The sequence below is a fragment of the Vicugna pacos genome, chromosome 2, assembly GCF_048564905.1.
Source record: "Vicugna pacos chromosome 2, VicPac4, whole genome shotgun sequence".
Lineage (NCBI taxonomy): Eukaryota > Metazoa > Chordata > Mammalia > Artiodactyla > Camelidae > Vicugna > Vicugna pacos.
This window is the reverse complement of record NC_132988.1, coordinates 94,246,736-94,535,093: the sequence shown is the minus strand read 5'-3', so window position 1 is coordinate 94,535,093 and position 288,358 is coordinate 94,246,736. Positions and strand designations below refer to the sequence as shown.

At 44.1% G+C, this 288,358-nt stretch overlaps 2 protein-coding genes and 1 non-coding gene across 5 annotated transcripts; all 3 read left to right on the top strand.

Moving 5' to 3' along the window:
- Positions 1–8,485: 8,485 nt before the first annotated feature.
- On the top strand, positions 8,486–38,471 carry PGM2 (phosphoglucomutase 2). Its single transcript, XM_031686955.2, has 14 exons — positions 8,486–8,643; positions 12,792–12,959; positions 18,229–18,335; positions 21,405–21,489; positions 23,169–23,252; positions 23,387–23,580; positions 25,588–25,777; positions 26,619–26,716; positions 27,849–28,029; positions 28,119–28,212; positions 29,732–29,861; positions 30,583–30,772; positions 32,920–33,053; positions 38,051–38,471. The coding sequence occupies exons 1-14, from the start codon at positions 8,593–8,595 to the stop codon at positions 38,151–38,153; spliced, it is 1,809 nt and encodes a 602-aa protein (XP_031542815.2). The 5' UTR covers positions 8,486–8,592; the 3' UTR covers positions 38,154–38,471.
- A 32,176-nt stretch (positions 38,472–70,647) lies between these two features.
- Positions 70,648–251,834, top strand: TBC1D1 (TBC1 domain family member 1). Of its 3 annotated transcripts, none has more exons than XM_015243989.3 (21): positions 70,648–71,094; positions 149,554–150,066; positions 152,086–152,175; positions 153,927–154,031; positions 154,554–154,686; positions 159,314–159,405; positions 165,798–165,908; positions 170,822–170,950; positions 172,229–172,315; positions 175,561–175,841; positions 177,613–177,774; positions 178,571–178,690; positions 179,661–179,800; positions 212,795–212,980; positions 215,333–215,494; positions 220,930–221,088; positions 232,844–233,088; positions 234,470–234,629; positions 241,386–241,555; positions 247,746–247,919; positions 251,337–251,834. In XM_015243989.3, exons 1-21 carry the CDS (start codon positions 70,678–70,680, stop codon positions 251,535–251,537), a joined length of 3,837 nt encoding a protein of 1,278 aa, XP_015099475.1. In that variant the 5' UTR covers positions 70,648–70,677; the 3' UTR covers positions 251,538–251,834. The 3 variants fall into 3 exon arrangements, with proteins under 3 accessions (XP_015099475.1, XP_015099476.1, XP_072801369.1); XM_072945268.1 differs by lacking the exon at positions 70,648–71,094 and adding an exon at positions 123,620–123,861; XM_015243990.3 differs by lacking the exons at positions 177,613–177,774; positions 178,571–178,690 and having other exon boundaries at positions 70,663–71,094.
- TRNAA-GGC (transfer RNA alanine (anticodon GGC)) lies at positions 77,747–77,819 on the top strand. The gene has a single exon. It is a non-coding gene; the product is annotated as a tRNA-Ala (tRNA).
- Positions 251,835–288,358: the final 36,524 nt, after the last annotated feature.

Here is a 288,358-nt window from a genome sequence, read left to right as displayed (position 1 = left end):
GGTCTTGGCTATTGTAAACAGTGCTGCTATGAACATTGGGATGCATGCATCTTTTTGAATTAGAGTTTCTTCCAGATATATGACCAAGAGTTGGATTGCTTGGTCATATAGTATCTCTATTTTTAATTTTTTAGTACCCTCCATACTGTCTTCCACATTGGCTGCTGAAGACCAAATTACATTTCCACCAACAGTGTAGGAGGATTCCCTTTTCTCTACACCCTCTTCAGCACTTACCATTTGTAGACTTTTTGATAATAGCCATTCTGAACAGTGTGAGGTGATACCTCACTGTAGTTTTAATTTGCATTTCTCTAATAATTAGTGATGTTGAGCATCTTTTCATGTGCCTATTGGCCATCTGTATGTCTTCTTTGGAGAAATGTCTATTTAGGTCTTCTCCCTATTTTTTGATTGGGTTGTTTGTGGTTTTTGTTGTTGTTGTTATTGAGTTGCATGAGCTGTTTGTATATTTCGGAAATTAGCCCCTGTCATTCACATCATTTGTAAATATTTTCTCCCATTCTGTAGGTTGTCTTTTCATTTTATGGACATTTTCCTTTGCTGTGCAAAAGCTTTTAAGTTTGATTAGATCTCATTTGCTTATTTTTGCTTTCATTTCTTTTGCATTGGGAGACTGATCTAGGAAAATATTGCTACTATTTATGTCAGAGAATGTTTTGCCTATATTCTCTTCTAGGAGTTTTATGCTATCATGTCTTATATTTATGTCTTTAAACCTTTTTGAGTTTATTTTCATATATGATGTGAGGGAGTATTCCAATTTCATTGATTTATGTGAGACTGTCCAATAAATAATTTTTTACTATTCCTCCTGCCTTCACTTGGGTATCTTGATCTTAACCCATATCTGGGTTCCTCAGTCAAGAGACTCTTACTTTAGAACCAGAAAATAAACCTTCAGCCCTCTCTGCTGGTGTGTATGTGGCAAAGGGGCAATGGTCATTGGCGTGGAGGACAAGGAAAGTGTAGAGATCTAACTGCTTCTTAAACAGACTTCCAGCCAGGCTTTCTGTTTTTAGCTCCACTCTCACTTTACTTGTAGAATTGTCTGGGGCTACCAGTTCCTGAGTCTTTACGGGTCTGGGCTTTCTCTGCTGGGTTAGGATTCAGCTCCCTCCAGGCTGCAAAATCAGCCACATTCTTCTATCTGCTTTCCAGCCTCCAACATGTGCAGCTGTTTCCCACCTCTCCCAATTCTCTTTGTCCTGGTAGATGTATGTCTTCCTAAAATGTCCCTTTATTTCCACATTAGTGTGGCTTTGGAATGGGTGGGAGTAAAGTATGTGTCTAACCTGCTATTCTTGGTGCAAAGCCTCAATCCGGGTCTTACCATTAATAACACTAGTATTTTAATGTTTAACTGTCAGGTTGATTCTGTGATTTGAGGTTGTTTATTTACGTTTCTGAGCCTTTCTTATTCTGTTTTCATTTTTCATTATTACATTTCCTGCATCTTGCCTTCAGTGTATTAGATGTATTTTATCTGTGTTACAGAAGTTAAACTATTCAATGTTTTAGCACATTCCTGTGAAAAACAATGTTTTAAAAGGTAACTTCATGGAATTTTTTTCTCCGTTACTAAAATGAAAAGCTAATGCATACAAACATGCATATGTAAAAATGTAAATGAACATTAAGACATAAAGCTAGTCAATGGGACATTTGACATACAGAAATGATAAAATTCACTGAAAATCTTTAATTATTTAGATGTCCCCCTGTATAATTATCTACACCTTTAATCCTAAAAGGAGCTTATCTAAAGCAAATTAGAGTTATCAAACCACATTCTGATAAGATTTCATCAAGACAGACTATGACGTAGTATTTCTCAGAATCTGGTAATTTTCAGTATTCAAGAACTGTGGAAATTTTTTCCTTTGTGCTTTTTGCAGAAGTCTGTTTATTTGTGTGCTAGTCTGAGGGCATTTTGAAAAATAAAACATGAAAATTTAATAGTCAAAACTTTTCAATTATTTAAGGTACATGGTGCCTGGGGTTTGTTGAGAAACATTGTGGTTTTGTATTTTTGTTGTTTTATTTATCATTAAGAGGAGGCTAAAATCCTGATTGTCCCTCATCCAGCTGGTGACCCAGGGGAAATATCAAATATGATTAGGGGACTTTTTCTGAATATGTTTATCTTAATATTGTATGGAAGTAGTTAGAAGGGCTAACTTTTAAAATCCAAACTTTCCTTTATCCCAGCCATCTTCAAAGCAGTCAAAAGCCACTTCAGGATGGGTCAGTCAGCTTTGCTGCAGTAACAAATGAGCCCACAAATCCCAATGGTTTGCAGTAGCAAACATTTCTCTCTTTGCCACATTACATGGCAGGTGTGGGGTCAGTGCTATGACTTGCTGTTTGTGGCATCCCCAGATGCAAACCAAAGGAACAGCACCATGTGGCACACCTGTTCAGTGACAGAGGGAAAAGAGCCGCCTGAAACATGTGGTGCCTGTTCAGACTTTTGTTCAAATGCTACCCATTCGTATCCCCTCACATTCCACAGCAAAGCAAGTCACACAGCCAAGCTCACATCGATGGGGAGGGGAAGTTACTTCCCTGCTGGATTTATGATCTTCCTATAAGGAAGGGGATGCATGAGTCATCAAAAACAATAATCCAGTCTCTACAGGTAGAAAAGGCAGCCTTAAAGGCTTAAATCATTGAAGAAAAGGAAATGGGATTAGAGCTAAACTGAACAGCAATTAGAATGGGAAACTTTACAAATTAAAAACATTTTTTCTTGAGATAAACACAATGTTCTTTAAGGAATTTAAGGCTGGATTGTCCACCATAAATTATGATTTGTGTATTATCTTTGCAATATAATTTCACTGGGGGCAAGTACTTCTTTTAGCAGGTGACTCTTGGTCTTGTTTCTAATATTGTTCACTTCAAGAAGTACAAACTAAATTTCATTTTAATACAGGGAGAATTAGAAATGATTGAAGTGAAAAGGTGGTAGATCAAAATAATCTTGATGAAAAAGAAAAACGCAGTGTATTATGCAGCTTCTTTTGGAGCACAATAAATTTACTTGGTGGCTACCCAAACAGAAACTGTGGGACAAGAATCTCGTAGGGGGATTTACCCTCACATGCTCTGATGACATGGTCAGGTGTTCCTTCCTCTAACTAAGGCAGAAACTGAGACACAGAGCACTTTGATGACAGTGTTTTCCTAAATTCACCAGCTCATTAGTGCCTGGGCTAATGCCCAAACACCTCAGGCAAAAGGGTGCAGTGATGCTTAACTAGTCACCCACCTAGTGAGAATAATGACTCGTCCCTGGAGATCTGGCTGTGACAGGTCAGGGGGTGGTGGGAAGATGTGCTAGACAACTGGACACCATGAAGAGGAAAAAGAGAAGTGGAAAGAGGAAGCTGGGCTGAGGGAATGCAACCCAGCCCTGGTGATAAATGTTTGCTCATCAGAAGGCCTAGTGGGAGCTCAAGTGTGAAGAATTATTAAAATGAGCAATGGGAGAAAACTAGCCAATTTCAGGAATTTATTTAATGAAAATAGGCATAAATAAGAGATGGTTACATTTTTTTTTTTCCCACTGAGAAAGACCATTAAACTCCAGCTGGTTTGCAGAAATGTTTGCTGTTGGTGTACTTTGGGTTTATGGCCACCGTAACAAGGATATTGATAAAGTCTGTTGACACATGCCTACTCGTTCTCCCATCAGCCTTGAAATCAGGGCCCTAGAGAGCAGTGACAGAGTCCACTATTTTGGTTAAATTCAGAAATATTAGCTGGTTTTAGAGAAAAGGTTCGTATAGGTGTTACCTCTGTATCTTATATTATTACTATATCCCATCTTTCCTTTTTCTTCCTGTGTGTGAGAAGACCCAATGATTCATCCTTCAACAAATACTTAGTGAACATCTATTACGAACCAAGCACTGTTCCACGTGCTGGGGACTCAGTCAGGAAAAAAGTTTATATTACAGCAGGGTAGACAGACATTGTTAACATCAAATTTATAATATCATGGCAGGTAGTGATAAACACTTTGAAGAATAACAAAGTAAGATAAGAGAGGGGTGCAGATCCTATTTTAGGAGAAGCCATGGCGTGTTGGTGATAGCTCAGACTGGCTCACCAGAGCTGACTAATACATTTTTAGGAATTTTGCTGGCCAGTTCTTAAAGCCATCATTAAAAATCAAATTTTATAAACTTCCAAGTAAATACATTATAATAAAAACGGGGGGTTCAATCCCCAGGACCTCCATTAAAAATATAAAATAAATAAATGAACCTAATTACCACCCCCCTAAAATTTTTTTAATGTAGTAAATACTCAAAACTTGCCATTTTCGATAAAAAAAAACTTGCCATTTTCTATGTATTTTACTACCTGTTACTATTACTTCTGCTCTTTAAATTATTTACATGTCTTCTATCTGTGTGCTGGAAACATGACATTATGGTATACAACTCCACATCTCCTTCTGACTCTTTGTTCAATGATGTCATATTGGCAGCTGGCATCAACCATGGTGGATGTATTTATACCACAGAAATTGGCAAATACTACAAGTCAGGGTTTTTTATGTTAGAGAGCTAGTTGTTAAATATTTACTAGCACTTGACAGAGAAGAGTCTTTCTAATGAGGTGATACTGGAACAAAAGCCTGAATTAAGTGTGGATATTTGTCATTGGGGTATCTCAGAAAGCAATGCAGACATAGGCTTCAGACCAGCTTTTACTGGACACATTTTCAAGGATCAGCACAGAAAATAGCATGGCTGATCAAACTGAGTGAGAAAAGTGACAGGAAATCAGGCTGGGGGACAGCTTAAGCAGAGCTTTGAAGGCCCTGGTACAAGATACAGTTTTAATTCTAAGTACATTATGAAGCCATGGAGGACTGAAAACAGGAGAGGGAAGTGATCTGATTTCTATCACAAAGGCTCCCTCACTCTACTGTATGGAGGAGAAAAGACTGTTCTATCAGGTGGTGGGTCTAAATTTTGACTGAATGATGGCTAAGAATTACTCCTTGCTTGCTAGAAATATATCTGAATCATTGGTATTTGCAGCCATCCTAAGATTTAATCACAAGCAACGTTGAACGTATGGTAGTGACCATGAGGTTGGTCGCTACCCAATTCTCTTCTCCTTCCTGGGCACATAGATTGTCTACACTTCCTGGAACTCTGGCAGCTCAGCAGGTTCATATGATGAATTCTAGCTAATAAAATAGGAGTAGGAGTGACACACGCCACTTCCAGGCACAAGCACTTGAGCCACTGCGTGACCCCCACACCCTTCTATGGTGACTGCAGAGGCCACGTATCAAGATGGATGAGTCACAAGATGGAAACATTCAGTTCCCTGAGTGACTGTACAGAGTATAGCATCCACTGACTTAACCTGAACATGAACATGAGCAAGAAAAAAAGTTTGTTTCATTAAGTCTTGAGATTTCAGGGTTAGTCTATCACTGCAGCTTAGCCTAGGCTACCCTGACTAACACAGAACGCCAAGCTAGTAAAACTTCCACGGTAACAGCTAACATTCATTGAGGGCTTACTCCATGCCAGGCACTAGGCTAAGCGTTTTACCTGTAATTCCTTGTGTAAGCCCCACGTCACCCTCTCTGAGGTGATCATTGTTATGGCTTCCATTTTAGATATAAGGAGACTGAGGCCAGGAGAGGTTAAGTGACTTGCCCAGAGACCCGGGAGAACAAAGGGTGGAGCCAAGATCCAGTCCTGACTAGAGCCGTCCCTCTTCCAACAAGAGGGAAGAACAAACAGCCTCGAGATTTCATTCATTTCGTCACCCATTTATGGGGCACTTACAGTGCTGGGCTCTGGGTAGACAAAGGTAAATAAAACACCATTCCTGTCCTCAGGGAGTCTAGTGAGGGAGAGACCACAAAGAGAAAATTATAACGTGATGAATTTACAAGCAGTACAAGAGACAGAGGAACACAGTAACAGACACCATGGAGATGCAATCAGCAAAATCCAGACTGTGGGAACCCCTACAGGACAAACAACCCAGTTTTGCCAACAAATAAATTGCGAGGAAATTTAGTCACAACCTACAAATTAACAGAGATCTAAAAGCCTTGTCAACCAACGGCAAGATTATTCGACTCCTGATTCAAGTGAACTATTTTTTTAATTAAAAAATAAGTTGCTTACTAGATATGGGACAATTTGAACACTGAATGGACATTTAATAATATTAAGGATGATTAACTTGAACTTCAAAAATTTTAGGTGAGAGATTTTGTGGTTATTTTTAATGTATCCTTACCTTCTAGAGATACATGCTAAAAATTTTATAGATGAAATCATATGTGTGGAATATTCTTCAAAATATGCAGGAGGGAGAAATGGGTACATGAAACAAGATTGGCATGGATAATCATGGTTCACTTGGGTGATAGTTACATGGCGATCAATTTTAGTAAATATTTAAAATTTCCCCAAATAAAAAGTTTTAGAATACCTGTTCCTGGGCTGGATATAAAGGAGCTGGTAGAATTGCTGACAAGGTGTCTGGGGACGCTTCCAAGGAAAATGGGACATCCACGCGTGAAACAGTTCTCAGGCAGCAGGAGAGCATGCACAAACAAATTAAGCTATTTTGAGCATCACCTAAAGTAACTGATGCCAGAGATGGTTAATATTTATTTTTCATCAAGCGCCAGTTGCTATCACATAGAAATAGGTTGCCAGAGTTCATGGGACTTCCTTCTATGGACATGTGTAGAAATGGGCTGAGTGGAACTAGAGATTAAACGTTGGATTTGAAAATCAGGAGACCAGGTATGAGAATCCTGGCTCTGTCTGTGACCAGCTGTGTGTCTCCAAGAAGGACCTGGACATTTTCTATGTCTCTGTTCCTTCATCCATAAGACGAGGTCTGAATTGTTCCCAAAGAACTCTTTCTGCTCCAACATTTTCTTATTCTACATGGGCTTCCACAGACATGAAATGTTAATTTTGGGGGTCATGTGTGGGAATCAACTGCTTCAGGTCACTGTAGCATCATTGTCAGAATGGAAAAGACCTACAGTGCGGACATCTTAGTTACAAGAGACCCTGGGAAAGTCTCCTGCATGCAGAGACCCCCTGACATAACCTCAGAGGACTTTTTCTGCTTCGAATGGGAAGCAAAAGGGAGCAACAGAGTAAGACTATTGTGCATTGTTTTCAGCTCAGTACCTGAGATCTTGGTGGCTTTCACAAATTAAGGGCATTTAACTTAGGGTATTTACAACCTGGCAACTTCCTTGTGAAAAGATCCTCTGGGCTTGAAAAATCCTACTTGCTTTCTTTACTTGAATATTGAGCACTAAAAAACCTGCCCCTTGGTGTCCCAAAGGGAAGTTAAAATAGTTCTGATGGGATGTCCTCATGGGCCCATAAATTCTGTGCTGAGGAATGTAATGAAAAGTGTCAAAATACCCTCTGGCCACCCCACTCCCCACACCTTTTGAATTGTAGCAGAGACTCAGCACCAACCACCCGCTTCACGGAGTGTGTGATAAGAACTCTGATTCCCAGTGCCTTCATACCAACCTCTCCACTCCACCTCTACCCTAGCTGAAGGCTGGAGTGCACAGCCCCACCAGGGAGAGCTCTGATATTTGAAAGGAAACAAGGTCAAGTGCGATCTGTGTGGAAAGGGAATGTTGCCTGCTGTTCCAGTAAGCAATGAATGTTGCCCACTCAAACTTTTGTCTTTTGCTGCAACACAGATGGACTTGGAGGGTATTATGCTAAGTGAAGTAAGTTAGACAGAGAAAGACAAATACTGTATGATATCACTTATATGCGGAATCTAACAAATACAACTAACCAGTGAACATAACAAAAAAGCAGCAGACTTACAGACATAGAAAACAAACTAGTAGTTACCAGGGAGACAATATACGTGTGGGGGAATAAGAAGTACAAACTATTGGGTGTAAAGCTACAAGAATGTATTGTACATCATGGGGAATAAAGCCAATATTTTATAATAACTGTAAATGGAGTAACTGTGAATCACTATATTGTACACCTGTAACCTATATAATATTGTACAGCAACTATACTTCAACTCTTAAAAAAGGCTTTAAAAAAATGACACATGTATGAACACTTCATTTATTTCAGAGGTGGCGCTGCAGAAAAAGAGGAAAGGACTTCAATTAATGGTGCTAGGTCAACTGGATATCCAGGAGAAAAAAGAAAAAAGAAACCTGTGTCCATTCCTCCTATCAGGTCACAAGCAAATATGCATTCCAGGCCAACTGTGGCTCTGTGAATGAGGGCGGCGTCGGGAGCTTTCAAAGAGGACGTTGAAGACTCAGCACCCTCAGCTCCACCCCACGCTACCCGCCGAGGTCGAGCGGGCTACCCCGGAGGCGCGCTCCCGCGAGCGCGTCATTTTCCTCGGGGACGCGGCTGGCTCCGGAGCCGGCCCTCCCCGCCCCGCCCCGCCCCAGCCTCGGCCCGCCCTGCCGGAAGGACGAGCTCGCCTCCCCCTGGGCTCGGTGGTGGCAGCGCGGGGACGGCGGCGGCGGCTCCGGGCGGCGGCGGCCCCGGCATGGACACCCGGCTGGACCAGGAGACGGCCCTGTGGCTGCGATGGGACAAGGTGAGGGGTGGCCGGGGACCGAGAGTGCCCGGAGGAGGTGGGGGCGAGAGCCGGTGCCGGCGCTTCCTTCCTTCCCTCCCCTCCCACGCCGCGGGGCCGCGCGGGTCCCGCCGGAAGACGGAGGACGGGGACGCGGCGGCTGCAGCCAGGCCTCCTCGCGTCCGGCCGGCTTGTGGCAGAGTCGAAGTTTGTCCAGGAAAGGTTGTCCCGGGACAAAACCAGCCATCCGGCGGGCGGGGACTGCAAGTTCGGGAGTAGGGGAGCATGCCGGGTTGGTCTGAGCGCGGCGGAGTCTAATTGAGGCGAGCTCTTGTTTCTGCCACTCAGACCGCCAGCTCGTCCTCTGCAGTCGCCTGTGCATCCCCCACCGACCCTGAATTGTTCTGTGCCGCCTATTTGGCAGAGCAGCCTTACCAAGTACTTGGTTGCAAGCGTGGGTCCTCCGGGTTCGGCCTGCCTAGCTTTAGGCGTTTTTCCAGGTCTCTGACTTTGCCAAGAAGAGAGGGAACCCCTTGGACACAGCGCTCCTTGGCGTTTCATCTCTTCACTGTCTTAGATGCTCGAGCAGAGAGAATCGGGGACCCAGCTCCGGACGTCACTCCCTCTCTCCTTTCTAACTTGAGTCTCTCGTTCATACACGCTGTTTGTATTCCCGGAAAGTTCCTCTCATCTGTTTTCTGTTGGACTTGCTTTTCATGTTGTTACTCATGTTTCAGGTCTGAATTTAAATGTGGCTTATGTAGAGAGGCCTTCCCTGGCTCCCAAGGGTAAATTATGTCTCCGTAATACTCTCCCCAGACAGACTATTCGTTTCTCTCATAGCTCGTACTACGACTGGCCAAGAACAAAAACACTTGCTAGTGGGTTTATTTGTTTAACGTCTGTCTCCAGGGCTGACTTCAAAGGCGTGCGATCCACTGGGTCACAGAGGACCCGTTCTCCTAGGAGGGCCCAGCGCTTGATTTAATAATCTGCTGTCCTGCTTTGAAATTCTTTTAAAATTTTTAACAAGGGATCCCTTTTTTCGTTTGCACTGGATCTTGCAAATCATGTAGTCGGCCCTGCCCACTCCTTCACTAACTTCCCTCATCCCGAGGCCTGCACCACACATAATAGAGACCGGAAATACCTGTGGAGTCAGTGAGGAAGACTGTGAGGTCTCTCTGCAGGGGCCAGGCCTTCCTCTTCACTCCCAAGCCCCTGCCCACGAAATGCCAGCACGTCCGGTTTCTGGAGGCTGTTGGCAACTCCTTGGGTGCTTTTCCTTTGTAATTCTTGTAATTCTTTAGGAAAGGAAAAGGTCTCCATTTCTGATAACTCAGTAACTGGCAGTGTGTAGAAATCTTGAAAAGTCATAGTTGGTAATGAATTGGTTGCAAAAAACTTTCCCTTTGAACACATAGAATCCCAGTTTCCACACACTGTTGTATCTGTGGGTACGGAGAGTGCCTCACTGGATAGAGGTGAGGGGATGTTGGCCTTTTCATTTTTCAGTTGCTGCCACTCCTCCTGTCCTCTCCTCAGTTTCTTCTTTGGCTTGAGACAGGCGTTCAGAGGGAACTTCCCACCAGCTAAAGGCATTGCGATCCACTGGGTCACAGAGGACCCGTTCTCCTCTGGTCTGACTGCCCCAGACTCAGGGTGCCGGGCATTCACCCTCCGTCCCTGTTCCACTGGATGCTGACAGACATGTCACTTCCAATCCTGGTTCTAGTCTCTGCTGCCCTCTCGACTTTTTTTTCTTACTGCTCTGCCTCCTTTGGTTGCTCTCAGGCTATTTGGTCTTTTATGGATATCAAAGGCCAATTTGGATTTTTCAAATCTACACTGTGAATGAAAGAATCACTGGCTACTGGGTGTGACCTTATAGTCTCTGTGTTTCCTCATTTGCTCAGCAATATGTATTTTATTGTATATATATTTTTTATTGAAGTATAGTCAGTTTACAATGTGTCAATTTCTGGTGTACAGCACGCTTCAGTCATACATGAACATACATATATTCGTTTTCATATTCTTTTTCACCGTAAGTTACTACAAGATAGTGAATATAGTTCCCTGTGCATTACAGTATGAACTTGTTGTTTATCTGTTTTATATATATTAGTATCTGCAAATCTTGAACTCCCAATTTATCTCTTCCCACACCCTTCCCGCCCTTGTAACCATAAGTTTGATTTCTATGTCTGTGAGTCTGTTTCTGTTTTGTAAATAAGTTTGTCTTTTCTCTCAGCAATGTTGGTTGAACCTCTTTTATGTTGCAGACTTGAGCCCTAACCTGACAATCGGATAGGTCAGATTGTGCTCTGTGGTCAGTGGCTATTGCTTTTAACCCAAAAGATGGGCTTTTGCTTGTTTCCTCTTGAATCTGGAACAATCTGGAAATGTGGGCTTAATTCCAGCAAGCCAGCATTTTATTGCAATAGCATTTCTATGTTTAATTATGTGGCCACGTCTTGAGCTGCATGTTCATCTACTGAGATGAAGACTCTAAGATCAAAATACTCACTCTAGTGTTACCCTGAATTCTTAAGTGAAAAATTTGGTAATAGAATTAACGTAATTGTCATTTTTCTCCATTCTTAACATTTTCTGCAACTATTGTACAACGAAAATAGAGCAATAGAAAATGAACTTAAGTGATTCATGTGACTATTTGAAGCAGTTAATAATAGAAAAGGTACTAAATTAATGTTCATCATGCAGTTTAAGCAAGATGCTTAATCTCTGAAGCTTCTCCACCTATAAAATGTTTTTTTTTTAATTTGCCTGCCTCTTACAGTCATTGCAAGATTCAGATTTGACCAGGTGTGTGAAAGTATTGTACAGCTTTTAAAACATGAGCAAAGTAAGGTTTTGATTTAAATTATATAAGCTTATCACTATCTGGGGAAATCTGAAGACATTAGAGAAGGAAACGAATGTTTGATTACTACTAGGTGCCAGATAGAGAAAGGTGTTTTACATAAATTTAATGTAAACCACCTCAAAACCACCTTGTAAGGAAGAGTCTAGATTGTTCCCATTTTACAGATGAGGCAACTGAGAATTCAAGAAGCTAAATAATCCTCCAGGAGCATAAAGTCGATGAGTGGTCTTGTGGCTGGGGTTCCATTCTGGGTATTAGACCCCATAACCTATATGTTCATTCCTTTTCTCCAAAAATGCTTACCTTGGTAGGAAAGAGAATAATACTTATATTATAAAGGAGAAACTATTGCCTTTTATTCACAACATTTCTAACATCAAATGTGTGAGTTTTTCACACCAAGCTATTTTCTGTTTCTCTGGACATCAGCTGGGTGTCCTACAATTTCAATTCTAACACAGGTGCCCCAGCTTAAGGGGTCAGTCCCACAAGACTGCCCCCACCTCAGATCCCCACAAAAAGTCCCAGATTGTCACCCGTACTTCTGACCAACTAGTGATAAATCAGGGGTCTCATGACCCCCTTTTCAGGTTTGATAATTTGCTAGAACAGCTCATGAAACTCAGGAAAGCACTTTTTAATAACTGTTACCAGTTTTACTGTGAAGGATGCAACTCAAGAACAGCGAAGTGAAAGAGAACCCAAGGTAGGGGTGTGTGGGAGAGGGTGCAGAGCTTCCATGCCCTCTCCAGGCACCTCTCTCCCAGCACATCCCTGTGTTCATCAGCACAGAAGCTCCCCAAACCCTGCTGTGTAGGGTTTTTATGGAAGTTCTGTTACACAGGCATGATTAATTAAATCATTGGCTATTGGTGACTGAAAGTTCCAACCTTCTCTTGGTTAGTTCCCTAGAGTCACCTCATTAGCATAAACTCAGGTATGGATGAATTTATTATGAATAACAAAAGATGTTCCTCTCACCCTAATCACTCAGGAAATTCCAAAAGTTTTATGACCTCTGCCAGAAACTAGGAACAAAAACTAAATATTATACATGATAATTTTTTAAAAACCAACTTCATATTTCAAATTTCAAAAGCATCAGAAAATTGAAAAGCTTTTCACCTCTTCACTCTCTTAGATGCTGAAGCAAAGACAGAATATATATTAATTTTTTTTCCATTTGTACGTTAGAATTATTGTGGGGTTTTTTATATTTCAGATTTCCCATTATGTTATTCATCTGGCTGTATCTGGTGTATACGTATCTGTTTTGCAGAATCCTTTAACTTTGGAGTCAGTGAAACAACTAATTGCAGAAGGTAATAAAGAAGAACTACAAAAATGTTTTGGAGCACGAATGGAGTTTGGGACAGCTGGCCTGCGAGCTGCTATGGGGCCAGGAATTTCTCGTATGAATGACTTGACCATCATCCAGACTACACAGGTACCACATTTTTATATTTCTTAGTTACTCTTTTTTTTTTTTGATACTCCATAGGTAGTTTTTATTTGTAACACTTCTTTAAAATATATTTTTATTGAAGTATAGTCAGTTTACAATGTTGTGTCAATTTCTGGTGATAGCACAGTGCTTTAGTCCTACATGAACATACGTATATTCATTTTCATATTCTTTTCACCGTAAGTTACTACAAGATATTTAATATAGTTCCCTATGCTATACAATATAAACTTGTTGTTTATCTATTTTATATATATTAGTTAGTATCTGCAAATCTCAAACTCCCAATTTACTCCTTCCCAACCCCTTCCCCCACCTCCCCGTAACCATAAGCTTGTTTTCTATGTCTGTCTGTTTCTATTTTGTAAATTAGTTCATTTGTCTTTTTTTTTTCAGATTTTACATATATGTATGTGTGTATATATATATATATGATATCATATGGTATTTTTCTTTCTCTTTTTGTCTTACTTCCCTTAGAATGACAATCTCCAGTTCCATCCATATAGCTGCAAATGGCATTATTTTATTCTTTTTTATGGCTGAGTAGTATTCCATTGTAGAAATATACCACAGCTTCTTTATCCAGTTATCTATCGATGGACATTTAGGATGTTTTCATGTCTTGGCTGTTGTAAATAGTGCTGCTGTGAACATTGGGGTACACGCATCTTTTTGAATTAAGGTTCCCTCTGGTTATATGGCCAGGAGTGGAATTGCTGGATCATATTATTCTTAACTGAAGTGCTAAAGACAATTTTAATTACTTATGTGTGGGAGCCCCATTAAGATAATAAGGCCCAAGGGTAATTCAGCAGTTGAGGCTTATATGCCATTCCCAGCCAAGGAATGGGAGAGGGGTCTGGGGCTTCGAAGTGGGAAAGAATAATAGAAGAACTTTTAAAATAGGTAGATACAGATATAGATATAGATACACATATATATCCCTCTCCCCCACAGGTCAGTAGAGGAGGAGGTGTTTGGTGACTAGATGTTTGCCCTGCCATACAAATAATCTTTCAGATTAAAAGTTATCTCTGGTAATAGCTCTCTTTCTGGTTCAGACTCCATATCTGAATTCTTGTTAGGTAGTTAAGAAAGAGGTAAAATTTGTCTTTAGTCTGTTGGGTCTTGATCGCGTTCAGCTCAAAATGACCCACATGCCAGAGTGGTGTAATTTGGGGTCACGCATTTCTGTTCCCCCTCAGAGCTCTCCACTGATAGGAGCTGGGGAAAGACTTTTCAGAGACAAGGCAGGAACAAAGCATGGAAATTGCTTGAAGGGCTATAGCTCACCCAGGTGCCTTATTTGGGAAACCAAGCTGGCTGTGATTGGCTGTGACTCTTAGGGTGTGATTTCTTAACGTTGAGGCATTTACAGGGCAGGGTTTTGATTTGCTTACTGGGCTCCTGAAGTATTAAAGCTACCCCAGTATAATGACATTCTCGTTTAATTAATTTAACCCCAGTCTCCTGTTGGATCTGATAGACCTAATTTTTTCCAATTGTGGATGAGCCTGTGGGTTTGCCTAGGCACAGGGAGTCACATTTACTCCGTCAAGTTGGTCTTGTGCAGTTGGTTGAAGTGGTGCTATTTCAAAACTCACATAGCCATTCATTCATTCATTCATTCATTCAGCAGATTTATTGGGTGCCACACACTGAGGATATAATAATGACTAAAACAGATAGATTCCACCACGGAGCTTTCATTCCAGTGCAAATCCACCAACTAAGCTGACCGACTTTCATGGTCTTGTAATTTTTGTTATGGCTGTGCAGATGTAAGCGTTGAAAATCTTTTCTAACTGCCAGAATAACCTAGAGCCCATTCTGTTCGGTTTTAATTTATAGTATAGGTGGAAAGTATCGCTGAGTTCCCTTGCCTTCATTCGCGAATTTTACTGTGAGAGTCTAGACCCAACTTTTAGAAATAAAGATGAAGCCTTTGAGAAAACAGCTGCTGCCGGGTGTCGGGAGTTCTGTTTATGAAGGAAAGAAAGTGGAACATATTGTTCTGTTTCTTCAACTACTTAGACTTGTTACAAATGAGGTCACTTTAATTCTGGGAAAGAAAAGGCTGGGGAAAATTGACTATTGGTGATTTCAGGTACCTTACACATACCTCCCAGTGTAAAGGCAGAGTTGGACAAGTCCTAACAGAACCCTAAGAAGGAAATCTTGCCTAAGGGTACAGGGTTGCCATGGGAACTGCTGGCTGCAAATTCCTGTTAAGCAGGAGGGCTCCCTGAGATCTTCTCGGAGGGAAGGCTTGGAATACGTGAGCCTGGGACTCCTGTTGTCGTTGACGGATACATGGAATCACTCTGTAGGGTCAGGTCACCTTCTGCTCCAGTTACTAGGACTACACAACAAATCACCCAAAACACAGTGATTTTAAGTCACAACCGCATTTATTTTGCTCACAAATCTGTAATGTGGGTAGAGCTCAGTCGGGATGGCTCATCTCTGCTGCATTTGGCATCACCTGGGCCGACTTGGAGTCTGGAGTCCTTTGAAAGTACCTTCACTCATGTGTCTGCAGTCATTGCTGGCTATTGGTTGAGACCTTATCTGGGGCTGGAACACCCCATGGTACCCTGGGCTTCCTAGGGCCCAGGAGAACATCCAGAGAGAGTGTGCACACCAGGGGGAAGCTGGGCTGACCTTTATGACCTGGTCTTGAATGTCACAGAGAATCACTTCTACCATATTCAAGAAGAGGGCATGCAGACACCCTCTGAATGGAGAAAAGTCAGTGTCACATTAGAGGGGCATGTGGGATGAAATATATTGGTGTAGCCGTCTTTGGAAAATCCAATTGGTCATAGCTCCTGTTAAGCTTAATTAATTAATGTTAGGGAATTCCAAAGGCTTCTAGATAAACCTGAGCCTTTTCTCCTATATTCATCTGCATCTTGCTTTCTAGGAATGATGAAATCTGTGCCCAGAAAGGTCCGAGGACCTGTTTTACATATCCTCCCTGCTATAAGAAATGATCTCTTCTGGGAGTAGACCCTGTGATAGCCAAGAATCCTACAAAACTGAGTTAAAAAGAAAACAAAAAACCCGAGTTCCTTTAAAGGCCATCTGATTCAACTAGCCACCCATCGGGATAATTTCCTCTGTAATAACCACCACTCTGACGTGATCGTCCAGCTGCACTGGAACGCTTACACAATAGGAGACAAAGATGTTAAGAGTTTAGACAATTTTATAAGAACAGCAGGTGAATTTTTTAAATCTTAGGAGTGGTTTCAAAATTAGAGGAAACGGATTTCCCAGACAAACCACCCAGCTTCCACACCCACGCTGGGGTAGTGTGACCTGGCAGAACATGCTGGTTTTTACTGCGGCCCAGGCCCCCTGCCCGCTGGTCTCTGCGGTGGACTCTCACCCTGTTGGTGCCCCCACATTTATCTCTTTGGATTTAAGAAGCAGATGTATGTGAGTCAAGAACATCCCAGTGGGAAACAGGATAGAGACTAGTGGGGGTATTGTTTGCCTCATTGACAGAGGTTATAATTTCCTCTAGGTTACTTAACTGAGCCATGACGCATCAGTGATGGAGAACTGATTGTCTCCTGAAATAGCCATTCTGTCTTTGGATTGTTCTTGTTAAAGAATGGTTTCATTATTTTGAGCCGAAATCTTCCTTTCTGTAGCTTTCACATATTGGTCATAGTTTGACCTTTTGAAGCTGTCTAAAGTTTATTTCTTATGTTCTGTGATAATATTTTGATTCTGAAAACCTCCCTGATCCTCATTGAGACTTTTCTCTGGAAAAAGCCTTCCCTCTTCCCGTGGCCATTCTCTCAGCCAGCAGGCCCCAGAATTTTTTAGAGCAATTTGAAGATGAAAGGATTTTAGACTAAGGCTAAATACTTTTTGCCCCCTTGAACACTGGGGCCACAACACGGGGGTCGACCAGGGCCAGGGAGAGGGTGCTTCACTGTTGTAAGCCGTAGCCTGTGAGCATCTGGGTACCTTCTGGGGAAACCCACGAAACCCCGCAAAACCAGTGCACGTGTATCCTCATTACCTTGTATCACTCAACCGCAGAAGATATGCCCAATATCATATTCTTGTACAAGAAAAACTAAAGGCTTTCTAGATTGGCCCTACTCTGGCAACAGACCTGTGAAGAGTTACAATTATTTTTTACAGGATTTCCTTCAACTGAAGTGAAATGAGTAGTATGAACCGTCATTATTGCCCAATCAACCAGAGTGCTTTTTGTTCCGTAATAAAACCTATTTTATCCAGTTACCTAAACCTCTGGAGTTCAAAGGTTTTCTGATCTTCCATATTTCAAGCTGATATGAGGCTATTGGAGGCATGGAGGTGCAGGAATTGTGTGTTGCACCATTTCTAGGCAGGTGGGAATAGCCCCAACTCTGCACAACTTTTATCTTTATACTGGCGGACTGATAGAGCCTCCTTAAGAGCTGCCTGCTGGAAAACAGTATCGCAGACAAACAGAACAAGTTTAGATCTGTTACATGTCAAAATCTTATCAAGCGTGTTGAGGTTCTTTGACCCACTGACGTACAGAGCAGGCAGAAATATCTGAAACACCTCCCTGTCCTCAGACTTTCTTGAACTTAGAGTAAAGAAGGAGTACAGGCTTTGAAAGAAAATGACAATAAAGCCAGTGCTTATAACATCAAACACATAGTGCTTCCTTGGTAATGGATTCTCAGCACTTGGCATGTTTTTACTCATGTAACTCTCATGCAGCCCTTTGAGGGGGTACTGTTATTCCCACTTTACAGAACGGAAAACTGAGGCTCTGAGAGATTGGAGAACTTATCATTTGTTCACAGGTGGTGGTGGAGTACAAACCCACAGATTCTGTGTGCTTTTAACCCAGCACTGAACCACCTCTAACCAGACCCAGGCACAAATCTAGGTTTTGCTACTCCTGTATCTGAAACTAGGTACATCCCTGAGCCTCTCTGGGCCTGGCTTTCCCATCTGTAAAATGGGATTTCTTGGCCAAGTTGATCTGAGGTTAGTAATAATAAATATTAGGTCTCCAGCACAGTACCTGATACATATAGATAGACAACAAATAAAGCTGTTATTTTTCTGTTGTTCAGTTTGCTAAGTTACTGAGGGATTTCTCCCCTCTCTACTACAGTGTTCTCTTGTGGAAGCAGAGAAAACTTGACCAATTTTTGGTGTGTATACATATATATATGATGTGTTAAAACATACATACTCTTTTAATTCCTGGGGTATTTTTTAGGGATTTTGCAGATACCTGGAAAAACAATTCAGTGACCTCAAGCAAAGAGGTGTCGTGATCAGCTTTGACGCTCGAGCCCATCCAGCTAGTGGAGGCAGCAGCAAAAGGTATGTAAAGATATTTAGGAAGCTGTTTTTTTGTAGCGTAGTTTGTAGTTTTATTTGTAATCACCATTTCCATAGCTTGACGTTAACATTTGTCAGCTACATAGATAGCTTAACTATAAAAATGATGGGTAAATTTCCTTTGCAACTTTTAAGAATTCTGGTTTACATTTGGGTTAAGGAAAGGAAATTATTTCAACAATTTAGAACTTAATACCTGTATTATCTAAATGAAAGCAATTTTTTATAGTTGCAAATTTATTTCTCTCACTTTTCCTTTCACATAATTTTCTTTTTCCACCAATTATAAGCCTCATGAGCTCCTTCCCATTCTTAAATGCCCATTGAAAACTGGGTTTTTGTAACATTCTGAGACCAATAGGGCTCTGCCGTATGTAGCTGTAGGCAGATGGTGATGATGGTGGTGGTGGTGGTGGTGGTGATGGTTGCGGTGATGATGGTGGTGGTGGTGATGGTGGTGGCAGTAGTGATGGTGGTGGTGGTGGTGGTCGTGGTGGCAGCCGCAGTGGTGATAGAATCATTTGAATGGAACCACAATTTTAAACATAGAGAGGCTCAAACCACGGGTCAGCAAACTTTTTCTCTTAAAGGGCAAATAGTAAATACCTTACACACTGTGGACTGCACAGTCTCTATCATAACCACTCAACTCTGCCATGTAGCATAGAAACCGCCATGGACAATTCATGACTGAATGGGCAGTGTTAGAATAAAACTTTATTTACAAATGGGCTGGAGTTTGCCAACCAAGGCTTTTAATCGTGTTATATGACCCTCTTTTTTACTTGAATGCTTTCTCTATTATGATGATTTTTTTTAATCATTCCAGAGTAAAAATATTAGTAGTTTCAGAGATTGGAAGAACGTACATATATTTAATATTAATGAAAAGTCTGTAACTTTACAGTACCAGATACATTCATTGAGTCTTGATCTTTGCCCATCAGCAACTTTTGATCTGAGAGAGAAGTGTTGAGGTGAGGAAGGAAGCAAGGCCAAGGCAAAAGACCAGATGACATCAGCTCTTAGGCTGAACTCAGGGTGATATAAAATATTGAGTCTTCAGCTTGCAGGCTCAAAAATGTGATTTTTGTCAATAAAGCAAGAGAAGAGCTAAATCTCTCAGGGATTGATGCATAGGAACCACATTCATAAGAGAATGATGTAGTATAAACAAGAATATCAGTTTGTCAATTTTCAGTTAGTGAATTTACAGTTAGAATTACATCTTAAGTATGCTTACTGGCCCCATGGGCAGGTCAGAGCCTCCGGCCAAAGCACGCACAGTGCGTACAAGTGGCTAACTGCCTGTTTAGCTTTCCAGATTTCTTTTTTTCAGGCTGACTAACCTGCTTCAGGTTGACGAGTCTTTCATATATGTTAACATTGTCAATTAAGGTGAAGATACATCTTGCTCTGGCCTTGGGGCCATATCATTTCCTTCAAGTGACTAATGTAACTGATTGTATTTGTTTATGGTTCAAGTCCCAGAGTTTGATGGGATAGGATGGAGTGGAGCTCAGTGGCGCTGCTGTCATTTACAACAAGCAAGATGTGTAGAGATTGTAACAAATATTAAGCCAATAAATACATGCTAAAATATTCATGATGAGTAAATGGAGTTTTCTTAAAGAGTCAGAAACTATTGTAGTCTCAGAATTTTGCCTAAGGAAATGTTGATTAGTTCTTTAATCTTCCAGTTTTAAATACCTGGTAGGGACTATAAGCAATAACAGTTAAGCATATGCAGAAAACACATTGACTCTCTTTTGTGCATGTTTGTAGCTTAGTTCATGTATATCGTGTACATATCATATATATGTTGAGTGTCTCCTTTGCCAACTTTAAGAAAGTGCCTTTAAAGTCAGCCTGAACACATGATAAACATTTCATGAGGATAAAAGTGACTTCCGTACCTCCTAGTGAGTGCACTTTGGATTTAATTTTAGGATTTTTATTTAAATTGTTTTTTGCTAAATTTTGTTATTTTTATGACTTTTCCCTGTGTAGAAGCATTTTTATTTTTTTGAGCTGTCAAAATCATTTTTGTATGACTGTTGATCATAGAACTTTTAATGCTTGAGCTGTTAAAGATCTCTTTTTGCCCCAACCAGCTCCTGGGATAGTTCAGTGAAGTTAGTGCTCAAAAAATGTTTGAGGAGAGAATGATCTGTTTGTTTAATCCTGAATGGTATAATGTTGTTCACTGGAAGTAAATTGCTCATTTACCGTGGTCAAGTATTTAACTCCAGGCGTGGAGTAAGACTTTGCCATGTTCTGTGTCCTGTGCTAAGCCAGGTGCTGTGGAAATTAAGGAATGTGTCAAAGTGTCACAGATTTAAATCTTTTACGGGCTGAGTGGATTCAAGTTATATTCATGCCACATACATAGTCGTATACGTGTGTATGTCACATATATATCACACACACCCACACACCGATGAGCCTTGTGTTTCATAGAAGGCAGCATCAAATCAAATGCTAGTCTTCATGGCATCTTCTGGATTGTAAAAGCTTTAGACTGGAGTTTCTGTGTCTCTGCACTGTCGAGATGTGACTTGGTCCTGGGCCAGATAATTCTTGATTGTGGGCACTGCCCTGTGCATTGTGGGATGCTGAGCACCATCCTTGGCCTCCGCCCACCAGCTGCCGCTCGCACCCTACCCTGGTGACAACCAAAAATGTCTCCAAACCATTGTCCGGGGTGGGGCAGCATCTCCCTCGACTGAGACCCGCTGAGATGGACAGAGAGTTGAGAGACTTGGCTGCAGGCCTGGCTCCGCTGCTGGGTGGCTGGTGGACGTGGGATAAATCGCCTGGCCTTTCTTGGCTCTAGTCCCATCTCTGTAAAACCAAGGCGTGGAGTGAAATGACTCCTGAGGTTCCTCCAGCTTGAATGCTCCCTGCCTGCAGGAGGATAATGGGCATCTTCCTTGATCTGGCTGCTATACCAGCCTGAAGATAGAGCCGGACATTCATGTCCATCTTTATTGTCGCCCGCAGTCCTGACCACTCTGCCCTCCTTTCTCCCCCGACTCTCTGCATTTCCAGGTTTGCCCGACTTGCTGCAACCACATTTATCAGCCAGGGGATTCCTGTGTACCTCTTTTCTGATATAACCCCAACCCCCTTCGTGGTAAGTCATCATTTCCTTTTATAATTTCCTGTCACATAATCGGGGGTGAGACGTGGCTGAGTCTTACAGTCTTCGTGCTCTTGGGATTCTGGGATTAAAGGGCAGAAGAGCTGCCTGCTTTTTATCAGGAGTTCTCTCTCCTCTCCAGAAATGTTCCTCCCACATCCTACTTATATTTCTCTGGTATTCAGCTTTTGATTCATCAGAATTAATGTTTTTAATGTGGTTTTTCTTATTCAAGGATATTTTAGCTAGTTAGCAAAATGTCTATGTTTGTCTGTTTGTTCGTTTGCTTTTTAATATGTTGTGTATTCTTTTTACCAGCTATCACAGTTAGGATACTTCTTGGGTCTAAATATGAACTCACCCGAAACTGTGTCTTATCATGAATGTTTCTGACAAGTTGATGCAGTAGCTTTTTATATAAATGGTTCATTCTAAATCCTATTCATGGCCACAGTACAAGAAGCATCCTTGGCATGTTTTAGTAAGATTTTTATCAAATTCTTACATGGAAAAATCTAAAGAAAAGGACAATAGGGATTGTGACAGCTGTTGCTCTTAAGTAGGTAGAACTTTTAAGAGCAGGGCCAAATGCTAAGAATATGTTTTTAGAAATTAAGCCAAAAACAGAATTTGAATACAGTTACTTCCGTCAAGTAGAAGTAAGAGTGTATAAGCACAGGAGACGTAAGCTCCACTGGTTGTGCTTATTGTCTCTAATGCACTGACAGGGACCTGCAGCACCTCCTAGATTGTGAATATCCCAGTAGACACTCAGTGTTACCTCCACGTGTGGTTCAGGTTTTATTGTTTGATGGAAAAACTGTGATATGTTCAAGCATCCGTGGTCTTCTCTATTATATAAGTGTTGACAGCTATTATTTTTATATCAGACATGAGTTACATGTGTCTCATGATCATTTGCCCATGCCATGGGATGATTCTCCTTTTTTCTTGGCTCCAGGACACCTTGGGGGGGGGGGCTTGAGCTAACTCCTAGGGGGACAAATGACAACAGTGATTGTTGGTGGGAAGATGGAGGGGGACAGATGGGTAGACTCTCAGGATGCTTGTGTAAAGTCGATCTCATGTACAGCTGTAGTGGGCAGAAGCCCACCTCTCCCCATTTTAGAAAGTAGTCTTCTAAAGATGGGAGTGAAGCAGACATACAGGGGAGGGATAACCAGCCCTGAAGGGGGAGGTAAGTGACAAGCTGTGACAGCTCTCTCCATTTCTTCAGCAAGTTGCTCAGCCTTTTCCTTCGAAGTAAATCGGGGAAAGAAGGGAAAAGGTAGCAGTTGGAGGGAATGAACTGAATCCATAGGCTTCTGGTTGAAGCAGAAGGCTTCAGAGAATGTGCAGTAGAGAATTAGACCATCATACTGTTGGGAGAGTTTTTGGCCCTACCAAGTAGAAGACAGAATGAGAAGACACCTAGGAAAATACTTGCACTTCTCATTTGGGGTACACATCCTGGAATTTTGAGCAGTGGGTTAGTTCTAAGGAGAATCAGAGTCTACTGCATGGATGTGGCACAAAAATATTGTATGACACATTATGATATTTATATATTATGCATGTTAAAAGGGAACATGGTGCAAACAATGTGTAATAGATCTTTTAAGCAGATCTGATTTTTTTGTTTGACACTGTTCTGTTTGCCTACTGTATTACAGCCCTACACAGTGTCACATCTGAAACTTCGCGCTGGAATCATGATAACCGCCTCTCACAATCCAAAGCAGGATAACGGTTATAAGGTATTATTTTTCTATCCACACTTATGTCCTTCAGTATGAATCCCGTGCCTTTCCGGTTTGGGAGCACAGGGAATGGATGCTTTTATTTCCATTAACTAACGCTCAGCCGTCTGGACACCTTCCGCCTTCTCTAGGTTTATTGGGATAACGGAGCTCAGATCATTTCTCCTCATGATAAAGGGATCTCCGAAGCGATTGAGGAAAATCTGGAGCCATGGCCTCAAGCTTGGGACGATTCTATAATCAACGGCAGTCCGCTTCTCCATGACCCAAAAGCTTCCATCACTAAGGACTACTTTGAAGACCTTAAAAAATACTGTTTTCACAGGTAAATGGATTGGAAACTCACCTCAAGTGAGATCTTCTAATTTTTAAATGTTGGGGACCATTTAAAAATCTATAATCCAAACAAAGCACACCTGTCAGCCTTCCCTCTGTCCCTCTAATTGAACTTTCAAAGACTAAGGGTTTCCAGTTTTCTGCTACTCCAGGGAGCACTGGAGTCAGCAGCTTTGAGCACAAGTTCCTTGAGTATTTGCGTGTTTGTGTGCAAGTGTATTCATAAGATACATTTCAGGCATCAGAATTATATATGCATTTACAAAGTTGATAATGGTTAACAAATTGCTCTGCAGGAATGTTTCACTAGCTGAGATTTTCACCAACAGTATATGATAATAGTATGTGACCAATACATCCTTACTGACACTGAGTACTATGAAATTTCTCCTCTTACCCAGTTTGCTACATGAAAGTAACAGCTAACTTTATTTGCATTAATTATTAATATTTTTTATCTTTCACCTAGATTTTTCTATGTATCTCTTCATCTTTTGCATTTGTAAAACCTCTTTGCTTATACAGAAAACTAGTCTTTATTTCAAATATGGTTTTCCCTTCTGTTGTTACTTTTGGACTTTTTTCATTGAAACTTTTAATTTCTGACTTCTGGGTTTTGTGCCATACTTCAGATTTCACTATACTAAGATTATTAAAGGAAAAAAAAGCCACGACTTTTGTTTCGCTCTAAGACTTTCGTGTTTATATTTTTAATTTTATATGAGGCATAAAGTAGGAAAGCAGATTAGATTCTTTCCAAAAAGTTTGTAATTGTACCAACTTATTAAATTGAGGAGTCTTTTTTTTTTTTTGACCAATTGGAAATACCACCTTTATTAAACAATTTCTAACATGATTTGAGTGCTTATTATATATCAGATAACTGTAGTAGGCCCTTCACTTGTACTAATTAATTTAATCTCATTTTAATCATCACAGTAATGCTGATAGGTAAATTCTAGTGTGTGGCCATTTTATCGATGAGAAAACTGTGACACAGAGAGGTTAAGTAAATAACCAATAGTCACACAGCTTTAAGTGGCAGAGCTCTAGGATTTAAATTTAGAGTCTGTCTCCAAATCATGTTAACCACTAAGCCTTACTACTTCTCATGTCTATTTACCATTTTAAATTGGATCAACTTCTGGACTCTATTCTGTTCTTTTAATCTGCATTTATATATCTAGGACTAAACTGTTCTAATTGTGATGGCTTAATTCACTTTAATATCTAAGACATTTTTTTTCCAGATTTGTTCTCACTAATTTTGTATACTTACTCTTCTAGATGCATTTTATTTTCAAGGGTATGTTTGTTTTAAACTACTGTTTAAAAGGTCTTAGAGAAGACCTTGTTCATTTATTCATCACTGAAAGAAATGGACAATAACCTAAGAACCTAGGAAGTAGATCATTGGAATTTTTTAACACTTTATATTTACCTTTTTATAGCTTCTGTTAATTTTGATATTTATTGTTATTCTATATTAAGTCCCTATATCAGGGCACTTTGCCCAACAGGATTGTTACTGGACAAAGAAAAGTTTTATTTTTTATGCATCTGTGTATGAGGTGCTCCACCACGTTTTGGTAAAAGGGACATTTTGAAAATCATATTTGGAGCTAGTAAAGAGTATTTGGAGCCCCAGGGCTGGTACTGCCACTGGGCCAGCTGAGTCTCTCCTGAAACCCACCCTAGGTACAAAAGCTGTAGTGTAAAACACAATGTGAAAGCAATCAGATTGGCTGAAAATAACTACAGAGTAAAATGTAAAATTTGAATGTTTTGGGGGAGGGTGGATGTTTGAAAGAAAGTAAGAAGTGTTGTTTCTTTTTTTTTTAATGGAATTAGAAAGATACTCCGCTGTCTTATACTTTCTTACTCCTTTGAGATCTTACATTCTTAGGAATCTGGCTCCTTGATATTTTGCAACCCTTCCAGTTTTGTGAGCCGTATTTGCGTATCTTACCATTCTCCGCGATGTGTCTGGTTCTAGGAGTGTGAACAGGGAGACCAAGGTGAAGTTTGTGCACACCTCCGTCCACGGCGTGGGGCATGACTTCATGCAGTCGGCTTTCAAAGCTTTTGACTTTGCTCCTCCTGAGGCCGTTCCTGAACAGAAGGATCCTGATCCTGAGTTCCCGACAGTGAAATACCCGAATCCCGAAGAGGGTAAAGGTGTCTTGGTAACAACTGATTTTTTTTTTTCAATTATAGAATTTACCTTTTTTATTCAAAACTGTTACTATCAAGTAAAATGAGTTTTTATGCGTTACCATTGTGCTGAACAAAAAAGTAATTTCATCATTGGAAATATTTATAGTTATTAGTCATCTGTTTCTTAGAGGAACTTTCAAATCAGATGCCTTGGCATCAGGATGTGAGAGCTGAAATTGCTTGCAAATTTAAAATGATGCTTTATATTCAGTTTAATTAATTTAATTTTTATTTAATTTACTGTACTTCTTAATGCCAAAAAGGAGCACTAATAGAATGGAGATTCGGGTAGGGTATAGCTCAGTGGTAGAGTGCATGCTGAGCATGCACAAGGAACTTGGTTCAATCCCCAGTTCCTCCATTTAAAAAAAAAAAAAAGAATGAAGGTTCGTCACATGATTTTTACCCCTTAATTGATATTTTTCTGGTATGAAGAAGTACTGTTTAAATTATGGTTCTTTTAACCTTTTTAAAGGTTAGGGTTACAATGATATTCAGAGAGTCGGTTTATTTTGGTTTGTCTGTGACGTTGATCACACAGCCAGGCCTGGAAATACCAGTCCAGCCACACCCACGCTCTCAGATGTAGGGCGAATCCCACGGGCATGTGTGGGTCATGTGTTGATGCGCCCTTTATCTGACCTCTGACTTAGGAAGTAATATGTGACCAGCCAAGACCAGCTCCAAAAAAAAAATGCAGCCTTGGTTTGGGAAAAGTCTTCTAGTGCTTAATGAACTGAATGTTTTTAAAGACTGCAATGTCCTCTGTTCTCAATTGGAGTGATCTTTCCTCTCCTTACTCTGTTTCAGACTTTATCTTTTGCTTTGGCTGACAAAACCAAGGCCAAAATCGTTTTAGCAAATGATCCAGATGCTGATAGACTTGCTGTGGCGGAAAAGCAAGACAGGTACGATCCATCGTGATTACCAAGATAATGGAAAATATAAAGGGTGACATCTTCCATCTTCGGCAGTAAAATGTTTCTGGAGAGACCAGATCTATTTGGAAATGGTTTGCATTTATTTTGCAAGCAGTCATCTCACTGAACATCTGTCAGGTCCTCTGGCATAGAGCGAGTCCTGATCCGGGGCCCACACGATCAGCAAGCACAATGCAGAGTAAAGCAGCCCAGTATGTGTTTGGAATTGAAATGATCATTTGTCATCTCCCCCTGTTTTATCATTGTTTTTATTATAATTAATGACTCAGTGCTTAATGAGGGCCGAGTACTTTGGTGCTGACTTTACAGTTCAGTATTTGCTGAAGGGTTTGGTTAAGGAGTGGGACCTTCAAAGCCATATTGAATTTGGGTTGAGGAGACCAGAGATGTATCCTGGGGTTGCTGACAGTTCAGGATGAGAGTGACTGGAGTTTGTACAGAGCAGTGGTAAGTAAGGGGGAATGCTGAACGGTAAGCAGCGTCCAAGCAGTTTTGGGTGTCAAACAGCCTGTGTGATTTTAGGAGGCAGTGGGATACCCTCAAAGGGTTAGGATTTTAAATTATGACAAAACAGATTCAATTCTATATTGGTTTTTAGAAATTTAAGCTAAGGTGATACACGCTGACGTGAGATGCACTTGTAGCTGCCTGGACTGCAGACAGGAGCAAACCCCAGGCCTGGGCTCCGGGTCCTGACTGTTTTCACACCGCACTTGACTGTACGGACTGCCGCGCAGTCACTGAGAATCAGCAGAAAGCTGAGCTACGCAAACTATTACACTTGGGTGCATCTTGCCAGCATACTTCAGTTATGTTTAAAACCAACACCTTTGCCAATGAGTAAGATAAAAGTGTTTCTGTGTCTTCACTGCCCTTCAGAGATAGGCTGTTTGTCTAGACAAACTGGCTGAGACACAGTAGCTGTTCAAATGTTTGTGGAGTGGCGGTCACACTTCTGGCCAGATGTTTAAACAAGAATAACAAGAACAGCCTTACAGGGGCTGCTTTGAGCCTTGTTTGGCTTAACTGTTCTGTCCTGGTAACTTCCAGCGTCTCTCTTAAAAGATCACTGCCATGCAGAGGTTGTTTTTTCTTTCAGTGGTGAATGGAGAGTGTTTTCAGGCAATGAGTTGGGGGCCCTCTTGGGCTGGTGGCTCTTTACTTCTTGGAAAGAGAAGAACCAAGATCACAGTGCCCTCAAAGACACGTACATGTTGTCCAGCACCGTCTCCTCAAAAATCCTGCGGGCCATTGCCTTAAAGGAGGGTTTTCACTTCGAGGTAAGGTCTTTGTGAGACTTGCTCTCTTCCCTTTTTTTGCTCTGTAAAAGGTCTAAGGCATTTCTTTCTCTTTTGGATTATCCTTTTAGGAAACATTAACTGGCTTTAAGTGGATGGGAAACCGAGCCAAACAACTAATAGACCAGGGGAAAAATGTCTTATTTGCATTTGAAGAAGCTATTGGTAAGAGTTGACATCATGATCATGGAATCAGCTAATTTACAGAATGCAAATAAACGGCAAAAGTTTGGATTTGGGTTTGGGTTCAGAAGATTAACAGTGAAATGGGAGCACACAGTTTGCTTTGCTTCTGCGACGCTCAGCAAGTGTTGAATTGTCCCACCCCAGATTTGGTGTTGCAGATTTTTTTTCAGCTGAAAAAAAAATTGATCTCACAAATAACCAAGCCATTTATGTAAGGAAGTGAATCCTTTCCCTGGATGACTAAGAACAGTGATGTTCTGTACATGGCGGCTAGTAGCTACGGAAGCCTCATATTTGGAGAGTTGTGAGATTCCTCACTATGGTGTTGATACCCAGTCCGAATATAGTTCACTTATAGTACACACACACACACACACACACACACACACACACACACACGGAGAATGCTCTGCAGAGATCTGTCCAGAAAAAAGGAGAATGCACGGTTGTGGGACTTTGATCAGAGTGATTGTCACCTGAAAGACCCAGCCAGGATGACGGAAAAACACGTGTCTTGAATGATCACTATAAATGAGCAGAAAGGAGAGCTAGCAATAGAAACTTGAAATGCAAATGTTTGTGCTGGAGATAATTTTAGCTCTTTGTTTAGTAAAAGTTACTGTGCATCATGGTTATTATACAACACGTATCTCGCTGGTTTAAACATTCCCTGCAGCACAGACATGAGCACATCAACTGAACTAATTCATTGAATGAAGTGCAGTAGCTCAGCTTGTGCTCTTTTGTTGTCAAAACTGGCAGTCCGGTCTTTCTGTAGCTTTTTTATTTAAAACAAATATTTTCTTACATTTGTTTATCAAATACTTACTGTATATCACTTATACAGTGACTCTGAAAGAAATGGATAACACTGACCTTAGCCTACAGCAGTTTATATAGATCTGGTTAGAAACCACACAAGAGAGTATGGGCTCATTGTCAAGGTGAATAATGAAACTCGCAAGAACTGTGGGGATTCAGAGAGGACAGAATACAGATTGACTAGAACCACTGGAAACAATTTTGTGTGAGCTGTAGGGATTTGGGCTAGACCTGGAAAATGTGCACAATTTGACAAGGAGGGAGATTCTCTTTACTGGTTATTCAACTAATAATTCTTTTTTTCTTTTCTTTTTTTAAATTAAAGCATAGTTGAATTACAATATTATATTAGTTTCAGGTGTACAACATAGTGGTTCAATATTTTTATAGATTATACTCCATTTCTAGTTATAAAATAATGACTATATTCCCTGTGCTGTACAGTAAGTACATCCTTGTATCTTATTTATTTTATACATAGTAGTTTATACCTCAACAAATACTTCTTGAAGGCCTGCTATGCACTAGACACTGGGCTAGATTCTCAAATATCATGGTGGTGAATGAGAAGCATCTATGTACTGTGCAGCTTCTTGTGCAATAGGCAGGATGCACATAGACGTGTGCATACGTAGTGTGTAAAGGGACCTACTCCTCACTGTGTGTGTCTCTGCAGGATACATGTGCTGCCCTTTTGTTCTGGACAAAGATGGAGTCAGTGCCGCCGTCATAACTGCAGAGTTGGCTAGCTTTCTAGCAACCAAGAATTTGTCTTTGTCTCAGCAGCTAAAGGCCATTTACGTTGAGTAAGTTTCTATTAATGCTGTTTAATTGGAGTAAGCTTTTTATCCATTTCAGATGTACCACATTATGACTCAGTATACGTCTACATTGTGAAATGATCACAATTAGTAAAGTTAACGTGTATCATCACACATAGTAATATTTTATAATGCTTTACTCTGTTCTTGTGCATGGGACACTAATGTTCTTTCTGATGCTCTTTCTTTAGTTATGAATTCTGTTTCTTATGAGAACTAGATAAGAGATCATCTTTTCCTTTTGATACCTAATCACTTAATAGTAATTACCATTCATGATGACATTAATCCTTACAAATGAGAAAATTAGTTGCAGAAATGGCTAATGGAAGAATGCGATTTTAAGTGTCTAATGTCAAAAAAGACTAAATGTGTTCATGAAACATCTGTTTAGTCTTTATAGCAATTACTCAACTCTACCTTTGTAGTGCAGAAGCAGCCAGACTCAACACATAAGGTAATGATGTGGCTGTTCCACTAATAAAACTTTTACTCAAAAACACTGGCTGAGGGCCAGGCAACAGTTCAGCAATCCCTGGGGTAGATAGTTGGACCTCTTTTTTTTAATTCTAAATTATTCCTTTGAAACTCATCATGGTTATTTGTGTCATTTATTTTAGAGTATACTGGTTGATGACATGTTCAGTGTACACTGTGCAGAATTCTTTGTTCCTTGTTTTGCATGTAATTGTATTTGTATTGATAGGTATGGCTACCATATTACCAAAGCTTCATATTTCATCTGTCACGATCAAGGCACTGTTAAAAAATTATTTGAAAACCTTAGAAACTACGATGGAAAGAATAATTATCCAAAAACTTGTGGCAAATTTGAAATTTCTGGCATTAGGGACCTTACAACTGGCTATGATGATAGCCAACCTGATAAAAAAGCTGTAAGTAATGTCTTTCATCAATTAAACTCTTTTTTTATTTACCTTTTATTACACTTTGAATAGCTCAACTTATTTAATCATATAATTAATTGAAGCTGGTTTTAATCATATAATTAACTGAAGCTGGTTCTTAAGAGTTATTATAAATAAGATGTCAAATTATATAGATATTTAAAAACCATGGACTGAAACTGAAGAGGTTTTTTCTCACTAGTCATTGAGGCCAGTACTGTCATTTAACACATCAGGAAACCGATACGGTTGGCCCTTGATATCCTTGGGTTTAGTATCCACAGGTTTCACATCCACGGATACTGAGGGTCAATTTTACCATGATATTTTATATAAGGCACTTGAGCATCCATGGATTTTGTTGAGCACCATCATCCCTTCATTCAGGAACTGGTCGGGGCCCGCTGTGTGTTACCTACAGGGGTATGGACGCCGTACTCATTCAGTCCTTTCCGCGCAACTTGCTTTGTTCTCTATGGGAAGATAGTGGGAACTTCCTGCTAAATTTTGGGTTCTAGAAGTTCAGCCATGTGCTTTAGTATGGGTCTCTTTTCATTCATTTCTTTGGACACTTGGTTGGTCTTTGTTGGTCAGTAGAGTCATTTCTTTTGGTTCTGAGAAGTTTTCTTGATTTTATATTGAAGAAGGAGGCTGGATGGTTGTACTTCAAGCATTTTCTGTTCTCCCCTTCTCGACAAGTTCTTAGATGCTGACTCTCCAGGAGCGATGTTCTACTTTCTGTGTTTCTTTCTTCCCTCTGTCCATCTGTATCTTCTTTTCCTACTTTTGGGGAGATGACCTCAACAGTAACTTTCAATGCTTCTGTTGGCTATGTCAGCTCTTTTTCTCTAATTTATTAAAAATAACATCCCATTCTTGTTTCATGTGTATCATATCTTATCTCTTAAGGATATTAATTATAGCTTTTTTAAAAGGCAGATCTTTTTTCCTCTGTACTGTCTTTATTTCCCTTAAGGTCTTTTATGATGATGATGATGATGATGATGATGATGATGATGATGATGATGTTGGTTTGGACTTTGTCTTTTGTCTTCCCCAAAGTCTGTTAATCCTTAATTGTACTTTGGGCCCTAAAAAACTGGTTGGAGTCTCTTTATACATGTGGAAGGCATTGCCAAAGCATTGACCATACTTCACTCTAGAGAGATTGTATTTGGGGAGAGAGGATCTGGGGAAGCCTCAGTCTCACCCTAAGCTCCTGCCCAAGGGCTATAAGTTGGGATTTTGAGGTCCCAGAAGTAATGGAGAGGTGCTGCAGGCTGGAGGGGAGGGGTGCGAGCACTCAGTGTGGACTCTGACTTACTCTCCGTTTTCTCCATGCCCTGCCCTCCATGGTGCCCCGTGTCACCAGCTCCTGAGCCCTTCTGGTTCAGTTACACCAGGGATTTAAACTGCCTCCTGATGAGGTGGTTGCCTGACCGTGTGGGCAGAGGGTGAGGATCTGGGGGGTCTAATAGCTCCTTTCAAATACTACCTTTGTCTCACCCCTGCAGTACCTGGTGCCCCAGGTGGTGAGCTTTGCAGGCTCTGCAGAGCATGCTGACTCGGTTCTTTCTGCCTGCTACCAGGTCTCCGCTCTTGTCCCGTGTTCCATCAGGTCATTTCCCTCTGGTTTCTGACTTCCACAATTGGTTGGCAGCTCTGTCAGCTGCTGTTACCTCTTTGCACTTGTGTGTTTTTTGTTTTCTAATGCCTCAGTCATTTCAGTGGAGTTTGGAAAGCAATCAGTACATCTTCTAGAAGCTCTTGACAGTGAAATAAGTCTAATGTTTTGTGTGGTTTTGGTAATGCATTATTAATCTGTTTTAAGCAATTTTTTGGTGAAATGATGTGTTTCAATTTTAGTAAACCTTATATAACTTCAGTAGAACTAGGGAGGTAAAATGCTAGTGTACAGAGTTACTTAATTTTCACAAATTGCCTTATCATCATTATTATTATTTATTTATTTCATTTATATGGAGTACATTTTCTGTTTTCCTCAAAAATGTTCTTTTCAAACCAATGTATTTGTTTTGCATTTACTTTCTTGCTTATCCAGGGGGAAATATCGCTTAGGTGAGAGCAGCTTATGTTACTACTTAAAGTTATGACATGTGTAAATTAATTCCTAGGTTCTCCCTACCAGTAAACGCAGCCAAATGATCACCTTTACCTTTGCTAATGGAGGCGTGGCCACCATTCGGACCAGTGGGACAGAGCCCAAAATCAAGTACTATTCAGAATTGTGCGCCCCCCCTGGAAATAGGTACGCTATGGATGGCAGCCACTGTGATTTTTATTCCCTAAACTTCCTAAAATCAACACTAAGTAAAATATTTCATCTTTCCAATATGTGGTTTAATTAGGAATGTTGTTTCAGAACCTGCCGCAGTATTATGATATTAACAGCTGCTTGAGGTGTCCAGGGACAAGAGAGCTTACTTCCTGCTTAACTACTTCCTTCTCTCCTAACTTTCCTTGTACGGGAAAATTTAATTCTTGATTTCAGTAATAGTCATAAAATTTCCTTTTTAGTACTTTTTATTTGAGGCTAGCAACAATGAGATTTTCTTCCTCTCTGCATCTCTGATACAATAATTTAAACTCCATTATCTTGGAGCACCTCTTATGTGTAAGTCATGCCAGCTCCTGGGGCAGATAAAGACCCATGTGAGAAAGAGCCCTTGACACCAAAGGGCTGATGGTCTGCTAGCTTCAGTGTCATGTTTTGTCACCTTGGTAAAGGGTTTGAGTTGGTCCTTTCCAACACCTGTAACATTTTGAACTTTGCCAGCCGTCTACATGTAGTTAGCACATGTAAATGTGATTTTGCATACCTATTTAACACTCACTTAACTAACACTTCTGTATGTAGAATACAGTTCAGAAAACAGGAAATGTTTTTAAAGATGAATTAAGTCAGCGCTGTCCAACAGAAATAAATGTAAGCTCCATATAAAACAAAAAATGTAAGCCCCATATGCAATTTGAAATTTTCTCCTACATAAGTTTAAATAGTGAAAAGAAAGAGGTATAAATAATTTTAATAATACATTTAACTTGGTATATTAAATATTAACATTACAGCTAAGTGTGTTAAATATTAATATAACATGTAGTCATTATAAAAATTATTAATGAGTTTTTAATTGAAGTATAGTTGATTTACAATGTTGTATTAGTTTCAGGTGTACAACAAAGTGGTTCGGTTACACATTATATATATATATACTTTTTCAGACTCTTTTCCATTATAGGTTATTGCAAGATATAGAATATAGTTCCCTACAGTAGGTCTTTGTTGTTTATCTGTTTTATATGTAGGAGTGTGTATAAATTATCCCAAACTCCTAATTTCCCCCCCCCACTATCCTCTTTGGTAACCATACATTTGTTTTCATTGTTACTGGTTTGTAAATAAATTCATATTTTAGATTCCACATATAAGTGATATCATATTGATACTTGGCTTTGTCTGACTTACTCCACTTCATATGATAATCTCTAGGTCCATCCATGTTACTGCTAATAGCATGATTTCATTCCTTTTTATGGCTGAATAATATTCCAGTGTGTGTGTGGACACACCATGTCTTTATCCAGTCATCTGTTTTTGGACATTTAGGCTTGGCTATTGTAAGTAGTGCTGCTGTGAACATTGAGGTGCATGTGTCTTTTCAAATTAGAGTTTTCTCTGGATATATGCCCAGACATGGGATTGCTGGATCATGTGGTAACTCTATCTTTAGTTTTTTAAGGAACCTCCATACTGTTCTCTATAGTAGCTGCACCAATTTACATTCCCACCAACTGTATAGGAGAGTCCCTTTTTCTATCAATGAGATATTTTAAATTCTTTTTTTCTCACTAATTCTTCAAAATCTGTATAGTATTTTATACTTACCACATATCTCAAATTCAAATGCTATTTTTTTTGGAACTACTTGATCTGCATTTAGATTTCATAAAACTTAGATAAATTTCATGAAAAAGTAGATTTTGACACCCAAGTTGTTGCAAACATACCCAAGTTTTCCAATACTGAATCAAGTACCAGTTTTAAAATTTGAATTTCAATTAATTAAACTGAAATGAAATTAAAAATTCAGTTCCTCAGTTATACTAGCCTCATTTCAAGTGCACCATATCCGTGTGTGGCTAACGGCAGCTGTAGCAGACAGCACAGGTCTGGGGGGTTCTAGCAACATGTACGCACCAAAGCTTTGTTCACAGGATTTTCTAGCTTATGAATCACATTTACACTATGTGCAAATAAGAGCAGAGGAAAATTTCTGAGCATCTTAAATCAGCAAGCCAACAGCGGATTAAATGTAGCAGATTGTGGGGGCAGGGAAGACTTGTTGCAGTTGGCCTTTCCTCAGGCAGGGAGAAGTCAGTGCTGTTAGCAAAGCAAGAAATATTAAAACAGAACAAAACTACAAAACATGGATACAAGAATTCAGAATGTTCACCTCCAGGGGAGTTTATCATAAAGGAAATAGTAATCCGTACCCAAATGGGCCCTGAAGTTTCTTCTGAATAAGAGCTCCATTCCAACAGTCATGATTGTGGCTCTCAGACAGCATGATATTCAGATAGTATATTTAAGAAGTCATGGGACTGTGTAATGTATTTCATCACAGATTCCCATTCAGTACTTTTTTGTGCTTAAAAGACAAAAACTCAACTATTAAGCCACTTGAATAAACCCATAAAAGTGCTCATTTTCTAAGCGTTCTGGATCACCGATATTTTATTGTAATATTGTGCAAGTATCAGTGTTTCCATGTGTGTTATATAATAAGCTATTTACTCTTACATTGAGTATGACTTTCCATAGATATTTCTTTGTAATTCTCATTCTCACTTACGTTTTCATATTTCTGTGCCTCATTCTTTTGAAAACAAATGGACATGAGTCCAACTTAAAGATCTCTTTTCTCTGTATCTTTGTTTTTAACTCTTCGTTATCCTGTGAAAATATATGTAATATTTCAGAAAACTTTCCTTTATAATGACAACATAGCTTACTTTTTAAGGACCTATGGTATTTGCATTTTTCACATGGATTTAAATTCAAATATTAATTTATAAATTGCTGAAAGCACTTTGAAAATTTATCCTTTTATTATATTCATTGAAATGTTGCTCCCATTGATTAAATGGGACATTAGGCCCTATGTCGGTCCACGGATGTGTCGTCAGGGCTCAAGACATCAGCATACCTAACGCGTGATAGCAGTAAAGCCATGGTTCAGGTTTTTCTTATTTTCCAACGACCTTAAATATTATTAACATATTTTATATCATGAATTTCATTCATTCATAGAATTCCACACTACTAATCCTTTAGAATGGAAAATCCTTTTCAAATATAAGGTCTTGTTTTAAAAAAATATTTTTTGCTGGGGTTGATGTCTTTAGTTTCGTCCAACTTTTTATTGTGAAAAATGTCAGGCCTGTAGAAATGTAGATATAATGCAGTGAATACCCACATACCCAACACTTAGACTAGGGGTAGGGAAACTTTTTCTGTGAAGAGTCAGATGGTAACTGTTTTAGGGTTTGCAGACCATATGGTCCTTGCTGGAACCACTCAGCTCTGCTGTTGTAGCAGGAAAGCAGCCACAGACATGAAAGAATGAGTGTGGCTGTGTCCCAATAAAACTTTATTTACAAAAGCAGGCCACACACCATAGTTTGCCTCCCCCAACCTGGTCTCAGCAATTGCTGACATTTTTCAGTATTTGCTCTCCTCACCATATATATTATATATTTGGGTTTTTTTGTTTGTTTGTTTTCTGAGCCATTTGAAAGTAAGTCATAGGCTTCAGTACTCATCTCCTAAGAACAAGGATGTTCTTCTATTATAAGATTTAGGTAATAATTTTATCAGGCAGGGTTCTAAAAAAGAAATAAAACCAGCAGGAGATACAAAGTAAATTCATTGATGAGTTGTACTGTTATGTATATTGGGTTTTTTTTTTTTAAAGTAATTTTAGTTAAGTGCTTTCCTCAAAACTGTTATTTTCTTCAAAGCACATTTATGGAGAAGGGGGAAAAGACCTGTGTGATTCATATATATTTATGAAGCATAATTACTTTATATGTTACCAATGGGGATAAAAATAATTACAATGATAGCTACATTTATTGAGGTTTTTGGGCCAGGTTCTGTGCTAATTGCTTTATATAATTTATCTCAACCTATACAACAACTCTCTTGAGAAGATAAAGACTTTATCTCAATTTTACAAATGAAGAATCTGGGACTTTGAGAAGCTAAGTCACTTGCCCAAGGGCACACAGGTAGTAAGAAGTAGTCAAGCCAGAATTAATGTTGATAATAAAATGATTGTTTTAGTGGTACTGGTTAACTATTACAGTGCAGAAATGATCTTAACGATTTACAGGGATTGCCCTTTCCATTAAAATTGAGTTTGTATATATTAAAGATGGTGAAGTATGAAGTAATGAAAGTTTGAATGGAAGGAGTTAGTTTTTTCATTCAGCTTTTTGATTGTTTATACAGATTTTGTTATATAGATTTTTGTTCCTGAGGTAGAATAAAAAAATAAGCAGGGGGTCTGAGTTCCAGCTGAGTGACCGGCAAGCCCACTAGGAGGCTCCCCGTTTCCGGCCTAGGAAGGCCTTACCTCGAGCTGTCGCCTAGGTTCCAGTAGTCGAAGACAAACAGGGTCAGGAATGGGGAGGGGATAGCTCAGTGGTAGAGTACATGCTTAGCATGCATGAGGCCCTGAGTTCAAGCCCCAGGACTTCCAGTAAAAATAAATAAAATAAATACATAAGCCTAATGACACTCCCACCACCACCAAAACAAACAAACAGACAACAGGATCAGGAACATCCGTATCCTGGGAGACCGAGGACACGCTGGGGATGTCATTTGTAAAAGTTTAGCAGGATTTAATGACACCTGGAGTAGTGAAAATTGTCTCCGCTCTGTTAGGTATAGACATTGCAGAGCTTTTACAGATGCCAGGCCACAAATTGTGTTTCTTAAAAATTCTTACGAGAAGTGCAAAGGGATGGTTTTGTTTATAGTACTTTGGGGAAAATAATACTGTTTCATGGGGCTTTTTGTCCGCATCACCAGATACATTCCCATGCTTAAGTAGTTGGAGTTTTGTCTGATTTAGCCCTCCACTCAAGGTTAAGTATCAATGCTACTTGGTCTGTGTGGGGAGTCTTTAAGCTTTGGAATAATCCACTGATCTGGAATTTCTTCCGCTTATTTTGCAGTGATCCCGAGCAGCTGAAGAGAGAACTAAATGAACTAGTCAGTGCTATTGAAGAACATTTTTTCCAGCCACAAAAGTATAACCTGCAGCCAAAAGGAGAGTGAAATATCCCAGCCTTGGACATAATTGTGTTTACCTACAATGAAGCTGAGCTTGATTTCTTAAGCAGTATTTTCGAGGGCCAAATAATTTAAGCTATTGCTGCAAGTATTTATATTTTTGTAATAGAACTACATTCCTCCTTGTTTTATGTTGGAACTTTAAGATAAATAAAGAAAGATGACCAAATCTAATAAGCCAACATTCCTACTAAAAGGTTGAGCCTGAGCAGCATCTGAATTTTAAAAATGAAGATTTTAAAAACAGCTTTCAAAAATATATCATAATTAATATACTTTCATTAGAATAAATACCAAATATGTTTCTTTTCTAAAATCCGTTTTATGTGTAATTGAAATAGCCAGAAAGCCTATACAGTTACTAAATTCTGGGCTATCATATCTAGGGTAGCTGCTTTTACATATATGTATATTTACATTTCGATCATTTGCTTATAAAATAAGTAAATGAACAGATCAAATGTTGTGTTTAGGGAAAATACAATTTACAGGAACCTTTAAAGTGGAGCAGAAGATACTTTAAAAAGATAAGGTTTTTTTGATTTAAAACTTCTTAGTTCTAATAATGCACCATTGTACATCATGTATGTGCTAGGGAAAAATAGCTTAACAATCTATGTTCAGTATGTTAACATTCCTTTTATCTCTTTAAATCTTGAATCAAACAGTTGGTTATGTGAAACTTGCAGAGTAGATTATTGCGGTGTTTTGCGTTAGCACAACTTAATGTAATTCTTAGTCCAAAGGCAGCAAGAAGTAACTGCAGTCACTACCTGACCTTGATTTTTCTTTTTGCCTTGTTGTCTTAGTTATCACATTGTAAAACCAGACTTTTCCAGGTTCATTATTTAATCTGTGCCTTCTACCCTCCTCGTAACTGATGGCCTTATAACCTTCCAGAATGACGCCCACTGAGTACCCATGACCTAGGACCAAAGTGTTCTTTATATACTTTTTAAATTGTATGTGATTTTTTTTTTCAAGGAAGTGATTGCCCATTATTATTATTATTAACTTAAATGGTTATTAACAGTTTCAGAACGAGGAAAAATTACAGTCCTATTGACAGTTATGTTTCTAATGTAAAGGAAAGAATAGTTGTATATCCCACTGACACACCATGTGTGCCCTCCCAGAACTCTTACATCTACAACATTCAGTATATTCAGTCGGCTGCTTCGTTGTAGAAGCCATATTTATTTTTGTTTGATAATATCTTCTAGTCTTAAACTGTACTCTGGAAAAAAGAAATGTTAGATCTGTGTCCTTTCTCCAGACATTTTTTTTTTTAGCACAAAAACTACCCCATGACAGTTTGTTTCTGGAAATGTGAAAGTGATTAAGACCCAGTCCTGCTTGATGGAGCTCAGGGTCTAACTGGGGGGCTAGTGAGTAACTAGAGTACAGATTCTGTAACAGAGTCATTTGCAAAGGACTCGGGCTTGAGAATTGTGAGAGAGGGATTCATTCTGCCCAGAGGAGTAACTGGCACCTGGGGATGGAGGGGAATGTCTTCTGGGCACAGAGCACAGCATTAGCAAAAGCCTAGAGGTGCTGGCACGTGTGGTGGCAAAGGGAGGAGGAGAGATGGTAAAAACGGAACCCAGATATAAACTTCAGGGTCTGCGCCACTTCTCTGCCACTCACATGAGCCATTCAGTTGGACCTAGAGGAGAGCCTCCTCTATTTCTCACTAATTCTTCAACTTTTTCTTGTTATTATGGGAAGCAGGGTAGCAACATGTGTGTAAAACTTGCAAGAGAAGGCCCCAGCATTCTATCTAATCTTGGTCCATTCTGAACCAGCTCTGTGACCATGGTCAGGTCACCTAACCTCTCAGTCTCAATTTTGTTATTTTTTAAAGACTCTGTTAATTTTGTAAGGTAGTTCTAGGTTCACAGAAAAATTGAGAGGAAGATACAGAGATTTCCCATATCCTCCCTTACCCCACACAGGCACAGCCTCCGCCCTTATCAACACCCCCCCCCCACTAGAGTGGTGCATTTGTTACTACTGATGAACCTAAATTAACACGTTGTTATCCTCTAAACTCTGGAGACAAGAAAAAGGATCAGTGATTGCCAGGGCTTAAGGGGGAGGGAGGGATGAACAGGCAGAGCACAGAGGATTTTTATGTCAGTAAAAAAACTTTTATGTATGATACTGTAATAATGAATCCATGTCATTATACATTTGTCCTAATCCACAAAATGTACAACAGCAAGAGTGAACCGTAATGTAAACTATAGACTTTGCGTGATAATTTTGTCATTAGAATGAAGGATAATTTTGTCGTTAGAATGAAGAGATTTTACTCAATGGTCTCTGAGGTCGTTTCATGCTGCGGGTCTTTAAATTATATAAAAATCCATTAACGGAACCATCAGCAATAATAAATTATTGGCAGTTCTCTTTGGTGTAATGCTTAACTAGCCCTCTTATAAGACCTAACATCTGAGATGGGAGAAAAACGCTTTGTACCAAAGAGACAGGCAGCCTTGAGTTCATAGCCCACCTTACCTTGCAGCGCAAAGGGAGGAGGTGCTGAAATGGGGGCTGAGGAAGGCAGAACCACGTGACATGCAGATGCCAGGGGAATGTTTTGTGGGGGCCTGGCTGCTCCCTCTGCCTTCTTACAGCTAAGCCTGCTTGGGGAAGACTGTCCGATTTGAATGTAGAGGTGGCAGCCCGTTGTCTCTTGGTGCCTAGAAAGAACACATCACAAGTTCATTCTGAGAGACTGACCTGCAGGAGGAAATAAATGCAGGCCATCCTGTATGGTTTTTTTATTCATGGTGTCCCTGTGAAATAACAGCTGTTCTTTCCTTTGAGAAACATTGACAGTACCTCTCATTTTATCTCATCAATTTAAGTAAATCATCATGCTATTAAGGGAAGGTATTATTATTTCATAACATTGGAAACATGGTTTTTAAAATAAATGCTTTAAGTGACAAAACAAATGTATCTATCCTACTTTGAAGGGATTTTGAAAGAATGGCATCTAAATCGTATTTACAGTTTCTACTTCCTAGAAGACTGCCTCCTCAGAGCTATTTGTGCGTTCACTCGTGTGTTCACTGACTGACTCATGCTTGAATTGTGCTATGAGCCAGGCACTTTTCTGGTACTGGTAATAAACATGCATTTGTGATCTCACATTTAGTCTGGCAGAGGAAATCCACATGGACACAGAAGATTGCTGCATTGCAGTCAGCAAGTATTTGAACTACGGGCAAGCAGTACTGTGATGTCTCCTCTTGGACTTGACTTTTTCAAGAACATCATATTCAAATTCCTAACATTTTTGTTCAAAACAATTTGATTCTGGGAGGCTATTTGCATGCCATTTTCCTACATCATCCCTTGTTCCATCCTTGCTACAAGCATACTTATGGAGAGTAACTCAACTATTGAAAGCAAGACATCACAGACAGGAAGTTTAAAATAACATCACTTCTGAAAACTTGTCCATGTAAGCAGGGGCAGTAACTGCTCAGATTCACTGGAAGAGAAACAGCCGTCTGGAGAGGTGAGGTGGCCCCTGATGTGAGCGCATAGTGGCCAGGGTGGAGAGCAGTGTTGGGGGAACTGGTTTCTGGTGATCTGGCTTCCTTGCGTAGGTCCCTGAAGTGAAAGTTTGCGAAACAGCTAGCCACTTCCTGTTCACATCCAATGAAAGCCACGTTGGTGTTTGGTGCAAACTTGGTTCAGAATTGACTTGGGGACACAAGACCCAAGAGCCAGCTCCAGGTCAGATTAAGCATTTGAAACTATTTCAAAATAGCATTGTGCAACTTCCAAAGGGAAGCTAGGGTGCCGATTTACAGAGATGACAAGGCCTGGTTGCATCCTTAAAATGCATTGTTCTAAACTATTTCACGTTAACTATTTTTTTTAAATCTGTAGGTGGCAAGAGTGAGGTGTAGCTCCAGATCTAATAAGTGTTCGTAAAACATAAGTAAACTTTCGGTGGAGGCTTGAGGGAATTACCTCCTTTGCTGATTCAGCAGGCTTCCTTGTTATTTTTCCCTTCTGAACACTGTCAGTTCATTCCCTGAGGTGGAATCATCGACCCTCTGCTCTCTGAAAGCGTCTTTATGCTCGAGCTGTAATGGCCCTTCTCTGGACACCACTCCAAAACACCTACACAGAACCTCCAATGACTTTACTATTTGACTTGCACCTTTTCCTTTTTAAACTTAGGGAGAATTTCAAACATACAAAGCCTAATGCAATGGCCCCCAAGTACCCGTCACTCAGCTATAGCAAATACTCCATTCACGGCTAATCCTGTTACATCTAAATCTCCCTTGGTCTCCGTCCATCTACAGGGCAATTCTGAAGCATGTCATCAGTTATCCAGTCAGTGTGCCAATCTCTCCATTTGTCTCATACGTGTTGTTTACTCTGCTTGAATTAGGGGTCAAATAGTATCCAGTTACTGCTCTTGGTTGATAGGTCTCTTAAAATCTCTCTTAATCTATAAATTCGTATTTTTTTCTTTTCCTTTCTAAATGTATTCCAAACAACCAAATGATTTGTTCTGTAGGGTTTCCCACATTTTGAATTTTGCTGGCTGCCTCCTCATGGTGTGTTTCACATATTTCTCTATGCCTTACACGTCCTATAAAGCGGTATGGAAGATGGAGAAGCGTGATCTGATTCAGGTTTGAATTCTTTTGATAGGAGTCGGGGAGTGACGGCACTCCCACCATGTCTAGTTGTTTTCCAAGTCCCATGGACTAGTTACCATCTGTCAGTTTGCCCACTCCTGCTCTGTGCTGTATCATAAAAGGGGAATCAGGTAAATGGCAATAGGGCTTCATTAAAAAGAGGGATGAATCAGGGGGAGGGTATAGCTTAGCGGTAGAGTGCGTGCCTACCATGCACAAGGTCCTGGGTTCAATCCGCAGCACCTCTGCTAGAAAAATAAATAAATAACACCTGCCCCCCAAAAAGAGGGATGAATCAATGTATCCAGTGTCCTTACACAATCCTGCAAGACAGCTGGAGGCAGACCTCCCACAGGAGGGGGCGGTAGGAGCTGATGAGCTATTTCAGTCAGAACTCACTCGTAGCTCACAGTAACCTTGATGACAGCGTACCCAACGCTCTTACAGAGCTCTCTTGGGCTCTGGGTGAGTTCAAAGAAAGGGATTTGATGCACTAGGTTCTTGGTGATTCCTTTTGATTGAATATTTGCTGGTTCTGGAACAAAATGACATTTTTGTGTCAAGTTATGAAGACCAACCAACAACCGGAGAAATGTGAGCCAGGTGCAAGAATCCACAGAGAGAGCTGATGCAGGCTTTGCTTGAGTGGACCAATTGCATGGTGGATGTAAGCACAAGGCAGAGGAAAGAGGACCATCTCCCTTCAGACTGCATGTGCTCTGGTATGCAACCCCGAATGGGAACAAAAATCTTTGTGAAGATCTCAGGAGATTTAAATGAGGTTGAGTTTGTGTGGCTCTTTGAGAAGGATGGTCTCATTTGAGATCTACATCCTATGTCTCTTCAGAGAGTATGCATTTAGCAACTTCTGTGAGAAGGATGCTGGACAGAAAACTGTTAAATTACATGATGCCATGAAATTTGTTCTGGAGTACAAATTTCTGTGGCAAGCAACAAAAACCAATTTCACAAAATCAGATAAAGAAAAAGATTCTAAAAGGCTGGGAAGTCACCTAGAGTTTGGTCGAGGGTGTTTATCATTTACTCTCTGCCATCAATATCATCTCGATCTTCAGTAACAGAAAAAAGATGAGAGAGTTCTGCTTCTTTGAGAATCACCAGTTAGCAACACAAGTCAAAGGCTGACTTGCCTGATGAGTGGAAACTTAAATGAATAGAAAAATGCAGTTACAGTTGAATGGACTGAACTTGTGGAGGAAACAGACCCCAAGTTCATGGCCAAAGTATCTGCTTTATTTGGGAGAACCTTACCTAGGCCATTTTCTGAATTTAGAAAAATCAAAAAGATGAAGAAGTTGAAATAGCCTGCATTTGCAAACAAATGGTTGCATACTAGACACTTCTGTTCTACATCTGCCTTTCACCCCCTAGTTAGAGGAAGGACCTTTAAGAGGTTTCCAATTTTTTGCTAACATAACATAGCAATGAATAATATTGTGTGTGTGTATAATCTTCCCTCTCATTCTAGTATAGGACAAACACTACTTTAACAGCTAACATACATCTTTGTTGAAAGAATGTCAAGAGATGATGTCGGTAAGAACACCTCATAAATTGCAATGTGTTAAGTATTACTGTCTCTGGAAATGAACACATTAGATTAATAAACCATGTTTCATAATTGCCCATTCAGTGTTTGCAGCTCTGTTTTAAAAAAATCAGTATCTTTTTGCTGCCCTCATTTCCCAGATGGTGACAGTAATTTTTAAAAGGAAAAAAAAAAAAACTGTATCATTTCTAGGATGTGCCAGCTACAATTCACTGGGTTCCGGTTATGGGCTCTAAAGCCAGACCACCTGACTTTCAATTCCAACTCCCTTACTTTCTAGCTATGTGATGTTGGGCAAATTTCTTAGCATCTCTAAACCTCAACTCCCTTATTTTTGTAGTGGGGATGAAATCCATTCATTTGTTGCAAAATACTTGCTAGTGGTGTTTCAATTGTCTTAGATCGTAGAGGGCACTAATTGATGATCAGAGAGAAATCTAACATTGTCAGCAGAAAAGTATCACCTGTTGGAGAAAATACACATGGGGGACTTTGCCCCATGGATGACCTGCATGTGGACCCATTATTGTTCCTACCTATAAGGAGATAAAAGTTTGGGGAAATGAGACTCACACAGGACCTATGGGAATTATTGAAGAAAATATGGATTAATTATTTTGTAATCTTGGAGTGTAATCTTTCTAACCATGACTCAAGTTATAAAGAAAGGATTGAAAAATTTGCCTACATGAAATAAAATCTTTTGCCCAATGATAAACTGGGCAAAAATGTTTGCAACTTGTATCACGAAGGGCTTCACTTCCTAATGTACAAAGAGCCCCTAGATATTAATGACAAAAAAGATCAACAACCCAATAGAAAATAGGGCAAATGATAAAGAAAGATAGTCCCCAGAAAAGGAAACACAAATGGCTCTTAAATATGTTTTTCTAAAGTGTTCAAGATAATTTTTTTACCCCTCTCTGTTTCCTGTGGCATTTTAGTTGTACATTCAGTTTCTATTTTTTTTGTAGTTACTCTTAGAATCTTAACATATTTTCTTAATGACATCTAAAGTTAGTATCTCTAACCTCTACCCAGTATTATTTATACTGAAATTTTAATTTTTGCTTAGATAGTACATTCAAGTGGAAGAAAATTCAAAATGTGCAAAAGGTATATAGACAGTGAATTATCTCTAGTCTACCATTATTCACAGCCACTTGGGTCCTATGCATGAAGGCAATCATCTTTGCCAATTTCAGTTGTATTCTTCCAAAGATCTTGTATATAAAACAATGACGTAATAGAGTCTTTTATTTTGATTTATTTTATCCAAATGGTAGGATGCTGTACACACTGTTCTACACGCTGCTTTTTTCACTTACCAGTTGTGAAAAAGTGTTTTAATGTTTACAATTATTCACTGCTTTCTCTGTAGATGGAGCTTTTGAGAAATCCACATTCATTGTTATAACCCACTGACATTTGCAGTTGTTAATAAAGAAAAATCTGACTCATGTAGAAATAAGTCTATTCTATATCACACTTGGAAATATATTTTGATGGCCAAATAATATTCCAGTGTATGGATGTGATGCAATCTAGGTAATCATTTCCCCTACTGATGAATATTGAGGTTGTTGCTAATTTGTGTTCTTTTAAACAACGCAGCAGTAATAACCTGGGCACGGATCATGTCACATGAGAGTGTATCTGTGAGATAATCCACCTAAGTTTTAAAACCCTTAAGAATTAGTTAGTTTTTTTAATTTTTCCTGTTTTACTGAGATATGATTGACATACAGGACTGTATAGGTTTAAGGTGTATAGCATAATGATTTGATTTACATTCATACTGAAGTGATTACCACAATAAGTTTAGTGAAGATTCATCACCTCATCAAAATTATGATTTGTGAAAGTTAATGCCAGTGTAGGTTCACCAACTCTTTGCTACTTTGATTCATCTGTCCTAACCCTTCTTGCTGAAGCACATATTTTAGAGGCTGTTTTTAGTCTTGGCCTGAAAATCTCATTAGTCGCCCTCACTCATTGGTAATAGTTCTGCCAGGTAGCTCTAAGTTGATGTTTATTTTTCCTAGCACTTTGAAGTCACTGTTGAATTATATTCTGACCTTTTTAGCTTAGGACCACAAGTACGCTGTTATTTAGCTGTTATCTCTTTGAGGACAGTTTTTGTTTTTTTTTAAATTTCTGATTGCTTTTTTAAATCGTGTTTTTATTATGGAGTAAAATACTTGTAAATAAATTGCACAAAATCTTAAATGTGCAGCTCAGTGACTTTTCGGATTTTATACTTCGATCGAAACATAAGGATATAAACCGTGTTCAGTATCTCAAAGGTACCCTCATGCCCTTTTCGATTGGAACCCTTTCCCCTTCAACCCCCAGAGAGAACCACTATTTAACAGCTGGCACCATGGATTCGTGTCTCCTGCTCTTGAACTTCATATAAGTGCGATTGTATTTTTTGCTCAATATTTGATCACTTTCAAGACTTTTTTTTTTTGCTCTTTGGTGTTTTGCCATTTCAGTATGATATGAGGTTTCTATAGTCACTGTTTCCCATTTCTTTATCTCTGCCTTGCCTTCTCAGCGGGAACTGGAACTATCTTCCCATTCACTAATCTCTAGTTAGCTTTTTCTAATCTGCTATTCAAGCCTTCTTTGGAATTTCAAATTTCAGTGTTGTTACTTTTTTAAAAACTTCTAGAAGTTATATTTGATGTCTTTTCAAATCTACCTTTTCTTTACTATTAGTGTCCCATTCCATCTTCTTGGTTCCCATTTTTGGTTTTTGTTTATGAATAGCTCTTACTATGCTGGCTTTAGTCTCTCAGCTTGTTCTGTAAAGTGCTTGAGATGCCATTTTCCAGTTTGTGGTGTGTGTTGACTGGCCAACACAGTGGATTGTTTTCTCATGTTGGTGAATTTGCTTGTTTTCCTTTTCAGCAGTGGGCTTTTTTTTTTTGTCCTTCTGTTTTTGTTTCTTTTCATTTGTGGGAGTCCCTTGTGCCCTACGTTGTAAAAATGTTATGACAAAGCGATTCTATATTTATTTCTGCAAGGTCCCAGGAGTTTCACTGTTTTGTTTCTGTTGGGTTTGTTTTTACCTATTTTTTTTGTTCTCTTTTGTGATCTTTCTTTTAATGGTTAATTGCCTTGCATGCCTATAATTCCAGTTATTAATTAATCATAAGATACTATTTATGTGTAAATAATACATTTCAAAAAGATTTGTATAAATTTATATCTAGTGACATAGTGCTACCCAAACAACTAACCAGTTGATCTTAAAATTGATATGAAAGCATAAAGGGTAACAATAAACAAAATAATACTGAAGGAGAAATAATGTTGGGAGAGAATGCTCCGTTGGTCTTGCATTCCTGCACATCTCCTCAGCAGATGCTCTGACGGATTTTTTTCCTGACTATCTTTTCAAGGATGTTTGTATAGCAAATAGCTTTGGAAGATAGAGATGGTGTTCCTCTCCGGGGCATGGGTAAGATTTGTTTGATGTCCAGGATATTTAAGAAGCATCTCCGTCTGGGGAAAAGGACAGGCAAGTTTGCTAGCATCCCCCTTTAAAGTTGGGGTTTCCCAGGCATGGGTTCCTCACAGTGACATGTGCGGAATTCATCTCAGCTCTTCCGCATCACACTTGGGACTTGAGGGCAAGAGTTACTGAGGTGAACATGAAGTTTATGCTGCCTGCTGTGCCGTGAGCAATGAAGTCCTCTGCTTCTGACTCACCAGCCTCGAATGTCTCCTACTTGTATTCATGAGTCAGTGACAGGCTAACTTAGCTTGCAAACAGATCAAGTCTCAGACTCTTCACAGTTCATAACAATAGGAAGAGGGGAATTGTGCTGCCAAATACTAGGATTTTATAAAGATACGGTAAATAAATTTGACAAAGAGATGGACAAATAAACTAATGGAAGGAAATAACAAATAAGCACATGTATATAGAAGAAATTGGTATATGACCAATGTGGCACCATAAGTCTGTAAGGAAAGCACTCCTGAGTAGAAAATTCTGGAACAATTGGCTATCCAGATGGAAAACCTAAAATTAGATCCCTACCTCAAACCATATTCAAAACTATGTGGAAAAGTAAATTGCAGTTGGATTCAGGATCTAAATATGAACAACACTTTAAAAAATTCTAGAAGTTAATTGTAGGAAATTGTCTCTATGGTGTCATGGTAGAGAAGGGGTTCTTTAAGAGACACAAAAAGCCCAAACCATAAGGCAAAAGACTGCCACATTCAGGGGGGAGGGTATAGCTCGAGTGGTAGAGCTCATGCCTAGCATATACAGGGTCCTAGATTCAGTCCCCAGTATCTCTTCTAAAAATAAATAAATATGGAAACCTAATTACCCTCAAAATTAAAAAAATTTTTAATTAAAAAAAAGAATACTACATTTGTATAACGAAAGCCAGTGTAAACAATGAAAAGACAACCCAGTCTGGGAGAAGATATTTGTAACCTCTGACCCCCAGCCCACCCCCCAACCCCATCCCTACTCAGTGTCAAACTACAAGCTTCCTTAATTCTGGACCAAGGAGTAACTTTTTTTCTAGTTCCCCTCTCACAGAGATACAGTCCTTTTCATGTGTCTTGGACTCGAAGGGATAAGATAGGACCATGAATAAGAACAAGAGACTTGAAAAAAGAATGCAATAGAGCTTTAAAGGGAGAAAAAATTGAAAAAAAGACAACCGAGTCAGTTCCAACTTCCTGCCTCCTATCAGCCCAGGTCCACATTTCCAGGTGCCCGTGCCCGTGCCCGTGCCCGTGTGTGTGTGTGTGTGTGTGTGTGTGTGTGTGTCTGTGTGTGTCTGTGTGTGTCTGTGTGTGTGTGTGAGAGAGAGAAGAGAGATTAAACCACTGGGGACTTCAGGGGCTGCTTTCTGCTCTTCCCAGTTCACCAAGGAAAATTCTTTTAATACTTAGGAAATGCTCTTTTCCTTCTTTGGAGTGCAACTCTGTATTTAAAAACTTCTTGCTCTATTTTATCTACCACTAATGTCCATTTGAATTGTGAGCCTTCTCCACACCTGTGCAGTCCACAGGCTTCCAGAATTGGCCCATCCCTGACCATGCTTTCCTGCACACCCTGCTGGTTCCCAGCAAAATCTCATTTTAGGGGAACAGGACTTGAAGGAGTTTTGAAAGACTTCTAAGTTGTTAAATTTCAGCTTGAAAAATGTTCCTGGCTTTGGAGAAGTTTTCCTGTCCTTGCTGGAAAAAACTTGACCATTTAAAAGAGAACAATGTTTCCGACTTTTTCTTTTCAGCAATCATGATAACTGCTTATGAAGCGGCATAAATGCTGAATTCCTGAAGTCACAGTTTCCAATGAGATTGGGGTTATGTGAAATAGCCTATTAGGGTAGCATCCTGTTCTCCCTATAGATAGAAGAGGAAAGAAAGCTGATAAGACCCAGAGAAGAAGGAAAAGGAGACACTGCAACTCTGAAATATAACAATAATGGCCTGCTCTACTACGTGCCAGATTATGTTTTAAGTATTTTGCCTTTATTAGCTCACTAGTCCTATGGACAACATCGTAAGGTAAGGACTACCATTTTTATCTTCACCTTATGAGTGGTGACATTGAGAACCAACAGAAGTCAATTAAGTAATTTGCCCAAGTTTACAAATCTGGAAAGTATCCATGGACCCTGAGGGTGGTCAGTGAGACAGGAATGGGGTCTTTCTCCAAAGGAGCATCCAAACCTAAAGGGGCTTCTGTGGTTATGGAGCATTAAAGGGAAATTTAACACAGATTTGTGGGGTCTTGTCACTGGTTATAGGAAGAACTGAGCTGTGATGATAGGTAGCTGATGTTGAGGTCCAGGGGCAATCGTGTTGCATGCCAAATGTAAATGGAATTTTGAAGCCCAGGATAGATAACATGACACCAAGAAAATACTCACAACTCAAAAGCATCTTTCTGGGTGCTAAGAAGAGCTGTAGATGTTATTGTAATACACTGTGTGCATCTTGGTGAACTTGGAATATGGGAAAATTGCCAGGAAATACAGATTTGGAAAATACATTACCCACCTGTATTAGTTAGCTTTTCCTGCGTAAGAAACCACCCCCAAAATGAGTAGCTTAAGGCAATAACCAATTAATTAGCATATGCTGTGGATTGGCAATGTGGCCTGGGCTGAGATACACAGTTCTGCTTTGGGGCAGGCTTAACTGGGCTTGGTTGAGGCTCACTCATCCTGTGTTTGCAGGATAAAGAATAGATAAGAGATGAGTAAAAGAATTACCAAGAGGTAGCAGAGCCTAGATAAGGTTGAGTGACTTGGAATTGTAAGGAAACTGAATAATCTTTTAACCTTTCCGTCCCTTCCTCCCTGTCTCCCTCCTTCCTTCTTTCTTTTCTTCCCTCCTGCCTTTGTTTCCTCAAGTTCTGATTCAATATTGAGGAATAAGGCTGACTCTGTCCTCTATATGTATTTTAATACAGATGAGAGACCCCAAAATAAAGAGCAGGAATAAACTTTATTTTTAATATAAAGGCTTTGTCCATAAGAAAATAATGCACATTTATTATAGATAATTAGAAGAATATAAAAATACAAAAATTCAATGAAAATAATCATTTTTGTGCCCACCAGTAAAGTTGAAATGAAAGGAATAGCAAGCGTTTCTCACCATCCGGGGGGGGTCTTCTTAGGGGAGAATAAATCTGTTTCAAACTGCTTTTCCAAATCAATGTTTTAATAAAAAAATACATGAAAAGTCCAGTTAACAGACAACACGGCATCGAAACCCTTGCTTTGCAGGGTTCCCACGCTGCAGCACCTGCTGTGTGGTAAGAGCTCCACCAAGGAGCGCCAAGTCACACCCATCCTGCCTTCTTTTCTCTTAAAGAACTGGTGCAAGAGGCCGCATGGATGTGGACAAAGTTGCACAGGCCACTTAGAACTTCTTCCCTCCTTTCTTGGTGGTGAAGGTCGTCGAGAGGTCGTGACCTCCAGTTGACCCACCCCTTGCTCTGTCCATGGAATGCGCATTCTGCCTGCCTTCCCTGAACAAGAAGCTTCCGCAAGGACGCAGCCTTGAGATAGTAACGTGATGTAGAGACCAGCTGACGCCAGGTGAGGCCTCTACGTTAACTTTTAAGATTCTGATGGGCAGGTACAGAGACCTGCTGGTCTTGTGGTTGCCCAGGACCAGCCCCTGTGTAAGTTCCCTTGCCTATTAAAACCCCACCTACTGGAGTGGCCTGCCCCTTTCTTTGGTTTCTCTTTGCCCTTGTGTTTGGGGCCATTTTATGAACCAACATTGCCAGGTCAATGCCCTTCAATTTAGCCTGTCTTCTCTCTGTTAAAATTGTGCTGCCAAAGACGAGGGCCTTCTAAATGCCCTATTTCCCCAGACCACATTCCCCTTGACTTCCCAGGAGCTCTTAATCTGAGATCAAAGTTACTCCAATGATTCTGTACATAGAATGCAAAGTCAGCGAACTTGGATGGAAAATTTTAAATTTAAAGTTATTTCTAGCAGTTCTAACCAGAATTTAGACTTTCCTTCGATGATGAATTCAGGCAACAAAGCACTTGATTTTTTATCACCAGTCCCCGTGACTTTGTCATCAATAGAAATCACCTCACTACAAAACTATGGAGTAATTAGACCTGTGGCCAGATTTGTTATTTACTATGTTAATTACCAAGCACGTATTAACCTCTGATCTGATATATGGTTTGCAAATGTTTTCCTTCATTCCATAGATTGCCTTTTCATTTTGTTGACAATTTCTTTTGCTGTGCAGGAACTTTATAGTTTGATATAGTAGTTTTTACATTTTTTAGGAATCATATTTCTGGATATGCAAAAATTCATGAAATTCCAGTGGCAGTGTCCAGACTCACTAGGACACAGCCATCCTCATTCGCTTCCCTGTTGTTGTGGCTACTTTTGCATTACAATGACAAAGACAGAATTTGGGACAGAGTTCAAATGGCCTGCAAAGGCTAAAATATTTGCTAAATGGGCCTTTAAGAAAAGTTTGTTGACCCTGAATTAGAAAAGCGTAAGGGTCCTGAGGACAGGGACGATGCCTCATATTTCTTTCCATCACCTCAGTGCCTAGCTCAGGTCCGCAGAAAGAATCACTAAACGACAAATCTCTCTACTGGTTGAAAAGACTCTTCTAAGCCCTCTGTGGTACAGACCTGCCAGTCTGGAAATCTTGGTAAATTCTACCTCCCCCTTCATTTTTCACTCCAAGCTTCAAATTTAAGGACTCGAGTTATTTTCCTTTGAAAAGCAGGATAACTTCCTCTTACATTTTATATGTAGCAACAGGAAAATGAGAAGAGGGCCGAAGGTCTCTAGCTCAGCTTTACGTTAAAGGAAATTACTAAGTAATGAAGCAAGTGCCCACCATGATGCTGTTGCACAACACAAATTCCTAAGCAATAGAAAAGGTGAACCACAGCACAGCTCTTCAATACGTACTGATCCCGGGAACCTTGGTTCAGTTCAGTGGACACTCCCCCAGGCTATGGGGGTCAGAGGGCCCAGCGGAAGCACAACCCTCCCACAGAACACCCTGCAACAAGTCAGGTTATTCTGAAAGCCAGGGAAAGAACCCGACTCTCCTTTTGTCTTCTTAAAGCAGCAACAGCACAACCCTGGACAATATCACCCTCAAAAACAGTCCTTTTAAGAGACAGTAAATACGGTACAGAGAAAAGAATTAGGTTGGGAGGCAGGACATCGAGGTGAAAATTCCAATTTCTCCAACAGGTTTTCTGCCGTAGAAAAACTCAAATACTCTAAGCCTAAATTGCTTCATGTGTATAATGAGGAAATGGGGGGAAATAACACTTACCTCTGAAGGCTGATGAGATTAAGCAAGAGGAGATGTAAGTTACAAAGCACTATACATCGTGCACTTGCAGATAACCTGCAGGTGGTGACAAATGAGAGCATTTGGCGCTGTGTGGAGCTGGAGGCCGTGCCAGGTGAGCTGATTAGTTCTTTGTCTGGTCATTCGTTCATTCATTCACTCATGCATTCATTCATGCCTGCCACATCCCAGAAATGATTGCAGGGAGCTTGAATGCAACCAAGGCAACAACAAATTTAACAATAAAAAGAAAATAAGATGAAGGGAAGAGAAAGTAGGGGAGGCTAAATGAAACCAGGAGGAAGGTAGGAAACCAGTGCTCTCAAGACTTTGGATTTTCTAAACCAGTAAAATTTCCCCCCAAACTGGGAAGTGATAGAAGCATGCGATCAGGTTCTTTTACCAGGTAAAGTCATTAAAAGACAAAAATAAAACAGGTAAACAAAGGCCCCTACCATTGACGTGCACCATCACTTCATATGAGAAAGACTTTCTTTTGTTAATGCCTACAAAGTGGGGAAAATGTGATCTCAGGATACAGAATAGTCCAGTTGTGGAAATTACGCGCTGTCGTTCATATTTCGTCTTGGATGGGTGAAAACTGGCACAAGCTGGCAATGGCTTAGAAAGGGCACTCGTGAATCACCGACTTTATACAAAATGACCTCAATACTTGTCAAGCAATGGACCCTTTGAACCCATTAGTCAGTCCAGGGATGGAGATGCCACTAGTTGCTCAAGGAAAGAAAAGTTATTCCTGGTAGAGCCCTGCAAGAAGCTACTTCCTGGATTCTCCTTAAAAAGACACTGTGTAAGGTATTAAACAACACCTCATACTGAATAGGGCATTTAAAAAAATGTATTCCCCCAGTATGGGCAAATGGGATAATGTCGAGGTACAATTTGACCAAAGAAATTGTTTTGGCTACAGTCCAGGCAAACTGCTCTTCACTTGGGTTGATCTGATATAGAGCCTGATTTTAGGGATACAGATTCTAGAAGGCCAATTGGACTGTACATCTTTCAGGTAGTCCTCCAAAATGGTCTTCACCTTGACCAAATTTTTGACAAATATTGAGTGTGGATGAGTTCTTGGTTGCTCCGTGACTTTGCAATCCTTGAGCAGTATATCTGGAAATCTGATCCTATGTTGCTGGTTAAACAAGGAGTCAGGTGCTCTAACAATCAGCTCACCTTGGGGGAGAATTGACATATCTCTTAGGACAGCTGAGAAACTTGATGCGGGCACAAGGGGTAAACAGGGAAACCGAAAGTTTCTAATCTAAGGGAAGTATTATGTAGACATTCAGTGAACTCACAAATGTCATGAATTACAAGTTATTTTCATTCATCCTGAACATATTTATTGAATGACTACTACATGCTGGGCTCTATTCCATGCACTGGAGATACAACTGTAAACAAAACAGAAAGAATTCTCTACTCTCATAGAGAGGGGAGCAGGATAAAAACAGATGACAAAAAGATAGGCAAGTAACTAATATAGTATATTAGAGGGTAATGAATGTTATGGAGAAATATAAAGCAGGAAAAAGGAGTAAGAAATATATGTGTATGTGTGTGTATATACCCGTGTGCTTTTCCATTTTCTAAAGGTTGGTTGGAGAAGGCCTCATAGAGAAGGTGGTTTTTAAACAAAGACTAAAGAAGATGGAGTAAGTTAGGGGGGCAATGTGGATATCTGATGGGCGAGTGTGACCAGCAAAGGGAATAGTGAGTGCAAAGGCCCTGTGGCAGGAGTGTCCCTGGCGGGTTTGAGTTACAGCAAGGTCAATATGGCTAGAGGCTGGCAGCGGGCGATGCAGTACAGAGGTAGTGTTGTCGGGTGGGGAAGGGGAAGATCCCATTTGGCTCCATAAACCATTATAAGGACTCTGGCTTTTACTCTAAGCAATCTGGGAAGCCATGGGGGGGGGGGTTCTAAATAGAGCAGTGACATGACCCAACTAATATTTTAATAGATTCACTTGGCTGCCGTATGGAGAACGGATTGCAGGCTGACAAAGGCAGCAGCAGGGAGACCAATGAGCTGGCTACTGCATTTTCTAGGTGAGATTACACATTAAGTACCAGCAATGTCATGATGGCATTTGGGATTAAATGAAGTGGGGGTCTTTCAGTGTTGGAAGCTTAGTCAATCTGGGTAAAATCCCTGAGCGCTCTAATTCTGACAATTTACAAATAAATTCTCAGAGACCTTACACAGACTTAGACATAGTAACAAACAAAAAAAAAAGATACGTGCTCTCTAACTCTTGCTCAGCTTTGTGTCGATGCCCAAGCCCACCAAGCCAGCTCAGGCGGGGAGAAGGAAACCTCAGAAAAGGCTGGACACTGTCAGAGAGCTGCGTGGCAGAGTTGCTTGTGAAGAGTACTGACTTGACAAATAGGAGCAGGAGCTGAAAAGGGAAGTGGAACCAGTGCCCAGAGTTCTATCTGCTTTGTCTATAAAAGGAGACGAGGCTGTCCCAGAAGCTATCCTGGGGCTCGAGGGTGCAGCGCACTCGTTCTCACGCCACATGGATTTATGCTGTCTGTGCTGTCTCGCCCATCGTAGGCACGGGTTCTCCCAGGCAGAAACATTTTTATGTACTTTCATTGCCAAATTTTCCAAACCTACACTGGTTATCTGCTCATTCCATTTTATTTTTTTACTCCACTGTATTTTATCATTCTCATACCTTTCAGAAAGCAGCTTCAAGGCCCTCGTGTTGTAGGCAAGTCAATGTCGTGCACTCCTTGATCTTGACTTCAATCCATTGTCGTCATGAAGAATATTTCTTTCAGCTAATTAAGATACTTGGGCATGACTTACATACTGTTTAGATGCTAATGGTTATGCCCTGGGTTGGCAGGATTGGCGAATTACCTGGCGTTGGTGCTGCAACACTGCCTCCTCCCACGCCCTGGGCAGATGCTGCTTCCCAGTCTCGCAGCCTTTCCCACTGAGCTGGGACCTGCCTCGGAAACCTTCTCCACTAGGTCTCCAGGAAGTCACCACCGAGCAGTGGGCACAAGTGTACCCAGTGAGCCACCTTCTACCCTGGGGTTCTGCTCAGTATCATCATAATTCTTGCCTTTATACCAATTTTGGAATAGACCCACTAGTTAAAAACTCTTATCTTATTATATATATTTGGAAGTTCAGTGAAAACATATCATAGCAATAATTAGAGTTTGGATTTTCAACTAATATGAATATTTAAACAAGTAACTGATAGATGTGATAATAATAAGTATTCTTATTGAAGTTCTCTTTTTAACATTAACCAAAGACTTTTCATCCTAGATTTATATACCATCCCCTTAACTTTTTAAAAGCAAAGTGGCCTCTTTTCTTTCAGCCTCTGGGCTTCCCACTTGATGTAACGGTGTCAGTGGTTCACAGTTTTCTAGGGGTCTGCAGCCATCTTAAAGCTGACATCAGTGCTTCTGGCCTTTGGCAATGAGCAATTGATTTCAGTGCAAATGACTAAATCAGGAAAGAATCTACGGGGAAGCCTCAAAAGAATGATACATGCAGGGTTTCAGGAAGAGCTGAAGGTGCAGAGGTTGTCCAGACAAGGAGATGGCAGCAGCCAAGATTACTGATGTCTTCCCATCTGGGATTTTTTACTGAGCCAAGGGGGTCCGGCATCATAAATGATGGCAGCTAAATGGGAAAGATCTCCACATTCTTTGCGTTCCTGGGTGGCACTGATCAGGGGACTCAGGGGCTGGAAGCAGAGTCACAGCAGTGTTTGGCCCCATTCCCTACTTAGTTTTGTTACTGATGACTTAAAGAACTACCAACAGAACACCTTCCTGGGCCCCAGAGAGCCCTCTGTTGCCATCACCAAGGTGTACCAGCCCTGCTGGGAGTCACACAACCACGAGACGAGGGGAAGGAGCCACTTCTCTCCCAGAGAAGTGGCACTTGCAGGTAATAGCTGGGTGGTTACTCTTACCTTTTCACTCTGCAAGGGGACAACATGGATGTCCCCTTCCTGTTTGATAGTCTTTATCCTGCCATCCCAGGAACACCACCAGTCCCAAATTCTTCTTGGTTATTTCTTCCAGAACTGCTAGAAATGAGTGCAAATGAGGTTGATGGCAGGCTCTCCCTTACTGAGACAATACTTTGTAGCAAAAAAAATTTGAAAATCTTTACCACATATTATAAAGGGAGTGCTGTTTCCAGGAAGCTATACATAATTACAAAATCCCTCTTTATCATTGTTAGGGCACTAACTGCCCCTGGGAACTGGTAAAGTGATGCAGAAATCACTGCTTCTCCACTTTTTTACAATAGCCAAGACATGGTAGCAACCTAGATGTCCATTGACAGATGACTGGATAAAGAAAATGTGGTGCATATATACAATGGAATACTACTCAGCCATAAAAAAGAATTAAATAATGTCACTGGCAGCAACATGAGTGCACCTAGAGCCTGTCATACTAGTAAGTCAGTCAGACAGAGAAAGACAAATATATTTATCACTTATACATGGAATCTAAAAAAATGACACAAATGAACTTATTTACAAAACAGAAAGAGGCTCATGGACATAGAAAACAAACTTATGGTTACCAGGGAGGGAGGCGGGCAGGGATAAATTGGGAGTTTGGTATTGGCAGATACAAACTACTATGTACAGAATAGATAAACAACAAGGTCCTACTGTACAGCACAGGGAACTATATTCAATGGCTTGTAGTAACTTGTAATGAAAAAGAATACATATATATATGTATGTGTGTATATATATATATGTATGTGTGTGTGTATGTATATATATATATATATATATATATATATATATATATATATATATGCTGTACACCAGAAACTAATACAACATTGTAAATCAACTATCACTTTACTTTAAAAAAGGGGGGTGGGGAAGAAATTACCTCTTCTCAAAAGGTCATGGCCCTTGCTTAGGTCAGGCTAGAGGTCAGGGCAAATGGTCATTTGCTGCTAACTCTCTGAGCTGCAACTTGCTAGATTCCAGCAGTGGGGTGGAAGGAAGGAACATGGAACCTAGAGACATGGAGCCTAGACTTGCCTCTGCCCCTCAGTCCTCCTACTTCCTACGTTTGTGATCTGATTAGCACCCATCTGGCTGCCTGCCTGTGCCTAAGAGTTCCTGCATTCTGGGACTGGGGTGTGGGTGGAGTGGCGAGCAGAGAAGGCTAATGAGGAAAAGCAAAGGGAGGAAGTTCTGGCTAGGATGCTCTGTGTACAGCGTCCCGCCTTGATTTGACCAAGGTTGTTAGGTTTCAGCTGCCCTCCGGCAGGTCGTGGATGAGAGGCAGTTTACGAGTGTCACTGAAATGGATGGCAGTATGCCCGTCTTGCCATCCTCGCACCCTGGAGGTAAGTGTGTTCAGCAGGCTGCTGCAGAGAAGGGTTGAGAACGCATGAGTGAGTTGGAGACGAAGATGTGGAATAATTATGGTGTGAGCCAAGCGGTAACAGTATGGCTTAACTGGTTTACCTGGTCTTATAATCTCATGAAGAGTAATTTCCATAACCCAGTAAGCATTCTCATCATTAGAGTATTTCCATCTGTATATATTCCTCATCTCGTTTTAAAAAAAGACTTGAGGCTAAGTACACACATAACTGTGCCATAACAAAGAATGAGCTGAGTGCTACAAGACAGCGACACAGTAGCCAGAGAGCAAGTGCATTGTCGGGGGCTTAGGATCTGGGAGGTCCCAGAACCTACTAGCTCTGTGGCCTCCAAGAGGCACTAACCTCTTTGTTTCCTCATTAGTCAAGTGGATTTAATCACCTCTGCTCTGCAGTTTTTGTGAGGATTAGAGACAATATGTAAAGTACCTACCACAAATGCCTCAAAGAGACTAGCCTTTCAATGAATAAGAGCTATCAATATTACGAGTCTTAAATCGAGCTGTGGATAAAACTTTTCCGTCCCACTTAAATATAACTCCCCTGGATATGAGCATTCAGAGGAATAGAACCAGGCATTCCCACTCTAACAGCCTGCCTCCAAGAGCCTCCTCAGCTTCTAGGAACGCACTGTTCCTGCAGGGAGGGGTGGGGGGAGGGGGAGGAAGGGGAGAGGAGGGAGGGGAGAACCTTGAGCCTCTATTTGCCTCCTGAGCCACGGTAACAATAGCTGCTGCCATTAGTTAAGGTCCATAGATGTGCCACTGTGTTACTAAGCACTTTTCCACTGTATCCTCACAATGGTCCTATACAGCATGTATTGGTCCCGTCTTATAGGTAAAAGAATGAAGACCAGAGGTCCAGTAGCTTGCCTAAGCCAATTCAGTGGTGGAATTGGGATTTGGGTTCACGTCCAACCCTCAAACTCAGCCACTTCCCTAAAGTCAGCCTCCAGCTACACTAAGTAAAAAATCCTGAAAGATGCTGTCCCATTCTGCTGCCGTCCCCTCGCCGCCCCCCTCCCCCCAGCTCCCCCAGTCCATCTCCGTCTTCCTGCTCTCCCCTCCCTGCTCATCCGTGTCTGGAGATGGTGCTAAGCCCCCCGACTTTCCTCAAATTTCCCCCTCCCTACCTCCGAAGGTCGGGGCGGGGCGGGGGTTGCGCGCGCCCTGGACCAGAAGGGACGGAAAAAGCGCCCAAACTAGCCCCTGCGTCACTCTGGCAGTTGTTCAGAAATGGGGCTTACTGCTGGTTAGTAGGGGAAGACACTTCAGCCTTCGCTGTTCCCCGAGTCTCTGCTTTTCCAATCTTGCCTACCAGCGCCCCATAGGATGTCCGTGCCTCAATTCACTCCCTGCCATTATCCAACCCTAGGACAGGAAGAAGAGGTGATGCGGGGGAGAGCCAGGTGGCTTGGTCGCCTTCCTGTGTTCCGTGCGGTTTTCACTCTGTCCATTTCGGAGAGAAAAGGCTATAGAGTGAAGATGAGGCGAGGCTACCGCGAGGGAGCTAAGAGCGGGCTGGCTGTGCCACCTGCTGAGAGCCCCGCAGGCCGAGAGCGCGGCGGGCAGTGCCACCTGCTATAAATAGGCCACCGGGGACAGGGTGTGCAACCGCACATCACCCCGTGAGGGCCTTAATCACGCGCGGGGCCTCGGGGCCCCAGGGGTTCGGCGGGCCAGGACCCTGCGCTGGGGCCGGGTGGGGCGGCGTCCCGGACACCCTCTCCCGGGTCGGGGCTGGAGGCTCGGAGGCGGGCTGAGGATGGACCGCCGGGAAGGGGAGAGGCAGGGAGGGGAGGGAGGCCGCGGCGGACCCGCACTGCAGCAGCTGTTGCCCGCGTGTGACTCGCCTGTCCCAGCCATGCAGCTGGAGCAGAGTCACACGGCGCAGTGGGGAGGGAGGGGGCATCGTGTCCCCTTCTTAAGTCCCTGGGGACCGAGTTGGGAGATCCCGGGTTCTGCCCTCCCCTCGCCTCCCCCGCGCTCGCCCTGCCGGGGAGGAGGAAACGCGAGCTGCGCGCAGACACCTCCTCCTCCGCCGCCGCCGCTACCGCCGCCGCCGTCCCCGCGCCCTGGTGCCTGTTGCTGCCGCCGCCGCCGCGGGATTCGCCGTGTCCTCGGCTGGGTGGAGGAGAGGCGGGAGCCCTCTCGGCTCCCCGCGGCGGGAAAAGCGCAGGCTGCCCGGCACGATGCGCGCCCCGCCCGCCCAGGCCGTCCCCGGGCTGCCCCCGAGCACCTGCGCGCCCCGGCCGGGCCCCGCGCTCTGAGCGCGCCGCGGTACAGGTAGGCGCTTGCTGGGGCCTCGCCCACGCCACCCCGCCGCCTCCTCCCAGGGCATCCCGGCCGCCCCCCACCCCCAGCAGGCCCTCGCGCTCCCCTGCCCGCGGAGAAGCGGGAATCGGGCGGTCCTGGGGCTTCCCTGCTGTCCTTGCCTTGCACGGGGCTCGCGGGGGAGGAAGTTCATTGTCATCTCGTTGTCTCCTACTTGGACGAAAGCGAAACCTTCAAGTTCAGAACGACCCAGGCACTCCGATGGGCGCCCTCCCTCTGCCCCGCCCTCCACTCCTGCTCGCAGTCCTCGCATCACCCCTCCCCCCTCCCGCCAACTATCTCTAGGGCTAGTGTGTTTGCAAGGCGACCAGATCAAGGGAGGGCGATCAGAGTGACCCCAAGCCACCCTTTAAAAGTTCAGGGTACTTTGCAGTAGCAATTTTGGCAGCTCCACCAGTGCGCGCGACGTTTCTTTCTATGGGCACATCCTGTACCAGTCATTTTGAAACCCTGCTTAATTGTTTCTAGCAGCTTCCTGATCGTTCCGTGATTGTGAGACCCCCTCAAACTTCGCCGCACATTGTTGTGTGTGCGGATTTTTAAGAGATTCATTTTCTTTGAAATCCACACAGAGGCGGCTTTACCTGTTGTGATTTCATTTAAAATAGATTATTCTCTGGAAGTTACTTAAAAAGGAGAAGAAATTGAAAGTGATGATTGTTCCTCCCACCGAAGTTTGATTTTCAGAGTGTCCTACATTAATGGGTAGATATCACTTCATGGATCTCTCCTTCTTCCTTTTAGATGATTGGATGATTTCAGTTATTAATATAATCAGACTTTGAAAGAGCATTTTAAAATGACCTGGTTTAAATGGGCCACATCCAAAAAACTCAGCTATCTCTACAAGTCCAAACTTCTAAACTTTTTGCTCGGTACTTGCTTTGAACTGCAGAGGCCTTGATAAAAATGCTTTCTTTGGGAAGGCAGAAATTCATTCTCTTCCCCAGGTTCCAGATAGGATTGGCGGGAGTGGAAGCCTGGCCCCTTCTGTGTTCTGATGTGTGTAGGGCGCCTGCTGGGGGTGGGAGGGGTTGAGAGGAAGAATGAACCCAGGGCTGTTCCAAGAGGCTGAGAATCCGCCCTGCAGAATGGCCCTTGGTGTTTCTAAAGACTTCAGTTCTATTACCATCTTGGCTTAGGGGACCCTGAAGAGGGTGAGTTCTGCACCTTTTGCTAGAGTTGAGATGGCTTCACTTGCTTGGGGAGGAGGCTTGCCTCATTACGAGCTCCTTCCTGGGAACCTTGAAGACTGTCTTAAGGAATAAGGACATTGCATGAAAAAATTTGTGTAAAATAGGATTGACTGCTTTTGTAAACAGATGTTTTTCCAACTGTTTGAAATGGAAAGCTATTGCAGTCTTGAATCTGCCTGTTTCTTTTTCTTCCTACCAAGTTACAGGGAAATAAGACCTTAAAAAGTGCTTACTCTCCAGACTTCTCTGTTAAGTACTCATCGACAAAGCATGAACAACAGGGTAGTGAGCAGAGCTGTGGATTAAAGGGCGCCGTGTGAAATGTTTAGGGGCCATTTTCTGCAGTGAACACAGGGGAGCATCCTGAGACTATCAATTGAGTGCAAGGAGATGGAAAAGGGACTAAGTGTGGCTAAAAGCAGTAAATGAAATCATCAAGTGACAATTAAAATAAATGCCTTCATGTGGATATGTCCAGCCACTTGCAAACCAGTAAAACAGGGGGAAATTCACTGTAGTTATAATAGTTAACATCAAAGTAAGGTTTTGCAAATGAAAGTCTCTTCTTAGTCTACCATTATCTTTGGAGATTTCCCCTTTCACTGATGGTATGTCAGCGTTGACCTTTTACCCATACGACCTGGTTTGTCATAGTACCAGATGGTTTGAGGAAGAAAAGGGCGATTCTGAAGAAATAATTCAGTTTACCCCTCCTCCCTTATTATTCAGCCGTGTCCCACTTCCCTAGGAGGCGACCTTCACCAGAAAGGCTGCAGTAGCAATTAGATGTACCCCGTGCATAGCCAGGTGTGGGTAGGCCACTCCTTTCAGACCCAGATCTTCTAGGAACTGCTCGGAAGTACTACGGGTTGCACTTAGCAGCATGGCGCTTACCTGTCCCCCAGCATCTCTAGTCACAGCACCCAGAGTAAGGACGCCTGCCTGTGGATTTTGTCTTTGTGCTTTTAACTTTATCTCACGAAATGTCAGCTCCCTCAGGCCCCTTACCTCTCTTCACAGCATTTGCCTGAGGGTCCCAGGTCTTCTCTCTTCAGATTCCCCAGAGGATCTAGCGTGTATGTCAGCCCATTTGGGGACTTAAGTATGTATGCTTATGTGTGGGTGCCTTGGCATAGTTTGCTTTGCCCTTTTTCCTGGCTACTGTACTGCCTTTCTCAGATTTCATAGCCACATTCATCCCCATACTTGACGTGTATCCTTTTCTTTCCCTGGTCATTAAAACTTGGGGAAGCAGAATCCATTCATTAAACGCAGAAGCCAAGGTGTGTTGGGTCTGTAGCCCTCTGGTCATGGCACAGGATTTAGGTTTGCAGTGCAAATTATAAATGCCTTTGCCGACTTTTATCTTCACCTCTTCCCTTCCAACCCCACATTCCAATAAAAACATTTTGAAACCAGCTTCCTCACAAAAGACATGAAGTTTTCCATCTTCAAGGGTTTTTGGTTTTTTGTTTTTTTTTTGACATTTTCAAGACAAGATTTCCATTTGGTGGGTTCTTAGATTTAAGGGCAATGTGTCCCTTTTCAGGTTTCAGATGTTTGGAGAAAGATTTGTCACATTTGGGGCATATGAAATATTCTTAACACTTTGGTTTCAGTGAAGCTGTGCAGAATACAGGAAATATGTTTTAACACCAACAAAGATGTTCTTAATTTTAAATGTGCCTATTTCCTCTGAGACAAGCAGCAGCTATTTTTTTCTCTTAAAAAAAAAGAATGTTCCCATTAAACAACACATTATATGTGATCAGTGAATCTAAACTTACAAAGAGGGTAAGGATTTATGGGATTGTTGTCAAACTTAATTTATACCTGTAAAGTGCTTAGAACAGTGCTTGGCACATAGTGAGCACTCAAGATATATTACTTATTACTATTATATTTATTTGTTCTACACTGTTAGCCTAAAACTTTGACACTAGATTTAGATTACTGACACAAAATCTAGGTTGAAAAACAACCCAGCTAATCCACTAGAAAGATATTTTAGAGTTACTCCCATCTAGAGAGATTGTCATATTGCAAAGAAGAGAAATTTGGGCACAAGGCAGGTCTGGATTCAGATCCTGCCTTCACCATTTACTGGCAAGAGGACCTTCTGTAAAATGGGGATGATTTAAAAACTCTTGTCAGAGTTGTAAGATCACAGAAGGTCATATGTGTAATGTCCAAGAAGAGGTAGCTGGTCAATAGGTATTCCTCTGGCGGAGTGGCTAAGAGCAGACACGAACAATGGAGTGGAAGGACCTGGGCTCAAATCCGGGTTCTGCCACTCTGCTATATGACCTTGGGTAAATGACCTCCCTTCTCTGTGCCAGCAACCTCCTTCTCATCTCTCATCTTTAAATTGGAGCTGATAAGGGTAATTACAGTCCATAATAGTCCTTATTCAGGTATGGTAATACATAGTCCCTGGAGGACCTCCCGCCCCCACCCCTTTTATCCCATGCAGTGCAGTAGAAGAGAGTACACGAAGTGATGATGGCATTCTAGAGGACTAGGCTTGAATGAGCTCTGATTTATAAAGGAAGGAAATCATTCAAAACATCATTACTTTATGTGCCAAATTAGAGAGGCACACCCTGGTACTGGAACATCCTTGATGATGAAAAGGCCAGGACCACTGGCTCCAGGAGCTCCATGTGATGGTGAAACAGCCAACTGCTCCAAAGATCTTTGGGACCTGTGGGTGATTCCTGGGTGAGCAGCACCTTGCTCTGATGGGGTGGGACTCTCCATGCAGGAAGTGGACAAATATTTGAGCCCAGCCAATGAGCTCATTGCACGAGATCAGAGTATTCCGGTGGCCGAATAATCCTGTTCAGCTGCATGCCTATTCTATCTGGGGTAAAGAACAGGAAAATTAAGCCACTGATTCTCAAGAGGAAGTAAGTGGCCACCCAGGGATTCCCTGCCCATTCTGCAGGTACCTGACAGCTAATCGGTATTGACTGGTTCCCAACCTGGCCTGGAGCCAGAAGCTTCATCCTTCTCTCTCTCCCTTCTCCCCTCCCAGAAGCTTTCTGAGGAGTGAGGGCTGAATCTGCTGGGGCTGCAGTGTTGTTAGCTACTGGAAAGTCCCCATCCTCCTGCCTGTGGTTTGCTGGGAGGGAGTGGAGGGGGGCTGGGAAGAGAGAAGTTTCCAGGGGCGGCCAACTAACTCCCACCATCACTTCTCTTGCTTCCTGATTGATAAATCCCATCCTTTCTTCATGTACCTCTCCCACGTTTATGTTCTTGAAGGGAAGGCAAGAGCAGCTTTCTATCCCCACACAATGTCAGGGACATTTGGTGTTATACATTATGAAAATGAGATTCTCCAGATTTTAGAGACAGAGAAAGCTTGGGGATGATCTTGTTCCATTCTCTTATAAGAATAAACTTGAGATTTGGAGAAGTAACTTGGTTTCTCAACTTCACAGTCGAAAGTGTTTTCATAAGAAGACTGAGATTCTCTGCAGCACTTGGATGGGAGTCAGGGGCTTGGACTGTCCTAATTCTGTCACCAAACTTGGACAAGCCATTTAATTTCTCCAGTTTCCTCATTTCATGTATGAGGGAAATTTCTGAGTGGCTAGAAAGGAGCTTTCTAGCTTTAAAATTTTGTAATTGTAGGTGCATGCTTCCAGAGTTATATAGCATAGCAGGTCTCATTGACAAGGTTATTGGAACTGTTCTAGAAAAAAAAAAAAGTACCTTTGTGTTTTGGGCCCTACCATGTTTGTGGGCTGTGGTAGGTAGGAGCTGTGTAGAATACAGACAGTCTCTGTAAGGGGTAGGACTTGGGCACAAATGAGTCTGCTGTTGAGAACACGACCAGAAGCCCAGTGGAATAACAGATCATAGTATTTCATACTGAGGGATGGGGTAGGTAGTTCTACCTGGGGCTTAAAGATGGTCACAGGTTTTGTGCAAATGATGTGGATCGAGACGGCTTAAGAAATAACCTGATGGTTTGTTAGTATTGTGTGAATAGTTCTTCTGTTTCATGGAACTCTTTATTGAACAGTAATGTGAACAGTTACTCACCTAGTCTAAGTTACCATGGATCTTACATCAGCAGAATCTGAATTGCTTATAAATAATGATGGCTATTTCTGAAGTAGAACTTATTATTTGATAGCTTGTTAACAGTGTTAAAGTCCAATCTACTTTTTACAGAGAAACTAAAATGTACCCCAGCTGGTTGAAAAGTGAAAACTTGAGACATTCAGTTAGTTTTGTCAGTGAAATGGCAAAACTAATTTGATCACTGATTACTTACCAAGTGATCGAAATGACTAAGTTGTTTAATTTTTTTTTGGTTCATGCATCTTATGTTTTATTGTTACTAAATTGTGTAATTTTTTTTGCACTATGTATATATTCCCTTACAAGAAAACTGAAAGTAATTCTGCTACACTTGTTGCCACCAAATTAATAACTGCTTTCAGCTACACTAATTGATAGATCTTGGGTCTTCCTTTGTAATAATTCTAGTGCTTCTTTATACATGTCTTGGGATTAGCAGCTGTCATCAGTTAGAACTTGAAAGAGATTCAGTTACAGGAGTGGAAGTTGAGCTAGACATTTAATGCTACTTTCACCTGTAGGTGAGAGAAAGAAAAAAGCGAGAGAGAGAGCCCATCATTTATGGGGTTATATGAACTTCAAGTCTGTTTTCATCATCAAGAGAAGCTACACTTTAAAGGAAAAGAGACAGGGAATACACTTTCATGAAATACATTAGTGCTCTAAATACAGTATGGGCTTATTTCTGAACTTCTGAACGTTTAAAATAAAAAATTAGGTCTTAACTACATTCAAATTACATTATAAAAATTTACTCAGCACATATGCATGTATATCATCTAGAAAAATACAGAGTAAATAGACTTCCGTTCTAGTTCAAAAGAGATTTAGAATTTGAATACTGATTTTAGAAACCCTAAACTTTTTGAGTTTACGAAGCTTACAGACTTGTTGAGGGACACCTATTCAAACTTTCTTAAAATAAATATGATGATTAGGTACAAAGTGCAGGAGGACGTGGTGATGGATGCCCTACATCACCTTGGAAGAAAGAGGTGATAGTTGTTTGAACTAGGACTTGTGTATCAGTTGGAATTAGGTTAGAGGGCAAAAGTGAGGGTCATGGGGAGATTCTCCTTGGGTACTTCATGTTTCTACACATTTTCTGAGCAGAGGCACTGACTGCCTTTGTTCTGGACTACCTTTTCAATTTGTTTTTCTTTTTTTTCCTGATAGCAAACAGCCATGGAGGATAGAAAGTATCTCTCTCTGGAGTGAAGGATGGACATGCTTACTCCCCAGTATGAAATATTCAGGCTTCTAAAACTCAGGTGCCTCTCATGTAACCCACTGGGGATACAGGTGTCATCTGGCCTGTGGGAACGGAGGGTCAGGGAACCAGCTCAAATTGCTATTGCTCTGAGTAATAAATTGTCCTTTGTCTCTGACCCCCAGGCTTACTTGTGGCTGACTAACTAGTTAGCTTGCAAGTAGGATATAGTTGCAGGCCCTTTACAGTTTGTGACAGGCACTGTGTTCCTAGCAGAGAGGAACAGAATGCACTGTGGCACAGAGGCATGAGAAATCACATCTCACATGGGGAACAATACCTAGTTACTTATCATCTCCAGAACCGAAAGGTGCATGAAAGATATGAAGTTGGTGAGAGACACAGGACCAGATTCGGAAGAGATCACATACGCTGTGTAGAAGAGTTTAGATTTTTTTTTTTTAATGGAGGTACTGGGGATTGAACACAGGACCTCATGCATGCTAAGCACGCACTCTACCTTTGAGCTCTATGACCCCTACTCCCGGCCAAGAGTTTAGATTTTATAGGGGCTGTTACTGAGGAATATTAGCAGAGGGGTGACATGATCAATTTTGTGTGTGGGTTGAATTACTCTAGCAAATATGTGAAGGCTGGATTGAAGGTTGGCCACTTTTTCTACAGCTGAGGAAAGATAAGCTCTATTTAGATGTAAAGCGGTTTAGAAGTAGTGATAGGATGAGGAAGGCATCAGAGTGACTATCTTAGTCCATTCGGGCTGCTGAATATCACAGAATACCCCATACTGGGCAGTTTATGAACAACGGAAACTTATTTCTCACAGTTCTGGAGGGTGGGAAGTCCAGGACCCAGGTGCTGGCGGAGGCAGCATCTGTGATGGCTGACCTCCTGGTTCATAGACCGCCACCTTTTCCCTGTGTGCTCTTGTGGTAGAGGGGAGGTGGGCTCTCTGGGTCTCTCTGACAAGAGCATTAATCCTGTGCATGTGAGTTCCACCCTCGTGACCTAACCACCTCCCAGAGGCTCCACCTCCAAATACCATCACACTGGGGATTAGGATTCCAGCATATGAATGAAGGGAGATCAGACCAAACATTCAGTTACAGCAAGGACTCCTTGGCTTTTGACTTGGCCGATAAAATAAATAGTGATACTGTTCCCGGAGATGTAGCTCATAGGAAGGCAGAGAACCTCTGGAGAGGAGGGAGGTGAGACTGAGTGAGTTTTAAAATGACTAAATTGAGGCCGAGGTGCTATCTGGATAGGTGATCCAGATAGAAATATTTAATGGTCTCTGCCAACCTGGAGCTCAGGAAGGAGACAGACAGGTGGGAATCATCAGGGCATTTGTGGTAGATGCATTCTTGTGCAGCATTCAAGAGAGCAGTTTGAGAATCAGGTGAAAACTCAAATCACTTGTGACAAGCAACTCCCGCTCTCAAGGCCTCAGTTTCCTAGGTCGTAAAAATGGCAATAATAATAATAGTCTCTAACTGGCACTGAGGTTAGAGATGAAGGTTGTTATGAAGATGAAATGAGATAACAGGTGCAGAGTGCCTGGCACTCAGTGAAATGGAAGCTGTCCTCAGTGGCAGCAGGAGTATCAGAGGTGGTTGCTGACACCGTGAGACTAGGTGAAATTGTCCGAAGGGAGCAGGTGGGATGAGGGGAGAGGACAGAGTCAAGCAGGGGTAGAAGGAACTGAAAAGAAGCAACCAGAGCAGTAAGAAGAGAACCAGGAGAGTCTCAAGCAGGACGGTGTGGTCCATGGTGAGAAGCTGATCAGAAGAGACAAGACAGCTAAGGACTAAAAAGCGCCGTTTGGATTTCACAACCAGAGGATGTGGGCGACCTTTGCGGGAGCAACTGCAGTGGCTCCTCGTTGCTTCTAGTCACAATCCAGATTGTGGAGGGACAGGAGGAAGTGGAGACGGCAAGTGTAGACTTTACCTGGAAGGCAGTTGTGCAGGGAAGGAAGAGTTGGGGCCGGGGGAGGTTTGAGGTCAAGGGAAGATATCTTTTTTTTTTTTGCGGGGGTGGGAGAGACTTCATTCACTCTTTATCATATTTATGGGGCCTGTTCTAAGCCAGGCATTGGGGATACACTCACAAAGAAGATGCAGGCCCTGTCTTCACAGAACTTCTTGAAGCATGTGTATATATACACTCAGGGAACACACGAGAGAATGAAGGTCCAGGGAACAAGTGAGTACAGGTTAGGGCCTGAGATCCTGTAGCCAACTCAGCTCTGGGCAGAAAGGTTTTGCCATTGATGGAACAGGAGGGCGGTGGAAAACATCAAACGTGGTTGTCGAAAGTCACCCAGATAGAAGGGAGGATTACCCACTAGGTGAGTGTGTGTCTAGTACTGGCAACGCCCTCTGTCGATGAGGAGAGGCAAGGTGTTGAGATGATGATTCATATACATGAGTGAAACAAAACAGTATTTATGACGGTGTTTGGAACATAATAGTCGCCAAGTACACATTAATGGCATTTGAATTCGTGATTCAGAACCTCTGGCTATGTCACGGGGAAAGCCTTTTACATCTAAAGTGGTATCAGGAGTGATAAGGTCCGTTGTTGAAAACTGCTCTGGTTCAGTAGACTATGATGACAGACAGCTGATACTTTTTCTCAGAAGATTACTTTTGGCGGGGGTGGGGGGAGCCACAAGTACTGAATTTGATCATCTTAAAAAAAATTCCTCGAAATACATGTAAAATAACACAGCAGGGGACAAAGCTGTCCAAGCAGCAGCCTGTTGTATCTGTGGGGCTTGCCCTTGTTGACTCTAAGAGACTTAACGTTCACCAGGAGCCACCCGGTGGAACCTTTGTAACCCATAGTGAGTGTGATACTTACAGCATTTTCAGGCTTTATATGTAGTACAATTTCAAGGAAGCTCTCGGCCGAGCAGCTTATTTGAACTAATATCCATTTCTTCCTCTATTTGGGTTTCAGACTCTTAAGCTCTTCTGAAATAATAACTCTTCGAAAGTAGCTATTGCGGTGACTTCATTAAATTCTAATACCTCTGTTTTTCCCCTGCAGGATTCTGCATCAGAAGCATGTAAAATAGATAGCTTGGTCTAGAATAGAAAACAGTGGCAGCGTTTGGCCGAGTTTCCCAACATGGAACCGATAACGTTCACAGCGAGGAAACATCTGTTTCCTACTGAGGCCTCGGTGGACTTCGGCCTCCAGCTGGTGGGCTCCCTGGCGGTGCACTCTCTGACCACCATGCCCATGCTGCCTTGGGTCGTGGCGGAGGTGCGGAGGCTCAGCGGGCAGTCCTCCAGAAAGGAGCCTGGTACCAAGCAAGTCCGCCTTGCTGTTTCGCCCTCTGGACTGAGATGTGAGCCTGAGCCGGGGAAGAGTCAACAGTGGGACCCGCTGATCTGCTCCAGCATCTTCGAGTGTAAGCCTCAGCACGTTCACAAACTGATCCATAACAGTCACGACCCAAGTTATTTTGCTTGTCTGATTAAAGACAAGGCAGCCCATCAGCAGAGTATCTGCTACGTGTTCAAAGCCGACGATCAAACAAAAGTAAGTGGAGGTGGGGATCCAAAAGGTGAAGATGTGGCTGGATGGTTTTTGTTGCACGGGGTCTGAACGTTTAAGTATCTTGGAATTAAGAGAAAGCTAAGGCTGCAGCTGAACATAGATTATGTCACTGGAGTTTTGGTTTATGGGGAGGGTTGCTCTATAGTCTTGAAGAACATTTGATAACAGATATTAAAATGAAAAACGTAGGAGGCCCAAAATTCAACAGAGAAATCTTTCTAAACTTATACCGAAGAGCTGAACCAGTAGGATTCAGCTCATTTAAGGTGTGTGTTCTAAAAGAGTGCTTCTCAAACAGAATTGTGCCCAGGACTCCCCTGGGGGTCTTGTTAAAATGCAAATTCTGATCCAGTAGGTCTGGGATGAACCCTGAGACTGCATTTCTAACAAGTTTCCGGGAGATACTGGTACTGCTTCTGTGCAGATGGCACCCTGAGTAGAAAACTCCTATATCAGCGAGCTCCACGTTTTTAGTTTTGTTAACAAAAATACATTTATGATAAGAATATTATTAGCCAGTTTCCCAAGGTGTAATGTTCACTTAGGCAGAGACCATTGGTGAAAATAGTGGATATGAATCTAAGCTTTGAAACTTTCAGGTTTGGGGGGGGTTGGTCAATTTCATGTCTGATGTGATTAGCTTGTTCTTGTTATATCTTATGACGTGGCTGAGAAAAATATTATACGAGAAACGGTAGAAATATTGTCAGCTCTATGTTTATTTGTGCTTGTACTGTTGTTAGCATGTGTTTTTGCAGTTCTGTGCAGAACTCATTCAAGCCACTTGGCCATTTTGTGAGGGAGGGTTAGTTTAGATACAATTGAAAATGTAATCTCGACAGCCCCTTTCTACATTGGGCCCATATTGACTGCAATCAAGTACAGACTACGGAAAGCGAGCAAGCAGGTGGGGGCCTCACTGCTAACCCTGGGGCCTGAGGAAGCCAGCGCTAGGTCTGAGTGTCTGGTGTGCCTGTGTGGCTGTCTGCCACACGCAGGACGCGCAGGACTCTGAGGCTGCCAATGTTGATTCTGGTGGTAGGTGCCAGTAAGTAGACAAGTGCTAATGTTTTCCCCCTCATCCCGCTGGGGCTTTTTCTGCACACCGTCCAGGGTGCATGAACCTCATTTGGAAATGAATGTTCTCGGTGACTAAATAGATTTGTGGAGATTCACTTTTGTTTGTTCATTCCTTGGTTCTTTCACTCATTCCTTCAGTGGTTGCTGCTCCAGGTCCTGGGTGGGAGGATGTAGTACAGGCCAGAATGAAGGCAGCAGTGTCAGCAGGTAAATACCACATGGTCTGTGGACCGGGCGGCGTGACAGGAGGGCAGAGTAGTACGGAGTCTAACACGCTGGAGTGTAAGGAAGACTTTTTGAAATAATGGCTCATCTGGAGATTAAAACCACTATTGTACACACAGAATTGGGTATCTTCTTATTGGAAGTCATTTGATGTTATTGTTCCTGCATCTCAGGCTGGATAGCATCCCAGTTTGGAGCTTCAGAGGGACTCACTCCCGGATTCCAGTCCTGTCTGCCACCTGTAAACTGGGTGGCCTCAGGGAACACTGAGCTTGTTTCCTCATCTGTAAAATGGGGCTAATTATAGTCTCTATCTCATAGAGTTGTTGGGAGGGCTAAACAAACTAGAATGGGACCTGAAACCAGTAAGCATTTCTGGCTGTAAAAACTTTTCATTAAAGAAAGTTTTACTGGAAGCAAATTATATGCTAATTAACTTTCAAATCTTAGAAGAAAAAGAGACCAAGAAGCATGCCTTCAGCTCTCAGGATGAGATCCGGGTCATCTCTGAGCAATGTTTTTATAAACTAGACACTTAAAAAACTGCGTAAGTAAACTCAATGGTTGTTGCTCTTATTTGGTCAAATTCCAGGATGAAAATTAGAGGACTGAACAGCCTGTACTCCACGCCAGCTCTATATAAGGACTGAGTTTCCTTGGGGAGAGTTTTGCATGGAATAGTCGTTCAGCACTTTACACTTTTGACTCTTTCCCAAATCTTTTACAGCCATCCGAGATCAGGCTTCTGGCCAGTCACTGAGCTACCTGACAGGAAGGAGAGATTTATAACCAAATTCTGGAACTGGGGCTTCCAGTCACGCTGAAAGTAGAGATTTGGCCTCATTCTGTATTCTAAAAAGCCATGGTAGAAAGATGAATCAGTTCTTAGGTTATTTTTGGCTTGCATACAGTTTTTATAAACACAAATTGCCAGTACTTAGAGTAATCAGTTGCTGTCATCCTGTCCGTTTTATAAGAGTAATTTGTAACATAAGCACCTCAATCTGTGATTCTCTTGTTGTTGGAAACTGAATGGTAAACCAGATTGGCTCTGATTCTAGCTGGCATGATGTCTTTTATGTTCTTGGGACACCCTAACCTGTGTCGTTGTTTCTCATGACTGTAGCATTTGCTCAGTGAAATAATTCTGCAGGTTAAGGCTTGTTCTAACGAGATGAGCTCGGTATCCAACCATGTTTGCCAGAGGAAATATATGCATTTACTGCCAGGGTCACAAGCTCAAAACTACTGTGTGAGATGAAACCCTTTGAGCAGCATGTGAATTAACTTATTGAAGAAGGTCTGGGGAGAAGAGGCACAGAGAGGTGTTTTATAAGCACAACATGAGATTGTGTTTCCCATTATATGTTCTATGGATACACTCAAGGTGTTCCGCAGAGAAAGGCTTCCATGATCAAAATACATTAGGGCAGCATCTCAAACTTCTGATCTGAAGACCCCTTTTCTCTCAAAAATTATTGAGGATCCCCAAAAGTGTTAATGTAGGTTATCTATTCAGTAAGTATCTAGTCATACTTACTGTGTTAGAAATTTCTAATTCTATTGTATTAGAAATTCAAACTGAGAAATTTAAAGGTATTCATTTATTAAAAACAAAAATAATAGGGGGTGGGGGATAGCTCAAGTGGTAGAGCGCATGCTTAGCATGCATGAGGTCCTGGGTTCAATCCCCAGTACCTCCTCTGAAAATAAAGAAAGAAATAAACCTAATTACTTCCCCCCAAAAACAAAACAAAAAACAAAAACAATAAACCCCTGACGGGTCAGCATAAATTTTTTTGTGTGTGAAAAATAACTGTATTTTCTCCCTGAATTAAAAGATAAGAGTGGCATCATTTGACTTTTTGTTTGCTTGGTTTTTCTTTTTCCAAATCTCTTTCATGTCTGGACAACTATTATTTCACAGCTGCTTCTCTACTCATTTTGTTTGTGATATGTTGTTTGGTTGAGGATATGAAGAAAATTTGGCCTCACACAGATAAGTAGTAGGAAAACGGAGAAATATTTTATAGCCTTTTTAGAAAATTTGGAATATTTTTCTTTAATGTTATCCCCAAACTCAACAAATGGTAGTATTCTGTTGCAATATAAAACCTGAAACCATATCAAGGCACTTCTTGCACTTTGTTGTATTAAAATCCATTAGTCTGTCTTGTGCCTTAATGAGTCTTTTAAGCAAGCATGATTCTGTAACATCGTGCATAGATTATTTGGGAAATATTGGTTCACTGAGTTATACAGACCACACCCTGAGAACTGCTGTCTTAGAGAGACACTGTATTTTCTATTCCACTCTTGAATTATATATTAGTCCATTAAATCCCCAAATTTATTTGACCGTAGGTTACATTTTCTCATAACATCCAATAACATCCCTCAGAACACGTGTGAACACAGTGGCATAAGGTTCTGGGTTGAAGTTTAGTTTTGAGTTGGGATCCATGGCAGGAAATGAAAACATTCACTCCAGAAAACAGATGGCTGCGTGGGTGACCCTGACCAGATCTTCACCTCATCACACCACAGAGAAGTCGGGAGTTCCTCCTAGACTCAGCCCTAGAAAAAGCATCAAGTCTAAGAAAACTGCCTCGGGATTCTTTCCTTCCCCAGTTCTTCAGCTTTGTCTCTGCTAAGAAAATTCGTACTCAGAAGACCATCAGATCTGCCACTCACTTGAGTTTATTTTAGATCACTCAGAGGAGTATTTACATTTTAATCCTTTTTTAAATCTATGAAGTACAAAGCTCTGCTTCCTTTAAGAGACTGTCCAGCACTGAGTTGCAGGTAGCTGAAGGGTTGTGTGCTGACATTTTATGTTGTTGTTTTATGTCAATAAAAGGAAAGGATGAAATTTTAATGGGAAATGGCAGGGATTACTGAGCTGGTAACAAATGGAGGAGAAGTGTAGGCTGGTGTTCAGGGGAGAGAGTGAACTGTATGTGGGACACGCGGTAAGTCAGAAATCAGATAACGTGAGAGTAGTTTTGCTGTAAGTGCCTGCAGTTCTTCAGCCGATTTACCATCCCTGAAACCCATCCTGACTTTTCAAACACTGTTCCCAACCTTAGTCAGATCTGATCTTCTGGCTCTGACATCTAGTCTGGGCGGAGCGGGGAGTTTCAGGACTGAGACGGGCTGGGTGCTCCCGGATTCCCTTTCTGCAGCCTCCCTAAGAGCATCTTGGGTTTGCTAGAATCTCGCTGGCCTCATTCCTCCCTCTCCCAAGGAAGACATCCCATCTCTTACTGGGACATGATAAAGTACTAAAAGCTTAGGGATGAGGAGGAGGGGGAATGTGTGGAGAAGGAACTTGAGATGGGGAGGAGAGGTGCTGAAGTGACTGCATGGGAGGCAGAAGTGTAGTCTAGAAGAGGACTTTGTTAAAGGTTGCCGAGGAATATGTGTTTAGAATGTCGGTGTCCCTTGAAAGAATGGGTTTCCTTTTCTATGAAATTTGGCAATGAAACTGCATATCTTGAAAGTGATATATATCTAAGACTGAACCCTGTGGGCTTCCATACCGCTCATTTTAAGAGTGCTTAACTATTTGTGGACTTAAGAGTAAGAAATGTTTCCTTTTGAAATTTCCAGTAACGAACTAATGTATTCTCGCGTGAGGCCCTGTAGGTACCCCGTCTTTCTCAGTAACTGACGGAGAGCTACCTCTCCTGGCCTCTCCGGATCCGTTACATTGCACATCAGCTGAAAAGGTGGTTTAAAGTTGTTTTCCTGTAATTAGCAGGGTTAGTACTTCAGTCCCCTGTATTAAACGCCCAAGTTGCTTTGGCTGACTTTTATGATTTAATTAACAATTTAAAAACATTTTATTTTTGATTGTAGCTTTGTTTCGGTTGCATTCCTCATTTGTCTTAATAATTCCCCATCTGCTTGGAGTTTTAAGTTAGTGACTTAAAATAAGCACCACTTATTTCGGGATTTTCAATAAAGGCTGTCTTCAGTTGCATCTCTTGCTTGGCTGTTAGATTTGCTGGCTCATTGCTTTCTTTCTTTGCTAGAGTGAAGGTCAAAATTACAACTCTGGGCTGGAGCAGTTTGTTCCTGAGGGGGATTATTCTGAAGAGCACAGGGTTACTTTGCTACTCTTTTTGTCTTGTGCCCTTTCCCTGGTGAGTCTTCATAATTTCTAAATATCAGACGTTAGTCTGTCTTTGCTGCTCAGGGAATGGTTCTGAGAAGGTTTTGTTGTGTATGTTTGGGAAGATTTTTTATCGATGTTAAAATTCCCACTGGGCGTCTTTAATCCCACTCTGGTTTGTTGCGTAAGATTTCACTTGGGGCCCTCTCGGGGGCTGTGACTCAGTACATGGTTGCACAGACCAGTGTCTCCGTGTCAGCTCATCAACACTGAACCGTCCGTCATCCTAGACAGAAGTCGGTTGTGGGTGCAAAGATTGGCAGGGATTCTTTTTCATCTATAAAAAGAATGTCCTGGCCGGCATGAACTCCGAAGCATTTGTTGGAAGGTTTGGGTCCGTGACACGGGATTGATTACATAGTTCATTTTTGACTTTGAAAAATGAGTCTGAGGGTTTTAGAAGCATCTATCTGGTCATAAGTGCTTAGATAATTTCTTATAAGTCTTTATTTTCAACATGTGTCACTTTATTTTTTTAATAATTAATGCTTTATTGTATAAATCAAGACATATCAATGACAAAAAAGTAATAATTTGTGCCTGACATTAATCTAAGGTTTTTTTTTTCATGTGTGACTTTATATAGCTTTGCATTTTTCACCAAATGCTTTGCCTTTTTAAGTATTTTTATAATATAAATCTGTTCCTAAGAATAGACTACAAGTATCTTGAACCTAAAGTTGACTTGCATCTTAAAAAGATTTATTTATAGCCTAGATCTCCACTGTCAAGTACAATAATCAGTAGTCGTCTGGGGCTACTGAGCACTCGCAGTGTAGCTCTTCTGAACTGAGATGTGCTGTGAGTGTCAAAACAGTAGATTTCAAGGACTTAGTTTTGAAAAAAGGAATGTAAAATATCTCAATAATGTTCTATATTGGTTACATGTTGAAATGACAATATTTTCTATATGTTGGGTTAATTCAAAGATAATACTAAAATTAATTTCACCTTTCATTTTACCTTTTTGGATGTGCCTACAAGAGAATTTAAAATTACATACATAGCTTGCATCCTCTTTCTGCTAATGCTGGATTAGCTACCTAAGAAGTATTTCTGGAAATAATCTGAATATTTATCACAAAGTGACTTCAGGTTTCCCCCTTTTCTTTGCTGCCTTGTCCTTGTTAATGATAGAATTTTGCTTGGGGAGGAGGGTATAGCTCAGTGGTAGAGCACATGCTTGGCATGCATGAGGTCCTGGGTTCAATCCCCAGCACCTCTTTTTTTTTTTTCTTCTTTTTTTTTTTAAAGAATTTTGCTAAAAGTCACTCTAAAAAAAAATCACATTGTAAACTGTGACCATTTTTGTTCTTGATGCAGATTGCAGTGGAGAAGAGCTCTGTGGGCCACTGGTTTGGGATATGGTGAAAGAGATAGATCTCTTGTTTCTGCTTTTTCTCTTTTTTGAATAAGTTTCCTTTTTCTGGACGCTGAGGTGTCTGTCCCACTAACTGCTGCCTGTGATCCTGAATCAACAATCAGAGCAGGCCAACTGGAGAGCTGGCCTGGCTCTCAGAAGGCCTCAGAAGGGGCTGGCTGGGGAGTGGGGCTGGGGGAGGAGCCTGACACAGGACCAACCAGAAAGCTTACATGTGACTTCCGGGCAGCCTGTCTGGCAGGAGCCCTTTTCTGGCTACTTGGATTCCAGCAGTACATCAGAAGTCATCCTTTCCTGTGGTCAAGTGATGTATTTGAAACGTTGCTGATTTTACATTAATTCTTTCTTTGGAATGTGACCAATGATCCTGCACTTGGCTGGGTGCTAGGGTACAAAGTCAAATAAGCTATGACTGCCCCCTTAAGAAGTAGAATGACGTTTTATGTGCCAAAAATAGATTCTGAATGCTGCGCTGCCAGGAATTAGCAAACACCTGTAAGTTACGGAAGAGGACAGCTGAGAGAACGGGAGGAACCCTAGTATAATAAACATCAGCAGTTACGTGAAAAGCTGGCGCTGTACAAAAAGAAACAGACGAATGATAAACTGCTTCAGAAGGCAGGATTTTGCAGAGCCAGATTTTGGGCTCCTCCTGACAGTGATAGCCACCTAATAATTAAACGGGTTTTATTGAGTAGTGGACGTGGATGGAGGTTTCACCTGGCAAGTCACCATCTTCCTGCGTCCACACTTCCCACCATGAGGAACGTTTACTTGACAGTGCCCCCTCTCGTGTCAGACACCTGAGTTGCTCCTAAATCTCTTACATAGAGATGAAGTTGTTTCCTGTGATGTCTGGTTGTTCGTCATGGATCTGTTCTGGAGGGACCTTCCAGAATGTAATGCATTTTCCATTGGACACTTGAGTGGGTTTTAAAGACCCTTAGGAATTTCTCAGGCTGATGAGTTGGGTGCAGACTGAATGGATATCCTGAGTAGAGGATAGAACATGAGCCAAACCAGAATGGAGCAAAGACATGTAGCTGGAGCTGCTGTGATTGATGTTTTGCAGATTGCATGGTCGGAGATGAGACAGGGAAGAAAGGCTGGGGTCAGACTTTACAGGGGTTGACATGCCTTGCTAAGGGAGTTGGGTATGCTTCTTAAGAAGGTGTGCTGTTAAGTGTTAGCCATTAGAGGCATTAATCAGGAAAGTGAAATAATTGGAATTTTTTTTAGATTTTGGAGTGGAGGATGGAGTAGAGGGTTGAGAGACAGAGGAGGGAGACCAGTTAGGAGGCTATTGCAGTCAGTGTGAAAACTCCGTCCGTGTCTTGATCCATAAGTGTAATATGAAGTGGCTCATTCCTGCTGAACCCGTGTTGATGTCTTCTGATCACTGTCTCTTCTGGTACCCAGAAGGGTTTGAATAGTCTGTTTACTGGTCTCTGACGGAAGAGAAAGTCAATCAGATTCTGATTTCCTGTCCTATTGATGCTGACCTGCTTGGTTCCTAAGGAATGATATGAAAAATAACATGAAAGTAAAATTTGGTTTGCTTCTGCTTGGTCTTCTAAAATATGTATCTTGGTATCTCCCGTCTTAAACACAAACCCTCTCCTAACCACATTTCCCATTCCGGCTTCCTCCAATGACCCAGCTTTGTGCTCCATTTTTCGAGACTTGCTGTGGTGGCTGCCTTTGCTTCCACTCACCCACTTTCTCCCTGGTTTACCAGTTGGGCTTCCATCCTGATCATTTCACTGATGGCTCTTCTCATGTCACCAGCCACCTCTAGTTTGTGAAACCTGGTTATCCCCACTCCGCACTTCTTTTATCCTGTGTCTCAGTAGCTTTCGGCAGAGATGGCAAGGGAGCATTTCTCCTATCCTGAAACACTGTCTTCTCTTGGCCTTTGGAAAACCACGCTCTCCTGTTTTCCCTTTGAATTCAACGGTGGTTTCTACCCAGTCTCCTTTGTTTGTTCTTCCTCTTCTGTTCTGAGTTTTGTCTTCTACATTTCTCTTCTAGACAGTCTTTCCAGATGAACTCATCATAACATTAAATACCACCTATTTGCTGGTTGACTCCCAAAGGTAATTTACTGCTTAGACTTACCGATGAGTTCCAGCCTCGTCTGTCCCACTCCAAACTTGACTTTTCTACTTAACTGCTAAATAGGCATCGCAAACTCAACATGGTTAAAATAGAACCCTTGAATTTATTCCCCACCAGCCCTGGCTTTCCCAGTCTTCTGCAGCTCCTAAGTGACAATGACAATTGCTATGGCCAAAATCTGGGAGTCATCTTTGACTTCTCTTTTTCTTTCACACTCTCATGCAGATTGTTCAAGACCCATTCTAAATCTGTCACGGCTCCATCTCCCCTCACCTGGAATGCAGCAGTACTTCCTAACTTTTCTTCCTGTTTCCATTCTTGCTTCCTTTTTCCACCAAGCAAGCATCCAGAGCCATCTCTAGAAAACCTGTCCACTCATGCCACTCCCCTGCTCAAAACCTCTCTAGTGACTTCCCCCTGTACTTAGACTAAAATCCTGAATTTTGCTGGAGTTTCCACACGGACCTCATTTCCCACACTCTTTCCGGTGCTCTCTGGACCCCAGCCACCCTGGTGTTCATGTTACTAAATTATGACAACCTCATTCTTCACACTGAGCCTTTGTATTTGTTGTTGCCTCTGCCTGGAAGGCTCTGCTCCCAGCTCTTCCTGTGGTTGGTTCCTTAGATCCTTATGAACTCAGTTCAAACTGTATCCTCTGGCCTCGCAGTCAAAAGTGTCCCCACACCAGTCTAAAAACATGCAACAAACTAATGAATAAGACAAAAAAGAAGGAGATTCAGATATGGAGAGTAAGCTAGTGGTTACCAGGCTGAGAGAGAAGGACAGAGAGAGAATATATGGGGTAGGGGAAAAGGGGGGCTATTGTGGAATTATATGCAATCATGTGTGTGAAATTTTTGAAAATTGTAAAGCACCATAGAACTTAAAGAATCTTTCATTCAATAAAAATAAATAAATAAAATAAAATCTGACCATGGATTAAACAAACAAACAAAATTAATGCCCCCACATTGACTGCTGACACCTGACCTGGCTTTAATGTCTCAGAGCACTCACCACTGCCTGGAAGTATCTTGTTGGTTCCTGTGCTGCTTGTCTACCGTCTCCCCACCTGCCTGAGCAACAGAGAGCGGGGCCCTTGCCTGGCTTGCTGCTGGCCAGACCCCGGCACCCAGAACAGTGTCTGCTACAGAGTGGGTGCTTCAGGAATGAGCGAGTGATGCTACATTTTTGTATTCACTCTTGGGGCTGTGCGCCTCGTTTTGTCACTTTTGAACTCTTTAACCCAGTTTCGTTGGAAACCCCCAGTGCAGCCGTAGCACTGCATTTCCTCCTTCTTCCTCTCCGTCCTCATCAGGACAGGTTCTCTTGCTCAGTCCATTCCTAGATCCCACCCTCTCTCCCCGCCCCTCCCGAGCTTCTTTCCCCTCAGGGTCTTTGCTGATAAGATAGCATTCACTGGCTCTCCGCTCTTTGAAACCTGCCCACTGCTCAGCTTTGGTTTTTATAAGCACCGATTTGGGGGGCATGTACTGCTGATAGTTGTGGGGCAGAGCTCATGAATGCTGAGTGGTCTTTGCTGCTGAGGAGCTTTGTGGTGTGTAAGTTAAATCCTTTCAGCTGTGATTCGAGCCCATTTTTTTTTTTTGCATCAACCCTTTCTTTCCCCCCAAATAAATACTTTTTCTGATTATAGAGGCAGTTATGCTCAATGTAAAAAAAAATTAGTACAAAAGTGCTAAAATTAAAAGTTTCCTTTAATCCCACCTCCTAGGGAGAAATGAACATTAACAGATTGGTGTATATCCTTACAGATTTTTGGAGGGTGGGTAGTTAGGTTTATTTATTTATTTATTTTAGTGCAGGTACTGGGGATTGACCCCAGGACCTCGTGCATGCTAAGCACATGCTCTACCCTTGAGCTATACCCTCCCCCCATCCTTACAGATTTTATTTTTTCATTATATAAACAAATGTTTCTGTATGTGATCAATTTATATATTCAACTCTACACATTTCTTTTTTAGAGAGAAAGACCTCTCTCTCTCTCTTTCTCTCTCTCTATCTCCCTCTCCATATATATCAAAAATAGAAAGCATATGCACACATGTAGGTATAGCTATTGATTTAGCTATTTTAGACGTTGTCTATGATGATAGAGGTACATCCTTCTGAGTGACTGCACGGTTGTGGGCAGCAGGGAGGAAGGAAAGGCTCATTTCACAACTGGCAGAACTGCTCTCGGGTGACAGCATCGTCTTTGTTTAGCTTTGATGACCATTCTGGTTATGGAAAGAGAGCACGGCCAGGATGGGCTGGAGGTGACTCAGAGATGTCTGATCTGCCTCACAAAAGAAACAAACAAGATTTTGGAGCAACAAAGGCAAAAATAAGCAAGTGAGACTACATCAGACTAAAAAGCTTCTGCACAGCAAAGGAAACCATTAACAAAATGAAAAGGCTATCTATGGAATGGGATATATATATATAATTTGCAAATTATATATCTGATAAGGGGTTAATATCTAAGATAAACGAAGAATGCATACTCAATTGCAAAAAAACCCCCACAATTTGATTAAAAATGGGCAGAGGAACTGAACAGACATTTTTCCAATGAAGACATACAGAAAAGGTGCTCAGTAGCACTAATCATCAGGGAAAGGCAAATCCAAACCACAATGAGATATCATCTCACACTTGTTAGAATGGCTGTCATCAAAAAGACAAAATGTAACAAGTGTTGACTTTGATATGGGTTAAAGGAAGCCCTTGTGCACTGTTGGTGGAACATAAATTGGTGCAGCCACAATGGAAAACAGTATGGAGGTTCCTCCAAAAATTAAAAATAGACTACAGTGTGATCCAGCAGTCCCACTTCTGGGTATTATACAAAGGAAATAAAAACAGAATCTTGATGTATCTGTACTCCCATGTTCACTGAAGCATTATTCACAATAGCCAAGACGTGGAAACAATCTAAATGTCCATCAGTGGATGAATGGGTAAAGAAAATGTGATACACACACGCACACACAATAGGATATTATACAGTCATAAGAAAAAGAAATTCTGTTGTTTACGACATCATGGATGGACCTTGAGGGCATGATGCTACGTGAAGTAAGTTAAAGAAAGACAAATACTGTATAGTATCACTTATATGTAGAACCTAAAAAAGTTGAAATCATAGAAACAGAGATACAGTGGTGGTTACCAGGGGCTGGGGGTAGGGGACATGGAGAGATGTTGGTCAAAGAGGACAAACTTCCAGATAAAAGATGAATAAGTTCTGAGGATCTAATGTACAACATGGTGATTATAGTTACTAACATTGTATCATATACTTGAAAGTTGCTAAGAGAGTAGATCTTAAATGTTCTCACCACAAAAATGAAACAGTAATTATGTGATGAGATGGAGGTATTAGTAACCTTACGGTGGTAATCATTTTGCAATCTATAAGTGTATCAAATCAACAGGACGTACATCTTAAAGTTACACAATGTTGATGTCAGTTATACCTCAGTAAAGCTGAGGGGAAAGGTACAAGAACAAAATATATACAAATACAAAAATACAAAAAGATACAACATATAATAAAATAAAATAAAATCCCTAAATAAAAATAACAACAATAACAAAAAAAAATTTTGGAGAAAGCCAAGCCTCAACAGGACGGGAAGCTGAGGCTAAAGTGAAATTCCTGGTTTGGATGGCGGAGTTGGGAGAATGACCAAGGTCTTCTAGGGACGGGAAGCCTGGTATTAGTGTCTTGTTAGCTGCCACGTTGATTATGCTGCGATGATCTCTCTCTCTCTCTCTTTCTCCCACTATGGCCTCTCCTTGCTAATATCTCCCAATAGCTATTACAGTCTACAATACGTGAGAGGTCGTGTGAGTGTTATTTGTGGACATTGAAGGAAAAGGGCTGTGTGGCATGTAGCATACAGTGAACAGAGAAGGGATGAGTTCTAAGAATGAGAGGAAGAAGGACTGGGAAGACAGCCAGTGTTCCCTGGGCTTGGAATCCAGAGGCAGAGGGAACAGGGGGAGCCATGGACTCCCAGGAACCCCTGGAGAATTTAGGATGGATGCTGGCCTTCTTTTTCCCCAAGAGAAGAGATTCTGATCCAGTTTTTTAATCTGCCAAATGACAGAATGACCCCTGCTGCCATCTGGACTCTATATAGATGTGCATAATTTAGCCAAGCCCCTATTAACAGTCATTTAGATTTCCCCCGGTTTCCTATCTTTGTTACAGTTTTCTCTGGAACCAAAATCTTGCATAGCTTTGTATGTGTATCTTTTAAGCGGACATCGTTAATTAATATAGATGGATAGGAACAATGCCGCCTCCCTCCAAAAAATAGACTAAGCATATTTTGAGTATGATCCCCTTACAGCAAGCATGGCTTGGGGCCAGTAGTTGCCCTGTGCTAGTTCCCTGATGTTAAATTTCAATCCAGATCACAGTTTAATTATGATGGCAGGCTTTAATGGGATTTACTGCTTAAAAAAAAACAACTGGAGACAAATTGCACATGCATGTGCATAAATGTCACAGCCATGCGATTTCCATTCTCAAAGCTTCACTTATAACACTTGGATTTCTGAAATCTGCCCTTGCTTTTCTCCTTCCATGATATTCTGGGTTTTCTCAGCACTGCTCATGATAAATGAGGTGACTCCCACTGACTTTTACAACGCAGAAAAGAAGAAGGAAGACTGTTTTATATTGGGAAGCTGTATTTGGCATTTGTGTTCTAAGAAGAAAGTAAAATGACAATAAATAAGATTTGAGGTTTTTCTTTCTTGGCTTTTATGTTTCAAAGAGTGAACAAACCAGTGCCATTATGGAGTGTTTCTGGCATTTTCTTTAATGGCTGGCCTTACAATTTTTGATCCGTATCCAAAACCAGACGTACCAATGTACACCTCTTCTATCAACTAACTTCAAATGATGCTATTTTTAAAAATAGATATACAACATACAATATTTTTTAAACTTCTTATTACATTTCTGGCATATATAACACTTTAAAAAAGTTAATTAGCATAATTCAACATAGTTGTTCAATCATTTTTCCTTTAAGGTTTTTGGATGATGTTTTACTTCTTATAGCAAATGTCAACAACAGGGAGAAAAGATGTGAAAGAAGATGATTGCTATCTGGAAGCTCGAAGACTTATCCTTACTTCCTCTTTTAAACTGACAATGTGCATCTTGGAAATGAAAGTTTCAAAAGAAGAAGTAACCCAAAGAATTTTAAGGTTAGAGATCTTAATTTGGTCAGATAGTTTCTGTGCAGTTAACTACTAAGCAAAGAACGACTACTCCTATTTGAGACTCATAATGTGATCTCTGGTTAAAAAGTGCATATTTCTGAAAATAAATAACCTAATGTAAATTTAGAATCTGCTGCATCCTCTGTTTCACAGTTCAGATGTCTGAGCTTCCCCTTCTTCGACTCTATCAGTGCTGAGTGTTTACATTCAATTATCTATACTGACTCTTAAAAGTTAACAAATTCTTTTCATCACAAGCAGAATGTTCTTATTTAGCTTCAGTACAGCTGGTGAGGATCAGTTTGGTTCCGTCAAAGTGAGCTGAACACTGCACCAGGCATAAGGGATACAAAACCATCAAACAGCCCAGGCCTTGGAGGAACTTAGGGGGCTGTGAGGGTGGGCAGGAGTTTGGAGAGCAGTCCTAGACTGATGCTTCAGTATTATCTGGTAAGAGGTAAAGAAGTACAGTTATGCTTTGGGCACTAGGTGAAGGCGCGTCCCCCTGGGGGTTCCGGAAAGCCATGTGGGAGAAGACGATGGGTGAGCTGATTTTTGGAGGAAGAATGAGAACCAAGTAAAGAGACAAGGCTGAGAGCCATGAAAAGTGTGCGGTGAGGCATGGCCAAGAGGATGGGAGAATGAGTGAGTGGGCTTCTGACCTTAGTGGCTGCCTGAGATAAGGAATAGGAAGGATGGGGAGAGGACTTGAGGGAGGGGAGCTGGGGACTTCCATTTGGGACTTGTGGGGTTGAAGAGTGGTTTGAGTGACATCCTGTGGGCTGAAGCTCCGAAGAGTGGTCAGGGCCAGAGACACACGGTGGGGCAGGTACATGGTAGTCAGAACTATGAGGGTGGTTGGCACTATGCGAGGAGAAAGGAGCACTTGGAGACCTGAGTATTTTAGGAGGTGGGTAGGGAAAGGGGAGTCCAAAAAGGAGTATTAAGATAAGAGAAGACCCAGGAGGCAGTGGTGTCCCCAGAACTAAGGCTTAGGGAGTTTCAAGAATGAAGACAAGGACAGCAGTGTCAAGAGCAGGAATGAAGTAAAGATAATAGCTGTAAAATTTCCCTAGATTTGGCCCTGTGGGTGGTCACTGATGACCTTGGGAGTGTCACTGGAGTAGCAGGGGGTGGATGCCAGATGTTGGTGAAGAGTGAGGGGAAGACAAAGACATGGAGATGCCATTGTGACTTCTAACTCAACCTGGGAGGGGAGGGGACAGGGAATATATTACATGTATGTATACATCTAGATAGCTATAGATTATAAAATTTTCATTCTGCCTGGCCTACTTTTATTTCCTTTTCCTGTTTATCTCTACTCAACCACATCCACTTTTTGTTTTTTATCTTACCTACCTTTCGACCTTAAAAACAATAACCACAACTAATTTCCATGCCTCTTTGTAATTTACAAAATGCTCTCACATTTATCACGGTGTATATAATCTGCTCACCTGCTCATTAACTGAATTATAGTTGTTTAGGATTGAGATTCAGACACACAGGGTTCCAGATGCCTTGGAATTCAACCCCTCTTTTGATGACAAGGAAACTGTGGCTCAGAGAGCCTTACGTCTTAGGTCAATTTCATTGCTGTTTAGTGGGTCCTGGCACTAGAAACCAATCTCTTGATTTTCACTGCATGACTCTAATTACAATGGGGGATATCGGTGAGGTTCAGGCAACCCTGCTGGAACTCAGTACAGGAGGAGCTTTGGCCCATAGCCAAATAGGGTCCTGTACCTTTAAAGCCTCCTGACTCATCCATGTGCTAATTGTTGGTAAGCAATAAAACCAAACCACAGACCCTCCAGCCTCCTCTGTGGTCATTGCCTAAGACTCCCTCACTTTATTCCTACTCTTGTCCCCTGTTGGTAGACATTCATTCTTTTTGCCAGAACAGCATCTATTCTTAATCTGTCATCAGTTCCTCCATATGGTCCACTGGGAATGACTTATGGCTCATTAGCATATCCTGTTACCTTGGCCTCAGTAATTGGTTCAGAGAAGGGTTTGTGATCCAAGCCAGGCAAATCAGAATCAGTCCTGGAAAAAGAATCTCTGCTGGAGCTGCTGGGGACCACGTGGCCCCTGCCTGGAAAGAGCCTGGGAGGATGAAGCCAACGTGGAGGCAGCACCGTGATGGATGGGTTGCTGGGTCCTGGTGATATCACCTGCTCATGGGATCCAGCCTGCCTGGAGCTCTCCCAGCACCGTCAGGTGTGCAAGCCAGTAAAGTCCCTGTGTTTGAGCCTCTTGAGTGGTAGCTGCAACCACAAGAGCCTTAATGAATATTTTCCTTTTTTGTAGCTCCATTTTTTCCCCCTATGTCTTGATTTGACTCACTAAGTTTGATCCTCAAATTCTCTAGGATTTGCTTCAGACCAGTCCTCTTACTCGGGGCTTCTTCAAGTTTGCAGTACAATGCTGGTTCCGGTCCCATCAGCCATTCCTTCTCTGTAGCCCCTCCCCAAACCCTCTCATGGATTGAGTTTATGAGCTGCCTGTGCTTTGTGTGAATTGATTATCGCTATTATTAATAATGACAGAAGAAATTCCTACCCTTAACCCAGCACTTTTTTATTGTGATAAAATATACATGCGTCACCGTTTTAACCAGTATTAGTACAAATCAGTGGCATTAAGTACGTCTACTATTTTGTGAAACTATCACCACTGTTCATTTCCAGGACTTTTTCCTCATCCCAAACAAACTCTGTACCCATGAAAAATAATTCCCAATTTCTCCCTCTCCCTGGTAGCCTCCATTCTCTTTTCTGTATGAATTTGCCTATTCTAGGTATCTCATATAAGTGGAATCATGTAATATTTTTCTTTTATATCTAACTTATTTCACTTAGCATAGTTTTTTTCAGGGTTTGTCTGTGTTGTAGCACATATCAGAATTTCTTTCCTTCTGAAGGCTGAATAATATTGTATGTTTATCCCGTGTTTTGTTTATCCATGCATCTGGTGATACAGATTTGGACTCTTTCCACCTTTTGACTACTGTGAGTAATGCTGCTGTGAACATCGATATGCAGGTATCCCTTTGAATCCCTGATTTCAGTTCTTTGGGCTGTAGACCCAGAGGTGAACTCATTGGATCAGCCCAGCACTTTGTGTGTGTCAGGCATCGTGCTATATGGATTTTATGCTCATTATTTTGTCTAACATTCACAACAACTTTAGGAGGCAGTATTATTATTCGTACTTTACAGTTAAGGAATCTTAGGCTCAGAGAAGTTAGCATGACCAAGGACACATCCTTTTCCACGAACAGTCAATCCCTGTTGGACTCCAGAGGCCATTCTCTTAGTCAGAATGCTGAGGCCACTATCAAATCATCCCTCAGGCCCTTCAAGAAACACATGTGGAGGGAGAGGGTATGGCTCAGTGGTAGGGTGCATGCTTAGCACGCACAGGTCATTGGTTTGATCCCCAGTACCTCCGTTAAATAAAAATAAATAAATGAACAAACAAACCTAATCCCGCCTCCCCCAAAGCCCCCCCGCCTCCCCAAAATAAACAAATAAAGAGAAACACACGTGGAGTAAATACTGTGTGTAAGGCGCTGGGCCAAATGCTGGAGTACATGGTCACGTGTTCATCACACCTGGAGTGCTATTGGTGAATTGGGAGGAGGTACAATCTGTTCTGTGAAGCCCATCCTGGGTGGAGCCTGGCCCGGTTTTCACACCTGGCATCTCATCTTCTCCGTTTACACCACTGAGCTTTATTCTCCACCAGCTGGAGACCAGTCTCTTTCAGAGTTGCTTTCCTGCATGAATCCAATCCTGTCTGGAGGTGGCGGGAACAAGGAAACAAGCTACAAAAAAAAAAAAATTACATATTCCTTCTGGTTATAAAAATGACACATAACCATTACAGACAATTTGGGGCAAAAAATAGAAACATAGAGCAAGGAAAACAGAAACCACCCTATAATCAAGCCATTTAGAGATAATTGTTTTTAATGAAAGTTTAAAATAAATTAAGGACATGCTATATTATCCTCTATTAGAAAAGATCAAAGGAGTTCGTTATCAATTTACTCTGTAAAACAAAAAGGAGAAATTGGTCCCTGGATGCCCCCTGCCCCCAGCTACCTCTAATATGTTTAAATTACTCAATTTTGTTACTGCAGATTTATGTCTTCCTATTTGGAGGGCATTCATCGTACAGAATTTGCCAGATGGTGCCCTGTGATGGCTCTATGATTATCCATCATCATTAGAGGGAAATGCTCCATAATCTGGCAGCATTAACTTTAATTCTGTGGAAGGAATGTGTGTGCTTTGGAAGAAAGGTTCCATGTGAGGGAAGCATCCAGGGTGACCTCCCTAGAGAAGACAGTGAATTCTAGCAGTAAACCCCAGATCCCCTCCCTTTGTGCCTCCGTGGAGTCCTCCCAGCCTCCCATCCCTGTAGGTCAGGCTGCTGTGGCTCCTTATTGTTTTAGCATTGCTCTTCAGGGCTGCTACAGCCATCCGGCACCTTTGTCCAAATTAGAGCCAGGCACCCCTTCCTTCCTCTGGCAGGAGGCAGCCCCGCCTACAGTGGGGCCAGTGGAACAGTGCTGAAGACGTTTTCACCTGCTTCCTTGGCCAGGCATCCTTGTTCAGGGAACAACACCTAAAACGCTATGGAATGGTCCTGGTTCTGTCTTTCTGGGGCTCGTCCCTCTCTGGGGATGCGGAGGCTATAGAGATTCCAGAGCTAGGTGATGTAGCCCCATTTCTAGCTGAGCCCTGGTGCCGTGGTCCTCAATCAAACATGTGTTTATTTACTGAGCTCTTACTATCGACAAGTCTAGTCCCCACGGGAAGCCACCTTCTTTCCGCCTTCTCCTTGGCCACAGCCACCACCAGCTCTGTCTTTTAGAGACTAGAACATTTAACAAAATCCTCTAAATCTCAGCTGAATTTATTGGCAGTTGTTTTGTCTACGGGTGCTTGAAATATCACTAGGTAATTACCGAATTCACAGCTATCCAGACGAGCACTGCTCAGGTAGTCGCAGACATGTCAGCAAGGTCTTTCAGAACTATGGCCCCATCTAAAACTCTCATTTCTAATTCAGGTTTTCATTTGAACCTAAAGCCCTCTCTCCTTCTGCTGAAACAGATTCTATTTCTTCTTTGGGTTTTTGTTCTCAAACTTGCCAGGGCTGCTTGGTCTCAAGCCTTTCCCTCTATTCAGCCACTGCTGAAGCATCGCTCTCTTATAACTATTGCTATTAAGCTCAGATTTTCCTTGATCTGGGGAGCCCAGATCCATGGCTCCAGCATCCTTAGTTTTTGCTTTACCACAGTGATGTTTGTATAAGGGCAAAAACAGCGATTGTCTTGGACGTGGTGGATGAATTTTTCATTTTAGAAAAATCTTTGCACCATTGTGCAGATGAAATGTAATTTTGTGGAAATCTGGGATACAGAGGCAAGTTAAGCTGCTTAAATACAGATCCTTGTTTTGTCTAGTTAATTCACCCTCAAAAATGTGAGTACGATGAAATTCAGGTTATTATTGCCCATTCACAAAAACAGTACTGATTGCTATGTGTATGGCAGGTGTGATACAAAGCTGTGGTCTAGAGCTGAAGGACCTTGGAAAAGGTACTGAATCGCTCTGTGCCTCAGTTTCCTCATCTGTAAAATGGGAACAATAATAATACCACTGTCCTTGGGTTGTCATAAGGATGAAATGAGTTAATATGTGTGAAGTGCTTAGAACAGGACCCGGCGTATAGTAAGGCATGTAAACGTTAGCTATTACATGAAAAAATACTGAATGATTATCTTTTGGAAGCCAGACAAAATTTAGGTATGCATTTCTATAATGTAGTGTTCCTTTTTAATGCTTCGGCCAAGCTAATTGTGATTAAATCCAACAATGACAAATACCAAACGTTTAAATGTTTTAAAGCCGAGTGGTGTTTTGTGTTTGTTTTGCGAACTTCTGATAGTTGAATTACCCTGGGAGTTTTCCTTCTCAGCTGGGCTGTATTTGTCAGAGTCAAAGTAAGCGTAACAAGTAGAACCTTGATCTTCTTTCCTTTTGCATCTGATTGTCAAGTCTCTGTTTCTGTTACTCTTTCTTAATCCCTGTGACAGGATCCTCTGCTCTGCTTTGCTTCTTGCATAGTTTGTTTGGATTCTACGCTCTCTCTTCCTCACTGCATAAGCCAGCCAGCCCGTGCAGTGGGTAAACTTTAGAACTTGATTTTGCAGCTTGTCTGTGCACAGTAAACAGCCAACCTGTGCCAGCTTTCTTCTAGGCTCTTTTTTTTTGGCACAGGAGTGACGCCTGGCTGCTGTGGTCAGGAATGCCACAGGCTCCACTGTGGGGAAGGGTGGTGGGGAGGAGCGGAGTGGGTGGGCAGGATCTGAGCTGAAATAGAAGAAATTCAACTTTCTGCTATTGCAGTCTTTTCTGTTGCAGAAAAGGATGTCATCACACCTTTGAGAAATTGATGATGGCCAGTTAATTTCCCTTTTTACACTATAGTATTTATTTTTAACAAGTAACTTCTTGAAATTCAAGGTCATATGAACTGTAGGCAGGATTATCTGAAGCCTCATGAGCCCTTCCTGAAGGCTCTCGAGGCTGGGTTTAGGAGCTGTGGGCAGGAAACAAAGAATTTCCTTCTGGACTGCTGGTCTGAGCCTATCAACACCTTCCTCTATCTGTTGGTGCTTTAAATTTGTTGTGATGAAACTGTAAGATGGTTTAATGTGAAACATAAAACCATATCCAGTAATTTGTATCTTTCTAATCTTTTTTTGATGATTTCATAAGTGACTGGTGGTATCTGTAGTTAAGGGGTACCAGAGACACTTTTTCCTTCTGTATATCTAGTCTAGCTTTTGTCTGTTTATCTATCAGTCCAGCTCTTGATACAGAAGTGATCATGGGTAATTTATATGTACACACAAAATACAACAAAATTCTATGGATTAAAAATTGGATGACAGAGGAAAGAAACACAATGAAAAGGACATCATATTGAGTCAGACAAGAAAGCTAAAATGCAGTATCATGCAGCATTACAGCCGTGTCATGTAACAGCACACCAGTAGTTTCAAAGTTTAGCATGTATTTTTGGCCTCACCGTGAGAGTATTTGTTTAAAATTCAGGTTCCTTGGCCTCGCCCTAGGAACTCTGACACCCACGTTGTTAACACGTCCCCCTTGGGGTTCTGAGGCAGCGGTTAGGACTGTATTCTAGAAGCACTGACCTATTTCCTTGCTGCAGGTGGGTAAATTTGGCTTCCAGCTTTCTGGCAGTCAACGTGAAAAGGGAAGACGATCCTGTCATAGTGTGTAGACGATAACATCTTTGGCATAAGGTACAGATGAAGATTTAACTGCTTACATCAACTTTAACGTCTGAATAGGATCTTGACTTGCGTAGGCATTCAGGAAGGAAATGCCTTCTCTCGTCCTCTCTCACAAGAAATGAGTCCATGAGTCTACTGTATTCAATTAAATGGTATTAACTGACCTTTTGGGGACGTGTACCAAAATCTCTTAGAGAGAAAGGAAAAGAAGAGAAACAAAAGTGGAACTGGAGTGGAGTAAGGGGAACTGGGAAAATATAAAAAAAGGAGCAAACTATTGATATAAGCAGCAAATGGATCTCCAAATCATTACACCAAGCAGGCTACTCAAAAGAGGATATACTGTCTACCATATGACTCCATTTATATATAATTCTAGAAAGTGGAAACTATCCTATAGTAACAGAAAGGAGCTCAGTGATTGCCTGGGAATGGGGTTGGGTAGGAGCAGGAAGAAGAGTTTACAAAGGACGTGATAAAACTTTTGAGGGTGATGGAGATCCTTATTATCTTAATCATGGTCATGATTTTGCAGGTGTATGCAAATGTCAAATTTATCAAATTATGCTCTTTAAATATATGCAGATTATTATAGGTCATTTGTACCTCAGTAAAGCTGTTAAAATGTGGAGGGGAAAAAAATAAGGTGTTAGAAATGCTGAAGAAATGGAACTAACCATTAGATCCAAAGAATTGGTCCTGACCAAACCTCCTCACAGGTAAGGGCAGAATCCCTTAATGCCAAGCACCGTGGACCTGGCTGTGCCCAGTCACCAGCACGCGGTTACTCGGTGGGCATAACCATCCGCTGACTCTCACTGTGCCTTCGTTTCTTCACACAGTCTTTTACTGAGTAAGGGGGAAAAGAAGAATTCTCACATCAGCCGATTTTGGTGCTCACCAACAGTTTGTTCAGGGTTCAGATAAGAAGGCTTTGAAGGAGAATTGAGCCAAGTCTCTGGATTTACCTGTCTTCCGTGTTTTTCTTCCATTAATGTAAATCATTCTGAGATGGCTAACAGTGTTTGGTTGTAAGCTCAGATCCACTGAGCTGTTAGACAAGAGACTGTTTTTCTCATAAAACAGTGGGCTCTTCATGTCCGTGGGTTCCACATCCGTGGATTCAACCGTGAATTGAAAATATTTGGGGAAAAAATTCCAGAAGGTTCCAAAAAGCAAAACTTGAATTTGTCATGCAGCAAACTTTTTTTGAATTTCACTGTCAACTATTTACACAGCATTTACATTGTATTAGTTATTATGAGTAATCTAAAGATGGTTTAAAGTATATGGGAGGATGTATGTAGGCTATATGCAAATACTAAACCATTTTACATAAGGGACTTGAGCATCTATGAATTTGGTATCAGAGGGGGGTCCTGGAACCAATCCCCTACTATTTAGAAGGCAGACCTATGTGTTGATGTAGCATGAACACTGGTAACAACAAAGAGCATAGATATTCTTGAGCTCAACAAATTCAACCACATTTTGTATTGCTCCCTTTTTGTGCTTTACCTTTATTACTCAGATAAATTTAAATAAAATCATTTATTGGAATCATGCCTGACTCAAAATAAAATAAAATACTAAATAACAATTATTTAAACTTAGTAATAAGAAATTTGGAAGAAGTAAACTTTTTAAAGATGGGATAAGCTAATTAAGTTATTAAACTTTTCCTTAAAATTCTGCGCTCTGTGGTTACAGGTTTCTAGAAGGATAGGTAACACTTTTAAGCAAATTTGCTTTAGTAATCTGAAGATTTGATATTGAATGAAATAAATACAAAACATATATTTGTTTTTCTAAAGGAGTATTTATTTGCCAGATAGTAAAATAAATCAATAATTATAAATTATTTAAACAAAAGCATACCTTATTTTTCTGTACTTCATTTTACTGCATTTTGTAGATGTTGCATATTTTTTTTTTTACAAATTCAAGGGTTATGGCAGCTCCATGCTGAGCAAGTTTGTCAGCGCCATTTTTCCAACAGCATTTGCTCATCTGTGTCGTTGTGTCATGTTTTGGTGTATGTGTGTGTATGTTTAGGTATCTGTGTCTATGTTTGTGTTTGTGGGTATATATGTGGTGGTGTGTATAGCTGTAGGTGTAAAAACATTCTCACAATATTTCAAACTTTTTCATTATTATTATTTTTATTATGGTGATCTGTGACTGGTGATCTTTGATGTTACTACTATGATTTGCTGACGGCTCAGATGACTGTTAGCATTTTTTTAGCAATAAAGTATTTTTAAATTAAAATATGGACTTTTTTTGGATATAATGCTATTGCACACTTAACAGACCCTCAGTATAGTGTAAGCATAACTTATGTGCACTGGGAAACCAAAAAGCTTGTATAACTTGCCTTTATTGTCATACTCACTTTCTCGCACTGGTCTGGAACAGAACCCACAGTGGCTCGGAGGTGTGCCTGTAAGAGTGATGAAAAGGCACATTCACAAGATAAAAACTCCCTCTAACAATGGTAGAAAAAATCATACTGAGTTATACTTTGAGCAGTCTTCCCTTCGTACGGAGAAAGAATGCTTTAGGAGACTCTGCTACTGAGTTTATATAAGAATAATGATGGTTGTTTCCATTTCTTATCTGCCTGCTTTATGCCATTTTCACTATAGGTACTAATGTATTTTATTTCCAGCTGTCACACGAATTCCTGAGAATGAAGTCCTGTTGTCCTCATTACCCTCTTACCCTTTCTCCACTCTACTGGGTCCTTGCTACTCAAACTCATTTACACCAGATGTTGTATAAACTTCTTTGATGTCAAATAACTTCTACCCTTGCCTGTGCCTCAACTCTAGTTTACTTTGCCCTGATAACAGTAACTGAGTGGGATCAAGAAATACACTTTTGAAATGATGAATTGGATCTAAAAGTTCTGTCTGTCCCATCTTCCCCCATCAGCTTCAGTTGGTAGGATTTTGAATAACAAATTTGGAATCATCTGAGAAAATCTTAAGCTCATCTGTCATTGGTTTTTCCCCAGTGGCAGCTAAATATTGCATTCGTGGGCTTTTGCCAGAATAAACAGTCTGAATCTTCAGTGAGGGCTCTGGAACCTAACTCCCAGTTATTCTTAAAGGCAGTGTCAAGACTGGGCCTCTTTAGTTTGTCCTCTACAGAAAGAGCTGTCAGGTTCCTCCACTGATCCCTCTCCTGGTGCATTGTCTAGCCCACTAAATGGAAAGAGAATACACAATCGTTTTCATTTCTGAGCTTTTAGTTGATGTGGGACACTAAGAACTACCAGTGATGTTTCATAACTGCTTTAATGCATTCCTTAGACTGAAGGGCATATGAAATCAGCTTTTATTGTTCTCATTGATACTTGGGAAAAATAATTTTACAAGGCTTTCAGGGTGGAAAAAGGCACTAGAAAATCAAAAGTGCAAATCTATGCAAAGGTTAACCACTATATATAAAAATAGATAAAAACCAAATTTCTTCTGTATAGCACAGGGAACTATACTCAACATCTTGTAATAATCTTTAATGAAAAAGAATATGAAAATGAATATATGTATATGTATATACATATATATACGTTTATGTATGTGTATATACATACACACACACACACACACACACATGACTGGGACATTATGCTGTACACCAGAATCTGACACATTGTAACTGACTAACTTCAATTAATTAATTAATTAATTAAGTTTAATTAAAATTTAAAAGTGCAAATCTATTTTAAATATAAAGCTATTTCTTTTAAGAGGGATTTGACTTGCCATTGTAACTCTCCTGAGCAGGAATGGCCCTGATAAGGCATCAAGTCAAACTCCTTCCTTTTACAAGTAGGAAACTTTGACTCAGAGGAGCTGAGTGCTGCCAGCCAGGGGCAGAGCTAGGGCTGGGACCTAGGTTCCTGGCTTCCTGCCTCTCAAAGCAATTTCTAAATGACTTTCACATAGAACATAATTTTAAAACAGTTTACTTAATAAACTTAAAATTTAACAAATTTTTAAAGAGTTTTAAAACTTCTGTTGGAATACTGTATCAAAGTAGGTGTGATACCAGGTGGTTAAATCACAATGTTACTTACATTCTAACCTGAGATCCGAAAATTTTTACACCTACAGCTATGTACACAAACACATATATACTCACAAACACACACATAGATACACACATACCTATACACATGCATACATATATACATCTACACATATATACATCTGCACACATACCTACCTATGCATACACACACATACATGTATATGCCAACAAACCCACATACATGTGTGTATACATATATATACATGTGTTTGTGTGTGTATATATACATACTCCTATATGTATACACACACATATGTATCTATACGTGCACATGTATAGCTGAACAGTAGAAAATAAGGGCTCTGAAATCAGGCAGACTTACAACCCTACTGATATTGGCTGTGTTTCCTTGGACAATTAAGTGAACTTCTAAAGTCTAAGTTTTACCATTTGTAAAATGAGGAAAATAATACTCTTCTTTGGCCGTGAGAAGCAAGATAAATATGTTAAGTATTTAGCACATTGTCTGCCATTTAATAAGCTTTCAACAGATGTTTGTAGCTAACACTGTGACCAAAATGTACAAAATGTTGAACAGTGAGTAAGCTTAAGAAAAGAAAGGCGTGTGTCCTAGCTTGTCCTCTGTGCTGATCGTATTCATCACGGCAGGCCGGGTACCTCGGGGGTGGGGACTGGGCCTGCGCCATGGGAAGGGGCCTAGTCCTGCTCATTTGGGAAGAAGGGCTTTTGGACAGAGAGTGATCTGTGTGATCAGCCCTTGGGATCTTGGGATCTTGGGATCCTAGGAGGTGGGGGAGCCAGACAGCCTGTTGAACAGCCTTGTCCCAGGTCAGAGATGAGTGCTGCCTGTGTTGTGTGTGTTGGTGTAAATGAAGACACGTACATGCGTCAATTTGTATTGCATGAACAGTGACCCCTGGATCGGCAGGAGAAAGCCGGTGCACAGGAAACTTTGGCAATAGGTGTCCAGAGTGTTATGGGCTGAATTCTGAGGCCAGGGGAGGGAGGGGTGTGAGTGTGAAGGCAAGAGGAACCAGACTGATTGGAATCTGGAAAGGTCAACTGGCAGGACAGCTGTTGGTCTGGAGACAAATCCAAGAGACAAGCCCAGAAACTCAGGATGAGTCAGAAGGAGCATGGACATCACAGTGCAAGGTGTCCCTGAGCCTGTGCCAGAGGCAGATAGATGTCCATTAAGCCGCGCTGACAACCCGCGGGCCCAGGGTGGGTCCAAGACCAAGAACAAGGTTAGCCAGATGTGAGTCCAAGAAACTGGCTGGAAACTAGAGAGAATGAAGACAGTCAGTCACGGGCCTGACCAGCACAGGGACAGACTCAGAGGGAGGAGATGAAGGTGGTTACTTCTACTGCCATCTATTCCCAGAGGCTCCCTGTGCAGCATTTGTGCCCCTAGGCCTGAGAGTGGATGCAAATGCCTTCTGGCAAAAGGAAGGCAGCAGAGGGAGCAGAAGGAAGAAAGGGTTTGCTTTTGTTAGGATGGAAAGCAGAGTTTGCCAGCCTGACAAAGGCGAATTTGCAGAGGTTTCTGTGAGTCAGAGGCTTCGGCAGGAGTGCGCTTTCTCTGTAGGCTCCACTTTATCTGCTGACTGTTAAATGTTGCTTGTCTATAGGTTTCCATCATAGACTTGCTTTTCTTCCCACGTGTATCAGTCAGAGTAGGCTTGGTTTTGCTACAGTAACAGATAATCCCCAAATCTCAGTGCCTTATAACAGCATTTATTTCTCCCTAGCTACATGTTCACTGTGACTTGGCTATCACTGGGTTACTAATAATCTTTGTTCTGACGGCTGGGCTGACTGTGTAGCCCCTCTCTGGAAAGTTGTTGCTTGTCAGAGCAGATGGAAAAGAGATCATGGAAAACCCTGAGCCAACTTTAAAGCCTCTGCACAGAAGGGAGGTGACACATGTCATTTCCATTCACATGCCATTGGTCAAAACGAGTCATGTGGCCAAGCTGAACAGCAGCAAGATGGCAAAATTGAATCCTTCCCCAGGAAGGGGCGATGACTCTTTGTAAGAATAACACAGCCCACCCCATGATGGTGTCGCCCCCAGGGGAGTCTCACTACCCCCATACCTCAGTCACTGCGCATATTCCTGGAGCAGGTCCTCTAGTTCTGATCTCTGCTTAAATCCCAGCCCACATCTGCAGCTGCCAATCAGGCAGTTTTCTGTGGTCATTTTAAGCTGAACACAACCAAATGAAGGTCATTTCCTCTTCAGTGTTTCATTTGTGTTTGATTAAGAGCCTCCTGTCCACCCGGATCAGACACCTGGGTGTCATCTTCAACTCTTCTCTCTCCTTGTTCACCTCATATCCACCCATCAATCAGAAAGTCCTTTTGACTGTACCCAGTACCTATCACTTGAATATTTCTACTTCTTTTCATCTCTCCTACCCCTGCTGGATCAGGATCCAGTCTGTATGCTGGACTACTTCGGTGAGCTCTTAAATAATCTGATGCCTCGGTTTCCCCACTCCAGTTCACTCCACCTGGCATCTAGTGATCTTTCTAATTTGCAGGACCAATAACACACTCTCCTGTTGCCACCTGTGCTTAAATTCTTAAGCAGAGGCTTCTGATTGTTCTGAGAATAAATCTGTGGACACTAATACGGTCCTTCATCCACCTTTCCAATCTCACCTTAACCGTAATCTCCCCCTCACAACTGCTACGTTTCTTGCCCCCAGCTTGCTGAACCCCCTCCATTTTCTCTAACGTGCCATGCCCCTCTTACACTAGAATATTGTATATGTTGTTCCTTCTGACTGTGATGCTTCATATCCTCTTCAGCTGGCTAGCTTTAATGCATCCCTCAGGTCTCAGGTGAAACATCACTTCCTCCAAGAAGCCTTCCCTGGCCGCTTCCTAAACCAGGTAAGGTGTTCCAATCACGTGTTTCTATGGCATTGTGCTTCCTTTTCTCTGGCACAGATCGCCCTTGAGAGCTTCATTAAATGTCTGTTGTCTGTTTTTGCTGCTACACTGTAATCTCTTTGAGGGCAGTGACTACTTCAGCATTATGTATCCAACTGCTAGCAGAGTTTCTCAAGTAGTCTAGGTGCTGGTAAGTGTTTATGGAATGGTGATGAATGATCGTTCGTGGTGTCAAAGAGTAGGTCTGCCCTCAATTCCAGACCCGAAGGACATGAAAAGTTCCCTGCTTCCTTAACGTCAAGGGAAACTAAGAAAGACTAGCTTGGCTCAGGGATACTATCAAAGTAAAACAGACTTCTGGAAAAAGGTAAAGGAAGGGCAGGGGTGGGAAGAAGTGAGATCCAGCAGCCCATAACCTCCTCAAAGGAATGGATATTTATTTTGTTCACAGCGGGATCCCCATGCCTAGAACAGTGTTGGACACATATCAGGCAGTTCACAAATACTTTATTAAATGAATAAATGAACAAATTGTGGGTCAGGATTCTTGGCTCCAGGAATCAGCTCCGACTGATGTAAGCAGAAAAAAAATTTACTGGAAGGGTACAGGGTAGTTCTCGGAATTAACGTAAAGACTAGAGAATCCAACTTTGCAAATGAGCAGCAACCAAGGGCAGCCAGGCAGCTGGAACCACGGCCAAGGTTGCAGCACAGGAATACCCTGCTAAGGACACCACCTTGGGCACCCCAGCTGCCAGGCACTGCCGTCCTTGGCACTGCCACCACCGGCCATTAGCTGCAGCGCCACTGGACTCCACGCCTCTGTGCCCCTTGTGAGTCAGATCTTGCCGACCCTATTACCTGACTTCACTCCTTCAAGGTTCAAATGCCAGACAGGAATGAAGCCCTGATTGACTGACAGAACCAGCATTGATTGCCTGTACATTAGCTGCCAGAAAGTAGGAGAGACACAGGGAACTATATTCAATATTTTATAATAACTTTCAATGAAAAAGAATATGAAAGTGAATATATGTATACATATATGTAGGACTGAGACATTATGGGCCAGAAATTGACACATTGTAACTGACTATACTTCAATTAAAAAAAAAAAAGAAAGAAAACGTGGGAGAGAGTGAATATTTGTCCCCTGTCAGCAGAGGGGGCCATTCTTCCACCTGTTTTACAATTTCTCCCTGAACAAGGTAGTCATTCAATGTTGTGCAGCCTAAAAATCTTGAAGTGTCCACTCTGGGAGGACTGGACAGAAAAATGTAAAACCAAGGAAAGAAATTTTTTCCTGTAAAACACTTAACATTTAATATTTATAGTAAATGCTCACTATAAAAAAAATGCAGTCAGTTCAGAAGTGTGTAAAGTATAAAATGTAAGTCCAGTCCTTAACCTACCCCAAGACAGAACCACACTTACCAGTTGGGAGTAGGTTCTGACTTCAAGAGACTTCTCAGTAAGAATTGCTTCTTATATTATACAGGGCTGAACTTCATCATTATTATCAGGTATTTAGAATTTACATGTAAAGCTTGTAGTCTGGTACTTTTTTACTTGAAAATAAAGTGACTGCTTGGAATTAGGAGTTTGAGATTAACAGATACAAGCTACTATATATAAAACAGATAAACAACAGGGATCCACTATTTAGCACAGAGGACTATATTTCAATTTCTTGTAGTGAGCTGTGTAGTGGAAAAGAAACTGAAAAAAAATGTGTGTATATGCATAACTGAATCACTTTGTTGTGCACCTGAAACTAATGGTGTAAACCAACTACACTTAAGTGAAAAAAAGGATTTTTTAAAAAGTGGCTGTTTGGAGTCTCTAGGCCTGGCCATGTGGGGTGTTGCTGGGGTTCCTCTTCCCAGGAGGGCCCCCCTCCCCCGCCCCCACCCCAACAAAGGGTAAGCAGACAAGCTCTTGATACCATTTGCTTTGTTGTGCTGTGTTGGACATGATGGGGTATTTCTTGCTTGGGAGAGATCAGGGATGTGACGGCATCTGTCATTTTGATGGGTGAGCAAAATTTGGGTTCCGTTGGAGAAAGGTACTCACTTTGCCTTTGCCCAAGCTGACTGAGGGCTCAAAGGGATAACTTCCTGTTCAGGATGTCATATGTGGAGAGTTCTGGTCGTTAAAAAAAAAAGCAAAAATGATCTGAAATCATATTTTGCTGAGATTTTAAAGAAATAAAGTTCCAGAACTGACCCATTCTCAGCTGACCTCCAGGGAAATTATTCAGGATGTGTAGCTGTTCATTTTCCATGTTGTGTTGGCAGTTGGCTGGTCTGTAGCACCCAGGAAGGTGAGTTCGGTGCCCCACAGGGGTTGTGCAGGGCAAACGTAAGACTCTTTTATAGGAGACAATTTGCATAAAGAAGAGAAACTTGGTGCTCAAATAAGTGGTTTGAATTTTAATAAAGTAGAACTGGATGTTAAAAATCTTATTTGTAAGAAATATATGAAAAATCATGTTAAAGTTATAAACTAAATAATATACTTTAGTGAGGTTGGATAAATGCATGTCAGGTTGTTACAGGGCTGACCCAAACTGGTCATTGATATTGGCCCCAAAGTAAGGCCCTGGACTGGTATTCTGTGGTCTCTCAAGAACCTGGGAGCAAAAGCCAGCATCCTGCTTTGCTCTTTGTTGTCACAGACCCAGGTTTCTGTCTGGGAAAGATGCTGCATGTAATTTTTGAGTGGTATCATGTACTCCTTTTGTACCAAGCAAGCAGTCCACAGTATTTCTACAGAGAAGGGTGTAGACACCGTAAGATTAGGGTGTGACATCCAGGATTCCCATACACAGCCTTCATTTTCCATGTTGTGTCATCTTAGTACCTAAACCGGTAGCAGTTCGGTTTTACACTTGTGAAATGATATAATTTTTAGGTCTTTTTGAAGGAATCGAGTGAACAGATATGGCTTGAAATTTTTAAAATGTGGATTAGTTGAGACCATTTCAGTTTGGAATCACAGCCAAAATAGAAGTCATCTGTGAATCATTTGGAAACATGTAGACACTTCAAGTATTGACAGCAGAGAAGGACCTTCGTTAAAAATACTATTTTACAACATGTGATTACAGCAAAGCTGTAATGAACACGACAGAAGGGCATAATATTTTGCTTATATGAAGAAATGTTGGCTCTTTTAAGGTACCAGTTAAAGTGATAGCATTTAAAAATAGGTGAAAGCAAGACACTGTGATATCTTAATTGGAATTTAATTTGCTCTTGCTTTGGTATCTTGACTGTGATGCAGACAATCCTGAATAGACTAGAAATGTTCGAAAACCCCGTACCATATGAATCTGTTAAAATCATAGCCTTATTTTGTCTGAGCAGGAAGTGAACAATTCTGTCGTATCGCCAAGGACAGGTGAGACTGTGACCGGGGCATTGAAGGGCCCGCAGTGGCCCAAGGAAAATAATTAGAGGCATCAGCTGTGGAAAGAGGAAGCTGGGTTGTGGTGGCTGCAGTGGCCAGAAGTGAGAGCTGTGGGGGCAGCAGCAGGGGACCAGTGGTGTCTAGAGAGGGAGCGTGGGAGTGCAAATTGTAGCGATGCCAATGTTAGTTGTTTCTTCAGGCCATGGGCTACAAGCCTGGTGTGCTACCAGGCTTTACAAAATTTCAGTACAGCTACGAGAATCTACATGGAGATGAAGATATATGTCCCCACAAAGTCATGTACACCAGTGCTGCTAGCAGCTTTATACGTAATAAGCCAAAAATGGAAGACAGCCTAGAATTTGAAAACAACCCAGATGTTCATCAACAGGTGGCAAGTGGAATGCTCCACACCAATAAAAAGGATGCTCATAGCAGTGTGGAAAATCTCAAAATCATTTGCTGAGTGAAGCAACTTGTTCCCCTACCAATAAAAAGTGTACATGCTATGTCATTCCATTTATATAAAACTCTTCAAAAATGCAAACTAATCTTTAGTGAAGAAAATAGATTAGTGTGGCTTGTGGGTGGGGCAGAGGGAGGGAGGGATTGCAAAGCGGCGCAAGAACTTTGGAAAGTGATGGAAATGTTTGGTAAATTGCTTTGGTTTCACAGATATGTTCATAGGTGAAAATGTATCAAATTACTTGGTCTTCAGTGGGGGAAGAGGCCTCGCAATTCTCAGCTGGAGAAGACGAGACACGGGGACACTTCGCAAGGATGGGAAGCTGGGCCTCATGGTTATAAACTAACAGACTTCAAAAGGGGTATTTGAAAAGGATGTTCAAATCAGGGCATCTGCTCTCAGTAAAGCGCTTCGGATCTGTAAGGTAGTTGTAGTATCCGTCCAAGAGAACTCACTACCGAAGCTCTAGAAAGAGGTCACAGCCTTTGCCTGGATGAGTAAGGCAGTAAGTTAAGAGTTTTAGCTTTCAGAATCTTACAAATCTACACATTAGCACCTACAAGTCCTCAGACCACGAATACTTTCCCTGAATCATAATTCTCACCATTACTGTAGTGAGATTTGAAAGAGATGAAGAAGGAGGGGGAAAATCTACCTGGAAAGTCCTAGAGAACTACCAGTGTCGGCAAGGCTAGACTCACAGAGCCTGTGGTCACTGGAGATTATTTTTTTTAAAGCATTCTGGGAGGGGGAGGGCAGGGAGGCAATCAGGTTTATTTATTAATTTAAAAAAATTTTAATGGAGGTACTGGGGATTGGACCCAGGACCTCGTGCACGCTAAGCACATACTCTACCACTGAGCTCTACTTTCCCCCTAACCCCCGAGATTCTTCATGCTGTACCCTCACCCTGTTCCATGAGATATTTATTGCAGTCTTCGCTGAATCACAGGGTAGTTTTAGATTTTCACTTGTACAGTATATGACTTAAAATTCTGCTGACTGGGAGGGAGAGGCTAATGTTCTTGTGCAGAGTCACTGGTAGAATCTGAATGAAAACGTCCATCTCTGGAGTCCTGGTTTTTCAGTTAACCCTTATGTCCTTGTCATTTGCACAGACCATGTGATGATTTGGGGCTGATTGGGGCTGCAGATAAATTGTGCTCATTTACAGTGGAAATCAAAGCAAATCAACATTTTGATTGATGTTGTGTAATCACTGTGTGCTGACTGATGTGCAGAGTCTGTGACAGCTGCAGGCACTCATCACCCATACACATCACCTCCATCTCTCTCCTACCCTGGCACTCGACATATCTTGCATTCAACTTGAGTAATTGGATGCCCTTTCTGCAAATTTGAGCTGACAAGTATGAATGGTAAATTTCATAGTAATATTTTAAAAAATACACGGAAATACAATGTGGTATGAAAAGCATATTGCTAATTAATAAAATAGAATCAGGTAGGAATTTCCTGGACAGATAAGAGAGGGATAGTGTTTATATTCTGAAAGTGATCAGGAATAATTCTTATGAGCTCAGATTTAAGCTGATACGTATTAATGTCAGGCTTTATAAAAAAAGTGTCAAAGTGCCACATGCAATTAAGGCTTAAAATCAGGAGAGGCATATGCAACAGAGCACTGTTTATGTAGTTTTTAATTCCCATGTTACTGGAATGGAACACAACCAGTTATATACTATACTATATAAAATCTACTAGGGAATTCAGTAATATTGCAATTAAGTTTCAAGTCCTTCAAAATCATTTTGCCTATTCAACATGCTGCTGTAATTGTTTAACAATGACTTGAATAAAAGACCTCAGAGAAACATATGTGGGAGCAAGTGCAAATAAGGTTAATGAGAAAGAAGTGAGCCAGTCTGATGTGTAGAATAAGTGGTAAAATCTACGGAAGCTTCTTTAAAAAGAGGATGAGCATGAGGCAGGCCCAAGAGGCTGTTTGTGTATATTTGAGAAATTTGGATGGTGTGGTTAATGTGGTATGTGTGGAGGACAGTAGGCAGTAAGGATGAGGTCAGCTGAAAGTAAGGGAATGTCCAGTTTATAGTGGTTCACATCCTCATTTCTCTAACTGTGGTCCTTAGCAGCATCACCTGGGAGCCTGTTATTAATGTAGATCCTCCAGGCCCACTTCAGGCCTACTGAATCAGAATTTTTCACTTTAATGAGATTTCCAAGTGATTCATAGGCACATTGAAGTTCAGGTTAGCCAATACAGATATTTTGATGTATCATTTAATAAGGATTTGGAGATAAGCAGTTTCAGAATGGTTGGATCTGTATCATCAATAACACAGGTTTTCATCTCATTACATTCTGCCAGGCTTAGCATGTTGATTTTGGCTTTATGACCTCATGGTTCAAAGATGGCTGCTGTAGCTCTCTTCACAAGTGAGTTCCAAGCAGGAAGAATGGGGCATACTTTTCCTAGTATCTCATTGGCTAGAGCTGGCTCACATGTTGACTTGTAGACTAATCATTTGGAAAGAGGAATAGTATAAATATGACTTATTTATACTATTCGTTCATTTAATTTAAAAAAATGCATTGCTTACTATGTACCAACTCATAGCCTATCCTTTGGGGCTAAAGCCTGAGATCAAGAGTCTCTGTTTATTAATTGAACAAAATTAAGATTCTGCTAGTATAGTGGAATGAAAGGAAATCATTATTAGGCAAGAATTGTTGTCTACCACTGGTAGGAGAGGCCAGATTTGGAAGAGTCTTGGACGCCATGCGAAGACTGGACTCCATCCCGTGGTCATTGGAGAATCGAGATAGGGACACAATCAAGTCTGTATTTTGAGAAGTAAACCTAGCCTGTGGAGGATGGACTGAGACCAGGAAGGAGATTTATGGAGATGATGACAGCTGACCTATGACAGTAATGAGTGGAATGGAAAGAAGGGGCTACATTTGGAAGGCCACTCCAAGACAGAGTCATTGCTTAGTGATACTGTTCATGGGTGGTGAGAAAGGGAGAGGACTCAGAGATGTCACTGAGACTTTGGTGGGATAGCTCACTCAGCTGTCCAACACTAGTTGCCATTTAAAAAAATCTGTGTATTTTACACATATGTGATCACAGGATACACACCTGTAACCTGGATTTTCCACTTAATGTATCATGAGCTGATTTCTGTGTCAGCACATAGAGAACTAGCTCATCGCTCTTTAACTCTGATTTTTATTTGAAAAATATTATAAAACATAAGCAAGTTAAAAAACCATTTATAAACTGAAAAATTTAAGACATTGTAAAAATGAAAAAGGGAAAATGCTTTCCATTTGCTTCTGGAACTTGTGCCTCCCCCAGTTTTTTCCTTAAGGTAATACAGGAAAAATGTCAAGAGTGTCTGATGCATATACATACATCTCTCCTTTCTCTCTCTCATAATCATGCTACTCATATTAGTCTGCAGCATGTAATTTCCACTGTTACTCTTTTCTACAAAAATCCCTGCCCTTTATTTGTCGTGAGTGGCTTGCGCTGCAGGAACATCCAGTGTTTAACATAAGAAGGCTCTACCTCAAAGTTTACACCTTCCTTTTTCCTATTTATGTATGTAGATTATAATCTACAGAGTCAGCTTCTAGTGAATTTATAATAGACAGCGGCATTTATTGTTTTGTTCGTTGTCTGTCTCCCTCTTCACTGGGATGTAAGTTTTGTGAGGGCAGTGATTCTTTTTGTTTTATTAACAGGTGTATCCCTGCAGCCTGCACAATATCTGGCCCCAGATGGGTGCTCAGTAAATATTTGTGATGAATGAAAGCATTTCCAGCAGATTATCCTCATTGTGCTTTGCTTGAACACAGTTAAAATCTCCAAATGTTCTTGCCCTGTACCTCCATTCTCTATCTTTCCCCCTTGGCCTCATACGGTGCGCTCAAGGGGGTCAACTAATTTGAATATTAATCTAAAGAAAAGGGGCTACAGTAATGACCTCCTTCAGGGAGGTCAATGCCTGCCACAGTGAAACATAAAAAATTGTTATCTGGTCATTGGGGTTATCTGCACCACTGCCTCCCTCCCCTTGCCCGCAGGCCCAAGTTGACCAAGTGAACGAAGTGAACCTCCTTTGTGGGTTGAGAGAACTTACACAGCTGTTGAGTTTGTTTAACACCCATGGTCACACCAGCGCAATATGGCAGGCGTATCCCTTCCTTTCCAAAGGAAGGAAAGAGGTGACTATATATGATCCATGATTTCTCTGTGACACTTATTCCTCATAACTATGAAAGGAATAAATAATACCACTGTTTTAGAGAGGAGGAAATTGATCTCATCGCAAGAACGTATAGTAAAGGGAGAATTGACTTTTCAACATACCCTTTCTGACTCCAAACTCCAATTTTTTTTTAACCCTACACTACTTTTTTGTAAAAGTTCAGACCAGACTGTTTGATGTTTTTCTTTTTCTTCGTCATTACTTTGAAAAGGTCACTTCTGACAGCTGATTTACGTTTCCTGACAAGCCACGTATCATTTTTCCTCCTCCCCTCCCTTCCTTTCCCTCGTTTTTCATTCCTTGTGTTTACAAGGCAACAGATGATAGTTTTTCATGATGTGCTGGAGATGGTATATTTTACTGAAAATGCCAGACAAATAAAATTGTAAGTGGTCACTGGTGAAAACCTACACTGGAAAATGTGATTTCAGCTATAGTTCTGTGTTTCTTAAAATGCTATTTTTGCTGATCTCTACACAGAACCACGGAAACAGATGGCCACATTTCCTGGATTTGCTGCCAGTTTTTATGCCCCCTTTTCTCATATACATTTATGGTGACCAAGTTTGCTTTTAAAACATATGCTAAGAAGAATGACGTATTTTTCAGACTGAAGTTGTCAAGGGAAAAATATGCTTAAGAAGGAGTCTGTAAAATCAACAAAGCAGACTTATCTCCCAGAAAATCCATTCTCTGATCAGGCTGTTTCATCTGTAAAGCTTTCTGGCCTGTCCACCTCCCATCCTCCAGCCAATAAATGCTAAATTCCTTAGCTTGGCAGTCAAGAGCCTTGTCCATCTGGTCTCAGATGATTATTTAGATTTTCCCTCTAATTCCAAGATTTTGTGTCCTATTCAACAAAATAGGACTGTTAATTTTTCTGGAGTAGCCAAGCAAGCTTTCCTCTTTTTGCTCATTGCTGTTTCTTTTACCTACAGAGGTTATTTCCCTCCTTTACTCAAGAAAAGCATTCATTTCCATCTCTCCTAGCGCTAATGCTGCCTCCTCCAGAAAGCTTTCCTGGATTGGATTTGCTGTCACACCTTATCAAATCTATCCCTTATTTAGAACACTTACACTACATCTCTTACTTTACTTCTGCCCAAATTCAGAGAACCACTCTAAGGCTATTCACTGAAAAAAGAAATGTGTCAAAGTGCTTTGAATGAAAGCAATTAGCTATAGTTTCTGTTAATGGTGTAATGGTGCAGGTTGCAGACATGTGGCCTGGCCTGCAGACTTTTATTGTTTGTATTTGAAGCAAAGCAGTTCCATTTGAATGCCTGCAGGCTGGCATTTACACTCTATTCACTAGTCTCCCCACTCCCTGCTGCCTTCTACCAGATATGTCACATATATGCATCACTGCCTGATCCCTCATGGTGCTTGGGTTCACACGCTCCATGTAGCTGTGAAATTAATCACTTGCTGCACCAGGCCCAAGTCATGGCTCTGTTGCTTCCTAGCTGGTTCCTATAGTATCTCTGAGTGGCCCTTTGTATTTGAGGTCAGCCTTACGCAAAGAAACAGGTATATTTTTGCATATGGACTCAAATACAGACACACACACGGCGACGGCTCAAAGATTCCTGGAATGCATTGGAGAACAGGCGTATTTATCACTGAACTAAAGGGACCCCCTGCAAAACTGCCTTCAACTTACCTTGAGGTCTTAGAAACAAAAGTGACCCTTTGCTACTGTGAATCGAGAGGCTGGACTAGGTTGGAAGAGGGTTGATAAGTGGATGTGGTCATTACCACACTCCAGTATCCTGCACGCACAGCAGACCTCAGTAACTATGACATCACCGCTGAGCCCAGACAGAGCCCTGTGACTCCATCACCACTAAGTGCTAGATTTCTGCTCCTGGCAGAAGAGGGAAATCGGGGTGAAAAATATTTGGCACCTTGCAGTTAGAAGAACTTTGGGGAGCTGCTTTAGTCAAAAATCAAAGACTTGGATTTATTAAAGGTTGGTAAGAAGTGAAACCATGTATGCAAAAGTACGTTATAAATGAAGAAATGTTATAAATGCTGCTGTTTATTTATTGGTTGCCCTGTACTCTGTGCAAGTGCCTTTGGTCATTTCAAATATCTGAAATGTGGAGGTGACCGCCACTTTATGGTAGTGGAAATAGGGCTTGGATGTTCAGTAAATTCTGAGTCACCCAGCTCACTGTAAGCTTTGTGCTGAGACCCGGCCCAGCTCTCTCTGACCTCAGCCTGCCCTCTTTGCTTGAGGTTATGTGGCTCCCAGATTATGCTCTAGGCACGTAAATTAATTATTACAACAACCATTTCTGCTATAATTAACATTCTACTTAGATATAAAGTGGGTCATGTTCCCTCTCATTCTCCCTGAGCTGTCTGCTGGTTCTATACTCCTTCCATACCCATTTTCTCACTTCTGGAGATCTGTGAACAAGATTTGCTCCTGCAGAGAAAGCAGGAGACCAGAAATAGCAAAGGATAAAGGAAAAAAGGCCAGGGTCGGGTCAAGAGCTTCCCACGTCATCTCTTTCCAGTCTAGCAGGAACCAGATAGGAGCCTTAAGGAGATCTCAGAGGCCAAAGGAGATAATATTGAGAGTTAAGTGAAATGTTGACAAATAGGAAACACATATGCAGCTCTGACTAACACTGATTGTCTTAAAATGCCTGCACGGTTAAATAATACTCACGAGTTCTCACCTTGCTTCTAAAGTCTTGTAACTGAAAGCAGCTTTGTGCCCATGCCTTGGACTCTGTGCAAAGCTTTGATAGATGTCTGATGTCAATCTCGATCAGGAGTTGCTCCAGGGTCGCCGAATTCCAGGATGTAGGGAGCTTTCTAGATCAAGAGTTGGTATTTATCGTATGTGTTAGTAGTTTTGTTGCACCTATGGAAAGTGGGCAGTCATTATGCCTCTGAATGTTTGATTCCATAAAAAAGCCAACTGAATATGGCTGTTGCAGAGCCATCTGAGGCAGCCAGAGGCCGAGGGTTCCAGATGCCTTCCCAATCAAAGGGTGCTCAGTGCTGACCTCTAGAAGAGATACTAATTCTCAGTTCGAGGCTGCCACACTCTTCCCTATAGAAGAGTCACAATACTGTGACTTTTTCTCCCCCTTACACTTCTCCCGGGAGGTTTGTTAAGTTTAAAAATTCAAGACAAATCATAAAATGTTTGAGAAGTAATAGTCAGTGCTTCCTTATTCACATTTTTTTTTTAATCTAAAGGTCACTTTTGATTTTTCTCTCACTCACACCCTACCTTTCAACCAGTTGCAAGCCCTGTTGGTTCTGCTTCCAAAATATGTCTTGACTCCATCTGCTTCTGTACAGCGTTCACTGCCACTATCTTAATCCAAGCCACCATCACAATGGCCTCCTAACTGGAGAACTGGTCTCTTGCTCCATCTCTGACCCCAGGATTCCATTCTCCATTTAATGTCAGAGCAACCGAGTCAAGAATTCAGTCAGGTAATTCCTCTAACTCATTCAGGTTTTTCTGGAGCTGACCCCTTGGTGGGTTCTCTAGATAAGTACTCCTTATCTTGGGTCAGTGGCCCACTCAAGGATGAGTCTCTGTTAGGTGTGGGCATAAGCTCCTGCCCATCCATTCCCTCTTCACCAGAAAAGCTGGATTTTGTCTATGGAAGAGGACATGATGTTGTGTAAATGCCAGGGCCCTGTTCTCCTGTAAGATTCATATCTCTGTGTTTCAAACTCAGGCCAAGAACCACAGGCATATCCTGGACAAGACTGGTAGTATTGCTGGAGTCAGAATCCCTGGGTCTTAATTCTGCCCCTCCCTCTTATTGGCCACATACTTTGTGCAAGCTACTTAACTTCCAAAATTTTACTTCTTAAAGCTGCTGTGAGAGACAGTAAATGTGTCTAACTTCTGTTTGAATGTTTAATGTTTAAATGTTTAATGTGTAAGTTTATATGAAATTCTTAGCTTAAGGTCTGGTACATAGTAAGCACCTAAAGGATAATCTGTTACAGCAGAAGTGCAGTAAATATTTGCTCAGTGAATAAATGAATAAATTACTTAGCCTCTTAGAGTTACGTTTCATCACCTATAAAGAGGTTTAGCTGGATGATAACTTTCCAGTCTAATATTTCTGTGGATTTAATTATGAGGATGTTGATAGTTATGATAAATTGTGATTATATTATTACTGATTTTTTTAGGATTATTATGAAGGATGATTAAAAAAGTCAAATTCTAAACTGACATAAAGTGAACAAATTGAACAAAACAGAAAATTTTTTAAATAATCCCCCTCAATCTAATGACAACCTGGTTTTTGACTTAGTGTGTCAAAGAGAGAAGGGAAAAAATCTAAATGTCCAATCAAAAAGAGAGGAGATACTTATATTGTGGAATAATCATACAACTTAATACAATTGGAGACTATTCAGCAGTTAAAATTACACAATGTTGAATATGAAAAGCAATTGCCAGAAGAATATATACACTATGATACTGTGGAGGAAAAAAACTTGAAAGCACAAAAACGCCTTTATATTGTTTGTGGTTGATACCTATGGGGATAATACATACAAACAGGGGGAAAGATACACTTAGTGCCGGACGGTGGCTGCCTGTGGGGTTGGAGGGGGAGCTCTGTCAGTGACACTTTACTTCTTAAAAGAAAAAAATACGTATATGTACATATGTGCAGAACATTTAAAACTGTTAAAACTGGGTAGAAACTCCCTGGATAGCTGTCATATTATTCTATTTAACTTTTTGTGAAATATTTTATGATTTTAAAAAGCACCTTAGAAAATAAGAATGCCGTGTGCAATAACAAGTCCAGGATTAGATTCTGCTCCTTTGTAGATTAGGGATCATCTTGCTTCTCTTTTACCCTCCAGTGGCTAATTTCTCCTTGGCCTTTGGGTGCATCCTTAAACCCTTCAGCCCCGCTTGCTGCGGGCCCGTCTTAAAGGGCCCCCATGCTGGGTTAAAGGCCCTCTCTGCTGCTTTCTTAGCATCATCTCTTTCCTGGCATGTAGCCTGTCTCACTTGGTCACACAGTTTCCTGTTTACTTGCTGCAGGGGCCCACTGGGCCCTAAGGCTTTCCTCTGGGGACAGGTGGCATGTTCAGTGTAGCATCCCTGGGGATGGGTGTGCCAATGTGCGCCATAGATATCCATCAGGTGACTGCATAAATGAAAAGACACTTCAGTGGCTTAACTTCCATTGCTGTGCACACAGTGGGCCAGAGTAGGATGCCTGAAATCACTGCTGCTTGGCTTGAAACTATAAAGCAGCATTTGTTGGCTCAGAGGGCCTCTGTATTCCTTTCTTGGATTTGGCCAGCCGTGGCCCTTTGGAGAGGAAGAGTAGGGTGATGTTTTTCATGTAAGGAAACCTTGTCCTACACCTACTGACACATCCAATCCAAGAATTAGGTTCTTATTAAGCTTTATAGGGGCCAGACCCCATCCAGCTGAATTTCCAGGGCACTGGGCGGTCAGGGTCCCTCAGTCCGTCAGCCAGGCCAGCTTTTCACAGGCAGGACCACTGCTCCTACCTCCCCCACTCCCAGCAGCCCAGCTCCTGCTCTGTCCTGGATTCAGGTGGGTCTGGCTTGCCAGCTCCCAGCGTGGCCTCGGTGGGGAGACTGCTGCAGCCTCGTCTCCTTCTTACTGGCCCCTGGCCCAGCGGTCCCCTTGAGAAGGGCCCTGCTGCCTCAGACTCAAGGAGAGCTTGCTTCCTTCCCTTCCCTTCTTCTCTCATTCATTCGTTGAGTCATTAAAATTTGCTGCCATTTCCAGCCCACCTCCTTCTAGTCCAGCTGGCACTGGCTCAGCCCCTGGCTCCAGGAGAGAGGCAGAGCTGCTTCCCTGACAAAGCTTGCTATTGGCTGCAAGCTGGTGGCTGTCTTGAGAGCCGCTCTTGGCCAGACTAGATCCCTGAAATGGTAGAGCATGAAGCCCTGTGTTGGTAGCACTAGGGCTGCTTGCTTTCCTGGCATTGCGGAGAACCTCAGCTCTACCCAGGCAAGACCTTGGGAGAAATGATTTTTACTTCGCTCAACCTCTGCTTCCTTGTGTGCAAAACAATAAAGTAACAGCTTGCAGGAGAATTTCCAGATAATAATTAGGGCTGTGTAGTAAAGTAGTTAAGTTGACTTGAGCCCGAATCCTGGTTCTGTCTCTTCGGTTTCCCCATCTGAAATAGGGTAATAGTGGTCCCCACCTCGCTTGCTGTAAATGCTTAGAACAATGCCTGATCCCCAATGAGTACATTTGTTACAGTTGATGAACCCTCACTGACATATTGTTATCACCCAAAGTCGGTAGTTTACCTTAGGATTCACTCGTGGTGGTGTACTGTACAGTCTGTGGGTTTGGACAAATGTATAATGACATGTATCCGTCATTATAGCATCATACAGAGTATTTTCACTGCCCTAAAAATCCTCGGTGCCCTGCCTACTCATCCCTTCTCTCCCACCCCCAGCCTCTGGCAACCACTGGTCTTTTTTCTGGCTCCATAGTTTTGACTTTTCTAGAATGTCATATGTAGTTAGAATCATACAGTGTGTAGCCTTTTCAGATAGGCTTCTTTCACTTAGTAATGTACATTTAAGGTTTCTCCATATCTTTTCATGGCTTGATCACTCATTTCTTTTCGGTACTGAATAATATTCAACTGTCTGGATGTACCACAGTTTATTTATCCATTCACCTACTAAAGGACATCTTGGTTTCTTCCAAGTTTTGGTAAGTATGAATGAAGTTGCTGTAAACATCCGTGTGCAGGTTTTTGTGTGGACATGAGTTTTCAACAAATAACAAGGAGTGTGTTTGCTGGATTGAAACGTGACGCACTTAAAGAACTAGATGGAAGTGAACAAACTGTTTAAGAAGTGGGAAATCACTCTAATCAAAGGTAAATTAAGCCACTTTTTGGGGGATAAGAAAAAGGAAATTATGATTTGGTATGAAAGAAGGGGGAAAGGAAGTTTAGGTCTGATTTTTAGTAACTCATAGGTTTGACCAGGAAATAGGAATTGATATTTTGCAGTCTAATTTTTACAGAGAAACATAGTCTTCAGTGCAGGAAAAAAGTTATTTTTCAGTGAAATTAATGTTATGCAAAGTGGTATTTTTCATGTTTCCATTAGAAAGTATAATTAAAATGTCTGAGTTTAAAGCTGAGCATCTATGCTTAGGTATAGCACAGGGTGAGGATATCAAAATCTTTTGACTCCAGATTTTCACTGTTTTCTTTTATGAGCTCATTGCCGCTGGGTTGTTCCATGAATTTGAAACATGTGTGTGCTGCACTTTGGAAAGATTATTTGCTTAAACTTCATAGACTGAGCTAAAAATAGGAAAACACAGTTTCTATTTTTGGAATATCTTACCAGCTAAAAAGTGAATATAGTTACGATACATATTAAGCAAAATATTGAGAAGGGAACAGTTACTTAAATAGCAAAATACATCAATTTAGCTGGTTTCAAAATGTCACAAGTACGGAAATGAATTGATTGTTATTTCTAAGGAAGAGAAAAAGCTGCATCATAAAGTAAATTTCTGTTTTAACAAGACTGCTGAGTGCAGAGAGAAAAAAGGCACCCCGAACTGGTGTGGGCTTTATTCTTGGGATTTGTTACTGCCCGGTTCCCTCTAGAGTCACAATTTCAGTGGCTCCCTTTTTACACTGTGGAGTCCTGTTCTAGCTGGGCTTGACAGCCAGCTTTTAATTTTGCAATGTAGTGAAGGTGGCTGGAGCCACTTAAAATGTTCTTATTAAATGTATTTGCTGTTATTCTGGCTAACGAGAGACTACAACTTGATGCACAAAACCAAAACATAAAATTAGAGACCTTAATTTAAACGTTGACACAGATCTATCAAAGTAGAATGTTCTTCAGTTAATCCCCTGAACTTATTGTTTACCTCCAAATAAATCTTCATAAAATGTGTCCACCCACATCCCTCCTGTACTTTGTTTCACTCATGCACCAACTTACTGAGCATCCTTTGCTCTGAAGCTGATCTTCAAATACCCAGTCTTGCCACCCAAAGACTCCATTTTGAGTTTAGCATGATTTAAAATATGAGTACGTGCGTGTGCTTGAGAGAAAGCAAGAGAAGTGGACCGGGAACGAGAGAGGATGTGTGGGGAAGAGAAAAGCGAGCTGAGTCGTGTGACTGAGCAGGATCCATTTCTTAAGGAGGAACTGTCTGAAAGTGTGAGAGGCTAGTGTTTCTGTTGCACACCAAGTCTCTGCCCAGAATGATAGGCATTTACCAGAGAAACTTGGACGATTTGTGGCACAGCTTCTAGAGTGAAAGTAACACATGGAGCACAGACACCCTGCTAGACATAGCAACTCGTAAAAAGGGAGAGGAAAATACTGAGAGATGTCCAGGGGGGCCCACCCACCCCAGAATTAGTTCTGGCTAACACACAATCTCATCTTTGCTCTCAACTGTTTGTCCTGTCTATGAACAGCCATGAACTTGAGATCTCCTGCCCATGTTTTATTTCTATATTTATAACATATCATAATGTATTAGTCAGTGTTCTCCAGAGTAACAGAACCAATAGAATATGTATATGTGTGTGTGTGTGTATACTACTACTACTTCTACTATATATATAATATATATATATGAAGAGATTTATTATAGGAAATAGCTCATGTGGTTACGGAGACCGGGAAGTCCCATGATCTGCCATCTTCAACCTGGAGAACCAGGAAAGCTGGTGGTGTATTTCAGTACAAGTCTGAAGGCTTGATAACTGGGGGGGGGGGGTGTCCAGGGACATAGGGGGTTTGCTGATGATTTAAGTCCTTGTATGAGTCCAAAGGCCTGAGAAAAAGGAGCACTGATGTCTGAAGGCAGGAGAAGATGGGTGTCTCAGCTCAAGCAAAGAGAGAGGGGGGGTGGGGGGAATTCTCCCTTCTTCCTCCTTTTTGTTCTATTCAGGACCTCAGTGGATTGGATAATGTCCACCCAACCAACCAACACTGGTGAGGGCATCTTCTCTACTCAGTCTACCAATTCAAATGCTAATGTCTTCCAGAGACCCCTTCACAGATATACCCAGAAATAATGTTTATCAGCTATCTGGACATCATTAAAATTAACCATCCCACATACCCATCATTAGCCAACAACAACCACTGCTACTGCTGCTGCTGAAGTTTCTTCTACTACTTCTACTACTACTACTTCTTCTACCACTACGTCTACTACTACTGTTGCAGGAAAATGGGGTGCGAGGGGATGGTCATGTCCCAGGTCTCAGGAGAGTCCCTGGGACGTGCCTGGCCAAGTAAGGGTCCTTGGCTTCCTGCAGAAAAGAATTCAAGAGCGGACCACAGCAAAGTGAAAGCAAGTTTATTTAGAGAGATACTCCATAAACAGAGTGTGGGCCCTCTCGGAAGGCAAGGGAGAGAGGCCACGAGGTGTGGGGGTGTTTAGTTTAAGGTAAAAGTAGATACACACTCCATAGACAAAGTGCGGTCCTTTCACTCAGAAGGGAGAGTGGTCATGAGGTGTGGGGGTGGTTAGTTTTTATGGGCCAGGTAATTTCACATGCTAACAAGTGCGAGGACTAGTCCAACTATGTTAGGGAAGGGCTGGGATTTTCAGAAATTGGGCCACCGTCAATTTTTGGCCTTTTTCCGTCAGCCTAGGAAACGCCATGGCACCCTTGGGTGTGCCATGAGGCTCAGGGTCTATTGGAAGCCGAATCCTCTGCCATCTTGGTTTTACCCAGTTAACCTATACTCAACTGCTGTGCTGTTCTTTTAACAGTTGTGCCCTGCCTCCTTCCCTCCTGTCTTCTACTACTACTACTGCTACTGCTACTGCTAACATCAGCTAACATTTCCTGAGCACCTACAATGTAAAAGGATTCAGGCTGACTGCTTTATATGCATCCCATTTCATTTTAAAACTAGACCCTAGAAGTGTGGGTTCCATTATTACGCAGGTTCAGGGAATTAATTTATCTAAAGTCATTAAACCATCCATCATCATTTAAAAACTGAGTTATAATTCACATACTATGAAATTTGGGTTTTAGTGTATTCATCAATTTGTGTAACCATCACATCACTACTATCTAATTCCAAAGTATTTTCATCACCTCAAAAAGAAATGTCATACTCATTAACAGTCACTCCCCATTTTTTCCCTCCCTCTAGTCCCTGGAAGCCACAAATCTATTTTCCGTTTCTATGGATTTTGGATTTTTTTTATAAACAGAGTCATATACTATATAGTTTTTTATGTCTGGCTTCTTTCACTTAGCATAATGTTTTCAAGGTCCATTTATGTTGTAACATGCCTCGGTAGCTTATCACTTTTTATGACCAAATAATATTCTGCTGTGTGGGTACACTATCCATTCATCAGTCGAAGGACATTCGGGTTGTTTCCACTTTTTAGCCATTATGAATAATACTACTGTGAACATTCATGTATAAATTTTTCATAGACATAATGTTTCCAATTTCTACAGAGGGATTTTTTTTCCCCATGACTTTTTTTTTGGATTTGATAGTATCCTTAGCAAATATTTTTTCTGGAAACAAACTTTAATGCCAGTGAGAGATGCCTGCACACCTGCAAACTACCATTTATTAAAATGCTCTCTCTGCAATGTGAGCTCTGATTTCTATGCTATCTGCCCTAGTAAGGGTTGATATCCAGAGATGAGCATCAATCCTTCAATCCTGCCAGCTGGTCCTTCCTGGAAAGCTCACTCTCTCATCACCATCTGTAAAAGTCCTGATGTCTTTCAGCCAGGATGCTGGTTCTTCGTTTGCAGCCTTAAGTTATCTTTCGTTCCTTTGGGACTCCGTGGAGCTTCACCTGGGCCTTTCCCTTGGCATTTTACACTCTTCCCTGCTACCCTCTAGGTCTAATCCAGGCAGGCTTCAGGTTTGATCACCTTTGCTATTCCTTGCTAGGACACGTGTTGCTTTACACAATAGGTGCTAATGAATATTCGTGAACTGAATAAATTCTTGATCAGTTGCTGTGATATTGCGATTTACAGTAAGAAATTTTTGGTCTTTGTTTCCCTTTCTGGCACAGAGCTTCCAAAGCTTTGGAATTTCCTGTGACGAGAGGGATAAAGATGTCTTTTGTTATGTTAATACGGTGACCTTTGGAAAGCCCCTAGGTCACTTTAGGATGGAGGTTGGTTGCCAAGGGAACCAACCTTGTGATTAGAAGGTTGAAACTTTCAGTCCCACCTCCTGAACTCTGGGGAAGGGAGAGGGGCTGGAGATTGAGCTCAGTCGCTAAAGGCCAGTGATGTAAACAATTATACCTACGTAATGAAGCCTCTATAAATACCCAAAAGGATGAGGTTTGGAGAGTTTCTGGGCTGGTAAACAGGTGCAGATTTGGGGAGAGTGGTGTGCCCAGAAAGAGCATGGAAGCTCTGCTGCCTTTCCCCATACCTTGCCCTATGCATCTCTTTCATGTGACTGTTCCTGAGTTGTATCCTTTTATAATAAACCAGTAAGCAGCATGTTTCCCTGAGTTCTGTGAGTCACTCTAGCAAATTAATTGAACCCAAGGAGGGTGCTGTTGGAACCTCCAATCCATAGCTAGTTATTGGGAGCATAAGTGACAACCTGGACTTACCATTGGTGTGTGAAGTTGGCACGGTGATGGGGTGGGGAGGGGACAGTCTTGTAGGACTAAGCCCTTAACCTGTGGGATCTGACACAGTCTACCTGGAGATAGTGTCAGAATTCAGTTGAACTGTAGGACACTCAGCTAGTATCCCAGAATAACATGGTGATGTGGCAGAAAATACAAAACACATTGTAACTGGTGTCAGAGTCATAGTTGCCAAGTGCCAAATGGTTCTGATTCATTTGAAGCCAAGCTAAGTTTCCTTGTCCAGTTGGTATTACAATGGCTCTATTTTTAACCAGGTCTTGTGGTGAGAGGAACAGGTTACAGAGTGAGGTCGTGCTGTTGCATACGTCCTACCTCAGCGCCCTCCACATCTGAGCTCATGGAGAGCAGCCTGTCAGCATCTCCTCCTGAACTCTCAGGAGGCTTTTCTGTCCTTGCCCCTTTCTCCTCCTCAAAGGAGAAACATGGAAGATGAGTAGGACAGGAGTGTCGGGTTTATCTGGGGAGTTATGGTCAGGCTTAGTAGATGAGCAATTCTTCCAGTTCTTGGTTTGCCTCCCTCTTTTTAGTCCTCTTTTAATGTCTCAGGAAAACTGAGATGGTGAAACATTAAAGCTTCCTTTTAAAGGTACTTAGAGAGTAGTCTTGGATTTTCTGTACATCCTATTTGGATGCAGTCCTATTTGGATAACCTGTTGCTCTCCACAGAGCAACTGTATCCTTTTTTTTTTTTTTTTTTTTTAAATAAGGGATCCAGAACTATAGAAGTGGTTCTCAATCCTGGCTGATAATCAGAATCTCTCTCTCTCTCTCTCACACACACGCACACACACACACACACACACACACACACACACACACTCACTCCTCCAAGCTTTAAGTAAATCCAGAGATCAACACCAATAATACCTCTCTTGCTGAATTCATTTGGCTCACACATTTTGCTTGGCTGGATGGAATGTTTTAATAATTGAGCACGCGTCCTCCAAGATGCCACAGTTCATTCATTCCTTATTGTCTCACTTGGCCCTCTTCACACCTTTATATGACCCACCTGCCCTTTGAGGTCTCTAAGAATTTGACCCTGCCCCAGACCAGCCAAATCATCTGCCCTCCTTCCTCACCCACCAGCCTTAGCATCACAGGTAACTCTGATAGACAATCAGGGCTGGGAACCATCAGCATCTTTGAGCAATGATTATTCTGTCAATAAATGTTCCCAATGCTGGCTGAAAGGGACTCACCAGGGAGCTATTAAGAATTACCATGCCCTCTCTACATACAGCTCTTCCCTGGGGGAATATACAGTTTCTTGGAGAAAGATACATTTTTCAGATGGGAGATGTAGTATTTTAAGGAAAATTGTTTTGAATGTGGGCTCCATTGGATTAAAGTTCCCTTTAATGAACTTCCAGATTGTAATAGTTTCTGTTGGCAAGCTACTTGTTGGCAGGAAATTAAGATCTTTCATGTATATTTCTTAAAATATTTGGTGTTAGAGCCCCACACGTATCAAGTCCACCCATTGGAAAAGTCCTTATGTTCCCAAGAAATGAGTGATTCTGCCCAGCCTTGGATCGGGCAGGAAGACCTGGAGCAGAGAGAGACCTCTCTGAGCCTAAAAGACATGTAAGGTTTAGGCAAATTCAAACCAGGATCTGTAGGAGACGCCACCCAGATGTATATATACATGGAGAACTGGATCCAGGTTTAAACAATGAAGTGAGGCTGTCCCTATTTCACCTGCCCACACACTTTATAACTGTTATACTCAGGATTTGGTCTGAGTTAAATTTTTTTTTTGCAAGAAGTGCAATTTTCATTCTAAGCTTAAGGTAATATTTCTTTTTTTGCCTCCCTACCTTCTGCTGAAGAAGAAAATTTATCTCAGTCAGTTGGAGGTAATTCAGGTTTCTTCCATTAATTTCAGGTCCCCCTCCTCCTTTCCATGGAGTCACCTCTCAGTCCTGGGCATTTTCATAGGACTCGGACTGGGGACTGGAGCGGTGGTGTACGATGATGTTTGTTACCTGTCTAGCCTTCCCTCCTGGTCCTCAGCTGCTTATCCGCTCCCATCGAAACAATGTTGCTTCCTTGTGGCTCTCTAGCTCTTCCTCTGCTGAGCTGGATCACACCATTACAAGGACGAAGGACAGTTTTTGTTTTTCTCTCAAGGGGCCGTTGGTCAGTAACACTATTTGAAGGCCAGTGTCAATGAATCTTATATACTAGTGCATTTCAAACTTTGTGTGCATCCTGGCCACCTGGAGTCATGGTAAAATGAAGGTTCTAACTCCATAAGGGGGGATTAGGGCAGGGTCTGAGAGTCTGCATTTCTGCCAGATTGTCAGGTGATGTAAGGCAGCTGGTCCATGGACCACACTTTAAGTAGCAAGGCTGATAGGGCCACAAAGGCTCTCACTTTAATGGAGCTCTCAGCTTCTTTTTCTTCTGCTTGTTTGGGGGAATGATGTGGTAACAGGGAATGATTTGGTTAAATGGATGCAAATGCACTCCCCCTTTCCATCTTTTAATTTCTTTAGAGAACATCACTGCTTAAAAGAATCAAAGAATAGCACTTCCCTAGGATGTTCAGAAAACCCTTTTCAATTACCCAGGTAGGCTCCATTAGAATGATATCACTCGTGACTTTGACCATGCCTTTATCTTTTTTTTCTTTTTGGTGGGGGTTGGGGGAGAGGTAATTTATTTTATTATTTATTTTTAGTGGAGGTACCAGGGATTGAACCCAGGACCTAGTGCATGATAAGCATGCACTCTACCACTTGAGCTATTACCCTCCACCTCCTTTTATCCTATTCCCATGCAACCTATGTGGGAAGAGAAAAAAAGACACCCCTCCCTTCTCCATGGTCCTCTCTTGGTATTTATGCCTTGTGTAATCTCCTTGCCTTATAGGTAGACTAGATTTATTTCCTTGATTTTAACGAATAAAAAACAGCAGAAGTCTTGGGATGTCCCTTCTGAGATTAGTTTATAAAACGACTGACCTCCTTGGACACGTGTTCTTTGATGGGTCACTTGTGCTGGGGGATGCAGGCTCCCCTTTTGTGAGAGCCCTATGGGGAGAACTACATGTTGCAGCACGAAACTGAGGCTATGAGTCTAGCAGCCTACAAGGAACTGAATTCTGGGAACAACTGTGTTTGTGAACTTTAAAGTGAATCCTTCAGTGCCAGCCCCATTTTGAAACAACGGGAGCCCAGCTAACAGACCTTCAGCCAGAGACACCAGCAAAGATGCTCCTGGATTTTTGACCCACAGAAACTGCTTTTAGATTCTTAGTTTTGAGGTAATTTGTTATGCAGCAATAGATAATGAATATACCCATCTAACTGAGATGCCAGACATTCGGGGAACATCATTAAAATGTTCTACGGCCCCTCATGAAGAAAAGACACAATTAATATGACAAAAGGAAAGCAGCGGGTCCTGGGGCTAGGGCGGTGGTTTGGCCTGAGGAACGCAGTGAGTGGCTTAACATGACACATATGTTACACATTGGCTATTAATGCGACCTTTGGCCTTTTTTTTTTCTTCAATGTGCAACTCTTGGGTATCTGAATTTGAAACTCAGCTTAACCTTTGCAGCTATAAACGGACTACACTGCTTAACATCTTGCCTTAGGAGGGGGAAAAAAAAAACCTTGTGAAACCAACATTTCTCACATTGCTAAAACCTCCCTGGCAGGAACTTAAGGTTATTTTTCCACCGCCCCTTTTCTAGTCTCAACAGTTGTGTTTTCTGACTCCAAGAAAACCACCTTTGATTACATAAAGGTATTAGGAGCCAGGGAAACACTAGCTCTTTTGTTACCAGCTATCTCGAGCGTTTAAGAAACACTCGGGGTTGGGGGGGAGGTAACCCCTGGAAAGTTGGGCGGGCTTTGTGTTCGCTCCAATTCTGGGGCTTTTATCAAGCCTCAGAGAGAGGAACTCCTAGTTTTCTGAAAGTTGGGCGAAAGGGACCCCAGAGGCCTAGAAAGCCGCGTCCCTGGCCCTCTGCGTTCACGACTCCTCCCCCGGTAGCCCCGCGGCCCGGGGCATCCCGGAGGAGGGCGACCCCCGCGGGTCCCAACTTCCCGCCGCGAGCCGAACGTGGGGGGGGCGGGGTGGGGGCGGGGTCGGCTGCGCTCCCTCCCCTCCCCCCCTCCCCCCGGCTCTCCCCACCCACTTCCCTTTCTCAGCCGGGCAGCCCCGCGGGCGCGACCTCTCCGGGCAGTGACGAGTGGGGAGGAGCCCGCCGCCGCCGCCGCCGCCGCCGCCGCCGCGGGGGGAGCCATGCCCGGGCCCCGCCGCGCCCCGAGCCCGCCCCCGGCTGCCCGCCGCCCCACGGGCCGGCGGCGGGAGTGAGCGGGAGCGGCGGGCGACGAGCCGCCGCCCGGCCCGCGATGTCACCATTGTTCAGCTGGGTGGCCAAGGTAGGCGGCGTCGGGGCCGCGTCGGGCCGGCGTCCGCTACCGTAGCGGACGGCTGGGCGAACAGTGGTAACGGTCGGGCAGTGGGGGGCCCGGAGCGCGGGGAGCGCCTGCGGCTTGCGGGGGCGGCGGGGGATCTGACCGCGGGGGGAGCGGCCCGCGCCGCCCCGGTTGTTCACCGTGGTTTTCATTCATTAGCCTTTCTTCCCCCTGGGGCGAACGGGCCAGTGGCGTCACGCCCATTTCACAGATCCGGAGAGTGAGGCTCGGCCCCGGCAGACTCCCTCGCACCGTGGATTCACCACTGGATGTTTCCCGGCGGCGGGACCTTGCGTGTCCGCCTCCTGGATACAGGTTTGTGCTCGGTTGTCTGGAATAGGACACCGAGGTTGCCAAAAGGCTGAACTCGCTTAGAGGGTGTCTGTCTTTTGTTTTTAATTCCTCGGTTTCCAAGGGCAAGTTTTGGCATCTGAACTTTAAATGTGAGTTCTTTACCTTGTATTTCCTTAAAGTTTTCTCTTCAGAACATTGGCGCCTCAGAATATCTGAGTGTTACAAGTCCGGGCTAATTCCGATGCTGGAGTGGATTTCTAGAGTTCCCACTAGTTTGGGAAGGCAGCTACAGACTAGTTCCCTCCCGGAGTACCAGGTGTTTGTGTGTTTAGAATGATACAGCTCTCGAAGCCTCTAAGGGCGGCGGGTTAACAGGGCCCCTTTCTCGCGCCCACTGGGCCCTAGCAGGGCTTGGTTATATGGCCGGTTGGTTGAGCAATAAACTCGTATGGAGAGAATCCGTTAGCCCGTCTGTGACCCTTTGCAAGTAATAATTAGGTGGTGGTGTCTCTAGTTATGAGGCTGTGCTTTTTAGAGTTTTAAAGTGCATTTTTTACAAATACCTTTTTATGATACAGATAAGGCTTTGCCTATCATTTAAGTGATAATAAAATGGAGACACAGAAACCAGATAACAGTAGTTACTAGACAGGTACTATCTCTCCATCCTCACCAGAATCATTTCCTGAAACATCAGTGGTAGTAAAGTGGAATGACTTTCAAACAAGTTTTGAGTTGTTATCAAGTAGTTTTGTACTGAAGAAAAATTAATAATGTCCAGATTTTCTGGCTTGAAGTGATGCTAGTTGGCTTTTATAAATAATGCTACAATTTTAAAATGGTACATAGTATAAAATGTAATGCAGGGTATGTTGCCTGAATACATTTTACTGACTCATTCTAGGTGGAGGACTTGAATCTACGTTTATATTATACTTCTATACTGTAAGGCCAAAGGGAGGGGAAAAAAAGATTCATTATGTTGTTTTATTCCAAAATCAAGAAGTAAATTAAAAAAACTTCTAGTACTGTTTTGTAGTTTTATTTACTTTCCTAAAACATATTTAATAAGATGCTTTTCACTATAGGAATGAGATGGACTTTTGTTTACACTGGCCTACGGAGGTGACAGTGAAAACAGACCAAATCTTTATTTAAAAAAAAAAAAAAGGACTTTTACAAGGGTTGTCAGCTTTCTCCAACTGGCAGTACTTTTGAAAAGTTCATGTAAATGAACAGCATGTTGCTAACTTGATCTGAGTTGCGAATCATTCTATTCCAAAATTGTTTAAACTACAGCACAACAACAAAAAAACTATGAAATGTTTTTGGAGCAAAGTTATCTATCAGCTGTCAGCATAATTTTTAAGAGTGTAGTTCATTTATATTTAATTTCTTCTAGGTGTGGTGCTATTGTAAATTGCATCCTGTAATTGATTTTTGTAGACAATGTGTTATTATGTGAGAACTTTTAGAATATGAAGTTACTCTTTGAAAGTTCATTTCTTGGGGTTGCAGATTGTAAGAGTGGCTTTCTGTGGTGTTCGGTTAAGAGACAAGTCATTAACACACTTTGCATTATAGACTAGGAAATTTTTAAAAAGTAGAAGCAAGAGGCACAGATTATACACACAATGTGCATATTCTCAAAGTGCATTTATGTTAGACTTTAGAACGGTCCTTCAGGAACACACAAATACACATGAGCACACACCTCACACAAACACTTGCACATCTAATTTCTGTTTTGACTTGTGTAAACTGCAGCTCAACACCTGGTCAGGAAGAAGGGGAGGGGGAGTGGGTGTCATTTGATGCAGGTGGACATGACTTTGTTTTTCTTGGGTGATGCGTTAATAGTGTGTGAATATTGAACATGTCGAGTAAGTAATTTCATGGTGTAAGAATAAAGCCAAAACAGGGAAGAAATTTATTTCAAAGAAAGTATCTGTTAAAAGAAAAATTAAGATATGCTTTTTAAAATTAGACATGTCCTGGAACTTTAAGGCAGGTATATACCTTCTGTCAAAAATGGGGCCCGGTTTTATAGAGGTGTGGTTGCTTGATTAGTCTTTCATTGGGGACACTTGAGTTTTTACATAAATTACAGTGTATAAATAAAAACAAATTTCTCAGTCTTTGTGATTTTTGTATTAAGTCCACAGATATCGCCAACAACCTGGCAGCTTTGAGTATTTCTGTTGTTTCTGTGCATCCATGTACTTGTTGGTAAGACTAATGGCAACAAAACTGCCAGGTAACTTTCTGAATTTCCTTGGATCTGCACCTGCCTGTGAAGATAATGGCTGAGAGTATTGCTAGTATCTCAAACTAGCCTATTTTAAATATATATGTCAGTTTATCAGATGGAATGGAAAATGGGACCTAAATATACCTAAATTTGACGTGTTCTCAAATCCAGGTGCAGTTTTGTATGAGGTTATTTTCCAGTGCTTGTGTATGTATTCAGCAGATGTTTAGTGGGTGCCTTCTGTGTACCAGGCACTGTTCATGCCCTGAAGGAGTTAGTTCATTTTGCACAAAAGGTTTAGCTTCTAAAAAGTGTGTGCACTGAAGCTTTGTAAGTCAAATATTTAAAAATGCATTAGGAAAGGAATCCTTTTGTAAACTCTACTCAGTCACTAGTTAATACCTTATGTAAAGCTAGGTTTTTCTTATTTTGGCCTTGCTTAAAACATGGGTTTATAGTCATTATTCATTCAACACGTCATTTAATAAATGTGTTCAACACAGATATAGTTATTGAGCACCTACTGTGTGCCAGGTACTGTTTGAGGAGCTCGAGATGGAGCAGTAAACAGGCAGGACCAGGTCCCTGTTTTCATGGAGCTCAAATTCCAGGCAGAAGAGACAGCAAAAAAGGAAGCAAACAGATGAACAAAGTAATTGCAGGTGTGGGGGGTGAGTGTTAGGAAAGTTAACAAGCTGGTTTGGTAGAGAGTGACTGGGGGCTGGGGTGGCGAGGAGGTGGCATTTCATCTGCGTGGTAAGGGGCCTTAGACATGTTGCAGGAAGAGGGAGCAGCAGGGAATGAGGCCATGGGCCTGGCAGAGAGCAGGAAGGAGGCTGCTGAGGAGAGATGGGCCGAGTCGGGAGGGTAACCTGGGCCAGGCTGTGCAGGACTTGCTTTTAAGTGCAGTGGGCCTGAGAGAGAGGAGTGATGTCTACTTTGCGTGGAAGCAGAGGGGACCATTTAGAAGGCTGGTGTGGTTCAGGCAGGAGGTGATAGTGATACCTTGGATATATAATTGTTTTTTATCTTTTGAAATGGTTGTGACCCAGTGTCTGAGATTGGTGCAAATGACTGGATGCCGAATCGCTCCTTCTGTGTTGAATACAAGCACGGTTTGTCCTGTGCTCAGCTGCTTCTAACCGCAGCTTTCAGGCACAGTTGTGTCCTGGCGTTGGGCTTATTTGCTTAGCTTTGCGGCTTCCTGCAGACTGGACCAGCCCACCTTGGGTGCCTCTGACCACTTGGACTTTCTCTCCTGTTCACTGGTACACAGCAGCCTTGCTGTGAGGTGTGAGTCTGACCGTAGCTGGTATGTAGGTGGCAGTTCTCCTGCTGTCTTGCTTAAAGTCAGTCTGATGTTGGTTTGTCACTGAAGCTGGGACCCTGGTTAATGTGATGGAATATTTAAAAATATATATTAACTTTTTTTTTGGTCTCTAGACTTTTATTACCTTTAATTAGTGAATGTTTGAGTTTAATAAAGAGGGAAGAACTTGCCATAATGAAACCACTCCTTGAATTTGAAAAATTTGCTGCCTCTGCTAAGTTGGTATAGCTTTGACCAGGATTTCAGCAGCACTTTTCATGGGGCATTTTTGTCCGGCAGTGGCAGCAGCCTCTCTCTGGGCTTTGGGCTCTTGAGTTACATAGAGTGGCAGTAACTTGGGCACACGTTGGTTTTACTAAGAGAGAAGGGAGAAAAGCAGGGATAGAAGCCTCACCTAATCCACAACAGAACACTGATCCTGGAGCAGATCTCATCATGAGAAAAAACTGAATTATAGTTTGTTCCCCTAGACAGATTCCCTAATCTGATCTTTATTTTTTGAGCAATTTTAGGTTCATGGCAAAATTGAGCAGAAGGTATAGAAGTTTTCCATCTAATCTCAGTTCCCACACATGCACGGCCTCCACTATTATCAGTATCCCCAACCAGGTGTGGTACATTTGTCATAATTGATGACTATGCATTGATACATCATTATCACCCGAAGTCCATAGTTAACACTGTGGTTCATTCTTGGTATTGTACATCCTATGTGTTTGGACAAATGCGTAAGGGCATGTATCTGTAATATCGCACTGAGTAGCTTCACTGCCCCAAACATCCTCTGTCATCTAGTTGGAACCTTAAAGTATACATACTTTTCAGATTGGCTTCTTTCACTTAGTAAACATGTAAGTTTCTCCAGTGTCTTTTCATGGCTTAAGCACTCATTTCTATTTAGCACTGAATAATATTACACTGTCTGGATGTACCAGAGCTTATCCACTCATCTACAGAAGGACATCTCAGTTGCTTCCAGGTTTTGGCAGTTATGAATAAAGCTGCTGTAAACATCTTTGTACAGGTCTTTGTATGGACAGAACGTTTTCAACTCCTTTTGGTGAACATCAAGAAGAATGACTGGAGAGCTTGTGGTAAGAATATGTTGAGTTTTGTAAGCAGCTGCCAAACTGTTTTTCAAAGTGGCCATACCATTTTGCATTCCCACCAGCAATGAATGAGCAAGTTCCTGCTACTACGCATCCTTGTCAGCATTTAGTCTTGTCAGTGTTCCAGATTGTGGCCGTTCGAATAGGTACTTCATGGTATCTCATTGCTTTAATTTACATTTCCCTAATGATACATTATGTGAAGCTGTCCCTTTCTTTTGATCCTTTTTAAGGAATAGAAATAATAAATTAGTTTTTTGAATTTTATTTCATAATATACATTGGTATTCAGGAACATTCATAAAAGTGAATCTAGTGTTAAGTATCTTTCATTTTTCCATTATTTCTATTACCTCTGAATTTGCTAATGGAAGAAAGATGAACCAGCAGTCTACACTATTTTGTTAGATTTATAAGAAAGACATAATGAAAAAGAACTTCCTCAGTTTTTGTGCACTTTGGTACTTCTGCAGATTATTTTTGTATCTGTTGTGTGTTACAGTGGGATTAGACTCACAAGTCTTGTTCACTCACTTTAGCTGAGCTGGGCTAAGTTAACTTTGCTGAGCTTTTCTCATCTATAAAATTAATAAGGTATTCTGTATTTATCTCTTGTTTATAGGTCCTATTTTAAAATTGAATAATGTTAAAATTTGTGTAAAAAATTATGAAGACCATCTGCAAATGTCAACTATTTAAAACAAGGTTGAGTTTGCAGTTCGTCTGTGGTCTTTGCACATGTGTGGTGGTAGGTGCTGTGGATCCAGAGAGGAGTAGGACACGGGCTGAGCCTTTGAGCAGCTTGTGATTCAGCAGGGAGAGGGACCCTGTGAAGATAATTTATTTAGTGTGATAATACAGATATATGCACAGGAGTCACTCGGCCAAAGAGTTGGGGAGACTTAGAGGAGAGGAGATCTGAGCTCACTAAATCTTTAAAGAAAGGTGAGTTGTAGGTCATCAATGTGATGGATTATGAGAAAGAATAGTTAGGAAATACTCTTGGTAGTTTTCTACCGTGTTTCAGAATTATTGTGTTGCTTTCTAACTCTGTGTGCCTTGTTTTTGAGACCAGTGATCTCTAACCTTGGGAAAGGCTCATCATATTGAGTAAATTCCCCGGATATAGGGAGGTTCAGAATCAAGAACAGCTTTCACCCCGGCACACCCGAGGGCGTGGGCACACCTGTCAGTAATTGTGGCCAGCGTGGTGGTCATTCTGGTGTAACCAGAATGTCATTCCACTTTCTCTTTTCTGCCTGAGGATACTGAGTCCCAGGGCAATGGGTGACTTAATTTGAAAAATATCATGTAGCTAGTTGTGGCAGATCTTAAACCCAATGTCCCAGACCCCTGGGTTTTGCACACCTTTGTAATGTTGCCCTGCTGATTTGTTTGTGCTTTCCCTCTGAATTATTTTACTGAAACTAAAAGCATGCATATCTGTCAATATATTGTTCTTCAGAATATTTAGCCGTCTGAGTGTAGGCATGTGCATTTCAGAGTAAAGGTGCCTGCAAGGAAATGGGCGCAGAAAGGAAGCATGAAGTGAGACGGCTGTTGGGGTGGGTGGAAATCCCTTGACCTGGGAAGGGTGTCGTTGTCATAAACGCTCAGGAGCCTGGGAGGCCAGGCCAGTTGTGTGGAGTGTGTGCAGGAGGAAACCAGGGCCTGAGGGATGAATGGAAGTTACCAAAGTCCAGTGTGGTGGCGTCGCTCCCAGTGCTGGGCTCCCGTTCCCAGGAGGGCGTCCCGTGGGAGACGGGGCAGGTGCAGGTGAGTGTGGTGCAGCTCTTCTCCTCCCACGAGGGAGAGTGAGTTTGCTCAGAGAAACGTCACTTACAAAAAGGATTGGACAGGAGGGAACATTACATTAGTGTTAACGCAGCTACGGAAAGGAGGAGGTGATTAGATACTTGAGCAGTTAATGTGTGCCAGCCATTGTGTCGGGAGCAGTCAGCTTCCAGATAATCCCGGAAGTAGTGGTGTTAGTCCTTCCTCCCCCTTTTCGGGAAAGGCGTATGAAGAAACTGAAGTTTAGAAGAAGTTAGGCAGCTTGTCACTGCTATTAACATTAAAGCTCGAATTGCCTGGTTCTAAATTCACCTTTTATGCGTTGTACTTAAGTTATTTCTGTAATAAAGGGATTACAGTATGTTCAGGGTATGAAACAAGCCTGATCAGAACTTAGAAAATTATCCTTTCCTGCTGAAAAGCTGAGCATTTTTCCCCTCCTATTGGTGAGAAGTGTAAAATATAAAACATTTAGTGGCTTTCAAAAATAGGTGTGTAAGACTGAAGCTACTCAAGAAGGGGAACTGGCGTTTTTTGAATGCCTGAATTTCATCATGTTCTTGGTTAAGGAGAGAAGAAAACAGGAACTAAGAGGAAAATCACACCTGCAGGAAGATTGAAAGAAGATGGGTCAAGATTGGAGCAGGTCAGGGCAGTTAAACGATAGACTGAAAGAAGTCAGTTTTGAGGTGACCGTAAGCCCGAGCTTTCACTTTCCTTGTTGCCTTTTGAGCTGTAGAGAGTTAGCACTTATAAACTGATTTTCTTTTCAAAGCACCATGGAACCATGTTTGTAGTTATTCAGCTTCCTGAGAAAGTGCTCTTTGTTTCAAGAATCCACTCCAGAGAGTCCTGCCATAGTGGTCATCTGCTACAGCCTGTGACAGGACACCAGACAGGAGGGCAAAGGCGTGGGTTGGAGGCCCAGGTTTGCCCTGTGTTGGCTGGTTTAGCCTTGGTTAGGTGCTCTGAGAATGGTGATCACTGCTGTCCACCAGGTAGTCCTGTTTGGGTGTCACATGAGATGATGTAAGTGAAGTAAACTGTCAAGCACTCTTCAGGATGAGTGTCTGCACAATGGGGTGAATGTAGCCTTGTATTTCCCTTAAGTTTCTTGACTTACGCTTCAAGTTAAACTTCCCTGGGCCTGGACCTTTGATCTGAAAAATGAGGACATTGTGCTGATTGATCATGATGCTTGCTGTCAGTTTGGAACATCTGTTGCTGCAAGTCAGGGCGGTCTTAGATTGTTCACCTCTGATAAGGAAGAGAGAGTCCCTGGAGCCACCAGCCTGGGACAGATCCCCTCTCCATCTGTTCCTAGTGGAGTTGTGACCTTGGACACATTGCTTCTCTCTAAGCATGAATGTGTTCATCAGAATGAGCACAAGAGCCATCTTCCAGGCTGTTGAGGATTTATCCACGAAACGCACTTAGAACAGTGCCTGTCTCAGACTGAGCACTTAGTAAGAGTGAGCCATCACCCTCACCTTCACTGCAGTTAGGGGTGGAGGTGACCTTCACAGTTGCTTATTAGTTCTGTCCCCTCTTTTGAAAGATGAAAACATTGGGTCCTCCAGGTGAAGAGGTTTCCCCAAAGTCACAGCTAAGATGAAAGCAAGGTGTCCTGGCTCTTACTCCAGAGCTCGTTGCATCACCCAGCACTCACCATGATGTTTAGTTTTTTTTGTTGTTTTATCATGTTCTACATGAATTAAACATAAGCCCTGGTTCAGCAGTACAGAACAAGAGCAAAATGCTTTCGTCAGGCCACAAGTCATTTAGATGCGATAAGGGGAAAATGAGTTAGAGAGAATTACACGGGCCCCTGCCCCCAGTCTCCTGTGTGACCTTGCTCAGGGTTACAGCTCTGCCTTGGTTTCCCCTTCCCTAAAGTAGAGATAGGGAGCAGCTGCTCAACTGTTTCTGAAGTCCTTTCATTTCTCAAAATACTGTGAAGAATTTCTTCACTGCCAGGACTGTTAAAGTCCAGGAAATAGTGTGCCAACCAAAGATGGAGATTCTCCAATTTTAGAAAACTTTAAAAATAGGAAGGATGTTTATTTGTTTAGCAGTGTTCATAACTGTAGGCCCGCCGAAGTCCGGGAATCAGCCAAATGGTATTTTGCGGAAGTTCTTTTGACAGGGTGGACCCAGTGGAAATCAGTCATTAGGTGAAAATAAATTGTAAGCTCTTTGGGACAATATTTGCTTAGGGACATTTATACATGCCTATTGTGATGGTCTCTATTGTGTCAGGTTTTTTTTTTTCTTACACATGTAAGTTTCCAGATTTAAAATATTAGAACTTTAATTGTAAAATTTGACTTCAGAAACACAAATCAAAAACCATGAATAATGAGTTTGTGGCCCCTTGTGTGTGGATTATTACTAAATTCATTGTATAATGAGCATGAAATATTGCTAATGCTTTTGCTATGGTCAGAACCCTCTTAAATTATCGTTTCAAAAATAGCCATATTGCTCAGTTTCTAGGTGAATGGAAGGGATTCTTTTCCCACATTTTAAAGTGTTTGAAGGTGATACACGGGAATTTAGAGTACACTGGAGTTTCATTCAAGGTAGTACCACCCAATTTTAACGTAGCTGAAAGAACATCACATCAAGGTTTGAGTTTATCAATTCTGTGGTGTTTAAACTAGTTGCAGTTGTCATCCCTGGATTTTTACCCCCAGGGGAAGAGCTCATTGTGCTCCACCACCAGAGCATAGCTCTGTATTAATTACTTTGCAATTACCACCCTGCTTGGGGAATCCTGTGGTATTTCCAGACATTCTGGAACAAGAAAGCCAGCTTCTCCTTCAAGGTTAGTGTCGATCAGGACACACTGACCATGGTTCTTATCTGTGCCAGACCCTTTGGGCACAGATGCCAGGATGAGTAGGACTTAATCCCTGCCCTGTCGGAGGGGACGGTGGGCGTGTGCAGTGGCGCCTGCGCAGAAGTTCCACAGACAGGTGGGCCGGGGAGCCTTCAGCCTCTGAGCAGCCTTCCCACTCAACAGTCTCACCGTTGACTTCAGTTAGCAGGGATAGTCAGAACCGGCTGTGCGCTGTTACCTTAAATGTTTTCCTTCTCGAAAACTTTGTTTTGCGATTGGGAGCCAGCGATATGTTTGGATGTAGGTGTTATGAAAAGCCTCTGGTGTCCTGGGGCACCTTTCTCTGTGGGTTTTAGGGCTCTGTAGATCTAACAATTTTTTTCTTTAATCCTGATTGAATAAACAGGCAGTGGATCCAGCTGGCTCCTCTGTGTGCGGGCAGGAGTGACTCTGCTCTCAAGCCCTTATGGGCAGACTCCAGGCTGGATGCCAGAACCTTTCAAATCCACATCATATTCCCAGTTAAACTGGGAAGTGCAAACCCGGTGAGGCTGTCAGTCTGAGAAATCCCCCAAGTCACTGGAAATGTGGGCACTGGTGCCTTTTTTTTTTTTTTTGGTGGGCTTAGAGGTTTTAGTCTGATAAGGAAATTTCAAGCCGAAGTCTGTATTTCATCCCTATTAAAAGCAAATCAAGAGGACCTGGCGTGGTCTAGAAAAAGAGCCCTGAAGGGGGAGGTGGGGTTCTGTCCAGCCTGGCCTGTGACCGGATGCCTGTCGTTCCAGCCCCCTGAGGCTTTGTTTCTTGATGAAATAAATAGAAATGGGTGGGTAGAGAGCCCCATCCAGAGGGTGAGCAAATGGAAGCGGCAGCGGGAGCAGAGGCTCAGAGGTGGACGTTCGGCTGAGAGGAAGCCCAGGGTGTACCTGAGTGGAGCTGAGTGCCCTCCCTCCCGCCAAAGCTGGTGAATTGGGGAATTCACAGGGAAGAGGTGATTGGCGCCCCAGCATGGCGGGCTCTGTGGGTCAGGCTGGGCAGGTGGTGTTTTGGTAGAGGTTGGAAAGGAGCCCTAGAAAGTTTGTGAGTGGTAGGCTGACGCCATCCCAGCTGTACTGTGGGAGATGAGGCCGCCCGTGTAGAGTGGGGTGGGTGGGTATATATACTGGGAGAAGCCAGGGGCAGGGCCTGGGTGGGTGGGATGGGGTCCGGGGATCTTGCTGTGGTCTCACTTAAGTTCAGGCTCAGACTAGTGCTTGGGGTGCTCAGCTCCTGGTGAGAGACTACATACCCTGACAGCTTATCGAAAATTGGGGAAGAGAAGAGTAGAAGCCACTTCCCAGGTTTTCAAACTAGTGACCTGGAAGGCATTCAGGGAACAACTGAGAGAGCCCTGTGTTAGGGCTTGTTTTGGATGTTTTAAAGTCAAGGTGCCCAAAGTCTGGGTCACTCTTAAGAGGTGATTAGAATCTGAGTTATGTTTTGGTTTTTTTTTTAGGAATATGTATTTTTTAATTTTTAGGAAAGAATTCAGAGCTAAGATGTGAATTGAATTATCTTTGTTTGCTTTGGGGGAGTGGATGAGATCCCTGGCCAGAGATGTCTGTGAAATAGAAGTGTTTTCCTAATACGGTGTAAAGGAGGGAATTACATTAACAGGATTACCTTACCCCTTTCCTCCCCTTAGGGCTTATCTCTATTTCTTTTTTTCCCCCTCTTATCTTTGTAAACCAAGATGAAGTCCCACTTTTGAAAATGTCTTTCGGACTCAGGGAGTACAGTTCCCACTTGGGAGGTGGAATGCTTGTTCCATGGTTTTAGAATCAGTGGAGGGTAGATCGGGTTGAGTGTCAGGGAGTCTCTGAAGCCTCTGGGCACACACCAGCCCTTGCCCTGGCCCCAGCCTTGAACTCCTTCCCAGCAGCAGCTCCTGGCTGGCCTTTATCTCGTCAGCCTTGGTTTCAGTGTTGGTTCTCTAGGAATGTTCCTGATTGTAAAATATCTGGTCTAGTGAGGATGAGGTCAGTTGAGGAGCCTGGAGGGTGGGAGTGGGGGAAGGAGGAGCCACGCTGTCAGACTCCTGCCTGGTGGAGCTGCCTCTCAGGGGGCCCTTGCGGGAGGCGTGTCTCTGTGCCTGTCTTTAAGGGGAGACCTGGGGACTGGGCAGTCTGAGCTGCGTGGACCTGCTCCTTCTCCAGGGAGGCTCGGTGTCCCCATGAGTCCATGCCGGTCTACACATCTCGAACTGAGAGGCTGTGCTCTAGGCAGAATGCAGACACTCACTTGTGTCTCACCTTCCTTCCTTCCCATTTGAGAGAGCGCTCAGGCCCTGGGACAGATCTGCAAAGACAGCGACATGTTTTCTGTCTTCCCTGCTGAGCTCAAGCCCACAGCTCTGGCCCCCACTCTCCATTCATGGACTTGGCAGTCACCTTTCAACTCATATTGGGTCTTTTTTTAAAGTCGCCTAGAACTGAGAATGAAACTTGTGTGGCCTGATGAGCTGGAAGGACAGCAAGGCCGTGACCCCTTTAACGTTAAGGATGACATTTCTCCTACTGCTGTAGGCTCTCCGTGCCTTTTTCATTCTTTTGGTATCCAGGCCATTCTGTTGGCTTATCCTGGGCTTATAGTCAACTAAAATCCTTAAATCTTTTTCACATGAACTTTTGGCAAGCTGAGTCAACCCCATGGGTACCTACCCAGCTGAGAGTTTTGTTTTTTTTAAACTTCCATACAGTACTTTATGTATATTTATATATATATCACCGTGTTCCTGATATTGGGATTTTTTTGGTCTTGTTTTTTGTATTTTCAGTCTATTAGCCAGTTTATTTGTATAGCACAGTACAATTTTGGAACTGGAAGTAATCTGAGTATTGCAGTTACTCCCTTCAGTGTGACACGTGGCATGTACGTGGTCATGGGGAAGCTGGCAGTGGAGGGATGGGCTGGCGTTTGGACATGATCAGGTTTTCTTTCTCACACACTAAGAGTGTGGGCAGGTCAGGAAGGAGGAGAAATGTTAGCCGAGGGCTGGGCACTGGATATGAGCTGACATTTGGACAACTTCTTTCTATGTGCAGCTTTATACTGTTTCATTTTTATCTTGTGTGTTTTCTTTGATTTCCTTCATCTAAAAGCAGGAAGAAACTATTTGCCACTTAATTCTACTTTTGAGGTGTTCTGTGCGAGGATACAGTCTGAGTTTCATAAACATTTATTAAAGTTATCTAACATTTATTATAACTTCTGAGAGAGTCAAGGACCAGCAAGTAGTATTGTTCTTGTTACACTTGGTATAGCTAAAGCATGAAATGTGTTGAGTGGAAAATAGACCGATTCTAACTAATATCCTTTACTGGCCAAAGTTCTGATGTGCCTATTGGTCACAGTTAAAGAAAAGGGATGGCTGCTTGGTGAGTATAGTTTATTTCAAGAAGAGGACTGAAATGATATGAGAGAGAAGACCTGTACCACTCATCTGAATGAAGTTCCGGATTCTTGAACATGTGTGATAGGTTTTATTCAAATATGAAGTTAATGCTATAAAAGCTAGGGTGGTGGAGTATTTAAAACTGTAAATAATTGATATTTATGAAGACATACCCCTTCTGGCAGTTGAGTCTAGCACTCATGCATTAGTAAGTTTAAATTTCTAGCATGTTCCTGGAAACCGCCATAGATCTCACAGATGCTAGTGACAGGGCTGTGACTGGGCTGCTAGGTATGTTGTGCAGGTTGCACACTGCACAAAGGCATCCAGCCAACAGAGCAAGCAGGGGCTGAGATACGGCCCGCATCTGGCTTACCAATGTCTGCCACTGTAAGTTGTTTTTTTTTTTTTTAACATTTTTTATTGATTTATAATTGCCACTGTAAGTTTTTGTCTACGAGGTGGGGGAGGACAGGGCTTTGGCCTTCAATAATTTGAACAAAGGCATCATATATGCGAAGAGTAGCCCTATGCTATAAATTATTTTGTGTTTAAAAAAATTAATATTGATGTTGTCAAGGTGATTCCATACTGTGTCCACAAATGTAATAGTTTTTAGATTGATTTTACTGCAATTCCTAGGAAGTAGCAAGAGTATTTATCTGATTGAGAAGGCTAATGGTGTGTCTAAATTTGTTCGAACTGTCAGCTTCATAAAGTAGACCAGTTCTTACTATCACAATTTTTATTTAAGCTAGAAATTTTTATCTTAAGGAATCATGCATATGAAAGGGCATTCTCTTGAATACTGCTTTTAGACTGTCATCTAAAGTTTTTAGTTTCTATGAATATTGAAGTTTGTTTTTTAGATTGTGTTCCATGACTTAAAGGCTATTGTATGTTAGGTAGAGAAGCATTTAGGGGTACTGAGAAATGTATGCCATTTCACTTCTACATGGAAGATAATTTATCATACATTTTAAATGAAGATTTTTTTTCCCCTCCACATAATTTTGCCCCAGAAGTCTTTACCTAATAACAGTAGACAGTAACCTCTAAAATTTCTTAGTTTAAGAAAACTATATTCTTTTAAAAGTTAATCTTGTTTTTAAAGATTGCAAAAGCAATGTATGTAAGTATAGAAAAATAACATTGATGTGTAAAAATAACAAACCACCGTGTTTCTGCTATCAGAGACACCACAGTTAGTCCTTCCAGACCTTTTTTAGTGATAAGCACTGGTTAAAATTGCATCTCTTTTGCTGAAAATAAGTAGTTGAAATAAGAGCTCTTCAAACATACATATATATTTTTTTAATCTGTTGGAAGTGAGTGGGGCGTGAGTGCTTGAGACACGATATTATGATGACTACATCCATAATTGAAGATTCAAAGGTATTTATTTTGTCATATTTTTCTGATCTTCCATTGGCAGTGGTAAGATAAGTTGATAGTTGAAAATAATTTTCCATCTATTTGTATATTAGACTAAATTGTCATTATCTAGGACTAACCCAGCGATAAGTCACATCAGACTTAAATCAAGTATTTGTAAGTACTTGAAAAGAGTTGTAATGTTTTTATCATTTAATTATTAGTAGTAGTTTATTTTGGTGGGGGTGAGAGAGGTAATTAGGTTTAATTTAATTTTAGAGGAGGTACTGGGGATTGAACCCAGGACCTCATGCATTCTAAGCATATACTCTATCACTTGAGCTAACCCTCCCCACTGTAATGTTTTTATATTGATGAAGAATTGACATTATGTAGAGATTAATTCCATAATTCTAACTAATGGACACTTGAGTTTTACCCACTTAATTTTGCTTCCCTGACTGACTGCATGGTTACATTGTAGTTTCTCTACGTAGACTTTGATGGCTACGGCTTCTTCTGGGGCAGCTTTCCGGTTTTCAGTTGGATTTATATTTGCATTGGAATGGTGGGATGGCTTTGCTTTATTATTAATATATGCAGTATGTACACACCATGGTCCCAAGAGAGATGACATTCGGTAGTGGTGGTCTGATCTTTCACTTAGTTGTAGCTGATTCCACCCCCTCCCCACCGACTTGAGTCCAGGGATCCTTAACCTGGGGTCTGAGGATGGAAGTAAGGGGTCAGGGATGGGGTCCATGAACTTGGAAAAAAATGACACCTTTATTTTTACTAACCTTTTAACTGCAACTTGACATCTCCTTCAATTATGAATGTAGTCATCTAACCTAGTAGCATTAGCAGCTCCTATGACAGTAAAATCAGTTATTTTCAAATTGCATTATAGTTATTACACATTTCTCAAAAATACCGTATATGCGCATCATTACTTTGAATTACGATAGTTATATGATTTGCCACTAGACCTTGTTGAACATGGTACTAAGCACATAATGCTATATCATAATTGTTTGGATAATTCCCTTTTGGTATAATTCTCTTGGATTGCCTTGTGTTCTGTTTTATGGCATTTAAAAATCTTATTCTGAGAAGGGACCATAGGGATCTGTCAGAGGGGGTCCGTGGCGCAAAAAGTTTAGGAACCTCTGCTTTGGACCCTGGGGGCATTTGAGAGAGTACGCCAACCACGTTTGCTGGGAGCGCTGGTCGGAACCTGGGGTGTGTAACTGAAAGCTGAGATACATCTCGTGTGTAAAATGCCTTCTAATCCCATGCAGCCTTGCCCGCAGCAGCCACAGCCTCCATAGCTCTTGTGGTCATTGTAAGGTATGCTCGCCATAAAAAGAAAGTTAAACTACATTCTCTGTAGCCTTTGAAAAAATACGCTAAGTGATTCCCATCCAGAAATGGTTAAAAATAGCATAGGCGCTTAAAGGGACAGCCTTCAGCTGTCTAGAAAAATCTTCTAATCTGAAAGGATTTAGTCTCAGTGTTTCTGGTTTGCTATTTTTAAAACATTTGTTCCTTCTGCAAATATCTGTTGCATGCATACTATGGGCTGGCATTGTGTTAAGAGAGTTTACAGATTTATCATGGTTTCTCTTCCAAGGTCTACTTGAGATATTTCTTATCACTTAAAAACCTTGAAATCACTAAATTTTCATTTTCAGGTGTAATCATTCACACATTGAGCACATTTGTTCAATACTTGCGTATGCCAGGCACTGTCCTAGGCACTCCGGGCTACGTCATTGAACCAAATAGACAACGCTTCTGCTCTCTTAGAGCTGACGTTCGAGCAGTTAGGTGTCTTATGCACTGAATTTGTAGGCTGTCCTGAATGTGCCTTAGAAACTGTTTGCTACCCAGGGAGACCCATGTAGTTTTGTAAGGTAATGGTTTTCACTCTGTTCTGTGGGCCTTGTGACGCCTCAGGCCTGGCAGGTGGAAGGATAAGGGCATGTTCTCTTTCCCCAGCTCCATCTGAATTGGAGCTCTCCTGCTCTTCTGTATTCGAGGTTGCTGGGAATTTGGGGTGGCGTTGAGGTGGGGGAGGGTTCTGTGGCCCACAGGGTATTTGGAAATTCAGTCACATTTTAAAAAACGTGGTTGGCATTATCTGTGCCTGGCTGATATGGAGTAAATTTTCGTCGTGTATTACCAGTTCTGTACTGAAAGGCAGTTGGAATAACAGTAAGCTTGTTGCCTTTAGGTGCTGTCTTTAATAGAGTGGACCTTTTCTTACTCTGCAAATGTGAAGGTCACAACATTTATGGCTAGGCTCTGTACTAACAACTTTCACATTCGTTGTTTAATTTAATCCTCAAAACAACCTACAAGGTAGCCAGTAATACCCCATTTTGATGGAAGAAGAGTGCTGAGGTTCTAAGGAGCCGGGTGTCTTGCTCAGACATGCAAACAAAGCGGCCGAGTTAGGAACTTAGTCTGGCAGTCGTGACAGAAGTCCCCATCCCAGCTGTCAGTGTCGTAGGTTCATGGATTCAGCTGGGGCAGCAGTTTTCCTGATGGTTGTGACCAGCATCAGGAGTATCTCTGTCTTTTTAAAGGTAATTCTGTTTCTGCTCCCAGATGCCCCCTCTCCCTTCGGATGAAGAATGTTTCTCTCTGGTCTAGTAAGCAGTCCTGGGTTCACTCTCATTTCTCCCACTCACCTCCTCTCCCGGATCTGCACACAAACACCTTCCACACTCTAAACACAGCCAGGGGTCTAGGCAGAGTTGCAAAGTTTGGGATGCTCATCACACGTTTGCCAGAATGGCTTTAGATTGAGTAGAGTTCATGGCAGCTAGCATGATTCTGAATAGGTTAAATAAAAACTTTGTTTTTTTTGTGTTTCCATTGTGTACAGTGTTTGCAGTGAATGGAATGGATGCTGTGGTTATTGGGAAGCAATGAGATGGTTCTGTGATAGGTTTACAATATGCCCATGAGGATAAAAGTTAGTCGTAAAACACTGGGATCCCATTGTTTTTCTTAGTAAAGGGAACTACCGTCTAGAACCACAGGTAAGAAAAACAAAATTCTTAGCTGTGATATTTCTGGGCATGGGATTATGGGCAAGTTTAACTTTATATGTTTCTGTGTTTTTCTTTTATGTGGATGTGTGTTAGACTTAGTATTGGAAATAAAAGATGAGTAAAGAATACATTCTGCTGCTTTTAAGAAGGAAGTGGGATTATTGAAAAGTGGCAGGACTGTTAGTACTTGTTGCTCCTTGGTTCTTGAGGTTGGCCTTTCGCACCAAGGCGAGACGTTGCAGGCAGGCGGCGTGCTCTTGCTGGGGCCCAGGAGGAGGGCCTGACCTTGGCCCCAGAAGCAGTCAGGGGTGGGGGCAAGGTGTTCCTCTTTTCTATCCCCTCTGCCCAGGAGCAGCCTTCCTGTGACATCTTCGTCATAAAATGACCTTTCTGTCCAGCCTAGAGGTGGCAGCCCGGTTGGCCTAGAGGCAACTTGGCTGGTGCTGGCTGGGAGCGGAGGCCCCAGGGACGGGGTGGGGTGGGGTGTATATGCGAGGGAGGGTCCCAGAGAGAGAAACACATGCTTTATCTTCCCCTTAGAACAAGGCGGGAGAGGGGGTGGGGGTGGGGGTGGGGAAGAATACGAGAGCAAAGCGTGCATTCTCCAGTGGCTGCCTTGATTCTGATAAACTGATTCCATTCAGTATGTTCTGAGTCCACAGAGTGGGACGGTGAGATACTGCCCGGGGCTGGTTGTCCTCGGGCCGAGGGTCTTGCCCTTTGTACAGAAGTAAGTTCAGATTTGCTTAACAGGACTGGACCGTGTGCTCCGGCAGTGAGCAGTCGCCTCCCTGGAGTTTGCGGGGCATGTGTGGGGTTCTTGGTGGCTTCGTGCAGAGTGGCCTGGGTTCTGAGATACGAGTGCAGCCTCCGTGGGGACGACAATTTCTTGTGGCCGTGGCTGAGGGCCCAGCATTGGGCACAGGGCGTTCTCCTTTGCCCTTTCAGTTCCTCTGGGGGAGGAAAGCCTTACTCTTTTGCTGAAGAAATAAGTCCTGCCCTTGACCATTTTGTTGAAACCCCAAAAATTCCTTTGCTGGGTTTTCCAATGAGGTGGGTTCTGCTTACAGGTAAGCGAAGGAGGGCCGTGAATCCCAGAGGGAGGGCAAGGCCACATGATATGCCAGCAGCCCTTGTCACAGAGGACTGGCAGCAGTCCCACTGCAGACGTGGGGCCCGGTGCAGGGGTAGAAAATGACCTTCCAAGAGAGGCAAAGTCATCTCTGAGAGGCACACTTAGACCTACACGTGTGGCGTTGTATAGATGCTTTGCAGATTACCCATGTTATGGAGCCCTCTTAGTCCTTTCGTATTATATGTCATTACAGTTACTTCCCACTCTGCATAAATCATGTACCCAGTGACTTCACAGTTTGAATAATCTTGTACAGCCAGCACACAGGCCAATAAACAGTAGTCCAGGACCCCCCACGGGCCCCCTCCAAGTCCCCCTCCTCCAGAGATAATCCCTATTCTGACTCCTATTGTTATAGTTTAGTTTCTCCTGTTTTTGAAGTTTGATAAAATGGAATCATACCACGTGATTCTTTTACATGTGTTGCTTTCACTCAGCGTACTTGTATTTACCCATGTTGTTGCGTGCGGGATAGCTTGTTCATTCTCATTCCTCAGGCACTGGGGTGGTAGGTGCTCAGGGAGTCTCCAGGACTTTCGTTTTGACGCATAAATGAGAACAGGTGAAAAGGACTCGTGTGTCTGCCACCTGATGGAAGGTCCATGTTCTCCTTTAAGTGTTTCCTCTGAAATGATTGATTTGAATATGAGCACTTGTGAGCTTGGAAATCAATTTTAACAAGTTTTGACGTGTTTGGTCCTGGATGATTTTAGGTAACACCTAGCTGGTTTTTCACTGTTTTATTTGTAAAAGTACACTGTGTGATCAAATTATTCCTATATTGAAGATCTCTCCTTCAGTGACAATATTTCATAAGGACATCATTTATAAAAACTGGCATGTGTCCTGGAGAAGGAACCAGCGCTTTGTTTAATGGCACATTCACATGTTTTTAGTTCTCTGCCTTGTAGAAGAGGGACCCCAGTGTCCCTTTGTAGAGATTATGTAGCATAACTGGTACATTATATTTGTGTTTCTTAATACTGGAGAGATTATTTTGAAGTAAACTTTGATCAAAATTATAGAGTAGCATTTCTTGTAAGACATTTGCTGTTACATGTTTAATATATAAGACCTTTGAAATGCAGCAAATTTATTGACAAATCAAATTCTCCCTTAAGTGATATAAATAGCTTATCAAGTATCAGTGTGGCTTGTCTGTGTTTTTGTCTTCACCAGTTTGTTCATCTCTGCTGTGAGCAGCGTCTGCACCTGTGCTGTGGGGCTGCCTTGCTGCTGTTCACAGCTTGCCTGGGGCCTTCATAATCGAGGAGGTTTTGGGTGTAATGGTGTGGTGGGCAGGGTGAGGAGTGCATTCCTTACCTTGGGGCGCAACGAAGGACAGGTGATAAATCCGGGATTCTGCCCTTTAGAGCCGCCGGGCACTTCTGAAAACGGCAGATGCCTGGCCCCACCTCCAACCAGACTGAGGCGGGCAGGTCACTCGGTTTTAGAACTACTGGCGATTCTAATGTGCAGCCACACTTGAGTTGCGAATCAGTGCATTAAATGAAGAGGGTTGGACTTTGAGGACTTATGTTCCCAGGTTGCCCATCCAGTGATTTCTGTCAATATTTATGCTGGCCATTCAGAATATTTAAAAATGGCTTTAGAAAATTGACAAAGTAATTTCATACTCTTACCTGTGGTATTTCCTCCCACTCTTCCTTTCTTCTCCCACCTTTTGTTAGCTCCTGCAACTGTTAAATCACGTCTTGTGTTGGCTTTTAGTCTCATTTTGTAGAAGAGTGTTGGTTTGGCCAGAAGTTTAGTGAACCTTTCAACAGATAGTTTTAGAGCATGATGCTGGGTTTTGAGTTTGCAGCGCATCTTTCCGTGGGGTTAAAAGCTACTAAGAATTTATCCAGTTTGCCTGTTCAGAACTAGGGGGGCCGAATACTACTACTTCTGTTCTACGTGTGATGAAAGATCAAGACCCAGGGGTAGAAGATGAGGCAGTCAGGAAGGGGGGCATGTGGCCTGTGCCAGGCGCCCACAGTCGTTGGCACTTCTTCTGTGCCAGGCACGTCCCTAGCCAGCTCACAGCACATCTGATCACTCTTCTGGGAAGGTGTAACACGTCAGGCTGAACTTTTAGCTGATTGTAAGCGCCCAGCAGGACAAAACAGACCTCTGCTCAGGACCAGCCTTCTCTAGCACACGTTGTCGCTGGGCTCCTGCATGTGGTCTAGCGTCTGTCCCATTATGTTGGAAACCACATTTTTAGGAGTGTCTCTTACTTCCTACACTGTGACCCTCTAATGGGTCAGGCGGCTCACTCATGGTATGAGGCATGTTCATTTCTTCCTGTTGAATCCAGTCTCAGCAGGCTGAACCTTCCAGGGTAACCTGAATGCTCATATGTCTTATCTAGATAGCGTCAGACAGCTGTTTTATTCTCATTAAATAATTTAAGTGTCGAGCATCAGTCAAAAGATATTTAGGTGTTTTGTATGAAATTCAAGGCATGTAAGATAAAGTGAGGAGACACTTGGTTTAATTTTGTTTTCTTCCCCTATTTACCTTGTTTCTGACCAACAAATAGAAATAACCACTCATTACCAACAAAAACAAAACACAAGTCTGTTCCTTCTGGAAAGTAATTATGTTGAATGATTATTTTCTGTTTGAAGTGCTTGTTTTTAACTCCTGACAGCGACAGAACATTTCATGCATCAGACAAAGCACAGCGTGGCTTGCTGTATTTTCGCAGTTTTGGAATGTTTTAATTTTAAATAACAAGGAGAAATGCTAGAGTTTTAAATACAAGTATGGGCTGCTCTAGATTGATTTAGTATTAATTTGTTACTAGTTGGCAGCAAAACAAAAGTGTAAATGTAGTAAAATGACCTTCCATTCAAAAGGCTGTTTCAGGAGCTCTTTCCCAAGTCCTTGTGAAAAAAATTATACTTGCAGCGTGTTTATAATCCTTTAAAATCCCCGAGTCCTTAAAAAGAAACTTGACCCAAATGTTAAGTAAGGACTTTATTTACAGAAATGAGTATTTCTAATTCTCTTAGAGTATCATTTTCTGGCTACTTATAAAACGATATTCACTCAAGCCTGCTATAGTAAGTTCATACTATACTGTACATTTGTTTGTGTGTGAATGCAAAGAAACTCATTTTGGTTGTGAAATAAGTGCAGATTGAGTTTAAAATTGAACTTTAGCATAACCTCAAATAGGTCAACAGTAGAGCAGTTTAGTAACCTTTCGATATGTCTAAACGGGGCCTATTTCTTCATTATTGGTGATTCATTTTACTTAACATTTTTGGTGTGATTCCCATTGTAAAAGGAAATAAAACCAAATCTCAAACCCCTATTGAATTTACCCCAGCAAAGTGCTTTTCAGGTTCTTGTTTTTGCTGTAGTTTTGATTTACTTGATCTGCTTATCTGCAGTCATAAATGACGCGGATATTATTGCTGTGACTAAACTAAAAAAAGATTTTGTTGAAAGTTCCCTGATCGTATCAGTGGGAATAAAACTCCACTGACTCAGTGTGTTTGCCCTAAAAGGGTCTGTATTTGCAGTAAACATTGTAACTTGAAGTATATGTTCTCATAGACTGAAGTTTCACCTTGAGACATCTTTCAGTTGTTTGCTGACTTTGGAGGGTCAGTGCTGGCACCCCGTTGGTGTTTACATCTGGCTGTGAGCTGCGGCTCCAGCAGACACATCTCAGCCCATGTTATTCTCAGAGGCCACCTCTTCCTTTCTTGAAGAGAGAGTGCTTGCTCCCCTTGGCATCTCTGACGTCATCCTCACCTGCTGCCTTCTCCTTCTTGGCCTGGATTGCTCAGTTTCATTATACCTGAAATGTTGGTGTATCAGTGTCACACCTTTGCCCCTCACTTACTTTCCTGTTTCTGTTCCCAAGGCATCAGCCACCTCCTGTCTGTGTATGTGCGTATCTGGGCCGCTAGTGTCCAGTCTAGATCTCCTGCCTTGACCTCCAGGCCTGCTGGTCCATCTGTCTACCAGATACTGTTACTTACACATCCTCCTGGCTGTCCTCAACATGGACAGGAGCGGAGCTCATTGGGATGTCTCCCCAAACCCACTGCCTCTGTGTTCTCTACTAACAAAGCCAAAGCCAGAGCCCAGGGGGCTCCGTGCAGTCTTCATGCCGACAGCGCCCCCATCCAGGTAGGCGCCAAGTCTTGTTCGTCTGTCTTCCAGAATCTTTCCCGCAGCCTCTCTCTCCATCTTTAGTGCTTGTTCCCGCCAGACCCCATCTTGGTGACTGTAAAGGATTCTGACTAAACCTCCCTCTGGCCACATTCCCTTCCCAGCCAGGGCTGCCTGGTGTTCATCTCAGTCTTCTGAATCCTACCCTCCTGGCAACCAGTCAGACATAGGAAAACGCTGGGAAAGAAAATGAACAAATGAGCCAGTTCCCTTATGTAACAACAACAGTGTGGGTGAGTCCAGGACAGAGTTATAGAGGATAGAAAATTCATGATTCCATCACAAGTGGACATTATACCTTCATTTTCCAAAAAATAGTGCCCCAGGTCTGTCCTGGTAAAGGAAACTAAGCTATCAAAGTTTAACAAACTTAGGCACAAATGGAGCTCACTTTTTAATCCCCTAGTGTACTTAAATGCCTTACAGAAACGTTTTTTAAAAAATTAGGTTTTCAACTGTTTACCATTTATTGTTGAAACTATGTGTGGCAATAGGCCTTCAGATATTCTGAAGTTGTTATATTCTTAACAGGATTCCTATGATTTTTTTTTTTTAACCCCAGTTATCTCCTTTATACCCATATTCACACAACTCACCAGAGCAAGGAGAGGGAGGCACTGGTCTTTGACTAAAGCATGTCTTTTGAAGGTTCTGAGGAAAGTACAGGGGACATCGGTGATTGGAAAAATACACCACAGCTCAGCTGTAGCCAAGGTACGACGTCCTCTTTAGTGGCCTCTTCGGACCCTGTGAAGCCAGGGAAGTCACGTTCTCTACTTTGTGTCTTGCTTGTGTCTGTACCTTTTATTACTGAATCACCATAAATTTACATGACTGCACACAATGAAAGACACTGTTACTTCGGATGCAGCGGAAGACCTAGCATATAGAAATATCAGTTATTTTAAGAAGCCTTGAAAGACTGAGTAAGCTTTAAATTTTCTTCTATTCATAGTGGGGTTAATAATTAGGAAGATTTATGTGACTCTTGCCAGATAAAATAATTTCACACACTTGCTCAGAAAACCTGCAAGGTTTTATACTTGCATAAATTGGTTATATATTTTAAAAACTTTTTATTTTTTTTTTATTATTTTGGGAGGGAGGTAGTTAGGGTCTTATTTATTTATCTTTAATGGAGTCACTGAGGATTGAACCCAGGACCTTATGCATGCTAGGCATGCACTCTGCCACTGAGCTATACCGTCCCCCCAAATTGGTTCTGTTTTTTGAAAAAGGCATTATTCTTTACCCTCACAGAACCGACTTTTACCTGAAACATTGATAAGCATTTTTTGTCCTCAGAGAAACTGAGGCTGTTCTTGCCAAAGTCTTGTAGTGACTGATTGGCAAAGGTGTGAATGAAACCTAGACTTTCCCTCTCTTCTGTCCTGTCTTCTTTTATATTGGTGAATAATTTTTAGGCCTCCGCAGGATGTATAATTACCAGTCAGGAGAGGAATGAGCTGCAGCACAAGCAAATACTCAGTACAGGTGGATGCTTGATGTGGAGACTCTGGCTTAGTGTGTTAGGTCTTATGTTTTAGGAATTAATTTTTTTAAATAAAAAATATGCCTAAAGATATTTTGACTCTTTGTATGGTAAAATACTTTGAGAGGCCATATCTTAATCTTTATGGCAGAGATTGTCTTTAAGGGTGTTGATATGAAATGACAGAGAAAAATCTTTTGTGTCATTGGGTCTTTGGGGATTATGTTAGGAACACAGAATATAAGCTTTCCTTTTAAAATCTACAAAAACCACTTCCCCAGGTTGATCTTTGACCTGAATTGAAAAGGGGTTTAGTTTTCTTTTCCCTCTATAATGCTGTTAAAAAAGACATTGGGCCAATGGGAATTGGGTCTTAAACTGGATTTTCTTACAGAGGAAAGGAAAAATTGCTTTGGGTGTTAGGGCACAAGGAAAACTGGTCCCTTCCTTATGGAGACTGAATCGGTGCCTCTCGTGGGTCAGCACTGTGGCTGCACACCACCCAGGTGATTGCACAGACGCTCGTTCATCTCTGCGTGGCTTTGAAGCATCTGGTCAGAAGCTGATAATGAGAGGGTGTAGCAGTAGGGCTGACAGTAGCACACGGGGCCCTTTTGCTAGTTCTCTTCATCATGACATTACATTAGGGACCAAAGGCTTTAGTAGCTCACAGGAAAGAAGCCCCAGTGTGTTGCTGTGATAATGATACTGTCATGGTTGCTTACCCCTTAATTAAAACCTCCTCACTGTGTAGTCGGCACTCTTCCACTATTAGGAAGTATAGGACTGAGGAATAATAAATTGTCAGTTGTCAGTAGAGAAAATAATGATGTTATGATTAGAAGTGTTTTGTAAGATAATTTCAGTCTTGTTACCCTCATCCCATCATTTATTGTGAAGCCTTAATGTGCTGCCATGAGATCTAGAAGTAACTGCATGTTTTGGTGACAGATGGACCTCTATGGGGGTGACAACATCTCCAGAGAGGGCCTCTGGCTTTGGAGTGGGGGGACCAGGCTGGATTTGAATCCAGGGTTTGCCACGTTGGGCTGTGGGTCTCAAGGTTAGTCGCTTAAGCTTATGGGGTGTTGGGCATGGGAACCCTCTAGCATAGCCTGGGCGTGTAAGAGGTGCTTAATAAGTATCATTCCCCTTTTGATCTCTGTGAAAGTTGAACATTTCCCTCTCATGGTCCCAGGTTCTGCGTGGGATGCTCCTTCAGGACCTTGCGATGGAATACGCAGTGTGAGGTCGGGCAGAGCGCGGCGTTGGCTCCTTGCCGATGCGGGCCCTGTGTGGTACCCACCGCCGCCTGTTCCAAGTAACGCTCCTTCCTTTCCCGCCAGGTGCCTGAGATCATCAGCTCCATCCGACAGGCCGGGAAGATCGCCCGCCAGGAGGAGCTCCGTTGCCCGTCGGAGTTTGATGACACCTTCGCCAAGAAGTTCGAGGTGCTGTTCTGCGGCCGCGTGGCGGTGGCGCACCGGAAGGCCCCGCCCGCCCTGATCGACGAATGCATCGAGGGCTTCAGCCACGTCTGCGGCAGCTCCCGGGGCTGGGAGACTGCGCCCCCCGCCCCCGCCCCCGCCCCCGCCGGAGGCTTTTCCTTCTCGGATAAATTCCGGTCTGTGCTGCAGCCGGCTGCTGATGCCGAGCAGGGCCCGCGGCCGATGCGCAAGTCCTTCTCCCAGCCTGGGCTGCGCTCCCTGGCCTTCAGGAAGGAGTTTCAAGATGCAAGCCTGCGAAGTAGTAGTTTTTTCAGCTCTTTTGAGGAAAACGACATTGAGAACCACCTAATTAGTGGACACAATATTGTGCAGCCGACGGATATTGAGGAAAATCGAACTATGCTCTTCACGGTAAAATATTCTCAAACCTCCTGCACATCCCCAGTCTGAACTGTGTGTTTAAAAGAAAATTTGCTTTTTTGAGTGAAGATTCTCTGTGAATTGCTTTTGGATTTATGCATGAATCCAAATATTTTTATATTGAATAATTTTTTTCTCAGGAGAAAATCCTTATTTTAGTCCCTATTAGCCTTTGGAGTCATCAGGGGGAAGCAAAGAGAATCTGTCTTCTATCCTGTCTAATTTTTATCCCCCTCCCTCGGGGTTGTGCAGACACCTTTTCAATGTGGTAAAAACAGTTAATATGTATAAAAGAGGCCCCCAAAGGTTTTATATATATATATGTGTATATATATGTATATATGTGTGTATATATATGTATATATGTGTATACATATGTATATATATATAAATTTCAAGTAATATATTTCAACACAATCTTTTTGGAAGATACTCCCTCTTTACTATTGTTATTAATTTGTGAAATACTTATCCTTTGTAAGTCTGGATAATTAGATTTGGGGATAACCTGGTTTTTGAAATTTATACACGAACTGAAATATTAGTTTAGCCAACTGCTTACTCAGTTTTTTCTAGAAGCAGTTTGGTGAACTGACAGTGAGCCAAATGCTCAAAGAGGCATGGACAGGGAAGCTGTCCCTGGCAGTGGCAGCTCCTGGCTTACATGCTGATCCTGGCCCTTCTGGATGTGTTGTCCTCCCTGAGAGCCCTCTGGGTCTGAGCTGACAAGACTCAGAGCCCTCCCAACAGTGAGCTGGCCTCCGATGATACAGGGGACTGACTGTCCCTCGGTCTCCTCTGTCTCTTCTTTGGCTTAAGGCTGACTGACATTCTAGAAAGAGCAAAATTAACTTAAATGTAATGTCTGGTTTCTGTGGCGAAGGGTGAGGAAGCTGGCTGTGTGCATGTATGCAGGTCCAAGATCAATATGGTGTGTCACAGAGTAAATAGGACCCATTTCTTCCTCTTTTCATGTTGACCTAGTATCCTGAAAAGAGTGTTATGTTGACAGTCAGACTTGTGCTTTAACCTGTGATTTATATTTTAAAAAAAGACAAAAACTCTCAGTGTCATTGGGAAAGCTGCTCAGTGCATTTATTTTTCAAGTACTTATTGTGTGACTGCTGTATACAGGGTCCCTTGCAACATGCAGGAAAAACAGCAAAGACAGGCACGGTCTCTGCTCACGTGGAATTTAGATTCCAGGAGGAGACCAACAACTGATTGTACAAGTAATTGTCTCACTGAAATTGTGATTAAATATCACAAAGGATAAGTAGAGGATCCTGTGAGAGCAGCTGGGGTATCGGGGAAGACTTCTTTGAGAAAGTGACTTTCACTGAGCAGAGGTTTCATTGTGGTCATCTAGAAGAGAATCCTGGGTTCAGGGAGCAGCAGGTGAGGGAGGGATGCTGCACAGTTAACATGGCTATTGCAACACAGTCCTTTGCTGCAACGGACATCTATTAGGATATCTGTTAGGCTGACTCAAGTTTGTAAGTCAGTGTTAATTTATGCTAATGCTCTAACTTTTTTAGAAGGTCAGGTAAGCAGTGGTGAATACCTAACTCACAGTGTGCACTCAACAAATGGTAGATTATTTTAACAGTAATTTAAGAAGACTTTTGTTATCATTAGAAAGTGTTCTGGAATTTGTAAAAGCGAAGCTCCATATTCGCAGGGAGATTCACTCATGTAGAAACCTCAGTGCCTTACCACACTTGGGTATGGGACCTGGGGCTCTGCTGCTAACTTACGGATAGTTGATCCTTTCATCTCAAGACTGCTGCCTGTTGTAGATGAAAGTAGCGATGGTCGTCTGTGCTACCCGAAATCCGTAGGATAGATTGTAACCTTGAAGTGATTTTCTGCATGAGATGGTCCGAATTCTATAGGAGCTTGACTCTTTTGTTCTTTATTTTCATAGGTCATGAAATGAGAAAGTTTGTGTAATAAATTTGAATTCAATTTTCATGAAAAGCTAGTTGCTTTTTTTGTTTATCTTTTAAGATTGGTCAATCGGAAGTTTACCTCATCAGTCCTGACACCAAAAAAATAGCGTTGGAGAAAAATTTTAAGGAGATATCCTTTTGCTCTCAGGTAAATGGAGATGGGTTATCAGCTCAAGAGCCATTGAATTTTTTAATAAATTCTTTTACTTTGTCACTGAGCCGAAGTGGTTAAGGTTACAAGGTGTATGCTTTGTAAGTACCCAATTTGTGATCTTCATTTCTTCCTCCTTTTGTATATTAAGGCAAAATGTGAATATAATTTTGAAATCAAGTATTTTGTTTTTAGCAACCATAATCTACTGGAGAACCTACTTTCCTTTTTTAAATCATCTGTAGTTATATTCCACAGTCATAATTCCAGGTGTATGTATATGTGTACGTGTGTGTGTTAATATATGCATTCATACATACAAATATATATTTTTAAATAGATATTTCTGCGTTACAAAAACTCCTAACTTTTGAGTTACCAAAGATCATTATTTCTTTTTCCTTAAAATATAATAAATAGTGACTATCTATAAGGGTGTCATCCTCAGAATACAGTGTCTCCTTGAGTTCTTTCTTGATAATCTCCTGGGTGTGTTTCACAGGGAGATTTTGGAGAATCTGTCAATTGTAATGGGCTATGCCAGTTTTACTCAGGATCTCCTAGCAAATATGAAATCGCTTAAAGTTATTGTATGCCTCCTTTTTAAAACTCATTTTCTGATTTCCATTTTCTCAAAATAAGATATAATGAAAGTCTCCTTGTTTGATTTATAACATGATCTACATATGGATTCAACAGGGAATATTTTTCCCCCCAAAATGTGACAACAATGAATGTTCATGAATACAGTCGAATAGGGAACCCTTTACCAAGGAAAAGTTTTTCCAAATCACACTCCCCTGAGAAGTAACCTCTTGCATCTGGTTAACTTGCTGTTGGAGAACGTTGCCTGAGATGCTAGACTGTGTCGGTGATTGCCCGTTTGTTGGGAGATACTTGACCTGAAAGTGAGATTCTCCACAGACTTTTTAATCTTGATGAGGTGCTATTTCTATTGAAATGTTATTATTAAGTATTTACCTTTGCACGTGATAGTTTTTGTCATTTCCTAAATGGTGTGGTTGACATGATCACCTGACGTTCAGAGTGTCAGCACTCAGATCTCTGCATGCTGGCGATTTCAGGAGACCCTGTGTATTCACGCTTATGGATGAAGTCTTATCTGTGTTGCTGTGCCTCTTAGCTTATACTCTCAAAACAAGTGTGCATACAATATTTATTTGAAAGAGCTCTTAAGAACTGTGGTAGAGCTTTGGCCTTAATATCTTATGTGTAAAAGCTTCTCCATTCTTTTTGTATGATTTTTGATTCATTGTTCCTTCCAGTTTACTTCAGTATTTACCTATTTCTTATTTTAGGAGTACAAAGATGATAAATCTTTTCTCTTAACCTTTGTGTCTGCATGTGTGTGTGTGTGCATGTGCGTGCGTGTGTGTGGGTACACTTGTGTTTTTTCATCAATGTCTCATCTGCTTACTCCTTGATACCTAAGAAAAGTTCTCATTTTTCTGTGTCAGCTTTTCTCTGCTTCCTTTTAGTGGTAAAATGAGCATGAAAAACTCCAGTTTTCAGATGCTACGTCTCTTACTGTGGGGGTAGTCAGGGTAACATTTTAGTAGAACTTCACATTTGAGAGGTGTTTTTAGATTTTTTAAATACCTGAGAAAATAATACCTTTATGTAGTGTCCTTTAAAATTGTACTGCGTAAATCTGAAGCTGCATGTCCGGCACTGGTGCCTCTTCTGGAGACAGCTCACCGCTCCCTTCTCTCTTCCCGCCTCCGCAGGGTATTAGGCACGTGGACCACTTTGGGTTTATCTGCCGAGAGTCTTCAGGAGGTGGAGGCTTTCATTTCGTCTGTTACGTATTTCAGTGCACAAACGAGGCTCTGGTAAGTGAGAAGGAGCCGTTCTTACCTTGAAGTTTCCTTTACAAGGGATTTCAACCTCACTGATTTCTTTCCTTAGCAAAACCATATGGCCTCATTGGCATGTTATTTGGCTTTAATTATTTATCCATGGCTGTTTAACAGTTAGCTAGTTAGCACACACCTGAGCCTTATTTGGGTGTGTGTTTTCAATTTTCATTATTCTTAAAGACCTGCTCACTTTCACCCCTGCTTTATTAGCATTTTAAAAATATTTTGGACTTTTGATCAGAAGACTTGGCTTTTTCTCTCAGTATTTAGTTTGAGCCTAGTTTTTACCTTATCTCCTGGAAGAGCTTTGCACATTCATCATGTTTCTCAGACTGAACGTAATCCTAGCAGTTATTATGATTATTTTCTGTCAGCCTGTGACTGATGCTTCAGAAGAATCTTAAAATCCCGAGTCTTTCCGCAGAGTCCTGAGCCCTCTGCCCAGCTCATTTCAGAGTGGCCTTTTGCTGACTGGTCTGCCTTCTCTCTGTCCAGGTTGATGAAATCATGATGACTCTGAAGCAGGCCTTCACGGTGGCTGCGGTGCAGCGGACGGCCAGGGCGCCGGCCCAGCTGTGTGAGGGCTGCCCCCTGCAGGGTCTGCACAAGCTCTGTGAGCGGATCGAGGGTGAGCCTGGGCGGAGGGTGAGCGGGGACCCCTTCGAGCAGATGAATGTCTTCTGTGTGTCAGCCACTGCACTAGGCACCCCCTGCTACCACCTTCCCTCCAAGGGGCTCTGAGGGTAGTGGAGGAGTTAGGGAATCCGAGAGTACAACCCCAGTTGTGTTGCTAATCAAAGGGATGTGAGCGCTCAGTCACGTTGGCTGCCATGGAGAGGGCTAGTAGGATAAGAGGGAAGACTTTCCACTGGGTGTCCCGATCAGAAGGTCATCGGTGACCTCTGCCAGAGGAGTTTTAATGGGGTGGAGTGGCCGGAAGACAGGTGGCAGTTGAGAAGCCCATTACAAAGGGCACAGGAAATGGTGCTGTGAGTATGGACAACAGTTTCTAGAAATTTGGCTTAGGGAGAAACTGCAATAAATGTTACAGTTTGCAGATAATGTTGATCATGTACTTAAGATGTGCCTGGCTCTGAGCTGGGTGTTTTCTTTAACATGTGTTATCATCCATTTAATCCTCACCACTTCGTGGGCAGAAAAGGGATTATTTATTTTGTACATTTCAGGGGTAAGTAAACCTCCTTTCTGGGTTTTAAAAAAATTTATATTTATTTTTATTTGGAAGGGGGAGGTAATTAGGTTTATTTATTTATTAGTTTATCTATTTTTTTAAATAGAGGTACTGAGAATTGAACCCAGACCCTCGCTCATGCTAAGCACGCACTCCACCACTGAGCTGTGCCCTCCCCCTGACTTTCTGTAGTTTTTGTTTTGCTTTGTTTTGTTTTGTTTTGTTTTTGGATGGTAGCCATTCTGACGTGTGTGAAGTGATATCTGATTTCCTTTTTTAAAGATAAATTGACATCATCTTAAGGTCCTCAAAGGTTCATTTGCTGGCATTCCAGTGCTCTTTAAAATGAATCAGAATGATAAACATTTTAAACTGTGTTTTCCTAGTTGTTACTCTTTGCTGACATTATACAAAATATATCTGGGAACAAGAAAAGTTGTGCTTTAACAAGAGATCCCATCTGAGAAGATCACTAACCCTTTCCTTAGTGGTTGTCAAGATAAGGTAAACGATGACGGAAATGCCCCTTATGAGCTCATTAAGAACCAGCAGTGACTCTGGCCTTGAAGATAAAGCAGACCGTGATCTGGAGGAACTGGAAGGATTCCAGAGTCCCACTTGATAGATCTTTCTTTGGTCTGGCTTAGCTTTCAGAAGTTTAAAGCTGAAAAGTTTGATTATGGTAGGGATTTTGCTGCTGCAGTTTTGGAGTTACCGTTTAATTCATCCTTTTCCCTGATAAAATACCAAGCAAAGCAGAAAGCGATGCTGACGGAAAAACATCCATTAAGTAGCACAATTAGGAGGCTGGTGAGGGTGTTTTGCTTTTGTGATGGGAAGCATTTCTAGAGTGTAGATGGCCCATTATTACAGCCATCTTTACTAGAGGAGATGCTGATTATTTTATGAACAGTTTGAGGTTCTTGCTTTTTGCTATATTGCTTCCCTAGTAAGTAGAATGAAGTGGTTTATTAAAGCTCGTTGTATGTTCCCATTAAGAGTAGTTTTATAGGAAGCCACGATCTGGGCAAGAACTTCATACACTGTGGAGAGGACCAGTGACTTGGCCACAAAAAGGACTTAAAGACTGTTTTCTTAAGCAATTGATATAGTCACGTGTGCTCTGGAATCTATAAAATAGAATAAATACAGTGTACATATGGGTAATGGTGGCCACTGCACTCTGGAGCGCACTTACAGCTTGTAAGAGGGGCTTCTGTTCTTGTTTCTGTTTGAATTATGTACAACTGCTAGTATTACTTACATGGTATTTTGCTTTTTTTTTTTTTTTAAGTTTAGAGGAGCATTTGGGGAATTGCTGGAAAGAATTTATACTTTCACTAAAAAGAAAAAAAAAAAGGTGAACTAAGGTTTTCTTTTGCTCTCTAAATAAATTTACCTCCAGCACAGCAAAGCCATTCAGATTCAGAGCTCCCTCTAGTAAGAGCCTTTTCAGCCGGACAGCACAAAGGCCAGCGCGCTAACCACCCTGGAGGGACTGTAGTCTGGGAAAGCCCTGGACTCTGGTTACCCTTCTCTGCTGTGTTTCTTGCCTCCCTTCTCGCCTATTAAAAAAAAAAAGGCTTTTGGCATCATGCGGGGAGTGCTGCCTTCTTGCTGCAGACACCCCGCAGAAGTGGCTGAAGGTGGTGAGAAGCCCCGTGGTGGGTGCACGGTGGGGAGCAGGCACTGGGCCCAGGAGGACCACCTCTGTTTTAATGTGGGGTGGGAAGGACCTAATGAATGGAGGCATCCTCACGGCAGGGGTAGAACTGTCGCAGGGGCTCTGTGCCTGCTGAATGTGAAGAGTAGTCTGTATTGTATGACTTCACCCGAGACTGTTAGAAGTGTACCTAATTAGTCCACCTCTTCGTGGGGTTTTTCTCTACACATGAATGTCTCATCAGACAGAACAGTGTGTCTGAGAGAAGATGCTTACACTGTGTCATTGACGTCCATGTCCGGGGGAGGATTTTCATCTAATGATTTCTAAGTGCTAATTTTACTCATAAATTTAAACACTGTTTTGATTCAACATTTCAGTAGTTAGTTCAGTAAAGTCATCTCTGTTTTTTCCCTGGCTGCTGTGACCTGCCAGCCTGCCATAAGAGTACCTGAATTGTGCTCTGACAAAATCCATCTGTCCTTTTGCACTTGTACTCACCTCTTTTTTTTTTAAATTGAAGTATAGTTGACTTACAATATTATTATTAGTTTCAGGTGTGCAACATAATGATCCAATATTTTTATATCTTACATACCATACAGTGTTGTTATAACATTATTTACTATGTTCTCTGTGCTGCGTATTCCATCCCTGTGACTTATTTATTTTATAACTGGTAGTTTAATCCCCTGGTATCTCTTATTTCCCTTCACCTGTTTCACCCATTCCCACCTTCCCCTCTCCTCTCGTGACCACCAGTTTGTCGTCTGTATCTTAAGTGTGTTTCTGTTTTGCTGTATTTTTTGTTTTGTTTTTTTAGATTCCGCATATAAGTGAAAACATATAGTATCTGTCTTTCTCTGCCTCATTTCACTTAGCGATTCACTTTGGTATTAAAGCCACTGGTGTCAGGTGACTTGACTGTCCAGGTGAAGGGGAGCAGTGGCGTGTTTCAGAGTGGTCCCTGATGGCAGGCAGATGTGGGTCAGATTTTAACTGTGTCCCTTACTTAGCTGATGACCTTGGACAAAATACTTGACTTCACTGTGCCTCAGTTTCTTCTTCTACAGACACTGGGACGACTAAAAACAGTGCCCACTTCAAGGATTATGTTGAGGATTAAATGATATTATTCATGGAGTATTGTGCACAGTAGTCACTTAAATAATTGCCTTTTATTTTTATGGTGACTTCTTAGGGTTTTCGCTCCCCCCCCCAAAAAAAAAGATTGAGAGGAAAGGCAGGACTTCTGGAAGCGGAGAGAGCTGCAACAGTTTGAGCAGGGGCCGCAGCCTGTTAGGAGGGTGGGGCTCTGCCTTCTGCAGCAGGAGGGGTCGGGGGAGGCACCCTGGCTCTGGGCACGGATCGGCCCCCTGACCTTTAGTCACTGTCTTCTCTGGACCTCAGCAAACTCATCTGTAAAACAGAGGCATGATTTCCAAGTCCCTGTTCGGATGTCGGAGGTCCCCTCCAGCCCTCCTCAGTGACACAGGTAGATCTGGCTTGGAGCCCCTGCCCCGCTGCTCACCCAGGAGCAGGCGGGGGTGGCAGGTGGATGGGGACAGGACTGCCCTTGGACCCAGAGCAGTCGGCAGCAGTTTTTCCACGAACATTAGGTCAGTGATTCCTTTCATTCCAGATTCTCTCTTCATGTGGGGTGTTTATCTCTGGCACCAAGAAGAGGCCGAAAGGTTCCTAGCCATTTATGTGTGGAGAAGGAACTTTGTGAAATATCAGATTCTAACGGGTACTAACACTGCAACTTTATTTTAAGGACTTTTCCTCACACTCCTTTGTAATGTTAACTAGACAGTCTTAAGACTGTTAATAAGCAAGTGGTGGTGAAAAGAAAAGTTGTTAGCCACACAAATCAGTTTTCCGTGAAAGAGCCTAATATGTAAAAGGAAAACTCTGGTCAGTTTTCAAATGTTAACGTACAAATACTCCCAAGAGTTTTCTGAGGACAATGCTCTGATTGTGTGAGGTGTTCTAACATGGAGTAGCGGTGAAAAAACGCAATTGGGAGCCACACAAACCTGAGGTAAAGCCCAGTTTGGTGGTCTTTGGAAATTATGGGAGCTCTCTGAGTCTCAGTTCCTGAACTGTAAAATGGGGCTAATCGACTCTTGTTCGTCAGATTGTTCTGACTATTACATGACCCAGGCCTGAAGTTGAAGTCAGTGCCTAGCACACAAGGGCTCAACCAAAAAATGTTGGTTGTCACCGGCATCATCACCGACATGTTGGATTAGAATTTCCGTGAAACCTCAAGAGCCTGAGGTGGGGGTGAGCACCCACCTTTCATGTAAAGAGGAGTGATTATGGGAGGTGTTGACTCTCCCTTATAGCTGTTACGAGTGTTCTCATGTCTCTGTCTTTTTAAAAATCTCTTAATAGGAATGAATTCTTCCAAAACCAAACTAGAACTCCAGAAGCACCTGACAACGTTAACGAATCAGGAGCAAGCGACAATTTTTGAAGAGGTTCAGGTATGGTAATGGTTTCTAATTTCTAGAAGGAACGAGAAGGCAGGCAACTTATCCATGAAATGTTATTTATAAAAAATTGCAAAGCAGAGCGGTCAGAGCCCCGAGGAAGTGGCCCCGAGTTCCTCTTGGCTTAAGCTTTAACAGCCCCCTGGAGGGGGCCAGGTCAGAATTGGTTTTCTTGTGAAAATAACTAAGCCAGGGGAGCTGTCCTTCAAAGAATGAGAGAAAGGAAATGAAGTGGAGAGAGCCTCAGCCCGGGAGACAGGGGACCTGGACTTTGGTCCCTGAGCGCTGCTCTCCCCAGGAAACCTCTGCCCGCGCCTTCCTGCTGGGGATTCAGCCCTCCTTGTGGGAGTCTCAAGGCTATAACATTTCGTACATGAAATTGAACATAATTGTTCCTCCCCTCTCTTATTTTTCAGTTTTGAAAATAGATGATGTTACCTACTATGTGATATATCAAACTTAAAAACAAAATACAGAGTGGGGAGGGTGTATGTCAGTGGTAGAGCACTTGCTTAGCTGTATGGGATCCTCGGTTCAATCCCCAGTACCTCCATTTAAATAAATAAATAAATAAATAATACATAAATAAATATAAACCTAATTATCTTCCCCCCCCAAATAAACAAAAATTTAAAAAAACCAAACAAAAAACCAAAATACAAAACAAAACCCAAGCTCGTTGGTTTTCTGCAGTAAACCCGGAAACTCGCTCTTGTCCTCACATTTCGATGCACGTTTCTCGGGGAAACCATGCTGTGTGTGCTGGCATGCCTGTAGTCTGTTCATTATGAATCTTTAATGAGCTCATCAAAAATTTCATGTCTGCTTTAGCTGAGGGGCATTTTCTGTGGTTTCGTGGCACTTCTCTAGGGAGGAGAGCACAGCAGAACAAAGCATTAATCTCTCTTTTGGAGGGAGGAGAGTGGCAGGGTTCTGCAAAGAGAGGAGTCTTTAAACAAAACAGGAAGGCCGGCAACTCTAGACTGTGACTTCTCTCTCCCTCCTCACTGGGGGAAGGACTGCAGACAGGGCCCATGGTCTGTTTTCTGTTAGAGTGAAAAATTAAAGAACTGTCTTTTTCTTTAATCACAAGTTAAGAGTTCTCCTTCCCTTGTTTTTCTGCAGTCGGATTGGCAGATGTTTGTAGAAAGAAAGCATAGTAAGGTTTTTAAATTTCATAAATAGCTTAGAATAACTTACACAATTTCCAGTTGCCTTTAAATTTTCTTGTTTTCTTCTGAATTGACTTGAGACACACTACTTTGTTTTTTCTTCAAAGATCTTTAGAGTTCTAAGTACACAGTCCTCTCAGGCAAATTTAATGTGATTTGTACTTGGGATTCATAAATAGATGGACATTTGCTTCTGACTGTTAATGCGTTTGTAATGGGAGCTGGGGCTGTTTTCATCTGATGCTGGCCCACTTTGCTGTATTAGTGCTATCAAGTCACTTTGGGGAACATCTTTCTAGCAAGCATAGAAGACGTATGTTCCTCCCCTAATGTGAGTTGGTTTTCTTTTTAATTTAGGCAGCACTGTGTAGTTTTCCCCAGAAGACTGTGATGAATCAAGATAGGTAATATCCAAAATATTCTTTTGCAGCAGTGACAAGTTCCTAATGGATGTGGTTCTGAGATTCTCATTGATGCATGAAAGTTTAAGACACATTATGACAAACAAACATTAGAGAAAATCAGTGACAAAGGTTTGCTTAAAAAAATGCATTCAGTTAATATCTCAGGGCCCTGTGTGTGGTTGTAGAAGGCACTGTAATTTTTTGATTGGTTTAAAGACAAAGGGAAGTCCTTCTGTTCATTGGCTTTGAAAAGCCAGCTCATACTTTGTCTTCCATCATTGTAAGTGTGGCTTTTCTTTAAATAATGCAAATTTGACATGGCTTTCTTCTGATGGCTTATTGGTAGTCTTGTTAAATTATTTCCTCAATGACCGATCTTGTTTTTTATAGAATATTTTATAAACCAAGTCACTGGTTTATTTTTTGGTAGTAGTGCCTGTTGATGTTTTTGAAAAACCATGGGTTTTGAAAACATGAAGAAAAAAGTGGCTTTGCAGTATCATGAGACTTCTTATAAATAGATTGGTTAATATTTTCCTGGAGAATAGTTTTTTTCTGAGGAATTCTCCAAGGGCAAATTTTTATAAAACAAATCTAATTACTATTGAAATAAATGGTACATGATTACTTAAATAGTTATTGAAGCATACATATTTGTTTTTGTAAATCAGTGTTTCATGTTAAAAAAAAAAAAGTGCAACCCAAACAGAACCGGAAAGAAGCAGATCATTAATTACTGTGCAGATGGTGCTGGGGATTACCACTGCTGCCAGCAAGCCAGCTTCGGCTTTGAGCTCTGAGAGGAGGACTTGGTGCCCCATAGGCTTGCGGGGCTGCTAACCCTCCTCTTCCTAAGAGGACGCATGACACTGCAGAGGCACTTTTTTTTTATCAATGACCTTTTTGAAATGTACAATTTTCAACATATCTAGGTGGGTATATAGGAGGGTGACCCGCAGGCGGGGCCTTACTCTCTCCTGCTGTCTCCACTGGCTGAATGTGTCCACATCCATTGTCCTCAGAGGGAGAAACTGCTTTCATACCAGGTGGAATTGGTGAAGAAAATGTTTCTAAGTCTTAATTTCCTTCATCTGAATGAGTGCGTTTTAGGGAATGCCTTAATGAATACTCAGTAGGTAAATCAAGTAGATTGAGACTCAATAGATGTTGATAATGGATTAAATAACATAACTTTAAACAAGTCAAAGATTAATGGTTGGAGGAACTCCCCCCCCAACTTTGTGTAGACTATGTATCAACTTAGTTGGCTTTTCAGTGATTTAAAGATGATTTCTTGTAAGATTTTATTATCTTTTTTTTTAAAAAGATGTCTGGTGGTTGTATCCAGGTGAGCGTCGCTATTTTAAATAGACTCCTCAGAAGACCATAGACTTTCTCAGTGTTCTGGTATTCATTAGCCAGTGTTAGAAATTGATTTTAAAATCATTTTTACAACTGACTTACAGAGAAATGAGATTAAGAAGTGTAACAAAATTGGCTTTGTTACTTTTAATAGGCAATTAATTATTTTGCATTGCTCTTTTTAAAAAATGAAATCTATAGCAAAGCACACAATCAATGTTGTATAGTTCAATGAAATTAAAAAAATATTTTTGCAGTTAAAAGAAATTTTTGAGGCATAGTTTTTACAATATTATGTAAGTTTCAGGTGTACAATATAGTCTCTCTCTCTCTCTTTTTTAAATGGAGGTACTGGGAATGGAACCCAGGACCTCGTGCATGCTAAGCAGGGGCTCTGTTACTGAGCTGTACCCTCCCTGTCTCAGATGTACAATGTAGTGATTCACAGTTTTTAAAGGTTTTACTCTACTTATAGTAAAATACTGGCTGCATTTCAGTGAATTTTCATAAGATGAATACGCCTGTGCAGCAGCACCCAGACTGGGAAATAGGGCCGTCCCGTCCCTCAGAACCCGGTCAGCACTACCCCCAGGGAACCACTGTCCTGACTTCTGACGCTGTAGATAACTTTGAGTAAGCAAGTTAGTTTTTGACTGCAAAGTAGTATTATCCAACTTGAGTCCCCATTATTTTCCTCAGATTTGTCCCTCTGACTCATGGCTATTTATAAATCACCTTTAGGAAGGAGTGATTTGCCCCTTTGGAGGATGGTGAAGTCACATGGCCACATGGGCGGTATTAAGGTGGTGCCACCTCGCGAATCGTTTTCACTCAACAGGAGGGTCGCCCCGAGTCATGTTTCAGTTATTTTAAGGAGGGATTTATTTCTTGACCTTGTGTGACACCCCAGACATGGTGTTCTCAGCCTCACCGACTTTCCCTGTGATGCCTAAGGTGCTCTGTGATGTAGTGTCTGGGCGACGGCTCTGGTGGTACACTGTGTTCACTGCAGTCTCATTTTCTGTCCATTTGAGTAGGTTCCTTCATGTGTATGTTGAGAAAAAGAAAACATATTAATAATTCTCCTTATTACTGTGTTCTTAGCCTTTTTTAATATTTTGAAATAAGTGATTGTGAAGAATTTCTCCAAGAAAATAGACATATTTTTGTGAGAGCAGCCCAAGGTTTAATTAAAGAGTAGGAGCGGAAAGAATGGGGCAGCTCTTGGGTGCCTTTCTGTCCTGTCTGCTCCTCTCTTTAAAAAAAAATAGACTTTATTTTTCAGAGCAGTTTTAGTTTCACAGAAAAAGTTCCTGTAAAACTTCTCATGCCCTCCCCCACCCTCCCCCAATCAGTTTCCTCTGTTAGAGTCTTGTTTTAGTGTGGTACCTTTATCACAGTTGATGAGGTGGTATTGATGCATCTTTATTAACTAAAGCCCATAGTTTACATTAGGGTTCACGCCTGGTGTGGTACCTCCCATGGGTTCTGACAAACGTATAATGGCATGCAGCCACCATTATAGTACCATACGGAATTGTTTCTTTGCCCTAAAAATTCTCTGTGCTCCACCTGTTCACCCCTCTGCCCCCCTTCAAGCCCCAGGCAACCACTCATCTTTTACTGTCTCCATAGTTTTGTCTTTTCCAGAATGTCAAATAGTTGGAATTATACAGTTTGTAGCGTTTTCAGATGGTCTTCTTTCCCTTCACAGTGTGCATCTGAGGTTCCTCTATGTCTTTTTATGGTTTGATAGCTCTTTTTAGTGCTGAATAATATTCCATCGTCTGGATGTACCTGTTTGTTTATCCATTCATCTATTGGAGAACATCTGGTTGCTTCTTAGTTTTGGCAGTTACGAATAAAGCTGCTGCAAACATTCCTATGCAAGCTTTTGTGTGGGCGTACAGTTTCAACTCCTTTTGGTGAATACTAAGCAGTGCGATTGCTGGCTTGCCTGGTGAGAATGTGGTCAGTTCTATAAGCAGCGGCCAGACTGGCTCCCTAAGTGGCTGGACCATTTCACGGTCCCGCCAGCAGTGAGTGAGAGGTCCTCCTGCCTCCTGGGCCTTTAGATTCACAGTGGCCTTCCCGAAGTCAGCAGAATTAAGCTGGGATTGTGGTGTGTGACTGCCACTTTCCTCTCTTGAAGATCTGATTGGGACCTTCCCTGGAAAAATCCACTTGTTGCATAAAACATGTAAAAATTTATAACATTAAGGTCCCTGGCTTGGCATCCAGAGTGAGATCATCTGTTCTAGCCTTTAAAATAGTTAATCTTTAGATTTGAAATTTGGAAGAATAGAAAGTCCTCAGTGAAAACAACCCCTTCTGATCATTTACTGTCATTTCCTTGAGTAACAGGAACAACTTATTTTAAATGATCTTTTTCTTTTAGAGAGGGAATGTCACAGGTCTGGGTTAGCGTCACTTCTGCTTCTAAAGTTTGTGCCACGAGGGCAAAATGATTGTTCCTTCGTTAGCTGGGCTGCCAAAGACAGCGCTGACCCAGACACAGATGCTTGTGTAGCTGATGCATTTATTACGCCTGGACTTTGTTTTAAAGGGCAGGCAGAGAGGAGGAGCAAGGCAGTGGATAACTGTCATTATGAAAAAGGTATGTTTCTAAAGTTTATAGACTAGAAGCTTTGTGTATTCCCAGAGTAATTCAGTTTTGTTTTCTTCATACTCAGAGAAAATAATTAAGTTAGATGGTCTTCTAAAAATGAACTGTGACTGGTATTTCAAATCCAAAGAATCTGGGAGCCAGAGGAGACCCTGGAGTGTATCTTGTGCATAGTGGAGATGGAGAAGCTAAGATTAAGTGACTGGCCTTTGGTCACACTTCTAGGCGGCACCTGGAACCTGCGTGTCCTGATTTCTAGTCCAGTGTGTCTTTCCACTGCCCTGCCTAAAAAATAAAAAGCATATAAGGAATTTTTAAAGAAAGAAAGAAGAGAGAAACTGAGTCCATGCCATGAAAGTTTGTGTGTAAGTGCATGCCTGGTGGGGCTGCCAGAAAGTGCTCCGTGGTGAACACGTTTGACGTGAGGAAGGAACCGTAACCCGGGGTCCAGTTGCTGTCTTCCTTTCCAGTCCCTAACCATAGGGTTTACAAATGTTGACCTTTGGGTGTTTGCACAGATTTTGTCCTTTTCTTCTGTTTTCAGGGCTGTTTATTAAATACTTTGACTATGCCTCTAACTGATACGAAATATTTATTTTAGGTATAAGGACATCAGAGCTTAATCTGGCCCACTGGCTCCATTATCTGTTTCTTTTAGAAAATTATCTCACTTTTTAGGATCATCAGTGCCCCCTAGTGAGATGGTTGGGTAAAAAAAGCACTAGTTGGTGGGTGGAAGCTGTTAGCATTTTCAAAGGGATGGCTTAGCAGTTTTGGTGACAATTAAACATTAATGTATTCTTTTTTTTTTCCCCCTTTAAGAAACTGAGACCAAGAAATGAGCAGCGAGAGAATGAATTGATTATTTCTTTCTTGAGATGTTTATATGAAGAGAAACAAAAAGTTCATGTCCATGTTGGGGAGGTAAAGCAGGTATGGCCTTTTTCTTTTTCTCTCTTATGAGTTTACCACGATGCTCTATAAAAGAGTCTTGAGGACTTTCTGAAGCTCTGAAGCCTCTTTCTCCTTTTATTTTATTTTCATTTGTTGCATGTACGGTAAACTTGGGAAAACTTGGGAATATTTAGATTGTGCTTGGAGGAGGTGAGAGAAGTGTCTGTCTGCGTTGTAGTAGGGGTGGGGCAGTTGCTCTGACGGGGGACTGTGGCATAGAACCTCAAGAGTGAGGTTTACAAGTAGCTGCCACCAAGACAAGCTACCTGACCTGCAGGGGCCAGTCTCTGTCACCTCACCCTCTCCCTGATAAAGTGGGAGTGACGTTGTACAGCTGCCTTCAGAATTACAGGAAGTACCCGAGTTCTTGTCACATAAATGCCGTGTGAATGTACGGTGGCGCTCTGACACAGCACAGGTGGCGCTGGCCTGGGTGCTGAGCCCTTCACATGGAGGGCGTGTTCCTTCCGTCTCGCATGCTGGACGGATGTGCGGAGTCCGCCTCCCACCTCCACTGCCCACGGCTTTGTTCAGCTTTTCTGTGTGAGGGGTGCTGTGTCAGAAGCTGGGGCCACCTGCAGGTCTCTGTCTTTGAAAAGTTTTGCATTTGGGATTCAGTACACATGGGGCCAAGGACCATTTTCCTACATTTTTTGAACTCTGTGTAAGTCAATCATAATAACCATTATAACTTCTAGACATGCATTTTATTTTTTTGTTTACTGGTAAGCCAGAAAATCTAGAGAAAAATCAGTAAAGGATGTTCAAAAAATCTTTAATTTCCAAAAGTATATTGCCTTTTTAAAAAAACAACACCAAAAACCACTCCCTGAGTGTCTATTCTGAAGGCACTGTAAAGCTCAGTCATGTGCTCTCTTCCTTGTGTTTTCCCTGTAAACAGCCCCTGCTTTTCTGGTAACCTGACCGTGATGCAGTTTTGCTGGGATCGCACATAGCGACTCTCCCCATTTGTTTCTCCCTTCCGGTTGCCTTCGGCAGTCATGTGCCCTTCCTGAGCTCTTAATCACATACAGTGTCCAACATTGTTTTTAATCTCATTGGCCGGCTCTAGGGCCCCTTAGCTGCGACCCTAGTACCAGTACGTGGTGTTTTTGGCCTTTATGTGTTGACGTTCCCCCCCTTGCAGCCAGTGCCCTTGAGGCCGCCTGCGAGTTCTGGGCGCCACCTGTTCACTTTTAGGTGGGCCACCCAGTCTAAGTTTTCAGTTAATTCTCTGGTTCACTATTCCTTTTCTTGTTTCCTTTCCTCTTCTCTTTTGTGCCACTGACAGTTGTTCTACGTTCTGATTTTCTTCCTCCTGAGTCAGTCCAACTTACTCCAACAGGAAATTAATAACTTTGAAATAATTTATAACTGCTAGAAAGGGGAATGAAGCATTTCTGGTGGGTGGGAAGTTTTGACCTCAGGGCAGTCTCATTTTTATGGAACAGGGTAATATCTTTATGATTTGGACATAGGCTAGTACAATGGAGAAATATATTTCATGCTTTTTTCCATTTGAAAACAGAATTTAAAGGAGACTGAGCCTCAAGGTGGAACTGGCATCTGGGCATCCCTTTCACTAGAGGTTTCTAAACATTCTGTAACCCAAGAGGCTTGTGTCTTTGCCTGTAAGGAAGTTGCCCCGATCCCCAGTGGTTGGGTGGTCCCGCAGGCTGGACACCCTCTTGGGCTCTGAGCTTAGCTTTTCAGAGCAGCAACTGCTTTATAGATGGATCAGATGGACTTTCGAGAGTCACCAGTAGATTCTTGCTCTTACTTTCTGCTACCAGATGGTTTACATGGATTTCATTACCTTCTTGTTACTCCTAAAAATTCCTGAAACCTTTGAAAATGTGTTATGACTTGACCAGAGAGAAATGGAACTGTGGTCTGTGCCCACCAGCTTTCAGAAGTGGATCAAAGACATGAACACAGTCTCAGGACTGTACTTCTCAGAGCCATGGTGATTGCATGCCATGCGTGTTTTTCAGACTAAAATGCTGGTGTTGGAGGCTGGTAGAGGGATTGTTTTATAAAGTAGAAAACAAACTGAATGAATCCTTTGATCTTACGGGAAAGGATTCAGTTTGGACAAAGGTCTATAAATTAATAAAGTTTAAAGGATACCACGTTTTAATCATTTTTGCTTGTGTTCACTGAACTGGTACAGAAATTAATAATATTAAATCAACTGCCACTGGTTGAATGTTTGCCATGTATCAGACATAGTTTTAATTTTTTACACGACTTCTGCCATTTTTTCTACAACGCCTTTTTGAGTTCGGTGGCATGATACCCATGTGAGACACGAGGACATGGGGAACAGGGTCAAGATGTTTCCTGGGCAGTGTGGAGCCCATGTGTCTGAGGTCCAAGGACATCATCTTAATCATCATGCCCTTTAGGAGCTTAATTATCAAAATTTAATATTATGTAATTACTCATTGATATGCCTGGGTCCATTATCTAGTAGATAAGTTTTTTTTCTGACATTTTATTACAGAAATTGTCAGACATACAGAAAAGTTGAAAGAATTGCACAGTGAGCACTTTTATACCCACCATCTGGCTGAAACTGTTTTTAGCACTGTTGTGTTTGCTGCCGTGTATCTGTCCGTCTCCTACGCCACCTTACTTCTGATGCCTTTCAAAGCAAGTTTCTGATGTTAGTACTCTTGATTCCCAAACACTTTAGTTTGCCTATCATTAACGAGAGTTTGGTATTTATCTGTTTTTTTGAGATAACATTTGCATATAGTAAGTTGCACAAATCTTGAGTGAACCATCTGTTGAGTTTTAAGGATTTCATACATTTAGTTAGCCCCAACCGCTCTCAAGATATAGAACATGTCCATCACTCCAGAAAGTACCCCACACCCCGTCAGTCCTCCGTCCCTCAGGCAACCACTCTTTTGATTTTTTTTTCCACCATAGGTTAGTTTTGACTGTTCTAGAACTTTCTATAAATGGAATCATACAGTATGTTCTCTTTTAGTTTTGGCTTCTTTCTCTTAGCGTAATGTTTTTGATGTTGCATAAATCAGTAATGTGTTCCTTTTTATCCCATTGTGTCCATACCACAGTTTATTTCTCTATTCTCCTTTTGTTGGACACCTAAGCTGTTTCCAGGTTCTGGTTATTGTGAATAAAGCTGCTGGTGAATATGCTGTGACAGCTTAGGATGGTGGGTTCTCAACTGAGGACTTCATTTTAGCTTAAGAATTTGAAACTTGGCTCCAAATGTTCAGGCTTAGAGTTCTCCCCTCTGTCTTGGGATGGGCAGTGTGAGCACTGTGGTACAATTCACTCTAGAACTGCAAACTAGGAACTTTAAAGGAGAAACGTCTAGATGCTTAGTTTAAAATAAACAAGGAATGTGTTATTTCCTAAATGAAATTATTTTCTAAGCATGAATTATTTTCTAAATGTGAATTTTCAGGTTGCATTTGAATTATGACGATAGACAGAAAAGAATGATTTTAGACTGTAGAGGAGAGCAGAAGCAGCACTGAAGTGCAGAGAGACTCTAGTGGGCTGGTTTATTAAAAACAAAAACAAAAACAAAACACCAGCACAGGTTTTCTGTGTAGGATCTACTGCATACTACTAGTCTTTTACCCACTATTTTCCTTATATGTCAACACAATTCAAAATGCTTCTCTTTTATGAAAACTTTTGTTATGAGTTTGAAAGCAAGTCTACAGCTTTGTACCTTTGTGAGTGAGCTAGTGTTGAGTCAAATACAGGTACCTGAGCTCCTTTATGGGTAATTCCCTTTGCTCTGGAGGCTGCTTTGTGTCTGGGTAAGCTCTTATTCTTGGTAAATGATTGCATAGGACCAAATTGCAGTTAATAAGGCACCCACCCATGGTACATAACTTGGTCAATATTTGTTGAGTGAGTGTCACTGTTCTCAACACCTGCAGGATATAGCTGGGGTGAATTGAAGGCATTTATTGTATTAATCTGCACACTTCTCTATATACTTGAAATATGTAACAACAGCAAGGAATAGTCGATGTTTAGAGTAATGAAGGATGTGGTGGTTCTTTTCTAACAATCATCATCTAGCAGGAAGCATTCAGGTAAGCATCCAGAGAAGCAGCAGTTTAATTTTGAGGATTAAAAAATTTTTATTTTAGCATACCTCTGTTAATAAGTAACATTAAACTTCATTTTGTGATTGGCAAACAGATTTAGCTTCATGTTATGGTCACTTAAGGAGGAGATGCTTCGTTGCAGGGGAGAACGAATGGGATGATGGAAAGAAGAGGTGGGAGAGAGGAAAAAGTAGGATTCTGTAGAAGGGGATGAAGATTATTGTAGGCAGAGGGGGATGGATTCTTCAGTTGATTAATTTGTCTTACCCTGTGAAATGCCCCCAAAATTAAGTTGTTACTTTACTCTAAAGAGCTAATCATAGCTCCCTTAGTACTGGAAGCTGTGCCCAGTGCTTTAATGCTTTACCTGTTTTAATCACAGTGCAACACAGTGCTATGATTATATCTTGAGGTTGGTCTCAATTTACAGAAGAGGAAATTGTGGCTCAGAGTAAGTAACTTGCATAAGGCCACAGCTAATAAATGACATATCTCTGACCCAGCCCCAAGGCCCAAGCTCTAAGCTGCTTTGTTAACTGATTGGCTTCTAAGCAGATCTCCTCATTACATTTGGAGTAGGCAAAGCAACTCTTTGAGGCAAAATTATTTCCTGGACTTGCAGTCATGTCACCAAGTGACAGATGAGAAGAGGTCACAGAAAGAATATGGCCTGGGGTCAAAAAGATGCATCCTAGAGACTTTTCAATCCTTTTTTTTTTTTTAAAAGGTAGGAAAAGAGGAAGGCAGGAGGCTCTAAGTGACTTGACTTTACATTGTTTTATTTTTTAGACATCACAGATTGTGGCAGAGAATATTGGAAGTGAATTGCCATCTAGTGCCACTCGATTTAGGCTAGATATGCTGAAGAACAAAGCAAAGAAATCTTTAACAGAGTCTTTAGAAAGTATTTTGTCCCGGGTAAGTGCCATAATTTCTCTTAATTTAAGTTAAATCACTTTTTGAGAGAGCATGAGATTCAGTTCTTTGTTTTCACTCCATCAGTGTTCATCATGAAGTATAGAAGGGTAAGACCTTTTAAAATGTCTTCTCAGTCTTCGAATAATGTTACCTTCACGTAAAATTCAGGTTTTAACTTGGCCTTAGTTTTAAAAAAAACTTCACTCTTTTGTAGATTATATCCATGGAATTTTTGTCTCCCAGAGAATGTTATTTGTTGGCTAGTCCCTCTAAAGAGCACGGATTAGATACGCCAACATGTGGGTTCCGTTCTCCCTTGTGTCGCTAGGTACAATTTGAAAATCCAGTTATTGTCAGCTGTTATTGTTATATGTCTGGAACTTCTAAGCAGGATCTGCAAACAGTGGCCCTTGGGTCAAATACCATTCATCTCTGGTTTTTGTAACTAAAGATTTATTGAAACACAACCACATCAGTTCATTCACCTGTTGTCTAAGGCTGCTTTTCTGCAGAGTCAAGTAGTTGCCACAGACACCACAGAGCATAAGAGCTTTATTTTCTGTCCCGTTACAGAAAAAGTTTGTGGCCTGCAGCTCTCTAGGAAGAACGAGTATGTGTATGATGCTCCAATCTGGGGGTTCTTTAAGAAATCACTACCACCCCGTCCCCCTTCGTTCTCATGGGTGTAAATACCCTCGATGGCACTTCTAAGAAATAAGAGTTAGGTTTTCTCTCAAAGTTTTGCACCTTTCTGGAGCTTGCAGTTGTCTTCTTACAGTTCTTTTTTATTTCACGAACCACTCCATTTGATGAATCATGCTTTAGTTTTCGTAGAAGTTAAATTTTATTGTGTGTGAAGATGTTTCTGAGAATTTTGCAGCAACCTTACAGATAATTAAAACCATTTCACTTACAAAACCAGAGTTGGAGTGGGGCTGCTTTGGAGAGCTCCCAAGTGGAGAGATGGCGGTTTGGGTGTCACAGCCTGGCAGGTCATGATGCCGTGTGACTCAGGAGAGCGATGTTGAGCGTGCACACTTCAGCACTTGCTCTTCCTAGACATGTCTCTTCCCCTGCCCGTCATCCTGCCAATGACTAATCCAAAAGGTGCTTTGAAGCATTCAGGTTCAGGTTGGCTTAAAAGAATATGATTGTCTCAATGCACATATGCACTCAACAGTGTTTCTCAGTAAATGCATTTTTCCTGAGCTTATTTAAACAGATCAGGTCGCTTCCTTTGCAAAACCTCAGGGGTCGTAACTGCCTTTCTTTATGCAGGGTAATAAAGCCAAAGGCCTGCAGGAGCACTCCGCCAATCTGGACTTGGACAGCTCTGCGTCTAGCACATTAAGTAACACCAGTAAGGTAAGCACATTTCTTTTTAAGTGACCCCCTGAAGAAACCAGCACATGGGTCTTCCTCGTCCCCTATGTACAGGGTCTGTGAAGGGGAACAAAAGAAACTCGTATCTCCAATCATGAAAAGTTTGGTGCTTCCAGACCTCCAGGTGCAGGTGGAGGGCTGGTCATGCAGTTCTGTTCCAAGAAAAAAGGTTTACCTACCAAAGCAGATGCTATCCCATAAGCAAAGGAACAAAATTGCAGTTTTAGACCACTGAGATCTAATTTAGCACAATGCAGTCAATGGATTTCTTAAATCGATTTTCCAATGAAATCTAAATGAAATATTAAAAATAATTTAGAGAAACCTCAAAATTGGGTTTGTGAATTCTGAGAAGTATGTAGGGTAAATTCCTGAAACTTACTTTATCCTCTGGCTGGCTCTATGATTATAATTAAACATTACTATTTTTATAAATAAGCAGTGAAGCCTCCGCCCTCAGTCTGTCACCAATGGGCACAGCTTTGTGACAGCGAGCAAGTCGGCAGTTCTCTTTGGTGACAAACCTGTATCTATGTCCTTGTTTTAATTTCTTGCTTTCTAGACATACAAGCGTATTTAAACCTAGTTAGTTGAACTTTTTAACCACCAGAAACTACCAGAAAAGTGGATTTTGTATTTTGTGCTGGGACAGTCAGCTTTCCTTCTGCGACCAGAATGCCCTCAGATGGAAGAGAGGGGAGTTTTTGTGAAAGCCAGCTCCCTACTACAGGAATCAAGTTCTTTTGAGCTCCCTCTGGGGCATGTGGCTTTCAAAGTTTTTAGACCATAAGTGACAGTAATTTACACATTTAACAATGCAAAATGGTTCACAGACAAACATACACACTCACACATAAAATTTCACAAAACAGAATTTACTGTAAACAATATGTGGTACATACTGGTTTTTTCTATTCTGTTTTGAAAAGTTTAGTGAAAAAGACCACAAAATTGATACTACTACCTACTAATGTGTTAGAGTCTATAGTTTGAGAAACACTGCCTTAGTGGAGTGCTTTTTCAAATTCTAAGGTGCATCTTTAGTGGGGTCTGGTTAAAATGCAGATTCTGATTCAATAGGCCTGGGGTGAGGCCTAAAATGCTGACCCACTTGGGGGAGCAAGACCCTAGACACACCCACCTTCTGCATGTGATTTTCTAAGTTAGAATCTTGTGGGATGTAGTGTCATCTGTGCTCCGTTGCCCACATACTGATTCTGCCCACAATTCATTTGAAGTGTGGAAGCACTATGGTTTGTTTATGCTCTGGATATAGCTGAATAAGACAGAGCCCCTCCCCACTGGGAGCTCATCTGGTAGGAAGGAGGCGACAGATACACGGCATTGAGTGGTGAGTGCTGTGCGCCTGAGAGTTCAAGTAAGAGCTGGTGGTAGCTCAGTGGTCACAGGAGTCCGGGGAGGGATGATATTTTTGGTCAGTGGGACCAGAAAAAGCTGGTGGGGTTGTAGGGGGCAGTATTGCTTCTGAATTAAATCTTGGGGTAACTGTAGGAATTGTACCGTGGAAGTGGACAGGGAAAAAGGTGTTCCAGATTAGTTCAAATAAACATACTGTGAAGAAATTCATATCACTTAAGTGACTTTCCCAGAAAGTCTTTTTGCTTGTTTTTTTATTCTTCTTCAAAACACAGATCTGGGAATATACACATAGCTTGAATTTCTAGGGTAATTCTGGGAGAAATACAGCTTTTCAAAAGTTACCTATGTGTATTGTATGTGTGGCTGTCTGCACTTCTTTACATATTTTTTCATCCTGAGATTAAGAAACTGTTGTAAAGATGTGCTTTTATGTAATTGAATCTCTTCTAATAAATGGATTGTCTAGAAGCAAAGAAGCTGAGCATCTGAGTGGCCCTTTCAGGTGTAAGGTTAAGCAAAGGGTGAGCTGGTCCATGTAATTTGGAGGGGTTAATGAGAGTTGAGATGAGCAGGCTTGCATGATGGCCATTGCTTGATGTATTGTCTTAGACACATTTTTAAACCCTTAAATTAAAAGAATCTTTGCAACTGTAGAGTCTTGAAGAATGAAAAATTGAAGTTATGTTTAAAGTAATTAACGTTTCATAATGTTTTGGGAATTAAGCCTTTTAAATCTGATTACTAAAAAATTAAGTTTGTATAATCTCTCTCCTCAATAAACATAAATTTAATTTCTTAAAATCCTTAATACCCATCATCTAAAAGACACTCAACTGCGGGGGCAGGTGAACAAGAAGAATTTAGGTTCTCCAGTCCACCATTAGATGCATTCGTTTCTTTTTTCGCTTTTCGTGTTGATTTATTTATCCCTTCTAGCAGTTCTAGTAGGGACAAGCTGGCACACTTCGTCTTATTTTATGTTTTTTGATTTGAGGAAAATATATTGGCCCCCAGCCATGTCTTGGGTGTGCAGCACTAAGTGTGAGTGGTGGCAGTTCATTCCCTTGAAAAAGTATGCATCTGGCAAGCCTGCAGTGTGAAGATATTGTCATGGTTCTCAACAAGTGTTTGCGTACCCACTCAGTAAATTCACTGAGTACCTAATAAATAATAACTTACATTTGCATAACATTTTAAGTGAACGGGTACTTATGGTTGTATTATCTTGCTTAATTCCGACACCCAGTGAGATAAATTTTCACTGCGCCCTTTTACAGATGAGGAACTTAAAGTGTAGGGAGAAGTTGAGAGATTTGCCCTGAACCACGGCAAGAAGTGCTTAGAGAGATTTTTCCGTATCTAAGAATAATACAGGATATAATTTTTAACCCTCAGGATTACCAGGTTAAATCTTAACATTAGGTCCAGTTCCGAGAGAGTCTTAAAATATGGGTATGACATGTATGAACCCACTTGGCTGAGATAAAGAACTTGATTTGTTTAAACGGTGCGGACAGGTTACACAACTGTCTGCTTATAAGCAACAGTAAAGAGTTCTGTCTTCTAGACAGAGAACTATTTCAGCTTTGCTTGGGACAGTTGCAAGCTGTAATTTACGGCCTTCACACCTGCGTTTGGTAGTTTCCCCATTTGTCCTGCAAACAAGTGTCTGTCTCTAACAGCAGGCATTTAATGGGCCTTTACTGCTTTGCACTTTTGGTGGCTTCTAGACGGCGTTTATAATCAGAAGATATGCATACTGAAATGTTTTCCTGCCGCTGGAATTGGAGTTATGAATCTCACAAGTGCCCTGTGATGTGTCTGATGTGCTGTCTGTCTGCTGCCAGGAGCCGTCTGTGTGTGAGAAGGAGGCCTTGCCGGTCTCCGAGAGCTCCTTCAGGCTCCTCGGCTCCTCGGATGACCTGTCCAGTGACCCAGAGGACCACCCCGCGGAAGAGCTCGCCCCGCTGTCACCCCAGCGGGGCTTCAGAAGGCGTGCCAACACCCTGAGCCACGTCCCAGTGGAGTGCCAGGAGCCCCCGGAGCCTGCCAAGGGGTCCCCAGGGGTCTCGCAGAGGAAACTTGTGAGGTATCACTCAGTGAGCACAGAGACGCCTCATGAACGGAAGTAAGATTTGTTTAAAACGTAGATTTTTGTATAAATGGCTGGGGCTTACCTGTTCCTGACCAGGTACGTGCGGCTCAGCCGTGCTGATGGGGTCAGAGAGAAGCCTAGGTCAGCTTTCACTCTTGGCTTAAAAGATAACCCCCGCAGCGGTGCCTGTTCCCGCCACTTCCTCCCCTGGGGCGGTGTAGCTGTCAGAGATGCTCGGACTTGCGCCATTGCAGGGACCGTGAGGGAGCAGGTCAGGTGGAGCAGGCCGGCGGGGCACAGCGGGGCTCCTCTCGCAGTGTGAGGGCCGGTGACTGCTGGCCTCGAGGAAGCAGCCATGGGGGGGCTGCTCATTTGGAGGCCGGGACGGTGGGGTGGCGATGGGTCCCGAGCAAGTATGCGGCGTCGGGCCGCCTGGGCGGGATCACAGCCTGGGGCCCCATCCTGCTCTGTGCCTGGCCGGGCAAGTCGCTGCCCGTCGCCGTTGGAGTGGACAGTCTCTGAAGTCCCCTGCAGTGTGAGGATTCTAGAGCCTCCCGACAAGATTGACTAACTTTAATAACGGGCTCTAGCGAGTTTCCTGGAGCTGGGTAAGCACTACAGAGGCTTCCTTCCAGGGTCTCTTGGCAATTAATTTGAGCCCAGGTGTCAGAGAGCATGAATGGGCACAGAGATATAGTTAAAAATGACTTTAAACGTCTTTTCAAAGCCGTTGCCTTATAAACACGAAGCAGGCCCTGCCTGCGTGCAGCCCTTCCTCCCTCTTTCGGTGACACCTGGAGTACGGGGCGCGCGTTGGAGCCGGTTCTGCACCGATGAGGGGCGTCCACACGGGGGCGTCTGCGATGCTGCTGGTGGACAGGGGACAGTGTCTGCGCTCGCAGACAGTGTGGTGGAGCCTCTCAGCCTTGTCTTCAGTCAGCCTGGAAGATAGTTATGGCGGTTCTTTGGAATTCGGCTGGATAACTGTGATCCCAGAGGAGAACCCACTTAAGAAGCTAATATTCAGTCATACGACATTTTAGAGACCAGGATAGCTTGAGGCTTTGTGGGATTCTCGTCATGTTTTCTAGAACCCTGTGCACACGCTTCTTTTATTCCGCCCCTCCGCTGTGCTCCCGCCCCTCTTTTCCCGGCACTTTAGTGATGATGGAGACCTTCCTGTCTGGAGATTCCTAGCCGTCTTGCTAATAAGCCTGCTGTTTTGCATTAGCTAAGGATGGTAGGAAATTAGAATCCCTGACAGCCCGGTTCCCTTCTCCCCTAAGAATGCAGCTTCCTAAAGGTCGTGCCGGATGTAGGTGATGAGGGGACGTGGAAACGTCCTGCCCTCCGCCCTCCCTCCCCAGCTTACCTCTTTGGCCTTGCATCCCCTCGTGACCTCTCTGCTCATTTATGCACAGGAAATGAGACTTGATGTTAGAAGCAGGTTATTGTTCAGTTTAAAGAGAGATGTATTTTTAAAACTCTGGATTTTGTTTTGCTTTCCTTTGCTTTTGTTTTAATTAAAAAAAATTTTTTTTCCCGTCAGGTCCTAAAAAGGGAGTAGAGGAAACAGGTCTGTTGGGTGCATAGACATGTGGGAAGTGATCAAGCATGACCTTCCATAGGCCTTTCTTTACTGCAAATTGCCTGTGCCCGGGAGTTGGTGTGCAGAAGAGATGTGGAGAGCACCCCCACTCTGGCAGTTCCTGTTCAATGCCTGGCTTCCTGTTCCCTCCATTTTTCCTGCGTGGTTCCCTCCCCTCCCTCTAATCCCCCTGCTTTCTTTCTAATTGCTGTTTAGTGGGAATCATCCACCTGTTGGCGAGTCTAAAAGTCGCTCAGGTCAGTCTTCAGCTCCTGCTCCTCCACCTCGTCTTAACCCCTCTGCCTCCTCGCCCAATTTCTTTAAGTACCTCAAACATAACTCCAGTGGAGAACAGAGTGGGAATGCAGTGCCCAAGAGGTGAGCCACCCGCATGGCAAGTTCAGTGTCGTCTGTCTTCCCGGCACGTTCACGCAGAGGGTGTGCTGATGTTCGTGCCAGGAGCCCGGGGCCACCGCTTGTGTGTCTGTCTGGTTTGGGTTTTGTTATTGTCAGTCTATCATTTGAATCTACTTAATTTTTCTATCGATTGATTTCCTCAAAATTATTATGAAAACAGTCTTAACGGCAAGATGTGTTTTATATAAAACACGTCTTTCACATCCTTTCACATTCCCCTGCCCTAGTACACACACATGCGTGCACACACACACACACGACTGTGCTTGATCACATACATTGCAATTTGTGTTGTATTAGAAACTTCCTCGTTAATTTAGGAAAATTGTATTTCCAGTTTGGAAGGAGTCATTTTGGATGATGGACTGATTGTTTTTATTTTACTCTGTAAGAATGCTTAACATGAGATCTACTCTCTTAACACATTGTTAACGTGTTTGCAGTATTACTAACTCTAGGCACAGCACTGTTAACGGTAGGCACAATGTTGCACAGCAGATCTTTAGAATTTATTCATCTTGCATAACTGAATGGACTGATGTTTATTCATTAATTCATTGATTCCATTCATTTAAAGTAATAGAATTTTATTGACTGAAAGTGAAAGTTAAATGTCATTTGTAAGCTGTTTTTCTTACCTGCTTTAATTTTCTTAGCATTAGAACTATAAAAATGTTTTTTATTTTGAAGCTTATGTTTTATACTTTGTCTGTTTGTGTTTCTTTATCTTAAACTCTTTTTTCAACCAAACTCTTAGCATCTCCTACCGTAATGCCCTGCGGAAAAAACTTCATTCTTCTTCCTCTGTGCCAAATTTTCTAAAATTTCTGGCTCCTGTAGATGAAAATAACACCTCTGACTTTATGAACACAAAAAGGTAGGGTTTGATTTAGATATATCAAGTCTGGGTACAAGTGCTGACTGTTGGACACATAGGGATTTTTCAGCTGTTCTTTTGCCGTTTGAAAAATCATTTACGCTAGACCTATTGTATCTTCTTTCTTAGAAGTTTTTCTTACTGGATGTGATTTTTTTAAAAATGTGGAGTCAACTTGTAATCTAGTTTTGACTGGGATGAGTTTACTAATGTGTTGTTATTTTCAGCAAATTAGAGAAAGTCTTACCCATCTAATTGATTAGAAGTGTTTCTGGATAGTGAGCATGTTTGGCTGTCAGTAAATCAGTCAGGATGTCTGATCTGTAAGTTCAGGTGACTGTCTAGTTGCAGGTAGACACTCGGGTGTAGCTCACAAGGGCTTCCCCAAGTTGTCCTGTGAATAGGAAGAAAATTAGTGACTAGATTGTTTTTATGTATATTGAAAACTATACTTTGTTTTGTAGTTTAAAACATACAGGTGTTAAAATCATATCAAGTGACTGCATAATTATTGCTTTTGCTGGTTCTGTATAATTTAACTTTTTTCATTTCATGCGGTGATCCTTGGAGACACAGGCCTATGCTAAGAAAATCTCCCTACCCATCGACTAGGGGAAATTGTGGCGCCTCCTGTAGGCAGTTTCTCTTTCCTGAAGTGGCACCAAGGGAGGCCCAATTGAAAGCCAAGATCCGCGGAGCATATTTTTTAATATCTTTTACAATAGAAATAAATTAAGGACGTGTAAACTTGCTTTTTTTATAAAAAGCATTCTGCAAGAAGTCAGTCATATAGAAGTGTTGACCTGACCCAATATGATCATGCTTATTGTCTATGATTATCTAATTGTTCACTTGTACAAAGGTAATATATCATTTAGTGCTTTGTTAAAAAAAAAAAACCAGTAAGTCAAGCTAAAATACCTGTTTATATCTCCCCACCAATCATAAGTCAATTATCTTGTAATTGTAGGGACTTTGAGTCCAAAGCCAACCATCTCAGTGACGCCAGTGGGACCCCTGTGAAGACACGGAGACACTCGTGGAGGCAGCAGATCTTCCTTCGCGTGGCCACCCCACAGAAAGCGTGCGAGTCTCCTGGCAGACATGAAGGTGAGGCCTGCCTCCGACATAAAACTAGAAAAAGTGCATTTGTAGAAGAAGAGGTGAAATGAGATTTCAGGTCAAAATCATCCCCTGATGTTAAAGCTCCCCGGGTAAGAGGCTGACGTGGCAATGCCTGGCACTGTTTCAAGAGGATCCTACATTGCAGGGAAACCTGTCACAGGGCTCAGCAGCTTACAGCACTGTGTACGACGCTGCGTGTTACAAATGGCACCTCTGCTGAGCTCTTGTGACTGCTCAGCCCTACCTCATTCATGGGAATGTTAAGGACCTCGGGCTGATGCCCCCACTTCCCTCATCCCTTCCCACTGTGTTCCCAAGCTTGTCTGTTTTCCCCCTCTGCAAGGGTCGCTTTACACCCTGCCTTAGCACGGTGCAGTGTTAGAGGTACCCCATCCCACTGGTCACACTTGTGATGCTCTGTGCCTTGTCAATTGCTGTCACTCAGTCTGGTGTCACAGGAGGACTGTCTTGTGCTCGCTCATCCTTGTGCCCTCCAAAGAAATACGGACAGACTTAAGAGATATTGCAGGTTTGGGTTCCAAAACCACCACGGTAAAGAGAGTATCGCAATAAAGCAGACCACATGAATTTTTTTTGTTTCCTAGTGCACGTAAAAGTTATGTTTACACTGTAGTATAGGCACTATAATGTAGTCTTTTAAGTGTGCAATAGCATTATGTCTAAAAAAGATGTATATACCTTAATTTAAATAAACTTTATTGCCGAAAATAATGCTAACCATCATGTGACAATACAGGGTTGCCACAAACTTTCAATTTGTTAACAAAAAAAAAAGCAGTATCTGCGAAACACAGTAGTAAGCACGGTGAGACGCGGTATGCCCATGTGGGACGCGCTCATGTTTGTCTTTAGGCCTTTTGATGTTGAGTTACAATGTAAAAATGGAGATTAAATGCAGTTTTTCTGACCAAAATTAAGATTTTTCTCTGACCAGTGATATCATAAACTTTCAATAGTAGATATTTACTGTCCTTAATATTTCTCAATCAGAAATTGTTTCCTTAAAAATCAGCAAAGTGTAACAGTAGACCTTCAACGAGTACTTGCACGCCTCAGATTGCACATAGTGTAGATTCACTCTTGTCCCTCGACACACCTCTGCGTGTCTCCCAGGAAGCAGCACAGGCTAATCCAAGAGTTTTCAGACTAGGTTCCCTGCATCTGTCTTGAGGGAGGAGGGCTGTTGGAGGAACCCTCCCCTCCTGTTCCCCCTCCCCCTCGTTTCTTCATCTCTCCCTGCCTCCCTTCCCTAGAGTTCTTAGTATTTAATTTGAATGATGAATCCTCTGCCCATTTAAACAAGAGCCTGGTTTGGGCTCAGCTATCTTTGTGAAGTAAATCATGTAACTTCACTTAAGTTGTAGAAGGGTTATAGTAGTGTTGGCTTTTCCTATCTCATGGAAGTACATTAAATTATAAATGTGACAGTACTTTGAAAACCTGAAGGCACACCAGATGTAAACTAACATTATTTTTGTTTCCATTGTTGAGATTGGAGCACTGGTATTTAGCTTCCTATGCCATTGTCTCCCAGCAGCAGCAATGTAAAGGAGCGCTGGGTTTATAATAAATTCAGTGAGATTTAAAAAAATTTTTGAGTAAACTGAGTTATTTCAGTTCGTATCAGTTTAGAAAGTTTTGTTTTAAAGGTTTAATTTTCATGTTGTACACTGCCTACTAATGTCCAACAGCCAGATTGTGTAACCTAATCCCCTTCCTTAAACTTTTTTTAAAATTCTAGGCCACAGGGATCTGCTAGGGTCGTGGCTATAGAAAACACCAGGCTTGTAAACTGCACAGCTCCTGGTTGGAGCTCTGGCCCCTGAGGAGATGCTGGTGGTCTCTGCAGGCCCCGCCCTGGTGCCGCCCTTTTCCCGTCTCTGGAATCCGGAAGCGTGAGGTTTCTGGACAGGCACTGGTATCTTCCCGTCAGGGTCTGAGAGACCTGAGTCAGAAGGTTAGTCAGTGCTGGCGAATGCTTGCTTCTCTGGACAAGCCCAGGGTAAAACAGGCGGGGAGACTACGCTTTGGCAGCATGAAAGGAGGTGATCTTGTGTCACCCCAGCGGAGAGGAAAGGAAGGAGGAAGGAGGCCACAGTTTGCATTTGAGTTCTCTTTTTGGAAGTCATGGCAGGAAACTTCTTTTTGATAGGTCTAATCTGGGAATATTGTAAGAAATAAATATTTAGGTCCAAGTTGCATTCTTACTGACGATACTTGCAATGCACAGGGTTCTTTGGTGCATTCTGGGCTAGCTGACACAGCTGGGCCCAAGTGTGCAGGGAAGGAGGTGGGGTACCTGGTTGTTGCCGCAGACACAGGTCAGAGCACTGAGCAGGTGCCTCCAGTGCCCTGCTCCCTGGATAGCTTGGTTGCTAGGGAACTGGGAACAGAGCACTTGGTGCTAGCCATCTTCCCCACTGGAAGTGGCACTCAAAGCTGCTCAAAGGAGCACCCCAGCATCCACCTGTCAGGCCCCCGGGGTCACCGCTTGTTGATAGCAGGGGCCTGCCCTCTAGCATGGGAAGGTCTCAGGTGGTCGTGATGGTGAACTTCGGGAAAGGATTTAGAGCTCATTTAGGGTAACCTCCTCTGAAAACAGGGGTAGAGAACCTGCATCCAGATCCCCACTTTCCACCTTAGGCGCTGTAGTCTGGGACACACTGTCTAATTTCTCCCTGATGTTATAGGATTAGTTAGGCCTTTTGTCACACTGATTGGGATAAGAGAAGTATGATGCTTTTACTGACATTTTATTTTAAAGTGTTCAAATTTCATGAGATTAGAAAGTGAGTGATGCAAACGTTTCTAGTATAATTTAGTCACCTCCCACGGTGTGGAGGGCCCTCTGGTGCTCCCCGCCCGTTGCTTCTCGCCCTCGGCCCTTCCACAGGGGGGCGCTGTGGAGCAGTGCTTGGCCGGCACCGCGCTGCCGCCGGAACCGCTGTGCCAAGTGGCGGGGCTTGATTCTCTGGCTGCCAGAGTGACTGGATGGCCGGGCCTTGCTCCTCCCGCTGCAGAGGGCTCTTCCTCCCAGGTCCTGGCGTTGCCCGGTGAGGGGGAGGTGCGGGCGTGGGCTGGGCGGGGAGGGGAAGGGACGGGAAGGAGGCGGGCCGGGACTGGGAACTGAGCTGTGATTTGTGATTGAAACAGCAGCAGCACCAGAAGTGGAATTTCGCTGTTTGAGAACAGTGCCCCAGTGTTGCGGTGGCCATACCGCACGGGGACTTGCTGTGGAGACTGAAGTGCTGTATGATGTCTTTAATGTGTTCAAGTGTAGAGCGTGTCATGAGGATGTACTGTAAACTCCCGGTGCAGTGGCCAGGAACGTGTTAAGGGTGGTGGATGACTGAAGCAGCCTGTCCCATGCCAGAGCAGTTATAAGTTTTACAGGGAGCTTCCTCAGACGAAGCTGAATGCTGTCTCCCATGGTTCCCTCCCTCGGTTCCTGTCTGTGTCTGGTCTGAGACTCGCGGAATGCACTTGTTTGCACTTCCTGTTCCTCAGATGGCAGAGGGTCAAAGAAGCGCTGCTTCCTCCAGAGCTCTGCTCCAGGCTCGTTTCCCCCAGTCTTTTGACCCACTCCGTTTCACTGTCAGTCTCCTCTTAGTCATAGTCCTGTCCGCTGACCATATTGGACCCCCGGAGACCTGGAACTCAGCTCCACGTCCCGCAGTCTCCCACCCACGTGGCGCACTCTTCTCTGAATGCAAGGCCATCTTTATAACCTGTCTCTGCTTTAGGTAATTTACTCACATTCTTGGCTCTTACCATATCTTGTCCCCTGGGGCATGAACTGTTACTTCAAAATTGGTCTGATTCCTCCCTGCACTTGTGAAAAGTTTTCTACTTCTTACCTGTGAAGTGTGGCAGCATCAGCCAGTCGTTTGGGGATGGTTTTGAAGCTTAATTCTGGTGACCAGTACGCTGTAGCGAGCTATGTAAAGTTGAAGAGCCAGGCCCTCCATGTCTTTTTGTGATTGATAAAAGTGCTGAGCACGGTGGGCCCTGCATAGATACCGCTCCTGCCGTCCCTCTTCCACGGTCATCACTGATTCTTCAGGTCCCAAACTATGCAGCTACTGCCGTTTTCCCCACATCTCCTGAAGGAAGATGTCCTTAAAGACCCCGATGAAGCACTAGATGAGTGTCACATACATGGTCCACCTGGCCTCTCTGAGGAAGGCTTCTGCTGCAGCCCCTTGTTCTTGCCACGCGGGCTCCTTCCTGAGGCCTTTGCACAGACTGTTCCCTGTGTTTGCAGTGCTCTTCACCCCTTGTCCCCATGACTAACCCCCTCACCTACTTCACATCATTGCTTAAAGTCACCTTTCATTGAGGCCTCCCTGGCCACTCCATTTCAGGTTGTACCCTCATGAGACATCCCTAATCTCCTTACCACGATTTTTTCCATAGCTCTTCCCTCTTCGAAACATACTCTAGTTATGTACTTATTCCTTATCTTTATCTCAGGTTCCTTCAGTTTGCACAGGCTTTATGACTTTTAGGTAAATTGTTCAGATTCTTACAAACTTAATATTTGGTCCTTCGTGATTTCTTAACTCCCTGCTCCTTCCCCTTCTTTCTGCTTGTGTCCTTTCTGCTCTTACAGAATTAAGAAGTGCTGTCTGAATTATAAAATTATGTTGTAGGTACTCTGTGTATGAGAGAGAGAGAAGAGAAAATAAAAGCATTTACAACTCTGAAGTGGTATTATAATAATAATCACTTACCGTGTCCTTATTTTTAGCAAGTGCTTTGCATGAGTTATTTCCTTTAATTCCCAGTCAACCTTACGAAGGTCGGCATTTTTATTGCACCTGTTTCACAGATTGTGGAGCAGAGGCTTGGAGTGGCTGAAATCACTCGCCCCAAACCACCGAGCTAGTAGGCGACAGGCAGGACTGGAGCTCAAGGATCTCTGCCGCACAGTTTGCGGAACTGCCCGCAGGCTGTGCTGCCGGTGGGCGTGGCCCGTGGCTGGGAGCGGCCCAGACTGGGCGTGGCCTCCTCCTTGGGGCGCCTTCCCTCCGGCCGCCCCGTGAGCCCCTGCATTGAGCGGTTGTTCCCAGTCTGTCCCTGTGTTTCAGAGCTCCAGAGCATTTTAACTCATGGAGTTGCCTTCGTCCTTCCTCCCTGCGTGTTAGCACTGGGACAGGAGTGTGCCAGGGAGGGGAGGGAGGTTGATTTCGTAACACCTGTCTGAGTTTTCTTCTCCCAAAGCAGGCATCTCCATCCTCTGCACTGCCTGCCTCCCATCCTTAGGGCGCAGAGAGCAGCGCCTTCCACTGTGGCCTGGGACCACTTGGACCCACATGCTTTTCTGTGTGTTCCCCTCTAACTGTGAGACCTACAGATCCTCAGACAGTTGAGGGCCCCAGAGGCCCCCGCATTGGCCAGACCATCTCAGCAGAGTGTCTACCACTAGAGGTGCCTCTGGGTCTCTGTTCTGCTTCATCTTGTGGGGGCCTCCCCTGGGCAGCCCAGGTGTCTGCAGCCGGTGGCTCTGGCTTGAGCATGAGGGACAAAAGTCTATAAGGAACACTTTGCGGTGCCTTTAAAAATGTTTCAGGTGCTCAGTGACTCTTTGTGACCATTCTGCATTTATATTCTGGCACTGCAGACTTCAGTTCATAGACAGGTCTCACCTTCATCAAGGTGGAAACATGAGACAGGGATAATTGTACTGTCCCCTCCTGCTTGGAAAATACTAGTAAAACATGTCAGTAATTTAAAAACTGGTGTTTGCATAGCAGTAAGGATACAAGTGAAAGAGAAATAGAACTTTCTATAGTTTGGGGGTTCTGATTTTTATAGATGGGCTAAAAACTGGAGAAGGGTGTTAGTGAGTAGGGAGTGTGACTCCAACTAAATATAGAGTAAAAAACAGTGTGGGTAGAGGTGGAGAGGTTAGACTGCACAAATACTATCTCAAACGAGTCAGCTTGTCACTTAGGGGTGTGTGACTTTCTATGCGCAAAATCCCTGTGAAATAATGAAGTTGCAAGAATCTGAATTTTATGTTTTGGAAGCTTATCTGAAGGTAGGCAGTTAATTTCCATTTAGAAATTTACTTATAAATGTTTAGTAGGACAGTGCAAACATCTCCAAATTTCAGGCTGCTTTATGATTTTTTTTTTTTTTAACTCAGCAGAGACCAGTCAGTTTCTTGTAGAAATTCTCACTTGAAGCCAGCAAAGTCTAGCAGGATGGTTTTCCATTCTGATCCTCAGAGGGGTGGGTCTCTGCTTCTCAGCCAGTAGGTCTAGTGTGCAGCAGCACGGCATCGAAGGGAAACTCTACGATCAGTAGCGGACTCACCAGTTTGTACTCGAAGACTTTGTGAGGCAAACATTTTTGTCATAAAACAGACACAAGGAGGTCATGAAGTAGAATGAGTATCAAAAGTGGCATGGTGGCTGAAATTTAAAGCAGAGTCTTCAGTGATGCTTTTGGTTTGTGGCCACTTATGATTGGTGCCCCAGAAGCCCCGGGGAAATGTGTTCTCTCTCCTTTGTGTTTTGGATTCTTTGGGTGAAAGGTTTGTGGGGTGCTGAGGAAGTGAAAGGTCCGTAGTTGGTAAGCGATACGATACACCTGACAGAAGGTGGTTTTACAGGGGTTCAGTTAAATCTGTTACAGGGCAAAGCGGCTGAAGGCCGAGTGTGTTGAAGACTGCATTTGTAGAGCAGAGCCGGGCTGAGGGCAGACGCAGTTGTTCCTCTGAGTAGGGCCAGCGCTGCTGATGTCTGCATAACAGCCCTTCCTCATCTCCAGGGCCTTCACCCTGGTGATCACCTCCCCCCAGGCCTGCACTGAAGGTAAGGGTGGCACAGGCACTCTCACCTCTCAGCTGTAGAGGGAACACACCTGTAGATTGAATGGCTTTCCCCAGGTCACAGTCTAGAGCAGCCCTTCACAAACTTGCGTGTGCTTAGGGTCCTCTGGTGATTTGGTAAAGGTGCATTCTGGTGTTGTGGGTCTGGATTCTGGAGAGGGTCTCCATTTCTGACAAGCTGCCCAGTGATGCTGTGGTTCTGGTTGATCGTGAGCAGCAAGGCTTAGAAGAGTGATCGTGGTCAATCCAGCCCAGACCGTCTGTTCCCAGGTTAGGACACCTGTGCTCTCTCCGCTGCTGTAGTGACCCGAGGAGTCACCCACATGTGTCAAAACTCAGAGAAGTCTAGGTCTTCAATGACATTTTTTTGAGAGGATTTGTGCTGCCTGGAGAAGCAAAGAGTCAGTCTGCTGGGGAAAATGCAGTGATAAAAAATATACGGTAATAGGGATGAAGAAAAACTTGACAGTGTGCCAAATGAAACCAAACATGGTGTCTGCCTTTCTCCTGCCGTTTTGTTTTCCACGGAAGCTTTGTGGGGGCAGCAGGGCATAGAGAATGCGCAGGTATTTGTTTTCTTAGCTGTGGGCTCTGATCTAATTGTCAGACCTGCAAAAAATGCTGAAAATCAACTTCTGATTAGATTTTTGGGAGTAGAACTACTCCACAGTTTTTCCTCGTGTTTCATGCAAAAGATAATTCTTTGTTGTTAAGAAATCTTTTTTTTTTTAGGTAACTCCCATCTATGGAATGGGGGGGGTTCCTTTTACTTACCTCTGTGCCAAGGAACAATTTTAGTCTTGGTCCAATGCCTTTAATTTAAGCATTTCTGATTACATTGTGCCTTTACCGATTTCACCAACAATAGAAGCATTCAGACTGTGTATTGTTAAAAAAAAAAAAAAAGAAGAAAAACCCACCTAATATAGGTAAGACTTATTGATTTGAAACCCATTGTATAAGTAAACAGCCTAGTGAAACTGAAGTTCAGAGGGTTTTTGTGTTGTGAGTATACCTCTGTCAATATGCATGATTTATGATCCAGTTAAGTCATTTGGATTAGATATTAGATGTAAATAGTAATGGCAAAACCAAGGAATGTAATCTGAATCTTCATGATGACTTTTATATTATTATTGTAACTGTTGTACGACTGTGATTTATTTGCATTGTTCATAGCGAGGTTTTCAAGAATTTAATTACCATTAGGAAATTTTAATGGATGATGTAAGCAGAATAAGTACAGGCAGAACTTTACTGGAACTTGTAAGCATCGCGGTGACATCGTATGACCCTTTGTTTTGATCCCTGGTTCATGTTGGTTCACTGTGTCCCAGTCACATGGGGAGACTTACAATGTGGGCTACACCGGCCCCTCTGCTCTCACTGTGTCAGGTGGGTGAGGGCGGCCTGGGCATGGCTTCTCTTTTTAAACCCACTCAGAGCATTCTGATTGTGGCTCTGATTGAGACCGCTGATGTAGATGCCAGGGCGCCCTGAGACACAGTCACCGCTTGGTGGCAGTGTTGCTCCCAGTGTCTTGTCGGCCTTTTTCTAATTCCAGAAGAGTGTACTTTTTCTTCCCCCCATGTTTTTGTTTTCGGTCTTGTTTTTGTTACAGTATGTATCTTCTTTCCTCATTTGCTGTGGAGAGCTGCCTTCTGAAATTGAGATATTTTTCTTTCTTTTTGTACAAGGTTTTAGGGAGTGGACAAAATAAGAAAGAAAAAAATAGTTTCCAATTGCCAGAGACATACGGCTTTTTCAGATTGTTCTTAACTTATAATTTTGCTTTTCTGTGGTCAGTAAGGACCAGGTTCAAGATAAAATATTGCAAGCCAGGGATGGATTGTTCATGGATTTTAATAGTTTGAAGCTGCTAGATTTTTCCCCTTGATTGTGCTTCTTGGCACATCATCACAGATGTTGGAGAAGCCACAGTGAATGGCAAGACTCCACCTCAGTTTGCCGTTTTCGTGCCTGATAACAGTTGTAAGTTAGCGTTGATTGAGCCTTTCTTTCCTAGTTTACCACTGGCATTTAAACAGTCAGTCCTTATGCTTCATGCAAAGGCTGGGGCTGAGGGTTGATGATGACACAGAGACATCATCTCAACCTCTGCTGCTTGAGGGCTTGGACCCTGGAGGTCCCGGAGTGGGAGGGCCTGGGTGTGATCCCTGCTTACAGCACCCAGCTGGCAGGGAGTTCCTCCTTAGGGCTCCTCTCACTCCAGAGCCTGTTCCTGGGGCCATAGGATTAAAGTCCAAAGTGGAAGATCTTAATTTATCACCTTTGAATTTTAATGTGTAGGCACTAGGGAGCCACTGAAGTGTGTAAAACAAGGAAATGGTTCGTAGTTTGGAGCTATTCTCAGGAGGATAGAAACTGTAGACATACCTGAACATGAAGTAGAACCAGGGCGAGGCAAGCAGCCCTGAATGCAAAGTTTAAAGAGGCACTTGCTTTTAGGGCCCTGCAGGTATGGACCCGGCACTTACATGGCCCTGAGAATGAGTGGCTCCTTACATTTTGCATCCTAGGTGGTGGCTTGCCTCACCCTCCTCCTGGTTGTGCACGGCCACCCTGCAGCCTGGACAGCACTGCTAGGGAGCTTCAGTTGGCTCTGAGGAGCTGTCCATGGCAGGAAGCTTTTGTTTTGTTTGAAAAAACAGCTTTATTGAGTAATAATTCACATATTATGCAATTCACCCATTTGAAGTATACAGTGTATTTTTCTGTATTTAAAGGGTTGTGGAACCATCACCACAATCTAATTTTAAAATATTTTTCCCCCCAGAAAGAAACCCATAGCTGTCACTTCCCCCAAACCTCCCTCCCCCTCCCCCTCCCCCTAAACAACCACTAATCATCTTTCTTTCTCTATAGATCTGCCCGTTCTGGACATTTTATATAAAGGGAATCAAGTGATATGTGCTTCTGTGTGTGTGGCTTCTTTCACGGAGCATCATGGTTTCAAGGTTCATGGTGTCATAGCCTGTGTCAGTGCTCCGTTCCTTTCTATGGTCAGTTAATGGTCCATTGCGTGGACAGACCTCAAATGCAGTCGACGGACGTTTGGGTGGTTGTCACTACCTCTTGGCCATTATGAATAGCGCTGCTGCAAGCCTTCCTGTGCATGCTATGTGTGGTTGTGTGCTCAGAAGGGGTTTTAAGGGGGAGTGTGGAACCTCCTCTGGGGGGCTCTGAGTTGTCACCCGTGATTCTGACCACGGGCGTGATTAGGCCGGGGGTGGGGGGTGAGCTTCTCTGCTGGTTGGCCTTGTTTGCTTTCCTTCTGCTGCAGGCTGAGGGGAAGGGTGCGGGGGACCCTGGTGTTGCCCGAGAAGTGCCTGGGAAGACGTGGGGTGGGGGAGCCCCCTTTCTGGGAGGCAGCCACGGGGCCACGGGTCAGTGGCAGTGGCCCGGGGCTACATTTCTTTCAGCTGTTCTCAAACTGCATGCCTAGAATCCCTTGGAGAACTTGTGGAAATACAGGTTGCTCATCCTCATCCCTAAAAGTTCTCATTCTGGAGATGGAATTCTTCATAGAGCCTGAGAATTTGCAATTCTTAGGCGTTTCCAGGTGAAGCTGCCTTTGCAGATTTGGGGACCACACTTTGAAGTCCTTTGAATATCTCAGGCTGCAGCAGCTGATGGGCAAGAGTACATCCTATTCTGATTTAAACTTCAGCCCCCAAACTCCTGAGTGATTGTTCGTGAAATAAACAGATTGAAAATTAGGAATGTGTTCTATGGCAGATTATGAAATGGCCAACAAATCCTATTTTCTTTGCAGTAAAACTAACCGAATATTAGTAATAGCTGTCGCAATCGTCCCTACCGCGTATTGAGCACTTGCACCCAGCTAGGTGATAATTCTCTCCTCGACCCCATGCCGTGGGGACTGCCCGCGCTCCTCCCGCGGCACTCAGTTCACACAGCTCCGGTTCACATCAGGTCGGTTCTGCTCTAAGTCCGGTCTCTTAATCACAGTAATGAGCTGTTGGCAGTTTTAGGAATAAATCATCAGGAGTTTTGACTCGTTTAAGTTTGTGTCTGTGTGGTGATAAGCTGCGTTAGAGTGAAAGATCAGTTCTTATGTTGGAAGTATTCTAGAATTAAACATTATTTTTCTTGCTAATACAGCACACATTTTGGGCATTATTTATTGGTGATTTTAATTTTTTAGAAGCAGAATTAGAATCCTCCTAGTTGAATGGTTTCTGTTCGTTTCTTTTGCTTAAATGAAAAAATGTCCTGTCTCTCCTGGAGGGGGCGAAGTCGGGCATTCCCGCTGGATGCCAGCCGGCGGCCCCAGAATGACAGCTGCAGGCTCACTCAGCGAGCTCTTGGTTTTGTAAAGTCCTGAGATCAAGCCAAGGGATGCATTAAACTGGTTTTTAAAATGAATTTTTTTCTAAGTAAAGTTGTTTTATCACTTTCATATAAATGAAAATATTTGCAGAATGACTACTAATAAGATTTTAAGCATCATTTACCAAAGTAGGAACACCGTAATTATGATCTTATATAATTTTGCATTTTATACTTGAGAGACTAATGAGTTTTCTACACAAAGTTCAAGTGTTGAGCTTCATTTCCTATCCAGGTGTGTTAGCTTGAGAACTTTCGATTAAGGACAGGTCTAATGATGAGAGGTTATATCTCCACCTGTGTGATTCCATTTTTGAAATTGTTTTTTGCAGAAGCATCTTTACCCAACAGTTACCAAGGGGAAGTTTTTCTTTTTCCTGCCAAGGGTTGTGCTGGGGGTGGGGTATAGAAACAGTTGGCTTTTTCATCCCTACAAGGCTTGAACTTGTGGGGCTTAGATTAGAGGCCATAGGCTGGGATACCTGCCTTGACAAAGGGGTATTCTTGTCTCTCTCTGCAAAACGGCTGGTGTGGTTTGAGTTCCCTTGTCCCTTAGAGGATTCTCCCATTGATTCAATGCACCACATGCTGGAAGTTTTCTTCCACTGTTCCTGCCGCTGAGGTCTCAGCCACACTTGGTACGTGCCCTGGCGTGGAGCAGGCTACGTACCCTTAGACCAGATGCTCTGCCAGCACACAGCGAAGTTGCAGGTTTTCCTCTCCCTTGCCCAAGTTCCTTTGCTCCCCCAGTTCCACCTTCCTCAGCCCCTCACTTCCAGGTACCAAATTTGACATCATCTAGAGATTTGTATCTGTCTGACTGTACTAGAAATCCTGCTGGCTGATGCAATCAGAGAGGGATTAATCTTTCTCACGGACAAGAAGTCCGGAGGATGACAGGGCAGGGCTGTTCTCTGATGCATGACGTTCCCAGGGAGCGGAGGTGCTTCCTACTTTTCCTGTTTCTTCCTCTTGAATGCCTCCTAGTCACAGCATAGCTGTACCACCTCCAGCTTCCCCACCAGCTCCGAGCAGAATGAAGGAGGAAGCAACAAGGGGGAAAGGGTGACCCCTCTATACCGAGAGAGCAAACTTTTGCAGAAGCCTGTGGTCCAGTTCTGCGTGTGTCTTGATGTCTGGAACTCCGGCATCTGGTCACTCTTTGCTACAGGGCGGCTGAGCTACGATGATATTTGGCTGAGCGCGGGGCCACTGTGTAGGATGCACGCGGTTGCGAGGATGAAGGGGAAGCGTGTGAGGGCTGGGAACCTGGGTGTGGGCTGGGCACCCGGGGCCACGGACTTGCCCCGGCCGTGTCCCTCCACTCCAGCTGTGCTGTGTGTCTTCTTGCAGCCGGGATTTTGCATAGATGCCTTCCTTTGCCCAGAAAGCTCCTCGTGCTACTTCTCTCCCCTCTTCACCCAGCCCTCCACTCTTGAGCACCTCAGACTTCTCATGTCGCCGTTTCTTCTTTTCTCGGGTATGGTCCGCTTCTCTACCCCTGATGCTCCTTAGGGTTTCTGTCTGTCCCTCTTAGAGAGCGGCTTGCTTTGTCTCGCCGTTGTTTTCCCCGAGCTTTAGATCTGGGCTGTCCAGTACAGTGGCCACTAGCTCCACACAGCTGATTACACACAAATGGAAAAGTTCCGGAGCAGAGCCTCATTTCAGCTGTTCGAGAACCACGTGTGGCTGGTGGCTGCGGCATTGGAGAGCACGGCCCTGGGACGTTCCCCTCCTTTAAATTCTCCCGAACATGCTGCTCTTGGCAGTGACCTCTTCGGGATCTCCCTTCCACTGGCTCCTCTGAACCACAAGAGGTGCACCTGCTGTGTTCCCTGCTAACTGAAGTATTGACCTTGGGCAGAGGCAAGATACTCGACAGCCCACATGGCTTCCAGAATGATCCTTACTGGATATGTAGGAGAGTCCATTGCTTTCAAGGAATCCAAGAAAGTGGGAACTTTGAAAAGTGTCTGTTCCAAATTCCTTGTTTTATAGATGAAGAAATGGGCTCAGTGAGGGAAAGGGACCCACTTAAGGTAAAACAGGCAGTCAGTGGTAGAACGGACTAGAATCATGGTTCTCTTTCCATTAAACCAGGCCTGATTATCACCAGCCTATTTGTTTTCCCTGATTCTGTTCTCTTCTTGCTTATTCAGTTTCCAGCTTCTTGAGAGGAAGTTGTTTGGAGCTCTTAGCTGTCCTTGAATGCCTACTACTTATAGGCAGTGCTGAGAACGCTCAGGAAACAGATGAGTGTAAGCCTGTCTTAGTGATCATTTAGTTGCAAAAATCAGAAGATGACTTAAGTGAGCTTAATCAGTAGGAGGCTTGCAAAAATCAAGATAAGCACAAGGGCCAGGAACTAGGTTGTCAGGAACCAAGGAAGTCTCTCTGATTCCATCCTCTTTGGGGTCATGTAATTTTTCCTCCTTTTTACTTCTGGCCTCTTTTTCATTCTACATGCTAGCTTTCCCAGCTTGCTTCCCACTGTATACAGTTAGCCAGCTCCCTAATCTGTATGGCCTCTTAGCTCCAGAGGCATCCAATTACCGGGTACCAATCCAGATACTGGGGAGCTGACTGGCCCAACTCATTGTAGCTCACCGTGGGAGGGCTGGGAGAACCGTGGTACCAGCGTGGCAGTGGGATCCACTCAAGATACCATCTGGGCTGTGGGGAGGAGAGGAGCAGGGCCACTGCTGGGAGGAGGGAGCTCTGCCTCCGGCCACCACACGGCAGTGTCTTCTTGTTAATTACGCTACTTACCAACCAAAGGCAGAACCAGAACAGTGGAAGTCACCAGGGCTCACTAGCTTTTTAACAATTCATGTTTATCCCAGAGTAGGTGAAATTATGTGGGTAAATGTATAAACTTATTACCAGAAGTACTTGGGGAGAAGTTGAGTGACCTTCCGTCAAAGATTGCTCTGCCGGGAATGAATTTTGATTGATATGTTTACACAGAAATAAAAATGGGATTCTTAGAGCAAATAGTTGTCACGGGGCTCAGCAGCCAGAGGGGGTGAAGGTCCCTGGAGGAGGAAAGGCTGGCGAGCCGTGGTGGGGCTCAGCGTGGACCTTAGACACACGCGTGTGCGGTGAGCCCTCTCACACACCTGCTCCCGCTGTGGTCTCGCCCAGCCGCTGCAGGCACTGAGGGCCCATTTTCAAAGCTCTGTCTCAGCTCCTGCGGCAGGGACACTGTCTAGTTATGGCTCTGTGACCTGGCACAGGGTTTGGTTCAGAGATGGTGCTTGGTTTCTGTTGGATACAGGGATATATGGTTTTGGAATATTAACCAAATATGGGTATTATTAACTACTCAGATTATACTTTGGGGGAAAAAAAGCATATTCATGGAAAAAATACAAAGAAAACATACATTCTGCAGAAGTTTCGAGACGTTGTAGACGTTTCCCCTTTTCTCTTTTTCAGTTTTATCATGTAGTAATATTTTGAAGTGGGGAAAATTCATTTTTAATTAAGAAACATTTGAAATATATTTGGTCATGTGGAGGATTAAAATGGAAGCACATTTCTGTCACAAATCGTGATGGTAGCAAGTATTCAGATTTATTGGAAATGGACCTAGTTATAAAGATCACTTCTTTTGTGGGCCTGAACTACAGATGATCATTTGGCAATCTCCTCCCCCCTTTCTTCTAAGAAATGATTAAACTTGGCATGACCAATAATTTGAGCTGAGAAAATGACAGCCTTCATTTGCAGAAATCAAGCCTAAAAGTTAGAGATACATGGCCTTCATTTGAAGGGTTTTTCTTCTTCTTGGCCCTCCCACCACTGCTGTTCCTTGTCTCAGAAGCCTTTGTTCCCAAGGGCCACTTGCTGCCTGCTCACACACCCCGAGAAAGAGCCCCAGGTGTCCCAAAGCACTTTGTTGCTTAATGCTTATTGAGATTCCAAATTTCTATGGTTCTAGAAGAAATAAAATTTCAGGATGTTATGTTCATAGTTTCAGAATTGATTTTTTTTTAAGTTAAATGAAGAAGTATAAAAGCCCATGGAACCTTTTTCTCTATTTCTGGTAGCTTGAAAGATATGTTCCATCTTCTCTGACTGCTCCTTCCGTACAGCTAAACACCCCCCCCCTTTTTTTTTAAGTATAGTCAGTTATGATATGTCAACCTCTGGTGTACAGCATAATGTTCTAGTCATGCATATATATATGTGTGTGTGTTGTGTATTTGTTTTCATATTTTTCATAAACACTTTTTTAAAAAAATTGTAATTGATAGGTTAGTACAAATCAGTGTGTTCTGTTTCTAAAACAACATAGTTTGTTAAAGTTCAAGCTCTGTGCTTGAAGTCATTTTAAGGTTCCTGATAATACGATTTTTTTCTTTTTGAAGAATTAATGTCAGTGATGTGAAAAAAAGCAAACATACCATAGTGTCTGTCATGACCAGGGTCATCCCCTCGCCCAGATGCCTCAGTGGAGGCTTTGGCTTTTTGCCTTTGGTCGCTCGTATTACTGTCAACTCCAGTCCTCTGCCACAGTCCCTGGCTGTCCTGCTCTCAGCCTCCCATGGCTCCTTTGGTTGTGATCTGTAACCATCCTACCAGCTGTGGGTCAGAAATGGTTTCAGTATCATTCTTTTGCTCCCCCATTCTTTCTGGAGTGGTATAGTTCTGTCTCCATCATCTGTGGCATGTGTGTCTGCACTGGTTTTTGTCCGAGACTAGACTCCTGGCTGGTAGGATAAAAGGGCTCTTTTGTTCACTTAAATACTTCTCTTTAATACTCCTCTTATGGTATCCTGAGTCTGTGGAGCTCAGTAGGGTCTCCTTGATATTGTTGGTAGCTTAGATTCTTTGGAGCTTTTCATGTTAGAAAGAAAAGGGATGCTGAATCCAATGCCTCATTTTACACGTGAGAAGACTGGGGCTCAAAGATCATAATACCCACAGGAGTTGTCCTCTGCATTGTATTCAGGAATAGTGTCCCAGGGCAGCACCCCGGGTTGGCTAACCACAGAGCATCCTGGTTAGACCCCTGGAGGTGGGTGGGTCTGGGCTGTGGGGTGCTGTGTTGCTTCCCACCTCTAGGTCTTCAGCCTGCTACCTCACCCTATTCTTCCATTGTAAGAGGGGTGAGCTGTAACTGTCTCCTTCCAGGAGAGGCAGTATTGCATAATGTGTGGGAGCTTGGGCCTAAATGAGGCAAAAGTGCATGCCCTCAGAAACCCTCCCTGGCTCTGGGAGAGACACACGTCCGTGTGGGAGAGACACAGGGCTTGGGAATGTTCTGATTTCATGTTTTGAATTTTAGTGACCTTTGGGAGGATATCCTGGACTCTCAGATCTTCATTTATAGCAAGACTCCTTCCTTATGCACCCGCCTTTTCTGAGTTTGCCAGAGTTTTAAAAATGGGCTCTGTGGTCCTTTGTTTTCTTGGGGTGTCATGAGGCAGCATAAAGTGAAACTAGCCGATGATGCCTATTGTGATGAAAGGCCGCTTGCGGGGGAAAAGGTCATGTGTCATTTCAGAGAGAAGAGACTGGAGGCTCAGTGTAGCATCCTGGTTAGGACTGTGGATTTTTGAAAATTTTTTATTTTTGTGTTAAAAAAAAAGTAACATAAAATTTACCATCTTAACCATTTTTAAATGTGGAGTTCAATAGTGTTAAGTGTGTTCACACTGTTGTGTAATGAGTCTGCTGAACTTTGCAATCTTGCAAACCCCAAATTCTATACCCATTAAACAGTAATTCTCCATCCCCTTTCTCACCCTGCAGCACCTGCCAACAACCATTCTACTTTCTGTCTCTGGGAGTTTGACTCTTTAGTTACCTCATTTAAGTGGACTAGTACAGTATTTGTCCTCCTGTGACTGGCATATTTCACTTAGCATAGTGTCCTCCAGGTTCATCCATGTTATAGCAAATGACAGGATTTCTTTCCTTTTTAAGGCTGAACAATATTCCACCATATATAGTACATTTAGTTTAACCATTCATCTTTTGATAGCTGTTTAGGTTGTTTCTGTCTCCTGGCTGTTGTGAATAATGATGCAGTGAACATGAGTGTGCAAATATCTTTCCAAGACCCTGCTTTCAATTCTTTTGCATATGTACTTAGAAATGGAATTACTGGATCATATGGTGGTTCTGTTTTTGACTTTTTTGAGGAAGTGCCATACTGTTTTCCATAGCAGATGCACCGTTTTACATTCCTGCCAGTGGTGCACCAGGAGTTCCAGTTTCTCCACGTCCTCACCAACACTTGTGTTTTGTGTTTCCCTGAAGTGGAAGTCCTAATGGGTGCTAAGTGATACCTCCTTGTGGTTTTGATTTGCGTTTCTCTAATGATTAGTGATGTTGAGCATCTTTTCATTTGCTTTTTGGCTTTTTGTATATCATGTCTGGAGAAATGTCTATTCAATTCCTTTACCCATTTTAATATCAAGTTGTTTGGTTTTGTTTTTGTTGTTAAATTGAAAAGTATGGGTTTAAAATTAAACTGGACTGTGCTTAAATCCTGGCTCCTTCATTTATGAGCTGTTTAACGGAGGGCAGTTGCCACAGAACCCTCAGCTCAGAGGAACAGCACCCACCTCACAGAGCTAGGGGTGTTGGTGCAGCCGGTGAGGAAGCACCCACGATACGGGAGCAAGTGCTCCAAGAAAGAGCACCGGCAGTCTGTTCTGAGTAGGATTTTGAAGGAAATGAAATAGCTGCCTTTTCAGTCCCCTCCACAAATGGCAGCCACTATGGTTCCACCCTCATTGCCTTCCCTTTTATCATCACTAGGCTTTCAGGACGAGTGAGAGGATGTTCTTGGACAGTCAGAAACTCTGGCACAGGGAGGACACTCACGTTGCCAAAAGGAACCTCTCTGGGCGTTCTGGGCTGGTGGTCTGCACGATGGCTTCAGCTTTCTGACAAAGCGCATATCGTCACCTGAAGTCACAGCCAGAGGAGCCCTGGGCCCTCGAGCAGCAGCTTGGTGCTCGTGCCCCACCCAGCCCAGGTGCACACCTGCGGCGACGGGCCCTGCCTCACCCAGCAGCCCTGTGCTCTGAATTCAGAGGCGGAAAAACCACGGGTCAGGAGTGCTGACAGATGCGGGGGTCTGGTTTCCTTTCAGATTCCCTTGATGGGAGAGACAAAAGACAAGGAATCATTGTAAAGAAATTAGTCATAGATGTTTCACTCTTTAAACTGATCCTGGCAAAAGGTTAGACAGTGCGCAGCTTTCAGGATGTCCCAGGGCTGACAAGTGCAATGAGGTGCGACCTAGCCCACTAAACACACAATCACCAGGCTCCGGAGGGTCGATTTCCCCGTGCTGACCTTCCTTGGAATCTAAGCTGAGTGTGCAGTACTGGTTTTTCTGTGTTGTGCCAGGAAGTTTGAAAAAGTGTCCAAAGGAGAGGCAGATGTTAACTCTTGACCAAGATACTTTGTTTATTCAATCAAAACAGTCAATTCCTCCCCTCTTTGTTTTGTCCTGTGCGCATGTGAGAACTCTTCTTACAGACTGAAATGGAAGCTAAGCCAGCTGAAATTTGCCACGTTCAGCTGCAGTCAGTTAGGTCAGTTAGAGAATTGCAAAATGTTGCCTCTTCTAATGAGTTTTTTAGGCAAAGTAAATTGTGAAAATGTTTAAGAAATTTGCTTACCACAAAAACAGTTTTCAAAGAACATTTGGACTTGACATGCTCACTTTGTTACATAATTTATAAACATGTAGATTAAATTTACGTGTTTGAAATCTATTGAGGTTTTGAATGAGTGTCAGTGTGCTGACTCTGAAGGGGTGGAAGCTGTCTCAGTGATCATACAGTTGCTTTCCACTTTCTAGTCGAAAACATCAAAGCCCCGAAACTTTGCTAAAGCTGAAACCCAAGTTTCCCAATTGCCAAGCAGTCATGGATACCCAGAAAGATTGCCACTTCCCAAGTTGATTTTTTTCAGGATAGGGGCTCTTAAAAGGAAGGCAGTGAGACTGGGGTTTTCCAGGTGGAAAGGTCACACTTCCACATTTAACCCAATGAGCATTGTGTTGAGTTGGGGGAAAAATTGGATTCACTATTTTAAACTTCTTATTTCATAGTGTGGACTTCCCCATCCCCTCTCCCCAGTAAAACACAAAAATATTTCCTAACTTTTAAGTCATGAGCTTCCTTTCATGGATTTCGACCTTAGATCACCTCCAGATAAGCATTGTGTAATGGGATGGGTGGGGTTAGAGTTTTTAGTCACAGATGCACGAGAGGCGGGGGGAGGGTGGAGAGCAGCCACGGATCTCACTGGGGCTTTTTGCAGTTCCTCCCTCGTCAGTGACCAAGTCAGAGTTCTCACGGGGGACTGTGGTGCAGGCAGAGCCCCAGAGGGTTTCCTTGCCACCTCTGCAGGTCACCTGCACTGCCTTCGGGTCATCCCTCCCTCTCTCCCTCTGACCTTCCTGCTCGGTCGCATGGTTCTCTCTCACATTCCCCAAGGTCCCCTCTGCCAAGGCCTCTTTAAAAGACCTCTGCTTCTGGGTTCCAGCTGTTCCCACCGAACGTCTTGCCAGCTCTCTTCTGGGGGCTATGGGACTGTGGTGTGACCCTCTTATTTTTGATTATTTCTAGTTGAGTAGCTTCCAATGCTTCCCTCTGAAGATGAGTCTAAGTGTGCCCGCCCCGCCGGCCGCTTCATGGGGAACGGGGCCACATGCTGCTGTCTCGCTCCGTCTCGGCCATGCCTCAGTGGCTTCGGACCCTGCACCCCCGGTGATGTCTCAAAAGGGTTATGGACTGAGAGACCCGATGCGGTGCTGACGAAGCCCAGGGTAGAGGATGGAGGGCACGTTTACATGTTCAGGAAAGATCAAACAGAGGCCATTAATAGCACTTACCTGTGGGAGGTGGGGTTACAGGTAATTTTTTTCCTTTCGGTTTTTCTTCCCCTGTGTTTTCATTGTCTCTAGTTTCTCTGTAATCTGTTGAAATATTACTTTTTTCATGGGGAAAAAAGCCTAAAACCCTCGCCTGAGCCAGAGGGTGAAAAACAGGGCTTCTCTTCTGAAAGTCACTATTTGTGGTGTGATTTTATCATTGTCCTGGTCACTCGGGCTGGACACCTGGAGGAGGCCTGCCTCCTCCCTCCAAGTTCTCTCTCCTCCCACAGCCCCTCTGCCATCCCTGCCTCCCCCTCCTCCACGGTCACCCCCCAGGCCTCCACTGCCGCCGCCCGGCTGTTCCTTCCGCCTCCCTCGACGGTTCTTTCCGTGCCCCCGTCTTTATCATTGCATCGTCGAGGGACACTGCTGCTGTTTTCAGTGGAAGTCCAGAGTTTACAAATAAGATCCAGTCCCTGCCAATGACAGGGTGAGGGAGGTTTATCATGTGCTATTTAATCCACATGCAGATTCTGATGACACTGCGGTACGCTGGTTTGAAAGTGGATTTAGTGCTAGATACAGGAGCATGCAGTGTGGTCAGGGAGGGAATAACAAACAGCAAGGGAAGTAAGGGGATGGGCTGCTGAAAGGGATGCTGCCCAGTTCAGGGCTTGGACTGGAGAGCCGTGGTGGCAGCCGGGAGGGCCCTTCGGACCCCGGGGTCTCTGTTACTGTCTTGCACTGCTGTTTTGTGGCATAAACCTTAATGATTTGGGGGCTACAACTTTATCAGGATAAAATGATGCTTTTCCACCCCACGCTTCATAAGTATTACTTGAGTACTAATTAAATACACGAAACCTACCCATCTATATTATAAATGTCTGTGTGATGGAAACGATGTCTTGACTCTTGATTCTTTCACAAGCACCTTAATGCTGTCTCATCTTGAGCATATTTTCTCCGATTTTATATTGAAAATCTGTGTTTGCCTCATGTCTTAAGGCTACGGGGGTTGTCTTTTTTTTTTTTCTCCATCATCTTACAAGTGTTCAAGTGGTTTTATTAGGAAGTTGGGCTCGTAGAGGAGGCACTGGCATTGATTGCACTCCGCGGTACCCTGGGGGCTTGGAAGCATGTGCTTGCTAAGTGTGTGCCCGGGGAATGCCCTGCATTGTGTTGGTTGGAAGAACCATTCCACACCTGCTTCTGCAGGGGGCAGGTCATGTTGTCCTGCACTGACAAGGAAGCAGGCGGGCTGAGGAAGCGGGATAAAGGGGAGACGAGGTGACAGTCCACTTCTGAGTCCCAGCCCAGGACCCGGCTTATGAAAGACGCCACATGGCAGCCCTGGCCAGTCGCCATGTAAATGACAGAGATGGCAGGTTCAGGCAAGTCCCTTGTTCTGGCCTCTGGGTATCTCCTCCCTCTGAAAAACAAAAATCTGAATTTTGCCAGTCCATCAGGACTGAAAACACCAGTTTATTCCGTGAGGTCACAATAAAACCTTGTTACCTGTGCTTTCAAAACTTCTCCTTTTTTCTTAACTTAATGACTTCTTTTTTAAGGAAATTTTACAACGGCCTCATAAAACATTAAGTCAGACCTGCTAGACGGAAATGGAGTGGAGGGATAGTTTAGAACCACGTTTGCTCCAGCTGTGGACTGAATGTTTATGTCTCCCCTAAATTCGTGTGTTGAAGCCCTGCTACCCCATGTGTTGTACATGGAGGTGGGGCCTCCTTGGGGAGGTAACTAGGTCTAGAAGAGGTCTTGAGGGTAGAGCCTCCATCATGGGATAAGCGCCTGCCTGCCTTGTAAGTAATAGGAGGAAGAGACCAGAGTTCTGTCTCTGTCGTATGAGGATACAGCAGGGAGGAGGCAGGCAGGGAAGAGGGCCTTCCTCACGCACCTGACAGGGCCTGCACCCTGATTTTGGACCCCCAGCCTCCAGAACTGTGAGAAGTGAATGTTGTTAAGCCACCAGGCGATGTGTGTTGTACCCCGAGCTAAGACAGCTCTGCTCCCCACCGCTCCTGGCCCCTGTGTGGACGTTGCAAACAGCATCAGAGGGTGGAGTCTGAAAGCCAGCCGGCGCTCCGTCATGCAGCCCTTCCCTCTGAGCGGGTCGCACTCTGACCTGTAGCACCCGGTGCTCTGCTCAGGGTTTTGAGGGTGAGGGTGTTGGCTTCTTCCTGGGCTTCTTTTCAGTCTGCCCAGCAGAACAGAAGCCCGGAGGGGCCCTGAGACTGAACACACCTCGCTCATGGGGGTGGGGCTGGACCTGTCCTTCTGGGGGGAGGTGCCTGCCCAGGAGATACTGGAGGCTGCGAGATAAACAGATGAGCTGCTTTTGTGCAGATGGTTAGAAAAACACGGATTGAGAAATCATGATCTTAGCCTTTAGTAGTGTATTTTTCTGTTTGTGTTGGGTGACTCATTTGTCTATGTTTCTCACTGTTTATGTTCATATCTGGAAGTTTTCTGGAAGGAAATTTATTATCAGTGTAATAATGTGGGTAGTGGATCTGGGTCACCAGGGAGGGGCACTTTCCCAATGCATTTCGTAAGAAATGGTATTAATTTTAGTTCAAACAGTTGGCAGTGACAAAGATAACAAGATTTGGCTAGTGTTTGAAAAGCAAGATGTGTTACATTTAAAATTTTTATTTTAAAAGTCAGGTCTTCTGTAATGGATGGAGTTATTGCTGAATTAATTTGAAATAATTTATTTAAAAGGTACCTCTGTTCCCCAGTGTTACATAATGTGAAACAACCAATTGAGGTAAACCTAAAACCTGAAGCCAGTGACTGAAAAAAATACTGAATGCCCCAGGCTAAGGGTTTCATATTCCTGTAGTTAAAAACCCAGGTCAATGGCCCCACCCCAGCATTTGTCCAGTAGGTCTAAGGTGAGCCCAAGTATTTGTAGTTCTGATGAGCGACTGGGCGATCCGGGTGCTGCTGGTCTGCAGGCCTCAAGTGAGAACTGCTTCCATAGATGGAACTCATGGCCTCGGTTCTGTTGGCAGTGACACCATGTGCTGCTGTGGGGACAGCTTGTCCTTAGCACCCACAGTGAGGTCCAGGCAGGGGGGCTCGACCAGCAGCAGTCATCACAGCCAACAGTATATGTAAGTGACCAAAATCCATACAGATGAGACGAGAGCGCTAAGTGTAGGTAACAGTTGGGGCAAAACCCTGCAAGGTAATAGTGCTCATGGGCTCTCAAGAACACAACTAAATGGCTACTCATTTTTTTGTGTGTCTCCTCTAGAGCTTGTGTCAGGACATGATCTTGCTTAGCACAGAGGCCCTTCCCTGACTGAAGTATTTCTTACCATCTGTGTGCCCTCCACCCTGACAATCTCTCAGGGGCATGCGCGCGCGCGTGCGCACACACACACACACACACACACACACCACACCACACACACACACACGCTTTCCTAAGGGCACATGGAACTACTTGAAACTCATCATGAACGGATCATGATGTGTCATTTTGGTTTCTGCACCTCCCAAGGAGTGGCCCTCCCTCTCTGACCATCACTTCCTGGTCTTGCTGCAGGACCACTGCGCTATCCCTTACGCCCACAGAAGGGTCAGACGAGGGTCACCACACCCAGGGGTAGCTCTTCCATGACGCCCCCACACTTCGGCCACCTGTGGGCCCTTGTCCTGCCACTTCTGACACTGACCTGTCATGGTGGCCTGCTCAGCTGTCTCCTCGGGGACAGAAGGGGTTTCATTCCATCATTGTTCTCGGGCTGAGGTAAATGAATGATTAACATTATTTGTAACATTTCCTATAAAGCTTTGTGTATGTAAAGTTATGTTTCTCCGTAAACGTCAGGCACCTATGTATCTACACATAGGTAGATAGATGTAAAGTTTAGAAGCAGTTTTGTATAAATGTGAGAATAAAACTGTTGAGAAGAGCTGAGCACCTGGGGCCCCCGCCACTCGGCCTGGAGTTGTGTGGCACACCAGGGCCTGGCCTGTCTCCTCCTGGTTCCCGCATGTTTCCCTTGTCCCTCCTGCCCGCCTGCCCCGCGTCACTTCTCTCCCTCTGCCTCACCTTGCCCACAGTGCTTCAGGCTGCACGGGTCCCCTGCTTCTCTGAGCTGCTCTTCCTTCCCATCGGTGCGCAGGACAGTGATTGGCAGCCCCTGGGACGCTGCTTTCAGAACCTCGGAGGCTCGCCTGAGGTTTGCCACGGTGCTGCGGGAGCAGAAAGGATCTGGCAGGGCAGAGGTGACAGGAGGAGCCTTCCCAGAGGGCATGACCTTGGAGCTGAGCTTTGAAAGAGGAGGAAGGGGGTCAGCCCCACAAAGAAAAGCCGAAAGGGCATCCCAGCTGTTGAGAGAGCGGCTGGCCCTCTCCAGCGCTGGGAGTCTCTCGTGGTCACGGGCCCTGGACACACTCAGGCGGTGACCAGGGGCCTCCTATTGTTGGGGGAGTCCCTGGGACAGCACTGCTGTTTTCTTCACAGACTGTATGTCTGTGTTCCCCAGTGTTCTTCAGTAAACCAGTCTGTTTATCCGCAGCCCCGGTCTGGTTGTGAAGTCTAAGCAACACAGAGGTTTTGCCAGGTTTAGAATAAATAACGATGTGACAGGACGTCACGTGCCCCTGGCTGTACCGTTGTAAGTGCTCTCAAGGGTCTTCATTGGATCCCTGCACCAGAGCCGTGGGAGATGGGTGCTGCTGTGGCCTGTGATCTGTGGCCGAGGAGGCATGGAGGTCAAGGGGCGGGCGGGCTGCTCTGCTGGCTGGGAGGTGGCAGCGCCCATGTCATATGGCACCTTTCCCCCTGCAGTCATTCTCATCACCCTGAGGCACTGGGGTGAGCCAGCCCAGGTCTGAGTTCTAATCTGGCGCCACCAGCAAATTAGCTCTGGGCCCCAGGTCTTTGCCACTGAGGCTGTCACTGCAGCCCTCGCTTACCGCGTGGTGAGGTTGCAGTGTGTGGGTCCTGGTGAAGCACGCTGCCTGGCCCAGTCAGTGCCGGGACCACTGGGGCAGAGGTGGGGGGTGAGCTAAGTCTTCTTCAGCCCTAAGTTTCTGTGTTCCTGTGAATGCTGCTGATCCCCCAGCAGCCGGAGGAAGGAAGGAGAGTGAGCAAGGGGTGTGGCCCGTGATGCAGAGGTCCTGCAGGGCTGCTGGTGGGGAGTCCCCGGGGGCCAGGCCCTGGTCCTGGACGCACTCCTCACACGCATCTTGGTGGCACTGACCGGGGGCGTTCTGTGGTGGTGGTGCTTTTCCATCCTGAGGTGTCCCATAAAACTGCAGGAACCACACTTTGAGATCCAAGGTTATATGAATGGTAATAGGAGAGATCAAACTATGATGAGGATCAGCATTTCATATTCCGACTGAGGCTGAATATTTATTCCTTTTCATAGTCTTACTGTGTTTAATCAAGAAACAAGATCCCTGACCTTCAGCCCTCCCAAAACTACACTATCATCCCTCTTGCAGATGCAAAAACAGATGCCATTCATTTCAAAGGATAATTTTATCCAGTGCACTAAATAAAAATTCATATGACTACAGCATTTTCTCGGTTCTTTTCAAGCTAATGTAGGCCTTGACTTTCCTAGCTGGTCCCCCACCACCCCCACCCCAGGGGGCCTTTGTGACCCTGCTCAGCTCTAGCTCTCGGAAGGGGGAAGCAGGGCACTGCCCAGGGCTGTGCACCTCCCTTCCGTCTTTCCGCACCTCTTCCTGCTTCTCTTCCCAGGACTTAACCACCGCTCTGCGCCTTCCCTTCTGCTCCTCTCCCTGCGAGTCCACAACATCTTCATAGAGCCTTGGAAACTCACCCCAAACGGCTAATTTGGGAAGGCACAGGGATAAAGATCTGTGGGGCTTTCACTTCTGTTTTTAGTTTCAGCATTTCTTGGCTGTTTCTTAAAAAAAAAATTGTATGCCCACCTCCCTATCCCCCCTCCACTGCACCCATCTCAGGCAGAGTTAGGCGCTCTGTTCTGTCTTCAGAGCTCCCCCACAACCCCTCCCAGCACTTTTTCGCATTGTTTTGTAATAGCCCTTCACCTGTTGGGTCCACTAAGCTCTGCATTCCCCAGTGGCCGGAACACCTTTCCAGTACTAAAGCATGCATAAAGCAAAGAAGTTTTCCTTTTAAAACCCCAAATCTTCCACGATTCCCACTAACTAATACACAAGTGAACCAGGCAGCCAGTGCTCTCTGTGTCTGGGTGCCACCACTCTTCTCCGTCTCCACGCGCACACCGTCCGGCCATCAGCCAGATGGGGCCGTTGCATGATTACTTGAGAGTCCCCCATGCACCTTGCTTGTGCCTCTCCGTTTACTGGAACGGCCACTGTCACTTCCACTCGCCCGTATTTTACTTGTCCTTCAAGAACCACCACCACTTCCAAAAGCCTGATGCTCGTAGGAGGAAAAATGATAGCGGACATTTATTTGAATGCCTGCTATGTGCCAGGCTGGGTTTTCCCCCACACATTTGCCTCTGTAATGCTCACAGGAATCCTCTGAGATGGGCACGAGGATGCATGTTTGGCAGATGAGGAAACAGGTGAAAGTGATCAAACCACCTGCTCGAGGGTAAGTAGGTAGATTGGCGGGGGGCTGGGGTTTGACCCCAGGCCCGTGCCCTTGACCTGAATCACAGGAGGAGTTCATTTTCTTCTCTGAACTCCTAGAACACTTCCTTTGCATTTCTCAGCAGTCGTATACCCCTCTTACTCGCCCTGTTGAAATTTGAGGGACTGTGTCATGTTCATATCTGGATTTCTGGCAGCAGATGGCAAAAAGTTAAGAATATTTCTTCTTAGTATCTGCGAATCTTATGGTGAAAAGAATATGAAAACAAGTGTATGTATAAAGAATATTTCTTTTTAACAAATGAATATTATTTAAAGATTCTATTTTCCTATAACTGGACCATCGTATAATGCAACTGTAGAAAAATGGCAAGGTTCTTTTTGTTTGTTTGTTTCTCCAAACATCCAAAGAAGTCAGGGTAGGGTGTAGCGCCGTCTTGGGTAAATGAATTCATTTGTTCGTGACTTTTCCATGTGCATCTGCTGTTTGCCAGGCACAGGGGGCTCTCCTGTTCTCCTGGCATCTGCGCTCTGTTTTGTAGAGGTGGAGTTGTTGGCGCTTTGTAAACAGTTTGACAGCATTCATTTGAGGACTGCCTGTTTCTTAAATCTACACATTCATTTCACTTTGTTTTTTTAAGAAATTTTCTTCAGCTGTTGGTAACAGCAGATGCTGCAGATGTTAATCCCTGTTGTTGTTAACTTTTCTCCAGAGATTTAATGTTCAGTTTTAGTTGTTGTTTCCAAGGTCTGTTCATTGTTGAAACAGAGGTTTCAGAATAACTGGGATTTTAAACATTTTCTTGTTCTTTTGGCATGGGAGATGAGGATTTTTTTCTAGAGGGATGGAGAGAGCTATAAAATCCTGTATTGTGGGATAACAGAAAAATATGGAGAATAAGGGTTTTTCTCTTCATTTTCTTCCTGGGGTCGCTCTTTCTTACAGGGCACTTAGTGTGTGAGTTTCTGTCCTGTCTTGAAGGGGAGGAGAGCTGCAGTTCAGACCTGGTATGAGTCTGTGTTCCAGGCTTCGCAGGGCAGGAAGCTGGGCCAGCGTGAGGCTGTGCGCACATTCCTTTGCTCCTGCCCTGTTGCACCAATGATGCGACGTCACGTTCTTCCCCGCGTGTCTTTGTGCAGAGAGATGAGGATGCAGCGTGGAGCGACTGGAGAACAGTGTGACATGTAAAGTATTGACGCAGCAGCGTAGATTGTGTTTATGACTCTGTTGAGAAGGTCTCAGCCGTGATGTAAATGGAAGCAGTTGTCTCATAGGGCCCCTGAGTTATGGCTGGCTTTAGAATTCTCAGAACCCACAGAAGGCTGTTGTCTCTGAAAGTCTGCATAATGTAAGCATTCTGCAGCCCGTCATTACAGGAGATACCAGAGTAGTAAAAGCCCATCCCAGACTGGCCTCTGACTGCAGCCCTTTGCCTTCGTGGCTTTGTAGGCTTTATAAAGACGTCTGTCAGTGCCTGTGGTCCCCACGGTTGGGGCAGTCGGAAGTGAATGTCGTTTCTCACATTTTGCCCCAAGGGACTGGAACCCAAAAGGTGTACATGTTTACAGAGGTTTACAAAGAGGGACGACCAAGCTGGCCTGTGGCTCAGCCGTGCTCTTTTCCCTGAGCCTCTGTGTGCAGCCTCTCGGCAAAGCTGAAAGTTGAGGAAAGAAGCCAGAACCCTGCTGCTGTTCTGGGGAATATTAGGAACATCGCTGTCTTTCTTAGACCACATCCAGGGGCCGGGTAAGGGGCTCAGCAAATACTGGTGTGAATGGCTTAGGAATGATCCAAGTCAAAATAATGCACATATTTATTGTTAGAACAGGGTTCTCAGCCCATAGTCATCCAACATTTTCACGTTGTTATCCTCACCCTGCCATCCCACTCACCCCTCTGTGTACATGAGTACACATCTCACCAGACTGCACCCCAAACACCCACGTGCATGCACGCGTGAGAAAGGACCGATCACAAAGTGATGGCCTTGTCTCAAATCTGGATCTTTCTTCCGTTCTCTTGGGTTGATTTAGCCAGGCCAAATTTAGAATAAACATTTAACTATCCCCCTTTGGTAAATTACTAAATTACTTTGTAACTAGGCTAATCTTAACATGAACAAAAGAAAGTATATTTTAAAAAATTGTTGTTAGTTATAGACTATAGCATCAGTAATTGTTACCACATAAAATACATTTGGGTGAAGGAGATGTATTTTTACCCCTTCCCGAGGTCTAGGAGAGAGCAAGTGATGGGTAGTTTACTCTAATTGGGGTTCTCACTGGGGGTGATCTCGTCCCCCATCTCCCTAGGAGACGTGTAGTGCTGTCTAGGGATTTTTGGTTGTCACTGCTGGGGTGAGTGGATGCTGCTGTCATGGGGTAAGGATGCTGATAAACACTCTCCAATGCACAGAACGGTCCCCCGTGACAAAGAATTATCCAGCCCTAAGTGTCCATAGTCCTGAGGTTAAGAAACCTTGCTTAAAATGTTAGGTTAATTTGCTGAGCTTTGCAGGGGAGATTAGCTTTTATTTAGTTAATTCAGAAGTGAAGTTAACACTAGCACTGATAATCCTTTGTGTTCTGCACTTGGCCTTGGTATCCTGACCAAGGTCGGGAGAAGCTCTGACCACTTGTAAAGGCTTAAATCCAGGTGGCTGACAGCAGCTCTTAAACAGTGTTCCAGTGGTAACAGCAAAGGAAAATAAAGAGCTGACATGATGATAAGTGTGTAGGGGTACCTAAGGGAGTGAGGAGTGAAAATGTAGTGTGGAGCCTGCTGTTGAAAGTGTGCTTTGAGACCAGCAGTGGTGGCATTGCCTGGGAACCTGATAGAAATGCAGCCTCTCAGGCTCTCCTCAGACAGACTGAGTCAAAATCTGCATTTTAGCAAGGTACCCACATTATGTGTGTGCATCTAGAAGTTAGAGAAGCACTGGGTAGACATTTCTTACTTTAGAGGAGAATGCACCTTGGTTCAGATCGTGGCTCTGACCCCTACAAGCCATGTCACCTTGACCATGTTACGAAACTGCACTGCATGCACCATGGTTACTTTAGCTGTAGAAAGGAGATAGTTTCTCATATCTCATGAGGTGGTTGCCACAGACAGACTTATCTGGGCCGAGGACTCATCACATGGTAAAGGCTCAACAGACTGAGCTGTGATTGACAACAAGAAAAAGAAGGCAAGAGTAGAGAACCCTAGGCAGGCAGTTTATGTCTTAAACTTCACGGTCGCACGGTCGTCATCACCAAACAGTGCTTGCACTCTTGGCAGGTCTGATTTCTCCAGATAGGAAAACAGCAGAAACTGGAGCTTCATAAGCATCTGTAGACTGTGGTCCTTGTCAGCAACCCAGTTGCCAGAGAGTAAGTGGACCAGGGGACCAAACAGCCTAAACTCCTGGCCGTGCTCCGTCCACACAGGAGGCGTGCCTGCACTGTTCTCATCATTACTCCAGAATCTGAAAGTTCACGTAGTAGGAATTCTCAGGACACACAGGCATACAGGAAGGATGGGGTTTGAGGAAGGAGACTAGGAGAGATGAGCCTGTCTTATGGGTGAGGTTTAAGAAGGGGGAAAGAATCTCCAGATTAACCCCACCTAATGCTGTTGACTGGCTGGTCCCTGGGTTCCTTCTGTGTCCATGTGAAAGTGTGCAGAAATTGCTGCTCTAACCACGGCTCCAGCGCTGACCACGTCAGCCTCACAGCCTCACAGGAGGGAATGTAAATACTTCCAACATGAGATAAAGCAGAACTTGAACCATGACTACAGGGCCCAGCAGAATTTCAACAGTCAAGATGGCGAAAGAAAAAAACAAAAAGGAAAGGAAAGGGCTCAAATGGAAGAGTTTAAGCTGCAGAGTTAAGATTAAATAAGCATACGGACTAAAACTCTGTGAAAAGGGATGAATTTAAACTATATCATGTTCAATAATGAGTGATCCTAAGTATACAGGTTGTCAGAAGGGTGATTCGTTTTCTGTTTTGCAAGAGAACATTAAATTTTTTTGTGTGTAAGGGGAGGTAATTAGATTTATTTATTTTTAGAGGAGGTACTGGAGATTAAACCCAGGACCTCGTGCATGCTAAGCACGCACTCTATCACTGAGCTATACCCTCCTGCCAAGAACATTTTTCAGTCTTTGATTTAAATCAGAACAGATTTGCATTATTTTTCTTTAACTTTTTGATTATGAAAATCTTTACTGTCACAAATTTAGAAAATACCAGAAACACAGAAAAGAACAGCAAGTACACCAAACCCAGCACCTGCCTTTCTCTTCCTACAGTTGTTTATCAAGCACCTGCTGGGTGCCAGGGATGGCTTGGTGCTAGGCGAGCCCTCGTTGACAGGGGATTCTAGCCTTCTCAGAGCTTACAGTGTTCAGTGGCTAAATCTTGATGTGTTTCCCTCTGGTGTTTTTTTCCATGCCCTTTAGTGAATACGTGATAGCAAATGATAAGAGCCAACATTCACTGTGTTCCTGCTGTGGGTTGGACCCTGTTTTAGATGGTTCGTATGACATGTGTTAAGTAACTTGATCCCTATAACACCACTGTGAGGGGGGTGCTGTTATTCCCACTTGACAGATTGGGAAACTGAGGCCCAAAGAGGTTAAGAAACTTGCTAAAGATCACGAAATCAATAAATGAGGAGTCTTGATTAAAACCCAGGCAGCCTAGCCCCAGGCCTGTTAATCACTAAACTGTACTGCTTCTCATAACATTTATAGTTGAGACCATACTATATAGACAGTTTTGATTCCTGCTTTTTATATTGACCATTGCACATGAGCATCCTCCCATAATGTGCATAGTCTATTATTTCTTACCTCCAAAAAAGTAGAATTTTAATTTATTCATTTGATAAGCTCATAATGAAATAAGCATAAATAGAAATGAGATGATACGCATTTAAATGCCTACAAAGGTCATAAGGCGTTCTTAATGGCTTATTATCCTGTATTTTTAAGAGGAGTTAAGATAGACAAGTTACTTTAGGAAGTTGAACATTTTGTGGCTTGTGCTTAGTTCATAGTGGGAAAGCAACCCCAACTTGAGGGAAGAATAATGAACAGTCAGTGGTGATGACTGTCTGTAAATTAATCACAACATGTTAGTGTGTGGGAGCTACTGAGTGGGAGAGATTATGTGTTGTCCTATGGTGGCTGTGAGACTCGAGTTGCCTGTGACGGGCTTTTCATGGCCCATGTGAAGAATGCGTTGTGCCAGGTGAGGTCCACTTGTGTGGGAACTTCCGCTGTCCCCAGAGCTAGTTCCGTAGTGAACCAGTGGGGTGTTCCCCGTGCATGTCCGAAAGGCATTGGAGAGTTACAGCAACACTGCACCAGCAACGTGGTGTCTGTGGTCAGGAAAGGTACACAGGCTTGAGCTGTAGAGGTTTTAGCTAATCAATAGAAATTTGAAAATCGACAGTGTCGGAGACATTCGGGTTGTAGGGGTCTCTGCAGAAAGAATAGGCTTCAGACTCAGGTGGACATAGGCTGGAATCCCAGCACAGCTGCTTATTGACTTTCTCACCCTGGGCAGCCTGCTTGGCTTCTCTGAGCCCTAGTTGCCTCTTCAGGCTAATACTTGCTTTCTGGAGTTGGCATCAGGATGAAATGATTCTGTCCATATACAACACCTGGCATGGTGCCCAGCACTTGGTAGAGGATCTGATAATGGTCACCATTATTATTGGCTATTAAATAAGTTTTAATCTTCTCCTAAAACACATAGCCTTATAGCACAGTGGTTGAGAATGTACATGAAGCCAGACCACTTGGGTCCCAGCCCTGGCTCTGTGACTTCTTAGCCGTGTGGCTCCGGGCGCGGCGCTGAGACACTGGTGCTGCAGTCTGCTTCTCTTTACAGCTGAATAGCTGCAGTACCTACATCTTAGTGTGGTTGAGTGTTAAATTATTATACGTAAAACCCTCAGACAGTCTGGTACAGAGTGAGCACTGTATGAGCATTTGCTGTTGTTATCAATAATACAGTCATTAACTCAGAAGAACATAAAAACATTGTACCTTAAAAAGCAGCTGTCCTTGACCGTTTCCTCAGTTGCTACTGCTTTTGCTTACTATTTGACGTATAGTTTGTTTGATTTATTTGTTTTGTGGCTCAGGCATAGTTTCTCAATGCATATTAAAACTTGAATTTTAAATTCTGTGCTATCATAATGTGGTATCTGAATGAGCAGAATTTTCTGACTCGGCACTATGTATAAATATAAATTTTAATTGAAAAATGACCATTCAGAAATGCCCTTTTTCCTCTCCAGATTATTCAGAGCTGGGAGAGCTTCCCCCACGATCTCCTCTTGAGCCAGTTTGTGAAGATGGACCCTTTGGCCCCGTCCCAGAAGAAAAGAAAAGGACGTCTCGTGAACTTCGAGAGCTGTGGCAAAAGGCCATTCTGCAACAGATACTGCTTCTCAGGATGGAGAAGGAAAATCAGAAGCTGCAAGGTTGGTTTGCCATTTTTGATATTTGATATTTGATATTGGTATTGATTTAATTTGTTCTGACTTTGAAGTGAAGCACATCAGATTGTTAAGCAGAAAAAAAAAAGATCAGGATACTCTGACATCTGTGTACACATACATATTAAATACCTGTTTGCTTTTTCAAAGTGAATACTTTTTACTTTCTGGAGGTGTGATGATAATCTCACCAACTGTATTAAATTAAATCTTCTGAGAGGCATCCTTCAAATATAAGCTTTCACTCTCTGAAGAAAGTGTTTTATTTTCTTCTCTCGCTCTCCCTACTTTGTTCTCAGCCGTAGTCTGTGCCTGGGTGTTAAGTATGAACTGATCCTACATAAATCATTAAAGTTCATAACCTCATTCTATGTGCATTTGTAGTGAGTTGCAGGTAACCTGAAAAACAGAGGGCTAAACTTCAAGTGAGCTGAGCTCTATCTGTACTGATAGCAAGGTTTTAGTATGGACTCACTTAATCCCTCTGACAACTCTAGAAGGCAGAGAGCGGCCTGAAGAGGAGCCTACAACTCAGAGGAGCCCAGGGTTACATTAGTATTAAAATAAGACAGGAACTTTGAAAGTTTAGATTTTATTCATTTCCTATTTCCATAGTCACTTAACCAAAAATATTATTTTTAAAGTAGCTAAGAAGCTAACTTTTATGTACCCTGGGTGGTATGATGGCCAGAGCATGGGCCTTGGAGTGTCTAGAGCTGCCTGGATATAAAACAAGGACGATTTTGATCGGGAAGTCTGATCACGCTCTTTGAAAGGGAGGCTGTACAGGTTGTGCATGCTGACCCTGCCCAGAGCAGTTTGGTATGAGAGTATGTTTCATTGAACTTCCTCCTTAATTGCAAATCTTCATCTTTTATTGTGATGTTTATATAAAGCTGAAAGTTACTAAGACACCAAATCTGGTAAGGTTCATTGTCCAAATAAGTATGTCATCTTTAACCAGAAACAGGGAGTCAAATGCAAAGCAATGACACTTTTTGATATGAAAGTAGTTGAGCAGTTGGAATAAACTACCGATGGATGGAGTGGGCTCTCCAGGGCCCGGTATCGAAGCTGAGAGATGGGTCACCTGTGAGGCTGCTATGGGAGGGGAGGCTGCAGTGAGGGGGTAGATCTGTGAACCCTCCGTTTTCTCCTGACTCTATTTTTCTACCATGTTCTTGTATGTTCTTGAAGGTAGAATTAAAGCAGGTGTCTAGAAGAGATTTGATAGCGATGGCATCTCTAAGTGTTCCATCAGCTAAACTTTGGAGCTTTGGAGCACAGCACTTTTAATCGTGTGTATGTTGGTTGAGACTTTTGCTGAAAAGCAAAAAGGCAGTTATGTTCATCACGTAGGTCATAAACCTTAATGCTCATCCTGGCCAATCTTCTTGCAGATGACAGCCACGGAAAATCAGGATGTGGCTGTAAAATGGGAAGGATGCTGCTTGGCTTCTTGGGAGTTTGGGGCAGGATCGTGACTAATTTATAAGATGAGGTCAGGTTTCCGCAGAAGCAGAGCTTGTGGCTTATGCTTAGCCATGTAGCCTACCTACTGTCCTAAAAAACTCACAGTCTAGATTTGAGACGTGGTGTGGCATGGATATCGGGACTAACAGCGTTACTGCTGTGTCTAAACAGAATTTAGGAGTTTTAGGTGGGAGTGAGGGTGTCAGTTTTAATCCTTCTTAGAAGAGTCAGTTTACATTTTTCCTTTATTGATTTGTCTCCCCCAGTTTGGTAATTTAGATACAGTTCTTCTTAATGCAGCTATGAACTGAATAAGGTTGGTAGGAAGTAACAGCTATCCTCATATATTTGAGGAGATGCCATGTGAAGAGGTCAGATTGATTCGATTCTGTTCAGCCCCAGGCAGCAGGAGCATGACTAAGGGTCGAAGCTGCCTAAAGGAGGTTTGGCTCTAAATAAGAAGGAACCATCTTCCGAGAGCCTCTCCTAATTTAGACGAAGTTTTGTTGTGATCCAGCCATGCTGGGAGCTGGGAGTTTTAACACATAGTTCCTGCCCTCGAGCCATTTATGGTTGGTAGGGTAGCTGTGGTGATGGGTCGAACCAGACAGGTGTGGGCGTATGTTAGCAGTGCAGCCAACAGAGTTCACTGGGGCAGTAGGAATCAGGGATACCTCCTAGCTGTTTAGCTTTTTCCAACATAGGGAAATGGGGTGGGGCAGGGTCAGTGTCTTTGACGAGGACCTGTTACGCTGGCTGTAGCTCCTCAACATCGCAGCGGGTGATGTGCAGGCAGCCGGGTTATGAAATAGGAGACCTGTGGGTGTAGCATTCACTAACATGTTCTGAAATTGTCTGTTCCAGCCTCTGAAAATGATTTGCTGAACAAGCGCCTGAAGCTTGATTATGAAGAAATCACTCCTTGTCTTAAAGAAGTAACTACAGTATGGGAAAAGATGCTTGCCACTCCAGGAAGATCGAAAATCAAGTTTGACATGGAAAAAATGCACTCGGCTGTTGGGCAAGGTAAGCTTACCTGGGGACCAGTCCAGCTGGCAGCCTCGCCCTCACTGATGACTGGGGAGGTGTGTGGAATAAAAACATTTATTTCGGTGGCCATCTCTCTTCTGTTTGTCATGTCTTTACCGAATCTGTTTCCAGATGTCTTAGTTAATTAACTTGAGTTTTATCACCTTTCATGATTCCTCTTAATTAAATTAATTAAAATGCCCAGAAGACCAAGAAATAGGAAGAAGACAAAGGAAAGCCTAAGGGCTTAGATGCTACAAACTGGGTAATGATGTGATGATACCCTGAGTTAAATAGTACACTGACCATGGATTGTGTGGCTTCCCTCTGGGGACTCTCAGGGGACAACGGAGTGCCTGGTGCAGACTTCAGGCAGGTAGTCTCAGGTTTGAATTCCAGCTCTACCAGCTGCTTTGTGATGTGATCTTAGGCAAATGGCTTAACCTCTCTGAGCCTCACTCGCCACATGTGTGAGATGTGGGTGATGACAGTGGTGGTTGTGAGAAGCACACCACATGCGTCCGCTGTGCTGGAAGGCCTTGGAGAGTGGATGGTACATGCTCTTTGTTTTAGTGTGACCTGCTGACTGTGTGTAGGTCCGGACAGTTACTGATCCAGAATAAGTGTGGGACTTGGGACTATGCATCTGGAAACTTCCCTGGCAGTTTGGCAGAGTGGTCCTAATAAAAGAAATGTGGACTTCCGTATTTTGTCAGTCTTTTTTCCTCCCATTTCATTTTTCTAATTCATTTTTACTGTATTTTATCAAAGTATCGACCTGTAGTGGATTGGAACATTTAAAAAGAACAGAAAAACTTGTCCTTCAATACAGATAGTTTGACAGCATTTTAGAACTTTGTTCTTCAGTGATTGTTAGTGTTCAAGCAAAACAGAACCATTTCTTTGGAAGCTTTCTGAGTCTGATTGAGTTCTAGTGCCACTGAGTTCTGATCAGTCTAGGCAGGAATAACCAGGTGATTAGAATAAAGGTTACAAATGGGTAAAAATTTTAGGTTCTCTTCTGACTTTATCAGCAGTCCAGTGGACGAAGTTACACAAGCATTATTTATCTCCAAGAGTAAATACAGCAAAGCAGTTTTCCTAGCATGGTCTGTTAGGCATTATTTAACCTTTATCTGAGTTTGGAGAGCATCAGTGTTAGTAATAATACATGTAGCTACAACTAGTTATGACTTTCCCCTTGCTGTGGGTAATAAAACTTGGACCTAGAGATGTTGAGTAATGGGCCCAGGGCCACGGAGCTGGTTGCATCCCAGTCTGCTAGAGTTCTGGCCACCATCGAGCCCTGCCCACAGTTGAGTAGTGCCTCGGTTGTACTATTCTCAGAGACTAGAAACGTGGTGAGTGGTGAGGCCTCAGGTTCTGAATTGGCCAACACCTCCCAGTGTGGCCTCACTTTTCTGGGCTCTGGCCTAGTGGCTGGTAGAATGAGAGGCATGGACCTCTCAGAGGATCTCACTGCTCTCTTCCAGTTCTCACATTCTTTGTGCCATAGTGGTTGCTGGAGGCTTACCATTGCACCATGTGGCCCCAGATTGCTGTTTTGAAAAAGGAGAAAGCAGAGAATAGAATGAGTCCTTAGTCTTTTCACTGCTGACTAGATGATGGTCTTCAGTGGCTCTGCTTCTGCACAGGGTAAATTGCATGGTTCTGTGACAGCTGTCCCAAATGTTTGAGCTTCTTAGAAGCCTGGCACCTGGATATATATTGGTCTTCATCAGGCATTTTATAAGAGGGACTAACTAGAAGTATTCTGAGTATCTGGAATCTGGGTAGTGAAGCTGGGGATGGATGACTGGACAGTTTATACACAGAGGTGAGCTGAGGGTACCCTGGAATTTCCTTGAGTATCCCCTGACATCACCACATCACTTTCTGTGGCAGAAACTTTGTATCTGTAACTGTAAAAGGAGATTTGTCAATCATTCAGCTGGTTTCAACATGTAAGATTGAACGACTCCAAACAAATGACCACAGTCCATCTCATAGCTCAGAATTAAAACGAGATCAAATCAGAATCTCACCTTTGACCTTCCAGTTAGAGGCCAAGTCACTTCTGAGCCCTTAAAAGAGAAGACAGACCCTGTGTGGATAAGAAGGCTCTCCTCTTAATGATCTAAAGATCGCTAAGTGATGGAAAGAAAGAGATGTGTAAACTTCCCGAGTTAAAGCTGGATCAGAGTGGCAGGATTTTAGGGCGTCAACCTGGGAGAAGGAAGAATAATTCTAGGGAATTTTAAATAACTCAAAGTTTACTTTGGGTTTAAATGATTTCTCTAAAGATAGCAACGTAGAACTTTATAATCTGGAGCATACTTTTCGAGGAATGGGATTGCAAAGAGGCCACCTGAGCAGTTGGCAGTGTGGGCCAGGTGCAAACAGTGCTCACCTTTGACCCAGCACTGACATGTATAGAAACCTATTCTAGAAATCAATCAGTCAAAAATGTACTGCAGTGGGAAGAATGTTTATTGTGACCTTGTTTAGTAGCCAAAAAACAAAGCAGAACCCCCAGACCTCCAATCGTGTGACCACACCCATACTCATTGAAAATGACACAGTAGATTTATGTTGACTGACATCAGAGATGTCTGAGGTAAGTTGTTAAATGGAAAAGAAGAGGACCGCATGGTCTCCTGTACAGCTCTGTGTGTGTGTGTGTGTGTGTGTGTGTGTGTAGAGACATCCGTGACATGTGTGCAGATGCCCGAACTGTGGGCAGGATGGCTGTGCTTCTGGGTACCTGCTTTACAACCTGTCCCAGTACAATAATTAGTAGCCTTCCTCCCCTTCTCTTTCAGAAGCTTCCTGCTTTGGGAGGTGAATTATATGTTCCCTCTAGTTAGGTGGTTTTTCACTTCCCTTTGTGTTTTCAGAAGGTTGGTTTGTTTTTTCCCCCCATTTAAATAATGAGCATGTATTACCTTTTAAAGTCAGTAAAAATTAAAAAGTATTTACATTTTGGGGTGGGTGGCCTCCTGTCCACCCAGAACCCTGCCTGCAGGCCCCAGTCCACTGCCAGATTTCTCTCTGGTTAGGAACTGAGGCAAAACTGAGCATGGGGAGTGGTATTCCAGGTCATTCTTAGCAAAAATATTGGCTCTGATTTGTGCGACCCTTTGTTTTTAAATCAGAAAATCTAAGCTTTCTCTTAAATACCAGAATATGTGGTACTGTCCAGTGACTCAGCCATTTGTTCCTTTCCTCCCAACAGTAAAGGTTTGATAAGATACTGGGAATGATTTAGTAATAAGGGGAAATTGGTTGTCTCATAACTTGGGAAAGTTTCTCAGTTTGAAAAAATTATTTTGTGAAAAGCCCCACTATTAATCATTTAACATGCTGTTTTTCAGCCCACATTTACCTCTAATATGGTGTGAAGTATGAGGTTTGTACACATAGACACACACACCCACCCACCCATGAGCAGGAATAGTAGGGAGAGAAGAACTAAAATAACATAAAAAGGCATCTGTCAGGGTGTATTAGTTTCCTGTTGCTGCTGTAACAAATGATCACAAAATTAGTGGCTAAAACAACAAGTTTTTCTCTCTTGGTCCGGAGGCCAGAAGTCTGAAGTCTGGGTGTGGGCAGCGCTGCGCTTGGCCTCTTCCACCTCCTGGTGGCTGTTGGCCTCCCTCGACTGGGGCTGCACCGTGTCAGTCTCTGCCTCCTCTTCCTGTCTTCTTCTCTGCTGACTCTTGTAAAGACACTGTCATTGGATATAGCTCGCCAACCCCCCACCCCTACCCGATAATCTCATTTCATGATCTTCCCCTGACTTAATGATATCTGCAAAGACCCTTTTTCCAAATAAGGTAACATTCATAGCTTCTGGTGACTAGGACTTGGACATACCTTTTTGGAGGTCACCATTCAACCCACTACACAGAGTCATCTAATTAACTCTGAGATAAACAGAGAAAGTGGGATGTGGTCACAGTTAAGTGTGGCCCTGTATTTCTCCCACACGGTAAAACCGAATTCCTTACTGTACTGTGTTTCCAGGCGAGGGCTGAGTGGTGCTTTCTGAGTCATTCCATGTGGATCTGTAATAAATGAAATGGACTCTGGTTCAAATCCACAAATGATTATTTTATTATTAATTGCCAGGTAAGAACGTAAAATACTTTCCGCAGTTCCTGTCTGAGTAGTGCTTGTCCGACAGGGGGAACTTGGAGAGAAGCTGGCAGTCACTTTCCCTGGCTGCCACTCAGCAGCCGGGAGGCCTGTTCTCAGCGGGGGGCCTGTTCCCTCCCCTTTACCACGTGGACCAGTGCTGCACCTCCCTCAGCAGGTCGTGGGGTGATGTAAAGTGTGGAGGGTGGTGACAGCGCCTGGTCGCCTCCCAGTGACTGTCGCTGCTGCTCTTTCTCTGGATGGAAAGAAAGGTTAATCCTTGATTCGGAGGCTCCTTTTCTCCAAAGAGAGTGCCTCTCAGAGATAAGAAGGGTTTGGTGGCTTATTCTGCAGTTTTCTTTGCTCTCCTTTTCCACATTTGGGCCTTATCACAACAGAATCAGGAACCCGAGAATTTTGATTGAAAACGATCACTTTTTCTAATGAGGTTTGCCTTAAGTAACATCATTGATTTTAAGAGAACTTTCCTTAGTTTTAGACATTTTTAAAGTACTTTAAGTATTCAGATTAATCAGATCTAAAACATTAGGTAGGGGCTCTTAGATCATTTTTCTTGTTTTTAGGGCCACGTTGAGTGCCCACCAAGGCGCGTTCAAGCAGACCATCCCTGTCTAACCTCTGGCCCCTTCCTCCAGCTCATCCTCCAGAAGGATGTTTAATCAGTATTCCCGAGTCTCAGCTTTGGTGCAGCTCCTCCTTCCCCAGCTCAAGAGCATTCAGTGGTTCCCTCCAGTAACCAAGTAGACTGCTGGTTTCTTGCCCTCAGTTTTGCTTCCAGCGAAGCCCTTCCAGCCTGACTGCCACCTGCTCCCTCTGCGCACGTGCCATGTACTGCGGTCCAGTTCCCTCTGACTTGTCTCCTCTCTTTTCCCCCATTGAGCTCCTTCTTCCCAACTCACCGCACTTTGCTTCTGTCCCTCCTCTGAGGCCACATTTGGCGCCGTATTTTGCATGCTTGTTCTTCTTTCCCTGGGATGTTATTAATTGGTACCAGATAAGGGCTCCTGTCATTGGTCAGTTTATCCCTTGCAGAGTCTAATACAGTCTGAGCGTACTACATGTGTATTTGAAAGGTGGAAGGAAAGTGAGGGGAGAATGGGGGTGAGGGGAGGATGGAAGGGAGCAAGTTTGCTTCCTTTCCCTTCCTGTGCTGTTAATTCATAATGGAATGAGAATTTGGGTCAATGGCATGAAACACAGCTCGCTTTTATCATTAAGGTGTATTCTGTACTTGAAGTCTCTCTCTCTCTTTCCCACCCCCACCTGGGAAGGTGTGCCACGGCATCACCGGGGTGAAATCTGGAAATTCCTCGCGGAGCAACACCACCTGAAGCACCAGTTTCCCAGCAAACAGCAGCCGAAGGACACACCATACAAAGAGCTCTTAAAACAGCTCACCTCCCAGCAGCACGCGATTCTCATCGACCTCGGTGAGTCTGCAGTCGATTTAACATGAAAATGGAAGTTTTCACTCACTTGAGAAATCTGGAGAGGCCGTCCAAGTTATTTAGTGATCTGTCTTTAGGTTTAGCGATCAAAATTTACTACTGAGACTTTTAATCAACAAAGCCCTAGAGTAATCACAAATGTCTGCTTCAGATGTATAAAAATCCCTCTCTGAACTGGGCAGCTTGTTAACTCTGGTCAGCCCTGGGGCAGGGGGCAGGGAGGGTCGCAGAGGCTCCAGTTGTGACCGTTGTTGAGTTCAGTAATTCAGATATTGATAGGAGGTTTGTAGTCAACAGAAGAAACATCCTGGAAACCGCAAGTGTCAGGGCTGCAGCTGCGTTTAATTATAGGAGGCACCCCTTAGTCTATGGCTTACAAACAGGATTTACTAGAAAAATTGTAGAAAGCAGTTTGTGTGTATACCTTGGGTGATTTTATTTTGCAAATAGGCAGGAATCTTGTCTCTTAAACAGTTTTAAAAACACTAAGGTGGAAACTGTATTGAGTACACTTGCGGTTAGCACGGTGAAGAGCTTGTGGAATCAGGATGTGATCACAATGCACAAGACCTGTCAGTGGCCCCACGTGGGGACTTCCTTTCCTCCTGCTGCCTCTCACCGGGGCCTCTGTCCCCTGGGGAGGTCCACCGGCTTCGCGTGACAGGAGCTCGGCCCTGGTACTTCTAGAGCACGTGGTCCTGCTTCCAGAACACCCACCCCAGCCAGTGCTTTGGGCCCCACGGAGGCCAGGCTCTTTGAGTTCCCCCCGCACAGCATCCTGGAGGGAGAGAGGACTTTACAGTCACTCGAGGTGTGAGGGTGAGCCGGAGCGGGCAGCTCCCAGGCCTCTCTCCCCAGGCCTGAGCTTAAATGTCCCCCTGAGAAACTGGCCCTGACATGGCCCCTTCTCCCACCTGCGACTGCATTCGATGACTCTGCTCAGCCTTTCTGTCCCACCCTGTACGCTCCCCTCGTGATACCACGTTTATCATTATGACAATTATTGCTATTTAAAGCTAATACTTAACTTTTCCTTGGGCCAAATGTGCGAGGTTACTTAAACTTCTTTATTTAATCCTCACAACATGATCAGGGAAGTATCGTTCTATCCTTAGTTAGAGTTGAGAATAGTGAAATGCAGAGAGGTTAGGAAATACCTGAAGTGACACAGCTGTTGTTCTGCCGTGCAGTGTGACTCCAGGCCTCCGCTCCCCCTATCGCCCCCCATCACTGTCCTCAGTTATGTGACAGAGCCTTTTTATGGCCTTTCTCCCCAATAGGATGTAGCTCTCCCTCTGTGGGCTGGTCCAAGGCTGTTTGTAGCTGTACCCCAGCTCCTGGGACAGAACCCATCGTGTAGTAGGTGCTCAGTAAGTCTCTTGGTGTTGAATATGAGGCAGGCACTAGCATCCCAACCTCACGCGAACCTCGCAACAGCCCTGGGAAATTGGACCTGTATCCTTTTTAAGAAATGAGGATGCTCTCTGAGGCATGAGAGGTCAACTGTGGACCACGGTCACACGGCTAACTGCCAGGACCTGAGCCCACTCTGGCTCTGGGCTGCTATAGACCCTTCCATTCCTCAGGCCCTCTGCACCAGGAGCCCCAGTGTCCCTAGGAGATGGCCGGCTGGGTGACGGGTGATGCAGACAGGCCATGATTGCACCTTGGGGACGGTGAAAATGTGAGGTCTGGGGCTGGGGCCCATTTGGCCCGCTGACCCTGAGGAAAGCAGTTTTATGGACTGGCAGTAGCTGTGTTTGCTAATGTGATGAGTAACAGGAAAAATGACATCATGTTCCTACCATGTGAAATGAAGAGAAAAATAAATTGAGAGTAGGAGGCTGAACGGGCGGAGGGGGTACGGACAGTTTCTCCGCACACCCCCTCCCGGGGAGGGGAGGGGACATGTTCCCCCTCCTGATTCAGACGTTCTCCTCTCTCCATTTTTCTTTCAGTAAGTACTCTTGTCATTGGGCGGGATGTGTCCTCTGCCCCTGGAGCTCAGACACAGTCACTTTTCTGCAGAGGGAAGAAAAGGCCAGATGAGGCAAGGGCCTCAGTGAGGCTGCTCGGGGAGCTGTGTCTGTGCGGCCGCACCTCGGGTGCCTCCCTGCCCACAGGCCCGCGGCAGTCTCTCCTCTAGTTGGCACGGGGTGTGTGCGAGCTGAGATTTGGCCTTCCCTCCTCCTGGGCTGGGCCGGGCTGCACTCACATCCTGTTCGCCCCCGCCCATCTCCCACATTCACGCTCTGCACCCCCAAAGGCCAGGTGTACCCTCTCCTCCCCAGCAACACCAGCCTCGTCTCTCCACCTGGCTTCTCTCCAGTCATGGTCCCAGTGTGGATGCCCGCTCTGTGCCCTCCCAGGGCCCCAGAGAGGCTGTTGCCTAGGTAACCGCCCTGCCTGTGTCCAGGCATCCTTCAGGCCCAGCCTTCTCTCCCCACTTGAACTGGGAGAACCTGAGTGTTGGCCCAGCCCAGCAGTGGGCCCTGCGCCCTGCCTGCCAGGATCTGGTGCTGCTTGGCCAGGTTCAGGGAGGCCTCACTTAGAAGTTCCTCCAGACTTTGCCCATTACTTCCCCCTCACCTCGCACCAAGGTGGTATTGCCAAGTCAGTTGTTTTGTCTACGCTTTTTAGCCTACACTGTGGCTCACTCAAGGCCCAACAGAGGTGTGCAGGGCAGAGCAAAAACCAATCATGTTTCAGTGTTTCCTAAAAAGTGACATCATATCCTGGCCAGCAGAACAGAATGCTTGTTGGTTGGATGTATTTTGGGTTTTCATGCGTGTTTATATTCCTGCCTTTTGCTTTACTTTCTGAAATTAGCTGTTAATCTAATCCGTTCTGCGAGATTTTTTTTTCCTCCAAAGAGCAAGAATACACTAGGCTTTGTAGTTGGACAGTGAACCATATTCTCTAGCTTTGTTGGATTTCAACTTTGCACAGCCCTGTTTGATCTTGGACACATATTATTTCCACTTTGGAGGTGATGAATGAGGCCCAGAGAGCTTGTGTGCTTTGCCCAAGTTACAGGCCCCTGCTCAGTGGCAGGAAGCTCTAGACCTGGGTCTTCCTAGTCTTTGTATCATGTTCCTTCTAGGACGCCAAATGGCTTGTCTTTCTTGGCCCTGCCGGCTGCAGACCCACACCGCTTTCCCTTCTCCGGTGAGGTGGAGAAATGCCGTCAGAGTTGGCCACGCCCAGCCAGGGGAAAACAGCAGAGGAGATGACACTTAGCAGATCACACTTAGGCCCTAGTTCGGGAACCTCCCCCTTCCCACCTTGTGCCGCCCTCAGGTACTTGTGATCTTTCTTCCTTCTCTTTTCTTGCTCACCCTCCTGGCGGGGCGCCCAGTGCTGCCCAGCATCCTGCCTTGTGGCTATGCCTCCGTCTAGTCATGGCCACATGAAAGGCCGTGGGGAACACTGAGCAGCGAGCTGGAGACCCTGTTCAGGCTCCACGTCACCCTCCACTGTGTCAGCTGCTCCTCTCCTGGTAATCCTGCAGACAGTGCTTCCCCGGGGAGGCTGCCCAGCCTCCCCCAAGATAGGAGAGGTTAGCTAGAATAACCCTTGAATGGGTCCAGAAATGTAGGGACACCATTAAATCAGAGAGCAGACTTAGAAAGTGCTCCTAATCAGCCCCACATCAATTACGTATCTTTTTAATGTGTTCTCTAGGTAAAGTGGTGGCTTAGTTTACAAACCCTGCAGAGGTCTGATGGGTCTTTTGGTGACCAGAAGTAGCCATTTTTGGTGGCCTTCTAGAGACTTGCTGTCAGTGGCACTGAAGTGGGATTGGGCACGCCAAGGCTGCAGTGAGACAGAGCACGTATCCAAAAACACATCTGGGTCAAGAATCCAGCGTGGCTGCTGTTGTATTGGTTTTTGCTTCCACTTAACGTATTTTAACCAAAGGTATAAAACCTGCCTGGTGTCTGGAAGAACAGGAGCTATAATCCAAGTATTATAAAAGGGAATCTTTCCTTGCTGTTTTAGAATCCTTAAAAGGTGAGAAGAGCCGGCAAATTGAAGGATCAGCTGAGAATATTTAAGGTGACCGACTACGGAAGGGCGGAGGAGAGCGCCTCCCTCCTCCGTCCCTGCCTGCTCGTTTGCCATGAGGAGCGGGGTGCCGTGTGCTTTGAGTAGTAGATGGTGCTGTTCATTATGAGCAGATGAGTGCTGGTGGCAAGCACCGCTTTCTGTTTCATCTTTGGCTTGAAGTCCTGGGTGAAAAACTAAGAAGCATTAATGGCAAAAGAGAGAAAAGTACCTAGCACTTACCATGCAGCAGTCTTGTTATGGGACACACCTGTCTGTCCAGTTGGGACCTTGCCTTATGGGAGTCAGTTAAAAATCATGGCTCAAGAGTCTAATTAAAGTTTTTGTGCCAGAAGCTACACAGCTGATTCCACAGGGTCTGCCATTGCCTCTGATATCAAGAACCCATCATGATATCAAATTTATTTGATCATTCTAAAAATCTTCTCTAACCTTGAAGTTATATAACTAAACACAGGTGGTGAAAGAGTAAAGTAGGGTGACCTCGCTTGTTTTCTGAGAGGCCTAACCTCTCCCTACGTCTTTCCAGCCAGTCAGGGGTGTGCTGGCAAATACTTACCAACCAGCTCAACCCCTCAAAAGAAGCTGATGCCAATTTTTGCAGATTTCCATGGTGTAAATACTCTCACTTTGGCTGAACTGAAGCTACCAATATGATGTGGAGTTGAGCAGAGATGTGAACAGGCCAGTAGGAGCCAGTTTCAGCAGCCACTTGACTCAGCCAAGTGTTTCTGAAAAGTAACCTGCGTCTAGGGAAGCTCTGCCTTCCTCCTCCCCGGCTCCCCAGCCCCACATCACTCAGTGGTGACCCGCGGATCCTTCCTGAGCCCCTGGTGCATCCGGGCACTCTAGCAAGCACGTATTCTAGTGTGGGAGACAGACACTGAACAATTGATCACCAAACTATTTAATTAAAATTGTGAAGAGTCATACAAAGGGGATTTTTCCTTCAGTCCGAAATTCTGCTCAGAGCTAAATGCAGCCATAGAAGATCGAGAGGTCTGTGCTCTCAGTCAGGAAGGAGCCTTGGAGTTCCTGTGGTTGTAGGATTACTCTTCCTTCTGCAAATGAGGAAATCAAGATCCAGGGAGTTTCAGGATTACAATCATTGCTCATTTGCCAGCACCATTCCCTGCAGAAATCTCCAGGGTCTTTGTGAAAGAAGCAAAGGAAAGAGACTTGTTAGTCAGCTGTAGAGCGCCACTGCAGACTGAACACCTTGCGGGTGGGCCCGTTTGTGAGCAGTGAGGTGCACGGGGCTGATCGCCTTCATACGTGTGCACCGCCTGAGACTCACCTGCTGCAGGTGAGCTATGTGTGTACACTCTTCAGAGGACATGATTTTTTCCTTTTCCAGTGCTGGCCCAGTGCCTTCTAAATTAGGGCTGCAGTACTTAACAATGGATTGTATGAATGCGATCATCCATGAATATTTTAAATCTGGTCCATCTCCTGCCCATGAGGCCTGCCTCCTCCCTTCGCCTGGTGTGTACCCAGGAGTGCGGGTGGACTGTGTGGTGTTCACCTAGGACGACGTTTCCCAGACTCTGGACCTCAGGACTCCTTCCACCCTTAAAAGTACTGAGACGCCCAAAGAGCTTTGTTGATGTGGATAATTTCTATCAATATTTCCCATGTTAGAAATGAAAACTAAGAAAGTTTTAGTTTCTACTATTAAATAGTCTATTCCTATAAATACTTGTGTATTTCTTTTAAAGTAACTATAATAAACTCATGCATATCAACACATCACTATGAAAAATTTATTTTCCCAAATTAAAAAAAAGTGAGAAGAGTGGCATTGTTTTACATGTTTACAAATCTCTTTAATGTCTGGCTTAATAGGATCGGCTGAATGTTCATATCTGCTTCTGCATTCAATCTGTTGGGATTATGTTGTTTGAAAAATATGAGGTAAAGCTGACCTCACATAGATACAGTTGGAAAAGGGCGGGAGGACTTCATGGACCCCTGAACGGGTCTCAGAGACCCCCCGCAGGTCCTTAGGCTGACCAGCATTGAAAACCAGTGACAGGGAGAATGTAACACAGGAAGACAGTGTCTCCCCCAGATAGAACTGAGTGTAAGACAGCCTGCATTTCAACATCAGACGGGCGGTCATTGCTCTTCTCCCCTCAGGAGCTGACGGCGTGACTGTTCCCCAGCCTGGGAGGGGCGCCGGGGCCTGTCTTACTGTCTCTGCATTTGAAGATCTCATAGAACACACGGGAACATCTGTTTTCGCTTGGTCAGGCTGGTGCAGGCAGCTTTTTTGCATAAAGAAAATCAGTGCTGGTTCCGAGACTCTGCGACAGGGAAGACTTGGCTGGTTTGGATAATAACTAAAGATGGGGAAGTCTGGGGCCCACAGACGTCCCAGTCCATCTGGGCGGTGACAGTGTTCGATACTGTTGTTATTTGGAATTCATACCCACTTTCAGTTCCACGTGTTCATCAGAGCCAGACTTCGTGGGAGTCGGGTGCGGGGCCGAGCTTTCTGTCGCCTCTCAGCGCCTGTTAGAAGTGAGATTTCCAGGCTCGGGTGGAACGTGCTAGTCAGTAGAGCAGTGGTTCTTCAGGACTGCTCCTCTGCCTTGGTACGTGTGCCCTTCATTTCCTGTCTTGGCCGGGAGCTGTGTTGAGTGTGTTTTGCACGGCGCACCCGAGGACCTGCCCCGACGCCGCTCACCGCACCGTTTGTGCCAGGCCCTGTGCGTGTGCTCCCGGCTCCACAAAGTGCGCGTTCTGCCCTTCGTGAAGAAGAGGAAACCGAGGTTCACAGAGGCCAGATGGTCCCTCCCGGGGTGCGCGTGCCCTGTGCACTTGACCACGCTGCCTCGGGGACAGATCCTCATAGGAAGATTTTCTCCCTTCATCAGAACTCATGTGTCAGATGCTTTAAGTAAGATGTTAAGCTAAGTTCTAAAAAACCTGTTTTGTTTTTTTTCCCCTCAACTATTAAAAATGGGGGAGTGTAATGCCTGCCGTTGAGGTTGTGGGTGAAGTGGGTCAGGGCCTGGGGAACTTAGCTCAGTCCCGGCCCCTGTGTGCGCTCGCCCCGCACCCACGTGGCTTCTCCTTCCTTCTCATCAAGTGTCTGACGGCTCGGGAAACTAGTGCTAAAGGGCAGCCTGACCGTCCCTCCCTCATGCCCCTTAGCTTTCTGTGTACTGCATTAATCCCTTCTGTCCAGTTAGGTGCCCCGCTGTCCCTTTCCTGAGAGTGAGTCCTCCAGGCACAAAGCTGAACAGCACTTGCTGAACCTGATTCAAGCTGTACGTTTCGAAATGGAAAAGATGCTTTTCCTTAAAAACAGTCTATTATTTATGCTCTCACCTAATTTGTAAGTTTTAATACAAGTTAATACAGGTCTATAATCTTTTGTCTGCCTTTTCTCAACTCCAAAAGCTATGAATATGAAAACCAAAGTTTTCTGTAACTTAATTTTGGCAAAATGTACCAAGTCCTGAACTATATTTTGGAGGCAGAATTTGACTGGAAGTGCCATGAGGCTGTTTACAGACTTTGCTGTTCTCGCCAGGGTGGCTCTTCTTGTGTTTTGCTGCAAAATTCTAAGTGTGTTTGATTATAGATTGCTGCCCTGATCCTTCTAGGGGTTACGTAATATGCAACAAATACACTGTTACCTTTCTAAAATTCACAAATTCTGAATTGTGAAATGCATTTCCCCAAGGGTTTTGGTCACAAGATTGCAGAACTACTGTAATCTGGTCACATTTATGAAATTTCCCAAACTTTATAGGTCCAGGCATACGTTTGCTGACTCTTTGCCCTCTGTCCCAAATCTTCTCTTTCTGGTCAATTCCTATTTTGGATTAACCACCTAGTTTTCCTTACCAGAAACTCCAGAGTCAGTCTGCCCTCCCCTCTCTCCTTGTCCTCAGCCTGTCTTGGGAGCAAATCCGGAACCCAGCCCTCGCCCCTGCACCACCAGTGCCCTCCCAGTTGAGGACCTGGTCTCTGGTGCCAGCTTCCTGACTCACATCCTCACATGCCCTGGACTCTGCCCACCCTGGGTTGTCTCGCAGGCTGCCTCCTGAGTTTTCCTTAGAGAGAAACCTCACGTCGCTGGCTCCGCGGCCTTGGCTCCCAGGGCTCAGCTCAGCATTAGTGCCCTCGGCTTACAGGCTCCACTTCTTTCTCGTCCTTTCTCCTGATGGCCAGCCCCAGGCCTGTGGGCCATGGTGCTTGCTGCCCAGTATCCTTTTCCCTCCCCGCCTTGTTCGCGCCTCCTCTTCTCTGCTTGCTTTAGGTGGAAGTTCACTTCCTCCCAGCAGCCTTCCCAGACCCTGGCCAGCCCCACCATCGCCATGCCCTCCAGCCCTCTGCTCTGGAGTGCTCGTCACCCCACGGGATGGAAGAGAACCACAGGAACACCAGCGGTCTGAAATGGTCTCTCCCACCCACAGAGCCCCCTGAGAGCAGGGCCACGTCCCTCTTGTTCTCTGCACCCTTGCATTTAATCCTCACAGGGGCCCCAGAAAGTACAGTCATAGTCCCATTTCCAGGTGAGAAGGAGAGGCTCAGAGGAGTTAACTAAGTGCCCAAGGTCACACAGCAAGGATGTTGATGGGGAAATACAGGGAAGAGTGCCTGGTATGAGGTGTTGCATGGGAGGTGAGTGAGCAGTGAAGGAGGAGGAGCCGGGGAGGAGCCGGGTCTCACCTGGGGGAGGCTTTGCTGCGAAGGTAGAAGACTTAGACTCTGTTAAGAAGAGAGGGCAGGACCTTGGCTCTTTGACAAGTTTGTGCTCTGAGCTAGGGGCACTGTGAGTGAGTGAGAGCTGTCTTCCCCAGTTCCTATACCTCTTTGACATCAGTGTGAGAGCTTAGTCCCAGGCATTCAGGACCCAGGTCAGATCCTGGGTTTGCCACTTGGTAGCTGGGTGACTTTACCAAAGGGCTAACCCCTTCTCCTCCCATTTTTCTCGTGAATAAAATGAGGGTAACGTTACTGCCTGTGTAGTGACACCTAAAAATGCTCCTGGAGTATTACTAGTGTGACATGTGGCCTTGTGAGATAAATCTATCCTCACGCAGGTGCTTGGTTGGCGTTTTGAAGTTCCCACGTCAGGGACCCACTGTCCAGAGGTGGTTGCTTATGTACTTCAGGTGCAATTGAAATGTACACTCTAGGGTTTGCTCTTAGCATAAGAGATGCTTCTTAGAACTTTTTATTGGTGAAACAGGGTAAAGTTCGAGACCTGTCGTTGGTCAGAGAGGGTCTGGGCCCTGCTGCCAGCGACTCAGGAGTAGAGCTTGAGGCCAGCGCCATCAGGGCCGAGTCCCTGTGCTCCGTGGAGCGTCCCGTATGGCCTGTCTCTGCCATCACACTGCCACAGAGCCCTTCTCCAACCCAACCTTTTCCAAGAGGTGCTTGTTGGAGTCCTGAAGACAGAGCACGTGAAGTTCTTGTGTGGCTCCTTTCTCGTGCTGGCTTGCTAATAAAGGCGGTGTGTTTGGCAGAGTGTGGCCTTGGATGTGCTTCCACGTAACATATCGCTGGGAGGCCAAGCTGCGGGAAAGGTGGCTGTAGCTACCCCGGGAGGCTACCTAGGGGGCTTGCAGAGTGGGCCTCTTGCAAGATAAAAATACAGAACAGCCTATTCCAAGATTAAGAGTTTTAAGACGGTGACAGCAGAGCATTAAACCCAGCACAAGACCTTGCTAAGCACGGAGCCCGTGTGACTGCCCAGGACACAGGCTCGGGCAGGCGTTGCCCTCAAACCTGACAGCTGTTGAGGGACCAGATTGGCATGGGTCACTCCGCAGCCTGCCAGGCTTGTCCTCCTAGGAGCCCTGCAGGGGTTAAAGGAGAAATACCTGCTCATCAGGTGGGCTGGTTCTCAGGAGCTCTTGTTTCTGTGCAGGGCGGCATCTAACACGAGGGGCATCTGAGGAGCAGAAGTGCTGACACTGGCAGATGAAATTTAAAAATAGCTAAGCCTTTACTGGTGTTCCTCTGTGCCGCACGGCTCCTTTGTGCTCTGCCACCTGTTCCTGTTTGAGACCCAGAGAAAGTGGGGGAGGCGCGCACGCCAGGGCGGGGCAGAGCTGGGGCTGGGAAAGGAGTGAAGGGCTGTCTCCAGAGTTCTGCCCGCATCCTTTGAGAACCTGAGGAGAGCGTGCCCTGTGCTGTCCAGCACTGCGGCCACATGTGGCTCTTGAAACACGTGGTGGAATGAGGCTGGTCGGAACTGAGAAGTGTGCCAGTACCAAGAACACACTGGATTTCATAGGCCCAGTAGGAAAAGAATGCCAAATGTCTTGTTAATAATATGTATATTGATCACACTCTGAAATAAGAGTATTGTGTGTGTTGGGTCAAACTATAAAGTTAATTTCAACTGTTACTTTTTAATGCATTCACTGGAGAATGTTACATTATGTGCGAGGCTGGCGTCAGAGCTCGGTTATATATGCTGCTGTGGATGAGGGAAGCGCACGGGCACAGCCACACCCTCTCACACTCGCACGTGCGCACACTCAGCTCTGCTCGCGCCTGGAGGGGCTCGGACCAGAGGCTGCCCACCCCCAGCCTGGAGTAGAGCATGATGGTGGGAGGGTAGGTGAGGAGGTGAGTGTGCGGAGCCGCACTAGGGAGCTCTTGATTGCTTTCCATCCAGTAGTGGGGTGATGCGTCCAGGGTGTGTTCAGGGAAGACTTGCTGGCGGGAGAGGTAGAGCAGTGGGAGAGAAGAACACAGGACAAGAAATCAGGAAAGTCGTTCTTTGGCGGTTGCTGCCCTAAATCAAGTTCAGAACAAAACTGATTTGGTTTAATGCTTTCTCAGGGGGCTGGGGAATAACACATGACCGTATCCTCCTCCCTTTGCTGTGACTGAGTAATTAAGGTGAACATTTACCTTGTGGCCTCTATGTACCTTCTGCCTTTGCTGATCCGGGCGAAGCTGTAATTCTCCCCTGGGTCCAGGTGTGGCCCCCGCTGAGCATTTTTTAATCAGGCACTTCCCTGCTCCCTGGAGACACACTTTCCCGTCTGTCACATTCCAGGAGGAGAAGAGAGGTGGGATTTGACAGGTATCAACCACAAAAGCCTCCTGGACAGAAGTCTTTATAAACCTTCCGAATGCCAGGTTTTTGTGAGAATCAGGATGTTAAGAGCTTTTTATTTTAACCTCTTTCTGGGAGATAACTGTCTTGTATAAAAGAAAACAATTGCTGCTCCTCAGTCTTTCAAAGCACTGCCTGTAGTTTAAAAGAACAGAAATGTCGGATTGCAGGCAAACCAGATGGCCTGGGAAGAGCTGATCAGGGCGTGTCCACGGCAAGGCGATGGTGCTGGCGGCTCAGGGGTGAAGAACCACAGCGTCAGCTCCTCCTGACAGTAGATGCATGTTTACAGGATGGACAGTTTTCTTTGGGTTTTACATTGAAATCCAGGTTATCTGCAGGCTCACAGGAGGTTCTCATTTCTTTCACCTGAAAGCATGAATAATTGCTGATTTTAATTGCAAGCATTATTCCAAGAACAACCACCTGACCTTGTTTAAAGTGCTGATTTAGGACATGATCCAACTTGAAAAGATCTGTTGCTTTAACCTGAAGCATGTCCAATTTCTGGTTCAATAAGCTTTCTTTCTTCTTCTTCTTTTTTTTAATCACAGCTAATGTGTATTGTTTTCACAGGGAGAACTTTTCCAACCCATCCGTACTTCTCCGCCCAGCTGGGTGCGGGGCAGCTGTCACTCTACAACATTTTGAAGGCCTACTCGCTTCTAGACCAGGAAGTCGGCTACTGCCAAGGTCTCAGCTTTGTGGCAGGCATCTTGCTGCTTCATATGGGCGAAGAAGAAGCGTTTAACATGCTCAAGTTCCTGATGTTTGACATGGGACTGCGGAAGCAGTATCGGCCGGACATGATTATTTTACAGGTAGAGAGTGTTCTTACTGCCTTTGATAAATGCTAAAAATGTTTCTGATCCTTTCCGGGTCTGTCTGAGGAGCTTTCCCACCAGTAGTTAACACCGTGACATGTCACTGCTGAGAACTTACTCTGTGCTTTGCATTACACCACGTGTTTCATATGCGCCCACGTCCTCAGAAAGACACTGCTGATCGGCTCAATTTATAGACAGGAAAGCTGAGGTTCAGAGAGATTACTGCCGCCTTTCAGGTTTGGGGAGAAGTCTGGATCCTGCTTCAAGAATATCCCTGAGTGTTGGAACTTGTGTATATGTGTTTGCTTACCAGCAAGATACTCTGATTTCAGAGTCTCAGGCAGTGTCCTTGGAAAGCATACGTTAGGGTCGAGGACTTTTCCAGAGCACTGAACAGCGTGGCTAGAAATCCTTTCCCTCCACCTGTGCATATGCGCCATGTGAACATTAGTCTCAGAGGAGGGAACCGTTCCGTTGACTAGATTTTGGCCCACGTCACACTTTCCGCACAGACTGTCCGGTTCTTCCTGCCTTCTCCCATCAGCACACTTTCTGTAGGCACCCCTGCCCTCTTCTGAGCAGAGTTTTCCAGTTTGTTTAATTTAGAATATAACAGTCTGTGGGCCGGGCCTGGTGGTTGGATTCGTTTTGATACGAAAGAGCCACGGCTGGTTCTTGAGAGAACCGTGTTGTCTGGCCCCCTGGAAACAGGTTTTTCCAGTGTGGGCAGTGCACAGCCAGCCTGCAGCATCTCGGTGGGGCTCTGCCCTCTCTGGGTTACTGTTTCTCTGGGCTCAACCGTGGCACTGCTCAAATTGGGGCCTGGCCCTGGGACCCTCCTGGGCAGGAAGCCGGAGCCCCATGAGCTGAAGTTCAGCCCAGTTGGAAAAGTTATTTTCTCCATCTTGAGTTAACACTTGTCTTCCTACTTTAACTTTCCTGTGTTGTAAACCTGAAGTCACACTTGTTCTGCCTCTTGAATGACTTGGGGGAGTTAGAGGAACTTGCCAAGGGAACGGGTGTAGGGTAGCGTCCTTCCACAGAGTCTATTCTCAGTTCCCCTGGCTTTGCGTTGTGCTAAGAATGTGTATTTGTAAGAGAATTTATGACATGTTTCCACAAGACAGATATGTAGATTCTCTTAGCTCAGAAACACAAGGAAACAGTAAAAAGAAAGGAAGTGGCAGGGAGAGCCCCGTCGTGAGTGTCCTGGGCCCATCCAGGCCCTGCCCCACGGCAGCAGCCCCAGCCAGCACGCGCTGGATAAAGGAGAGATGAGGGACCTCCCCTGAATGTTCTGATGGTCCTTCTCTTCCACCCTGGGAGAGGGGGTAACTGCTCTCTCCCCATGACCCCTGCATGCCTGTCCCTGCAGATCCAGATGTACCAGCTCTCCAGGCTCCTCCACGATTACCACCGAGACCTCTACAACCACCTGGAGGAGCACGAGATCGGCCCCAGCCTGTACGCCGCGCCCTGGTTCCTCACTGTGTTTGCCTCCCAGTTCCCGCTGGGATTCGTGGCCAGAGTCTTCGGTGAGTGTGTGTAAGTCTGTCTGCCAGAACCAGTGCTCTCGTGTTAGGTGAGACCAGTGTTGTCACTCCGTGGTCTCTTCTTTTATGCCTGTGTCTTCTGCAAGAAAGGGTGCTGTTCGTCATTCTCAGTTTAGGGGAGATGATGAGGTTTTGTGAGTTCCAGGACCTGTTTGACTTCTGATGATCAGCAGGCCCCTTAGCTGCCTTCTTGTGGGACTTAGATCCGTTGCAGCCCCACCAGGCAGACAGCGTGAAGGCTTGGCTGAGGGGCCTGACGCGCCGTCCGGCGATGGTTCTCCTGAGTCGTTTTCCTCGACCTCTTTGGCCTGGCACTTGCACGACTTCTCAAGCGGTGACTCCTGGGCCACCGTTCCTTCCCAGTTCCCTCTGCATCCCTCCTCCTCTCCCCACTGCCCTGGGCTCACCTTCCTCTCCTCTGCCAGCTCTCACCCATCCCCACCTTGTCTTCCCACTCTGCCCCCGGAACCCTGGGGTGGGACACATTTCAAACCATCTCCCCTTCTACTGATTTACTTTTAAAGAAGATTGTCTCTGTCAAAGTTAAATAAGGGTTCACATGCAAAGTCTCAAAACTGCCTTGCAATTGTACCTCAGTTTAAAAAATTAAAAATTTTACAGTTTAGAAACCCGCCTCGACACGGTGACATGGCAGGGATACAAGGAGCCAAGTGACACCGGGAGCACAGTCAGTTCTTGTGCAGTGAGAGTTCCCTGCTTCAGAATGAAATCATAATGCTGACAATTCAAGTTCCTTTTATTTTTTTTGGTGTGGAGGAGGTTATTAAATAATTGGTAGTTACCACACATCAAGTGCTTTTAAAGTGCCATTTATGTTCAGTCACTTAATAGCTTAAAAACCTGTACTCTTAACACTTTTTTAGAGATGTTTTTAAAAGGAATGTTCACAGATGTCAAGAGAGTCATTTTAGGCAGTTTTGAGCAGACCACTCATCTGTCTGGATTCTATGAGTCCTGAAATTCGCTTTTTAATTTAAGTGGGCACTGTCTTCTCTCCTCCTCTCTCCCCAGGGTACTAGATCCTTCCTGTCATTCAGTTCTGTCCACAAGAACTGTTAGAGCGTTCCCCACGTGGCTGTCCTGGAAGAGTCTGTTCTTAAAATATTCACCACCCTCCTCCCACTTTTGCATAGCTCCCTCCCCAAATTGATGTTTATTTTTTGTCTTTAAAAAAAATAAACATTGAAAATGATCGATACTTAACACTCTTTTCCTGGTTAACCAAATCATTAGTGAGATTTTATGAATGTTTTATACCATAGTTTAAAAAAAATCCTCAAAATTCTCTGCTTAGTTTACTGAAAAAAAGAGTCACAGAGACTACAAGGTATCTAGCTGTAGGCTTCAGTCTTTCCTGCCAAGCATTTCTGTGTTTTTCGCTTGGTCTGGAGATTAAAAGCAGATAGGTGGTCTACCTTATTTACTTTTCTCTGGATTCTTCGCTGTAATTTTCAGAAGGGTAATGGAGAGGAGCGAAGATTGAAAGGGGAAGGGAGTCCTATTTATGGTTTGAAATCAGCTCAAGCATCGAGTTACACTGTGAAGAAAATTCTGCAAAGGGGGCTGAGCAGGAAGCGCCCAGAGGGTCAGCGCCGAGTTCCTGCTGCCCCGGCCCCGGGCAGGGAGGCCGCGCTGCAGAGTTCTGGGCAGCGGGCCCATAAACTCTGGGAAACCAGTCTTTCCTCAGACTGCATAAGTGGCATTAACAACAAACAAACAAACGAACTGTGCTTTGGAAATGACAGCCCTCCTGTTGCAGAGTATTCGGGACCCTCTGAAGCTCATCCTAATGACTTCATAAATAAAGCTGAAGCCACTAAAAGCGGGGTCCTTTTCTTTAGACTGTCAGGCAGCGGTGGGTCTTGGTGTTTCTTGTGCATAAAGATGCCAGTCTCTGTGTGATTGCTGCGTCCCACCGATCCCCGCTGTACTGAGTGGGTTCATGCCCGGCTGGCTGAGGGCTGAGGGCTCCTCAGATCGTAGGCAGGAGGTGGCAACCCAGGTCAGCACTGTGTTGCAATGTCGTTTTCCAGAAGCAGCTGGGGTTTTGCACAGTCCACTTCCTCTATCAGTACTTAAAAGCAAACCATTTTAATAGTAGTTTCCATAGAAAAGGTAGATTTAAAATTTTTTTTTTCTGTATTTAGCATCAGTGACCTTTAGCTCCATAGTGGTGGGTAGCTTCGTTTCAAATCCCAAAGCCTGCCATTCATACACTGTAGGCTTTTTTGGCTTGAGGCCTGTTTCATTATAAGGCCTTTATGCCTGGATAAAAGCGAAAAACAAATGGACTTTTGTTAACTAGTCACTGTTTTGTATGTAAGTAGGGGATTCTCAGCTCGCAGTCGGCATAGCTCACGTATAGATGAACAGCTTACCTCGAATTAAGTGTGTTCTACTTGGAGGGGCAGCTGCCAGGGGCGCACGTGCCTCAGCCCTCCTGTGGTGATTAGTCACAGCTCTCTCCATGTCAGTCCTTCTGTCCGGGTGTCAACATAAGGTAAAAGCACCTCTTCTTATGTTTTTCCAGTTCAGGTGTAGAGGACTCCCAGGAGAGATGCTTTCTCTGTTCACCTTCTAATGATGTCTACCTTTGGGGAAAAAGTCTGAGAAACAGGACCTAGTTTGCTTCTGGTGGAGGTAGAGGCTGTGTAGTATTGTTAGACTCCTGATGTTTTCTGTAGGATGTGCTGCCAGGTAGGTGAGAGAGGAGGTGGGGTAGAAAAACTGAGGGTTTGGCACGCACACACACGCGCGCGCTCGCGCACGCACATGCCAAAAAACAGAAGACTAATGTAGGGAAGAATGCCAGGAGTCTTCAGAATTAAAAAGATGGAAAACAAGATTGTTTAGATGGCCAGGAGAAACAGCTCTTCAGGGAACGTGATGGGGCTGTGGTGATGAGGTGAGTCTCTGTGGAATCTGTGCTGTTGTCCTGCTGCAAGGCTGCCATCATCCTTCATTTTCCCGTGCTCCCCCCATCCCCCCCGTTCCTGGGAGGAATGTGGGGGTGTCACAGCTGGAGGACTATGACCTCCCAGAGTTAAGGAGAGAGATTGCTGTTGACAAAGACGAAGGTAGTTAGAAAAGAGATGCAGAATAAGTTCATCTGCTAGCCGCGTGCTTTGCATTGATCATTTCCCCCCAGAGGAAAATTGCGCTTTTGTATCATGGGGAGTTTCAGATAGGTTCCCATGCACGTTTACACAATAACAGGGCTGCTGCAGTGTCTCAAAGCAAAGTAGTTATTTGCAATGTTCTCAGCAAATAATTTGCAGAATGGTGGAGTCAGCTGAATTTAAGTTTCCCTCTACTTCCTGCCTGATAAACCCCTTTGCCTGTTTCCATGGTTTGAAAAAGGAGAGAAGAAAGGAAGTTGGCCACAGGGTTGTGAGCAGGGCTGCCGCACCACTGGGAGGCTTAGCAGCTCACTTCCCTATGCAGTGATTTTCAAATGCAGGAAATTAACTCACTTTTCCAAGGAAATTATTGTTTTTTCCAAAAAATTCCAGTATATAAATGTGTAAGGATTGAGAGATGGACAAAATGACAATAATTGGGTTGGAGCAGTTGGTTCATAGGTAACATTTTTCTTTCCTATTACTTAAAAATTAATCAATTTTTAAATTTCCAGAGGAAGAAAAAGGTGCTAATTCTCTTTAAGAGATATAGATATTGCCCCCAAGTGCAATCAAATAAATGTAGGTGCCCCCTCCTCTCAGCAAAACTTTGAGGAGTCCTTCTTTCAACCCTTCAGTCACATTCCTTCATTGTGTCCCCAAAGGAAATCCTTATTTGAGGCCCCCTCAGTCTAACAGAAGCTTCTGGAGCTGAGCTCTTCCAGCCTCGCTCATGCAAACCGTCGGGCGGCTTACTTGTCTTCAGAAGGATGGGCCCCTGGGGTGGCTTCCAGGCATCCTGTGGCTGGCAGCAGTACGAGGGCACCTGCTGGTGGGAATCAGCGTGGTCTTGTTAGTGGCTTTTAAAAAGTGGCTTTTTCCTGTCTAAAGCTAACTAGCCCTCCCTTGCAAGGCTCAAACCCATAACCTGCGTCTCATTTGCATCATCTTGCCAAGGAATGCGCTGACCTACTCAGAAAAGAGAAAGAGAAAGCCTTCGGTGGCCCTGGTACACGTGCTCTGAGACAGCCGGAGGGGCCTGGCCCGTGTAGAAAGCCCCTCTTGGTCTGGCCCCACGCTTTGCCACACGGCCTGGCCTCTTGCCTTACCTACTCTTTCAGGCTCCTGCGTGTGATGTGGTGCTTTCAGGCCTCTCTGCATTTCTACCTTTTCCTTCTGCTCTGGGCATCACTCCCTGGCTTCTTACCCAGCGAGTTTCTGTTGGTTCTTCAAGGCGAGGTTCGGCAGCCACCTTTCCTTGTTGGGCATTTTCTTCCCAATTGTTCTTGTAACATCCTGGGCATAACTCGACCAAAGCGGTAGTTGGTGTCTCTGCGGCTTCTTTGTTGTGCTTTGTTCATGGCTTACTCCCCATTGCTCAGTACAACACTTGGCATGTATTAGATGCTCAGTGAGTGCTTGTTAAATTAAAGAAACTTCTCAGCAGTAAGAAGAGTGCTCTTAAGGAGTTTGAGAATAGGGTTAGGAAAGAAACATTTCTTTTTAATTATATTAAATACAGACAGCCCCAAATGAAATAAACATGCCCAGGGGTAGTTATTTATTTTTTTTTAACATACCAAAAAGAGAATTAAAGGAAAAAAAAAACACCTCTCCAAAATTCCCTTTGTTTTTAATTCATACAGTTTAGAAAAGTTTAGAATCACGGAAGCACTCTACTCATAAGTAGATTTGTTACAAAAACTAAGATCCTAAAGGAATAAAACTTAGAAAACCCAAGTTGTTAATCTTAAGAGACAGCGGATGTGGACTGCATATTTGATTATGCTCATGAACATTTCCCAGTTACTGTTTATTTTAATTGGCTGTACAAATGCAAGGTACTTGCCTCACGGAGTCTGAGCTATAGCAAATCATTAGCCTGGTAGTACAGTCCGTTCCCCAGGATCCCTGCACAGCGTTTTGATATTTATTCTGATAGATGCCATCAATTTTTATTATGCTGCAAATACTCACATATTGAAAGGAATTTTTACTGTCTAAACCAAAGAAACTTCAAATTTTGTTTTGTTTTTGGAAACATCATTTCTATTTAAAAATGTGTGCATTATAGAGCTGTTTAGATCTTTATGCTCCTACAGGGGTGAGTTACATGGGTAGACTGTGTCTTTTCTGTATCAGATGTTTCACAGGAGTCGTCTTCCACAGCACTGCCTGGATACATGTCCTGCTTCCCTCAAGAAGCTCAAATTTCACAGATAGGATCGGTTTATCTCCCCCGCACCCATAGCCATACCTAAGGAGGAGGCAGCATCTGTCCTTTCTGGTTTCCCAGGGCTGCCCTGAGCCAGGATCTGTTTGAAGTTGTGGGAACAGTGGCCTGGGCTCTGTAAGGGCGGCTGCTCTCAGGGCTGCACCCAGGCTAGCATCACATCTGCTCACGTGACGTCTCCAGGGCTAACCCACCAGCTAGCGCCTGGGTCTCTCCTGAGTACCGTCCGCAAACCACCCTGGGACACCTCTCCTGTCTGCACAGCAGCATCCGGCCTTCACTCAGTGGCTTGTTTCTTAATGGCTTTGACATGTCACCCCCTAAACCACCCAGGGAGGCACACGCCGGGGGTTCTTCTCACCTGCTTTTGTCTTCCTTGACTTGCAAATTCCACTTTGCAGCTTCTTTGACTCTTTCATGCTCCTGCAGCCAAAAAAAAAAAAAAAAAAAAAAAATTAAGAAAAATATTGACAGTTGCCTCTAATTAGACTTATTCTCTCATCTTTTAAAATTATATTTTTTCTTACATTATTGTTCCAGTTGTTGGGTAACTTTCCAGGATTCAGTCACCCAACGATTAGTTACTGGTGCTGTGGACCCCAGGACATTGGAGTCTTCGGATGGCTTCAGCCCTGAGGAAGGGGGCCAGGGCTGGGCTGGCTACTGGGCCACATGCCCTCCCTCTCCCTGTGCACAGTCGGGCTGGGGATTGTTAACATTTGCCAACCGTTCTAAGAGAAAAGTATGGTGTGAACTAGAAAATACTGACAAAGTTCTTTGAATTCTTCAGAGGGAACAATGTTTTTTATTCCATTATTGTGCTGAAATTCAGTATACTTGTAAGTATTTAATAATGTACTTTTGCAATGGTTGCAGGCTTATTACAGTTTTTAGAGATCTTTTAATTCAACCCCTTATTTCAAAGCAGAGGAAAGAGAGGCATTTTTTTTTCACCTTAACAGCATCAAAAATTAAGATGGAGTATTTGTTAAAATCTTTGTTTTACTCATGAAAACATATGTTTTAGCAATAAACTCCTTGGAAATCCAGAGAATTCCTGGAAAAATAGACTTAATAAAAAGTTTTCTTTTCCACAATTCAACTTTTGAAGTATTTTTAAATTTAATTTTTTTTTTGGAGCAGAAAAAGATTTATCTGAAACTGTGACAAATCTCAGCAATATGTTGGTGTAAATATATATATACATTTATTATTTACAGCATCACCTTGACAGCTGTATCTGACATATCAGCATCTTGCACTTCGGGGTTGCGTGTCCCACTGTCCTGCTCCTCAACATCTGGGAAGGGAAATGGACTGTAAACTGGTCTTGGTTTAACTTTCTGATTTTCTGTGTTTCTGCAGATATGATCTTTCTTCAGGGATCAGAGGTCATATTTAAAGTGGCTTTAAGTCTGTTGGGAAGCCATAAGCCCTTGATTCTGCAGCACGAAAACCTAGAAACCATAGTTGACTTTATTAAAAGCACGCTCCCCAACCTGGGCTTGGTGCAGATGGAAAAGACCATCAGTCAGGTATGACTCAGCCCGGACCCTCTGAACGCTCCAGCAATCCTGGATGTGCAGAGCTGAGTTTCTCTTTCCTTTGAGTGGGAGCTGTTTCTTACCACTCAGTGTCCTGAGCAGCATTGCTCAGTGTGCGGGAGGCACGTCGCAGTTACGTGTTCCGTGATTAAATGTGTGTCCGAGTGTGCGTGTGCTGTGAGTGTGTGCATGTGGTAGCCCGCACAAACCGTCAGTACTTTCTTACAGTTAAGTCTACACCCCTCGTCATTTGTTCTTCTGAAATACATACATTTTTATTCAACGTAGGCTTTTGTAAAATGAGTGCTAAGATATTTGTGCTGAATGGTTTTAACTGGAATTTTCTAAAAATAACTTATTGATACAGAGTTGTGATGAGTATATTCTATAGGTTTGTTCCATGATGTGTGTGTGTTTTTAATAGACTTCAGTTCCACATCTGTGGTCTCAGCACCTCTGGTTTCTGTGTTCAGTAGAACCATCACTCTGAAATGTGAGGGGTTGTGGGCGAAGTGAGCTGGTCATTGCAGCTAGACCAGTGGTCTGGGCTAGGAGTGGGAGCATTTTGACTCTGTAATGATTGCTGACCGTGCAGGACTGAGCTGCTGTGCAGAAGGTGAGGTCACCTTTGGAAGTGTGCAGAGGCCGGGTGGCTGGGTGCTCGGAAAGAGATCTCTGCGTCGGGCCTCAGAAGCCTAGAACTAACCTCACCTGCTCCAAATATAGAGCAATTAGGTAAAAACAAGTTGTGGGATAAAACTATGTTTTAAAAAGTCCTCCTTAGGATTTCTGACAGTCCAAGAGTGGTGGGTTGCGGCCAGTTGCAGCATTTGTGGTTTTGTCTGCTGCCCTTTCTTAGGTGCTGAGCCCCGAGAAGGAGGCAAGTCTGGCCTGGAAAGGGGAGAGGGTCCCCCGGGGTGCCACTCCCATGTGCCTGTGTGAGGGAGCAGCTCTCTCCTCTCTGCCCCGTCCCCTTTGTTCCTTCCCTGGTGCCTCTCTCCGTGTGAATAGCTCCGGCTTGTTGAGGCCCTGCTCTTTGCCGGGTTCCGTGTGGATCTGCACATACGCACGCGGTCTCATTTGATCATGACTGTGTTCCTGAGAGGGCCGGTGGCTTTAACCCACTAGCAACCTAGGGCTGAGCGGTTAATTAGCTTCCCGCAGCCACGCCTCTGCGAAGTAGAAAGGTGGGGTTGCAGACTCGGGCCCTCTCAGACCTTCAGACGCCCAGCGGCTGCTCTGCCCCACCATGTGCCGCAGGGTGGTGTTCATCGGCTTGCTGTATTTTACCCGTATTCCGAGACTGAATTCTCCACCCTTTACTTCTTTACTTTCGAATATTACATGCATTTACTCCCTTTTTGAGCTTTCATTGCGTGCACTTCCGTGTTTTGGCTGCAGGGGCAGACGCCCGAGCCTTGGTTCCCTAAGCTGCACTCCACGCCAGTGAGTGCCCTGACCTGGAGCCTGGGGCCTGGCTCTACGGCAGGCAGCCTCCCTGATGTTGTTTACCTCCTGGATGTTGAGCACAGAAAAAAAAAAATTCTGTTTCCCTCCCCTTTTCTGTAAAGGATACTTACTGAGGCTACAAGTCTGCCTTCACATGTTGGAAGTATAGAAAGAGACACAGTGTGGAGAGAGGACAGTTTTGTGTGTGTCCCTGAATGGCTTCTGTTTGGAACCTGGCATCCTTTACTCCGCTGGTTCCTTAACACCCCTGGGGCATGGTGCATGGCATCATTATCCCCATTTGTATAGATGGGGCCCTGGGCTCAGAGGGAGCGACATCCCCAGCACCTTGTGCAGAGGGACAGAGCCAAGAGTGTGCTGTGCCCTTGGACACCGAAGCCCATCCTGTGCAGGAAATGAGTGTGACCCAGTAATTTCAAGTGTGGTGTGAGCTCCAGCAGTGCTCGTGCAGGCGGTGCCGGGCCGTGCAGGGAGTGTGTAGGGAGCAGGGCTGGCAGCAGTTGTGGGTTGAGTTGGGCGGGGCCTGAAGAGTGTGCTGAGAAGGTGGGGTGGCCACACCTTTCTGCAGGGGTCGGAGAGGAAGCGTTTTAGGCTGTGAGGGCCGTAAGGACACATAAGGTCACCTGCAGCCTGAAGGCAACCACAGCCGGTGTGTGTCGGAATGCAGTGACCGGTGTGTGTCGGAATGCAGTGACCGTGCTGCAGTGCGGCTTTATTGACAGCACACAGTGGGACAGCCTTGGTCCAGGGCTGTAGTCACGCGGCTCCCTCCGCACTTCACCGGACACACCAAGGCACAGGAGCGAGAGTTCTGGGTGCCCCGCGGGGTGCAGTTTTTTCCGGGGAGGCGAGGGCATTGGAAGTGGAGTGTGGGGAACACAGATCTCCATCTTGAGGTCTAGGTCTTCATCCTGCCACAAGTCCCAATGGGAAACAAGACATAACGGCAGGCAGCTCTCTGCCCTCCCTCCTTCCCTCCCACGTGTTCCATCTGGAACTTGACCTCTGAGGGCTGGCTTTCTGCCTTCTGGCTGCCTCCTCTCCTCTCCCCTCCCCTCCCTGCAGAGGGTGCGCTGGTCTCAAGTTCTTCTCAGAGATGAGGCCTGAGGTGCAGTGCGATTTCTCTGCAGCCTTGGGGAGCCCTCAGGCTGGAATCTTGGCGTCCCCAGGGTGGGTGTGGTAGCTGCTTTCCCTGCGCACGGCCGAGTGTGTTCTGTATGTGGAGGGGCACAGTCAGGGTGGGACTTTGTGATAGCCACGGCCCCATCTCGTTAAATGCCCCTCTGTGGAGGCCTCAGCCTGAGCGGCTGGGCACAGTCCACATCCCGCTGGGAGAGAGTAACCAAGGGCAGGGCCCTGGCGCTCCCGCCCGGCACAGATGGGCAGGAGCAGCCGTCGGCGGGACAGGGGGTGGGCAGGTCCAGACCTGCCAGAGCCCAGGATGCAGAGGCAGGGTCTGAAGGCTCTGTGGTAGCTCCTCAGTGTGGCTTAACTGTCAGTTGGATGCAAGCCATAAAAATCCCCTCAGAAGAAGGGGGGAAGCCCGGGGAATAAACCGAAGGGAAGAGAAGGGGGGGTCCAGGTCGAGGTCTCGGAGCAGCAAGTGCTGTTGCCTGTGCAGCCCCAGTTCCATGTGGGGAGGAGAACAGGTGGAGGGGCTTGGGAGGCAGGGCGAGCAGCCTACTGCCAGCATCCTTTGGGCCGTGTTCAAAGTCGGGCCCCAGACCAGCACCGCCATCTTAACGTGTAGGAACTTCTGCAGAATCAGGGCCCTTCCCCAGACCTGCTGAGTCAGAACCCGCGTTTTCAGTGAGAGCCCCAGGGGATCCACATGCGGGGAGCATCAGAAGGCTGTGCCGTGGCCACTCCGGAGTGAACACACCAGGCGATTCTCTGCTCTAGCTGAGCTTGTAGGAGAGAAGCCAGGATCTTCACAAAGTCTCTTTGTATAGAAGACGCTCTCTGCAGTCCCAGTGGCCAGGCTGCCCCTTCTGCTGTGGGAGGAGCCCTCGTGCTTGGACGGCTTGCGCTGTTGAGAATTAGTTTTCTAAAAGGCCAGTCAGTGCCGTACAGAGGGTGGGGTACGCAGGGAGGAGTATGTTACCACTGGCATTGCTTAGAAGTGCTGGCATGTGGGGATAATAAAAAGCAGATCACCTTTTGGTTGGGTTTATTATTGTCTTTAAGTTCACTGCAGACACTGCGCCCTTATTTCCGACATGGGAGGACTGCATGCAGCCCTTGGTACGCTACCAAGACCGCCAGGCTCGGGGGTTCGGGTGCCGGGCGGAAAGCATGTGACTAGTTCTGCAGCTGGCAGGGTAAATGGCCTCGCTACAGAGTGTCCGCAGACAGCAGAGAAACGCTGAAGAGCAGAGGGGCCAAGAACAGAAATGGATATACTGTATCTGGCACATTCTTATGCTGCTAATGACATTGTATGTTGATTATTCCCATTTGGGGAGCAATTTGGTAATGTATTTCACTGGCCAGTATTCATACCCTTTGCCTCAGTAATCCCATTTCTTGGAATATATGCTTAGGAAATAATCCAAAATATGGGAAAAGCCATACATATGAGGATGCTGAGAGTTGTCTTTTATGACAACAAAAACTTGCAAGTAACTGGATACCCAACACATGATGAATGGATTAACACGGTTGTTAATTCGTCGAGTTGGTAGAATACCATGAAGCCTTTTATAGTTACGGTTATAAGAAGGTACAGCAACGTGAAAAAGCGTTGTTCGAGGACCAGGGCTCTCCTGTCACCAGCAGCCACACACTGCCATAGTCAGGCGTAAATTCCCAGGCACAACTGCAAAATCAAGGGCTCCAAGTGTTTTGGCAGCCAGGAGATAATGATGCAATTAAGCAGAGATGATTATGACCTGGGATGGTTCCTAGGGATTAATGGAAGCCTGAAAGAGCGCTCTGCCTTGTGCACAGCTGAGAGCCATTAACCTTAGCTGTGCGTCACTCTGCATCAAAGGCCAGAGGTTCCGTTCCCAGGTTTTCCAGGTTGGGAGCTCATTTAAAAATCTCTGTGGAAGAAGGAAAGTTGTGTAAATGACATTTATTCTGCACCATATTTGTAATTACACACCCATGCCACAGCAATCTCAGTTTTATTGTGTGCGGTTTTGGCTCTGTTTGAACTGTTCAGAAGTTCCATGATGTGGCACCCCTTGTGATTTTGCTGCAGCACAAGGCTGAGTGTGAGAGATTTTGCGACAAGCGTGTGGAAGCCAAGTGGGCACCAGCTCAACTGGCTGCCAGGCATGTGTCTCACAATTCCCACAGCGGTGCTGGGAGGCCTGGTTATCACCCTCATGTTGGAGGCCAGAAACTGAGGCCAGGAGAGGGCAAGTAACTTGCTCAAGGTCATTCAAGGAGTCGCCAGCCCAGCTCCGCTGGAGGACTGACTCAAATCTTCTGAGTCAGTTTTCTTGACTGTGGAATAGATAATCCCTGCTGATCTCGTGGTCCTCTGAGGGACAGCAGAGGGTCACATCAGTACAGCCGACTGCGCGCGTGCACACACGCCCACAGATACAATATGTATAATTAGTTTTTCAGCCTAGAATGACTTTTGTGCCTAATTAGTATTAGCCATTGAATTAAATTGAAAATCAGGAAGCTGAAAAATTAATCTTAAGGAAGAGAAAATAAGATTACTGGGAATGGTGAGAAAGTAAACATGGTTTTTGAAAGTTGATTTCAGGGAAGATAGGACTCGCCAGTGTTTGAATGCTAATGGGATGCTATCAAGGGAAATGAGGTTTTCATTGATTTTTTTTAACTCCGTTGGAGTTTCTTAGGGAAATGCAGTGAAGAGTCAGTTTCTGCTCTTATAAAGACCAATTTCATTCTCCAAATGTGTGTTCTGATCATGCTGGCATTTTTAATATGGTGATTAAATTCTCAGGTTCACACTGGGGCTTCATACCTGGGGCGGCAGCAGAATTCTGACCCCCTCTTTGGCCCTGCCTCCATCAAGCTTACTCACCGGGAGAAAGTTCAAACATGAACAGCTCACTCACTTGTGCACTTCGGGGTTGTTTTTCACACGAGTGGTTTTTTCATCACTGTTACTATTATGGGAAGGAAGGCAACTCAGGCATTGTTTCATATTCACTCATCTGTGTGGGTGACATTTGGGTTTTGGCTCATTTCTGCATATCTTATGTGCAGAGGAGGGTTGTTCAGTAAACAGTTCCATTACTTAGCTGTTTTGTAACTCTGAAAACCCAGCTGAACTGTAATTAAACTTTGACCTAGTGACTGGGCAGATAGGGCTGTGATTCTCTGTTCTCTTCTCTCTCTGACCCCATTGTTGCTGATCTAACCTAATAGAATTTTTAGAGAAAATGGCTGTGTAAGTACTGAAACAAGAATTTAAAATAAATTGTTGTAAACCTTTTAAAAAATAAGGTTTTGGCTTTTGGAATATGAGTGCTAGAGACCCACACTTACTATTACCTTGGGCTTATTTTTAAATACTTATATCCTCTCTTCCCAAGTGAAGTTACCACCTTCTCAGTTCAGGAGCTTTCCTTGTTTGTCGGTAGTCAGTATCAGGCGGCATCAGGTGCTTGGTTGGATGCCCGTTGACATGGCTCTGTGTGCGTGTGTCTGTGTGTGTGTGAGAGAGAGCGAGAGAGAGACTTTTCTCATCCTCAGTGCCTGATGACTCTTCTGTACATAACAGGTGTTTGAGATGGACATCTCAAAACAGCTACAAGCTTACGAAGTTGAGTACCATGTGCTTCAAGAAGAACTCATCGATTCCTCTCCTCTCAGTGACAACCAAAGAATGGATAAATTAGAGAAAACCAACAGCAGCTTACGCAAACAGAACCTTGACCTCCTGGAACAACTGCAGGTAGAGTGTGTTTGTGAGGCCACCTCCTGACCCGAGAGTGTGTGGTGGTTCATTAACTCACCAGAGGCCCTGCGGGCCAGGTTTTCCCATGACCGTTCTCTCCTGGCTTGTTTGCAGTGGGGATCAAAGGTAGCCTAGGAGAATTGTTCCTTTTTATTAGGAAGCAGACAGATTATCCCTTGCCGAGGTCAGACGCTCCTGGAACTTCCTGAGTAGCCGTTTCTGCACTGAGCCCTTCAGGAGACAGACCCAGAGGTGAACTGGGTGCTGCAGTGCTGTTAGCCAAACGCCAGCAGCTGTGCTTTGAGTGATGACGAGAGAATCAGAAGCATGAGCTTTCATGAGCGAAACCGGCTAGATCCACAGTGATGCCAAGTGAGGAAAGTGCCACAGAATCTACCTAATAAAATAAACCAGAGTCCCTGGTGCAAATACAAAGATTTGGTTAATGAAGGACACAGCCCCCCCTCTAGCAGCTTCCGTTTTAACATGGATAAACGTGGGTGAGGACATCCAGTAGAAAGACCCAGACCGCGCACGCAGAAGGGCGAGGTGGAGACCTGGATGTTGTCGGGTGCGTGTTGCCCACGCCGCCCCCCGGGCAGACTGCTGACCTGCTCTGTTCTGTCCCTCGAGTGTGAGACAAGGACAGAGAGATACCTAACTGCTCAGCACAGCTTCTTTACCTGTCAGATGGGGTAAAGTAAGCGCACAGCCTACTTTTTAAATGTCATAAATGGGTGGTAATGCTGTTACTGGTGAGGAATTATTTCTGGTGGGGTGTTAAAAATTATATTTGAGCTGCTGCAGAGAAAAATTTGTTTTTTTCCCCCAAAATATGTATTCTGTGGTGTTCCTGGACTGTCTTTAGAATAAGCTTTCCATCCTGGTCTAGGCCTCTTTACTTTTCTCCGTGGAAAGTTGCTGCTTTGCAGACACAGGCTTGGCAGTGATGGGAGAGAGGCCAGCATTTGGGAGTTTAAATCAGCCCTTGTTTAAAGTGTACTCCTCCCGGCAGGGGTTTACCCGAGTGGAACCTAGTCGACATTTACTGTAGAGGAACAAAGGAAAGGCTTTCCCTACTCGGTCCTGATTACCAGTCACGTTCTGAAAGTTAGTTGCTTTCCCCTCTCAGACTGAGATGTCCTAGCTGAGAATATGTCTTTGTGGCTGCCTGGATGCAGTCTCTCCAGGATGGAATGGCTGTAACCTGAAAGGGAGGCCAGGGGATGAAGAGCTGGTCTGCCTGTAAGGGTCTGCAGTACAGGTGGTCATTTAAAATGCCTTCCAGACAGTTGGCCCCTGAACTGTAGCATGCTGAAAACATTCCTGGCAAAGCTCAGATCTGCATTGGAAGCATTTGTCTCATTAAGATAGCACTCAAATAAAAGGTTTGTTTTATTGGGCTAATACCCGTGTGGGTCTTCTGGTGATGAGGAAGGGAAGGAATTTCGTGCTGCTTTTGTGATACTGCGCCCCTTTTGTGAAGACAGGGAGTTGTGAAAAGCTGCTCAGATATCTGCAGCCCTCAAGGCAGGCGTCAGGCTGTCCTTGGCGATAACAGATGTTCTCTTTGGAGTGTTGACCAAGGGCTCTTGGGGTGTGTCAGTTTGTGGGCGCCTGAATGTAGTTTTCCCATTACCCTTAGAGTCACGTGGACTTACTGTCTTTCAGCCAGACTGCGTAAGTTCTGTCAGACTCACACCTCTTTTCACTTTTTTTTTTTAAAACAGTTTTCAGGGTCCCAGGATAGGTGTTGAGTGCAATGTTTAATTTTCAAACCTAAATCTTTGGTTTTTTCCCCCAGAGCATCAAAATGGACCAGTTTCCTGGCTTTGTTCCATTCATACAGTTGTTGGACCTACCAAAGTCCCATTTATTTTCTTGTTAAACACCTAAGGATGGTGTCTGGCAGCTGGAGACCACACTGTCCAGCCTCCTTTGTCCAGCAGCATGCATGAGACGATTGCATAGACATGCCTAGCGGTGCTGGACGGTAAGGGACATGCATTTTCCATGGCAGGCAGCTACCAGGCATTGAGTGCACGAGCAAGGTGCTGGGGGAGCCCAGACCCCTGTGCATGTTGAGGCATGCTTGCTCCCATGAGAGCTGCATTCTCGTGAGGAGAGACCAGGCATTGAAGCAGAACAGTAAATGACCGTGCACATCAGCTCCCTGCTAAGCCAGGAGGTCCTGCGGGGAGTGCTGTGGACTTCAGTGGGGCAGCCCTTTGTGGGGGTGAGGTGGGACCCGCCCACGGGTAGGATTGAGACAGGCTCTCAGCCCCTTTTTCTTTCTATTTTGAGTGTTTATGTCACAGCCGGAGCTACGCTTTGAGTCATGAATTGTCTGTCTGGCACAAGCGTTACCTTGTTCAAAAAACTGTTTCCCTTGTTTTGAAAACAAGACAAAATATGTACCATTTCCCACCTGAAATCAACAGGGATGTGTAGGGCTGGAGGGTTGAAGGCGCCGCGCGGTGCCTCACTGACCCCGTGACCTGTGCGCCCAGGAACACAGCTGTGAGCTGGGACAGGCCGGGGGGCCCGGGGACAGCAGTGCGCAGAGGCCGGGACAGGCGGGGGCGCCCTGGGACAGCAGCCCGTGGAGGCCGGGGCTGGTGGTTGTCTGTGTCGCCAGAGCCAGCCCACTTGTGCCTGGGGAGCCGGCCCCGGGGGATTAGAGAAAGGAGGGTTGGTTACTAGGGAGAAGCACCTGGAGGTTCTGCCTCACCCTGATTGTGTGCTTAGGATGCAGATGGGTGGGCACGAGGACACTGCTCGTGTCTGGTCAGTGAGGCTGTGAGCAGGGACTTCTCAGCAGAGCCAGGCCAGCTGAGCGCTCCACACACACGTCCTGGGGGAAATGCCTGTGTCCTTGACGGGTGATGTCTTGTCACTGCAGGGCAGGTAAAGACTAGAGAGCTGTTACTACTTGGGCCTTCACGTAGAAACCATTTTGATGTCAGTTTGTACACGTCAAGTATTTGTCAGAATGGGCCAGACCGTGCTGCAGTGATAAATGACTCTGCATCTCTGTGGCTTCCCACCACAGAAGTCTTTTTGTCCCCGCAGCGCCACCTCTTCTCCACGAGGCATTATTTGGCCATATCAGAGCTGTCCCCCCCATGGTGGGTGACTTGGGGGTTGGGCTCCCTCTGCTTTGTGAAGCTGCTGTCTCCACATGCAGCCTCCACAGCAGCCACTGCTGGAAGGTCTCAGGGTAGCCCAGCCTCCCCCAGAGGGGACCTGGGAGAGGTGGTCTTCCCCTGGGGCCGAAGTGATGGTGAACTCAGAGAGATGCGGCTGCTGAAATATGGCTCCAAGCCCCCGGGCTGGACGGCACGGCGTGCGGGGTCCAGCTCTCCCGTGTCTCCCTGGGCAGTTAACATTCTCATTTCTTCTGTTCTTCTCCAGGTGGCGAATGGGAGGATCCAAAGCCTCGAAGCCACCATTGAGAGGCTCCTGACCAGTGAGAGCAAGCTGAAGCAGGCCACCCTGGCCTTAGAGCTGGAGCGGTCGGCCCTGCTGCAGACGGTGGCGCAGCTCCAGGGGCAGATGGCGGAGCTGAGCAGCCCGGAGCCTGAGCACGCACCGCCCGAGCCCGTGGGCGACTGACCGTCATCGCCCAGCTCCGTGGGAGACGTGGCCGCCACCCAAACACTGTCCAGGCCTTAACTGAGAGAGACGGACGGAAGACGCTGGAGGGAGAGAGCGGAGCGTGGCGCATGCTTCTCAGGGAGGACGCTGGCTTGCCGGCATCCAGAGTCTTCTGGGCTGAGACTTGCGGCACCTGGGCGAACGCCCCGGTATTCTTGTTGTTGTTTAGGTTCTGATTCGTCCCTTCTCCAGTCCTGATTCCTGTACTCGGTAGATTTAGATGGCATGGACACCAATAAATGCACCTTTATGTTCCTTTGTTGTTTCCTTTCTCGGGATCACTGTGTTTATAAAGAGCATTCATAATACGGTGGAATTTCAAAAGCCAGAGAGGCTGGAGATGATTCTTCTGGCAAAGATGTGGGTCCGTCATTCTTCCAAAGGGGGTTTGTGTGACTTACACCAGCATCACTGGTGGGAGCGCAGTTGGCCCTTGACCATTCTTGTGGAAGCCTCAGATGACTGTTAGGAAAAATCGAATTTGACATCTGAAATTTGATCACTGTGCTTGGTACTTAATGAAGTTTGTCTTTTAAGAATAGTTTTGATACATTTTTTTCCTTGGCCTGCAAGTACTGATCAAAGTCATTGTAGATAAATGTTTCATGGAAAATCATCTGTTTTCAGACCCTGCCAGGGGAGGCTGAGCATGCCACCCACAGCTGCAGTCTCTGTGGTGTCTGACGCCCACCTTGCAGAGTCATGTGTTCTGCTGCTGTAGGATGTAGTGCAGCCCTGTGTCCCCCTGCGTCTGCACCCCTTGGGTCTCTGATTTCCTGCTGAAGTTGCCGAGCACATCAGGGCATTTCAAAGTCTTCAGACTTTCAGCCTGAAATTGCAGTCAAATGTATGGCAGCTGAAAGCAGTTTTTCGAGGTAGGATGTGCATTTTGAATGTAACTCACACCCCTACGACCCCTTCCCTCAGGATGACGAGGACCCTGTGCCTTCAGCTGGCAAAAGGCCCCTCACAGTGGCCCTGGTGTCATCTGGTCGCTGTGCAAGGCTCATCCCTATGCTCCTTGAACGGGCAGTGGCGTGAGGGGGGCTGTGTGGACAGGTTCACTTCACTGACGGCAGAACCACTTCTGATCGTCACCGCATCATCTCAGCCACGTCTCCTCCACGAGAGGTCTCTTGACTCTCAGCGGAGGGCATCTCTTTGAAGCCTGAGGTGAATGGAAGCATTTTCACACTTGGACTTTTTAGAAAGACTCCCCAGACATTTCCAAGGGAGGCCAACGTGCTGCCCCTGGTGCCTGTGCAGTTGGTTCACACTGCGGACCCTTGCCTGTTCCCCAAACCAGAGGAGAGCAGTTCCTTTTGTGAACTAGGTGACAGCCAGTAACCTTTGCCCTGAGTTGTTCCACCTGCTGTAACTTAGAGGAGCTCACATTTGAGGGCTTCCTTCCACATATTTTACTGTTTGAATGTTTAAAAACGTTGAGTTTTGGACATCTTGTTACCGTTACTCAAAAACATCGACTCTGCATTAAATTAGAAACAAGCAAGCAATAAATCATGTCCACACTTTACAGTGTTTGGTGTTTCTTTAACTTTGGGTTTTTGATTTTTAGCCCAGGAGCGAAGGACTGCCCCCCGATCACCTGTGGGTCAGTGTGTGTGACTGACTAGCTGGCGGCGAGGCCTCTGAGGGACCGGCATCTCGTGTTGCTAGTGTTGCTAGTGTTGCTACCCACATGCTTGTGACGTTGCCGCCTCTCTGCACGGTGTGCGTGGTAGGGCTGATGAGACCAGCTGCATGTGTCACGTGCCAGCGAGTGCTGTCCTGAGATCTCATGGTGGGGAGAGAATGGTTGACTCAGGCCTGTGATGACAGGTTGGACAGTCAGCCTGTGACTTAGCCGGGGACAGATAAAGTCATAGTTCTCCTCACTGTGAGAATTCATAGAGGCAAGATTTTAAACCAAGGTTTTGTGTTATGTTTTCCTGTGACGCACAACTCTACACACATGTGCACTTGAAGACTGTCTTTCTGCCCTCTGGGACTGAAGACACTGTGAGCCCCCAGGAAGCTCACTGTAACATAGGACACGTATAAAAACGCCTGTGCAGAGCACTCAGTGTGGGATCCTCGGTGGAGCTGCAAGGAGACAGAACAGTGTCCAGTTGGGGGTTTGTGCTTGGTGGGCGGGTGAATCCGGGGAGAAGGGTCTCTCTGAGTGCTGTGGGTACAGGGTTTGTTCCAGGGATGAAAGCAGGCACTGCTGTGTGAGGAGAGGACAGGGGATGGTGCAGGGGGAGGTGTGCGGGTCAAGAGAAACCCCCGTCGGTCCCTCCGAGAAGCAGGACACATGCGGGTGCTGAGGTGGGCCTGGGCAGGTGGCACGTGGGCCTCGGTGTTCTGTGGTGACCACCTCTGCGTCTACAGCCAGGTGTCTGCTGGTGGGCTGGAGCCACCCTAAGTCAACAGTCAAGGTCAGAACTTGAGAAGAAGAGCTGGAGGTGGAGCAGAGGAGAATGAGGATGAGTTGGGACCTGCTAGGTGCCTCGTGTCTGTCACCACATTTGACTGCTGACCTTCAGAGAAAGATGGCCCTTGCTTCGCTTTGCCTTCCAAAAATTGCACAAGGATGTCTTTGAGCCGATTCTAATTTAAGACCACCAAGGAAGGGGACCTGGGGAAAGGTAGTCCTGGTTTACCCAAGCTGGCATAGAACAGCCACCACAATTAACTTTGGCACCTGCCTAAGCATGCATGAGTGAGTCACTTTACAGAGGCCCTCCAGCTAAGTATGTATGATTAGTGATCCATAGAGTTCGGACTCGAAGACTGACCTGGACTTTGCCACTGATGGTGCAACACTGGCGTCCAGGACCTCCCCTCCCTTCATCTGCTTCCTTCTGTCAAGTGTTACCAGACAATCTACAAATTAAGATCAGGAAGCTTCCTATGTGGGAAAATAATGTACAAGCCACATTATCTTAAACTGAAACTGCTTTAAGGGTTTGGAATAGCTCAAAATAATCTTGGATTGGGAAAGCCAGAGGGAACCTTCTATTTCTACTTCATACTAGAAAACCACCTTCCACCTCATTTTATCGAGGAAAAAGCCGAAGAGAAGAGGGGTTCAAAAACCCTCTAATGGCTCAGCTGCAGGATCGGTAGATCCCCAGTCTCCTGACAGCCTCACAGTCAACACCGCCCAGCTTTGATTTCAGTGGGTTTTGGGAATCTGTTTCTGATGGCATCAAGTTTCAAGGCAAGGAAAGTTCTGCCTCACTTTCCAGAAGGGTGATCTGTATTGTCAGGAGACCAACCCAGGTTCCTCCTGAGACGTGGGGCCCCCAGGGGCCTTAATTTATCCATCGTAAGTAAAAACCAGGGGGAGCTCCCCTGTCCCCCTGCATGTGGACGCCGGGCAGAGGAATGCTGCTGCAATGGGGTCTGAATTCGAAACTGACAACAAAGATGAAAAAGAGTGTTCTTATCTAGGATTCATCGATAACTGCCTTCATATCTCTAAAGTGAATAATCAGCCAACTGTCTTGGTTGTAAGCCCTTACTAGCAAAGCATTTGAATTTATACCCCATGTATATATTTACTTAAAAATTTCAAACATGACTCAATTTTATTATAAAATAAAGTTTAAATGAGGTGAAACAAAATAGTTAAAAAGTATTGATGATTAAAAAGATGACTTCTAGTGTTTCTAAGTAGAACCATGAACAGTTCATTTAAAATATTGTTTTAAGACTGCAGTACAGTCATTCAGATGTCAGTTTCCCAGTTTAGCCTAGTTTGATGGTTGGTTTGAATGCACTGTCGTGGCTGGATAAAGGCTGGCTTACAACCTCTCGAGAGAGAAAGGGCACTGCTGGTCCCATTAAGTCATGATGCTTATTAATTCACTTTCATTCACCAATTGTGCAAAGGTTTTTGCTGAGGTATGGTTAGAAAATTTCCATCTTCTCTAAGGGCAGACTAACGTAAACTCATCAACATGTGTTAGAGGTTGCCTCTTCCTCTCTTTGTAAAGCTTTGTGAACAAATTATAAAAGCGTTTCCAAGATTGTTTGAGTAACACCTTCACACGGTTTCTGGCTAAGAGATGACCTAACCAACAGCAGCACTTCAAACACCCTTTTCTGGAAAAGCCCTTTCCATAGCACGTTCTCAGAAGTCTTTTTTGGGCTCCCCGCCCGGAGCCCTGTGTTCTCAGTCATGGGTCTCAGTTCATCATGTGGCTGCCTGCTCCCCAGCCTGTGTGCCCGCTGTGAACACAGTGTCTCTACACCAGCCTCTTTCCTGCAAAGCCCTGGACTGAGCAGAGCAGAGAGGAGCTGAACAGTGTGGTGTCAAAAATAGCACCTGCGAATCACTGCTCTTTCTTAACCGCAGTGTCCACCCCGCAGAACCACTGGAGTCAGCCTGGACAGTCTGACGGGGATGAAGGAGGCTGTTCTCATTCCTTGTCTCGTTCCTTCTCCCGGTCAGATTCGTCTGCTTTTCCTCACTTTTCTGGCTGCGTCTTCCTGCCATTGTCGTTGTCCTGTTCTGTATCTGGATCGGTGTCTAGGGTGTCTTCCTGCTCTTCTAGGCAGTTCTTCTTTCCAAACGTCTAACCGTGTTTCTCATTTCCTCCACTGTAGGAAAAGCTGACTCTGACTACTGTTAAACCGTGGCTATGGGTCTTGGCCCCCTGCAGGGTGACATCCCGAGGTACCATCTTGGGGAATCTGTGCAGCTGGGGAAGTAGCACTTTAGTGAAGTTGAGGCAAGTTTACCTGGTGGAGGTGGGGTGTCATTCTATTCAGTGATGTCAAAGTTCTGCCCACCTTGGTTCTTCCTGTACTTTCTTGGGTCTTTTTGTTTTGTTTTTGTTTTTGAAATATAGTTGATTTACAGTGTCAGTTTCAGGTGTACAGCAAAGTGATTCAGTTGTACACACATGTATGTATATATGTATGTGTGTATGTGTGTGTGTATGTATATATATATATATATATATATATTTCTTTTTTAGATTCTTTTCCATTATAGGTTATTCTAAAATACTGAATATAGTTCCCTGTGCTATACAAGGTCCTCCTTGGTTCTCTGTTTTATATACCGTAGTATGTATCTGTTAATTTCAAACTCCTAATTTATCCCTTCCCCCACCTCTGCTTTTCCCTTTAGTAACCATAAGTTTGTTTTCTATGTCTGTGAGTCTATTTGTTTTGTAAATAAGTTCCTTTGTATCATTTTTTTATATTCTACATATAAGTGATATCATACGATATTTGTCTTTCTCTGTCTGACTTACTTCACTGAGTATGGTCATCTCTAGGGTCCACCTGTGTTGCTGCAAATGGCATTATTTCATTCTTTTTTAGGGCTGAGTAATATTCCACCGAGTAATATTCCATAGTGGAATATTACTTGAAACTCTCCAAAAGGAAATCCTGACTGCTCAGATTCCATTCCGGGGTTCTGAGAATACATGGGCAAAGACTTGCTCAGTTGCTGTTCATATTCTTTTGGAATGAGTTGCCAGTGGTGGAAGGGGTACTGGAAATGGGAATGCAGAAACCTTTGAAGAATTATAAAGCCAGCTGAAATTTGCAGCTTTATTGAATAAGAGAGGAAGTGGATGCTGTAACGTCTGGCTCATTGAGCCCTGTTGACAGTCTGGTCTGTGGGGATTGTGAGAATGTTCTTGCAGAAGTTCCTTTAATCCTCAGTGTCGTCTTTAAGAAGCCTCAGGGCTTCCCAGGTTCTTCTCCTGAGCAATGTTTGTGTTCAATCCAATGTTAGCTGTGCAGCTGAACATGTGATCCTATTTTGACTTGACATTTCCAAAACACTCAAAGCCAAACTGGTGACCCTTCAGTTAGCAAATGTGGAAGCATTTTGTTCTGACCCATGACTCATTTTGACCCTCTCTGGTCTGTCTTTATTCCAATTAGTTCATGCTTTCTCATATCTTTAACGTCCTTTTAAGTTATCCTAAAACACTTGAAGAACAAGATGGAACTTGGCAATTATAAATAGAAGCAACAACTAGTGGTTAAAATCACGGGTCCTGAAGTCAACTAGAGTCCAACCCCGATAGCACGTCTATAAAGTAGAAATAATAGTAACTGTTTCACAGGATTGTTTGAATATTTATGAAGAGCACTGAGCACTGTGGCTGAGACAAAGTTAGCAAGCAGTACATGTTAACTATCAGTAGACAGAAATTATAGAAACTAAATGGATCCAATTTTGTGAGCTTAAAATCGACCCCAGGCAAAATTCCTTAGCAGATTGTAAACATATTTGAAAGGTGATCTCTAAAATGATTACATTTTCTTAAAAGCATGTCATGCTAGGCCAATATAATTTTACGATTTGAAAAGTGCAATGACCAAGCTGTAGAAAAACATACCTTGATGTCAGCAAAGCTTTTGATAACATCTTTCACAGTAACATACGGAAGTTAAAGTTACATGGGAGGGAGAACTCACTTGGGTTGATTTAACAGGTTAAACTAGTAAGGCCTCTAGATGGTGGTTCTCAGCCCTGGTTGCACATTAGAATCACCTGGAGATTTTTTTTTTTAAGTTTTTTTGTTGTCTTTTAAGCTCCCCTGTGATTTTAAAGTTAATCAGGATGGAGATCTACTGCTGTAATTATAATGGATTGAGATGAGCCTAGAAGTTAGGGATTTAATTTACCTGAACTGGATTTTGTCCTTGGCCAGCCGAGTCCACATTTGTATCCGTGACCTGTACAAGGCCCTGTGGAAGGGGGCCTGCCTCTCAGACGTGAGGATGCTGCAGAGCAGACGCGGTGAAGACGTTGATGTGGACAAGCTGGACCTGTGACCTGATTTGAGCAAAATGCACTTTTAAATGCCAGGCTCTAGGTTCACGCAAAGGGCAGTGGTTTCAAAGCATAACCCCCAGAGCAACAGCATCAGCAGCATCTGCAAACTTGTCAAAAGTGCAAATTCTCTGGCTCTACCCCAACTTACTAGTTCAGAAACTCTACAAGGTGGAGCTGGCAGTCTTTTTTTAACAAGCCTTCTGAGGGATTCCAGGGGATCTTTAAGCGTGCCAAAGCTTAAGAACCACTTGTATGTGAGGGGAAAAGTCCTGCTGGACAAGTACAAAATGGAAGACACCTGAGTTAGCGTCACAGGCTGGGAAGAGAATCTCCTTATTCTTGGTCCACAGCTCTATTGTATCCGCACTTTCCCGTTGCTGTGAAGATCTTCCGTACTTCGTGGGGCATACCACTTGCCTCTCCCTTTGTTCCACATTCACGGTATAATCTGTTCATTGAAAATCTGAATAATTCTAGAGACTGTTAGACAGTGAGAAATGTTGAGTGTAGAGTACAGTGATATAACAATAGCTAAAAACAAAACAAAACAATGCCTAGGAGTCCACCACATGCCAGGCCCTGTGATGAGCCGGAAGTGAACCGAGCCCACCCTTCAACTCTTGCTACCCAACCAGTAATGGTGATCATTTCACAGTTGCAAACGGATCAGTCCCTCATTTCTTTCCTCATAAGGTAATGTTCATCTAAGAAGCTCACAACAGGGCCTGGCATTTCCAGGATCTGGCTTCCCCATAGAGATTAAGAATGTGTTAGCATGTGTCACATGTGCTGAGAAGCCCTCCGTACGTGTGATATTGTGATGTATAATAAGAAATATATATCTGATCTTTAAGCAGAGCTCCTAAAACCTTTGGGATTTTCTGTGATAAAAGTGATAGAAGTATCGTTTGTTATGTTAGTGAGGTGAATTTTAGAAAGCACTGAATGGGGGGGTGCTGGTTGTCAGGGGAGCCAACCGAGAAGAGAGGGTTAGAACTTTCAGCCCCATCTCCTGATTTCTGGGGAGCGGGGGTGCTGAAGGTTGACTCAATCACCGATTGCCAATGATTTAACCAACCATGCCCATGTGATGAAGCCTCCATAAAACCCCAGAAGGATGGGGTTCTGAGAGCTCCCGGGTTGGAGCAGACATGGAGATTCAGGGAGAGTGGGGTGCTCAGAGAGGGCATGGAAGCTCCAAACCCTTCCCTGACTTGCTCTGTGCATCTCCATCAGTTATGTGAGCCACTCTAGCAAATTAATTGAACCCAAAGATGGGGTTGGGGAAACCTCCAATTTATAGCCAGTCAGATGCGCAGGTGACAACAGGGATTTGCAACTGGCGTGTGAAGTGGGGTGTCCAAAGATGGGCAAGTCTTGTGGGACTGTGCCCTTAACCTGTGGGGCCTGACGCTCTCTCCAGGCAGAAGTTGTCAGAACTGAGTTGAACTTTAAGGGACCCAGCTGGCATCCAAGAATTGCTTGGTGGTGTGGAAAAAACCCCACACGTTGGAGCTGGTGTTAGAACTGTGGTTAAGAAATGTAGTTTCCACTCTTTCTTTCAATCTGTTGTCTTTCTAAAATCTTTCTTCCCCATTATTGTTATGTTACATACTGTTTAAAAATCATTAAAGAAGACAATTTAGGTGATACAAACTTTATCTAACACTTCATAAAGTGAACAGCCTCCTTTCAGAGAACTGCAAAATGGAGCAGAAGGCAAGAAACCTTAATAGGACGAGGAATAAAAAGCAAGGATGGGACAGATGAAAAATGTGTGATTGCCCGGCGGCCACATGGTCAGTCTTGTTTGGGGTGAGAAGGCCCAGAGCCAGCTCGGCTGCTGGGGGTTGGCTGCCGGGACACACTGCGTTCCTGGTGAAGGGGAGCATTTACGGGGCCATGTTATCTGAGCTTTGGTTGCTGGCGTGGCACCTCAGGCAGGAGTGGCTCCGTCTTGGGCCTAGAGATTGATTTCAGCAGTACACATGGTAAAAACTCGAATACACGACAGAACATACAAGATAACATTGACGTCCCCCAAAGCCCCCTCAACCTGCATCCTACTACCCATAGGTAATCCCTTTGATCAGTTTCTTAGCTTTTCTTCCAAAAATTGATACACATACTACACAAAATGCATATGGAAACATTTTGGGTTGCCACAACTAGGGGGGAGAGGAAGGGTGTGTGCAACTGTCTTCTAGAGGGCAGAGCCCGAGACGCTACTAAGCACCCCACAAGGCATGGACAGACCCCCCAGCAGACGTCAGTGCCCACGGTGTCAGTGTTACCCATGGTGAGAAAGCTGGTGGTGGTTTTGAAACATGAATGTATCAGAATCCCCTGGAGGGTTTGTTGGAACACAGATTGTGGGGCACCGCCCCCAAGTTTCTAATTCAGTTGATCTGGATGGGGGGGTGGGGGGCCAGTTTGCGTTTCTACAAGTTTCCAGTGGATGCTGACGTTGCAGGCCCAGAGACCCCACTTTCCGAACCTCTGCCTGGGCCTTCCCCTGTCTACAGGGACCTGGTGGCTCACTAGCTCCAGGCCTTGGTTCCACCTGGAAGAAAGGTTGGAAGAGAGGGAGGAACCCTGCCCACACTGAGTGCCGAGCCCAGACGGAGCAGAAACCATTTCCAGTCTCAGTCCATTGGCGAGAACTTAATGATGTAGCCACCCTTTGTTGTACAAGAGCCTGGAAGACGGGGTCACTAGCAGAGGCCTGTGAGCCCCACAAAGATGGGGGGGTTTTATCACTAAGAGGAAGAAGGAAGAATGGCTACTGGGGACCGTCTGTAGTCTCTGATGAAAGACTGCCCCACTCCCTCCCTCCTTCCCTACTTGATTGCTGGCTCCCCTGCCACCCTCCGGACACACCCAGCTCTCCGCCCTTCTGGAGGCCACAGCCCCATCCCGGGGCACCTGCACCCCCTGCTGCCTCTGCGTGGGAGGAACATAGTTTCCTCAGTCACTCCACTCGGGTCACTCCTCAGGGAGGCCGGCCCTGCCTACCCTGCCTGACAGGTCCCCCTGCCCCTCTCCCCTGCCTTCCTCTCCCCTCAGCCAGCTTTCTCTGTCTATGTCACTCAGGGTTCTCAACAGCATAGTGATTTCCTTCTCTATTTGTCTCTGTCTCAGCAGAGCAAGATTTGTGAGGGCCAGGCCTGACTTCGAATAGATTTGTGCTGAGGTTTTTAAATCCATGAGCCTGTTCAATGCTCATTCATTTGGAATATTTTCTTTGGGCTTCTTGTGCCCAGGGTGGTGGAAAGTAGGCCAGTGACCCTGGAATGTTCACGACTGACCCTCTGCCTCCCGGGGTGGCCCGGTCTCTCCAGGTCCTCGGGGCTACACCTCCCAGCTGGGGTGTGAGCCAGAGAGAGCAGAGTGAGTTGGCAGCAAACCTTCCTAAGGCAGCCACGTCATTTCTCAGACGAGCATGTGGTATTCACACCCATTTAATGTAGCGGCCCAGTCAAGGGAGAGGCCTTGGTTCATCAGATTTACCCCCTACCAGGAAAATCATCTCCTCTCTAAGCAATCTGGCTTCCAAGATTTAAAAGTGCCTTATCAGCTTAAGCGGATCTAAGAAAACGAACATTTTATAACTGTGATCATATAAGCAGCTCCAGAAAAAGAATAGCTCAGCCCTGATGGGTGGTTCTGACAAACCGGGCAGTCACACACTGCAGAAATAGCTAGAACCTTTGTGACTTCACAGGGAGCCAAATAGAAATGCCCTTGACAAGTGGTGCTGAAGTCCTCCTGCAGTTGTGGCGCAGTCAGGCGCTCGACGTGCACCAAAAACGTTTTTCTCCAACTAGACCCGCTTCTCCAGTGGAACCCTGTTAACTGGAGCCCTCGAACTGAATTGTTATGCTTAGATTTTAGGGAAGGGGGACACAGCTACAATAAAAGCAGCTCATCTAAAGGGTCTGGTTAACACCAAACAGAAAGACAATTCCGGCAGCCGGCGGCAGGACTGGAATCAGGGTTGACTCGGTGGCTTCTGTGTTTTTTTTATCGACATCCCACACCATCTGGAATCACAGTGCCCTGACACCCGGCAGGGTCCTGTATGATTAAAAGCAGGCCAGGCCCTGGCCCATGAGACAGAGATTTTCAGCACCACTGGTTAAAAAGAGTTTCCTGTTAACCAGAAAAGGCCAGGTATCAGAAGAACCTCAATTTCTCAGCATTTTAATTTTTGAGATTTTATGGTGATAAGAAGAAAGGAAATTATTTTTCAAGAGAGTGTGTTGTGGCGGTTTTTTTTCTAGGAAAAATACGTCTTCTGGGACAAGGTGTCCATGTGGTCTGCTTTGGCCGGACACAAGAGTAGCCCAGACAAAATCAGGGGAGGCCCAGCTTTGCTCACTGGCTCAATTCTGGGGCAAGTGGTGCTTCTGCACTTCAGCCAGGTTGTCTGGAAGAGGTCATTTTGTTCAGACTGTTCCCATAAATTCCCCTAGATCAGAGGAGGTGAATTTTCTTATTCCCCAGATTCCGAATCCTCTCAGTAACTGACTTGGCAGTCTGCATGATGGGCAGCCAACAGAGAGGGGCCAATGTCTCAGAAAGCTAGGCCAGATCAGGGCCTGGGAGACTCCAGGACTGCGCCAGAAACCAGCGTCTCCAGCAGGGTGGGGACCCGTGCGAAACCAGGGGGCGCCTCCATGGCTTCAGGACTGGTAGGCACCAACCACAAAGTACCATCTTGGCCCCTTCCAAGGTTTTCCAGAAGGTTCTCACATTCCCTGCACACGGCAGGCATCGTAATCTTGTATTTTAATGGGGGTGAGTGTGGCAGCCAGCAGCTCGGCAGTCAGGGAGGGCCTTGCTCCGCGTTCGCCGGTAGGGTCAGCCCTCAGTGAGCGCCGGTCCTCAGAGCACCAAAAGAAAATATTTTTCATGTGATGTCTTGGAAACTATTTCTCACATGCAGAGGCTCCCTGAGCCTTCAGAGGCCACAAACCTAAAAATGTTGCAGATACTTTGGAAACCAAAGAAGCTTTTCTGAGACTGTGTGAAAAGGCTGCCAGTGTCCTTACAGCTGGGCGGTCTGAGGCGTCTTCCCTTTCACTCTTTTTTCTTCCTGTTTCTTCCTCTGTGAGACCCCTTCCCTGGGAGGTTCCTTTTATTCCTCAATGGTGACAGCCTGGTCCCAACTGCAAACTTCACTCCAGCTGTGGGAGCTCACAGGAAGGTGAAGAAAGCATCTCCTCTGATTGGGAAGGGGAGGGGGGGGCAGTCAAAGCACAGCTGTCCAGATCTCTGGGGGGCAAATGGCTTTTTATGTTTTATTCGCAGTGCCCATGACCCATCCCCACCCCAAGACTAGGACCCAAAATGTCGGGGGACTGGCTGGGAGAAGACAGAAGGGAGGCGCAGTGTGATGCTGGGGATCCTGCTGTCCCGTCTCCAGCTCCACTCAGACTGTAGTCTCTCCTGCCAGACTCTTCGCTCTGGTCTGCAGCAGACCCTTGCCAGAACCTCAGAGCCCGCGGCTTCAAAGACTCAAGCTGGAGCCGCCCCTGCAGACAAGCCAGTGGCAGATCAAGCTGATGCTCTAGGACTGTGCCAGCCAAAACACACGTGCAGACCACGCACCTGAAATGTAGCTAGAGTGAACTGAGATGTACTGTAAGTATAAAATGCGCACTGGATACTGTAAAACGTCTCCTTAATAATGTTTATGTTGATTATGTTTTGAAATGATACTCTTTTTGATATATTGGGTTAAGTAAAAGATGCTATTAAAATTAGTTTCATGTTCCTCTTTCCTTTTATTCACGGGGCTACTAGAATGCTTAAGATGACCCCTGTGGTCTGCATTACATTTCTATAGGACAGTGATACTCCAGAAACTCTGAAAGAAACTTCAGTGTGGTTTAGGGGTCAGGAATGCTCGGTGAGAAAAGGAGGGGCACTGCACTGAGACAGGAGGGGAGGATTTCATCAGAGAATGAGAGAAGGGCTTTTCCTTTGGGGAAAAACTGTTTTAACTCATTAGCCAACCAGCTGGACCAGAGCAGCAGGGGCAGCAGGGTACTGAGCGGATTTTATGCAGATGCCTGTTTCCATGGCTTGTTAGCTCAAGCCAGTCTTCCGGTCTGCATGGGCACACCAGAGGCAGGACCTGGGAGGCTGCGATGTGATCTGTCTCCAAGCCTGTTAGCCCTCCAGGAGGAGGGGGACCTGTGTTTGCCCTGAAAGACAGTGGTACAGACAGCGGCCAACATAGAGGCATTTTTTAATCAGGACAAAAAATTCAATACGAACAGCTGCCATTTCAAGGCTGCGGAAGAATCTTAAGTGCTTACTGTCTATTTAGTGTTCTCAAAAATTCCATTCAGTTGGTTTAATTACTGCCTGTGTTTCACAAATCAGGAAGCAGGTTCCCTCTGGGGTTAATAACAGGCAGAAGTCACATCGGCTAAGAGGAAATCAGGGTTTGCCTCACAACCCCCTTCTGAACCACCACGTGCCACCTTGTTCCAGCTTCTGCCTGGAGCCGGGGCCCCACCCCACAGCTGGCTGCTGGCCCAGGCAAGCTTTCCTGGACTCTGCTGGCTGCTCCTTGTCCAACAGGTACAGCCTGAGTCCCTGCCCAGCTCCCAGCCCTGTGCTGCAGGCTGTGGAATGTGACAGAAGCATCCAGCCCGCTCTCTGAAGCCCTCTGCTGCCTGGGGAAGTGCCACTTGGGCAGGGGGGTCAGCGAGACACAGGGTCCTGGGTCCTGTGGTCAGTCCCCAGGTGCTCAGTGGGGGTTGACATCTGCTCCCGGCATCACCAGGCTTGGGGAGCCTTTGTTGTCCAGCCCTCTGTTTTCTGTTTCACCCTGGCAGGTTCCATCTGGCACTTAGATATTATAAATAGCCACTGCTAGGGTGTGGCTTGGGTGGAGACCTGGAGGCTGTTCTCCGCCCTGAAGGGGGAAAGAAGCTTATTTAATTCATTTCTGTGCTTGGAAGCCTCTGGCTGTTTAGAATGCCAATTAAGTGGCAGCTGCAGGGTTTTTTTCCTTTCCCTACCCCAAGAAGGCCTGCCTGATTTTCTGGGCCTGTTGACTTAAGCTCTTACAGGAGGTTGGGTGGGGCACACTTGGCAGGACCACAGCCTCTCTGAACATAGGCTGGCTGAGTTCTGCTGACTCTCTGCCTCGGGGTGGGGAGTGGGCAAGCTTCCCCAGAGAGGCCCAGCCCTTCCCTGTTTCTTCCAGGATGTAGAAGGTTGGGGGAAGAGGAAAGATCTTTCCCTGAGAGTGGGGAGTCCAACTGGCCAGTACCTGAGGGAGCCCCCAAACTGGTACCTTAACAGATGCCCCAGAAGGGCTCTAGACCTTGCAGCTCCCATAGAACTTAGGTCTCTGCACCGTGCATCTGGCATCAATCACATGCTTCCTGGTGGCTTACATCCGCTCTGAGGGCTGCTTCCTTGTCAGTGTAGTGGGCATTACAGTGTCCCCCCAGAGTGCTGGGGAGGGTGGCATGGCCCAACACAGAGAAAGTGCTTGGCACAGCGCCTGGGACATAGTGAGAGCCCACAGACACCAGCTCTCACCAGCTTCCATATTAGGTTAAAATGCAAAGCCAGAAAACACTCAAAGAACAGTTCCTGAAGGGTTCAGTGCAACCTACGGGAAGACCAAAATAAATGGAAGAACTTCCAGTTATCAGCCAAATGATAACATCAAAGATGATATTTAAAAATGAAAGCACCACATAATGAAATATTAAATATATATTAATACATGATAAAAAGAGCATTACAAGATAAAATGATGGCACAAAAGCAAAGCAAGTGGGTATGTCAGCAGACAAAAACGAGAAACATTCAAACACTCATGCTCCAGGAGTCTTCACCATTATTAAAAGTCCTTGATGTGTGACCTTTTAGCTCCTTTTCTATGCATACAATAATTTGCATTTGCATGTGTATGTGTGTGCATGTGTGTGTATCTGGGTGGGTGGGGCAGAGGCTCTGATGCAGTTAGTCAAAGGAGTAAATGAGTAGATAACACTGCTCTGTGGATGTACCTGGGGCTCATGACAGTCTCGCATTATCAGCAGTGGTGACAGGAAAGTTTCTTAAGGGTCTGCCTGGTGGAATTTTTCTGCAGAAAAAGCCAATAGACATTGCTGTGTGATCCTTGTGGCCAAGACACCAACACCCCTGTGGGATTGCCCAAGAATAATGTGAAAATTCTAAAGGAGTTCTCAGGGCCTGCCGTTTGGCAAGGGGAGCTCCAAGTCATTGGAATTTCGGCAAAAATGTGAATATGATGTCATCGTTAAACAAATATTGAGTCGTCTGTTCACTTTATAAGTAGCTTTTATTTCATGGTTAATTAGGAGGAAAACATATTATTCAATTTTTATATTAGATGCACCGAGTCCTTCTGGTGTTTTTTGAACAATAGTAAAGGAGGTAAGATTCGAAGCAGTCTATCCATGTTCTTCAGGTTGTATTGGCTGTGAGACACTCTGGGTGTTCAAAGACGGCCGACTGCCTTTCATTCCTCTGATCGCCATCCTTCCCTGGCATGAGGGAGGAGGAAAGGAATATGAGGCCCACCTCGTGCAGTATCTTAGATCGAATTAGGTACCCAACGGAGTGAACAATTTGAACCCAACACATCCCCAGTCGCAAAAGCTGGCCAAGGCTCTCGGCACCCAGGACCTCAGGAGCTGGGAACCCGGTTCGCAGGAGAACTTCAGGTGTGCCCCACACCCCCGAGAAGAAGCACACCCTCTCAAAGAGTGCAAAGGCCCTTGTCTGGTCTCCATTCTCATCCCTGTGTCCAGAGTTTAAGGGCAACAGAGGAGGAAAATCTGCCTACAGGAGCGTCGGCGCTCTCTAGGTGATAACATTGTCTTGCAGGGTGCCTTGGGGAGTACAATCCAACGTTATGCTCCTTCTGAACACAGAGTCAGGCTCCCTAGAGAATATCAGAAGAGAGAAGCTTACTGGCAGGCAGGTAATGGAGGGACCCCTTTCTCCAGTTAAGTCCTTGCCTTGGGTACTCCATGGCCTGTGAAAGGCTGCAGGGGACCAACCTCTTGTTCTCTCTTCTTCCTTCTGCCCAGCTGGAGGGAGTCTCACCATCTGCTAGAACACCATTTAAGTTCCCCTTCTCCCTAGACTGAGTCTTCAGTATCAGATATCAAGACGTTCTGCATGGAGCCATCAATTTCACCTTCCAGAGAGACAGTGTTGTAACACCTGAAGACAGAGAGGAATAGCTGCATATACAGGCCACTAGTTTCATTCATTCATTCATTTCATGCTTTCACTGAGTGCCCCAAGAAACACCTTAAATCCACCTTCTCCACTGTGACCACCTTGTTCAAGCCACCATCCTCTGTAAGCTGAACCAGTGTAAGATTTTCTCTTTATTTTTTTTAAACCCTTCTTCTCCCCCCCCCTTTTTTTGGAATGCCTTTATTGTGGAATAATTCCTGTACTGTAAATTACACGTTTCTTAATGGTTCTATTTGCTTCCATTCTCGACTTTCTCCTGCCCTTCTCATCAAGGAGATCTAAGAAACAACAATAAGAAACCCAGATCTGGTCTCGTCTCTTGGCACTCCTGCTGAGCTTCGCTGATTGCCTTCCCTTCCATCTGTTGCTCGTGGGATGAAGACCTAACTGTTCGAGGTCCTGTGAGCCACCCCCACTGTCTGCTCCCAGCCGCGGCTCTTCCCTTTTTCTGTCCTGCAGTGACACTGGCTGTCTCTCAGATCCTCAAATCTGCACGAGCCCTCCCCTAGCCCTGCAGAGCCTGTGCCTGGACTGTCTCTTCCCTTCCCTCCTCACCTAAAACGACCTCCTTTAACTTCAGATCACAGCTCAAACATCACTTCCTCAAAAAGGCTTTCACAGCCTCCAGGCTTGAACAACTTCCTTGCAATATGTTCTCTTAACACTTGGTAATTTCCTTTCATATCACATATCAGAGTGATGCTTACATATTTTTCTGGGTGGTTATTTGTATTGACAGACATTAGTCTGTCTCCCCATTAGACTGTTCGTTGTGTAGAAATAGGGGCTGTGGCTGTTTTGCTCACCATTCTATTCTCGGAGCCTAGCATAGAGCCTCAAGCGAAGTGCTAAATAAATATTTGTCAGATACTTGAAAAGACAGGTAGACTGGGCTCTCAGGTGTTTATCATCAGCTAAGAGAGAGGAAGAGTCCTACTTATTCTCCAAAGCCCTCTTCAAATGTCATCCTCATCATGAAATTTCTCTGTCCAAACCCCTCTCCTCCTCTCCACTCCAGGGAGAAGGAATCTCTTCCAGCACCTGCCCAGGATCCTGTGTGTCCTTAGTAACCCCTCGCTGGGCTTTTGGAAGCAGAGTGGTCCTCAGACCAGACCTCAACCACACTTTTCAGCTGGACAGCTCCACCTGGATGCCTGTGCTCATTTCTTAGGGATGCTGTGACCAAGTACCACAAGCTGGCTTGAAACAACAGAAATGTATTGTCTCACAGTTCTGGAGGCTAGAAGTCTGAAGTCAAGGTGTCTGCAGGGCCATGCTCCCTCTGAAACACATGTAGGAGAATACTTTCTTGCCTCTTCTAGCTTCTGGTGTTTCCTGGCAATCCTTGGTGTTCCTTGGCTTGTAGAATCATTACTCCAATATCTGCCTCCATAGTCACATAGCCCTCTTCTTATAAGGACATCAGTCATTAAGGGGCCACGCTACTCCAGGTGACCCCATCTTAACTAATTACTACCACTTTACTGCCAACAAAAGTCACAGTCTGAGTTATCAAAGGTTATGACTTGACCACATGCTTTTACGGGGAGAACACAACACAACCCATATCGAGCACAACAGATGACTCAAACTCAGGTACCAAATTGCCCTCAGGTCTCTGCCCCACATCCACACATCCTCCTGTATTCCTTATCGGTGGAACCAAAGGCCGTCTAAGCAGAAGAATAGGAAGTCGTCCCTTTCTTTTCCTTCTTCCGTATCTAATCGGTCATGGCATTCTGTTGACTATCTCTTTGACATTTCTCATATTCATTCCCCAATGACGGTATTTTAGTTCCTCCACCTTTAATCCAGACAATTGCGGGAATCAAACTGGTCTTTCTGCCTCCTATTTCAATCCCTTCCAAATCACCCTCCATGTTGCTGCATGAGACATGCGGTTAAAACACAAACATGACCGTGAAACCGTGTTTGAAGCTCTTCAAAGGCCCTGTTCTGCACGTAAGGTGGTCCAAGCTCCCCTGTGTGGCATGCAAGACTTCATCATCTCCTCCCAGCTTTTCCTGACTCAGCACCTGATAACACCTCTCTGCACTCTCATCTCCATCATGAACCGTTCAGTTTCCTAAACCTCAGGAATGGCCTTATGCCCTTGGGCTCATAGCAGGGACACTATTCGTGGAACAGCCGTGTGTTCCTGTGCATTTCACAACCTGGTGAGGTGCGTGATTAGTTTTACTCAGTGCACTGCAGTTGGACGTGATTTGTATCACCTCTGCGCCGAACCATTGGAGGGCCAGCGTGTTACCTCCCAGCTTGTTTCCTGCGATGCCAGCTTAGAAGCTGCGTGTTCCAACTTGGAATGTGCAGATGTAAGAATGCACGGATGCCACTAGCCTGGGTCTGAGGTGACTGTGTTGAGTGGAGCCCCGGCCCCTGTTTCTCTTCCCCATCCCCTAATCAGCTGACCTGCACTGGACTTGTGATTGGAAGGAAAGATAAACCTTAGCTACGTTCATCTTCCAAGGCTTCAGGGCTCACAGTGCTTCCCCTCTGTCTGCTCCATGCTTTTCAGCTGCCTGGGAAAGTCCTACTGATCCTTCCAGCTCCTTGGTCTTCTCTTCTGTAAAGCTCATCTGATCTACCCAGGAGAGTTAATTATTTCCTCTTGTGTTCCGACTGTAACACCAACATTGTCCTTATCATCTATTATCACAATGATTTCATATCCACTGAATCATGGAATAGTAGATGGGAGGTGCCTTGAGGGCAGGGACTGTGTCCCTCAGATTTCAAGTTTATATCCAGCACCCTCAGGGTGATTGGCAAAAGAGAACACACGATCTAACAAATGATGAATGAAAGAATGAACTGACGAAATGGAACCTGTACAGGCTGTCAGAGGGAGGTGATGGGGAAGGCCTCGAGGACCATGAAAATGCTGTGTAGGACTCCATGGCTTGGAGACGTTAGGGGTCAATGATTGATCGCCATGTAAGCTTAAGTCGAGGTCAGAGGGGCGTCGGCCTAGGTGGTGCATATGACTGGGCTTGAGTGAGTGAAAGGGTCACAGAAAATAAAACTGTTGTGTGAGCAGTTAGGAAGGGAACCCCCAAATTCCTTTTCACTCATGAGTGAATGAGCATGAGTGGAATAAAAGTGTTAGTAGAAAATGGTTGTCTAGAAAAATAGCACGCTTGTGTGATGCAAGCCAGAATGACTATTAAATTAAAATTACATGTAGCTGGCACACTGGAAATGCCCGGAACAGGGATTGTGAACAAAATACAACTCTTCTTCCTGTCTATCTGTCTATCTATCTATCTAGCTATCTAGCTATCTAACTATCTAGCTATCATCTATCATCCATGTACCTATGTCTCTGAGTACCTCTGTATCCCCCTGTGTATGATGTATGTATCTATCTGTCATCTGTCTACTCCCTGAGAGCAGTAGGGGCAGATCCGAGTTTTGTGGGGTCCCGCATTGTCTCTTTAAGTTTTATTTGCTAGCAGCAGAAACCTTCTACCCGCAGTGATGACTTGGGCAAGCCAAGGAACTTACTGTAACATCCAGGCAATAAAAAAATCCCTTGAGCTGCAAAAAGTAGGCTCACTTCGGATCTTAGCCTTCCACATCCCAGATGACGGATAAAACCCTACAGCTGAGCCTTCCATCTTCTCTCCTCCCTGTGCGCCTGCCCTGGGAGAGGGGGGCCCGGTCCTCTTCCTCTCCTCTAGTTCTGCTCACTTCCTCACCTTGCCAACTGCTGTTTCCCTCCAGGCCTGGAATGAAGCCCAGAAAGGGGAGAGGTAAGGGAATAAGATAGGTCTCACGTGCCCAGGGGGCTGAAGCCCTTGGGGCCACCAGCCTCCATGGAGTGGCCTGGCGGGTAATTAAAGCTGGGCCTGGCACGGGCTCTGCAGAGGCCTCCAGCTGGGCCCCTGTCTCCTGTGACTCCCTTGCCTGGGGCCGAAGGTCTCCACCCCTCTGGGTGGTCTCGTGCGACTCCTGCCACAGCTCCTGGGCGTCCGGGGGTATAATGGCACCCCGTTCTGCTGAGGACTCTGCCTATGCGTATAGGATCTGAGACCACCCCACTCCACCCAGCATCTTCTCCCTTTCCCACGGGCCCACATCTGGTCTTGGGACCCTCCCCTTGCTCTGCCACCGAAGCAGTGTCCATTGCGAACGCTGTTCCAGCGCTGTCCTGTGCACTATACATTTATCAGCTCAGTGAATGCTCACAGCCACCTACAAGGATGTTTGTTTTAAAACTGCTACCTTAAGTTCTGAGGTCACAAAACCCTGCAGGCACATTTCATTTTGGGAGTGATTTTGATTGCAGACACAGGAATAGGGAGATGCAGGCTTTATCTTAGCCTGAACACGAACTCACTCTGAGGCTTAGGGTCAGTCAGTTACATCTCTGGAAGGCACACTTCAACACCGAGGTTCCTTCTTGCCCTAAAATCCTGTGAATCAAGAAATAATTCTTGAATAACAAATTGCATGGAAGTGTTTGGGGTGGGAGGTGCGAAAGGCTAGTTAGGGTCTAAGGTGTGGAGAAGCCCAGACAGTTCAGATATAAGTAAACTTTAAAAGTCTTGAGCCTCTTTAAGTTTTGAAAAAATGATATTTAAATTGCCTCAAAATCTAGGTCTCTGTCATTGCTTCTTTTATAATCCTAAACAGAAGTCTCAATATAAAGAGAGGTTGCAGAAGCATGTGGTTTTAAGAAACTTAAAAACATTTGCCTTTTGACTTATTAACTCCACTATCAGAAATAGACTCTAAAAAAATAATCAGAAGCATACACAAAGATTTGTGTGTAAGAGGATGAATCACAATAGTCTTTACTGCAGTAAAAAAAAAAAAAAAAAGGAACAACTCCCCTTGTTCAATTTATGCCCACATGATAACCCTTCAGAGAGGGTCTCAAACCACACTCAATCCAGCAGTGCTCTCTCACCTTTTTCTGCCTTTCTGATTTACATAACACTCACCACCACCGATGCAGTGCAAGTTCATTTGCTTACTGGTTTACCTTCTTTCTCCAAACTAGGAAGTTAGCTCTGTGGGAGCAGTTAGGGGCAGATTCAGGTTTAGCGGGGTCTGAAGAGTGTATAAATCTGCAATCCTTTTTCAGAAAAGCAATTAAAAATTAACAATAGAAAATTGAGCGTGAACAGGAATATGAATTTAGAATAAAAAGAAAAGATCCCTGGAAGACTCCTCATTAGCCTGACAGTGAATCTGCTTCTGCCTCAAAGGGGACAGGGCTTGGTCTGCCTGGTTCAAAGCTGTATCTCAGGACCTAGACCAGTGCCTGCACATAGTAGGTGCTCAGGAAATACTTGTGGAAAGAAACAGAGATTGGTTAAGTGAATGAAGAAAAAGAGGTGAAAAGTGGTTATATAAATGGCTCCCAAACACAACTGGGAATGGAGGGAACTGGGGTTGGACATAGTGCTGCTGTCCCTGCCTTTCTGGGTCTGTGGCTGCCCAGCTAGACTCCACTCCCGGCCTCCCTTGCAGCTAGGTGTGACCACGTGATGAAGTTCTGGCATTTGAAATGTGAGCAGAAACCATGGTGCCCCTTCTTGGTGGGAACCTTCAGATTATGGGTGCCTCCCCTGTGTTTTCTCCCTTCCCCCTGCTGTCTAACATCAGGATGTGGTGGTGACTCAGTGTGACAAGATCCTGGAGGGGACGGCTGAGCAGCCAGCTGAGGAGAACCAAGATTCCAGGGTGACTGTAAAGAACAGAGCTTCTTTACTGACCAGCACAGTCCACATCTGGCTTACGATGTGACAGAGCAATACTCTTCTTTCTTCTCTAAGTGTTGGCATTTGGGGGCCTCTTTGTTACAGCAGCTTGGCTGTACACTAACTAATACGGTTTTTAAACTCAAGCCCTTTTCATGGCACTACACTTCCCCCTAGCAGCACTGCCAGAAACAGGGAAGGTGATCTACTTAGAGCCAGTGCTCTGGCTTTTCTCCCAGCTGTTCCTCCTGCTTCCCTTTCCTGGTAACAATAGCAACTGCTGGCGACGTGTCAGGTACTGTCCAAAGTGCTTTCCATGAAATGACTCATTCAGTCCTCACCTTTGAGGAGATAGTTTTATTATCTCCACTTATAGATGCATGAACCGAGGCGCAGAAAAATTAAGCAACACAGCTAGTAAGTGTGGAGAGCTTGGATTGTGATCCACGCAGGCTGGTTCCCACGCTTGGTTTCCCTTCTCATCCTTCAGATCCATTCAGCCCCCTTCCCTCTTGTGAACAGACCGAGAGCAGCAGCAGATACTTGTAAATCAAAAGTAGTTTCTGTCCCTTTCTCTCTGTCAGTTGGTCTACATTTGTCTCTTTGTTATCCTCCCATGATATTGAGAACTCTAGCATTCAGGGAATGTCCTTTGGCACAGATCGGCCGGCATTTCATCAAGCACACTGGGCACATCAGAGGGAGCCCTGAACTGGGTTTGGTCTCTGGGCCTGGCTCTGCCACGGCTTTGTGCGAGATTCTGACCACTGCACTTCCCTCTGCGACGTGGCATGCAAGGATGGTCTCCAAGGATCCTTGCAGATCTGAAATCTGCCACCTGAGGTTCTGTCCTTCCTTGGCCTCTGTCCTCTGTCCTCTGGCACTGCTGGCCTACCTTTTCGCAGGAGGCAAGAAGCAGGGGTCAGCTCCATGTTTCGGGTCTTGGAGGGGCGTCATGTGGTTTCACTGAATTCATAGATGCAAAAGAAGGGGAGGAAAGGCAGACTCTGCTGGTCTTCTACTGGTCCTGCTATTTATAGGCTCAAATGCCTCCTGGATCCGCAAGTGCAAATGAAACACGATTCAAGGGTTAGAGTGGGGATTAAGAAGTTTACAGGCTTGAAGAGGGAGCCTGAATCCAACTGACTGACCAGTGAAATGATCCCCTGCCTGGAATCCCACTTTGCCTGCAAGTTGGGGTAGGGTGCCCTCCGGGAGACTAACGGATAGGTGTAGCTCCAGTGCCACCGATGCCCATCAGTCGTGATGAAAAAGGTATCCCCTGAAAGAGAGAGACTGGGCACGAAGAAGAGTTTGAGGACACGTGAATGAATGAATGAGGGACACGGCAATTTGCTGCCTGCGAACGTCTTGAGCAATCAAATAGAAAAGGCATTTTGCTCTCGGGAAGCCTTAGGCGCATCTCCCTGTCACCACTGCGCATCAGCTTGGTTGTGGCTGCAACGAGGTTACGGGAAGACTTTGATTCTGGGTGCCTGCTAACATCAGCCTTGCCCTCCTTCCTGATTTTACCACAGTTCCCCTTCAGGAAATTACTTGCACGTGGTTGATACACGACCCGTTCTGGGCTAAGAAAATAGCTGCCAGGACCCAGCTGGCCACACAATGAGCTGTGACTGGAAAAGAACAGGGAAGAGCTAAGACCTGAAGCTGCAGTGGGGGTGAGCCTCCGCCCAACGGAGGGTGCCGAGCGCTCTCGGCTTCCTCAGCAAGTTTGGGGTGGAAGGCCTCCACCTGCGTGGCTGAGCAGGTGGTCTCCCTGCCGCAGATCTATTAGCTCTGGGCTCACTCTGTCGAGGGGGCAGCGCGACAGACATGCTGCCAGGGAGGGGCCCGCAGAGCCAGCAGGAGAGGGCGCGGGGCTGCTGAGCCATCAGGAGCCAAGGGACGGTGACGCCGAATTCAGAGGAAAGGGGCATCTGGGGGAGCCGCTCTGCACTGTCCTCAGTTCACTTTTTTTCCTAGAAGGGAGAAAATTTGCTCAGCCACAGATCATCTGCAGTTCAAAGAGCAGGAGGCAAACTGAGTTGAAGACATACGTTGTGTCGGGGAGTGTGCACAGTATCCATGCCCAGATAACGTCCCCGCTCCCAGGGGAAGCTGTCCCACACATCTGAGAGCTTTTCAGTGACATGGGTCCTGTGATGCCAGCACTTTTCCCTCTTCCCCCTTCCTATTTCCCCTTCCACGGGCTGCATGTGTCACTTCAACTCCAGGCAGCCATCTGGAACCTTCCCTACTAGATAATATCTCCACTTCAAATTAAACTGGCTCTTTCCTACTTGTTCGGAGCCCTGGTATCAGGCAGTAAGAGGTGACGATTTCCTGGGGTTTTCAATTACCCCGCCCCCGACCCTTCAAGATAAAGGCTAATCACGGGGGTTGGGGGGAGAGGGGGCAATGAAAACAACACACAATCTGATGAGAAACGAGGGATGGATCACATGGAACCCATAGAGGCTGGCTGAGACTTCAATTTTCTTACTGTAATGAAAACTGCATTTCCATTAATGGCTGCTGTAGAAATTACTTACCCAGAGCCACCTCTGTTAGCATCACCCGGCGGGTCATGTGCGAGACCAGTTCCCCCAGGGATGGCTGCAGGAGCCATTACTCACTGGCAGCCTCCACACAGTCCCGAGGATGCTGCCAGAGAGCAAAGGCGGCCCTTTGGTGCGTGTGAGGTAGGCGGCACCAGGGCATAATATCGTGGTGATTTTAAAATGTTTCCTTCTCCCACCCTTTTGCTATGACCTTTCCCTGTTGGATTTGAATTCATGATTTTCTGCATGTGTTCTGCAGGATGCCAAACGTAGGTTAATGATAATACATAACAAACAGTGTGATGTTCCAGGTGCCTGCTGTGTGCCCAGCAGTGAAATGAGTGCTTCATTTACATTATCCTTCAGAACTTCAGTAATCTCTGTGCCGGACATTGTCCTCCAGTACCTATTCTTCTCTTCTTCCTTAATTATTTAACTCTTCCTTTTTTCAGACGAGGCATATGACTTCCTGCAATAAGACCACAGAGCCCAGCTTTTCTTGTAGCTGTGTATACCCATGCGGTCATTGGGATGTAAACAGAAGTGCTGTGTGCGGTTTTTAGGGAGCATCCGTAACCAGGAGGGGCATGCTCCTTGTTGCCTCTTCCTTTCTCTGCCGACTGGAATGTGGACATGATGGCTGGATGTAAACAGCCATGTTAGACCAGGAGGTAGAAACCACTTGTCAACAATGGTAAAGCAACAAAAAGGAGCTGCAGTCCCTGATAATTGTGAGAAAAAATTTGGAGTTTTTATGGTCACCTCTTGTCCTACCAGAAACACCCTGCAAGGAGGTAGTAGAACGATGTGTTGGAGAGTGTGGGCTTTGGGGTCAGACACACCTGGTTAAAATCCTGCCTCTTCCACATTTGCCAGCCTTGACTTTAGGCAATTTACTTAACTGCCCTCTGTCTGACTCTTCATCTGTAAAATCAGTGTAAATAAAACCTCAGGGGATTTGGGGACAAATTAAATTACAAAATATGCTTAAAATTTTCAGCATAGTGCCTGGCACAAGGTAAGTGCATGAAAAATGGTAGATATAGTTATTCTCATAGTATAGATGAGGAAAATCTCATCAGACCTCAGAGAACAAACTTCAGAGAAGTAACTTCCCCAAGGCCATGCAGATAAATAATTTAGAGAGTTAAACTCAGAAGCCCCCAGACCTGTAATTTTCCCTGACACTGACCACCGTGGATGCCTAGATGAAAAACAAGGGAAAAAGTTAATTCTTCCTCTACTTGCTCGTTGACACATCTAAACACACACACACATACACACATATGTGGCTCAGCTCATTCTTTGAATGGAAAATTATTATTTCTTACAAACGAATCTGCTGAAATGGGAACATTGATTTATTTGAACTACTATGTGCCAATATTGGAAACTCAGTTCAAAGTTTCCGACAAGCTGTGCTGTGGTCTGCTGACCCCCAGGGCCACCAGCTGGCGATCAGCGTGTGTCATTATCACACTCTGCATTTCCTTGCACTCCGAGCTCACTTGTTAACCTGCAGATGAGTTGAACTCAGAGATCCCAGTTCTCAGTGTTGCTAGTCTGTGCCGGTCAATGCTGGCCTTCCTACCCAGGCTTTCTGTGAGACCAGGGCGGAGGTTTCAATGGGATTGTTTTACAGCAACTGGGGGCTTGCAATGACCAGGGTGAGCCCAGTGGTTTGTACGTCGAGGCTGATGATGTAAGGAGGCTGTGAGCGTCATGCAGGAAGGGACCGTGTCCGTCTTGTTCCCTGATGTGTCCTTGCCCAGAAGGGCGTGGTCACTATGCAGTGAATGAACTCTGAATGAGAGCCCCAGGGTCACCCTGGAACAAACAGTCAGGGATAAATTAAGCCACTGTATTGATGCTTAGAGGACTTCCCTTTGGGGTCGGGTATGGGGGGATCTCATGTGATGCTCACAGATTTGCCCCCCAGCCTCCAATCCCACTGTTCTGATAGCGCCCCATCTTCCTCTTAGGCAGCTTCGTATCATGGGCTGTTTTTTTGGAAGAGGGGCATTGGTGGAGGACGTGCTTGCCTCTTAGAAACCAAAGAGACCAGATCCTCTCTCTGGGAACTTCAAATCTGAACTGCGCAAGGATGGGGGAAGGCTGGAGGCCATTCCCTGCAGGGCCGGGGGCGTGAGACCGCACGGCCCCACTTGGAGCCTGGCAGTGTTTCCCTCAGCCCACTCTCCCACCCCAGACTCTGACCTCCCACGAGCTCTGATGTGCCCTAGAGTCTCTGAATAATCTCCAGCCCCTTCATTTCTTTTCAAAGAAAATTGCAAGAGGGATTTCACTGCTAATCTTTGTCCTCACTGATAGGCCTAAAGATTATTTGGGAAATTTCCAAAGAGCATTTTAGGAGCAGGAGAGAGAAGTTGTAGAGTCAAGGCCAGTATTTTTCAGTTTGAAATATGGAAACTGAAGTAATTGGAGAAGGTGATAGTGAATGTTTCTGAAATGATTACTAGGATCAACTATTTGGCAGCGAAAAAGTCGGAGAGCAGGGAGTTGACGGCTAGATCCGTGGTTACATATGGTGCCAGCACCTAGTTTTACAGTCGCTGACGTGTTTTCCTCATCAGCAAAGAATGTCTGTTGGCAGGTCTCTCCCCGGCCCTCGCAGACCGGCTGTAGCTGCGCGGCCTCTTCACGGGTCGTGATGAGCCTGGGTCGTCGTCACAAGTCTGAAATTGTGGATGTGGCGGTGGCTGTTTCTGCACAGAAAACACTAGAATCCTAGAAAGGGATGGAAAAACTATCAACTGTGATCTTGCACTTTGATCCAACAGAATTAAGACAGCGGGTCCTTAGGGTTTTCCACGTCCACAAAAGGACTCAGGCCCCCATATTTTACACGAGGAGTGCTCTTTTTCTCTGGAAAGGATGCACTTTCATTGTTTAAATTGAATCAGAAAATATTCCTATTGTGTTTTATGATTTTTTTGTCTTTATGCCATGAAAATGGTCATTTTGAGAATCCAGTTTCATATGCCAACTTAATTTTTTAATATTATTTTTATTTATTTATTTTGAACCCAGGACCTCATGCATGCTCAGCATGTGCTCTACCATTGAGCTATACCCTCCCACCTCATGCTGACTTTAATAGCATAATTTCCATTGGAGTGATTGGCACCCTTCTTCCTTATTTTTGTTAAACCTACTGAAAAAAAAAAAGACAAAGGAGAAAGGCAGGTGGAGACCAAAATATCATCTCTCCGACTGATAAGACTGATGTGAACGTGGAATATGTCTGTGGGCAAGTGGACTTCCTCATCCTGAGGCCAAGTATTGGCAGGACTGCCCATTTGGCCAGCGCAGGGTAGGACCACCGTGAGCCTCCATACAGGGCAAGGGTGGAGTCAGGCTTTACTGCTTTGCCTCCCATGGGTGTGAAAGCCACCTAGAGCATGTCTTCTCTGCTATTTCCTAAAACGAAGAGGAGACAGGAAGGGGCCAGGCTGTGCATGTCCAGTTTCTCCTCACAGACTCACTAATCAGGGCAGTCCCTCCACCGTCCTGTCCTGGGGAGGGCTGGGTGAGGGCTGCAGGAAGACCGCTGTGCTGATGGGGCCACACCACACGGAAGGGAGCACCTTTGTGGGAAGGCATTCCTTCTCTCCAAAGTCTTCAGTGCCGACGACTATTACAGCAGGCAGCTTCTACTCATTAGCTTTGGTTTCTATTCCTCTCCCCTCCTCACTGCCCCTTGAGCGATCTAATTTGAGCAAGAGAGAAAAACTGCACAGTAGAAAGAGCGCTGGACCGGGTGTCAGGAGACCTGGGTCCTGGCTGGGGCTGCACATCAGAGCTGGGTGCATCAGCACATCAGCTCTCTGGGCCTTGTTTTCCTGTAGTCTTTGTCTGCAGTCTGAGGGTGTGGGTAAGCTCCTCCCTAAGCAAGTTCTACGGTCTGGGTCCCATGCCTCTCCTTCTGGGACCCTTGCCTCTCCTGAATAAGCAACTTCTTTCTTCTCAGCTTGGTCCCTTCTGTAGGCTTTTAGCCATCGGTGGGTCTTTCCCACTTAAACACAATATCCTCACTTATCTTACCCTCTCCAGCAATTTCCGTATCTCTGAACACGTATCTCTGTAGAAAAACTTCTTTAAGATGTTGCTAGAATGTACCACCTCCTCTCATCCACCCTTCAGAGCAGCCTGGCTTCCGGCTTCTGGCCGTAGGATGCCCCCACATGACTCTAAGTGGCCAATGACCTTCATGCAGCTCAGTCCAGTGGACACGTTTGTTCTTGCTGCACTTGATTTCTCAGCATTAATTGATACTGCTGACCATTCCCTGCTTTTCAGAAAACTCATTTCCCTTCATTTCCCTGACACAACACTTGCTTACTGCCTCTGAAGGCACGTTTTCTTCTAGTCAGCTATGTCCTGGAGTTCTGCAATATCCTTGGTCCTCTGTAGTTTTCACTGTATTCTTCCTCAGTGAAAGAGTGATTAGACAATTTATGTATTCAGTCAACACATTTTTATGAGCACCTCTTATGTGGTAAGCACTCTCCTAGGCAGGGAGAAGTCTACAGTGGGAAAACCCCCAAATTCCCTGCTCTGACTGGGCTTACAATATAGTGGGGCAAGAGACTCAATAAATAAATAAGCAAATAAATATGTATCAACCGTAATAAGTTCTATGAAAAAATAAATCAGGGTGAGGGAATAAGTGTGCATGTGGAGGGAGTGAAGCTGTATTTACATAGAAGGGTCAGACTCTTGAAAGAAATGAGTGAAGAATTTTGGTATCGGAGTAGTTAACACTGGCGTCAGAGAATTAATGAGTTAGAAAGAGTATCCTCCTCTTCTATTTTTCGGAAGAGTTTGAGAAAGATTGGTGTTCGTTTTTCTTGACGTGTTTAATAGAATTCACCCGTGAAGATATCCAGTCCCAGACGTTTTATGTTGGGAGTGTTCTGACTCAGTCTCCTTACGTGCTGTGGGTCTGTGTGGTTTTCGATTTCTTCTCGAGTCAGTTTAAGCAACTGGTGTGCTGTGTTTCTGAGAACTTGCTGTCCCGTCTAGGTTATCTGACTTGGTGGTGTGAGTTTGCTCACAGTATTCTCTTCTAATCCTTTTCATTTCTTTAAGGTTGGTTGTAATAACTTCACTTTCATTTCATTTCATTTCAGTTTTTTCTTTGTCAGTCTAGCTAAAGGCTTGTCTGTTTTTGACACGAGTGATTGAGCCATGGAGTTCCCTAGTGGCAGAACCTTCCAGGCAGGATGGCATATAGCACCAGCTAACACTTACTGAGAACTTCCCATGCACCAGGCATTCATTTCAAGTGTTTTACCCAGGTGGTATGTGTAGCAATTATTATTATTATTTGTATTATTATTCTTACTTTTCAGGTTCTTGCCAGGGCACAGAGAGGCGAATGATCTTGCCCCCGATCCCTTGGCTGGTGGGGGCAGAGCCTTTACTAAAGTCAATAGCCTGACTTCAGGGCCTGTCTTCACTTCTGCAATTTTACCTTTCATGGTCTGGGAGTTCAGTGAAAAGAATTATTATTGTAACTAATATTAAAACAAAGACAACAAAACAGAACATCATCTTATAGCCTTCAGTATAGCATTTTTTCTTTTTTAGAAATATACAAAAAATGTGTCATTTCCAGCTTGGAGTAAGAAATGATACCATCATTTTACACCTAATTTTATTCCCCAGCTGGTTCCAGGATATTTATAACTTGGGTTGGACCATCTCTGCTACATTTTGGTTTCCTTAAAAATCTTCAGCTATTTTCCAATATATGTCATTTTATAAAATGTATATTTTCCAAGTATTTTTTCCTTCCTAGGGAAACAAAAGCCTGTGTTAATAGCACGCAATCCATATGCTTCTGATTTTCTTGTACTCAAATCTCAAACATATTCCTTGATAAGAGCCGTTTTATTCCTCTTCAAACTCTCTTGAATAAGGATTTCTTAACATTTCCTTCCTCTAGAACACTGAGTGGTATTTTGCTAAGGGAAGGAATACCCTGGTATCACCATCACTGGACTGGTTTAAAACTAGAAGCCAGCATTTCTGAAAGGGCCTTGGAAAAACATGGGATGATTCAGAACCTCTAGGCAGCTAATGGTACAGGTCAAGGATGCCGATGGCTCCAAAGACACAGAAGAGTTTTTAACTGGCCATTCCTACACACCCTGCAGCGGAGCTGTAAGTCTTTTCCCCTTGCATAGAGGGGAAAAAAAAAAAAGGTGAGTGGGAGAGAAATTTCTCTTGTCAGCTTGAGCTTTAAAAAGAAGAAGGAAGTATGGGGTGACTGGATGTTTTTAAGCTCAGGCATATGTTAGAGGGGGAGGAAATGAGACTGAGTGAGAAGCAAAGTGCTGACTCTGAGGATCCTGCCTGGCCTCCGAATGACCGAGGAATCTCACCAGTTCCTGTAACAAATGCCACAAAATATGCCTTATGCCAAGAGCAAGTTTTGTCAAGGAATCACTGGCATTGAGTGAAGTTAGCAGAATTAGGAGTGATGCCAACCAGGGCTCCTCTGTAAGATGAGAACTCAATTTCCCTTTATCTGCCCATCTATCCACCTCCCCGTCCACCCATCCACCCATCCACCCGCCCATCCATCCTTCCATCCAAGCTAGAAAAGCTAAAGAAGGCAGGCAGGAAGGATAGAGGGAAATGGACATAAAATTTTATGGATTACTTGCTGTGCCATTAATGACAAACAGGCTTAATCTCAGGACAATGCTGATTGATTGGTAGTGGCGAGGCCTGGAATGCTGTTAAGAAGGATTCTGAGGTCCAGTCTGCCTTCTATAGCAAAGAGTGTTGGGTTAGGTTCAGAGATACCCAGTTTGGTCATGATTGTGATGAGTGTCAGTGGTCACACACATCCTCAGAATCACCACATGGTGTCACGCTCCCTGCACAGGGCTGGTTGGATGGAGGAGACAAAGGAAGGTTTAGCTTGACACCCACACCCCAACCCCAAGCCACCATCTCTCATCTGCAAAACAGAATAAAAACTCCTACCTTGCAGGATGTCAGTGAAGATTAAGCGGGACATAAAGGGCCTAGCTTGTAGTAACACTACCTAAATGGTTTTTCTTTTGATAAAAATGCCCTTGGCTTTACATTGGATAATGGCTTTCTAGAATATTCCCAGATATAAATTTGGGATAGTTCTCCCTTTTCGCATGTGGGCTCTTGTGTTCTTCACAGAAGTGACCAGTAATTCTGAGAAGTGGACAAGAGAAGATCCAATGGCTGCTCCTCAAACAATGACTCAAAACCCTGAGTCTTTTCTGGGTTTATTTACATTAAAAAAAAAAATCCTTTGCCTCATTGAGAAGAGCTCCTGGGAAGTGGGGGGCTGCGGGGGGTGGAGGCTGCTGTGGCTTTCTGAGGAAACCCTGCAGGTGAGGCTTTGCCTCCAGAAGGATCCAGAACTCAAGGAGAAGCCCCATTCAGCAGGCCATGGAAGTCCTCTTTGTTGTTTGAAAATTTTCTCTCGCTTGTGGCAAGTCTAATGATTCAGGAATGATCACAGATGTGTTCGGGCCTGAGGTTTTCCTCGGAGGCTCCCCTACTTCAGAGCAGGAACCGAACCAGTTGGTGAGGCCGCCCTCCTCCCAGCTCCCTTTTTCTAGTTTCTGCAATGTGTTTGGGACCCGCAGAGCATGGAGTGGTTGTCCGGCCAGAGATTTTATCAGACTTCTTAGGAATTGAATTCCGGCGGGAGGAAGCAGAGGAATGTTTAAGTTCATGGACAAATGCACTTTGGGGCATGCATCAGCTCTCTCTAACCTGCTGTTGAAGTAGGTTCGAAAGAATCAAACGTTTTTCATTTTGGTCCTCACGACGGTAAAGTCGGAGAATCACCAAGAAGATTCAGGATTTCCAGACCTGGCCGGGGGGCAGTGAACACTTCTCGCCTCTGAATTGCCCCGTGAGTGTGTCCCTCCTCTGTGCTCTGAGCCAGGGAGCAGCAAAAGGAAGGAAAAGCAGGGCAAGGGGGCACACGCTGTAGCAAGGACTGCTGGGGGCCGGGACGGTGACCTCAGCGCACAGCTGCGGGTGGCCTGCAGCTGGCCTGGGCGGGGCTCTGGGGGGAGTCCCTGCTCGGCTCAGCTCGGCTCTCTGACATGCTAGTGTCTATCCAAGCCTCACTCCTCATTTAGGAAATGCAGGCGTGTTGGGGGAGTGTTGTTCATTCGTTTACGGATCTATTTATTCATCCACCTAACCCTGTTTTTGGACACACTGACTCTATGTCAGGTGCTGGGGCTATGGAAACAAATAGGACTGGGTTCCCGCCCTCCCGGGCTCCCAGGCTGGTGGGCAAGACAGGTCAATATGCAAATCAATCTAGAAAAGTCATCTGCAGGGCAATGGGAGTGTGTAAAGGTCCTAGCCCCACCTCCCCACCCCCACGGAAATGTTGAGAAATCTGATCTCGAAGGATGGGTAAAGGATGCCAAGGGGGTGGAAGGCTGTTCCAGAGGAAAGTCTGGGGTTTGCGAAAGAGAACAATGGCCTGAGATCAATGGCAAGGTTGAAAGAGATTCTCAGCAGGGAATGAAAGTTAAGGAAGGCAGCGTGGACCGACTACCCAGTTCGCAACCTCCAGCTGAGATTGCAGTTGAGCAAGAGGGAGGAAGTTTTCCTATGAACTTTGAGAAACACTTGCATCTTTGTATCAGGCCCACCCAGGACTGTTTATAGACCACAGATCAGGCGGCTGATACTTGTTTTACCAGGGCAGATGGGGAAGACACTTCTTGTTGCTATTTCTTGCATCCACCCTAAAGCCTGAAGATTTTATGAAGACTGCTGCGATTCTTACTCTTCAGGGGGTCAAGGCTCCTTGGAGAATGGAAGAAGCTTGATAAACCATCTCCCCAGCAAATGTACATAATTTTGCATCAAATTTCAGGGGTTTCCAGAACCAGTTCCCCTTACAAGTCCACTCTTACACTGCAGGTCAAGAACTCCCCACCTGGCCTCAAGCTGTGGTTCAGGAGACTGGAACGACCCAGTGTAGACACAGAGCTGCATGGAGACCAGTCCAGATAGGGGCATTTGACTTGGAGACTCTTGAGTGTAGCTTCCCTATTGCCAGGGCTTTGAAAGGAGATGGAATCCTTTTGCAGAAGGCTTTAGCAGGGCTGATCCTGGGGTGAGGCAAATGAGGCCTTGGCAGTGGGTGTCGAATGTAAGAGGGTGCCAAAACCTCAGTAATAATGATAATGCAGGTTTAAAAAGTCAAAATGAATGCAAAAGTCCATGATGAATGAAATTTTACAATTTTCAGTAAAGTCGGGATGCAATCCTATACTTGCGTGGCCCCGCCCCAGTTGCCTCACCCTCATCTCAGTCCTAGGCTTTGGAGCCAAGAAATGCATGCACAAAATCTCCAACTTGTATTTGAGCATAGACTTTGAGTTTCTGTAAGTTTGGGCCTGGACATTGCTGAATTATTTCTCAGAGCTGTCCAGGAACATGCCGGGGCAGCACGAACTTTGCTCCATCTCTCTTTCAGCCACCCTGCTGCCCACCTTGGCCCAAGGAGTACGTGTTGGCAGTGACCCAAATGGTCCACCAGGTGGCACTCTTGCTCCAACCAGGTCCCCCTGAAAAGGGACATCTTAGCCAAACCAAAGAGATTTAAACTCGTTGCTGAATTGTTGCCAGTTGTTTTTTTGAAAGGCTAGAAAGAATCCTGAGCAGGGATTGGCGTGAGCAGAGATGCGGTATGCAGAGGACTGGAGGAGTAGTCTGGAGAGCCGGGAGCAAGGGAGAGCCTGATTAGGAACAATAGGCTGTGCTGCTCGTTAGCAGGTGAGAAAAATGAGAATTCTACACCCCCCTTTGTTCTCAGACGCAATATAAACACACGTGACCGGGGAGAGAGAGGTGGGATTAATGGTTTTCTGTGAGGCACAGCTTGGTGGGAAGAGCTCCCTCACTTGCCAGCAATGTTGGCTCCATCACTTACTGTCTGTGACCTTGGACGAGTGGCTGGACTTTGCAAGCCTGAGATTCTTCATCTTTAATTGGGGATAATTGCAGCCGCTCCCCTCCCCAACCCCCCCAAGATTAAAGAAACTGATGGCCATGAGGCTGTTTGCATGGTGCCCGGCACCAAGTGCCTGTTCAGGCAACACAGGACAGCTGCTCTGAAGGACTTTCAGGCAAAGGCCGAGGAGCTAGATTTCGGGCCTCTCTTGGTCATTATATTAATTAAGGAGATGACCTCAGAGTGACCCAGAGAAATAGCTTGATAATGAACCATGGCTTCAGCAGAATACACCAGAAGAATTTCCCACCTGGATCGAGTTTCACAGGTGTGATTTTCGAACCAGGAAATCAGGTTGGTTCCCCAGGAGAACTGTCTCAGCTGCAGAACTCAGGAAGCATCTGACCAGCGCAGACTGGCCCGGCTTCAGCTGTGCATTGTTGTGGAAAGTATCCATTTACATGTGGGTGTATCCGAGCCTTCTCCTGAAACCAGTCTGTCTCTGTGCAGTTCTGAAACCCTGAACTCACAAAGTTGCCCCCAAATTAAGTCTTCTCCAATAAAAATGAGATTGGCAATGGTTCCTGTTTTGAAGCTTACTTTATGGCAGTTAATTTAATAAGCACTTCACATACAATCATTCATTTATGCCTTGACACCATCGGGAGAGGTAATGAAACCCATTTTACAGACAAGTAAATTTGGGTTTAGGGAAACCTAGTGCTGGCTCCTTCAGCCAGTAGTTAGTATAAACTTAGATCTGTCTGACTTCTAAATCCGTCTGTCTGTCTATCTATCTGGCTAGCTTATCTATCCACCCAGCAATCAGTTATCCCTCTCTATCATCTATCTGTCTATCATCTATTTATCTGATATGTTAAATACAAGCTCTTCTGATCTACTAATTAAAGCAAGTTCCTTAGAGCCCTCTAGGGTCTAGGGAAATCTTCGTTAGCCTCACTGAGGCTTCTTCCTTGAACATACAGAGGTATATTCATGGCTGTATCTTTGCAGATACATACTACATAATACACAATGTGACTTTCTAAGAAACATGTTCTTCCTCAGCTGATGATCCACTCCTGTGTCAGCCACTCTTCCAGAGTCCCTGGAGAAAGAGTTTTGTGCCGTACCCTCTCACGTGAAGGGACTACCAGACAATGCCACCCTGCACCCCGAGCTCCCTCCGCTGGCCTGGGAAAAGCTAGCTGGTCAGAATGGCCTCACTTTTCAATGGGAAGCTGCTGGACCAGAGAGGAAGTGTCAGAACAAGATCGCTTTGACCTGGCCTCCAGAAGGAGCAGGAAAGCAAATGCTGTCTTCCCAGAGGAAATGCATCACCAGCCATCAGAGGAGGGAGGGGATTTGATTCTCCAGTTCCTAACCGGAGAAGACAGCTCCTGCTCAAGTGGTGGCTGTGGAGGTTTCCTTGTGAATACAGTTCTTGGAGTCAGCGGGGGAGCCGGGGTGGATAAGTGAGAGTTCCCACTCCCAGCATGTTTGTTTCCCCACAAAATACAGTTTATTTCCTCCACAGTCCTATTGTAGCTCAACTCAGATGAATACAATTTTCTCTGTTATAGGGGGTCCATAGAGAATCTACTTCATTAGATGAAGTGGGTTTTAATTAGTCAATTAGGGAACGAGTTCTTCTTCAAGACTTAAAAACTGTTTGTCAGATTATCTCAAGGAGAATATGGTTGGCTTTATTTATTTAGTAACTTAAAAAGAAAGTCACTTCCTGTTTATATTATTAGAAATTAATTCCATCTTAAATGTCAGTGAGGTTTAGAGATTAAGAGAGAGGAAAACACAATGCTTCTCTTCGGCACATCAATCATTTTGTTAAGATAAAAATGAATCAAGCTAGTATAACAAAATATGGAATTGTGACAATTTGTTAGGGGAAATAGGTATATTGAAAGACATCTCACATCCTTAAACAGCAGCACATGGAGTTGAAGAGATGCTTGGGAGAGGGACCAAGTCTTATTTCTTCACCCTCAGCCCCGAGCATAGCATCACCATTATGGTCTGTGCTCCATCAGTGCGTACTGATTGGAATTTAAATCCAGCACTCGGAGTCTCCTTTATTTGATTCTCTGTAATGAAAAGAGTCTGCTGCCTTTTTCATTCTCTGTCAGCACTAGCTCCCTCCTCAGAAGGACCGCACGGGAGCCTAGGCTCAGGACCACCTCCAGAGGGGGCAGGGCAGGAGGAACAGAGAGCTCTATTTCTATGTGGACGGGGGAGAAGGGTCAGACCCTCAGCGGAGCTGCCGGGCGGACAACACTGAGTAGGAGCCCTTTTACTGAGCACCTGCTCCATGCACCAGGGGCTTGATTTATGAGTATTAGAAGCATGTCAGGAGCTTGACTTACTTATTATTTGCCTGATGC

Excerpts from the sequence above, each read along its gene's own strand:
- PGM2 (XM_031686955.2), top strand. The coding sequence starts at position 8,593 with ATGGACACCCGGCTGGACCAGGAGACGGCCCTGTGGCTGCGATGGGAC. Across the intron at positions 8,644-12,791 it reads TGTGGCTGCGATGGGACAAG|AATCCTTTAACTTTGGAGTC; the intron begins GTGAGGGGTGGC and ends TCTGTTTTGCAG. Across the intron at positions 30,773-32,919 it reads GCCAACCTGATAAAAAAGCT|GTTCTCCCTACCAGTAAACG; the intron begins GTAAGTAATGTC and ends ATTAATTCCTAG.
- TBC1D1 (XM_015243989.3), top strand. The coding sequence starts at position 70,678 with ATGGAACCGATAACGTTCACAGCGAGGAAACATCTGTTTCCTACTGAG. Across the intron at positions 215,495-220,929 it reads GCACTCGGCTGTTGGGCAAG|GTGTGCCACGGCATCACCGG; the intron begins GTAAGCTTACCT and ends CCACCTGGGAAG. Across the intron at positions 221,089-232,843 it reads CGCGATTCTCATCGACCTCG|GGAGAACTTTTCCAACCCAT; the intron begins GTGAGTCTGCAG and ends TTGTTTTCACAG.